Source organism: Amblyomma maculatum, chromosome 7, assembly GCF_055883805.1.
Source record: "Amblyomma maculatum isolate TAMU_Amacu chromosome 7, ASM5588380v1, whole genome shotgun sequence".
NCBI lineage: Eukaryota > Metazoa > Arthropoda > Arachnida > Ixodida > Ixodidae > Amblyomma > Amblyomma maculatum.
The window spans coordinates 106,315,198-106,603,555 of NC_139350.1; the positions used below are offsets into that span (position 1 = coordinate 106,315,198).

Genomic DNA, 288,358 nt, shown 5'->3' on the forward strand with positions numbered 1-288,358 from the left:
AGAGGCCGAAAAAGTAAAGCTGTAGGCAGGATTAAAATGTGATGAGAGTGTTGCGTCATCCCCAAGTTTGTGCTTGCTAAGCAGCACCCGTACCGTCGTTCTAAATATTTGCAATTTGTTTTTAGTGCGAGAGATGTGTCTCTTTTGGAAAAGTCATGCGAGCAACGGGGGTCCCCGCGCCGCTCGCAACACGAGCCGAGCTAAGGTGGCCTCTACGTGAACCGGGAGGAGAAACGGCTGCGCCTAGCACAGTTTTAAAGCATGCTTGATTGTGGCGGGAAGATACCGGACGCGCGATTATATCGGCCGACTTGTAGCGTCAATTTTGGGGCCCAGGAAGAAGGGAAGGGAGGATATGGGGAGCCTAAAGAACGGCGCTAGAACTCTTCAATCTCCTCGCCTCTGCTGGCTATTGAGGAAGGGTAGGGTTATGCACCCTAGTAATGATGGTGATGGCGTTCTTCCCTTTCTGTCGGGCGGTAACAATGATTGTTTCCTAGCCTGCATATAACTTAAAAAAAAAAATAAAACTGAAAAATATGAGCGCAGTCACAGAATGGAGCAAACTCTTTGTCCTCAAGCCAGCTCACGTGGTGTGTCCGCGTGGTGCGCCCCTATTATCGTCAGGGGCTTGACTGTGACTATACGGTCCTTTACCACCACTTCTGTAGCCGGGATATGGTGTTCTAGAATTGAGAAGTGCGCCGTCTCCAGCGCGCGGCAATGGGAGCGATGAAAAGCGTAGGTGACGCTGTCAGTCGCAGGAGTTCAGGAGTGGTAGGCGCCTAGATGATAGCATTTTCGTAACAACCCAATGCATAGAAATGGCAAGGGCGGAAAACAGACTGCTGTATTTAGCCTTTCTGGACATAAGCCGTGCATTCGACAGCGTAAGCAGGGAACTTCTGTAGAACACACTCAAATCTGAAGGCATCTGTAAAGAAGTAATTGAATTACTAAAGTAAATACACAGAGATAGTAAAGTAGAGATTGCATGGGAGCGGTTAAGAAGTACTGTCGAGGTATGCGAAGGACTGAAGCAAGTATATCTACTATCGACGCTGTTGTTCATGATTTATATGAAGAATATAGAAAATAGTCTTCGAGAAAGAAACCTTAGTTTAAATCTCTCGTATAAGCCAGGTGGAATGAATGTAGTGCAAATGCTTCTAGGATTAATGTGCGCGGACGACATTGTTCTATTAGCCAATAACCGGGAATATTTACAAGCATCGATTAATATATGTGAATGCGAAGGAGATGCAGTCGCCTTTACCTTCAGCGCACTTAAGTCGCGTCTGATGATATTCAACGATTCCACTGATAAAAAGCTGACAATACAAGTAAGTGAGATACGAAGACTGGTAGAATACAAGTACCTCGAGGTATATAGATAAACGAAGGTACATGGAAAAACAGGCCACCAAGGCGAAGGGACGAAGTGATGCCGCGATAACGAAACACATATATCATTAGGGGGGTACAACAGGTATGAAGTGCTTAAAGGTATTTGGAAATGAATAATGGTACCAGGGCTTACCTTCTAGAACGCGGTTTTGTGCTTAAGGGCAGATAGTCAGAAATAAATCAAAGATCTATGGGATGGTTAGCACTTGGAGCCCACGGTAGAATTACAAACGAAGCAGTACAGAGAGACATGGGCTGGGCTTCTTTAAAGGCACGATAGGCTAGGAGCAAAATATTGTACGAAGAACGTCTCAGGAAAATGACAATAGGTGGGCAGCTAGAAAGTATTTAAATGCTTATACCGAAATGGCATTGACTCAAACTGGCGGAAAAGGACCAGAAAAATAACCAGTAAGTATGTAGGAAGGCAGGACGGACGGAGAAAAACAACGTTAAACGCCAGGTAAAGACCACAGAGGCTAAAAAGTGGAATAATTGAATGGAAAAGAAGCCAACCTTAGACATATATAGAAAATGGAGAAATCTGATTAAGAAGGAAACCTTCTATGACAACAGGCAGCGGCCTTTTTGACGCTAGATCAAAATGCCTTAGAACCCGAAGCTTCAGAATGAAGTTTAATCAAGAAGATGAATGTTGTACTATGTACGGTAGATGTCCAGAAACATCTTATACTGGAGTGTGGCAGCATCCATCCAGGTGTAGATGCGGACATAGTCACTCTAACCGAGGCCCTGCGGTTTAGAGGTAACAAAGGAAGTGTGAACAAATCGGCGGTAGAGAGACGTTTAGAAAATTGGTGGACAAATAGTAGGTAGGAGACGCCTGAATCTAAATGGAAATTAAACACGGGCATTTAAAGATAACCCGGAGTTGGATTATCTAAGTTAAAAAAGATGAAAGGTTGAGCATGGTGATGACAATCACCACCCCGTTTCAAAGGGGAAGCTCCTAATCCACCCACCCATCCATCCACCATCCCTCCCTCCCTCCCTCCCTTCCTTTCTCTTTCTTTCTTCCTTGCTTCCCTTCTTCCTTCCTTCCGTCCACACGCACGCACGCACATACACACACACACACACACGCATGCACACACACACACACACACACACACACACACACACACACACACACACACACACACACACACACACACACACACACACACACACACACACACACACACACCATCCCAATTATCCTATCCATCCATCCATCGCATCAAAAGCGCGCGCGTCGAGGAGAAAACGTTCGGGGCGTCTGCTTCTGCGGCTCGAGTCCTGCGTCGTGCATCGCGCTGCTTCTCTGTTGCACTATGGTGCGTTGTTCATGATGGGTAAAGGAGGAAAACACATGTCTGCAAAGACAGTCCGTCTCGTTGGGCTTTCATCCCCCACCCTTCATGAACGCTTTTTCGTTCTTTTGTTTTGTTTTTTTTTTTGCTCATTGCGCGCCCTTTCCGCTGTCTTCCCCATTCGAGCCCTTCTCGAAATACACCCTCTCCATTCAGTGAGGGAATCACGTTAGCCACACAAGCGAGCAACCCACCCTGCTTCTTTAAAGTCCCATTGATGAGCTTGACCGCTTGGTTGACAACGGAAGGCTAGAGGACGTCGCAGCTACTCTGAATGCCCTTCCTCCAGGTGATCAGCAGTCGCAGAGCTTATACAGTATATGTGGATCGAAAGTTCATGCACAAACCAAAATGCAGTACCTAGCTGCGTATCTCATTTCGAGTAAACCTGCGCGGCACAAATAAAAAGAAAATGAATTCATCTCAAACCTCGACCGCCTTCTTCATCCGTATGCAGAGCTTAGCTCGTAAATACGCTGGAAGGGCCTTTCATAGCTTTTTTTTTGTTTTCAGTTCAGGGAAGGAAATTAATGGAAGAAGTATATGCGTGAATTTGCTGTTTTTGCAAAGCGCAGATATTTCCAAGCTTGAACGTCCTACCCTTGACAGAAATGACGCGTGAAGTTCTACGTCCTCATGCGATTCCGTTTTTATGTGCAGGTCACTAAACCAAGAGTAGAGCTCTAAAGCAGAGCAGATAAAGCACCTGAAGCTGAAGAGATGCAAATAATTGTGTTGTTTGTATACAACTGCGTGCTCATATTGTTACGTATGAGGAAGAAGCGGGCCGTAGCGCGGGCAGACGCGCTCGCGCTAGGCCCGCCGCGATTCAGGCTGGTTCACATGCAAGCGATTTTTTTTTTTTCGAAGAGTTTGCCACAAGGCATAAGTTGAGAAAGGGGGAATGGGATGCAGGAGATAGAAAGTTAAAAGAAGGAGTGAAGTCCAGTTGCGCTTATGTATTCGAGAAGGTTGGCAGTATAGCGATTGTCCATTCCTTATAATCACTATCGCGATTCCACCGCAGGCCCACCTTCATGATTATCCGTTGCCTAATGTTAGTCGTTGATGGACACGTCCACAACAAGTGACGCACATCGCAGACGTCAGGTGGAGTGTCACAGTGAGGGCACCTGTCAGTAGATCTTTTTCCCGCTATCGATGTCGAACAGATGGGGTCAGATGCAAGCGAACTGAGCGGCAGCGACGAGAGCGAAATATTTCCAACGAGTTGGAACTACGTCGCTCTCGTCGCTCGATCACATGCAAGCGAAAACGCTAGCGATTTCTGCCGCTTCACAGTCATCGGCCATCTTCTCTCGGGCGACTGACGGGCGTGGCCAGCCTTGTTTCTCAGTGCTGCGGATTGCTGGAGAGGCACGTGGGAGCAAGGCATCGCTCTTGGCCAACCCCAGGCTTCTTTTGAGCACCTACACCTTAGCCGCCAGAACAGCCTTTTCTGCCTCTGCGCTGTCGACCTTCTGCTTGTACTCTCAATGAGTGCACTGTACATCAACATATGCCCGTTCGCATTCAGGATGTTCTTCTTGGTCTGCAGCTCGACCTTCATCGCCCGCTCAGCACACTTGGGCGTGTTGTACGTATCTATGTGTTGAGCTTCGACGGCGTTACAGCGGCGATCATCAACCGGCACGTCCCACCCAGAGAGTCCTTCAGTATGTGCGTCAGCTTCGAGCCTCAGTAGGGAACCCGCTGCATCCCATTCTTGGAAAGGGCATCTATGCAATTGCCGAGGGCCAGGAGGGGCAGATTGATTTTGATGCCATCGCGCAGCGTAGCCCCAATATTCCTGTTGACTGCGGCAGCGCGCTCCGAGTCGGCAAGATCGGCAGAGTTCATCTTTGAAGCGCGGATGCCTTTCTTGTGCCTGTCACTGTCTCGGTTTGCGTCACATATACCTGGAAGATGGCATGTGACCATGACGATTCAGCGTTGCCGTCAGTGGCGTGCTGAGTTCGATTCTTGTTGCCTTTCGGCAGCAGGTCTAGAAGAGCATCAGCCTCTTTCACCTAGTGGATGGAGAGGTTTAAGATGGTGATGTCCTTGGCGGGTCGTCGCGCACCATATCATTGTACACCTCAAGGTAGGCCACGGCAACGTCGCAAGACTGGCCCTCAGCGCAGCTGATCCGCGAACTCGTACAAGAGGCTCAAGGTGAGGGACACCACGCCAGGGCAGTGTTCCGTGCCGAGCGTAGTGAACGTCTTGCCCGCACTGGTCGCAAACACTGAACAGATGCAGCCGTCCAGGAGCGTCGTTACCATTTCCTTCGTGTTGTTCTCAAAGACGTATGTTTTATCCTTTGTTTCATCAAACACGTACTTTTTCAAGCATGAAAGTCTGACCTTGTTCGGTCTGACAAGGCTTCCGCACGACATCTGCCCATGGAAGTAGAAGGGATCTGCTTCGACCTTGGGGTCAAATACTAGGCACCGCTCATTCACCACGCGCATTACACTGGCGGCCTCGGACTCACGCTCATTTAGAGGGAGAACGCATGCACCCGCCTGCTTGCTGATGGTTGGGCGCCCGACCGGCGGCGCTTGGGAGTTGTGATTTTTGGGGCAGGCTCATTGGATCGTCGCTTCCGTGGAAGTTGGGAAGTGGTGGCGGTGAAGGGCGCCATCTTTGATGCCATCCGTACGAGTCAAGCGTCTCCCTCTACTGCTCTTGTGGCGGTCGCCACACACAGGCTCTGGAGCCCGTGAACATGGGATCAGCCAGCTGAGTGTCGCTGTCTGCAAAGGTCCTTCGTTGTGAATCCCATGACGGTGCGGCGGTAGCTTGGCCGCAGATACCACTAGCAAAATACTTGGTACCGCGGTACATCCTGACTAGGACTTCACGCGGACCACACTGCTAGCACACAATATTTATCCGCTTGAACTCAAATAAAGTATTCAGCAGCTCCTGACATAATTTCTCCAAGCAATCTTCGTATTACTCTATATATGTGACGCAAACAAGGTACGCTATAGCCTAGCGTAAAACACCCTCCGTTACATTTTCAGTGCGAGCGAGCGTCGATGATGGACTTTAGTGTACCCCGCATAAACTGGCGCATCCGATAATATTTAAAAATGTGTTAGACATTCTTCATCGGACCTGCCGTTAACGTTCGAGAAATAAAGTTCCCAGCGTTCAGGAAATCGCTAATATGTATACATATCTTGCATTAGTTGTATGAGTCTTAATCCACCTTTTTCACAAAATGTGGCGCCCTATACGAGTGGTTGAAAATTCGTCTGCTACTGGTTGAAAACGTCTTTGGAAGACGTAAAGCCCCTCCATAACGTTTTCCGCCGAGCGAACAATAGAGAAACGATGATGAGTGTTCTTCACAGCTACCGCCATCTATCGCATAAGCCTGACACGAATATTAACTGCACACGGCCGCGGCTGAGGAGTCTGCGCAGCCGGTTCGCGCGGAAGCGCGTGACAAGCGCAGGAGAAGGAGGGGGAGCAGTCGCGTGCAGACGCGCGCAAAGCCGTAGCTCTTCGCCAGTGGGGTTTCTCATTTTTGCTTTTTTTTCGGTTCCCCGGCTGGCAATGAGGCTAGTTGGAAATGTCTTTTTTATCAATGCTTTCGAAAGCGAGAAATATGGGGTTTGCTGCTGCGGCGCTGTCACAACTTGGATCACTGACGAGAAGCCGAGGCATGCCATTTCTGCGGCAGTTTCCTCTCTCCACGAGACGAAGAGCCAGGAAACGCCTGACGACTTTCGGTGCAGAGGAGACAGTTCTCCAGAGAGACGATTGTCTTCGTAGTTCCACAGCCACTCTCTGCAATCCAGTTCAGTCATCTGCTCGAGCGAGTGCGCAGTGTGAGCTCCGGAAGCAGGATCGCATATGAGAATACAACGATTGACTTAAAAAGGGGGGGCCGATAACCATCCCGTTACCGTTTAGCACCAAGTTTCGTGAAAAAGTGCGCCGTCATTTTTTTCATTCACGTTCTTTTTTTTTTTTGTTCCTCCTTTGTTAGAACGCGACGACGGCCAGAACGCGGCCGGAGGAGGAAACAACTGCGCGCGCGCGTAAACGCGCTGGAATGCAGCGCAGATCAGACCGCAACATCCGTTTCAATGCAGCGGGGAGCAGACGACGCGGCCGCACTGCGCGGAGGTTTTGCCGAGGTCTCTACGGAGGGCGCTGACGATAGAAGGATGGAATGGATGAGATGGGATGGATGGATGGACGGACGGACGAACGGACGGACGGACGGGTGGGTGGATGGAATATAGGAGCGTCCCCTTTGAAACAGGGTGGTAGCAATTACTATCATGCTCGTTTTTTTCTATATCTTAATTACTGTTTTAGATCGGTTAGCTATACCATCATTCTATTTACTGAAGTTTTGTTTCTACATTACTAATATCAAGTCACTTTTCTGCTTTTAAGCAACGAATCTTCCAATCGTTTTTTGCTAGCTTCCACCGCAGGTTCATTCACTCAACCACTGGTATCTCTAAACCACAGGGCCTCAGGAACAGTGACTGCGCCTGCATCGACTTCCGTATGGGTACCATCTCATTCGAGTATAAGATGTTCAATTGTTTCACTGGAGTTACCATATGGTTAAATTTCTTTTTTTAGCTGCGTGTTCTAAGGCACCCTGATCTAGCTTCAAAAAGTAGGGCAATGCCTCTTGACTTATCAAAGAAAGCTTCCTTCCTGATCAGCCGTCTCCACTTTCGGTATAGTTCCACACTCTGTTTCTTTTCCATCGAATTTATCCAATTTTTACCTTATGTTTTTCACCTGTTGCTTAACGCTTTTTATTTCTCCGTCCTTGTGACCAGCATACTTACTGGTTAGTTTCCCAGTTCTTTTTCTCCATTGTGAGTCAACGCTTTTTAGGTATAGGTATTTAAAGGTATACTGAACAAATATCCAAGAATATTCAGAAAGCACCACAATTGCATTCTTGATATATGATTGCACTAGTACAGATACATAAATGGTGCGAGCCCGCCCATGTCAGAATTAACGAGCCCCCGGTACCATAAACTTACAAGGGCCTGGACTGCTCTCCTAGTTCTAATTAACGAGGGTCAAATCAACGAGATGTTACAAAAGCTGCATAGGATTAAAGCGGTCACCGCGAAGCGACCGCAGTCACGTACGAGTGCTGAGATAGAAAATGATCACAACACCCGTTTGCCTTCTTCACGTTCGCTACAATTGACCCCAGCGCTATATGGCGTGCCGTGCTGCGCCACATCTCACTCGTTGGTGCCGTCGTGCCGGCTCTCGATTCCACTAAAGCAGAGACTGGTGTAACAGTTGTGAAATGCTGCAACGCCGTTCGGAATCCGCGATGACTGGCCGCGAGTTCAGACACACAAAAAGATCTCGTAATTTCCGAATATTCCCACTGATCGAACACGTACATAAGTGGATGCATATGCGTAAGTACATAAGTGCAATCTGCATGCATTCTGTCAAGCATGGGACAGAAGCCATTGGCAGAACTTCGCAGTGCCACAATATCAGGCAGCACAAAGCATTGGGCCAATATTCGCACTCCGTTAGCAATGCGCTAGTTTTATGCATGACCGAAAATAATCAATACAGTACCAATACTGCTCCACGGTTAGTGCTGCCTGGGATATGTTACTACCGGCTGCGGATTTCGGTCGCCATCAAATGCTTTACATTTACTCCGAATTTAATGCAGAGCCGCAAAATTGACTGCAAGCACTGCACACAATGAATCACGCGAATAACACGTACACTCTGGGTAATTCGACCTTCGAAAGACCAGAAAAAAAAAATGTTCGAATTAACCGAAAATTCGACTTATCGAATGACCCTGAATAAAGTGTCGCTAGAGTGCCGCCAAATTGTTTGCCTCGCACTAATTTTACCTGAAATCACTTGTAAAATACCTGTATGCATTTGAGATGACGTTTTTCTCCAGTTTCGACAAGCGCTCTGTCGGGAACATTGACGAAGTGTTCATGAAGTCCTCCCTGCCCTTTTCACAGCGCAACGCAGTACCAGTGGCTCCTCTTCGCAAAAACAGCGTCGTGTTTTGAGGATGCTTCATCGCACAGTCCACGCTGTGAAAGATCGCGTTGAAGTGCGTAGTGGGGTGACACTGCCCGTGTTTAGTGCGCAGTTCCAGCGTACGAAGCCGCATATGCGTGCACGTACGCGCGGGATATGTGCGTAGGCGTGAGAATAGCGGAAACCGTCCCAAACTAAAAAGAAGTGATGCGCTAAGCAGCGCCAAAAACGGCGCGACTGGCCGGTGCCTGATCGCAGCCACGATACAGCGTGACCGAAATTATGCGATGGAGCAATATTTCAGGTACGGGGAACTTCCCATCGTCGCCGTGCCTTTGCGCGGGCACCAGTGTTCCTTGCAATTTAAAGCCCTCGCAATTCAAGTTCTTGAAAGCCTACTTCGCTGATCGCAGGCGCGCAGGTCGTGCCTGGATGCGATCCCCAGTACGAATTTTCCAGAACCCGGCTCTGACACCAGACTCCTAGCATCCTCTATCACCGCGCACTGGGTGCGCCCCAAAACCGCGGCGGTGGCAAACTGAGAAGGTTCAACAACGAGGACAAAATGCACCCCGCGGGTGCATGCATGCAGCGACACCTTTCTTATAGAGCGCGAATCTGATTGTCTGCTGCAATCTCGCCAAACTCCGTGCCCCACACGTGCCGTTGTAGAAAGCAACAACGGTACGAGTTATTATTCGGCAATGTCTGTAAGAGAACTGAATGATGTCAGGGAAGCGGCTGCACGGTCGATTATGACATAGAGTGTACTTTCTGCTATGCCAAATATTACGGCGATGGCTTGTTCGCTACTTTTGTTTCCCACATAGGGCCCCGCTGAGCTTAAAAGCACTTCTCATACAGTCGTGCCGATTAGCAGACGTTCCTGCTCACCAAGAAATGTTTTCGGAACTGCATATAAATAACACAATTCACGCTTCAAAGGCACATGTATGTTACAAGCTTGACGCACTTGACGCGCTTGACGTGTCAAAGGCTATGTTAATCGTAAACATCCGCTCGCTATCGTTGAGGCGCCAGATGATAGGCCCGATGAAAAAACGGGTCGACTTTCGGGCATTCATCGTGCTGTGTGAGGTCGATTGCCATACCGTCACCAGGTGATCTTGACAGCAGTTTATCGATTGCGGCAACCATCCGTACTATCGAGCAGGGCAAAGCGGCTTCTCTGCATCGCGCGTCCCGCAGTGCTTGCCGGGACGCGCGAAACTGCCCCGGCAAGGGGCGCTTCCGGTGATCGAGGACAGCGGGTGCGCACCGGTGCGGTTGATCGAGGATAGATGGTGCCCACAGGGCGCCCGAAGCGCACTGGTGCGGGCGATCGAGGATGCTAACATAGGCGTCGGCTGGGACCACGCTCCTAGGGGACACTTTTTTTTTGGCAATGGGCGCAAAGGTAAGGAGGCGGGGCCTCTTTAAACGTGTTGCTCCGCCATGTAGTCCGACCGCGTGGCTTTTGGCCTGCATAGACATTGCAGATCATTTCTTTCGTTTGCTTCGACAGCCAGCGTCTCTTGAACTTGACTCGAATCTTGTCTGGTGAAAACGCTTCCAACCGTTGCAGAGTGGACGAACCAGTACCAGAACGACCCGAATAGGAGGCAGTCGCCGTCTTGTCTGCAAAGTCGTGGCGACTTTGCAGACAAGATGGCGACTGCTCTAAAATTCGTGACAGACATCGCACAAGAAAACCCGGTGGAATAAAGACAAGTGTTTTAGGCATAAGAGCTTCATTTCAGAAAATCGTTATAAAAAAATTACCGTAAATAACTAGCACTACGATTTCAATTTGTTTTTTTCAGAAACTGGTCACGTAACTAGGGACTATACTCAGCTGCGTAGGAAGATGATGCGTTTTGGCAGTGTAGCTTTGGTTCCATTGCCAAGAAAAAGTGTCCCCGAGTTTAGTTCGAATTACACGAAATAATGGGGTTTGGATTAACGAGATTTCAGTAGTTGATTACTTACAAAGCACCTGTACGGCTTCTGTAGCAGTTATCTATAGAAATATGTTGCTCTAAAAAAGCTACTCAAATTTTACTTCAGTGAGGATCACTGCTAGTGCTCTAGCAAAAATCAATGGGACATAAGTGTGTACTGAATTTGCACAGCCTTAGTTACAGGTTTTTCATTGTGAACCATGATTATGCTGCAAATCTGATGCGGGGTGAAAAAAAAACAACTGAAGGAACACAAAAAGTTAACATGCAGTGCTAATGCTCACGTCTTCCTTCATCGTGCCAGACTTATTGCACCGCTTCTAATTTTCATGAGTAACCAACTCCTTCATGAGCTTAAGGTTTAAAGAAAATGTATGCATGCAGTTCATCTTTCCCATGACTTCACAGTTTAGGCACAGTGGGAGACAAAATGAAAAAAAAAAAAGCAACTGCATCATTTTCTGGCTATTTCAAGTATGCTTTACATGTGCCCATGGACCTGTTGCCACGTCTGTGTGCATGACAGAACTAATGAAGAGAAGCTGTGCAGGAGACGCCCGACCATCCAGGCCGCAACTGTACATGAAACTCCAGCCACCTGAATCGGCACGCGCAATAGTGTTGTTACAGTCGTCCCATTTGGATGGAGAAAGCATAACTGCGGAGATAAGCATGGCCATTCCTTTCACTGCGGCCTCCAATGCCATTTGTGGCACCTTAAAAACATTGTGTACTAAAACATTGCGGAAAGTTACACTGAAAAAAAAAAAAAAAAAAGGTACACAGAAGCACTGGTGGTTCCTGTCGCATTCTTATTTGTACTTTGTGCCCCAGCTTCTGTGGAGATGAAGCTGCTAGGAGAGAGTACAATCGTGAGCGAGTTTGCGGGATGCAAGTTCCCGGATAAAATTAATGAAGCATTAACTGGCTATGTTGGTGAAGCCATGACTGTGTAAGCGAACCTTAGTGCGGTGTAGTAGTGGTGTCCACACAAAGTGACAGATACTGTGCCTTTGCTTTCCTGTAAACCAATATCTAATGTGAAAACATTAGTGAGATATGTAAAAAATGATAATTAGTGGCAATGGTAATTAATAACTAATGACAGTAATGATATATGTGAATAAATATACCAATGGATAAAATAAAAGGCAAAATGAAAAAAAAAAATAAAAACCAAAAATTACAAAAACGTCACAGCAGCGCTAATGCTTCCACATTCTCCCAATGCAGTTACTCTGCAGCGACCTCTAAGTTTTTGCTATATGTCCAAGCACTGCATGGAAATGAAAAGCATACGTGACAAAACATGCGTAATCCATCTGCTAGAAGGAATGCCACGTGACTGGCTGGCGAGGCAATGCACAAGTAATGTTTTCCCTGCAGAATTTGTTGATGATTATAAGCCTAATCAAACGACATTTTACCTGTCAAAATAGGTTCTGGAAAGCGAGAAATAGGATTAAGAACATAGGAAATGGAGAGATGAAGTCACTGTTGTTTTGTACGCGAGCATGCGGAGCCGCTAGTGTTTGTCTTGTTTCTGAAGTGAGCGTCTGCCTGCTTCTGCACGGAGCGTTGATCTGCCCACCAGAGTCACCAAAGATGAACAGCACCTTTCAGAAAAATCTATATACATCTGCATGCCATGCTTGTATTCATGACAAAATTGTCAGGACTAGACAGTCTCAATGCATACAATAATTTATACAATGGCAAGCACTTAGCCTCTGCGCACTCATAGTGCTTTATTTATTAGCTTACGCTCAAGGCTTTTCGGCTTAGTGCCTTATTTATTAGTTTTTTGCAGTTAGGCACTTTGTCCGCAACCACTGCATCAGTGGTTAGGCAGTACAGGGGTTTCTGAATTTGTAACTATTGAAGAAGTAACCGATGTCTGGTCTTTTCATTCCTGACAAGCAAAAAGAGAGCAGGTCTCTGAATATGGGAATATCAATACTGTCCAGTTTTCCCGCTTTTCTTTTGGTACCCGAAACTGCACATAGCTTGGGTAGCAAGGAAAAAAGCTAGGAACAGCAGAATGCTTGCTTCAAGCGCCTAGTATTGCAGGACTCTGAGCAGTAGTCGGCGCCCAAAGAGTGCATCTGACAGACTTGTCATTGGGAATTAAATATTTTCTGGATATGGTTTTAAGCCTTGCCTGGCGAGAAGTTCAGTCTGCTAGAAACTTGTGAAAACTTAGACAAAGCTTTTTCTTGATGCTCGTCTTGCAGGAAGATGCGCAGCAGTATGACACGTTTCTGAAAAATATGGTAAACTACATGTGGAGACTAAGGCTAGGTAATAAACACAAATCACTTGCCTCAAGTGAATGTATAACAGCAACATGACAATGCACATAACACATATGCTAGTATAGCACAGGGACTTCAGCAACATCCAACAGGGTAGTTACCGAGTTTTAAAGGAGAAGTCGCCCAAGCACCAATATCGCAGGAAACTTCACAATGTCAACGTGGCACGTGCACAAAGGCCCCGAATAATTATTATGGTCTCCAAATTCAGGCCAAAGAAAGTGTACTTCAAAATCATGGCCGCCGTGACGCCTGTATGTCAAGATTTCTGTGGACACAGTGTTCAACCCAAGGACTTAGCTAGTCGGCGAAACCCATTTGGTTTCAAAGGGAAAAGCGAGAAGAAAAATGAAATAATGACAAGATGGTCAGGATATGCACTTAGGCATAGCAGCAGTTGACTGGCCGAAATACATATCAAGGCACGCGCAATGCACACACAAACTCGCAAAAACATCCTGCCCAAGCCTTAGCGGCATCTCCATTGTATTGTGCTACAGAGACCAATGCATCTCGTGTGAAGTCGAATTAAGTGGGAATGCAGGGCTAAAATCACAATTTTTTTCAATAAAGAAGAAAAGAAAAAGTGTATTTAAATTTTTGATGTTTTGAATGTTTTGAAGCCGAACATGAAGTGTATCTCCAAGTAAGAATGCTTATTTTTCGCACCCTCTAGCCAAAAAAGACCTATTGAGAGTACAGCAGACAGCTAAAAGGAAAAACAAAGAAAAGGCAACTTATGAGCCATGGCAACAATGAATTGGCTGGTAAACCGAAATAGTTCTTTTTTAACTAAAACGGAGCACATAACCCTTGAACACAGTTCTCGTACCACTGGGAGCCGGGCCAACCAAAGTGCTCGACAAGCTGGAGATAGAATAAGGAACCTAGACGAAGATGCATGCCCAGCAACCAACCAAGCAATGAACTTCACGAGCGCAGAAAAGGGCGCTGGACAGCTGTAAAGCCAAGAAAAAAAAAAAGAAAAAAAAAAAGAAAAAGGGGGGCAACTCGAAGCGATCGCCACAGAGGAGTGTCATGTTGAAAAAAACAGCCCAAAGTATACACCAGGCCACTTTGATATGTTAATTTATGCCCTAAATTTGAATAGCGTGTTCTAAAATCTTTGAACTCATTCTTCTCAGTTTGCACTTTGTTTTTATCAGGATGATTTCTGAACTAAAATTCTGTTTGGAAAAAGATAAGGTACTTTGTGGGTTTATAATTAAAAATCACAATATGTGACATGCAATGACAACAAAAATGATGCTTGTTTTTAAAGTGCTTAGATTTTTAAAAGAATGTCATAAAGAACCCTCAATTTGCCATATCCTGCAAAATGAACTACCTAAAGATCTAAGCACAAACGGTTAGTACATCTTTGCTATTTTTGAAATGATAGCTTTCCTAAGCTGACACACATTACTCATTATGACGGCTGCAACTTTTCTTGTATTTGTGCTAAGGTGATGAAATAAGCCATTCCGGAAAATTTTATCAAGATTGGTCCAACAGTTCAAAAATCCTGTTCTAACTGCATTCATGTTTTCCGTATCAAAAACTATGAAACTTTATTTGTCCTTCAGAAAGTGTACCAGGTGTGCAACAGTTGAAACAGGCGGATAATTTTCCTCTCTCCGGCGATGCTTGACAAATGACTGGAAAGGGTTAAACAGGGAAGAAACCTGACTTTTGGCACAAAAATGGAGATGTGAATATCAGACCCCGTTAAAATAAACCAAAGAAAATTTAGCAAGGGCCGCCTATCACCGGCACTTGATATATTTTCTTAAGGAATCCGATATGTACCTATTTTTGTTTTATACTGTAAGGCGCACTATCACGCTAAAAAAAAAAGAATGTGAGCCATAATACTGAGGAGGTCAATTTTTCAAACCTCACGGACCAAATAAAAAGTATAAAAGCTAGAGAATATGCATTTATTTTTTGCATCTACCATGGTTTGACAATCTTAATCACCGGATCTTATTTTGCTCGCAAGATTCATAAAAGAATCTTTCACTGTCCGGGAGACCGACAGCTTGTGTCGTGCGAGGGCAGCTCCAGAAGAGCCCAGTTCGATGCCATGACTGCGATCAGCCTATGCCCAAAGCAAGCTAGTACAAAACAAAACAAAGTCAATTCAAAAGTAAACACAGAAAAAAAAGACAAGAGAAAAACAAAACAGTGACCAAAAGGTGAAAGGGCAAATGCCAAAAGAAGATAAGGAAGGCAGTCCTAAGCAAACAAAACTGGCAAGTGCATGATTTACACTTTCTAGGGGCTGGCAATGAGTCCGGATATTAGGTTACATATTTCATGCACAGAACAGTATTTCACGTATCCGTAATTGCTTATATCTGGCAAATTTAAGCTTCACTGCGACGGTAAGAAATGCAAAATTTAAGGCTGCTGTGCGTTTCCAGACCTGCTGATGCCTGATATAAATTTCACATGCACCACTTCAAGTTATATTAGCACAAACACAGAAGCCGTAACTGATGCACTTGCTACACTATCTGATGATGGGAAGGCGAATTTATCGATGAAACAGCATAGAAGCAACCTCATGGTGTGTGAATAGCCCAGCAAAACACCAAACAATTTTGAAAAGCCGCATAAAAAACGAGCGTACATCCATTAAGAGCAGGCGGCGCTGAAAGCATAACAGCACTAGTGAAAATATGACTCGCTAATTCCTGTACATCTGCTACGCTGCTTCAACCGAAACCTTGCCAAACAGTGACACCGACGATTCTGGCAGCAGATGATCATCATCGTCAGCCGGACTATACCCACTGCAGGGCCAATGCCTCTCCCATATTCCTCCAACTGGCCCTGTGCTAGCTGCATCCACTTGACCACTGCGAACTTCTTAACCTCATCCGCCCACCTAACTTTCTGCTGCCCCCTGCTATGCTTTCCTTCCCTTGGAATCCAATTTGTTACTCTAAGCAACCATAAGTTATCCTCTCTTTTCACTACAATGTCAGTAACTTGAGTTATTTCTCTGACCCAGTCTGTACGCTTATTTCTTTAATGTTACCCCTCCCTTTTTTCGTTCCATAGCCCTCTGCGTTGTCCTCAACTTAAGTAGAACCCTCTCGATTAGCCTACACGTTTCAGCTCCATAGGTGAGTACAGGTAAGATGCAACTGTTGTATACTTTCCTCTTGAGTGATACCGACAAGCTGCTAGTCATAATCTACGTGTGCTTGCCAAATGCACTCCATCTCAATCTAATTCTCCTTATTTCCATTTCATGGTCCGGTTCTTACTTCCTACTACTTCCAGTGCTTCGCTACCTAACATAAACTGCTGTTCCTTCCCGAGGCTGTTGAACATTACCCGTCTTCTGCATATTGATTTTCAAGCCTACCTTTCTACTTTTCCTGTCTAGGTCATCAATCATTCTTTGCAACTCATCCCCTGAATTACTTAGCAAGGCAATGTCATCAGCAAATTACAGATTACTGAGGTATTCTCCATCTAGCCTTATCCCTAATTGCTCCCATCCAAAGTCTCGGAGTACTTCTAAGCAAGCTGTGAATAGTACTGGGGAGATCGTGTCTCTTTGCCTAACACTTTTTATGGGAATTTTGTTACTTTCTTTCCGCAGAACTATGGTTGCTGTGCACCCCCTATATATATCTACCAGCACTTTCCCGTGCGGCTCGTCTACACCCCGATTTCGCAATGCCTGCACGACCGCTGAGGTTTCTATTGAGTCAAATGCTTTTGCATAATCAATGAATGCTATGTGGCAGGGCTGGTTACGCTCCGAGCATTTTTTATCACCTGGTCGATGGTATGGATATGATCAGATAGTAGAGTACCCTTTCCGAAAACCTGCCTGATCTTTTGCTTGATTAAGTCTAAAGTTTTCTATTAGCGATTACCTTAGTAAATACTTTATATGTAACAGACAGTAAGCTGATTGGTCTAATTTTAAAAGTCCTTAGCGTCACCTTTTTTATGAATAAGGATGTTTGTCTTTCATGGTTCCGGTACCGTCAATGACACCAGCCATTGTGAATACAGGGTGGAAAGTTTTCCTAGCACGATATTTCCACCGTCCTTCAACAAACCTGCAGTTACTTGATTCTCTCCAGCTGTTTTCCTCATTTTCATAGTTTCTAAAGCTTCTTAATCTCGTCCTTCGTCACTGGTGGAACAAGGGGTAATGGACATTTCTTCGCATATTTCTAAACTATAGCCATAGTTGTTTCGACAAATTTGCGCAGTTATGACTCTCCAATTAACGATCAGCATTATTCATTGCTGAGCTGAGGGGTTCAACCCTCTTAGCTACCTTTTTTTTTTTTTTTTTTTAAATCGCCCCTCGAAGCCCAGCACTATACCAAGTTTCAGTTAAAGACCTTCCCGACTGCAATTATAGGTGCATTGCAGCTATAACAAGAAATATAGATGAGCTAACTTGTTCAAATAAGGACGGTAATTTCGAGGCCCCATGTCTATTTTTATTTGCAATAAAGATTATATGACTGTGCAATAAAGATTATATGACTGCTTTTCCCTACTGCCAATCCCATTACTGTCCAGACTACTTTGGTAATTGTACAGATCAGTATAGAACTCCTCGGCTATCTTGTCCATATTCGTGATGACGTTCCCCACCTTGTCTCTTAGCACATCCTTCAGACTTTTGTCTATGCCCAATTTCTTCACGGTTTTAAGGCTTACCCACTCTTTACAGCATGCTCAATTTTCTCCATGTTATACTTCCATATATCGGCCACTTCATGCTTATTGATTAGCTTTGATATCACTGCCAGTTCTATCTGGTCAGTTGGGTTGGAAGCTTTCATAGTTTGGAGTTTTTTAATCAACTCTTTCGCATCCTTGTACAGCTTACAGCTATGCTAACTATTCTACCGCCTACTTCTACAGCGCACTCAGTAATATATCTGAAATTATTTTCCATTGCTTCCAGGCAAATGCCATCATCTTCGGTTAGAGCTGAACACCTATTCTGCAAAGAGATCCTAAGCTCTTCTGTCCTCCCTCTCACCGCTAATTCACTGATGGGCTTCATTCTGACCAATCTGTTTCGTTTCCTCTTCAGATTTAAACTAATTCAAGGCCTCACCCTCCTGTGGTCACTGCACCACACTTTCCCAAATACCTGTACATCCAGCATAATGGCGGCGTTAGAACACTGTATAAAGTCAATTTCATTTTTAGTCTCCCCGTTGAGACTTTTCCATGTCCACTTCTAATTGTTTCGTTTGCTGAAGAAGGTTATTCTAAGTTACTGCGATCTGCAAACTCAGTAACTCGCCCCTGCTATTCCTAGAACCAATGCCATAGTCACCCACTGCATGCTGCCTGCTTTTTCCCTACCTTGGCATTGAAGTCACCGATTAGTAATGTATACTGAATCTTTCCTTTCCGCATTGCCGATTCTACATCTTCGTAGAAGCTTCAGGGGTGGAAGCAAACTCTAGCCTTTCAGAACAGGCGCGGGAGCAGCAAAAGTCTTATTTTGGAGCAGCAAAGGTCCGATTTCGGAGCATATTTGGAGATATTTGTGCATTCCATTGGAGCACTTTGGGGATGCTTAGCGCATTAAATGCTACAAGCGCATTTTTCCTCGCACCTAAAGAAAGCTCTATTTAATTTGGCCTCCAACAGAGCAGAGAAAAAGTTCGAATTAGCCTAAAGTTCGAATTATTGAATGGAATCGAAAAAAAAAAATGCCAAGAACAGTTTGCGTTAGTTATTTTGCCTGCATGACAGCTGTGAAACGCAAGTAAAAACGAGTTATTCCCAGTTTCGTCAAGCGCTTTGCTATGGCCACGCACATTGCCGGGAAGGTTGGACTGCCTCAAAATTGTAAAAGCCTCCCTTTCCTTACGCAGTGCTATTTTGTTGTATTGATACCTCTGCACAGAGCGACCCCTTCGCGTTTTGAGGATGTTTCACTGTACAGCGCGTGGTGAAGCACTGCGGCAAAGTGCACAATGCAGTGAAACTGCTCGTGATCAGCTGGAAGCAGAATGTGGCCGCACCCGCGGGACTTATACGTTATGCGTTAGAACAGCGTGACGTCATCCCAAAACAAAAATAAAAGGACAGCGACGCTCCGAGCAGCTTCCGACGTGCGTGCCCAATGGCAGTCGCGGGTTGGCATGAAGCCAAAGTGAATCCAAAACCATGCGTCGTCGTCATACCTGCCGCGGCACACAATGTACGCACAACAGTTACATGCAAATCGAGTTCGGGGAGGGTGATCGCTGGTGGAGTGTGTCGTACCTCAACATGTCGCCGGACGCTGGTGCGTTTGCCGCGCGAAATCTACACTGTTGGACACTGGCGAAGAGCTGCAATCGCCCGTCGCGCCATGCTAACTGCATTCACTTTTCGCACGTATCCCCTTTAAGTGAACATCGGTCGTGACCGTGCTCCTAATTTATTATCTGAACTTCAGTATTAACAAGGGTCGGAACAACAAGAATTTAGTCCAAAACCTACATGGAAATTTATTCTGTATCTCATTATGCAGAATTATTTAGGCCTGCAATGTTTGATTTTTGCTCGAGCTCATGAAAGGAAAAGACAAATGACAGCTACTGCAAACCGCAGTGGAATCATTACCTGCTATTAATTTCCATGCAGAAAAGCTTCTGCCACCTGCCTTTCTCGAAAGCCACGACGATAATAGCTGAATGACAAACACCTCGAGTGAACCAACTGTTGTGGATGCCGATGCGGCTGCATGCTTTTGTATAGTGAACAGCCAGTGTTGCTCAATCGACGATAATAATCGGTTAAATTTGGCGTTGTATACTTGCGATGATCAATTATCGCGTAAATTGCCGTTTTAGCGCAGCGTGGCGCAACAGGTCAGATTGGCACAGAATGACGCGATTGGCGCAGCACTTGCAACCCCTGAAGCTTTCAACTGTCTGGTCATCACAACTACATGTAGGTATACAAACCTGTACAATCTTGTTTATATTGCCTGTTAAGCTTAAATATGATGCCTGCCACCCTCTCATTAATGTTATAAAGTTCCTTTATATTACCAGCTATATCCTTATTGACAAGGAAACCTACTCTTAGTGCTTGCCTCTCCGGTAAACCTCAATAACACGGTACATGGCCGTCCTTCAGAAAGTATATGCCTCATTCGGCCTCCTAACCTCACTAAGCCCTATGATATCCTCTTTCATACCCTCTAGTTCCTCTAACAGCACTGCTAAACTAGCCTCACTAGCTAGGGTTCTTGCATTAAATGTTGCCAGAGCCATTTTGCAATGGCGGCCTGTCCAGCGGAGCCAGAACTCTTTAGCAGCCCCCGCTGCGCCCCAGGTCTGACCGCCTCCATGGCCAACTGTTCTGCAGCCACTGGTGGCCGAGGACCGGGGTTCTATAGGACTAAAGCAGGAGACATGTGCGAAAGCTTGACCGGCGTGCCGCAGCGAACGCCGCATGTGAACTGCCGCCGCAGTGACAGCTGGGACACATGGACCACCGTGCATCCGGCGAGCGAGCTCCCTCAAGCTCCGCCCACAGCCGGTGTCCGCGCAACGGAGACGGGACTGCTTGGCTTGATAAACTTCACATGAATTCACGCTCGTACAAGAAATGACAAAACAGTGATGTTATCAGAAGGATTGTCTACTGTACTCGTGCAACAACAGCATGCCTGCACACGTACGAAGCTTTCGGCAACGATGCCGCCCGCGGACGCGCTAGGCGACGAACTCCACCGATTCGTGCTTGCCCTAGTCGTCGCTAGGCCTAGCCAGTGTCGTACCGAAGAAGCAGCGGACCGCGCTTCGAAACGGGCCAACGCTGTAATAAAGGTTCGAATTTCATCACCAGCGTACTGAGAAGGCCATCTTATAACAGAACGAACATAATCAATCACGATTTGAGCAGCGCATTCGGCAGCGGAGCGAGCAGACGTTTGGCGATGGACCGGGCAGCAGCAGTGGTTGGGCGAACAAACTCGCTTGTGTCGCAGTTATCACTCGTAGCAGCACTTCAGTATTGGCCGACGATCTTCACAATTTACGTGTAGTTGACAGTCCTGTATTTAGTGACTTTTTATGTATACGAAGAAACAATACTGAAGGGTTTTTCAGATGCCAGCGTCCGCGTCGTCCGCTCGGCAGTGCCTCGACGGTGGAGCCGAGAGACACTCTACCGCACAGCCCCCTACGTCACCGTGACGTCGCCGCTGTTCGCGCTCGCATTGGCTGCAGCCACCCGCCGGAGCGTTGCTTTGCCACGCTTCGCATGCGGACTGCCGGAGACATCTGCCCGGTTGGACGCAGGTGGCGAGCGCCAGTTTGCCGGATCGGACTCGTCCGGACACTGCACGCCGGAGCGGATCGCACTCGCTTTTCGGACATGTGTCCCCGCCTTAATCATGAGGAGGTTGTGGCCAACTCCTGTTCTGGTGAGGGAGTGCTTTGCCGGAGGTGTTCACCGGCATCAGAACGCGCCTCAAACCTGTTTATGCAATTCCATCTACACGCGCATTTTTTTTTTAAAGGTCCACGGAAACGGCCCCCAAGAAACCACTGATAAACGTGTTCAGTGTGTAGAACACATCCTTTTGAGCATTAACGCAAAGTATAACTCCTTGGAACAAAGCCAGCGATTTATTATTAATTTTTAAAAACAGCATTTTTTGAAATTCGCGGGCAGAGGAAATGTCGCTTGGCGGTGTCGCATGGAACTATTTCCTAATCCCGTGACGTCACGGGTCGGTTGACTGGCAAGGCTTGCTAGAAGCTGCCATTCGCTGCGGTCACTGCAACCATGACGTCACGAACACCTTTCCGGTAGCTGCGAAAGTCGTCTGCTCGTGCGCTGCTCGAACTCTGTGCGGGCTGTTACAGCTCGCCGCCCTTATCGGTTAGGTGACCATTGCCCAGTAAGTGCAGCGACCGAAGCGACGCAGGGATAGGCAGAACGAAGCTGCATTTACAAATATCTTATTTATATAACGTGGTTTCAGGAGTATCGGAGTGTCGTCCGACGAGGCGTCAACAGCACGGTCAAGCACCGCACGATGGCAGCACCTCCTCGACCGCCGTAAACACCGCCACTGTGGCCCCTCCTCCCGCATACCGTTCGCGAACGACACGGCGGATCGTTAGCACCGATGTCCGAAATAAAGCGTGCTAAAATTTGTTGGAGTCTGGAATACTGAGCCGAATATCAAGTATGAAGCCCTCGTGAGGATCGCTGACCAGCAGCAAATTGCTGGTAAGAGCGATAGCCGTGATACAAGCTAGTTTCTGCTCAAGCCAGCTGCCGCTGGTGCATTTCGGCTGATCCGATCTGCTCGTACTAGCTCTGCGATTAATGCGTCGACAGAGTTAATCCTATAATTATTTTACTATGGCAGGATAGGAATCACTATAAGGCAGTTTCATAAGTAGACGATTTACAACAGCGTTGATCATGTTCCAAAGCGTCGACCGCCGCGGCTTCGAAGCGAAACAATAGGCCTAGCGACGACTAGGGACGGTCACGCACGGCGCCGGCGTTCGCCGCGCTCGCACGTTCCACCCCCGCGGTAATTGTGTAACGTACCTCAGCCTGCTCGCGGCATCCCGTGCTGCAAGCGTTGCAAACTCGTGCACTTTCATAGCTAAGGCCGCGTATTTTTTGGCGTTCTGCTCAGCAACAAGCCGTTCAAACGATACTGTAGGCACGACAAGGCTTCAGTACGCAGTCGCTGCGCTGTCGGCCGTAATCGAAGACGTCGGGCGGCACCATAATCTATACATCGATCTTTAAATGTGATACAGTAGGCAAATGAATAACTTTGTGAAGCAGACCCGCTCGTACGTTTCGCGCACTCGGGCGCCGACGAATAGCTTCCGTCAACAGACGCCGTCATAACCTCGGTTAACGACGCAAACCGAGGTCGTCAAGCTCGGTTTGCGGTAACCGCGGTTAGTGGTGCAACCATGGTTTGGTCCGCCGTGTAACATAGGATAACCACGGGTTCGCGGTTACACTAACCGTCGCTGCGCGAACTGGCGAACTCCTCAGGCGTGTGCGAGCGAGGACGGGTTGGTGGGGTTGGCACGAGTACGCCAGCGAGCGAGCGCGCGGCAACCGGAAGTTCGTCGAAGTGACGTATGTCTGGGCGGAGCTTTGAACTTGCTTGTATTCTTTGTTTTTTTATGGCTCCCTTCGGCGTACGAGTTGAGGGGGAAAATTGGAAGGGTCATTTTTAATCGCCGATATCTCTGGTGTTGCAGAAGCTAGATCGAAAATTTTTGCGGGAGAATGATGGGTGGTTCAATAACTATCAGTGTTATGGCGTTGTTTACCCTTCTTGGTGACCCCTTTCTGGGGACCTTTAATCTAGTGGAGAATTGCGTGGCCCAGAGATTCGAACCGCAGCCCTCTAGCATGCGGGGCGGATCTTCTACCTCTACGCCACCGCTGCTCCCTGGCAGCAGATATACCTGCTCAAATGGATAGTGCTAGTTTTCAGAACTTGTCAATTGGATCTGCATCGAACACACTGGCGACCCAGACAATAAAAATCCAACCAAGACAGTCTCTCGGTGTCGACAAGCACGCATACTTTTTCCAAGTTGCATTAGTTTATTCATGGACATGTAGTGCGAAGAGAGGATAACCGATGGTCAATGAGGGTAACAAACTGGATTCCAAGGGAAGGAAAGCGTAGCAGGGGGCGGCAGAAAGTTAGGTGGGCGGATGAGATTAAGAAGTTCGCAGGGGTCAAGTGGATGCAGCTAGCACAAAACCGGGTTAAGTGGAGAAATATGGGAGAGGCCTTCGCCCTGCAGTGGGTATGATCAGGCTGATGATGATGATTCATGGTTCTCCCCAGAAAAAGTTTAGAGGTGGGCATTTGAGGATTGACGGGATGGGGAGTGGCAGTATACCGTATTTACTCGCATAATGCTCACACCCCAACATTGGGCATCAAAAATTGGAATTTTTTTTTCTTCGCATAATCATCGCACCACCAATATTACCACCGCGAGAGTCTGCTAGTAGCAACAAGCACCATCTTTGGAGCGCTACTGAACCTAGCTAGCCTTATGTGCACGCGCTACCAGGCGGCGATAGCGTGCTCAGGTAGATCATCATCGGTTATGCTCGGCTTTTTTTTTACCTCCGTGATGTTTGCAGTCGTTGCCATTTGGCGAAATGTCTCCGCATCTCGTTATTGTTTCTTTGTTCCGTCCGTGTTGCTTGCTTTGTTCCACTTTCTACCGTGTTCTTGGTGCTGCATCGCGGTGGGGCGGTACGCAAGTTATACAGCTGCTTTTAAGCTGAAAGCTTTCGAGTACGGGCTACAGCATGGCAACCACGCTGCCAGCAGGCACTTCGGCGTCGAGTTCTGCGTAGTACGCTACCGGAGAAGGCGATTGCAGTGTCGATACGGACTCTGATCAAGTCTATGATCAAGAGTAGAATAGAACTGTATGGTCTGCTGGGAGCATTATAACACGGAAAGCGGGGAGTGATGATGAGGCTCCGTGCGTTGAAGTGCTTTTGGCGACCCTTTACTTTTATAGCAAGGGTAAGTTCTGCTTGAAAGTAATGTTTTGGTTATATCTACAATAGCTGACCTAAGAATCCCAATTCTCACTTATTTAAATTTGCTTTTAGCGCTCTAAAACATTCACTCAAACATTTTCCCCACATAATTATCGCACCCCCAACTTAGCATCAATTTTCTGCGAAAAAAAGTGAGAGCATTATGCGAGTAAATATGGTAAACCAAATTGACAAAACTGCACATGCCTAGAGTAAAAAACAAAAAACAAAACAGAAGGCTGTACAGCATTTCTTTTTGAATGAAGCGAAATCTTGTTAATTCAACCTTCAGGAAAAATATTCGAACTATCGAATAGCCCTAAAAAGCTGCTAAAACTGTTCGCATGGCAGCAACATTTTTTTTAAATGAACATCTGGAATATGGCTGTGTATACATTTGAGATGGAAGCTGTGCAATAGTGACATTGTTTCACGGATTCGTCAAGTAGTTTTTGTGCACATTGTCCACAGTGTTGAATACAGTCGAACCGGGATATATTGAACTCGAAGGGGATCGTGAAATAGTTCGATATATCGATAATTCGATATACAAATATCGGCTTGTGACGGCACTCACGATGCCAAAAAACGATACCGTATTTGTCGCGTCAGCAACCCACTCGCATAATGAACCCACCCTGCACTTTTGCACGGAGAATTTGAAAAAAAAAAAGCATTAAGGCCAGCTCGCTCACATGCAAGCGATTGAGCGATTCATCTCAGGGACGAGCGGCAGCAACTAAGCGAAAATTTTCAAACTTGTTGGAACTGCGTCCCTCTCGCTGCTCGAGCCACCGCGGCAGCTCTAAACTAGGTTTCTGTGTTGCCGCGGCAGAAATCGCGACCGTTTTCGCTTGCATGTTGATGGCGCGCGTCACTCCGTTTCGGTCGTCTCATCCACAGCTCATTTCTTGGCAGCGTGCCAAGATGCTGCGCAGCGATAACGTCGGGGGCGTTTATCTATCTTTTGATAGCTCCTGCGGTGGCAGGGAGCGAACTTGGCAGAGTGCCCGTGATGGCTTGATTGCACAAGCCCGGTTCGATTTATCACGCCGCGCTTGGGGCGGGAGTCATGATCGCAGCAGCTGACCGCGTGCTTTCATTGATTCATACATGCAAAGATAAACGACTCCCGCAAAAAGAAAAAAAAAAACTTAACGTCCGAACAGCACAACGATAAGAAAGGATGACTCTCAAAAAAAAAAAAAAAAAAGAGAGAGAGAGAGAGAGCTGCCGCTTTTTAACGTCCGCAGGCACCACAGCCAACTCAGCCGCCCCGCGCGCAGAGGGTTCACAACACACGCTGGAGAAAGCGTTGACGCCCGTCTGAAAACGGGCTGAGCTGGCTTGGCGCATGCATAGCGCGTGCTGAAGGAGAGAGAGAGCTTGGCAAAAGGATGGGCAAACGTCATGTGTTGACGCGCGGAAAACGATAACTGCAGATGCGCGCGCCTTTGGGGAATGGGCGCGGAGACCAGCCGTAGCCGAACTGTCCCCTCTCATTCTTTCCGCACGTGGCTTGAAAACGGCATGCGGCAAACGTCCAAGGGTGATGCGATCGTCTTTGGGGAAAGCACACTTTCCAGTGCGTGGTGCGGAGTTCGATATATCGAACGACCGGTGAAATTAAGTTCGATATATGACGCGGCTTTCCTATACTTTTACATGGGATTTTCAAGGGGATATTCCGCGAGTTCGATATAACCAAAATTCGATCTATCCGGGTTCGACTGTATTGCTCTAAAATTACAAGTACCCCTGTGGCCCTTCCCGCAGCGCAATGCAGTAGCAGTGGTGCCTCGTTACAAGTAGCCTGTGTGTTATGGGGATGCTTCACTGCATGGACTGTTACCCACGCGGTGAAGCACCCTCAAACCGCAACGATTCAGCGTACTCGGAGTGGAGGAAGCACGTGGATGCAAGAGAAAAATACGAGTAGGCACTACAACAGCGTGACGGCATCTAAAAAAAAACCCAAAATGCCAGTAATGCGCGCTGCAATGTCTGAAATGTTGCAACTGGCCATATCATGGTTACAGAATGTCCCAGATTATGGCAAATTTGAAGCCCAGGCAGCTATACTCGGGGACACTTTCTTGGCAATGGAGCCAAAGCTACGAAACCGAAAAGCATCATCTTCCTACGCAGCTGAATATAGTCCCTAGTTACATGGGAAATTTCTGCAAAAACAAATTGAAATCAGCGGTAGTTATTTATGTTATATTTTTTATCGCAGAATCGATTTTCTGAAATGAAGCTGTCATGCTTAAAACACTGTTTCACTGGGTTTTCTCGTCTGATGTCTGTCGCGGGTTTTCGAGACGCCCAGACTTTGCAGAAAAGATGGCGACAGCCGCTTGTTCGGGTCGATCCGGTTGTTCTGGTTCGTTCACTCTGCAAGGGTTGTAAGAGTTTTCACCAGACAAAATTCGAGTCAAGTTCAAGAGACGCTGGCTGTCAAACGAAAGAAATTATCTACAACGTCTATGCAGACAGAAAGCCGCACGGTTGAACTACATGCTGGAGTGACACGTTTAAAGATTCCCCACCTCCCTACCTTTGCGCCCATTGCCAAGAAAAAGTGTCCCCGAGTATTGTCGGGACATTATGGCACAGTGCATCACGCTTATAGCACAGAAATATGCCGCTACATCAAAATGAAAAATTGGCACAGCTGTTGCACCCCCGGTGCACTAGCCTTGCCTGCATATACCGCAGCTTAGAATAGTTTTGTTGGGCTAGTTGGTTTGGTTTGGTTTAACGTCCCAAAGGCTATGAGTGACACCGTAGTAGAGGACTCCGGAAATTTAGACCACCTGGGGTTCTTTAACGTGCACTGACATCACACAGCACACGGGTGCCTTGCTTTTTGCCTCCATCGAAAAGCGGCCGGCGAGGCCGAGATTCGATCTCGCGTTCTTGGGAACAGTAGTCGAGCGCCGTAACCTGCCACCCCGGCGGGGCGGGCCAGTTTGTGTTCCATCGAGATATGTACTGGTAGCGCATACAGAGGGAAGCGGTGTGTTCAGTCTCCTTCCCTCTGTGCTACTAGTACACATACCTTAGCCGCCAGTTTCAAAGACAAAGCATGAAATATAATTGAATGCAACTGCACTTTCCATTTACTTTTTCCACCCCTGTACCTTGATTTTCGTGCACTTTGCTGCAGCGGCAAAAACACTTTTGCACCAGTGATCAACCAACCTTCGTCACATGCACGGAGTCAAATGTACTCCTCTCCGACAGTGACACAGTCAACAGGGGTCAGAGCACCGTGCCAACACAGCAGCAGGTCATGACATGGCTGTGCACAACTAGCCGTAGGGTTGCCTTACGTAACATTTGGCAGGAGCTACCAACGCAGACCTCTCTTTTGATATGGGAGGGTGATATCAGGATCAGCCTGCCAGGACTTTTGCATTCATGTTAGCCCTAGGCCATGCAGGCACCTTCATACAGGTTAAAGCATTGTTTTACATGTAGGCTGGTAGCCTACGCTGTCACGTCATGCCCTTAAAGACGGAGCTTAACTGTCCCCTATTCTGTTTTTCAATAGGGGCGCTCATCAAATGGGACGACCGCAGCAACCCCACCATGCACATGGATCCAGTCTGCCAAGGTGAAGCTCTCAAATACTACCACACTACAGTTTATAACAGGTATGAATCACATGTGCACATTACAGACTGATGCAAAAATTATGCCCGTGTCAACTGACACTTGTTACCACAACTATCACACTGCACATGAACTGTACATTTAGAAAAGGTGCATTTACACGTACTAATACAGAGAACTGGTTCGTTTGTAGTTTACATTTAACTACATATTTTTATATTTCACTTTCTTTTGCCGCTGCATTTCATTAATATGCTCTTGAAGGTGCAGTGAAGGCATGTATCCCTGAATGATGCATCCACATTTCTGTAAAGGTCACCACTGTAGAACTATGCCCCTATTTCTGAGCCCAAGTAAAGAGCAGCAGGATCACATCACACACCCTTTATTTACCACGCTGGCTGTCAGTGAACATCATGCAGTATTATTCACAGTTTCAGGGCAAACTTGCGAGGTGGGTAGGCAGCCAGCTTGCGGGTCAGCTTGCGCGTGCGCAGTCGCTTCTCGTGGGGCGTCAACTCGCGGCGCTTGGCACGGGTCAGCTTTGGCCGCAGGTCCCTGGGCTTGTACTTCTTGCCTCGGTAGAACTTCCGCAGGTTCTCCTTCTGTGTCTGGTGGATGACTGTCAGCACCCGTGCAATGGACTTCCGCACCACTCGGCTGCAAAACAACAGGCACATAAGACACTCAAAACACAATACCTGTCAAACAGAAGTTCCCATCTCTTACACCAAGCTGGAACTAAGTGTGAATTGAATCTGTATGACACGAGTGCCCTCTGCCATTCTGCTCATTGCCAGGCATTGCAAGCAGTTATGCTTCACGTCAATTTATTACAGGAGTGGCACGACCAAAACAAGTTTTGCAGCAGGAAAATATGCGTTCTGGAGCAGCTGCGAAGCAAGAAGTTATTAATTTTTCAGCAGCAACATGAGAGCATGTGGTCAATGTAAATCTTCATTAAACATAAAGGCCTCCGCCACCCTCTTCACAATGCAACGCAGTAAAAGTGATGTCTGCTTACAAACGGTCTCTCCTCATATTGAGGATATTTCACTTCATGGACTGTGACAGCGTGTGACCAGTGTAGGTTCAGTGTATTGGAGAGATTCAAGCGAGAGGAATGTGCATAGGCGTTAAAAAGCACCCTCAAATAAAAATCAGACCAGTGACTCGCCAAGCAGCGTTCAAACTGGCACGACTGACTGATGCACGCGCCTGGCTCCAGCCACGGGACTGCATGAAGTTCAGGAAACCAAAACTATGCCACTGAGCTGTACACTGTGGAAGTGGGGGACTCCATTCGTCGAGTGCCTGTACACCATAGTTCCATCAAAATTGAAAATCGGCAGGGCTGGCTGTGTGGGTTGTAGCTTGATGCAACCCTACCATGTTCGTAATAATGAGCATACGATGAAACGTGAGGTTGGACCGCACTCCTAGTCAAAATTTAAGGGGATCAAATTAACAAGATTTTACAAAAGACTGTGATCATCCATGCGTGCTTTGTCTGTTCCATTGTGCTCCCCAACGTAAGCAACCATTTTCTTTCTTCGCCGTTCATTGCTACCCATTGGTTGCGCTGCGGCCCAATGCTATGATGGGCCGCACTGCACCTCATCTCCCCAGCTGGTGCTGGGCATGGCACACCGGCTCGCAATGCCGTCAAAGCACAGTTTTCCTGCCTAACTAGCATTACCGCATGTGTCAATCCTATGAAAGATGAGCCAGTCGAGCGATGTGACGTGAAATGCTACCACCAATAGTGTTTGGAATTCGCAATGGAGACCATGAGTTCAACCCCCCCATAGTTTCCAAATATCCACATTGGCTAAACGTACAAGCGCAGTGCAAATAGAATAGCAATCGCTATAGTAAACCATTTCAAATGTTTGGACGCCTCCGAAAGCCGCAACATGCAGGGCAAAAAATAAAGTGCTGCGCTTGCCTGGCCTTTTTGGCACAGTATGGCGCAGAAAATTTAAATATGTATCAAATGGCGCAATCTGTGCAACTGTCTCACCCACCTTATTTTATAGGGGCCCAGACCACTGATAGCCCTCACATGAGGCCAGCTCAATAACTACACCCTTACCCACCCACTTGCAGCAATTGAAGGCTGCATACCCACGTCAATGTGTGCCCGCTGGGGGACTAACGTGCGCAAAATAAAGTGCACTTACGAGAGTGTCACCTATGAGAAGTGCGCTCTACCCCTGCTAAACAGTGTAACATAAGTGTGCTTGCCAAAATGTGCACTCAGGTAGGAATGCGTTCGTAAAACAGACTAAGGGCAGAGTGCGTAGCCTCGCCGGCAGAAATTTCGTCACAAATGTATTATGTAATAAGATATGTATACAAGTTGATTTGATGTGTCTTGCACATATTTTCATTCGTGGAATTATTTTATAATAGTGACGGGCAAAATATCACAAAAAAAACATGACGTCAGCGCGTACGCAACTTCCAAATTAAGCGTGGTGGGCCACTGCGGCTACGCCATTTTCAGTTAGGGGGCAGATGTTATTGTTCATGGCATTTGTTGTTAGGGGGTCTCCAAATCATGACCCGGTGTCAAATTTTATGCATTTTTTGAGTGTTTTACTACTTTAAAAAGCAGTTCGCTGAACTTCAAGCTTGGAGGTTCCAATTTCTTTTTTAAAACACGTTTCTCAGTAGTCAGTTTCGTACCAACAAGTGCTTATGCGAGTGCACTTTAACTTGCACGCTTGAATGGTGTAATAATTACACTAGATATGTCAGCAAACATTTTTTTAAACTCCTAAAATAAGTATTTCTAAATTAAAAAATATATCAGGTACAATCTCTCATTCATGGCAGACCACTAAGTTTCTGTAATAACTCTTCTCAGTGATAGTCAATAACTAAGAAACAAGTTAACCCTTTAATTTTGCGCAGTTATGCAGTTAGTGCAGATTCCCGATGGACAGCTCAAAGCCTCAGTAAACAACAATTGCATCCATTTAAAAAATGCCACTCAAACCAAAACACGTCTTTTCTTTTTAAACAAAACTGAAAATGAGCAAATTAGACACACCCCCAGATAATGTGTTATAATGACTTCTGGCTCCACTATTCAGTGTCATCGTTTCTCACGAAGTGACCACGCAATTGGCAGTGATACTTTTCCATGCACCAAAATGATGTGCAATCTTTGTCCAAGTTTAGATTTAGAGCCTCAAGGGTTGGCTTTTAAGCCATGCAATGTGGCTAGCAATTCATTCCCAGTTTTCAGAATCTCCAGAAATCATTTCTCTCGTCCCTCGTATAGACTCGTTGCAGAAATGTGCATTACACGAGAAACTTCCTTTTGGTGCTCCACGCAAAGCGGCACCAATAAAGTACTCCATGAATGCCAAAAGCTCTCACACACTGTGCAGCTTGGAAGCAAACCCCTACACTCAACTAAGGCCGTACATGACTTGGCACAACAGCACTAAGACATGGGTGCCCCTCATCACCAGAGGATGTGCTGTTTAAACCAAGCTTCTTGCATGACTACTATGCTCCCTCAGTTTGTTTCGTAAAAAAAAAAAAAAAAAAATCCCTTACTGCTGCAGGACTCCAGAAAAAAAGTTCATTTTAAAAACAAACACGGCATAATCTTGACCACAGCTTCAAGCCTCTTAAAGACACAACCCCCGACTGTGTTAAATGAGCATTCATTAATTGGCTATTATGAAAAGTCAGATCTTTTGGAACCATGAAAAAAAAAAAATTCTGAACGGTCTTAGTATCTACTTAAACTTTCTTTTAAAAACTAATTTCATTTAACAGCAAAAATTTTTAACTGCAAACTTTTTGCATTTAATATAAAAATAAATTAAATTTCAGAATATAAAAAATCTGGTACGCAGCATTTTTTAAAGTAAAAATATGGCTTTGGTTAAATTTCAGGAACCCAGAAACAAACATGAGGCTGAGAGGCCTTGCAAGAAACTGTTTAGCAGAGAATTTATATGATCCAGCTTTGAAGTGCACACAAACTGCTTAAACTGTGTGAAGTGCAGTAAAAATACCAAAACAAAAGTTGTACTAAAATAAGTCAATATACAAAAATGTGCACCTCATAGTTGTAGAAATTTTGGACGCCTATCCAAATTTTATTCCGAAGCTCTGGCGCGCCCATTCTCTAATCACACCAATAAAACAGTGAAACCAGGGACCTAACGGGCTATGCGGTAGTCTTTTGCGAAGGCGTGCCATTCTTACAAGATTGTAAAAATGTTTGGTTGCAGAACAGTCTTGAGTTTCTGGATCTTTCAGTGGTTTATGGTCGGCACATATCTGCCTCTTCTCAAACCGTATCAGATGTAAGTGCTGTTTATATAGCTGTAGGTACACAAACAGTTAAACACTGCTGGTTGGTTGGTTTGTGGGGTTTAACGTCCCAAAGCAACTCGGACTATGAGAGACGCGTTAAACACTGCTGTTTTCATGGTACAAAAGACAAGTTGAGCTTTCCTCATCTGAATGATTTTTCTTGTGCACCAGTTGTAGCTTTACTTAACCCACTATGGCTACTACACAAGAGCGTCGACGATGCATTTGCTTGCATGGGAAATACTTGCTAGCCAGACTGCTGACATCACATGGGACAGACCTGCCAATTTTATCTGCCTTTGCTGATGCATCATTATTAAATTTTTATATAATAAACTGTTTGGCTATCGCTTTCTTTATTAAATGGAAAAATTTCCTGTCCACAAGGGGGCACTGACAACTGCAACCTGCTAGAGTCACTGGAAAAATTTCAGAGTACCGCATTCGTTTTCCCCGCGCCGCCGCTCGCCTACTGGCTGATCCGCGTCACATGACTTCGCGTCTCCATATCCCTTCCAAGCGCGTGCGCGGAATACTTCGTCTTGTATGGGAGTTCCTCTTTTTCCGATCGTTTCTCGCAGTGTACACGTGAGAAATTCTGCTATGTCTCTGGTGCGGCACCAGGCCTAAGTCTAGAAATAAGTTTTTTTCTGTGTCTGGACGAAAAGAATGACCTGCACCAGTGGTAGGTGTGGCTTCACAGAATCAACCAGGAAAAATTTGTGCCATCAAGGAACACCTTGCACGAAATACGCTGGTTCATTGGTTTGAAATTTTGTTTGTTTAGCCGCGAAAGAAGCGCACAAAGTATTCAATGTGAACATGGTTCGTCTGATGGCAACATGTGTTTATACCTTCCAACGCCGTGTGCCACACGTGCGCAGCAATATGCAGCGTCCATTTTACTTGCGGAAGTTTGCAAAAGCTACCCTCAAATTAAGTTAAATATCTAGCCAGCCGTCATCAGATGCATCTATATTCAGTTCTGCGAAATCACACACACTCTGCATGTTCGTGTGCGGATCGGATCGATGACCGCCGCAGCTCTTTTTTATTTATGCACAGATTAATTATTTATTTCTAGTTGTACGTTAAAGAAACCCAGGTGTTGAAAATTTCCGGAGCTCTCCAGTACGGTGTCTCATTGTACGAGCCGCTTTGGGATGTTAAACCCCATAACTAAACCAACCAACCATAGTTGTGTTTTCGCAGGTGGAAATGTCAAGTGTGTGTCAACCAGAGATGCCATCAATGTGCGATGTTCTAGCAAATTGGCGGCACGAGGCATATGCCGATGAAACAACGTAAAGAAATACCATTACACAATGAAAAGTACAATATTCACAACCGCGCGGTGATAGCAATGACATAGTAAGCCGTTTTTTTTTTTTTTTTTTTTTTTTGCAGGGTGAAAATCTGTGCGACCAGCGCGTTACTTTTCCTTCACTTAATGACGGCGCCGCAAAAGAATTAAGTTCACACAAAATGCCTCAACAAAGCCTGCTTGGCATTCTTGGAGCCGTTCAGACGGCGGCTGGGTCCGGCTGTCTGGAAGAATAATGGCGCTCGCAGGCACCTTTGCAGTACTCTGAAAATTTTCCAGTGACTCTACAACCTGCAACCAGCATTGCCAGGCAGATCGAGTCACACAAGCACTTCCTGCTTATTGCTTGAGTGTCCTGTGATGCAAACATTAATTGATTAGAGGTCACTGTTGCCAGAGCTACATGCAATAGCCATTCACATTTGGTAAAGGAAACAAATTCGCTATCCACAATTGCCAATGTCGGACATGAATCCTGTGAACTCGCTAGGTCCACTCATTACAGACGAGACCTGCAAGCAAGTATAACCTGCAATTTCTGGCAAAAGTTCTCACTGGTGGGTGCTGAAGTGTGAACTATGGAGAAAGAAAAGACATGAGTGGACAGATAGCATTTCAGTTCTAAAGCAAGGGTAAGGGTAATAATGAGCTGTAGCTTCCAACATAAGTTAGGCAAAGAAGTAATGTCTTTTGCAACATGGTTGTTCAGGGTTGATTAAATAAGTGAAATCAATATTTTTTTTTTATTGAGATTTGAAGGTGGTCTCTCATTTCAAAGCTAAAACTACAATTGTCAGGTTTCATGAGGAAGCAGAGTTTTAACTCAAGTCAATGATATATCCTCCCATGTATTTCAAACAGCCAGTAGGGACTTTCTGGCTACACCATGCAATACAAGCAGCGGCAACCCATTAGAAAGGGCACAGCCATCCATTGAAATTCCTGAAAATAGTACGGCACTTTAAAAGCATTTCTGCTTAGGCTAAACTTGCAATATATGCAAATGAAACGTGCTTTCTGCGGTAACTGCACTCACACAACACAAAACTTGTACACTTGAATATTTCTGAGCCAGTTTCCAGTCCACAACAATAAAATTGCCAGGCAGCTCTGTGTAAGCACCAAGTAAAATCTGCATTTATGTTGGGCAGTGTCTATTCTACTGCACACACACAAAACGCTGCAACGAGTGGCAAGACAGCGTTCCAATTATGAATCAATTAGCTCAGTTTGATGTCCTACTGCTGTACAGGCAGATGTTTTACTATTCTACAGGCAGTTGGCAGGATTAGTCAAAATTCTTGCTACACTCTCCGATTGGCTAGACAAAGAGATCATGGTATTGCATTAGAGGTTTAAAATCCCAAAGTGACTTAGGCAAGCCACAGTGAAGGGCTTCAGACCAATTAAGCCCACCTTAGAATCTTTAATGAATAGAGCTGTACAGCACAAAAGTGTGTTTTGTGTTTGCCTCCATTGCAACTCTACAGGCCACCATGGTCAGATTCAAACCCGGGTATTCTGGCTCAGTAGCCGCATGCCCACAGTCAAGCCAATAAATCGAAAGATCAATTTTTTTTTCTTCTCTGCTACCACATATGGGTAAAGTACTACCTGCCAATGATTCAGCTTAAGTTCATTAGCTCAAGCACCACAAGCCCAAGCTTCACAGTGGCACATGCATATTACTGCAGTGCCCCAAATATTAACTTGCTTTTTTTTTTCTCTCTTGGTTCTGAAGTCTTCTTGCACTACAGTCATATTTGCTTATGGCAAGTGTGCGGGCAGCACTTATGTTCAACAGGCTAGGATTCCACAGCGTTACTTTGTAGCACTAGAAGGCTGGGTAATAGTTGGCTGACAAGCATTAAGTATACAAAGTACAGACAAGACTTCTCCTGCAAGCAGTCGCCCTCCAAAGGGCATTCTAGATACTTGAAATCATTGCAGTGCATGCAGCATGGGCAGTTAATTGCAGTTTATTGGCAGAAAAACGGCCAAAAGAATATGAAGTGTGTCACTGTTTTTACGAGACAATGTGGCATGTCCTGTAGCCAATTATAGCAGAATGCCAGGAGAATTTCCCTCGGGAAATTCTGCAGGCACTGTTCGACACTGCCTTTATTAAGTAGCCTTCAATACTGATGCCCACTGCTGGCTAACGTAAAAAGCGCGAAAACAAAGTGATAGAGGTCGACATGCTGCAACACTTACGTCCCTTATTTTAAAGAGGGGGGGGGGGACTCTGCTCTACTAAGCGAAATCTTCGAACGACTGGGACAACGATGCACAGTAACTGCCCAACACATCAGCCCCGCAGCAGGCACAGCTACACTACAATAGTGCAAAAAACGCTGCACAGTCTTCGAAACGTGGCTTGGGCCAGACTCAAGTCACGCTGCGAGGCACGGTAGCAGCAATCTCTCGTTGCGCCAACGAACGGCCGCTCACATTTTGGACAGCTTGGAAGCGGCACCACCGGTGACTTTGGCGACTCGCAGAGCAGCCAGTTCCTGCTTAAGGTCCTCCAGCTGCTTCACCAGCTCCTCCTTCTTCTTCCCCCGCAATTCGCGTGCCTTTACCTTGGCCTGCAACATCGCACATACAAGTCACTCGGCAGCAAGCGCCATGCCATGCGGCTCAGCGACAATCATGCAGCACGGGAATGCATTCTTGGGAAGACTGCAATCTCGTGAGCACCAACTAGCGGCAACTAAATTAACTTGTACAGAAACTCTGCCACGCAAACACAACACTGATAGCCACGTAAAACGATCGAGAGAGACCACGAAGCTACTTCTATGCGGCACCCCCGAAGGATAGCCGATCGCCGAACAGGCGCACTACTAATTATTTACAAAGACCGCAAAGAGTAATAATACATTAAATGAGTAAATAAGGAGCCAACTTCGTGCCTGAAATGTATTACCATTTATACGATCACTCATAAATTCCGATTACTAACGATTATAACAGCACTCACCATTACGATGTGAACGTCGTCTAACCGACTCGAAAAGAGGAAGAAAAGGTGAGGCAGCACAAACTCCACAGCGCACAAAACCATTATCACTTATATATGTTGAAAATAAAATAATAAAAGTAATACTTAAACCACTAATAATATTTGTGCTAGTTATTAATTATTCTTATATACGTCATTTTTTACTGCAGCTTAAAATTTATTTTTGTGTTCTTACTCTTATCTGGATTACTTCAGGTTTTCAGTTTACTTGTCCGTTTTTCAGCGATCGTGGGTGTGTGATGTGAGGTACGATTGCCTGTATTTTTCGTTCGTCTAGCTTGTTTGTCCGTTCTCTTGTTCGGCTGCTGTGATCTCCGCTAGCAATGTCCAAGAACACGGAAAGCTCGGCTTTTCGCAAAATCGACATCGATCAGTACAACGAAGACAACTACAAAGAAGAAGAAACCTTGGACGCACAGTCACCGCCGGCGGGGCCGGACGAGCAAGAAGTGAATCACCTGCTCAATGAATATCCTTTCTCTGCTATTTTTACTGATAGCCGCTATCCAGAAGCTGCCCGTTTCGGGTAGTACCCTGGTGGAACTTTCCTGAGTAGCGCGGGCAGGAAACCGGTCAACCGTACCGTTTGTCGGTTCACAATTTCTTAACCGCGACTCAGCAGTTTCGTCGCTTCTCACGCGTGACTGAGCGGTAAAGTGGGCTTTCGCGACGAGCTGAGGTTCAATGCTTTGCCTCTCTGACCGCTTTGGTCTGAGTGTTTAAACGCGCACATGTAGTGCAAGTTGCGCATCGCTGGGGAGCACCAGTGCACGACTCGAATCGCAGGAAATTACTGGTGAGGCGCCAATCACGAGCAACTTTGCCTATTGTCACGCATAGGGCCGATCTGATCCTGCGTATCGTCATATTCTGATCGACACCACAGGGGATTTAAAAAAAGAAATCACGAATGGGTTGCCGGAAGGAAGCTATGCGGATGCGTCAGGCGGTTGCTGCTGACAGGTGCAAAGCAAGCAACTTCGCGCTCATTCTTTTTAACTTGCCCAAGCGTCTGTTCTAAAAGCCACCATCCTTAACTTATATCACGGGAAAAACCGTGGACGCCCTGAAGATCATTCTGAAGACAGCCCCTATTGGCTCAAAGTGCCAAATCGTGAAGGTGAGTGAATCTTGTCCTGCATGTTAAGCGTTCCAACTGACAAGATTGTGTTTATTTCAACAAAGCCGGTCGTGATTTCAACGAAGGCTCGGTCTTCGATTAAATAAGCTCGGTCATCGATTAAATAATTAAATCCCCACCGATATGGTTTTGGGTGTTCGACTGCTAAATCCAAGGACGCGAATTCGATCCCGGCCGCGGTGGCGGCATTTCGTTGGAGACGAAAAGCAACACGCCCGGGTCCTAGGCGATGTCAGTGCAAGTTAAAAAAGCCCAGGTGGTTGAATTTCCTGAACCCGCTACTATGGCGTCTTACGTAGCCTGAACCGCTTTGGGACAGTAAACCCTATAAACCAAACAGAAATAATGTAATCGAAGATGCAACTTTTTCATCCTGCGTCCGGTGGCCCACAGGCTCTAATTGGAGCCTATCTGTATGCTTTTAAAGCCATCGCAGCAGTCAGAAGCTCGGAGCTGTGAGCTACTGTATATCCGGATGCTGGTAGCGCATGTGAAGCAGGGCCTTTCCCACCAAAACTAATCTCCCATTTTTCTGGCGATGAAGGTGACGTGGGGAGCACCCAGGCATTTGGCGTTGCTGGATGATGATGGGTTATTGAGATGTGGTCGTTAGACAAGCTGAGATGTTTGTGCTCCGGGATAAGGTAGACCTGGGTGCTATGTTCCCCTTTAATCTGAAAATGTTGTGAACTCATCTCTTCGTCGTTGCTTGGTGCTTTTTAGTGACCATACATCTCACAGTCATCATCGAAGCATGCATCATAATATTTTTGCGACACCTGTACAGTTAAATCATATGCAAAGGAAAGAATTAGTTTGCAGAAAATAACTAATCCAATTGTTTCCGAATACTGCACTGGAGCAGAAAATGCTTTGTGGGCATTATGCTTCCAAAGAATTTACTAAAACCAAAGGAGTAAAGTGCATTTCTTTCACTTTCAGTGTGGATGTGTTCTTTTTCATATCAGAGCTACCTATGGAGAAGAGCACCCAGAAAGTAAATGCCACCGTACATGCATGCATATATATCTTCTACTATATGTCATCAGAAAGAATGCAACGTCTGTAAATCAAGTCCCATGGGAGGTGGTTGCTAACATGGAATTGTGCTTATGCAACATTATTTCGCTTGCCACCCATGATCGATTTGGATCAAATTTTTGCTGTTGCCTGCTTTGTAAAGAATGTCACATCGCACCAGTTTAATGCAGAATAGCACTAACATGGTGTCGTGCACCAGTGTTGAACTGTTTAGAGGTATACAGATGGCTGGCCTAAATTGCTTCACGGTATTTTGACAATAAGTGTAGCTAAAGAGACCTGGCTAGAGAGACCCATATATGTGCTTGCATTCACGTTGACAAAGAGCCCTCGACTGTCGTCAAATTTTCCATTATCCACATTGCGCAAATATTTGGGGCATGGTAGCAGCCGCAGCACAGGAATTTCAGCAAGGCCTTGTTTTATGAAATTGTGAAATTTTGATGAGAAATTTGTAGTGAAAACGATGAATGATATCCTCTTAGTGTGCTTTTACCGTTTAAAGTGCCAAGTAGTGTTTACCCCAGGCCATTCATGGGTGCATGTGGGTGGCGAGCAAAGCACTCCGGCTGAACAAGTGTGCGTCGTGCACATACCCCTTCCTTTTGGTGGTCACAGTGTGCACTGTTATTAAAAAGACGTCAACTTTATTGTCTGCTCAAAATTCCTAATTTTCTGGAATCCTTATATGTGCCTTTATTTGCAAAGATCTACCACATAGTGGCTTTGAATTTAAAAGCCTCAAGCCATCGTAACGTGTGTTTAGAGCTGGTGGCATGTATCACTACAAGCCTGGACATGGATATGTTTCAATCTGCTACCGGAAAGCGTTATGTATATCTTAGCAGTTTTAGTATCTAGGAAGAACTTGTTTTGTGGAAGGTGATGACTACAGACCAGTTGCAAAACCTACAATTCAGCTTCCCTGTGAGGCACGAATTCATGCACAATGGTGACAGAACCTGACTCGGGGATAATAGTTCGGTGCAGTGCATGCATCTCGCTGCTTTGGATGCAGTCCCCGTTGCACAGGCCATTGCGAGAGAACAGGTTTTCGGGCATTAACGCGGGAATAAAGGGGGGAGCACTGTCACTCTGGGGGTGAGGAAAGAAGATTTAGAATAGAGGACTCTAACCGAATAGAGTAATAGTGGGGCGACAACAATGAATGGGCCAGGGGTGCAGGAATTACCCTACTCGCCAGGCGATGTGCCAGCACTGCACCCATCTGTTACCCCAAAGTAAGTCTATGCCGCCATTGTGCAGGAATGTCTGCTGCACAGGAAAGCTGACTTGTAGGTTTTGTAACTGGTCTATAAGCACACCTTATAGCCACTGTAATCTGAAGGATTTATATGAGTAAACATGCCTGCCACAGTTGCTGAGCAGCTTTGGCACTCAGCTGTTGACCCCAAGGCTGAAGCATAACATAGTAACGTATGCATAGAATTTGATCCTGGTTGTATTTTGATAGAGATGAAACACAAAAATGCCTACATGTGGGCTTGTGGTACAAGCACGTGTTAAAAGGAATCCCCACTAGTCTGGATTATTCTGCAGCGTTCCATTACGACATATTTCATGGTGCTTGTGGCATTCGAGACATTGAGCCCTGCAGTTTACAATTATCATTGTGACAACTCGATTGTATGTGTACATAGAGTTTGACATAGTGCTGCTGGCATTTGCATTAAGAGTAGAGGCACAAAATTTTGGATACATGTATTTTGCTTTTAAATAGTGCACACAATTCATGATGTGGAATTAAAACTGAATTTTTTTTTCTTGTGCAGTTTCAGTTGTGGTTTCAGTCACCAACAATGTCTGTGATCTCACAGATCAGTTTAACTCACATGAGTCATGAAAAAACTGTGAGTTAAAATGAACAAAGCAGCCACCATACTCCAGCTTTTGTGCACCTCACGGGGCCACAAACTTGTCCGTCGCATCACGGCCGCTGTTCGGCGATTGAAGACGAAGCACTATGGGTGCAAAAATTCAAACTTAAAATATTTACCGCTTTTTTTTGAAATCTGCATGGCTGTTCGTGCTTTGTAAGGTGCTGCGCATTATTCCAAAAATTGAACTCACAGCTAAAATTTGGTGTGCCTACTCCTTGGCAGTGGCTAAAATTGCATTGTGCAGAATATTATTACATATATGGCCTGCATCGCTGGACGTTAAAGAAGACGACGATCGACAGTAGTGACACGGAAGGAAGACGAAGCTATAGCAATGGTAGCTGGTACTACGAGAAGGTTGGCACCTACCCGAAAATTCACTCAAGTCGTCAGCCGTTGCGTTCTCGGAGTAACCTTCTTGCCACGTATCAATATATTCAGAATTTTTTTATAATTGTAGCATCAGGAGCAAATGTTGTGCGTGGTATGCAAGCTTGAACTAAAGTTCAGTGGAGTGTTTCATTTTTGTTAAGCATAAACATGACAAACTGAATAGTAGGAATTTACATACCTGCAAAGAGAAGAGTCCCTTTTTCAGCTGTTTCAACACCAAGCACAGCTGTGACGTGTGGTGCAGGGCTTTCGAATTGAAGCATGCATTGCATGCTCTGCTTTGGCTCCCAGCTGTTTGCACATCATTGTGGGATCGAAAAAAGGGATTAAAATTAACATGGCCTCTATGCACTGTGGGCAACAAGCATGCTTGGTGGAACGTGGGCTGACAAAAAAAGTGAGAATTCGCAAGTGGTGGTTACTTCTTGAGCTGTGTCATTGCCATGTTGGCTACCTCATTGTTTTGTACAGTTGCATCCAGTAAGTGTCATGCTTAAAAGGACCAGCACAGTCCTAAACATTTGAAAATTTTTGGAAAAATTGTGCTTTGGTAGGGTAGGCAGGCCTTCTTTGATGGAGTGCACCCAGAGGAATATGCAACTCAACTTTATCCAGGAAAGCTACTAACTTATTGTGGCTTTGGTAACATGAATATTAGGTGTATATGTATGCATGCATCTTTTTCAAGCAGGACACTGTTGCTGGGTTGATGTGTTAGTGTGCAATGTGCATTGATAGGATGTTCAAGGGGAATACAGTAAAACCTCGTTAATGCATTTTTTTTTTATGGGAAATGCTATGTATCATCGGATGCTATGGGAATACATATCATTCGAACTGCCTGATCTCAAAAAAAAAAAAAAGTATTGAATGAGGTACAAAGGCATTAGAGCGGAGAATTTCACTGCATAAAAGTGTAGGTTAGCATTTATAGACATCAATTGTGAACAGCTTCTCTTCTAGCTCTCGCAGAATTCAATTCATATTTGTGTTTTTCTAAGCGCAGAAGAGATTTAGTAACAGATCTGTTCTGTAGAAGGCAGTGACGAGCCAGGATCGCTTCCCTAGTTGCTTTGCTTCGTCCCCTTACACCAATGACGTGGAGAAGCCATCGCGATGGCTTTCATTCACTGCGTTTTTGCTCACGCTGCGTCCCCCAGACCTGGCCTGTTCGTATGCAAGCAAATAGTTGTAGCTATCAAATGGTTCACCCCTATGCCCATAAGGCACTAAGGCACCGCAAAGAAGCCACTGCGCTTCTCCTCTTGAGAACATGTATCTGCGGGAACGGGCACCTCGCTCGTTGGCTTTCTTTGATGCTTTATCCTTTTGCACCTAGGCACTGCAGGAAAGCAACCATGGCGAGTGAGCGCCCCTGTTCAGACTCATGTCGCAATGGGCTCGTTAGCACATGTCAGGTTGATCGCAAATTGTATTATATACGACTACAAAGTCTAGATTTTGAATGTAGTAACCCGGAAATCGTTTTAGTCAGTAAAATATTAACTGGGACGAAAATAATGTAACTCTATGGGAGATTTTTTACTGCCCACGATTTTGAGCGTATGAAACGGGAGATCGTATGAACCAGGAACATATCAGTGAAGGTCTACTGTAGTAAAGTGAGCGCAATCTTCAACAAGGTCTGGTGCATAGTGACCATTTAGATGTCGGTGTATACTGCCTAATTTTCATTGTCTTACAGGGAATTTTTCAAAGGCAGTCAGCAGTGCTCTCCCAGTTGCTTTCAGCACCTAGCCACCACCTTACTTCCTTTATGGAGTTTTGTGTGCCCCAGTTCATTTTAGAGCCCTCCTCTCGATTCCAGGATGCCGCCAGTGCCCTGGCCATGCGTGTGCTGCTTGCGGTGAAGGCCAGTGAGATGGAACAGGCAGTTGGCAGTCTGGACCGTGAATCAGTGGACGTGCTTATGAAGTACATCTACCGTGGCTTTGAGAGCCCCTCGGAAGGCAGCTCAGGCCACTTACTGGCTTGGCATGAGAAGGTAGGCATCCTGCACCTTGCCTGGTGCTTTTGTTCCCGCCCACTGGTAACCTAAACTTTTTTACGTCTAGTGAATTGACTCCTGGTTATTTGTCACCTATTTAGGCATTCAGTTGCATGCGTTGCTGTTTTGTTTCTCAGTATTTAGAAGGTTAGCAAGTTTTGCACTTTGAAAGTGTGCCCAATCAGGGGTGCTAGACTGAGCTTCACTGCCGTAACGTTGTGGGACTTGCAGTGATGTCATCACTGCCCTCATTGAACAACAGGTAGATCTTTAAATGAAAATAGGCGAAAACCGCTTTATTTGTATCAATACTGACAATTTAATTGGTAGTTCAATTCAGTACCTAGCAAGCACTTGTGCTATTATAAAGCTACACACTGTCAGAGCAGTGACAGCACTGAAATTCTGTTTATATTTTGGTATGTACAGTGCTGTGGTCTTTCAAGGTCGTTTTAGAGGCTACTCACTGCATTCAAAATTCAAAAATAGAAAGTAAAGCAGGATCATTGCTTTTCAGAAAGAAAGCATTGTACTTCTGGAAGTGCTGAAAACAGTGCCTGTTTTCATGTGTTGTGTTTGCAGGCCTATGCTGCTGGTGGCATTGGATCCATAGTGCGAGTCATGACTGACCGCAAGAGAGTATGAAACCTTTTTGCACGGCGCCCAGCTGCTAAAAGTATTGAGCCTGCTGGGGTCAATGGTGCCAACCAACATTTCTTGCTTTCCATGGGCTCTGAGTGCACACAAGGACCAACGACATGACGAGTGCTGTATATAGGCATGGCTGTTGCAGCATAAGTGATGCACAGACATCCCCAATGTTTAGTAAACATTTGTTTCCGTCTTTTTTTAATGTCTTCTTTTAAGCCAGGGAAAGGGGTGCATGAAGTGCCTGTCTCTTGCAACCTGTTTCCCTGTTCTTATGCTTACTCACAACCACTATAGGTGAAACTTCAGTAAGCGGCTCTGTGTGCAAACACAGAGCTGCTTACCTAAGCTTTACCAGTAGTGCACCAGAAATCATATGGTTAATACAGCCTCACAATGAGAAACTCGAAGGGACCCTGAAGCCACATTTCTACCACTTTAGTTGAAGTGACGCCCTAGGTCACTTGGTAATTTGTTTCTTTCTGCAGCCAAATGCTGAAAAAAAAAAAAAAAGACCAAGTCTACAGAATAATTACGTCACAGTTTTTACGTTGTCCCTTCCTCTCTGTGTGGCCTGAAATGCTCAACTTATATGCTTGGACAGTCATACTGATAGAAATGCCTTTCATCTGACTAATAAGGTTGAATCTAGGAAAGTTGGTTAATCATATTAAATATACACACTCCTCAGATTACAAGAAAAGAAAAGGAGGGACAGGCATGCTTCAGTGCTTGCAAGCATGCATGCATGACATTTGCTGTGTAGTCATCACTAGGAATTTGAGGGGAGCAAAATTTTGTCAGCTTGGAGTAAAATGGGCAGTTGTAGGTTAGACTTGTGCTGTTCGTATGTTTTTTTTTTCTTACATCTTTTTTTAATTTTAATAGTACCTATATTCAAGATTCCACTTGGCTGTTCCACATTACTCTGTTGAGGATCAAAGACCACGTCAATTTAAAAGAAGTGGTTTTGTGATTAGCCCTGGGGCATGGCTTGCAGAGAAACTGTAGTGGGTCTTTTGCATTTGCTTTCATTAGCTGCACTGGTTGCTGCACAGCGGTCTGTCTGTACGCTACTGGTTTGTCTGAGGCTAATATTTTATGCTTGTGAGAATCAAAAAAGAAACAATGATCAGAAAGAAACAACTTCTTATGGCAAAGGCTGTGCTCCGCTTTGCAGTGGAGCCCAAAGTGATGAAAGCCAGTGACAGGCAAGGACAATTTTTAGACACGGTTACAGTTGCATGTTGAAGTGGAGAGTTCGTATGCTCTCTTGGCATGTTTCTTATCTCTGCTGTGCTAGCACAGTCTGTGCCAGTTACCTGAAATGTTTTCAGCAGGATGTTTACTCACAACATGTAATTAAACATGAGGTGCTTTATTTATTTCCATGTGACAGGTAAAAAATTTGAGGGGCACTCAAGTCTCGCCTCATTTTTGATAAAAATTTGTTAAAAGTGCGTCTGGCCGCGGCCCATGAAATGACATCACTGCACGTGCACTACCTATAATCGCAAGGCTAATTTTTTTTTTGTTTTAAGAAAAAAACGCTGAGCATTTTCTAAAATGGTTTTACCACTAGACTTAGCAGCACTTGGGAGAAGCCAACTTTATGTATGCCTTGGAGCCATGAGGGGAAGCATGCAGCGTGTAGGAAAAGAAAAAGTAAAGCTGTCTAAAAAACATGGAAAGGAGGCGGTGCGGTTCGTTCGGAAAGTAGAGAGTAAAAGTGTAGCTAGAAATGGAGATGGGAAAAAACCGCCAAACATTTGTCACACAAGGCAGCGGCTGTAAGAATTGGAGGTGCAGTGTGTGTGGTTATGCACCGCTAGACTGCCACGCGTTTCTCATCTGTTGCTTTTTAAAGGATTGAAACAGTGGAAGATGATGCCGTGTTCATGCAAGGGCTTGGCTTTTACATGAAATCAAACTCTGTTGTATTGTATTCATAGCCACGTCGCCTTCCACAAGATATCAACAAAATATCTTATAACTGAAAAAATTACGAAGAGACGATAAGAGATAGATGGAAGGTATTTTAGTGTTTTTTTCTTCATTAAGCCACAAGATGTATTCAGTAACTAGGCATTTAATTACCAGACAGCATCTTCAGGACCATGTCATCACCAACAACTGATATAGTAAAGACCCTGATATAGTAAAGATTTTTGCCGGTCCCAGTGACTTTACTATAAAGGAGTTGTACTATATAAGCTAAAAAACAGGACTACAGTTATTACATAGGAACCTGTAGGTGGTAGTTAAGTAACTTAACTGCAATCATTGGTAGCTGAATCATTTTCAAGTGGCCTGTTCCTATGGTGTATCATGGAAGGAAAGTATTACTGGAATACTGGTGGAAAATAAATTCTTTGCAAGTTTTACAACTATAGTCTTCCTTAGCGGAAATAAACAATGGCCGCTTTAGCTAAGAATCTGTCCATGCATTAGCATCTCCTTCAACGGTGCAAGCCTAGCTTCGGCATATCTCAAGAGGCTGTCATCTTATTTTCAGTGCAGTAGCCAGTTGGAGTTGTGGCACCTGTATAAAGCGGCGGCAGCTGGGACCACCACGTTCCACTCTGGGCACCTCCCTGGTGCTATGCCAAGTGTGCACCAAATCTCGTAGCCCGTGCTTGTCACTGAGCCCGTGGCCTAATTGGCATGATGCACATCTTTGAAGCATAGGTTAATGAGGCCTTTAACAGGTGCAGTCGTTTAACAGTACATGTCAGCACCGTTTTTTATGTTTTTGCACTGCCTGTACTGTTAATAACCCGCTAGCCCAAACGAGTGGTAATTTCTTTTTCAACATGCCCTCACTTGACGGATGCCGCATTCTCGCAGTTCGTGCAAATTCACTAGCAGGTGAGACGAGTACACTTGTTACATTACTGGCCTCTTTTACCTAACTCATGATGAGCAGCAGTTGGTTGCTCTGCTAATGGTGGTCATAATGCTGTTGCCATAGCACGTAAATATGGACATGTTGCTCAAAATTTTCAATTCTGAGTTGGGTAGTTGTACAATGCAAGCATGCATTACTGCCCAGCATTTTTACAGCAGCTGCTAACAACAACAAAAAAATGTCTGATTCATACTAACCAAATTTATCTGCTGCGGAGTGCATTTTCGGGATCTCTCCCTCGCGAGTTCTTTTGCCGTTGATTGTATGAAGGAGCCTATTTGTGAGTACCCATCACTCACACAGATTGGCTAGCCAGTGCGCACTGGGGCTCTTATGCACCGGGAAAAATCAATGAAATGTCAGGGAAATCATCAAAAATTTTGCCAAGTCAGGGAAAATGGGACGATATATGTTCTGCAGTGCATTTTCCTTTAAAGCTAGATTTTTTTTTTTATTTTTTGCTGCGCCTCCATCATGCGGCGGCCGCGCCGCAAGGCGACGTGCAATATATTACTTCGACGCCACCACATGGCTGAGCTGCCACAATAGAACCTATATGTACATTAGGTGGATACTCAATGAAATATGTGGAAGCACTGTGTGAGAGTAATACGCGACAAAAAGCAGGAATAACCGCGCTGCCAAACACGCGCGCAGCCTTATTAGATTGAATTGGCTCGGCTGTTTGCGGGGTGGGCGGTCACGTGCTCCGAGGCTGGCATCAGTGTGCTTTCAATTTTCAATAAACTGTTGATGTTCTTAATTGCCATTAACATTAATGACAGCCTTTTCACTATTGTAAATTGCAGAATATGATTAATAAATAGCTTTTCATTGTGAATTATTCCTCTTTGCTCATTATCATCAGCAGCTACATTTTTGAACCTCTTCACTCATCAGGGAACTTGAACTGAAATAATCATGGAAAACCTGTAAAAATCGGGGAGTTTGAAAATGGGGGTTTGCTAGACACCCTGCTGAATGGCACAGTACTGTGAGCACCCACTGCTCTGTTTACTCTTCCTTTTCAGTTGAGGCCCACCTGGGTTTAGGTGAAGGTGAGAGTAGCAGGCACTTTTGCAGTTTCTGAGTCTTTCACTCAATATGTAGTGACAGAAAACCCCGAGAGCAGGTCTTGAATGCACTTTACATTAAAACTAGTAGCTAGACACTGCATTGGCAACACCCGTGCTACCCCTGGGCACGACTGGACCAGAAGGTGTACCGAAAGATATGCCGAAGTGAGTCTATGAACTGTTGCTTGACAGCAACAGCCTACAAAAGCGTTAGCCAGTTTGCAAATCGCAGTTTCCTAGCTTTAGCAGCAAGTAACGAGGAAATTTCGCCCACCTTTGAACAGGTGGACCGTGCACAGCTTCATTGGCCAAAACAACTCCTGGCTTACATTGCACATGTCCTCCACAGAGCCACCCACTTCGCATCCTGTTTTCATTAGCCAGCAGACCAACTGCAATCGGCAGGGGAAATGTGAAAAGGCAAACGCTGAGTGTGCATGAGCCAGAATTGAAAGCTGGCTGACATTTTGGATCCTACAAGGAAGCCTTGTTCAAATTGGACAATGCTGGAAATGAATAAACGAATAAGCAACTATTAATGGTGCAGTTACACTGCATAGGCATCAGTGTGTTCAAAAGGGCACTGCTGCAACAATCAAAGGTGTGCTCGATGGTTCTTCTATATTCTCAGTATGTGTACTATACCTGTTGCTTCAGTCTGTATCATGCTCTTGAGGTTCAGAATGTTCAAATAGCGCATTTTAAGATTAAACACTTTTCTTCCCCACATAATGGTGCTACTTCAGCCTCTGCACAGTTTCTAGTTTCACTAATGTATGCATAGTCACAACTTGTAACACAGTACACTGCAGATTATGCCTGAAAGTTTTACTGTTGGTAGGCTGTATTAAATGCTTACGAGAGCATGCTTTACCTTTTTCACCTGAACATGTGATACCTGAGTGCCATAAGAGTGTAAGATGATTGGACTACCTGGGACTATTTGACCAACTTAATAATAATAATAATAATAATAATAATAATTGATTCACAGAAAAGGAAAGGCTCGGCATCTATCGCACTTGTTCAATGGACACCTGAACCGCACCATATAGAGAGGGAGGAAGGTAAATGGAAGTGGAAAGAGGAGCCAGTGGAGGTCTTCGAAGTAATTTTGACCGCCTGGGGATCTTTAACGTGCACTGACATAGCACAGTACAAGGACTCTTCTTTGTTTTGCCTCCATCTAAACGCTGGCACCGACGGTCGGGATCAAACACGGGAGCTCCAGCACAGTAGTCGGGCGTCCAGATCACTTATTTTGAAGTGGCAAGCTATCATTAATGGGCAGTGGTCTGACTGTTCATTTTCACAAACACTGCATATTTTGGAATGGGAAAGGGTAACCAATTGTGTGCTAAAATACAGAAAAATTTGTGAGTTCACTGAAATAGAAGAGAGGTTCTGCATGTATGCCACTGTGGGTTAGTTGGTATAACACGAGTGTTGTACGAAGGAGTAAACTACTTCCGGTTGCTTTGGGAATGCTATTCTGAAAGCACATTCAACAAGATGGAAGATGAATCAGGTGCTAGAAAGAGCCAACTTACACTGTGTGTGCATTGAGATAGAGTACGTTGGAGACCATAGTTTGCAGGCCACGTGATTGTCAGTAAAGGAGTGCTGGCAGTCGCTGACAGTAGTCTACTACTGAGGCAGCACATTCAGCCTATTCATTTCATGCTTTCCTTTATTTCTCATACGGCACCAACTGACGAGTTGCAACATTCTGCTCCTTCAGTTCAACTGTGCAAGCAGCAACACTTGTGGTTAAAGAAAAGAAGCTCACAAGTGTATATCAGCGGAAGCACTCATGAGTCGGCTCACTAAGACTCACTCACGCTCACAATCAAATCATGATCTGAGTCATGAGCACATGCTCACGTTCAGATCATGATCTGAGTTGTGAGTTAGTCTGAACTCGCATTTAAATCTTGACCTGTGTCATGAGTGAGTCCGTACTTAAGTTGCGATCATGATCTGTTTTCATGACGATTGTGTGTACCTTTTTTTCTCCCATTTAGTGACAGCACGAGGGTGGTCGGGGAGGAGATTTATTACTGCAGCAAAGGATGCTTGCGGATGTGGTGGTTTTGGCTTGGCACCGTCTCTGGGTGACTGGAAGAGAGGAATTTGTGGAGCGTTTTCCTGCATGCTCTAACTGGTGTATTTTGTGCGCTTTGCACGTGATGGATTTGCCACTGATCATCTTTATCAGCTGGACTATACCCAGTGCAGGGCGAAGGCCTCTCATTTTCCTCCAATTAACCCGGTTCTGTGCTAGCTGCGTCCACTTGATCTCTACGAACTTCTTAACCTCTTCCATCCACCTAACTTTCTGCCACCACCTGCTACTCTTTCCTTCCCTTGGAAGCGTGATTCCGTTCTCTCAACGGTAGCGTCCTCTGAGCAGCGTCACCTGGCGACATTGCAAGAAAACCCTCACCAACTCGCCCAAACTTCCATCCTGACAGTTATATACGCGGCAGTTAGCGGAAATATTGTAAAAATGAATAAGAGTGCATTTAAAGCTTGCCACACTCGTTGCTTTAGTGGCGCAATGGATTGACACTATTTATCTGAGCATTGAGTGAATAAGACATCTGTTCGAATCTTGTGAATGCAACTTTTTTTCTGAATTTTTTGAATAAGCTACCAAGATCTTTCCTGGGGTGTGTTCCCCTTTAGGTTGCATTATGGGATGTTTTTCATTCTTAATAGCCGCAAAACCAGCCGTGAACAAAGCAAAGAGGTGACGGCATGACAACGGTAACCCTATTCAATTACCTTCACCGTAATCATTTCCTGCCTTCAGTGAGTGCATGTTACCTTTAGGTTGCGTTCAGAGATACTTCTTGGTAACAATCACTGTTTAATCAGCTGAGAGGCAACCAGTGAGGTGAAAAGTTGCGGGGCCCTACCGCTGAGGAAACGGAATTACGCCCCTTTGAATCCAATTGGTTACTCTTAGAGAGCATCGGTTATCCTCTCCACACTACATGTCCTGCCCATGCCTATTTCTTCTCGATTTCGACTAGAATGTCAGTAACGAGTAACATGGTGACCATTACGTACTTCTCATGTTTCTGCATCTTTCGCTGGTTCAATATGTTAAACTCGAGTAATTTCTCTGACCCACTCTGTATGCTTCTTATCTATTAACGTTACATCTACCATTCTCTGTTCCATAGCTCTCTACGTTGTCCTCAACTTAAGTAGAACCCTCTTCGTTAGCCTCCATGTTTCAGACCTGTTGGGTAGTACAGGTAAGAAGCAACTGTTATAGTATACTTTCCTCTTGAGCGATACCGGTAAGCTGCTAGTTATAGTCTGTGAGTACTTGCCAAATGCGCTCCATCTCAATCTTATTCTCCTAGTTATTTCCCTTTTATGGTCCAGATCTGCAGTTACTAACTGTCATGAGCAGACATAATCGCCTACCACTTCCAGTGCTTCGCTACCTTTTGTGAACTGCTGTTCCTTTCCGAGGCTGTTGAACAGTACCGCAGTCTTCTGCATATTGATTTTTTAAGCCTACTGTTATGCTGTTACTGTCTAGGTCATCAATCATTATCTGCTGTTCATCCCCTGGGTTACTTAGCAAGGCAATGTCATCAGCGAATCGCAGATTACTGAGGTATTCTCCATCGACCCTGATGCCACTGATACGCAGCTTATAGTGGATAGAAACCGTCAAGCCCTTTCAGACTTGTTTAAGGCTGCTTCATACATGGAACTTGACTCACATGGAAAATGATCAACCAAACCACAAAGAAAAAAGCCTCCTACCTAACAATAATTGCCTTGGTCAGGACCACTTGGGCTAAAGAAATTGCGCAGCTCAGTGAGTAGGTGAGCCCAAATGACTTGAGTAGAAGTGAGCAAATGAATCCAGATGAGTCGGAATGAGTGAGTGAGTCTAGTTGAGTCATAAGATGAGTTGTGAGTCAAAATGAGTCGATGAGCTGCGGCTTGTGAGATGAGTGAGGGAGCCCAAGTGAATTGAGTCACGAGTGGTTTACTATGGATGAGTCATGAGTTGGAATAAGTCCGAGTGAGTTGCGAGTCTAAGTAAGTTTGAGTTCAAGTTCAGTGAGCCGAAGCATGTGTAAGCCCACAGGTTGACCAAAATTTTGAGTAAGCCTAGGTGAGCACTTGAGATTTTGCCGGCCGGGGTATGCTCACAATGTATGTATTCAGACGAAGCTCCACATTTGCCTTCCAATGTAGATGAGCAATCTTGTTTGTTATGTTGTGATGCCGCCTTTCAGGGAGAATCCAGGAGATGGCGATGATTATGCTCTTTTGAACAAGATCCTTAGCGGGTGCGGAGTGGACACCCCATGTGTCTTGTTAATGGCAGAATAACAGTGATGCATTTCAGTCAGAAAGGCTTGTCACAGTTGTGTTGCTTCCACTGTTAGCTAAGGTTTGAGAAATGTCAACAGCAAAATATTTGCAACCCTTTCACTGAAGAAGGCTGCTCTATGCAGGCACAACAAGGCTCTGTAAAGTGTTCACACATTGTTTTGAGCTGTGCCATTTGTACTGGCATATTACGAGATATGGAGAATTTTTTCCACATGACAGCCATTTGCTTGTTTCAAAGTGCAGCTCTTAGGTGCCTGCTCCTTAGTTGAGCACCGTAAGCAATGACTATAGCAGCAGAAGTGAATGAGGATGAGGACAAAGTTAAACGTAGGAAGGTAGTTAAGATAGCGCAAGGAGAAAAACAAAAAAGGAGGGTAAGGCAGTAGAAGAGATACCGTGTGGAGGAATGCAAAGAAGAATGGTACAGTGGTGAAGAGGCCGCGAGGAGGCAGATGTTGTGAAAAGGTGAGAGTGGGTTGTGATGGCACTCTGTCACCAATGGATTCAGCAAAACATGCCGTCCACCACAGTGTGATGCGTGTGCAATTTCCTATGGTTCAAATACCCCAACAGCTGCGCTCAAATTTCACTATACCGAGTCATAATTGTTCTATGAATTTTTGATATCCTACAACTTTAGGCAATGGTTGAAATGATGTGTGATGCACAGAAAATTCGGTATGACTACAGCATTTCACAGCAGCTGTTGCTACTGCCAAGCTCTCTCCAGTTTTAATTTCCTGTTTTTGTATGTGTATACAAACAGTTCCTCTAAATATCTTGAAGCAGTTTCATCTTTGTTTGGTTTGGTTTGTGTTTTGTGAGGTTTAACGTCCCAAAGCAACTCTGACTATGAAAGACGTCATAGTGAATGGCTCCGGAAATTTCAACCACCTGGGGTTCTTTAACATGTACTGACATCGCACAGCACACGGGCACCTAGCTTTTCGCCTCCACTGAAAAGCGGCCGCCGAGGCCGGGATTCAATCTCGCACCCTTGGGCACAGTCGTCGAGTGCTCCAACCACTGCGCCACCCCGGCGGGGTAGTTTCATCTTGACTTACAGCTTCAGAAATTCAGTGATGCTATAGCATTTCATACTTTGAAAGGCTGTGCAAAGCATCTGATATATAAAAAGAATTTCCTGTTGTTTCGCGAAATTTTCATGCTGGTTCTTCTTATAACTTTCCTATTGGTAGCCAAAAAGTTGTGCTTTACCTGTTGAGGTAGTTTTGCCTTGATCTGCTGCATTGCTTGCATCCAGTCTTATAAAACTTGAGAGGATGCAGGCTCTATTCCGACATTTTGCCAGCCTTGTCTGGACTGTTTTTGCTGCACACTACAAAGTGTAGTGCACTACTACCTCCGCCAATATTCCAAAGCTTGATATTTTACAAATGATATCATACTGGCATTCATTCCAGCAACTAAGTATTTTAATGAGAGAACTGAAAATAACTCATATTGTGGGCACGAATCCAGGAGAAGGAATGGAGTCGCTCTCATAGTAAACAGAAGAATGGGCAAAGCAGTGCTAGGGTACAACCCCAAAAATGACCGAATGATTTCACTTCGGATCCAAGATCACCCTTTCAACATAACAGTTATACAAGTCCATGCACCAACCACTACTGCTAAAGAAGCTGATGTTGAGAGATTTTATGCTGACCTGCAATGCCTTTTAGACCGCACTCCATCATCAGACATTCTTTTTCTCATAGGAGACTGGAATGCTAAGGTGGGGAGTGAAGAAATATCCGGAATTACAGGCAAGTTCGGTCTTGGTGAGCCAAATGAAGCTGGGTAGAGGCTAGTAGAGTTTTGTCAAGAAAACAACCTGACCATAGCGAAAACTCATTTTCAACAGCACAAGAGGTGCCTGTACACATGGACTTCACCGGACGGTCTGTACAGGAATCAGATTGATTATATTCTTTGCCGACAGAGATGGAGAAGCGCTATACAAGCAGTGAAAACAAGGCCTGGGGCCGATTGTAGCACCGATCATCAGCTTCTTCTTGTCAAATTTAAACTTCGATTGAGGGAAACGCAGAAAACTAGAAGGCCTTTCAGGTATGATCTGGATCAAATTCCATCAGAATATGCTGTGGAAGTGAGGAATCGATTTCAAGAATTAGATCTAGAAGACAGAGAGCCTGAACAGATGTGGACTGATGTTTATGATATAATACAAGAAGTTAGTTGCTACTAAGGTAGTTCCAAAGCAAAAGAAAAGCAAGAAAGCAAACTGGTTATCTGAAGAGGCTTTGCAAATAGCTGAAGAAAGGAGGATGGCAAAAGTTATGGGGGAAAGAGAAAGATACAAGGTTCTCAATGCGGATTTTCAGAAAATAGCAAGGAGAGATAAGAATGCCTTCTTGAACATGCAGTGCCAAGCAGCTGAGGACAACTGCCATTTGAGGAACACAAGAGCTCTGTATAAGACAATCAAAGATATCAAAGGAAGCTTCTGTGCTAAGCTGGGCATGATAAAGGACAAACGAGGCAGGGACCTCACTGAAGCCTCAGAGATAAAGAAGAGGTGGCAGGAATACACAGAAGAACTGTACAAGAAGGACCCGGGTGTGCAAACCCAACATAAGACGGTTGTGAGTACTGATCTCGAGCCGGGCATCCTGAAGAGTGAAGTTGAATGGGCCTTAGCCAGCCTTTCTAAGAACAAAGCTAGTGGAATTGATGGCATTCCTGCTGAGTTGCTTCGAAACCTCAACCATGAAGACGCTGTGCATTCTTTATACATTGTCAGAAAATTTGGACAAACCTGCAGTGGCCACAGAATTGGAGGAGGTCAGTTTACATATCCCCATTTCAAAGAAAGGCAGTGCCAAAGATTGTTCCAACTACCGCACGATCGTGCTTATTTTGCATGCTAGCAAGGTGATGTTGAAAATCCTCCAGGGTAGGCTGCAGCAGTATGTGAATCGGGAGCTTCTGGACGTGCTAGCTGGGTTTCACAAGGGCAGAGAAACTAGAGGTCAGATTGCCAACCTTCGCTGGATCATGGAAAAAGCAAGAGGATTCCAGAAACCCATCTACTTCTGCTTTATTGTTTATGCGAAAGCGTTTGACTGCGTAGATCACAGCAGATTGTGGCAAGCTCTCCAAGAGATGGGAGTTCCAATTCACCTCATCTGTCTCCTCAGGAACCTGTATGAAGGGCAAGAGGCCACAGTCAGAACTGGGCATGGTCTTACTGATTGGTTTCCGACTGAGAAAGGAGTGAGACAAGGCTGCATACTGTCGCCCTGCCTAATTAACCTATATGCTGAGTGCATCATGAGGAAGGCCGGTCTGGACGAGTCTTCAGCTGGAGTGAAGATTGCTGGGAAACGTATCAACAACCTTAGATATGCGGATGATACCACTTTAATGGCAGAAAGTGAAGTGGAACTGAAGAGACTTCTGATCTGCGTACAAGAAGAGAGCGAGAAGTTTGGGCTTAAACTGAACATTAAAAAGACAAAAATCATGGCGTCTTACCCTATCAAGTCCTGGAGCATCAAGGAACAAGAAGTAGAAGCTGTGACAGATTTTCTCTTCTTGGGCTCCAAGATTACCCCAGAAGGAGACTGCAGCCATGAAATTAGGAGATGCCTGCTTCTGGGAAAGAGAGCCATGGCTAGCCTTGACCGCCTAGTAAAGAGCAGAGACATCATACTGCCAACCAAGATCCGTATAACTCATGCTATGGTCTTTTCAGTTGTGATGTATGGATGCGAGAGTTGGACTGTGAAGAAGGCTGACTGCCGAAGAATTGACGCGTTTGAATTGTGGTGCTGGCGGAGACTCTTGAGAGTTCCTTGGATGGCCAGAAGACCAAATCAGTCAATATTGTTGACCATAAACCCTGACTGCTCATTGGAGGGTCAAATTCTAAAATTAAAGCTCAGCTACTTTGGTCATCTGATGAGAAGAGAGGAGTCGCTGGAGAAAGATTTGATGTTGGGAAAGGTTGAGGGTCACCGGAGAAGGGGTAGGCAGCGAATGCGATGGTTAGATGGCATCCTCGAGGCGCTGCAGATGAAGTTATGCGATGTTAGGAAGATAGTGAGAGACCGGAAAGCGTGGCGTGATATGGTCCATAGGGTGACGAGGAGTCGGACACGACTGAACTACTGAACTGAACTAAACTGACTAATTAGTGGTCTCCTGAAAACATTCATTCGAAAGCTTGTGGAACACCTTAGGATGCTAAGCAAGTATTCTTGGGGTGCAAGACATGAAGAATCACTACAGTGTTAGTGCTGTCAGTTCAAGCAATCAAATGGGCAAAAAAGCAACCAAAGTCAGGTAAAATTGGACTTGGCCTAGATTGCTATCACACACACAAAAAAAAAAAAGAGTAGAAAATGACACTACACATTTTGCCACCACTGTTATTTCCATAGGTGCACTGCTATCATGTTTCTAAATTTGTTTTCAAACAAAACGGAAAATGAATAATGCATATTAGGGACTCTTTCTGTTATTGTAGCTGGTCCATTTTTCACATAACAAAGGCAAAAACGAAAAGGAATGTGCAAAACTAATACTAAAAATATATCAGCTGAAATCCCACGTTTCTCAACACTGAAAGAATCACTTGTTGCCCAACATCTTCACAGTTGCAAAAATCCCAGCTGTGGACCCTTTACAAAACTCCGTATGTCAGCTTTCCTACATAGCAAAAATCGCTTATCATGGCGGCGCAGCCCTTTGGGGCAGAAGTTGCACAGTGCAGAACACTTCTATTTGATACAGAAGTATCTTGCACTATGCCCAACTTCTGGTACCTGGGAGGCAGGGGCACTATTAATCTATTAATTACGACAGCAGCAATAGGCAGAGGATTGCAGGAAATGGAGGGTACCGTTAGGTCACAAGAGAAGTCCCCTGCTCTGCACCCTATTTTTGCCCCCAAAACAGTTTGGCCGCCATGGTGAAGGGGTTTTCGCTGTGCAGAGAAGCTGACTTCCAGAATTCTGCAAAGGGTTCATTGTTAGCTAAAAATGAAGTCCTCTTGCATAGAGCTCTTGCCATATGATTTGTCTTTAAGGTTAATGTCCGCTCGTGTAGGTGACTGCCTCATGAAATGCCTGCAGAAGCTTCCATATTGCACTATGAAAGCAATAGTTCAAAGAAAAGCACATTTCGGTTCAAAGCTGCTGTCTATTTAGTAAATAGGAGAGAAAAAAATTGGCAGAGATACTTAAGACTGCATGCGCGTATGAATGTGAAAGCATTAGAGTCCCACGGGTGAAATGGTTTCGAATGAGGTTTTCAACATGTATTAAAGTTCTTTCTTCTGGTATTGTATTCGATGTGTGTGTTTTGTGTTCAACATGCTTCATGTGGCATCGAAACCTCGATTTTAAGGCATACAGCTGAAGGTATGTACATATGTCGTCAGTTGGAATCCCTCTTGCAAGCTAGACTCTAACTTGAGTAGCAGGTGTATGCGATGTGCAACGAGAAATTGTATGACACCACCTGGAACGCTATACAATAAACATTTGCGTCACAATTTTGATGTGTATGAATGTAAGGAGACTGGCACCACATGTGCCAAGTATATGTAAACAATACTCATAGGATTATGTGAAGTGACAGTGCCCTCTATCACAGATGCATATCTGTCATAAGATTATGATATAGCTTTTGCATCCCATAGGTGGCTTGATGACATATTTTTATGACCCCCTCTCGGGCATGAACAATGCCGCCAGCTTTTCTCGTATTGGGGCTCATATGCTTTCACATTAAAAAGAACCTTCACAACTCCAAATGGGACCTGCATAAAATATTTATGGTAATACCCATCACATATCGTTTTCAACACCCTGGCTTGCGCGTTGTTGCTTAACCAGTGCCTACTGCCATAAAGTCATGAATGAGGTGTACTTGAGCATAAAAAGTGCAGTGACCACTTTAGAGCTTTCCTTGCTACAGAGATATGTCTAAATGTTACACAAACCTGTGAACAAGGTCTGATGCTGTTTGTGAACTGATAGGCAATGTAGAAAAAAAAATTCCTTACAGACTGTGCAAGACTTACAGGGACATGGTTTACATTGCAACGACCACTTCCACATCTTACTTTTATCCACATCTACCGTATTTACTCGAATGTAACGCAAGTTTTTTCCAAGATTTATTCCGCTTAAAGTCTACCCTCGCGTTATAATCGAATACTGCTCTTCGAATGGCCTAAAGCAGTGCCGCGGTGCAGCCATTTCGAAGCTATCAGCTCGGTTTCGGTTTCCGCAGTTTTGCTATCTTATGTTGGCAACGTGGGTACCATATTATGACATTTGTCGCTTTTGTCGATGCCTACTGCGCTGGTGCTACATTTGCTACATTGGCTGGCTGGAGCTGAAGCGGCTGAATGTTAAGCTAAAGTAATAGCACCAGAGCTGTGCGCCTCTCCCGTCGGAGCTTGATTAAAAATCAAACGCACCCAAATTAACAATTGAGGAGGTATTTCTGTTGTGTACGATGCAAGTATACACATAAAGCCCCTCTGATGCGCCTAAAACCCCTTGATACTTTGAAAGTTACGCCAACGATTGAACTTTGCCGCCGCCGCGCTACCTCCTCGCCTCCCCCTCGCCCCTTGCGCGCCCCTTCGCTGAAGGCCGGCTCTCCGCCCGATTTCCTGAGCGACGATTGGTCTCCCTGCCGTTGCCATTGGAAACCGACGCGCGTCCGGCGTTTTCCTTGTGTTTTCTTTTTCCTTCGCGCCATTTTTCCCCTAGTCTCGGCGAGCGAATATTGCGCGCTGTGCTTTTATTGCAGCGTGCAAGCTCTATGCCGTGCTGTTGCGCGTACAACTGCAGCAAGCGACCTGAAGATGGTTATGCGGTATTCATGATATCTCAAGGCAAGCGTGACGGCTTGCGCACGAGTCAATGGATTCACAAGATTAGTCGAAAGACGTTTATTCCTAGAAACAACAGAGTTGTTTGCGACGTCGAGTGCCTTTCTCACTCCCCGTAATAACGCGTCACCTGACGCTGCGTTTTTTATTCCTGCTTGCTGCTCAATATTTTTGCGGCGGCAGCATGTTCATTGTATAAAAATAAGGTTGTCCTCTGCAGCATGCTGAATATTCTGCGAGGCTCCAAGGCTCCATCATTTAACACGCTTCGACTTCTGTACAGTCAGAAACAGGGCGCTATAATCTGCTTTTTGCTGTCAGAAATAACTGGAAAATTACAGTCTCTCGATTGCATTTGTCGCGATTATGCTAGGATCCCTGGCCTCCTTCACTAAAAATCAAAATTCGGGCTTGTAGAGGAGCTAGCCTTTCCAGCTTTTACTTGTAGTGTGCGTCGGTTACTCGGGAGCAATGAATGCTGGCCCTGAAAAACTCTTTGGTAAGTAAACCCGAGGTATTGCGGGTAATCTGCACTAGTTAGGTCGTATGGCATTTTTTTTTTTTTTTCAATTCTTGAATGTGTCTTGCCATGCTTCGACGCACGCGTGGGTTAAAAAATATGCGTTCGTTTTATCAGGGATACGGCCAATGTGCAGGAGGTGTTCATATGATCACACACGCTTCACTTTGACCATGACTACTAGGCGTTGGCAGGTTACCTTCGCTTTGAAAGCTGGAGCTCTAAAAGCGCGATTCCGCGTATTCATTTATTGCGAGAAAAGTTATCCCATCGATGTCAAATCAGCCGGAATCATTGCATCAATTTTCTGTATTTACGAAACTTAAACAATCAATAATGATTATAGTTATTATGTAAAAATAGGGGAACATTTTGCGAGCAACAATTCTTAACACTGTAACATATTACTCATTTCAATTGTATCAAGATTTTTTTTTTTTTTTCACCTAGCCTGAGTAATTATCTCACCGCTCTATGTTCTAGCTACATTTCACTGAAGACCAGTTTGAGCCGCCAATATTACACGAACTCGAAAAAAAGAACAGACCAAACGCAGTTCCATCAATTTTCTCTCACCGACCTGTCCTGAAGTAAAGGAAGCCTCCTCGACAGAGACATGAACCTCGCGCTGATATTAGTCAGTTATTTCTGTGGCTTGCTCTTTTCCCACCTCCATTTATGAGAAAACAAGAAAGTATAAAAATTAAAAGTCAATGTATAGTTGTCTCGTCAGATATTATGAGATAATAGAGATATGACTGACAACGTAAGTCAATGAAAATTGAAGTATATCAATGGGTCATGGGACGGCATCAGATTAAATAGTGATGGTTATGAATAGTGATAAGTAATGATGGTGACTGTTACGGATAATAATAGTAAATTATATTAATAGGCCCTAATAGTGAGGTGATAGTGTTCGTTGCGGATAGTGACAGTTACGATAGGTCTCTGGCATTAGTAGATATAGTGATAGATAGGATAGCGATAGTTAATGAATTGGCAGTTATATGCTTTCTCATTTCCGCACGTTGAAGACCTATGTGCACCTTGTAATTTTTTTATTTGATTGTTGCGTTCAATGAAATCAAGCTCTTTTACACAGCGCATGAGACCACAGCATGCTTGCCCCAGAACTTCAGTGTATCGGCAATAGGGCCCACCACTTCTCCCAGTGTACCCTGCTGTCTTTTAACCACACGCGAAGTCAGTGAGGGGCCACGTACTCATAAAATTATTTAATTCCTCCATCAGCATCATATCAAGACTGCCGTGGCAAACCTGTTCCTTGCCTCGAAGCAGCAAGGAACAGCTCAAAATTTGATTTTATACAAAATTAACTAATGAACGCAGATTATCGCGGATCGCTAACTAGCACAGTGCCATTACGCTTGGCCTAAGCTTTCCAACGGTATACGGTTCTGTGTGGCAGCTAAAATTTAGATTTTAATTGCAATTTACTAAATATCAATTAATTTGGCCCAGTAATTGATTGAAATACATGTACAATTAACCAATAATCCAATCTCATGGTTGATCACGTGACATATACTATGCTTAGAGAGATAGCTTGACAGTAGCGAAATAGACTAAGTCCTGCTTTAACCTTCTCTAATCTTGAAGTTCAAAGCACCATCCTGGATCGTTTTCTGAAGTTTTACCGCGGTGACAGATTTCACGCTCTAAAAAAAAACAAACACAAAGTCAGAGGCAGTACTAGATTAAGTGCACAAAGTAAAACCTTATCATGAGACTTAAAAAGCGTCTGTAGCACAGAACTCGCCTGAAAGCTTTGTTTATAAGTATTCCCCATTCAAACAGTTCTAAGAAGAAACCAATCAATTCATGAACTTTACTATCGGCATTCTCAATGCTTTTCTCGCAATTTTTCAAAAATTTTGTGCACTCCTGGAGCGCAGACCTGGCCCAAAAGCTCGCGCTTCACTCACTGCTGCGGCCGGCCGGCGGGCGTCAGGGGGAAAAAGCGTGTCGTGCGCAGCGCTCGCCGCCGCCGCGCGAGGAGAATCGAGGAGGAAAGCGCGGCGCGGAGGAGAGTGTGGCTACTTTCAAATTATCAAGGGACTTTAGATGCGCCTAAAGTCCCTTGATAATTTGAAAGTAGCGACACTCTCCTCCGCGCCGCGCTTTCCTCCTCGATTCTCCTCGCGCGGCGGCGGCGAGCGCTGCGCACGACACGCTTTTTCCCCCTGACGCCCGCCGGCCGGCCGCAGCAGTGAGTGAAGCGCGAGCTTTTGGGCCAGGTCTGCGCTCCAGGAGTGCACAAAATTTTTGAAAAATTGCGAGAAAAGCATTGAGAATGCCTATAGTAAAGTTCATGAATTGATTGCTTTCTTCTTAGAACTGTTTGAATGGGGAATACTGATAAACAAAGCTTTCAGGTGAGTTCTGTGCTACAGACACTTTTTAAGTCTTATGATAAGGTTTTACTTTGTGCACGTAATCTAGTACTGCCTCTGACTTTATGTTTGTTTTTTTTAGAGCGTGAAATCTGTCACCGCGGTAAAACTTCAGAAAACGATCCAGGCTGGTGCTTTGAGCTTCAAGATTAGAGAAGGTTAAAGCAGGACTTAGTCTATTTCGCTACTGTCAAGCTATCTCTCTTAGCATAGTATATGTCACGTGATCAACCATGAGATTGGATTATTGGTTAATTGTACATGTATTTCAATCAATTACTGGGCCAAATTAATTGATAGTTAGTAAATTGCAATTAAAATCTAAATTTTAGCTGCAACACCGAACCGTATACCGTTGGAAAGATTAGGCCAAGTGTAATGGCACTGTGCTAGTTAGCGATCCGCGATAATCTGCGTTCATTAGTTAATTTTGTATAAAATCAAATTTTGAGCTGTTCCTTGCTGCTTCGAGGCAAGGAACAGTTTTGCCACGGCAGTCTTGATATGATGCTGATGGAGGAATTAAATAATTTTGTGAGTACGTGGCCCCTCACTGACTTCGCGTGTGGTTAAAAGACAGCAGGGTACACTGGGAGAAGTGGTGGGCCCTATTGCCGATACACTGAAGTTCTGGGGCAAGCATGCTGTGGTCTCATGCGCTGTGTAAAAGAGCTTGATTTCATTGAACGCAACAATCAAATAAAAAAATTACAAGGTGCACATAGGTCTTCAACGTGCGGAAATGAGAAAGCATATAACTGCCAATTCATTAACTATCACTATCCTATCTATCACTATATCTACTAATGCCAGAGACCTATCGTAACTGTCACTATCCGCAACGAACACTATCACCTCACTATCCGGGCCTATTACTATAATTTACTATTATTATCCGTAACAGTCACCATCATTACCTATCACTATTCATAACCATCACTATTTAATCTGATGCCGTCCCATGACCCATTGATATACTTCAATTTTCATTGACTTACGCTGTCAGTCATATCTCTATTATCTCATAATATCTGACGAGACAACTATACATTGACTTTTAATTCTTATACTTTCTTGTTTTCTCATAAATGGAGGTGAGAAAAGAGCAAGCCACAGAAATAACTGACTACTATCAGCGCGAGGTTCATGTCTCTGTCGAGGAGGCTTCCTTTACTTCAGGACAGGTCGGTGAGAGAAAATTGATGGAACTGCGTTTGGTCTGTTTTTTTTTTTTTTTTTTTCGAGTTCGTGTAATATTGGCGGCTCAAACTGGTCTTCAGTGAAATGTAGCTAGAACATAGAGCGATGAGATAATTACTCAGGCTAGGTGAAAAAAAAAATCTTGCATATAATTGAAATGAGTAATATGTTACAGTGTTAAGAATTGTTGCTCGCAAAATGTTCCCCTATTTTTACATAATAACTATAATCATCATTGATTGTTTAAGTTTCGTAAATACAGAAAATTGATGCAATGATTCCGGCTGATTTGACATCGATGGGATAACTTTTCTCGCAATAAATGAATACGCGGAATCGCGCTTTTAGAGCTCCAGCTTTCAAAGCGAAGGTAACCTGCCAACGCCTTGTAGTCATGGTCAAAGTGAAGCGTGTGTGATCATATGAACACCTCCTGCACATTGGCCGTATCCCTGATAAAACGAACGCATATTTTTTAACCCACGCGTGCGTCGAAGCATGGCAAGACACATTCAAGAATTGAAAAAAAAAAAAATGCCATACGACCTAACTAATGCAGATTACCCGCAATACCTCGGGTTTACTTGCCAAAGAGTTTTTCAGGGCCAGCATTCAATGCTCCCGAGTAACCGACGCACACTACAAGTAAAAGCTGGAAAGGCTAGCTCCTCTACAAGGGCGAATTTTGATTTTTAGTGAAGGAGGCCAGGGATCCTAGCATAATCGCGACAAATGCAATCGAGAGACTGTAATTTTCCAGTTATTTCTGACAGCAAAAAGCAGATTATAGCGCCCTGTTTCTCACTGTACAGAAGTCGAAGCGTGTTAAATGATGGAGCCTTGGAGCCTCGCAGAATATTCAGCATGCTGCAGAGGACAACCTTATTTTTATGCAATGAACATGCTGCCGCCGCAAAAATATTGAGTAGCAAGCAGGAATAAAAAACGCAGCGTCAGGTGACGCGTTATTACGGGGAGTGAGAAAGGCACTCGACGTCGTAAACAACTCTGTTGTTTCTAGGAATAAACGTCTTTCGACTAATCTTGTGAATCCATTGACTCGTGCGCAAGCCGTCACGCTTGCCTTGAGATATCATGAATACCGCATAACCATCTTCAGGTCGCTTGCTGCAGTTGTACGCGCAACAGCACGGCATAGAGCTTGCACGCTGCAATAAAAGCACAGCGCGCAATATTCGCTCGCAGAGACTGGGGGAAAAATGGCGCGAAGGAAAAATAAAACACAAGGAAAACGCCGGACGCGCGTCGGTTTCCAATGGCAACGGCAGGGAGACCAATCGTCGCTCAGGAAATCGGGCGGAGAGCCGGCCTTCAGCGAAGGGGCGCGCAAGGGGCGAGGAGGAAGCGAGGAGGTAGCGCGGCGGCGGCAAAGTTCAATCGTTGGCGTAACTTTCAAAGTATCAAGGGGTTTTAGATGCGCCCTGCCGCTGGCGCCGACTAACGACTGCCAGGTAAAACTTGCGCGGAAACGCATGACCTCCGAGATCACCTCCGCGCGCACGTTTCGCGCGCGAGGGTGATCTCGGAGGCCATGGGAAACGCGTTGAGTGCGAAGGGCGTGTTTTGCAACGAGTCGTCTGCTAGTGCGCTGAAGCCATAGCGTCTGCTTCATCTGACCACGGCCGGTCTGCGTATTGGTATCGGGGAACGCGCAAGCGCAAGCCGCTGCATTCAGTCCGGTCGTGATCGCGCAGGCTGTAAGAAGAGTGTGCACTGCTGCATTAAGTCCGGCCGTGACCTGATGCGCCTTCATAGCGGGAGAATGTCTCATTTTGTGACACAAAGCAGCTCCTATGCGATATCCTGTTTGGGCCTGCGCACGTGGTATCCTCTCTGGAGCCTCCCCCAAGGCCACGAAGATATACTTTCCCGAGATCAATATCTAGGCACGCGTCAGGTAACTGCAGCAACATGCAGCAACGGAGTAGAAATGATTTATTAGTCAGAAAGGTAATCTTTGTCGGTTTTGTGCTCCTTCTAGTACAATAACGTCTATTGGCCAGCAACACAGCATTGCATACATTCACTGCAAACATTTTAATGAACAATTCAAAAAGAAACGCTAACTGTAGAAAGAGTAATTTTAGCAGTTCTTATGATGCAATTATTTTTTCTTTTATATGAGAAAGTGGGCTAGCATCCGTTCCACTGCCACGTCCTATGCAGCATCAATATTAAATTGTGTAATATAAATATAGCCCATACCCGTTAATTCCCTGCTGTATTTCCCTTGGCTTGATAGGCTTGCTTGACCATATGGCTATATTAATTTGTAGGAAACATTTCTTACAGTGTCAGTAAACTATACCAAAACTGCCCATATGTTAAACACGTTTTTTGCATTTACTAATTTATGTACACAATTGATTCCCTGATTAATCCTGGACCAGGATGCTTTTGGGTCACAGGTCACCAAGATTTGATAGCCGAAGACCAAGCATGCACCCCATAGCATGGGCGGAAGGATTTCCTCATACGCGGTCATCTTATAAAATAAGTTGGTGGGGCCATCAGGTCAGTCAGGTCTCTCCTAGTGTCCTGTGGACATGTGGGTGGTATCTCGGGTCGGTGGGATCATTTGGTCTCTTCCTTGTCGCATCTTATGAGGGACGAGGCAAAAGAATGACAAGGTCGAATCGGGTCTGGTAAGCTGGGGAACAGCCAGGCGATGTACTGCATTGAAGCCACTAGTGCAAGCAGATACAGGGTGCCGAAGCTCCGGGCCAGGATGACGAGTGATGATGACACCTCCAACCAAAATGATCCAGGCCGTCAAGCAGATGAACACAGAGAACAGAGATGACTGGCGACCGTGAAATAATTTTAATAAATCGCCGCGGGCCTAAAGCGAGCGCTCCTGCCCCCTGCCTGCTTCTTTCTCGTCCACAACAATACCATCATGGTGGTGTTGAAGTAAAGCTCACAGCGGCCTATTCCTAGTTATATGTATATATCCCTAAGCCAGAATGAAATTTTACAGAGGCTCAGATCCCAGAAGGACTTTCAAGAACTGCTAACGTGCTTTCAATATTGCCCCTAGACGGAGCACTGGGCCTATAGCTGCCCAGCAGTTACACCGGCGACGACATTGCTCAATTCAGGAATGTGTGCTCTGAAACAAATGACAGAGTTCTCTTTCCTAGACAGCACCGAAATCCTCTGACAACAAGCCAATCTCTTTTGCCTCCATGGCCCCTTTATGAGGAATGGCAAAGGCAGAGAGGAAGAGGATGAATTAAAGCTATGCAAAGAGCAGCAGCAGAACTGATCGAAAGGGAAAAGGTATACTCAACTCGTAGAGCCACAGTTGATGCCTTCATGGACGCAACATGTCTGAGCATTGACATGAAAAGATCAATCTTGTGGATCGCATTAGAATGCAGACCTGAAAATTTCAGGAAGCACTCAAAAATAATTGCCGGGATTGCTTTCACGAGCTGCCGCCGATGCCATGTGTGAAATGGCATTACTGTGCTCCTGCATGGGGATAGATAAACTTAGATATGCAGAGCGACAGTGTTTGGAAGTGAACATGCTATTTGTCCTCAATTTCCAGTCACCCTGTCAACCATTCTGAGCGAATCCATAAACTCAGCCAGAGCATGTCAGCACACCTATAACATCAAACAAAAAGGTCCGCCACCGCTAGACGGTCACCCCTTGGGACAGAGGAGCAAGCACCCTGTACTTAAAAATAAATAAATAAAACAGAACCACAAAATGCCCAGTGGCCTTACCCTTCTTTTACGGTGGCCACCATGCAGGTGTTTCCCGCGGCAGCCTAGAAGCAACTGCACATTCCTTCACTCTCATCACAATGCCCATTTCATTAAGGCACACAAACCTCTATCTCCCCCTCTCTCTCCTTAAATGTGAGAGATTTTCATTTCTTCTCTCGACAACCTGCAAACCATGGCAGGTGGCATTGCGTTCTGCTTACACCTGATATGGTTGGAAGCTGGTGTGCTACACCGAAAATGGCGACGATGTGCAATCCTGAAATGGGTGTCTAAGAGCTGTGCTTAGCAATTTCAATGACTTATGACTTCATGTAAACGTGTGCATCCCAAATGTGTTCTTGTTACCCAAATAATATAGCATACCATACCTTTGTAACCATTCCATGAAACAAAAACGTTGCTTCTTACCCTGCAAAATCTGTCGCAGACCAACCTCTAGGGATATTACGCCTCCACACCATGACATTTTCCATAAAAGGAGAATCAAATGAAGCCCACAAGATTACACAAACTGCTTTGCATGAAGCCGATTATTTATAAATAAGGTCAATCAGGAACATGTGTTGACAGCACAAATACATCAAGGTGCGTCAACCTCTAGATTCACGGAAGGATGTGAATTCTACAACAAGAAGGTACACATGATAATCCTTTATTGCACCCAATATATCCCAGAGTACACCTCTAACACCTGAAACATCTCTATCTGCAGGAGAAAAATTCACAACCAAATAACCATTTGCTCAGTAATTCAGCCACAAACAAACAGAAGTGGCCATTATTAAAAAGAGAATAAAAATTTTCACTTAAGAAATTTTACTCTCAATAACTTTCGTGATAAATCTATAGATTCAATGCCACTCAGCATTTCTTGTCGATTGAAATGGCAGAGAAAGGACTCTAGAGGACAATGATGTGAAAAGATGCGAGACACATTTGTTGAATATTTAAACATTAGAGGCATTTAAAGAGTTTTACATAGCTCTCTTTACAAACAGCATGAAACTGAACACAGGGGAATACAAAAACATTGAAGCAAATACTTCTGTACAGCTAGAAGGTCAGCCGGACAAGGCAAGATATGTATTACAATTCTTAAAATTCAAAATATTGCATCATATCAACTAGATGGAAATAACACCTCCCATTTGCAGAGTAACAACACAAACAGAAAAAGAAAACTAAATTCACACCACCCAAAGCCACAAAAAAACTTACTGATGGCAACTGAGGAAGATCCAGCCATTTTGAAAGGATTACAGTCAGAGATTTAAAATGTAGATGTCATAACCACTGCTTGCACTTCAAAAAAAAAAAAAAGAAATGAAAAAAGAAAAAAGGCTAAGAGAGTAGAGCAATTTGTTAATAAAATAAAAACGACATCTAAAAAAAAGCACACGTTTGTAGTCAATTCACTGTACCACTGTTCTTGAGCAGAGAACTAATGCTCTTAAAATCAACACGGAGAGACATCTTGCACATTTTTTACAAATGAGACACGAGCATAAGGTACAAAAGCACGGTCCTTTTTTAAGTAACTTTCAGGAACTATTGAAAGGAACAAAACTTTGAACAGAAAACTGCAGCTAAACTGGGAAACATACAGTGAAATGGCTGCCCGATTCTGATCTAGCTAACAAGCTGCCCTGCCCAAAACACCCAGGAGGGCAGCTCTCCAATTATAGTGTCCCCAGTTGCTGTAAATAAAGTGGACATGTCTAACTGCAAGCCAAAGACAAGACTCAATATAAGCTTTATGACAGTCACTTGAAAAGTCTAGACTTGCTGCTGAAGTGATGCATGGCAGAAATATATGGGAAGATTCTTACTGAGCCCTCAGCTTAATTGAAACCACCATGTCCAAGGGAAATTTGTCTACATCCTTAAAAAGCTCAAACCAGACAAGAACAAGCATGAAAACTAATCTAGATTCAGTGTGTTCTTGTCTCCTTCCTTCATTGTTATCAGCATGACGAATACCTTTCTGTAACGATGAATACCAACTCAGCCAACCTTTCATGTCAGTATAATTAGGGTTCTGTCAAGGTTATGCACTTTGGTTTAAAAAAGCTATTGCACAGTTCACAAAGTTGATGTCTTCTAATAACATGTCACCTTGATAAGCTTTGAATACTATACTGATTATCACATCAATAAAAGTTAGTGATAACATATTAGTTCAATTAGTTCAAATGAATATATGAACACAAGTTAAAATAAGTCTCTGGCTGATAGGGTACATCTTACATTGTTCCAATATTGTCCAGCAACCTGCACACTTGCCAAAATGCTACCAAAACTGTCGCGACTTCATAGGACAGTTGGTTAGTTCAGGTGTTTTTTCTTTTCATGGTAATTCAGGCCTTGCCTGCTTGCAAATGAAACAGAGCAAAAACGACATGCAAATGGTTTCTCCTGCTTGTGGCTTCGTAGATGACTTCTCAAGTTTGTACTGGTTACAAAGGCCATTGGACAAAGGTTGCAGTTGTGGGGCTTCTCACCAGAGTGGTATCGAATGTGCACAGCCAAGTAATACGCTTCGGCAAATTTCTTGCTGCAGTGGGGGCACTGGTATGGCCTCTTGCCTGAGTGAATGCGAAGGTGATGACGATCTAGGCTGTCCTTCCTTGTAAAGGCCTGGTTGCACTGGCTGCACCGAAAGGGGTGCTCTCCAGAGTGTGTTGCCTGGTGGTTCTTGAAGTGGCTCTGCTGGTCTGTGGCATACCCACACTCATGGCACGAAAACCGCCCTTTTCCTTCAGGTGGTTTCTTCTGAAAAACTGAGCTGCTCCGGCTGACATTTGTCACTGCATCTGCATAATAAAAGCATAAAATTATGACCATCACATAATTTTCAGTGGTCCCACCTTGCAGGAAGAGCTAATAAATGATAAGGATTTTCCACGGGCAATTCCTTATGTTATTGGCACATGTGGTGGAAAATTAAAAAAAAACAAAATTCGAGACATGAGCTTCGAGGTAAAAGAGGGTCTTACTTATTGTTAACACGTCTCAAATGCATGATAGATGCAAAAGAGTAGGTATCAAGAAACACTAGAAACCTCAATGCAATTCAAAAAGAAATAGCACTAACTGTGAATTACACACTGTCTTTAGTAACCTTCAACTCTTAGAAGTATAATACCCATGACGGATATCAGTGAACATTACATATAGAGGTGAAAAGGCCCCATGGTGCTACAGGAAGCAATCTACATTTTACAAAGACACCTGACTAAATATCCCAGCATAGCAAGACGGGATATGTAAATGCAGTTGCACTCAACACCAGCTGGAATGTTAAAAAAAGCACAGATACATTTCTAACAACAAAATTACTAAATTTACTTTTGCTTTAACACTTCGAAGGTAAGCATACCTAAAAACACAGCATATTAAATAATGTGCACATGTACACCAAGAAAGAAGGGTGTGAAAAGAATGAAAAAGAAACTCTATTGAGCTACAGATGCTATTAAGAGTGCTTGCTGATCTCATGTTATATATACCTTGCTTGTAATTCCCTAATTCCTGCATGCGTGTAATCGTAAAATGCACCAAGCATAAGCAAATACATAATGAACACAAAACTACTAGAATAAGGAAAAGAACACACAGATTTTAAACCACGCCCACAGTAGTGTGTGAGAACTGTGTTAGCACTTTAAATACAAAAGCACTTGGTACCACTATATATATATATATATATATTAAGAAGATCTACAGCTTTTGCATTAACTTCTTTTCTCTCTCAAGCCAATAATTTAAACAATAGCTAATCAGTCTTTAGTAATTAATCAACTGCAGTGAATGAAAAAAATACTGGAGATTAGCATAGGTCACTCTTAACATCTCTGAATTTGTTTCACTGTGCTAGGGCAAACTGTATTTTTTTAAAACTTGCTGCAAGTTAGCTGGGACAACTGGTGTGTGTGTGTGTGTATGCGTGCGTGCGCGTGTTAGAAAGAGTTGACGACAACTCATCAATAAATGTAAAATGTATTCCCAAAAGTTTAAAAACATAACGGTGGATCTATTTCGACGTTTTGACCGGGGTCCAGTATATATATATATAATAAAAGAGATTTGTTGCAATCAGCTTGATTTAGTAAGTAGTGCTTTTTAAGTCCACACAATGCTGCACTTAGGATATGTGTGGATGACTGCACTACACAGCCAGCTGATCACTAAATCTTATAACGCAATATAGGAGTTGTGAAGAAAATAAATAAGATATATTAGTCAAAACTGCATGAACTGTCAATAGTTACATTTGTTGTGGGCACAGGGCACAGGCAAGACAGACATCACTGTATCACAAAAAACTCAACCATCCTGCATTTCCCCTTATAGCACATCTAACCACCTTAGTAGCAATGTATTACCGGCCACAAAAACAGGCAGAATGTTCAAGGAATGAGAGAATAAAATGGCAGAGAACTTATTGCTGGAAAAGTTACATAGAAGCATGAATATATAGATATGTGCAAAAGACTGTTGACACATATTGTAAACTACAAAGGAATAAAGGGAGAGCAAATGTTGACACAGAGTGTGAATATGCAATGGACATAACAGGTGATGCGAAGAAACACTTCAAACGGCTGCCCTTCAGTTGAGGGAAGGTGAGCAGCAATGCCCCTTTAACGAAAATTGTGAGTAGTGATGAACCTGCAAAAAAAAAAAAAAAGTAAAATACATAACTAAGGGCAACTCCAGTGCTTGCTCAAGAGTTTATACTGGGAATCAACCTGGACAACTTCTATGACTGCAGAAGCATATATACACACAAACTATCTGCAACTACTCGAAAGGGGTTTTGTTTGCTTTGCAAGTGTTTTTCTTGCAGCAATATTATGGTTATGGAAATATTCAAAAAAGAATCTTAGTTATTCAATTTGTATTTGAAAATTACCGAATAGACTCAAAATATTCGAATTCACAGCAGTTTTCCTGCACTCTACACTTCACCGCAATGTTTGACCACGTGGGCTGTGCAGTAAGACATCTTGGAAACATGAGGCCATTTTTGAAGTTCGGCCTTCCTTACCGTGTGGGAAAAGCAAAGCACCTGAACAAACTAGGAAAAAATGTTTCTACATTGCTTTCATCTCATATGCAGACATTTGTCATGAGGGTGTTTGTCAGATAGAAGTATTGCGATGTAAATGGTTTTTGGCACTGTTTTCTGGCCCATTCGATAATTTGAGAAATCTTAATTTAGACGTCTTTGCTAGTCCCTTGAATGCTGAATTAATGAGAGTTTACCACGTTCAGCGTTAAGTTTGGTATATAAGGTACATCGCCATTATTTAGAAGCTTTCAACAAAAATTTGGTATACCAGACAGACATCAATTTATTCAGGTTGGAGCAATAACACTTGATTATACATGTTTGCCCGACCATCGCAAAATGCTCTGAGCCAGAAAGAAAAGTTATGTTCTAATGAGAGGAAAAAAAAGAAGCAACACTCATACCTGAAAGTACTGTCATATAGTAAGAGTAGTTACACTTGATTATTAGTGAAATCAATTAAAAGCTTCATCTTCAGACACGCTATCAAAAAAAATTCGAGGGGGTACTTTGGATCACTAAACTGCGATGAGGCGAAAGCCTCTATCGCGCAGTGGTCCGAAGCCCTCCACTATGGATCCTCTTTTTCTGTTTTCACTCCCACCTTTGCGATGATGCAATAGCGTAACCTACCAGCCAACATATAAAGCCCCGCTTTCACCGAGCCGTATGAATGTGCCTGTGTGGCCTAGGGATAGCCTGAATGCAAGGGTTTCGGCAGGCTGATTGTGATATCCCCTCCCATGCATAGGTAAGGAAAGCCCCGAGTTGGCAGCTGCTGTCAAACGTAATGTCAGAAAGCCCTATGTCTAGTTAGTGCTCAGCCATGCAAGCTGCCAGCTACGGCCGGACACAATCCGCGAGCATGAGCCATTAAAGGCTATCGCCATAAAAATGCATGACAATTTCTAGCGGCAGGAAAGGAGCACCTTTTTTGCACTAGTAATCCCTGTGCTGATCGCTGCTGTGCTCGGGCGCTCTGACATTTCCCAAAGCTCACCCAGGAATTAGAGAACAACACGTAAGCAGCAGCCACTAAACAATGTTCCAGATCACAACTGGAAAAATGAGTTGTCTTTCTCCAGCTTGTCGGCAGTGTGGAAAGGGTGAGGAGCACGGATGTCGCCATCTTTTGGCATATTATATTACTAATGCTCTAGGCACCTCTGAGGTGACCATAGCTAATGCAATAGTTTTTTGACAATTACCTTTGTAGTCAGCACACCTTAACCCTTTGGCTAATGTAATTCCAGAAGTCTCCACCGCCATCGCTTCATGACAAAAGTTCACCTATGTACGTTGCGCGAAACAAAGTAAATAAAGGACATATGACGCACCATTGCATAGGATGCACTACTGAAATTTTGTTAAAAAAAAAAAAGCAAGTTTTATCAACCGGAAAATATGATACTGTAATTTCATGTAGGGTCACCACTTTTGCACAAATATAGCTTAATTTCATTTACAAATACCGTGTCAGTTCTGAAATATTTTTTCCTCTCATCAGATATGTAGCAATGGATTTGATATTTGAAGGCACTGTTTCTGATATTCATCATCATCATCAGCCTGACTACCCAGTGCAGGGCGAAGGCCTCTCCCATATTTTTCCAACTAACTCTGTTCAGTGCTAGCTGCATCCACTTGACCCCTGCGAACTTCTTAACCTCATCCGCCCACTTAACTTTCTGCCGCCCCCTGCTACTTTCCTTCCCTTGGTATCCAGTTTGTTACCCTAAGCGACCATCGGTTATCCTCTCTTCGCACTACATGTCCTGCCCATGTCCATTTCTTCTTTTTAATTTCCGCTAGAATGTCGGTAACTTGAGTGATTTCTCTGACCCACTCTGCACGCTTCCTATCTCTTAATGTTACCCCTACCATTTTTCGTTCCATAGCCCTCTGGGTTGTCAACTTAAGTAGAACCCTCTTGGTTAGCCTCAACGTTTCAGCCCCATAGGTGAGTACAGGTAAGATGCAACTGTTGTATACTTTCCTCTTGAGCGATACCAGTAAGCTGCTAGTCATAATCTGCGAGTGCTTGCCAAATGCGCTCCATCCCAATCTTATTCTTGTTATTTCCTTTTCATGGTCCGAATATGCGGTTACTACCTGTCCTAAGTAGACATATTCGCCTACTACTTTCAGTACTTCGCTACCTAATGTAAACTGCTGTTCCTTCCAGAGGCTGTTGAACATTACCTTAGTCTTCTGCATACTGATTTTCAAGCCTACCTTTCTACTTGTCCTGTCTAGGTCATCAATCATTTTATGCAGTTCATCCCCCGAGTTGCTTAGCAAGGCAATGTCATCAGCAAATCGCAGATTACTGAGGTATTCTCCATCTACCCTTATCTCTAACTGCTCCCATTCCAAGTCTCTGAATACTTCCTCTAAGCAAGCTGTGAATAGTACTGAGGAGATTGTGTCTCCTTGCCTAACTCCTTTCTTTATGGGAATTTTGTTTCTTTATGCAGAACCATGGTTGCTGTGCAGCCACTATATATATATCTTCCAGCACTTTCATGTATGGCTCTTCTACCCTCTGATTTCGCGGTGCCTGAATCACCGCCGAGGTTTCAACTGAGTCAAATGCTTTTTTGTAATTAATGAATGCTATGTATAAGGGCTGGTTAAATTCTGAGCATTTTTCTATCACCTGGTTGGTGGTATGGATATGATCGATAGTATAGTACTGTTTCTGAAAACCTGTACTGTTTCCGACCATTTCCGATAGTAGAAAACAGTTTCTGAGGACTGCAGTCAGTCTAAGGTTGTCCTGATTTTATTAGCTATTACCTTAGTAAATACCTTATACGTAACAGACAGTAAACTGATTGGTCTAATTTTTAAGGTCCTTAGAGTCCCCTTTCTTATGAATGAGGATAATGTTTGCATTCATCCATGGTTCCGGTACCGTCGATGACACCAGGCACCGCGTATACAGGGTGGCCAGTTTTTCTAGCACGATATCCCCCCCGTCCTTCAACAAATCTGCAGTTATCTGATCTTCTCCAGCTGATTTCCCCCTTTTCATATTTTCTAATGCTTTCTTGACCTCGTCCTTCGTCGCTGGTGGAATGTCTGACTGTTTTTCCTTAAACCAATCTCATTACGGTCCTGACTACTTTGGCTATTGTAGAGATCTGCATAGAACTCCTCGGCTACTTTAACTATCTTCTCCATATTTGTGATGACATTGCCCGCCTTGTCCCTTATCACATACATCTGATTTTTGCCTATGCCAAATTTCTTCTTTACCGCTTTAAGGCTTCTCCCGTTCTTTACAGCATGCTCAATTTTATCCATGCCCGTATTAGAAAATTTCAAAATTCGCACACCCCTAGACAATATGCAAAATGCACACAACACACAGCAGCCAAAGAGAAAACAGAAGCCCCCCCCCATCAAGATTTTCACTTTTCCAAAAGCAGAACAAGCACACTACCAAAACATTACTTTTCTTTGGAGTAACTTACACTTGCCATTAAGGAGAGCTGTTTTCGCTACTGGGCAGAGGAAGGAAACCCAGACATGACAACACCAGACAACAATAAAAGTGCTTAGAAAAAAATAAAAACATTGTCATCACAATTGCTTGGCACTGAGAAATGCCTCCAACACAGCAAATTAGGTGACTCCTCAATGATGCACAGTTCCTAATGCTGAAATTTATATCAAGCCAAAAATGCTGGTTTCGCACTATGAGAAAGTAGCGTACAAGGCAAGGTCATAGCATTTCTTACACTCAACTCCCACATATGAACATATTCATTTACATCAAAGTCCAGAGCTCAAATGGGATGACTGAAAAACTATATATAGACAAGTGCATCTCAAAGTGAAATGAGTCGATGATAATAAAGACCTGACTTCAGAGGCACAAAGGTAGTCTGATCAATGAGCACACTCTGGCTAATGAGATTTTGGCCATCCAGAGGACAAGGTGAAACGCAAATTTCTCCAAGCCATTCACAGCAAAGAAAGGCTGCACCCACGGCAAACCTGGTGGCACTGGAAAAGAAGGGTAAAAATACCCTGCAGTTACAGGATCAGATATTCACAGGCGACCAGCCAGGCATCTGTCTTGTAAAAATGGCCACAGTGCAAAGGGTGCCATACGGTAAAATGGTAAACATTGTGGGACACGAACCCACCACCAGTAGTAGTATGTGGTTTTTTACCTCTAATGACTAATCAGTTGTCTAAGCCAACAACTTAAAAAAGAGAAGTTATAACTCTCCTTTAGGTCAGTGGCTGTTGGCTCACAGTGTACGTAAATCATAATGAGCCCCTCATATTCCCTACATTCGTTTGCTACTATGTATCACATGTGAGGTGAAATTATAAGACTCGACAGATGAGCCTCAAAATAAACTATCACCTAATTCAAAGTTTATATATCTCTCTCATAACCATGACAATTGGCAAGAAGCTTAAGTGATTAAACAGCTGGCATTTTAGCTTAAATCCTGTAGCACTATGTGTCTTTCAATACGCCCAATTGGGCAAAGTAAGGTGTTAACATCTCATCAGTCTAAAAATCATAAGGTTTACCAGTGAAAGAACAAACTGCAAAACCAACACCATAACCTTCAAAGTCATCCATTCGACGACAGCAATACTGATAGATTTAACAAATATTATACAATGATGCCCAAGGAAAAGTAACTGCAACTAATCATATTAAAAGACCCTACCCACATTGTGGGGAATAATATTTTTCCTTCCTTCAGGTTACAGAACTAGGTTATGCAATTCTGATTGGTACTTTGTGCAAAAATGCAGTCTAGCAAAGGAGACTCACAAGTAACACTACAAGCCAGTTGGTAAGACACACAAGCCGCTCTGAATGTAAGTAGGCTGTGAGGACACACAACAGGGCTTTTTTCCAAAGCTATATTTAATGCACAAAAATACTGATATTGGCTTTGTATGCCAACATTCATTTTGCCCGATTTGATCGCGAAGTACACCCTCTGAAGCTATCATGAGTTCTACCCCTTAATTGTAGATGCTGTCAAAAGCCCACCAAACAAGAACCAAAGAACCATGAAATGCATGGAAGTGATATTGGGACACTTTATCGCCGAACCATTCATGGATAACACTTATCTAAATGTTAAGTGTTCCGCGATCTTGTGCCCAAAAAGAAGCCAGCCATAAAAACTAGAGGGCACAGTTAGAATGCCTTGCATGATGTAAAGCACAGCTTCTCAGCCATGGCTGTCTCACAGAACCCTTGTGGGCCATGGAATTGGAAGGGAGGTGACGGGAAGCAGTCTTGTTTGACGATATATGTGCAGATTATGGCTGCAGTTCTGAGAGCATGTCGTGGTATGGGGATTGTGTCAAGGCTAAACTGCAGGGCCTGTAATGAACGTGCACTCGATAAGCCAGCACGTCACGGCCTGCAGAAGATGTGGGAAAAAGGCGATGTGACAAATCGGCGCCAATATGCAGGCCACTACAAAGCATTCGGCTCCTCTCAACACTGCGCCACTCGCTCGTAGGACACCCAAGACACATAACGTTGCAGCCCAGTCTAACAGTGCAGCCAAAGCTCAACTTCAATGATTCCGGCATCAAAAGACACTACAGATGCTGTCTGCCTCAATCTGTCCCGCAGTATCCATTATCACACTGTTTAGGCTAAAGTCAGAGATCTTTTCTCCCCTCCTTAACTAAAAGAAGTAAAGTCAACTTCGAACCTCCGTGCATTTAAACAGTGTCTACCTAGGACAGAGTTATCACGCAATTGTTTTTAGTGTGGGCATGGACGTCATGCACCCCCAAAAATCGCTTCATGGACCACCTACGGTCCGCAGACTTCACCCCCCCCCCCCCCCCCCCCCCCTTGAGAAACATTGAGTTGCAGAATGAACTGGAGCAAAGCACTTACTAAGGACAGGGCAACATAGAAATATACGAAACAAATGTGCTTCATAAAGAGGCTAGTAAAAAAATAAGCACAACAACAACAAAAAAACAAAAACAAAAAAAGAATAAATTTTTTTTTCTTAGGAGGAATGACTTTTAATGCATGGTTTGGTTTATGGGGTTTAACGTTCAAAAGCGACTCGGGCTATGAGAAACGCCGTAGTGAATTGCTCCAGAAATTTTGACCCACCTGGGGTTCTTTACCGTGCACTGACGTCGCACAGCACACGAGTGCCTTGCTTTTCGCCTGCAGCAAAATGTAGCCACCACAGCTGGGATTTGATTCCATATCCTCAGGCACAGCATTCGAGCACCCTAACCGCGGCTGCACCGCAGTGGAGATTTGAAGACATGAGCCTCTGGCTTATTGACAAGAACGGGTTTATTTACGGCGAGGATGCTCTCATTTGGGGCTATATTGATTGCATTAGTGCTGGTTGCCACACTAAACTAGGAAGAAAACTCAGCTGTGAAACATTTTCTGCTCAGAAAGTAAGATTACCTATCAAGATGACAAGCCGCAAAGTGATTATAATAAAAAAGATACAGTTGGAATTGTAGCTGGCAAAAAACCTAGCCACATTTCAAGCCACTGCATGACTTCTCATCACATTTGCTCGCAAAAAAAGAAGTACAAACAGCATCACATTAAGCACAGCCTTTGAGACCAGAAAATTTCCAGAGAACTGTTGAGGAAAGCCATGAAAATCTCGGTACGACCCGAAGAGGTAGGAAAAACCACAGTGACACAGTCTGCCCTTAAAGGTGGAGATTACTTTCTGCCAAATTTCTTTGTGAAATATGTTTTGCTTCATTCGCTACTTAGAGTAAAACTGCCTGCATTTTGAAAAGTGAAGAATGCCGAATCAGTCCGAAACAAATCACTGCTAGCGACAGCTATGGCTAGTCTCGCCGGAGAGCGCAAGTTACTTCCTACGGCCTTCTATTTTTGTGGAAGCAATGGGAATGTTTCTCCATGAGTTACACTCTTCGCTGCCACAAGGGGTCTATGTGCCTGCTGGGAGATTCTTTCTGGAGGTTCAACCATGCGAACCATGTGACCTAACTTTTTAATTTGTTTTTATCTGATGATGATGATGATGCTCAGGGCCATACCCTTTGAAACGAGTCGGCACCAACACCGGTACGCAGGCCAAAAGTGAAAGGGAGAAAGAGGAAAGTTAATAAAAAAGAAAAAAAAGGAAGAACAAACAAACAAAAGACAGAGGACAGGGAGAAGAGAAGCACGAACAGGATGATGCCACACCCTCCCAGGTGATGTTCGGGGTGGGGTAGCTGGCTCCACACTACACTCATACACCACGCCGCACCACAGTCATCCACTCAGTCGCATTTTTGTCACTGCCACTGGACTTGAACTACCTTCTGCAGTGGCAAAGTTGGGCGCCGAGCGCGGGCAAAAACCCAGTGACTGCGGTAATGTGCCGGCCTCCAGCGGCGGCGTCGGGAGGCTCGTGCACTGTTGCACGATGTGCGTCATTGTTTCGCGTTCCTTGCCGCACACCCTACACAACACACACTGCACTGACAGGTCATACTTGCTGCAGTACTCCAGGGTTCGGAGAGCACTTGCTCGTGCTTCAAAGAGGAGGCTGCTGCCGACAGTGTTATCGTGCCACCCGATGGAGCTAATAGACTTTTTGTGCTGCATGTATTCTGTGAGGCAGGATTTCTCCTTGGCATCTGAGAGCCACATGGCTTCCTCAGCTGCCGCTACTCGACTCCGCACCTCAGCTCTCCATCGCGAGCTGGTGTCTGCTACAACAGGCTCTTTGAAGAACCCGTACTTCCGCTCTAGGTTGTAAATCCGGCGAGTCCAGGAGGTGCGGATGCACGTTGCGGCCATGTAGTCGAAGACGCGGCGTGCCCACCTGTCGCGATGCAAGAAACGGAGACGGGCGTGGTATGCTAGTTTGCCAGAGGCCTCTCGGGCCTCGAAGCACGACCAGCCCATATCTCCTTGCACAGCCTCGTTGGCGACTCGGCCATGGCCTCCGAGCGCAACACGTCTCACTTCACGCTGTCGACGCTCCAACTAGTCACGTGTGCCAGCCGAGATGCAGATCACCGCGTTTGCAAACGTCAACGAGGGCACATGAACCAGCTTCTACAACTCCCGCACCATGTGGTATCGATTACACCCCCACAAGCTCCTGCGTTGGAGGATGCACTGGGCGCGGACAGCAGCCTGTCGGAGCTTGCGTTCGTGTAGGCTGTACATCTCTGGCTGTGTGCAGAGCAGCACGCCGAGGTATTGGTATTCTGTACACACGCTCAGACACCCTCCGCCAAGGGTCAAATCCACGTTACCCTCACTTTCACCCGCAAGTTGCACCACGGCCGACTTTTTGGCGCTGAACCTGAGACCAAGGCTGGTAATCTCATCGTAGCAAATGTCCAGCAAAGCCTGCAGGTCCCTTCGACACTCTGCCATCAGCACGAGATCATCTGCAAATGCTAGACCTGGCAGGCGGTGGCTTTCACCTACGCCCTCGGTGGTGAACTTCAGGCTGAAGCCCATGCCAGACGTGATGAGCGCCCGCTCAAGACCCGCCACATAGAGTTTGTACAGAGGCGGTGATAGCGGACACCCCTGTCGAAGGCCTTTGGCGATGCTAATGCACTCCGATTCCACGGATCCAAACCGTGCCATTACCGTGCTGTTAGCATACAATCTCCGAAGAGTATTCAGCAACACGCTAGGCATATTCAAGGCTTCAAGGTGCTCAAAGAGGGCTGTATGTGGCACATTATCATAAGCTTTTTCAACGTCCAAGAAGCAACATAGCAGGGACCGCCCCTCTCTCCTTGTGATTTCCGCGCACTGCGTCAGGACGAAGAGGCTGTCGTCGAGCCGGCGCCCAGGACGAAACCCGCCCTGTAGCTCTGTTAGGAGACTGTTTGCTTCTGCCCATCCACTTAGCCACTCTTTCACTATCCGTGCACACAGGCAGTAGAGCACGCTCGTGACAGCGATCGGGTGGTAGTCTTACAGGTTATCTGCTGCACCTCCTTTCTTTAAAATAAGCACCACTCATCCGCGGTGCCAATCTTCTGGAATGGGGCCCCGTTGATGATGTCGGTCAACAACACGGCCAGCTGATCCCTCGAGCTCACGCCAAGAGATTTGACCAAATGAGCTGGCATGCCGTCTGGTCCTGTAGCTGTTCTATTACTGATGCGAGCCATGGACCGATCGACAGCGCGTGAGGAGACTGCCCATTGTGGTCTTGTCTCGCCGTGGGTGTGCTCTTTTGCAGGGCTACTCGTGGGTGGGAGGCTTGTGGAAGCAGTACCTACATTTCTGTCCGCCGAGGCGTACATCTGGGCAAAGAACCGTGTGAGGTATGCCTTGACCTCGGTGACCGGCTGCCCTGTTTGCCTATCCGTGAGCTGGACAGGCATCTGTCCAGCGAGCCGACATACCTCCAGAATTTCTGTGCGGCAGTCTGCCCTTCAGGTCGTATGGACTGCATGAGACGGAGGTTATGTGCAGCAAGTTTGGCCTGTACTAGCCTCTGTACTTCATGTTTGAGGGCGAGGTATTGCTGCCATGCCGCTGTGTAGACCTCGACGTCCGCTTCTTTGAGAGCCCGGCGGTGTTCACGGTTGGCATCTCGTCGCGACCGCCAAGCTGTCTCAACCTCCTTATCCCACCATGAATTCGCTGGAGTCCGCGTGGACCGTCTCTCCTGGTCCATGTGGCTGCGCATGACAGAGTGTGGCGCCGAAACATATTCGTCATATGTTGTGGCCGCACGCCGAAGATGGCTGTGTTCAAAGTCTTCTGCTACTCCCTCAATGGTTTTACTCGGCAGGTAGGCGCCATCTTTCTGCGTGGGGGGGCGAGTGTCTCCACTACTGGCGTGGCTGAAGACCATGCACAACCTGTTATGGTCACTCCCAAGACTGTGCAGCCCATTCTCGTCAATGTCCATCTTCTGCAAGATGGCACCAATGCGTGGGGACAACAAGGCATAGTCGATTGAGGTTGCACTACCACGGGCACACCAGGTGACCTGACCACTGCACCAGGGGTCCAAGTTAGCGAGCACAAGGTGTAGGTCCTCTGCAAACTTCAGTAGCGGTTTCCCATTCTTGTCAGAGTACCCATCGAGCTCCTCAATGTGTCTGTTGAAATCACCCGTCATGATGAGTTCTCTGTCCTTTGCCCACCTTTTCACATCCTGGCGCAAGCACTGCATCAGGTCGGCATTCGTGCTCTCTTGCGGGTTGTGGATAGACAGGTAGACAACACACACTGCCACTGGCACCCCCAACACATCACCAAGGACCCACAGGTGGTCGCAACATCCTTGCTCTGGAGCACGCCACTGTAAGTCTCGGCGCCATAACATTCCCACACCACCACCTTTGCGACCTTCCAGTCTGTTGTTGCCCGCCCAGCACCATTCTGGGTGGACAGGAGGCTCTTCCAGATCCCGGAGGTGCGTTTCTGCGACTGCATACACCCAGAATTGTTCTACATCGAGTGCACGATAGAGCACCCATTTCTGCGCGCGACGAGCACCGTGTATGTTTAAGAAATCAACCTTGACGCCTGGCTGTCGCTTGTGCTTACGGGAGCGCGAGGACCGGCACCTGCTCATTGCTGCTGGTGGTGGGGCCACTGCGAGGTCCGCATGCACTGGTGCACAATGTCGCTGACGATTCGGACCAGATCGGGACCGGTGCTGGGTGTCCTGGTTATGTGCATTGGATGGGTGGCTTGAGGTGTCGCTTGGGGATTGTGCACCGGTTGTGCCGATAGCAAGCACTCGCAGATTATGACTAGCAGCTTACCGGTATCGCTCAAGAGGAAAGTATACAACAGTTGCATCTTGCCTGTACTCACCTATGGGGCTGAAACGTGGAGGCTAACCAAGAGAGTTCTACTTAAGTTGAGGACAACCCAGAGGGCTATGGAACGAAAAATGGTAGGGGTAGCATTAAGAGATAGAAAGCGTGCAGAGTGGGTCAGAGAAATAACTCAAGTTATCGACATTCTAGTAGAAATTAAGAAGAAGAAATGGACATGGGCAGGACATGTAGTGCGAAGAGAGGATAACCGATGGTCGCTGAGGGTAACAAACTGGATTCCAAGGGAAGGAAAGTGTAGCAGGGGGCGGCAAAAAGTTAGGTGGGCGGATGAGATTAAATATGGGAGAGGCCTTCGCCCTGCAGTGGGTATAATCAGGCTGATGATGATGATGATGTGCCGATAGCCAGGGGGGCAGTCTTGGAGCCTGGTAGGCCACTGTTGGGGTGGATGCCCCTGTTTGCATCCCGAAAGGGTGCGGTTCCCAGCTTCTCTGCTGGATACATGGCAGGGGCTACGCGATGAACGGTTGCACGCCACCTGATGCCACTGCATTTGGGTTCACCCCCACAGTCGCTTGGCTCATGTGGTTTACGTCCTGCAGCCCCAACGTCTTGTCCATACAAGAACTAGGCGGGGGGGGGGGGGGGGGGGGGAGACGGGATTTGCTTCTCCAGAGGTGGGGTTCGGCTCTTTAGGAAGGACTTCCGCTGCTGCTGAAGAGCAGACTTGTCCTCGCTCTTTAGGGGTTGCCGTAGCCCTAAAAAAGGGCGTGCCGCATGGGCCAGCTGGCCCGCAATGTCGCGATTTGTAGCAGCACGGTAGTGGATCCCGTCCCGGGCGAGCCTTCCCTCCCCTGCTTGCAGCCTTGAAAGGTCAGCAAATGTCGACTTAAGCCCGCCACACACTTTCTTCAGCTGTGCGTTCGCCAACATTGTCTTAGCGAGCACTTTCTTTCTCCTAGTTGCTGGTTCGGGGAGGGAGCAAATAACAAGTCTATTTGCAAAGGGGGCCATGTTCTCCTGAACACCCTGTGCAACATCACTCGGCTCGGCTCCTTTAAGCAAATCGGTCAGCCCTGCATGAACGATTGTCACCCGCTTACTGCGGCTGCTTCCGCCTTGCTGCTGGGGCAGATGATGTGACAAGTCCCCCGTCACGTTACGTACGCGGCTGACTTTGACGTGCACACCACTGCCCAGGATTCTCCGCAGTGCTGCCGCGATTCGGGAGGCATTACTATCCAAAACGATATGGACTTCCGGGGTGGCGTCAGCCCCACTCCTGTGCTGTGCCTCCAGCCGTTGGTCAGGGTTCTGCGTGTAGTCTTGGCCTGCTGTTTTGCTCCCATGGGATAGATCCCGTTTCTTGGGACCCGGCTCTCCAACCTTCAAGGCCCCGCGCGCGTTCCTGTCACCACCCTGCCGACGCCTGTCATTTGCAACAGCCAAACTGCCCTCCGGGAACCCTGGAGCCCTCTCATGTGCATCCCTCACTGCACACTGTGAGGCAACATCGGCGGTAACCGGTCTTTCCTGAGATGACAGTGCAAGTTGGGCGGTGTCTACGGGCTGTTCCAGTTTCTCGACTCCCTTGAAATTCGGCTGTTCTGTCAGGTTGCTACTGGCGGCCGGGAGAGATGACCCAGACGGTGTCGGCTCATTGCACTCACTAGTCACGGACTCCTCGATCCCGGACACAACATCGGAAACATCGCTTGAGGTTTGTAACTTCTCTTGCAAACCATGTAGTACACTTGCTCACGGGTAGTGTGGCAAATAGGCCTGTGGCGTTGGCGATAGTGTACTGGTGGTCGGAGGCGCCAGCAGGCCAGAATGAGGTTTTCAGTGGCTGCTTGTGTGCGGATGTGCGTGATCTCCGGAGTCAGTATGACATTTTGATAGTAGGTGACTTTAATGCGCACTTGGAGGAGCTTGATGGTCGCACGGACGCCAATGGCAAACATCTTCTGGATGTGGCGAAGAATCAAAGTTTGATTATCGTCAACCTCACGGAGAAATGCTGGGGGACGGTTACATGGGCGGCCCGAGACAGATCCTCCTGCATTGACTACTGCCTCATGTCAGATGGACTGTACGAGGCGCTGGATAACATGACCATCGACGAAGACGTGAGTGGGAACCTGGCCAGTGACCACAACCGGATACGCTTGGTGTTTGGCCGGGTAAAGTCGCACAGCAGACGGCTGGAGGGACAGGGAGCCCGGCAACCTATGGAAGACGAACTGCAAAGAATGGCAATGCTTCTGGAGCTACGGGTGGACGAGTTTGACTCCTACGAGCGAATGGTGGCTATTATGCAGGAGATCATCAATAAGCGTCCCGCACGGAAAGCCGGCCGACACGGAGCGAAAGGCTGGTGGACGGCGGAGGTAGCAGCGGCCATCCAACAGAGACGGGCGGCCAGCCGGAGGCATCGCCATATCTGCCAGAGCGGTGATCAAGAAGCAGTGACGGTAGCCTGGGAGCAGTACCTGGCTTGCAAAAGAGAGGCGGCTGCCATGGTCCAGACAAAGATCAGGAACCTCGATCAGCGTTTTATGGAGGGCCTACAGAAAGCGGGCAGGCAGGCCCCTCGACGTTTCTGGCGCTACATACAGAAGGGAAGAAGAACGGCCCCTCAGAGACAGCTCCGCGCATCTGAAGATACAGGCCCAGTGGAGGGTCCAGCCTGCCTGCAGCTGCTGGAGGCGTGGTGGAAGGCGCTCTTAGAGGTTGATGACGGGAGCTGTGGGAGTGCTCTTGATGGGCAGGTCGTGTGGCAAACGGCGGACACCTCTTCCATGGACGACACCGACGCTGGAGCCAATCTGCGTCAAGCGCCGTCAGACGGAGAGCTGAAACGAGCGGCTGGCAGAATGGACGCTGGGACAGCGGCGGGCTGCGACGGCATTCCCATGAGTCTAATCAAGGTGCTCGGGCCGAGAGCACGCGAACATGTGGGGGATATGCTGTCCGAGGTGATGACGGAAGCCCGGATTCCTGCAGATTGGAAGTTGAGCAGAGTCCGCCCACTCTACAAAGGGAGTGGGGACAAACGAGATCTGACCAACTACAGGCCCATTGCCGTCACGCCCGTCCTTTACCGGATGGCGATGCAAATTGTCAGGACTCGACTCCAGAGCTGGGCAGAAAAGAAGAAGATTCTCGGGGAGCTGTAGACGGGTTTCCGTGTCGGCCGACGCATTGAGGACAATTTATTTGTCCTCACTAAATGCATCGAGATAGCCCTGCAGACGCGGAGCCCGTTATATGTGGCTTTTCTGGACATCTCGAAAGCATATGACCGCGTAAATCGCGAGCTGCTGTGGGAACTACTGCGGGAGTACGGGCTGACCGATCAAGACGTGGACCTGTTACGACAGCTGTACACAGGAGTAGTGGCATGTGTCGAATGGGACGGGGGGAGTACGGCACCGATAGGAGTTCCGCGAGGTCTCCGACAGGGTTGCCCCCTTTCGCCGCTCCTGTTTATGATTTACGTGGCAAACGTGACGCGCCTGTTGGAAGTGTCGGGACTGGGTTTCAGCATGGAACATCGGGAGGCTGGCCTGCGAGTTGTTCGGCGTATACCTGCGCTTGTGTATGCGGATGATTTTGCGGTCATGGCGGACTCACCCGCTGAGCTGCAGAGCTTGCTGGGCATCTGCGGCAGGGGGATGTCTAGGCTTCAACTGAGGTTTAGTCCTGCGAAGTGCTCTGTGCTGGTGTGGGGTGCGGAAGAGCTCGACCAGGCACAGACGTGGACTCTCCAGGGAGGCGCGGTGAGCATCGCTTCAGCCGCTAAATACTTGGGAGTGCGCCTATGCTGTGACTCTGACTACATGACAGCGCAGGAAAAGGCCCTCAAAGCCAAAGCGGCGCGAGATAGAGGGATCCTGCCGACAGGCGCTGTGGGCGTACAACAAGTATGAGGTGGTACGTGCACTGTGGAAGATAGTGGCTGTGCCGGGGCTCACGTACGCCAACGCAACACTGTGTTTATCTGCCGGCACAAGGGAGCTCTTGGAAAGACGGCAGAGGGACGCAGGGCGAATGGCGCTGGGAGTCCACAGGAGCTCACCGGTGGAGGGTGTACAGGGAGATCTTGGCTGGCCCTCATTTGCAGCTCGTGAAGCTGTAGCGAAGCTGAGCTATGAGGCCAGGCTCCTTCGGTTGCCGGACACGAATCTGGCGCACCAAACGTTGGTGCACATCATATACGCGGGACTATCGACGCGATGGACCAGACGGACGGCTAATTTACAGCGTCGTTTCAAGGTGGCACCCTCCTCCATGGCGTCGGCGCCTGCTAAGCCCAGCAACGCAACGAACGCGAAAATCCGGGAGCAGGTGCAGAAGACGGAGACGCGAGAGTGGATGAGTGGAATGATGGCGAAGCCCACCTTGGCTCTCTACCGGGAGGCGAAGACAGCTATCGGCCGTGAGCACTGTTTTGACAATTCGTGCGGTAGCGGCTTGCTGGCGGAGGCCCGCTGTGGAGTGCTCCGCACGCGCGTATGGCGCGCAAAATTCGTAAGCGGTCGGGCACCGCTTGCGGCACCTGTGGAGGGGCGGAGGAAACGATAGGGCATGTGGTCCTAGAGTGATTTCGGAGGCCTCAGCCCTCCCTGCTGCCTTGGGTTTCGGTATAGTGCCTAGAATATACTGGCTAGTGTGCCGAGGGCGCGCGCTGGCGCGTCCGCCGCGGTGATGCCTTCCCGCCGCCACCGCGGGGCGGCGCTACCAATAGCTAAGGTGCTATCGCTCCGCGTTCGCGGCCTCGGCAGCATAGCGCGCTGCGCTTTTCACTGCGAAACCTGTCTCTTGACGGTTTAAGCGCACTTTGTGTCTAAAAACAGTCTTGGTGGAAGACATTCACACCGTCCTAGTACTGTGCGGAGAAAATCATACGCTCAAATAGAGCTCGAGGAAGCGTTTAACAAATACTGTCTGGTCCATGTCTGCTATATATATCTGTTTTATTTATTCAGCTGAACCGGATAAGGTCTTAAGCAGAACACATATTGACTTCCTGATATCCAGCGAGAGAAGAAATTTGAGAAAACCACCTAAAGTTGACACGTTGGTTGCAATAGTTTGTTAATCTTTTATTGCTATGAAATATTCCGATGACGATTTTATTTGATTTGGAGCCACTCGATTGCGATCCACGCATCGCGATTGGGGATGTAAGGTATCGTATGCATCTTCCTTCTGAGTGAGCGCTCAGTCAGCCCAGGTGGTTGTCCCGAATTATGGGAACTATATTCTCAATCGCGATCTAACCCGGAACGGATCCACGACGACTGTTATTGTCCGTGTGACACAGGCATCAGAAAATACCCTTAATATTTTACACTGTTCATTAATCCAACTTTGAATTTTATTTACTATTCGGTATTTTCTTATGGTCCATGGTATACCGCGATGCCACAGTCAAGTGCTACGAACGTCAATACGTATACGGGCCTCATGCTTTCGGATAGGTTACGTCGACGTTTCTGCAATTCAGTCATGCTTATGGTGATATATATCAGGTTAGTGACGTTTTATAGCGTCACATTTATGCTACAGAAAAGAAGGGCGATCTTGCTTTTTCGTAACATATATTGCACGGGCGCATGATTTCAAAGATCGCATATGCGACAATAAACACAAGCAGACGTCTGAATCTGACTTCTGTTTTTGTTCTTACTCTTTATTCATTTGTTTTATTAGGAAGTCACTTAATTGTTGCTTCATACATAAATGATTATTATGCGGTGTGCTTTCTTTTGTAACAGAAGGAAAGGCAAGAAACAAAAGTGGCGATTGTATCACTGATTCTTTTTTTTTTACAAAGTCTACAATATAGTAAAATTTGAGCAAAAAGGCGCAGCAACAAAAAACAAGTAAAAATATAGAAATGCACCGCTAAAGGTTTTGGAGAAAGCCGCACATATGACACCGCAATAATTTTAAAGTAGTCTGATACCAATATTTGGCGGTATTTTTTTTTTTTTTTTCACTTGCTAATGATGCGCTAGATATTCCTGTATAATTCTCCACGTGGTTTCTCGCTTACCACCGCTAAGTAATTTATAATTAATTTTACTTTCTTCACCAGTTTCGGCTTCGCGGTTTCAGCAGCCGAGCGGTTGTTGTACGGTCACAATTGTATAGGTCACGCGCGGGAATTAAAAAAAAAAAAAAATAAATAAAAAAGCTTCAACCGCAGACTCACTTATTAGCTCCTCATTTTGCGCTTTCAATTAATAGAGCCACTTGTTCTGCGCTCCATGCCAGTTTTCTCTTAGCTCTTCTCAGAGCGCGAGAAATGTTGCAGCATTTATTTGGCTAGTTCCATGCTTTTTCCTTCTTTCTGCGCATCTTGTGTAAGCCTCCGCTGGTATTTGCATTAAGCGCAGCTAACCCCTTCAGAGTTGACGGTCAAGCGACACTTTTTCTGCAAAATATATTCCCATGAATGATATGTGCTTCCTGAATCAGCTGGTTGCAGGCCACATTCGGAACAAAGACGTACCCTCCAGTGCACTCGAGCTCTATCTTCAGCTTTAGATATTGTTGTATTGTACGCGCTTGTTTTTTCTTTTCCGAGAATATACACTATTGTGTCCAGAGAACTGCGTTCAGGCTTCCAAAAGTTATCACTTTTTTTATGTACAAAGTGACAAAGTTCTTTTTCTTTTTTTTTTTTCTTTTTTTTTTAGGCTCGATAACGCGCGTAGGCTACAGATCCAGCAGGTGCTTCGGTTAATTTGGTCCAAGTTGCAGGTATGTAAATTGAGTCAAACGGATCCCGAGGCTCAAAGCTGCACGTCTGCTGCTGCGGGCATGAGTTCTCGCTCGGCTCTTCTGCTGCCAGCTCCTTGGAAGCATTGTCAAACATCCTTGACGGTGCGTGCATGGCTGTCGTCAGCACCACTGGCATTACGGCACTGCGTTTTTGTCGTTTAGCGGCCGGTTGGTCACAGAGGTTCCTCAACTTTCCTTTCGATGTCTTCTTAGGCAGCAGATGGTTCGGATAATGGTCGAATAGCGTTGGCACGGTTTCGGGCTTAATCTGTGGTCTATCTCTAGCGAGCTCGTTGACGATGCCGTTTACTGTCACTTTGAACGTTCTCTCGATGTAGCTCTCCTCAAAATATTTTTCGCAGACAACACACGTCGAAGTCAACTTGCGGTCCTGTCTTTTAATCAGCCGCTTCCACTACGCAAGCTGCGCAGGGTCCGATGGCACACCGAACATAGAAACCTAGTCCTGAGCGGTAGCCACTCCGACAGAGCGACACGAAACATGTCTTTTCCCTGCCCTGATGCTTTATTTTTAGCATCATTAGTCGTTGCAAATTTAATTATTTCATATGAATGCAAGAAACAGAACGACTAAAACAAAAGAACAGCGTAGACGCGTCCAAAGCGCTCGAACCCACTGATGGCTCGGCCAGCGCAGCTGCGGCAAATCAAGGGCGCGCCGGCGGCCGACGGCGTCGACGGCACCTTTACGATGAGCAGCGCCCCTGGCGGCCAAAGTTGGAAGGCATCGCCGGCGCGGACACCTCCTCCCATTGAGAGAGCCCTCCGCACGGCACACTAGCCAGTATATTCTAGGCACTATAGTTTCGGCCAGACGGGGCGAAGTGTAGTGGAGACCACTAAACCACTAAACGACGCCTGGAATACTGGTGGCGGAATGGGGCGGTGCAACAGAAGAGCATTCCGGCTGTGAACGTGCCAGAGTGAACTAAGTGGTCACGTGGAACAGATATTATGTGTGTGTGTGTTTTGCATTGTTATTATTTTTTTTTTGGCTCCGCCACGCCGACAGGCGGAGGCGACCCGTTAAAAAGGGGACAGCCATCATCACCATCACCATCAAGAGTCTCCACTTCACGCTCCGATGCTTGCAGTCTGGCAGCAAGTGCCTCGACTATGCCGCACTTGTTTCCAGCTGCTTCAGCGCTTGCAAAACCCGTCTCATCCAGGTAAGCCCACCTCCGACAGCTGTCACACACTGCACCATAGGCTCGTCCTCGCGCTCCGTTTTCTTCGACGGCCTCGCCATTGGATGGATGGAGACCTTCTTTATTGGAATGCTCCGTCGCTTCTGCGCATGCGCCAGCTGAAAGAAGTGAGGAGGATAAACTTCCCGGATGTGACTTTGTAAAATGTCTGCCGCATCTCGTCGCTGTTTCTAGCAGGCCGATAGATAGCTGGTCGCCAGTGTCGCCGGCTCCGTGATCGCTCGCGAGCCGGGTTTCCTCGCATCGTAGTTTGAATATCGTAGCCGAGTGGCCGTGTTCCTTTCCACTTGTTATAATACTCCTTGAGCTTCGGCCTAGCGTACTGCTGTTCGTCACGCGGCATGCTGTGATAGCACAGATAGCACCGTCTCCGACCTGTGGACTCTGCGACGCTAGTTCTGCAATGCGTGTCAGCCCGCCCTTGTCGATGGAACATGCCTGCAGTATGTTGCAAGTAACTGGTGTGGTCAGTATTCCATGTACTTACTTGCATTTCCCGAAATTTATACGAGTCACTGCCTTTGGATCATCCGGAAGTACGTATACAATTCGGACTGAGGTGTACTACATACAGCGCAAGCAGCGCAACACATGGGATGCGAAAAACTCGTCTCCGATCGAGTACTTAAATGGAATCTCGCTGTCATTTTTATCGTTGTCCTCGACTTCGACACATCTGTTTAACAGCAGTGGTAAACTTTAATCACCTCTAAATACCAGTATGAAAAGGCCGGTTGGAGCCTGTAATTTGTACGAAATTGCCTCGACTCTATCCTGGATTTCAAGAGGTCAGTTAGTGTATCCGCAGAGCAGTTGTTTTGCCATTTTCGTTGCCTTTATCGGATGTACAAACAGGAATTCGGTGTCCAATTGATGCAGGCAGCTGGGCACAGCTAATCTATTATGAAGCTCCGGTGCGATAGCCAGCCCGGGACTAACCGGGAAATAGAACCTCAACCGGGAAGGCCAGCTATTCATCACAGCTCTCAAGCGACTCACTGCCCGCCTACTGGGCTAGTCATGCAACCGTGGAACCCAGGTATATTTTCATGTAAACTTCTGTACTTAGGAGTGCCGGGAGGTAGACCGCCCGCGCAAAGAAAAAATGCTCTCCACATCTCCCGACGCAGTCCTGCCTCTAGTTTTGCTCCTAAAGTTGAAGGCTCGAAGCGCAAGCTGTGAAAGTCCTGGTATTTTTGCACAGTATTTATCTGCCAGCTGCTCTAGCTCTAGACAGTTCTTGTATCGAATTCCTGTATTTTTTTATTTTTTTTTTGTCTCAGAAAACATCCCACGACGTCCTATTCGATCGATGTTATTTCTACCTGCCCTGTTGTGCTTATCATTGTAGACAAGCATGTAGACTAGTGTCAAAACAATAAATAAACAGTGCTGCGTTCGTGATTCCATGGTGGTAATAACTTTATTAAAACAGAGGAGTTTGGGGCATGCATGCCCCTGGGCCCCCGCACGGCCCCACTACACTCAAACGTTCATGTTTCTATGGTTCATGACGTCGGCAGCCCAGTCTGTGGCGATCTTCTGCCGAACCGGGTCCTCGGAGTGCAGCAGGGTCTCCCAGTCCTCCCAGGTGGTAAGGTGCTCTAGACCCCGCGGGGGAGGATCCGCCGGGCATTGGAACAGGATGTGGGCGAGGGTGGCGTTGGGGTTATTACAAAGGGTACAGGAGGGATTGGTGAGGGTGTGGTGGTGGCGAGACGCACTATAAGGAGACGGGAGGGTGCGCGTTTGTAGTCGTCGCCAGAGCGTCTGGTGGTAGTTGTCTAAAGATGGGTGAGGTGGGGGATAGAGTAGTCGCTCGGCCCGATAGGCCTGCGTTAGCTCACTGAAGGAGTGCATGCGATCACGCGTGAATCCCGGATCGGAGGCCGCCGGCGCCCGGTTTAAATAACCTCGGGATAACGCATTGGCGGCCTCGTTACCGGGATTCCCGGAGTGCGCAGGCACCCATATCAGCTCCACATAGCGGGGTGGGTTAGTGGCGGGCGAGTTCAGTATGCTGAATGCAGAAATGTGAACTCTACCACGCGCAAAATTTAGTAGAGCAGTTTTCGAGTCGGAAATTATGTAGCGTGCTTCCGTGTGTGCAAGCGCGTAGGCGATGGCTGCTTCCTCGGCTGCCTCCGAGGAGGTGACCGAGGGGAGGGGGACAGTAGCAACAGGCTGCAGGAAGGAATTTGTGACGGCCAATACCGCTCCCTCATTCGTGCATGCGGCGTCCACCCATACGGCGTCCGTTTCGGAGCCGTAGTATTTGTGGAGCGCCGCTGCTCGGGCTCGGCGGCGTTGCTCGTTATACTGGGGGTGCATGTTGCGAGGGAGAGGCTTGATGAGAAGGTCTTGGTGGAGGGGGCGAGGTATGGGAAGGAGGGTAGGGTCATTCGCTGGGACACGAATGTCTAAAGTCTCCAGGATATGGCGACCGGTGGAGGTCTTGGTGAGACGCAAGTATTGGGCTTGGCGATGGGCCTCCACAAGCTCCCCAACTGTGTTGTGGAGGCCAAGCTGTAGAAGGCGTTCTGTGGAAGTATTAATTGGGAGATGTAGGGCCGTCTTGAACGCCGTGCGCAACATGACGTCCAAGGCGTCCGTTTCCTGCCTGTTGAGTCGGAGATAGGGGACTGTGTATAAAAAACGGCTGAGGACGAAGGCGTGAATTAGACGACATAGGTCGTTCTCCTTCATGCCTCTGTGATGGCCCGAAACTCGTCGGATGAGGTGCGATATCGCGCCTGTCACCCGCTTTAGTTTCTTGAGAGTTAATGTGTTTTTGCCGTTGTTCTGGATGTGAAGTCCCAGAACCCGGAGCGTATTCACCTCTGGGACGGGACGGCCATCGACTTCGATAACAATCGGTGTGGTGGGGCATCCGCGAGTCGTGGGTCGAAGTATAAGTAGCTCAGACTTCTCTGGGGAGCATGAGAGTCCGATGCTCTGGGCGTGTTCTTGTGTGAGGGATGCGGCGCTTTGCAAGGTACCCTCTATGTCGCCATCACTACCGTGTGTGGTCCACAGTGTGATGTCGTCCGCATAAAGGGTATGTCTAAGATGAGGTATCGTGGACAGTTTCCGGGCGAGTGGAATGAGCGTGGCGTTGAATAGGAAAGGAGAGAGGACGGATCCCTGTGGAGTACCGACGCTCCTGAGGGTGTAGGGTTGGGAGGTAAGGGGGCCGAAATGAACCTCAGCCATGCGGTCCGTTAAAAAAGCCCGGACATAAGTGTACATCCGTACACCTATGTTCAGAGGAGAAAGTGCAGTCATGATCGCCTGATGTTCGACGCGATCAAAAGCTTTGGACAGATCCAAAGCCAGGACTGCCTTTGTGTGGCCCGGGACAGCCGGGTCGAAGATGTCGTGGGTGAGCTGCAGCATGGCGTCCTGAGCGGAGAGATGGGGGCGGAATCCCACCATGCTGTGTGGGTAAAGGTCGTTGTCCGCCATGTGAAGTGTCAATCTCGCAAGTGCCACGTGCTCGAAAAGTTTCCCGAGACACGAGGTGAGCGAGATTGGTCGCAGGTTTTCTAGTTTAAGAGGCTTGTTCGGTTTTGGTATAAATATTACCTTGGCGTGTCGCCAGGACTGGGGGAGGGTGCCCTCCGACCAGCATTTGTTGAAGTAATCTGTAATCTGTGTGATTGATTTGTCATCAAGATTGCGGAGTATAGAATTGGAGATTTTGTCCAGTCCCGATGCTGAATTTGTGCGGAGCGTCAGAAGGGCCGCTCTTACCTCCGTTTCCGAAATATCAGCGTCTAATTCCGGGTTAGGTTTTCCTGAGTAGGGGGGCATGGAGTCGGATGTGCCGGGTGAGGTGTATGTTCGCTGAAGTGTGTCAATGAGAGCGTCCGGGTCGCTACTGTGTGTGTGTAAGAGGCGTGTAACATGGTGTTGTGTAGCGGATTTGGACTGTGTTGGATCTATGAGATGTCTCAGAAGTTGCCAAGCTCGCTTGGTGGACAGTTTTCCGGCGAGTCCGTCGCAAACTTGCCTCCAATTACACCGGCAGACCTCCTCTGCGTGTTGTTGTATCTGCGTCTGCAGTCCGGCCAGTCGCTTTTTAAGCGTTCTATTTAACTTGTTGCGTTTCCAACGCTCGAGTAAGCTGTGGTACGCCTCCCAGAGGTGGGCGAGGCGGGAATCTAGAGTGGGGGTGTCTTGTGTGGTTGTAATTAGCCGGGTATTGTGTTGGACATCGGTCATAAGTGATTCTACCCACTCGTCGATGTCCGTGATAGTTGTGTTTGTGTCGTCCTTCCGCAATGCGCGGATGGCGTCCCAGTTCACCAGTTTGTGGGTGATATGTGTGTGGCGGGATTGTTTAAAGGGGAGCGAGATGTTAATGATGTAGTGATCGCTTCCCAGTGTGTGTTGTGTTCTTGCCCAGGTGACGCCACCGAGGAAGCGACTTAGCGTCAGGTCCGGACTGGTGTCCATGCTGACGCTGGTGCCGATCCGCGTGGGTGTGTGGAAATTGTTGTGTGTAGTTAGGCGCAGCTCCTGGACTAAGGACCAGAGACATCGACCACGGCCCGTAGTGTAACTGTACCCCCAGTCGGTGTGTTGGCAGTTGAAGTCCCCTCCGATGAGGAGAGGGTGCTTGCCAGCGAGTCGGTGGAGGTCCCGCAAGAGCGTCACCAGGGAAGACATTGGATGAGATGGGGGGTGGTATATATTGGCAATGAAGATGGAGGGCACTGTGTGTGGGTGATGCATTATTTCCGTGATAACGCAGGGTGTCTCTGACGTAATAGTGTGTGTTTGGTGGGTGATTGAACGGTGAATAAGAGTGGACACCCTGGGTTTGTCTGTGGTATCTGAGTGGTGGGGCATAAAACTAGACAGTGATGCTCTAGTGGCCGTATCCTGGAGAAGAATGATTTGGGGCGGCGGGGTGAGGATGGGAATGAGTAATTGGAAAGGCGCACGCTTGCCCCGGAAGCCGCGGCAATTCCACTGGAGAATGGGTAAATTAAGTTGCTGCCCCGCCATAGTGGAGAGATTGGGAGCCAAGTGTACTAGGCGTTGAAGAGGGTGGTGGTTGCGAGGGATGAAGAGGAGGTAGTTGGAGATTGATGTGCTTCAGGATAACGGTTTGTGTGTGCTCTAAGGTTTGAATTCGGGTGTCTATGCTGGTCATTCTCATGTCGAGTGTATGAACCAAGCGTGAGAACATCGAGTCAATTTTGTTCTCGAGTTGGGTGAAGAGGGAGTCGATTTTGGAATCTATCCGGGCTTCTAAAGCCTTTAGCTTTGATTCAAATTTTGCCTCAACTTGCTCAAGAGCATCATGTGTGACAGGTGGGGGTTCTGACGTACGTTTCTTTTTGGGCGGTGGTTGCGTGGCTGGGGATGTTGGAGAAAAGGCGGGAGGTACAGCTTGGGAAGGGAGGGTGGATGAGGAGGGTTGGTGTGGGGTCTGTATAAGGGAGGAAAGGCGGCTTACCTCTTCCCGCAGGGCCCTGAGCTCCTTGTCGCGTGATTCTTCCTGATGTGGCTGGGTTGGCGGGGTTTGTTTAGAGATGCCTTCAGCTGCTCGGTCGGCCCATGACATCTTTTGTGGGTCCTTTGCGCGTTCTCCTTTGCGAAGCGACGTGGATCGAGTGGCGTTGAGTGCTATCTTCCGAGTAGCGTCTCCGGGTGGCTTGTCCTTACGAGAGAGGTGTTGAGCTGCAGGGTTGGTTGCAGGTCTTCGCCCTTTAGCCTTGCATCTCCCCGTACCCGTCATGTGCGCTTCTCCGCATAAAATACATTCCGGAGTGCAGGAAGGGATAGTCTCCTTGGGATGTGGTTTCCCACACCTCGGGCAGTTATTCGTACGTGGCAGCGTGCACACATCTGTCCTGTGGCCTGGCTGTCTGCAGTTGATACAAGCGTCCATGTGGCCTCTGTAAGGGGTGCACCTGTGGAGTCCCCCGCCGTAAAGAACTGTGCGAGGAACCGGTCCTTCTCTAAAAGTAATTAATATTGATCGAGTGGCACCCATGCGTCGAGCGTCCACTATTGGGGCACGGGGATTGCTGTTCACAAGATCCTCCAGTAGCTCCCTGGGGGTTTCATTCCAGTAAGCGTTCAAGATTACTCCTCTCACCGCGCCGTCCGGGGGAGCGATGTAGGCTGCTACGGCGTAGTCGGTGTCTTGGTAATTAATTTTGGTGATTTGTACCAGCATAAGTGCGTCGTTCTGGTGTGGCGTGCTCATTGTACACGTGTTATTGGTGGGATGAACACGCAGCTGGGTGCGGGTGGGCTCCTCGAGTGAAGCGGTGGCGTTCAAGATTGAGACGCGCAGCTGTCGTGGCGGTACTGAGGTGAGGTGAAGCCCTCCACGGGATCGGAAAATCACCTTGTAATCTTCAATCGGTAGTGGCGGCTGCTGTCGTGACCTTTGTGCGGCAGCGCGGGCGGCGCGCAGCTGCTCGGATGCCTGGGCCTTGTTAGTATTTGGGGTGGAAGATGATGCCGCTCTAGCGTCTGTGGTAGGCTTGTCTGCCTGATCGGTCTGCATAGCGGAGATCTGGTGAATCTGCTGTTGCTCCTGGGTGCGGGCGGGAACGCTGAGGATGTGAGTCCAGTCCCGCGGATTGAAGTCCCGAGGGTCAATAGCTTCGCCTGGCACTTGCACCTTCATGATGGCTTTGTACTTGGAGGTCGCGTTCGGAGTAGGCCTAGCTCCCAGCGGAGCGAGGCCTAGCTCGGGCGACGCGGTGGCTCAAGGCGAAATGGGCCGTGGGGGCCCGAAAACTGGCCAGATCGGGCCGAAAATTGGTATGGGCGTGGCGCTCACCTTCACAGGGCTCTTGTTGGTGAAAAATAGGCCACTGGTTCGGGCTACTGGCGAATTTCGCCGTCTTCGCACGGAGCCGACGTGAAGCGCGTCCGCACTCCACGCAAGGCGGAACCGGAATCTCGTGATTCCATCTTTGTCCAGTCATTGCCCTTGCGACTAGTTGCAGCATGCACCAAAAACAAAGTTTGCTAAGTATTTATTTCCTCTGCCTTAGGAAAAAACAGGCCAGCTGTGAAAACTGCAAAGATATGGACTGATATCCCTTCATATTGTTTCACACAATCATGCTAATGATGTGTTGTATTTTCAAAGACCTACTTGCCAGCGCAAGACGGAACATTTATTGCGGACTGCATATTGGTTGTGTAGTGTCAAAATACACACATGCATCTCGATTTCAGGACATTCAATACCCTCGGGTGGTTGCAAAATACTCCAATTGTCACGATAGCCAACTGCAGCTATGGGATAAAAAAGGTATAGGGACATAAATCATTGCAAGAGTAACAAAACTGCGTAAATTTGCACTGTTAAAGATATTAAACACTACACAGTGAAAGTAGTTTTGCTAGAACCATTGCTGTGACTGACATGGCAAACAGTCTTGTTGCCTTTAGTGATGTGTTGAGCACAAGGCCTGCATGGAGATTTTAATCCTGTCAGTTAGGCGGAGTTATGTCCTGTTTTTGTTGTGTTATCATACATGCAGGCCAAGGTAATGCCATATGGTCCTTGGTTCCAACACTGCAATTCTGAAAAAGTGACTGCCAACACAGGTCCGATGTACACCGTCCCACTGCTGACCGTGTATATTCCTAAGTGATGTCCAAGTCTTGGGCAGACACTAATCGACGCAGCTCACAAAGCAACATTCCTGCCAAGGTGGTTGCCTACCATAAAACCCACATGCCATAGCTGCCATTCCCAGAAGTAATGAAGTGCTGACGAAACACATTTGAGATGTTTTGTGAGTTTGCACAAGAGGGAGTTGTTAATATGGTTAATTAGTCATCCCCATCCATCCAAAGCCGAACCGTTCTTTGTGTTCGTTGCAATCTTGCGCTCAACGCGTGGTGTTCTTGTGGCGTCTTTCGCGGTGTTGATTCAGTGCACACGATGGCAACGCGTCGTGCTCAGTATGACGTTCGTTTTAAGAGAAACGCGATCTTGTTAGCTGAAGAGCTTGGGAATTCTGCTGCAGCTCGAAGACTTGATCTCAACGAGTCAACCATCCGCGGGTGGCGGCTGCAACGGGAGGGGCTTTTTAAATGTGAGCCCGACCGCAAAGGATTTCGTGGGCCTCGCCTCGGCCATCACGTCGAGCTGGAAAAAAAAGTGGCGGACTTTGTTATTGAGCAGCGCAACCGTCTCATGGGAGTCAGTGTCGAGCTGATCCGTTGGAAGGCTAGAGACGTTGCTCGGGAGATGGGTATACCCTCGGAGATGTTCAGGGCATCTCGTGGGTGGGCCCAACGGTTCATGAGAAGGAATGGATTTTCTCTGCGGCGAGCAACATCGATACGGCAGAAGTTACCGGGAGACTTTGAAGAAAAGCTGCAGGAATTTCAGCGCTATGTGATCAACTTGCGCCGTTCGTCGAATATGCCATTGGGGCATATTGGTAACGCCGACCAGACTGCGGTGTATCTGGACATGCCGATGGCCACAACTGTTCACAGTGTAGGTGCCCCAGAAGTCCGTATTAGGACCACTGGGAACGAAAAAACGAGGTTGACGGTGATGCTGGCGTGCCTAGCAGATGGCCACAAGCTGCCGCCATACATAATTTTTCAGCGCAAGACTATGCCAAAGGAGGTGTTCCCGAGGAATGTTATCGTCCGCTGCCAGGAGAAGGGGTGGATGGAGGCATCGCTGGTGCTCGACTGGATTAAAACCGTGTGGTGCCGTCGACCAGGCGCGCTTCTTCACCCAGCATCAATCCTGGTGTTGGATTCATTTCGCAGACACCTGACTCCTGATGTGAACAAGAGGCTGGAGAATACAAAAACTCACCTTGTAGTTATTCCCGGAGGCATGACCTCTGTGCTGCAGCCACTGGACGTCTGTCTGAATAAACCGTTCAAGGACAGGGTACGGAAACTGTACAACGACTGGATCCGGGAAGATCAGGCTCTGGCGCCCTCCGGCAGAATCAAGCGACCGTGCGCTTCTCAGATAGCTGAGTGTGTCTGCCACGTGGTACAGCCTGCCTCACGACATGGTCGTTCGTTCGTTTAAGAAGTGCTGCATATCCAATGACCTCGATGGCACAGAGGATTACATCGTCTGGGAGGTCGACAGTGAAAAGGAGGACTCTGTTTCCGAGAACTCTGAGTCCGAAAGCGAGGAAGGTGAATAAACATGTTGGCCACGATGTTCATTAAAGGTACTTTGTTTTGCGTCTGTAAGCCTCGCGTTATATTCGTGGTTTTATTTTTTTCCCACTGGGCAGCATGTAAGGTCACCCCTCGCGTTACATTCGTGGTCGCGTTACATTTGAGTAAATACGGTACTTTTCCAGAAGTTTCTTGTTGCATTTGTTCCACCTTACCGAATACTGAAAAAGGACTTCTCAGCCCACTTGATGGCACATGTGCATCAGGCATTAAAAGCACACAGCTTTCCAACATTTTTTTTTCAAACTATGCACGAAGAACCACTAATCGGTTTCATGTTTGTGTGCACTACTAATTCGCTGTGCGACTTGTTCAGTAAATACTGTAAGCTTTCTATATAAACGAAAATTTTTAAATATAGTACTAAAACACTTGTTACAGCCTAGTGTACCAAAGAAAGTTTTTATCTGTTTAACTTCCTGGTCCCTATGCATGCGAACTGAGAAGGTTCGAAACTAAACTCTGAATTGGTGGTCGCCATTACTTGCATATCAGTAATGAAGTAACAGAGGACAAGAAAGACAGAGAAGGCTGAAGTGTGCCACTACATTTCAGTGCTGCCCTGAGTCATTGCCGTCATTCTTTTCTTGCTGCTTTGCACTGTTTCACAAGTAATGCTACCCAGCTATCTCAGTAGTTGGTTGAGCATTATTTGCTTTGAAATTTTGAAATCGCAGGTTGTACTCATGAAATGCATGCAAGTCTAATGCCTGCCAAAGAATAAAATTAGACAGTCACCACATTGCAACATTTTCATGGAGAAATTTATTAAAAATAACATCGATAAACTTCAACAAGCAAAGCAGCACGGCCTTTGTCTACACCTCCACCAAAACACACTCAGTGATCCTTTTTTTCTTTTTTTTTCTTTTTTTGAAGAGGGCATGAATAGCAGTGTGGAATGTAGAGAAAAGTGTCACTTTACAAAGTTGCCTGGAAGAACATCATTCTCAACTCTCAAAAGAGGCCACCGGTCTGCAGAAAGAAACCTGCAGTGCACTGAAATGCGTAAAATGGTGCATTTTCCCACAACCCATTGCAACCAATATGTAATGCAATGTGGGCTTTGCTTCTGGGTAAAAAAAAACACTCGCGGTAACTCGCTGGGCAAGGCAAGTATGGGAGCTAGTGTCGTAAGGACACAGTACGTGGTGCTGTAGTGGATGAATGCCAAATAAAGATGGTGGTGCAGACATATGGTCAACGAGAAAAAAATAGAGGAAAATTCAAATCAAAGTTTTGGATTGACAGAGATTACCCAATGTCATTGACAGCTTTCATTCACAGGAAATGATTCAAAGTTTCAAACAAAAAGCTGAAAACTAACTGCGCCACTACTGAACCCAACTGCCATCATTTGCAACATGCACGTTACACTCTCATTTGCAGTGCTCTATACTCACTTCATCTGATAGTACATGATGAAGGCAAAGGATACATCGCATGCATAGAGCAAGTTTGGTTCCTTCTGTGTTTCACTAGCACTGTATCAATCTCGGGCTTAATCCACTCGACACTGTGAAAAGATCAGCATGAACTTTTTGTTCCTACAATTATTTACCACTGAGCAATTTTTTCCAAGGGTGCTACTTCAAGCGCTGCCTGATGCTAACCATGCATTATGGAGTGCAACTGTGCCCAGTTCCACAGCACGTAGTGCATCAGTTTTCACATCACTGATAGTTGCTCTGGAAAGCTTGCACTCAGCCGTTCCCTTTGGTGTATCCACATCATTAATCTTTCACACAGCTGTATCACCATGCTGCTATTATCATTGGAGACTAGAAAGGTGAGGGTGCAGTCATCCTGTCTTTTTGCATTAAACACTCCCCCCCCCCCCCCCCCCTTCTTTTTCCTTTGGCAAGCCATAGTGAGTGCTAAACCCAGCCACGCAAGTCTAATACGTAAAATGTCTCGGTAAAAAGATAAAGCAACTAAGACTATCATTAATAATCAAAGGGCACCCAATGTTAGTACTAGGAATGCCACGTTTTAATGGCTTGTTTACGCTTCTTGTGCAAGTTTGAAATCGGTCATAAATGAATCAAGCTGCTCCCTAAAAAACTAGGAAATATGACACCAATTTCCGCTTACTCTGGTGGCTCTAGAGTGAGTATCAAAAATATTGATTGCAACACACTTTAGTACAGCTTTATGGAGTGGCTCATCGCAGCACCACAGTGAATTGGCCAACTCATTCAGTCGGCGCCAAATGAGACAGTTACACATCCACTGACATTTCCATGAAAAGCAAGCCACTCTACAAGCTCTCCTTCTCTGCTCACTAAAGCAGCACACTGCCTACGGCTAGCTGCGAAAGCTTCATGTTGCACGTGCAACACCCGCTCGAGATAAACTTCCCCAAGCGGACAACGAAAAAAGCCACTGTTACCAGCTGCAAATGGTTTTTCTTAAAATGTACTGTTCACCATCTATAATGGCCAGAAAGCTAAAATGCTTTGGAACGTGTCGAGAGTTTCTCAACATCTCTAGTAGCAAGAAGGCGGCAATGTGAACTTCAAAATCTATGCACTAAGGTGCACCTTTGGCATGGTGGGCACTGCACTCACAGTTGCAAAAGTGCATCTCTAATAGCGTACCTTGCAAAGTGCGACAGAAAGCCCAATAGAATTCCTTTCCATCTAGCACTTGGTCGTTTTCTAAACTCACAAGACCCTTGCAGATTTTGCCGAAGCCTACAGCACTTATTTCACAAATGCAGCTCTCAATACATGATTATATTCTAAAGGCTGCCAATTCAGTGGTAGATAACTGCAATTAGCAAACATAATATTCAGTTGCAGCACAGGGTTTGCATTGCATGCCAGCAAAACAGTGTGTTCATTCGGCTCTTCTACAGGGAGGATGCTGGATGGCAGTTTGGTTTGGTTTGTACAGTTTAACGGCCCAAAGCGACTCAGGCTATGACAGACGCCGTAGTGGAGTTCTCCGGAAATTTCGCCCACCTGGGGCCCACATCGCACAGTGCATGGATGCCACTCCGTTTTGCCTCTGATGTTTTGGGTGTAAGTATAGTCCTTCCCATACTAAACTGCCAACCTCAGCAATGCATGCCTATTAACTTTGACCGCTAGGCCGGTTAACCTTCAAATGGTGGATTTATGGGTCACTGTTCAAGGTGCAGGGGAAGGGATGAGGGTGTGGCAGTATTATTTGAACCATCTAATTCTTGGTCTGTTTCAGGAAAAAATGGGGTTCAGCATAGTTAAAATTTCTCTCATTGGGAGCGGCGATCCACATCCCCCATACATACGCTCGACTCGCCTACAACTGTTCACAAGAGCACTTTAGGATTCTTAAAAACTTTTTTACATAAATTTACACAGTATTTTGGTATATTTTTTTACAACGTCACAATGCCAGTCTGGTGAGGTGCATAAAAAGCCACGAAGATGCAGCATCAGAAGTCTAAGGCATGACTTGTGAAAAAAAAAAATTTATATAGACTGCTGCATTCTGTCCATGCAAATATAAAATGAAAACACAGCTAAAAAGAGTAACAAAATTTGACACAACTTGGTGCTCGACCCACTTGCACCAGAATGCAGTAAAAAAGAGTAGGGCGAAGCTCACTAATGCCAACATATTTCAGCTTGTGTTTTGGAGAAGAAAAATAAAATGCGGAAAGGACACCACAAAATTTGCATTTGATTCGCATCTTAATTACCGCAGCTAACAATGCTGTCACTACAATTTCCTCCCTCAAATGGATATAAAATGCACATCAAAACATGAGGCTGCCAATACATCAGGGCACTGAAAATGCATAGCACCAAAATTGTTCGAGAGGAAAAAAAGAAAAACAAGACAACCATTCCCCAGAAGTGCTTTGATCAATTCTGCACTACCATTGCGCTCCAACAAGTGCAATTTTAGCAGCCACCAAGCATGTGCAATGGTGCCAAGTGCACAGGGTGCATCACAAGCAGTTGGAATGCAAGAACAGCAGCTTGGCAATTACATGGTGCTCTCTGCTCAGGCACCCTCGCCTGCTGCCCTTGAATAGTAAAATTTCCGCAATTCACCGATTTTGATGCCTCCTGCGAGCATCAACAGCCATCTCTGGTGAAACTTGTTTTAACAAAAGGCATCACCTGCTTTTTTCATTCAAAGAAAATGGAGGAAACATTCAATGTATAAAAGAAGCGTGGAATGATGAGTGCTCTTACTAAAGCAGCTGCCAAAAGTGGTGGCTGAGCATGCAATGATGTAACAAAGTAAAAGGAGCATGAGACATAGCCGAAATTGCCACCACCACTGCCGAGCCAGCCTTTTGAGCCAGTTTTGCCACCGCTCACACATTCCACTTGCTTCTGATAAGATTTGTGTAAAGCTTTTACCAGGCTGCTGTGCATGTGATTTAGGTAGTTTCACTTTGAAGTCACTGTCCACAACTTGGCTATCACAGCAGGAGTTCTGACTCAAAGTACCCTTGCCTGGAAGTCGTAGAAAAGCACTGTGCCCATGTGTCTAAATAATCTAATACAGCAGCGTATAAAAACCTTTACATGTTTTCATTTGATTAAAAAGAAAAAAAAAAGCGGCAACGTTCTGTCAGAAAGTGTTGCTTCTGGCCTAATTTAGTGTCTACATGAGCTGCAACTGGTCGAGGACAGAAGTCTGCTGGTGCATACAATTCTTGCTGTACAAAATCGGTTTGCCTTTCACACAAGCATCAAAAACAAAAACGTTCACAGAGCTGAGCACAGCACCACTGCACAACAAACTTCCACCAGTGACAAAAGATCCTCTAACTAGTGCTCTCTACCATGAGGTCCCAATTATACAGTGCCATACAAAGCCAAAAGCAAAATGCCACAAGAAAGCAAAGCTTGTTCCAGCCACTGTCCCTTTGCCATTGCACAGTGGTTTGCTCCTACACATTCTCAGTGTGGCTGGCAATTCAAAACAGGAACGTTTCCGTGATGCGGCACTTGTCCACTGCCATTGCAGCACAACACACTTGCACATTGAGGTGCCACAGCTGAGTCCACTGCGGCTAGAGTTCTTGTAGTCTGCACATCCACAACAAACAGGTGCCCCGATACGTCCACGGGGCACGCAACATGGGTCCATGCTCTCGACACGCATCACAGCTGTGGTGTCCAGCTTGGCACCCCTGCCTGAATCGTGCTAGGTGGTCTTTGTATTGCCCTTGGAGTGACTCGTAAGGGCAGAACGGTGGTGTGCTGTACTGTGCCCGTGGTGGGGCAATGAGTGATGATGCAGCTGTGGCCGTGTCCCAAACCACGAGCTCTTCCAGTCCAGGTGCTCGCGAATCAGCTTCTCCTCATCGGCCGTGAACCGAAGCAGCACAGAGACGGCACGGATCAGGTGCTGTGCCTGCAATAGGGGCAGCATTTCCACAATCTACAACCATGGCGACAAAAAGGAAGGATGAGTTGGTTTGTACTGTGGTATCTGTATCACCATTGTAGAGACAGCAGTCGCAACAGAAGATTGCGTCTGTAAACCACGGTGCAGGATGAGCACCATAGAAATATTTCTTGCACTTCTTGCCACACAGCAGCACGTGATTGAAACAGCCACATGCTCCAGCAGCACCCCCAACGCAAAGAGAAGCAAGGTTCACTTTCTACAACTTCTACAGCTTCAAAGAACTAGCAAGTGGCAACTACTGTATGGTCATGAGCAATTTACAAAGATAGTGTAAGCCACTGTACTGATCGCAATACATACTAATGGCAGAAATATAGCGCAGCTTGTATATACACAGAATGTGAGCCTGCAACATGCTGTTACGTGCTAGTGAATACGAGACTGAAAAGGAGGAACTATTCTTCCTACGTCTGCTTTAAAAAAAAAAAAAAAAAAAAAACATATCATTCTACTGCCAATGCAAGCAGCTTAGAAACAAGCCTTCAGAATTTGTAGCCATGGGCACAATGAGTATATTCCATGGCAGCTGAAAAAAAATGCACGCACCAGCATAAAGTGGTGCTCTCTCTCCACAACCACCAGCCATAACCAACCACCAGCAAGGGAACTAGCAATACACCTCTTCAAGAAAGCTGAATAGTTGCCTCCCTTGGGCCAGTCATTACATGATCTTGATGCTCTGATTCAAGAATGCAGTTATAACGATCTCCTGAAGCCTATCGTTGCAAGCAGTATCTACCATTTCAGCAGACTGGCAGGACTACCACTAAGGTAATAGAAGAAAGCTATGGACATCAGCAGAAAGGAAAGGGGCACGCATTCTCTGTACATTTTTTTTAATACTGAAAGTTAGTACCTTTAAGGCCTTGAAATTTCTGCAGTGGAATATACTGAATTGCATGAGTTTATCACAAACCAATCCGCAATATTCCTTTCTCAAGCAGTGGCTGCCGTTCGCTAGCCCAACCGCTTTGTCTTTTGTGCTGCAGAGTTCTGTGCCTATCTGCACCTCTTTTTCATTTCCCTATGCCTGACAATTCTTTCATTGCCTTCTCTTTATTTTACAACGACCCATGCTGTAGCAGATGTCATACTAAACCTGCTACAATGCAGTGCAAGATGGCACTGTGCCGACGTTCTATGAAATGTTTCCCACGTTTTTCAGAAGTTTCTGTTCTTGGACAAAGAAAAACGCATAAGGCACGTAAAATCTTTGAGGCCTTCCAGATAGAGAAACATGGCAATGCATGGCAGTTCTCTATCTCCAGCAATCGCATCTAAGAAATTAGATTTTTTTAATGATGTTGTCCAGTTATTGATCCTGGCTTGGCACACGCGTGGTGATTACTCAGTGGTCTGTTTTCGATAAAATTTTCAGTTGTTAGTCTAGCCCTTGTCCTGTGTTTTTCACTCTTGCGTACACATCTTTTCTGGCTTGCAAAAACTTTCACAAAGCATGTTAAGGCACCAGTAGAACTTCCTTCGTTCCCAGGGTCTACATTCGAAAAAAATTAAGATGACTGGTCAGATTCCCACCATTTTATCATTCCTGATTCCTGCTGATGAGAGGGTGCCACAAGATGTGGCATCCTCAGGGGAGTGCATTAAAATTTGCCTGCTACCCAGAAAATTGACCGAAAACAAATAAACTCCGTTCCACGAGGTGTAAGTTGGGCCTCCGAAATGGCAAGTGCGTGCTTGACAGCTGCCATCATCTGCCGCTAACACTGACTGTGCATGCAAAACAAAAGGGGGCGATTAGTTTTCACCCAGGGAAGCTGGAGAAGGAAAGGTGTAGATGCACAGAGCAGCCATGTGAAAAAGGCGGAGATCATAAAAAACAAAAGGGGGGGGCACGAATGTCATGTCATGGCCCAACTTCAGCTTGTGAAACATATTTTAGACCTTGAAGCCATAAACGCTAGAACCTCACTGCATTGCCATTTCTCATCACGTAATGCATGTGCAAAATTTTCAAAAGTTTCAAGAAAAGTGGCATATGATAGTATACCTGTAAGGCCAAGCCAGTACTGTCAGCAATGGTCACCAGTATACTACGCTTAGTAAAGATTTGAAATTACTAGTTACTGCAAAAGTATATAGTCACACAGTGGTGATAAAGCAATGGACAATGAAAAGAACAGACTGGCTTGAATGAGCCCTTTATTGGGCTGACTTGCACTGACAAAGAACTCAGTAAGCCATGGCCGGAATAGCAACAAGCATGCTTGGCAGTCGTCAAAGAACAAGATGGCTACTGCTCTCTGCTAAGCTCAGTTTAAGCTGACCAAGAACTTTTGTAATAAGGCGTGCTAATCGTCCACAACCACCTTAAACAATGCAGTACCAACTGCAGATGGTTACAAACATTCCAGATAGATCTAGTAGTGTTTCCCTTCAAAAGCGAAGTCTTAGAGCTGCGTGCTAGTGGCTCTAAACATGAACAAGTATTAAGCATGCTTTGTGGAAATATTTTACTTCTTCACTCATCATTTCATTACATTTGAATAACGGCCTTCAAACAGCTAGATATGCCTGATGGGCTTCACTGAGGAAATATAGGAGCAAGTTGTAAAACACACAAAAAAAGAGTACACTATTGTTAGATTTCCAACAATCTATACATGCCTTATCGATTTACTAGGCTTCGAGCAAATTAATAAGTGAAATAGAGAAATAGAATGTCACTTCGAGGGCACAAATGTGTTTCAACAGCTGCATCTAGGTGCAGCAAACATACACCATAAAATAAATCTGTGGGTATAACTTCTCAATTATTAGGTAGTTTTTCTTGAGGGGAACTCTGGGGTTCTTTTGAACACTTTTAGTTAAGACACATTTCATTCTTTAGAGTCTCCTCTCTCCAGTAAAAAAAAATACCTTTTTCAATATACCTGATTAAAGTATACTAAAAGCAAAAAATAAGAAACCAAAACCAAAAGTAGGCTTCAACCAACCTATGTCATCACGGATGTGAACACAAAACCTATGGCATACACGCTGATTGGCTGAACTGAGGATTGTAAGTGACAGTCGGTGATAGGGTATTTATTTTTCTCACATGACCAAAACGAAGCTGGAAATTTCATCCTGCAGCAAATGAAGAGCGAATAGAGAAATATAGAGGGCCGTGCATCCAGTGATGTCACAAACTCGATTGCCCATAGAAATCTCTTCAACTGAGAGCGAAAAATAAAATTTCAAAACTCATTGCACTGTAACAATTAAACTAATTGCGGCGAAATTTGGCACAAATGACCAGAAAACTAGAGAGAACATACTGCAGAAGTTTGAGTAAAATCTGAGAAGGCTGAAAAAAAAAAAAAAAAAAAAATACAGGAGTTGCGCCTTTCTGCACAAATAGTGTGCACGTTTAAAATTGGCTCATGAATGTTAGGAAATTTTGACAAGGTACAATTAATTAATTAAGCTGATGAAAAGTAAACAAAAAGGCTTCAGAAAATTTTCTTTTCTGGCTAACGAGGAAATAATCAATATCCATTAGAGCGCAGCTTCAGAGTAGTCCATCTCGCACTGCTAGCAAACTAATTGTATGCCTGGCCTCCCTACCTCGTACTCTTTGCTCGTCATGAACTTGAAAACAACGTGCTTGAGATACTTGAAGTTGATGTCATCTTCCAGCTTGCTGTCGAGACCCCCTGGCTGCGGCACTGTCGTGTCCTGCGCTGCGGCCTTTGACACGCTATTGCCCGCTGGACCCTGAGCACCGCCAAGGTCGACAGCCGGTGGCACCTCGTTGACTAGGCTGGCTATTTTCTCACTGTTAGGAGCAGCACCAGAGCTGGAAGCACCGGGGTGGTTTTTGAGCTCCTTCTGCAGTGTCTTCTTCATGTCACTAATCCTTTGCTGCTGCAACTTCAGCATCTGCAAATAGCAGGTTCCAAGCTGAAGCAGCCAGTGGAACAAAATGGCTGCCAGCCATCAATAAATTTTCTCCACCTCCCTCTGTAATACGTCCTCAGTTTGTTTCTAAAGCATCACTCCAAAAACAATCATCTAGAACTGGGAAGGGGGGGTCAACCTGTACACGCAGGCCATGCAGGAAGGAAAAGCTAGGACAAAAAGTGTGGCAGAAATCACGTTTTTGAAAGTACTACCGCAATTCTTTGTCTCACCACACAGTGGTGGCAGCACTCATCTCTTAGCTGCCACCAAGCCTGCGCAATGTGAGATATCTGCTCGCCTTGGGTCTTCTCGATGCAAGCGCACTGAGATGGCAAGCCAGTGGGTGAGGTGTGTTTCCAAAGAAGCACAAAAAAGGCATAGCATCTGCTATGTTCTTCTGCCTCCAATTTTCCTTCCCACTCAATAGTTCTGTAGAAGTCCCCGTACACATGGCATTGTTCATGCACTAAGCATTTTTACTATGGCATTGCTGACTACACCACTGTGTTGCACGGACACAATACCTTGTGCACTCTGTGCATGTGCACAATGGGAGTGCTGGTGGTGTAGGCTGACTGTTACAGGTATATGCTGGGGCCAGTTTCCGGTGTGTCTGAACAAGTTCAATGCATGAATCATTATTTATTAGCTTTTGCTGCAGCCCCAAGTGCTACAAAACCTGTACAACTGATTAGCTGAATGTATTTCCTTTGCAACATGCAAAGGCTGCCAACAGGCTTGAAAACAACCCATAAATGCCCCTACGTGTGCCGTGTGCCTCAACACGCCACATGGCATTCTCACAGTAAACCTCGCTCTGTTTTTTATTTTGTTTGCACTGCAGCTCACATTTCACGTTATGGGAACACGTCAGGAAGAGAGTAGAGCAACCTTGGAATTGGCCTTGTAACGACGCGGTACAAACAGCGATGTTGTGGCACAAATAAATTATAGTAAAAGCGATACCAACACGGCAACTACGATGAAACAAGACAGCAGGGGAAGAATCTGCAACCAGAAGTTGGAACCGGAAGTAATAATAGACCAATTTTCCCCATGACCTTTTAAGTTGATTCTGGAAACACGCCTCATCCGCTAGCATAGCTAAGCCTTCACTTTGGACTATGTACAAGAAGAAAAGAAAAGAAAAAAAAAAGAAAATGTCATGCAACACACACTTCTAAATCCTCTTTTCCATGAATGAAGGCAGCCTGTTTGTGGGACCTAAGGTAGTTCTGGCCAAGCCACAGGTAGTATGGCTGCTTATGAATGTGCATTCAATTTGATCCACACTGCCTGCAACTTCAAAATGCTAGGATGACACAAGTGCAGCATGAGTAGGGGCCTGCTTTTCGAAGATTGTTCTGATTTTCCTATGAGCGCTATGATGCTTGCAGACACAGTAAATAAATCACAATATAATGAAGGAACTAAAAAAAGACATCTGTAAATTGGCAGGTGGGGACAGCAAATTTTTCTAGCAGGCACACACCTTGTTTTTTTCAGACACCTGATCTTCAAGACCAGCTACCTTGCTCTGCAAGTCGGCAAGACTGCTACTGTTGGTTTCATTGGCAGCTGCTTCCTCCTCCAGTTGCTCCACCTGTGAGAGAAAACCTTGCAGGCATAAGCGGGCAGAAATTTGGCAGGGGAAAGCAAGGCCAAACATGCTTGCAATTCACTTTTTGTGCAACCATGTGTTTTTACCACTGCTGCAGAGTCTTATGCCCGGGACAGCAGTAAATACAATTATATAACAAAAACGCGGGCATCTCTTAGGCTCGTCCCACGGATACCTTAAACGTGCAGCCTTTATAAGGCACACTGTAGGATGGGCACTGGCGTCAGTTGACACCAGCGAGAGTAACATGTGCCGGCTTCAGCTCATACTGTCTGCAATGTCACCTTCTGTCTCGTAACATTACCCCCACAGCACTGAGCAATCACCCCAATCCATTCTTCTCTTCTGATGCCAATTTTTCTTTCCTTGCAACATGCCTCTTCTTAAGCAACACAGTGTCAGTAATGAACATAAACAGATGTGCGCAGTGGGCTTTCCCATTTACATGTAGTGCAATGATGACAGTAGAATTTTAGAGGCTGCCAAGCCCAGGGTGGTTACTATCTCACGAAACTGTCTGTCCGAGTATCTTGTCTTGCAACACTATTCGACACACTGAGTGAACACGGTTCCTTTTTTTCTTCTTGGAGGCCAACCCAGGCAACACTGGTATGAAGTGAAAAAGCTGGGTAGGGGACAAGACACAGAAAAGAAGTAGACAGGACAAGTGAAGGTTTTCCGACTCGATTTTGTGTCTAAAAGACGTTGAGACACGTCTCTCTTAGTGTAATTTTGCTTTGGAGCTGTGCGTATGACATTAGCGAACACTTATCACTACATGGAATTCGCCAGGATTCAATAAACCATCTGCAATTCACTGTTTCTTTTATTCGGCTGCTTCAGTTTCAGCTTCAGGCTACCAAATGAGAGTTCCAACGTCACAAGTGAGTGTAAAACCACGTGACACATATAGGAGCTGCAATACATTCTCTTCTTTGTATGCTTTTATTTCATGTGAACTCTCACACCAAGCTGCTCCAGAAGCCGGAATGACAGCAACTGGACAGGGAGCTACTATAAGGAAGTTTTTGTGGGCCTCACATAATCTCGTGTGCAAACATTAGAACCATCATTCCTCAACCTGAAATCGAAAAGGAATTGTGCAGAAGAATAAATTCAATTACAAGTCATCTGCTGCGTGCAGGCAAATTTCACACTGTGATCGATGTTTACTGATGTGTTATAAATAATTCCAAAGCAGAAACACATTGCAGTTCCACATTTCCACATGCAGTTTCTGAATTTAAAATCCCTGTGCCAAGAAGCCTCTCAACCACTCTGCTTAATTCAGATCCTTTTCCTTTCCACCTTCTAAGCCCACATGCATAACAATGTATTCTATGGAGGCTACACCTGACGTCACACGATTCCAGGAACTAGCCCTATAAATGCTTAAACATTTATTATGATATGATATATGGCACTTAATATCCCAAAGCAACACTGGCTATGAGGGATGCCATAGTGAAGGGCTCTGGTAATTTTGGACCCCTGGAGTTCTGTAAGTCGAGCATACTGACTACTGAGCCACCACAGCGGGTCTCAGCCATTTACATAATATCTTTTACTACACTGCTCTAGGAAAAGGTGGAATGTGAAAATGCGCTCATGCCGTGTGTACCCCGACCCTCTTCTAACGCATCACCACCTGCCCAGCGGGCTTGAGGGATTGTCCCCACCTGCTCCAGCCACCCACTCTGGAACCCAGCGCCCACCTTTTGGGTTGCAACACGCAGGGACTCATGCAGGTGTGCCACCTCCTCCTGCAGCTGTGCACGTTCCTTCTCTGCCTGCTGTTGGAGGGCCTCCAGTTCACCCTTCAGCCGCTTGTTCTCCACATCCAGCAAGGACAGCTCCTGCTTCAGCTTCGTCACCTCTGCACATTTTGTGAGCCACCAGGATGCTTCGACAGTCCAGCAACATGAACTGGTGGAAATGGGGCTTTATCTCTGAGCACATCCAAAACGTGAATCCCGTGCAGCCTCAAATTGCTTTGGTGCAAATATCCAAGCAATCTCATTAAGTTGAACTCATTCTTTAGCTCTATCCACATCACATACATATTTACTGAATGGGAGAAAACTCCCGGGAACACTGGGGAACATGCAAGACTTAAAGGGACTGAACACTGTATTTTAAATGTTTAATCTTCTCCAGAACAATCGAAACTTTGCTGTCTAAAGTGGATAATTCCACAACAGTTTTGTGAGAAGCGCTGTACATATTTTATTTTTACCGAGTTTTTTCTATTAGTGTATGCACCCGTTTTTATGTAGTCTGATGCTGAAAACCGTGACCAGCGACCACAATGATGATTTTACATCGTCAAAAGTGCTGTGCTGAAAACTAATATAAATCTCACCTGCCAAACAGTAATTAGACATTTTTAGTACAAAGCAGTATTCATTTCAGTTTGCACATCCAAGGCTGTTACTATGCGTCATTGACGAAAGATGATTTAGTACATCATGATGATTTAGTACAGCGCTTCACACAAGAAATTAAAAACAGCGTGATGCCATCTAGAGACAAAAGCTAAATGCACATAACCAGTGATGCGAAGAGGACACTGCTTTCGCTTGACAAGAATGCAAAATATAAAACATGACGAGCATTCATGAAAAAGCTCTGCACATGAAGAAATCAGTGGCATTTGCCCAAGATGTGAACACATAAACCAATAATGGCAGCCTTTTGCAGCAAGACAACAGTATAGTTGGTTTTATGTGATGCTAAATTAGAATAATAAATTCTCATTTCTTGGATATTGTGGTGTTCAATCTGTAGTATATGATGCAAGATCTTTTCATTTCCAACATAACCTCAAGACAGACTGTGGTCAGTGTTGTGCCCCTTTACCTGGAACAAGCTGTGCAGCTCAACTGTCTAAGCTAGCATGATAGCCCAGCAACTTGCCTACAGCACAGCAGCAAGCTATCACACATAAATAAGTATGAAAAAGACATGTGACTGCCTTGAGTGCATGTTTATCACAGCGACACTGTCATGTGTGCATGGGCATCAAATGCCCGATGCTATCTACTATCAGTACACTCTGCTCACCTCCAGCTCTCTTCCCAACACATGCATTATATGCATTTCTATGACCTTTAAAACTATTCAGGGCAAGTAATGCCTAAAAATGATTCATAGATGAAGATCCAAGTTTTACATGAAGTCAAGTTGAGGCATTGGCGTAGAAATCAAGATCTCGTTGATACAACCCTCATGGGCATTGAAAATCAAAACGCATTATCTAAAAATCGTATTATCCAGAACAGGACCCAAAAGTTCAAGAGTTAACCATACTTAGCACAAAGCATACCTTGATTATTGCACATAGAATACCCCGTCATTTTGCCTGTCATTTGGCGGTGGACTTTTGTTTCTCACTGTCCAGACGCAAGCTTTTCTGAAACTCACAGAAAGGAGTCACAATTTCCCTGCTTCGCTCTGCGCCAACGAAAATCCGCGGACAGAGTCTAAAACTTGGCGCTCTGCCAACTTTGCGAGAGCCATCACCCTTGCAGGAGATCTCTTCAAAAGATAAACATGTGGAAGCATCACCTCCATAGAATATTTCTCAAAAAGATAAGCATGCGGAGACGTTATCGGCGCACAGCATCTTGGCAGGCTCCAAAGGTCAGCACTGCGGATAGCGAGGATGCGAAACTAAGAAACCTGCTATGAAAATTCTAAGAAAAAAAAAAGAAAGTAAATTTGCAACAGCAAAAGTTGGAGGGTTTATTACACGAGCAAGTAGTATAATAAACTATCCGCCATGAGTGTAAACACTACTGCAGCTACTACCGCCCCCTCTAGCACTTTCTAGATGCCTCTTAGAGAAATTGAAAACCATGCACATTTTAAACATACTTTTATATTTGCATTAGCCAAACTGATGTTAAAACATCATCATATTAGCCGCACAAAAATGCATTGCTTCTATAGGAAATCAGCTGTGAAAAAAAAAAAATAAACGCCGAAAATTGTATTAAGCAGGATTGTATCAATGAGATTTTACTGTATATATCAGCATCCCCAACATGAAATGGTCTTTTCACTTGTTTAGAGCCCTTATCAATGCATTCGTCACTCCATCCCCTTTGATCCGCCTTCGTTTTCTTGTGCACGTGCACCTGTCTAAGGGAAGATTTCAGAGGATGTAGAAAACGACTGCCAACTGGCAACAACACAGTGCTAGCATGTGTCATACGGAACCTCAGATCCGTCACTTGCCCTCAGTGCGCAGAAAAGCATACGCTGCTTTCAGCCTGACGCATCTCTATTGTGGTTAACAGCAGAACGCAGTGTGTCAGCTCCTCCTTTTGGCCTTAACATTACCTCCCCCAGCCAGGTCACGTCTTCCGAAAGGGAAACAAACACCTCTCCCAGTGACTTTCAATCAGCCTTACCTATAGGCACCTTAAAGGGCCACTGTCCAGGGAAGACCCTTTTAGGCAAAGGAGCCCAGTGTTTAGATCAGGTCCCGGAGATAGTCTGTGCAAAATGCTACAGTGACACGCGCGTCGCAAAGCATCGAAAATACAATTCAAAGCTCACTCATGCTCTCCTTTGGGAAGCCAGCTTCCCCGTTTCCTGCGCTGGCCCAACGGGCCACAATAATGACGTACGTACCGCGAACGACGTCCATTGGTCCGTCTCGCTGACTGACGGGAGAAGGATGGGTGTCTACCGCTCGCTGCGCGCTTTTCCCTCGCCACGGCCAGACTGAATCCAGCGGCGCGCGCTCCCTCGGCCGTTTTTTTTTTTTTTTTTTTTTTTTTTTTTTTTTTTTTTTTTTGAGCTCACGGAGTGCCACGCCCCACCTCCCGCCAAACGCGGAGGAGGAAGGGGAATTTGTCTTGCGGAGGCTAGACGACCTCGGGCAGGAGAGTGAAAAACCTTTGCGAGGGAACGGAAGGAGAGAAGCATGACAAGATCGGGTGATTGCGGTGGCTGTAACTGCGTTATTAGTTACTCTTTTCAAAAACATTTTGCGGCCTTGCGTTCTAGGGGCGAAGTCTCACAGTTACAGGGCAGAAAATATTTTCGACCGGAGGGTGGACAGTGGGCCTTTAAGGCATCTCTTAACCTGTGATAAAATTATTAACTGCCCTGGTTACCCTGGTGTTTCAGGCTAGCGCCACTGGCATATATATACGCCTTGATAACAGAATATTCATATCCACACCATATTTAAAAAGAAAACAAAAGGTTTTAAGATACATACCACATATCTCCATACATCTTTAAGAGACACGTTAGCAGCGTGGAGCCTCCAAATCAACAAAATCCTCAACAAGCCAATTTTTAACCCCAAAGATGCATCCAATAGGCAGTCATTTTGAAATGTAATGAAGACATTTTGAAGCCTTTTCCACTTACATGTCCAACCTTCAAAATGGTGCTAGGATATAACACTCAATTTTTCTCATAGAATACATCAATGCAGGTGCACAAATGGAATGAGAATTTCATATTTCATTTTCAGCATTATATTGCCATTGTTGCAAATTCTGTGTCACAAAAGTGTTGTTGCTTGCTTGCATGTCTGATGCTGAAGACAGAACATGGCTGTGGGATCGGAGTGCACTGGCCTGCAACCTTGTGTAATGCAGCAGGTGCACTATACCAGTGCGAATGTGTTCTAGCCCCACATACCCAAACCAGCACGCCACATCTAAAATGTTCAACAGCTGAAAGGGCAGCATTTTTACAACACAAGGTAGTGTTTCCACTGCTTTTGATGCAACAAGCACACATTTGCAATGCGTCGTCAGCATGCAGTAATGATCCCTATGCAGCTGACAGCATCAGTGACTGTGTGCCAAGCTAACTCAAAGGTTCTTTTGCAGTTGTGCATACCGGAGACCATTGCAACACCACCAAGGCTTGCGAAACATGCACGTTAGCCCGCACTTTCAGACTCAGCGAAGTCTAAATTCAGACTTCAATGAGTCTCTCCCATTGCTGTCACTTGACAGCTACAGAGGAACAGCCCTCGCCAGTTTTACGTCGGTCAGCACCACGATTTAAGAATATATTTAGGTGTTGACACTGACCGCCTATCATAGCAAAGCACACACACTAATAATGTTCGTGCTCTAGTACATGCACCGACCATTGCTGAATGACAGCGCTGCAGGGCAGAGGCTAACCTGATACGAAACAGCCCATGCAGCTCAGTGGCATGCCCGGCTTTCAGTTGCATTTTAAGCTGTTTTTATCTGCGTTTTGTGTTGCCGGAGTACATCACAAAGTGTGATACTAGTTATCTGCTTCTACGCTGTGGCGGGTGCAGCGGACAAACAAGTTTTGCTAAAACCAGGCCTTTGTGCCCCGGTTTGATAGCAGCCACAGTAATCATTGTGCAAGCTCCTGTGTTGGCATGGGCTGAACCACTGGGAGGTCGTCGCACGGTATGTGTGCCTTGGCAATGGATGTGTTAAATGCTGCTGCGGCATACCCGCAAACTTCAGCTGTGTCCAGAAACAGACTTGACCCGATTATGGGTAAGAAGTGATTTGTACTCTGCTGCAATTTGTGGTGCCAGACTTGCATGGTTAGAGAGCTGCTTTTGAAAGTTTTTAAAGCTTCATCAGTGCATGCTCGCCTGGAACAGTGGTGCCAGGCAATCTCCCTTATCTATTTATGAGTTCGGTATTTAGTGGATGCGTGTTCCTGAAAGGCCTACCCATTTAGTACTGAAAAATTAGATTAATGTAGTCAACATGACACGACAGTAGGCTGCCAAGCTGCGATTATGTGGCTTGTGGCAATCCTGTGAATAAATGAAATCACATCTCTCAGTAAAGCCAGTTGCAATACCAAATTTGTTTGCTACAGAGAATGATTAATCAGGCTACAGTGTGATAATAATGTAAATAGCGCAGTTTGACATTTTGAGACACCACGTGTATTACGAGGGATGCCACAGCGGACAGCTCAACATTATCTTACATCCCCCGAAATTCTTTGTTATGCGCTGATATTCGTGCAACACACGGGTGCCTTCTGCACTTTGCTTCTCAAAACACTGTCATTACAGTCGGAACTGTACCCACGCCTGCGCCTGGCCCATTAACCATGCAGCCAAAAGCCATTAAGATATTTTCGAGTTCAAAAGTCTTAGGGTCGCGAGATCAGCGAACAAAATAATTCATGCTACTAAGACGATCTGGACCCTCCTTTGATACAAAGAAGGCTTCTCATGCTTTTAGAACTACAGTAAGCACACTAGATGCAAGATGACATGGTATCACAGCAGTTACTTTAGTTGGTGATGCCATGGCCACCAGTATTTTGCGCCTGCTATGCATTCTGGTGCTACAGGACATGGTGGTATGAAAGGCAAAAGATATGCCAATAAAGCTTGTACCAAATATACAGCTGCGTAATTTGCACAACTTTCTAATGCTTGCAGGCGAATTTCAAACATAACATTAGTATTAAGGTCAACATAGTTACTCTAGACGGCCAACTGCAATTCTTCTTGACTGACATCTAGTAGTAAGCCCAGTTTATGGCCGCTTGTTTTATCTCTTTGCATGCAACCTTTCCTAGAAGTGGTTAACCACTCAGTGTTGTCGGTGTCAGTGTAAAAGGTGACATTGGTGAAAAATGCCAGGTACATTTCCACAGGCCATTATCAAGCTACCCCGCCGGGGTGGCGCAGTGGTTAGGGCGCTCGACCACTGTGCCCGGGACGCGGGATCGAATCCCGGCCTCGGCGGCCGCTTTTCGATGCAGGCGAAAAGCTAGGCGCCCGTGTGCTGTGCGATGTCAGTGCACGTTAAAGAACCCCAGGTGGTCGAAATTTCCGGAGTCCTCCACTACGGCGTCTCTCATAGCCTGAGTTGCTTTGGGACGTTAAACCCCAAAACCAAACCAAACCAAGTTGTGAAGCTAAACGTTCACTGCCCTAGCAGTAAAAAAGTAGCAAACACACTAGAGTGCGGGTTCGATCAGTTACGGAGGCAGTATTTCTGACGCAGGTGAAAAACGGAAACACTCTTGAGATTACTGTGACCACTTAAGGGGGACGCGGGTCTTAAACTGGTCAGAAATGGGCGAAAAATTGATTTTGAGAAAAACGTATTTTCGGAATGTCTGTACCTTTGAGCACTAGCCTTCAAAATATCAACACTGAATTCGGTCGGGAACTACGGTAAAATCTACTTTTAAAAAGCCACGGGAGCCTCGAAATGGCCAAAAAGGGGTAAAAATTGTTCGAACTTTCCGCGCGCGCCGCGGGCGAAGCAGCCGGCTGGCCGCCGCCATCTTGGACTTGTTTTGAAGCTTGTTTCTTTGTGCGCATTTTGCGGCATTAACGGCATCTCCAAATGACGTCGCTCAAACAGAACGACCAGCGTCGCGGGTTTTCCGAAAGCAGTTTCCGGTCCGCTGATTGGCTGGAGCACGCGCTCGCGAAGCGAGCCCCTCGTCTTGCGCTTCCCATTGGCCAGCGCGACTGACTTGCCATTTTGTTTTGTTTTCTTTTTTTTTTTAACTTCGCTCGTTTACGATGCGCTTTCGCGATCGTATCAGTCGTTCCCGCAGCCGGTGCCGGTCCATAGGCAACCTGCAGTGGCCAGGCGGCGCTAGTGGAGCGCAGCGTTCAGCGCCGCCAACGGCGGCGCCGAGTAATCTGAGTAGGCCGGCGCGGTCGGGTTGCGTTCGCGTTGTACGGCTGGAAGCATCTCGGCTCTCATTTTCTGCGGTTTTAAGGCAATCGAATGTCTTCAGAGCTACTTCCGAAAACCAATACTGACGAAAGGATACCGCCTGTTCGAGAATGGTCATGTTTAAAACGTGAACGGTGTCGACGTCACCGCGAAGTGCGCGCCGCTCGCTACGGAACAACCGCGCGCACAGCTTTGAATTTCGCGCGAGTAGACGGAACTTTTTTTTAACCAAAGTTATTCTCTCAGGGCATCAGTCGGATATGTAATGATGAATTAAGAAATAATGAAATGAATGAAAAATTTTGTAAATGTACCTTTTCATTTACCTATTGCGTTCACACCTCATACCCAAACATTGAAAGTGCAGAGAGAACCTGAGGCGAGATTGATCGCCGTTTCTTCTTTTTTTTGTTCTTGCTGTTTGATTACAGCAGCATAATAATTTCCTCGCGGTTTTGCTTTACAGTTTGATACCATGACGCATAATAATTTCCTCGCGGTTTCGCTTTACAGTTTAATACCATGACGAACACTTTTGTTCGTGGTGCACCTTTCGACAGTGCCACGGAGGTTACAGGAGACATGGCGCGGTACCCGCTACGGATGTCGTGGCGATTGCAAGCACTGTGCGGTTGTAGCGTGCGTCATCAACGAAAACTGTGCGTGCCGGGGACGGGGAACATCGTTGGAAAAATAAAGCTCTTAACAACAACTAGCATGCATTTTGTACCTCCGTACCTCAAGCTTGGGGAAAGCTGGCGGCTAATGCTGGCACTCAACAGCAAAGCTTTCGTAAAGGAGGTCGTTAAGAGTTAGAATTTTTTGCTGTTGCTACTAATGATGAAATAGTCTATCGTCTGGGACAAGAGACTCTTGAGTAGCTTGAGCAGTCGGTGAAAGAAATATTTGGCGCAGAACAATAGAACGAAGTTCCATTCTCAGCGTACACAGTCCTCTACGTGCACTCCGCCACTTCGACTTTTTCAGCACCTTTAAGAACTAATTTACAGATAAATATGCTTACTGAAATCTGTAATTGGAAGTTTTGAAGATATTTTGGCTTTGTGGTTCCGAATAGACACCGCATTAGAAATCCGGTTCACAGATCCACGAACATTTTTTTTTTCATTTCGCCTCCGTTGAAATGCGGCTGGAATACGATGCTACGGCCGCACGGCTTTGTTGCTTTTCTGGACGTATGCCACTCGATCTACGCACGGCATATACCAGTACACGCCAGATTTTACAGCGCGGAGCACGTACTGAGTAGTGTGCCCCAACCATCACGCGACTCCTCGAGTCAGAAGTTTATACCGTTTCCTCCGCTCACGGGCAGTCGCCTTATTTTAGCTTCTTAGCGTCTGTACGCCAATGGCCCCATAAAAAAAAAACGAATTTCAGTTACATTACTCTCTCGCAGCCAATATCTTCTTTTCTCATCATTCTCCCCAGGTTCTCCCAGCAAGCGGTACGCTTAGGTTTCCTTCGTGATTGTGGCAGTCTTTCTCGCCGCCCTTGCGCTTATTTTTATTCTTGTTCACATCCGTAGTAGTCGAAGTATCGCACGATACCACTGAAGTCACTAAATGAGTAAATCACACTCACTGGGATAACAAAACGCGAACGCAGAAGGAACACAGCGGCCGCAACATATACGGCGTCAGCTTCTGCGCCGACTCAGTATTAGCTCCCGTCGGCCGCCAGGTGGCGCCACATGTCTCAGCAAACTCCATTGCAGGTTGCCTATAGCTTGGCCGGTCTTTAGACGTAGCTCGGTGGACGTAGCGGTATCAAGAGTGTATTGAAAACGAAAGCGCCTAGCGAGTGCGCGTCGAAAAACGAGTACAGCGGCGCGCTGGCAGGGTCGCGCGGCGTGTTCTCGACCTAGCTGCAGCACGTCCGGCAGCATATGATCGTTTGCGAGCGGTTCGGAGGCATCCAAGATATCATCGATAGATTGCACTGCTCAGCTGATGCTCATGGTCCCCACCAACGCTACCACTTCGTTGCTTTTTTATCGCGTCGCTTCAGACGACAGGCGAGCCTGACATTGCGCCGTAGCCCGCGTTTCTCACCCGTGAATTCTGCGAACTTTTCTTTCTTTTTTTTTCAGATTGCCTAAGTAATTGCATCGCTGCGCTCAAGGGGTGTGAAAGTTCGAGCTTTAACTCCAGCAAGGAACCCCGCGTGCGGCCCTGCATGCGCTGTACAGCAAAGTAGCAAAGTTTCATTCTGGAACATTGCCAATTTATTAGGTCATTTTAGTATGCCGCTGTGTTTTAGCCTTAAACTTTGTGCAAGTTTATTAATATTGCAAGACCATTTTATTGTAATTTTGAGTATTTGTTTGCCTTGAAGGGCACTGCCACAGGCATATGAAGTGGTAAATGAAGCTTCTCACGCTGGTTCTAGTGGCGGTATATTTAGACTTTGTGGCAACCTTTTACTAGTATTTGAAGAGCGTACTGTTATATGTTTAGTATATAGCCTTTCTCATAAAGAACAAAGCCTCACAACGATTCCATTTATATTACCATAGCTGCACTGTAGCAAAAGTTAAAGGCTGTTTTAAAATGCAAATACGTTTTTCTCAGTGCTGTTTCTGGACACTGCACTCAGCCTTACTGTGCTTTTTCTCTACATTGTCGCCGAGTGACAATGACAAATTTAGCATCACTGCAGTCATATTGAAAAGGTCAGGGGTGATCTAATACTTACATCACTCTATCAAGATTTTTGCAAATTGCCATTAAAATAATATTGCATGATGTCAAAAAATTTTGCTGATTTCCTAATGGCATACACTAACTACCTTGACCATGGGTAATGGTGATAGCTTTAGTTTTAGTTGACATATTCAAAATCCAAAGACGGTTTTGGAAATGGGAAGAGCATGACATTTTTGGTGAGAAATATCACAGTGAGGCTACCGATTGTTCAAGTTCTAATATGTGGTCAAACTTCAAATGCTGTTTTCTCAGTTTCATATTTTTGGTCGATCTCTACAGTCTTACGCAGGGTTTTGATAACTTCTTTTTAGTTCACACAAATAACTTTGGTACCATTTTCTTCAGAGACAAATGAAGTACCCGATGACATTTTTAATTTTTTAGTTTAGGCAATGGATAAATGTCAATTTGAGATTAGCTTAGTGAGTTTGTGTCAAATAATGCAGCCTTTTACTCTCAACATAACATGTGAGGATGCTGTGCCTTTTTGAGGAAAACGAAGGATGTCATCGGGTATGGGAAGACTTTGGCTATCAATCTATGCAATTAAAAGCAACAAAATGCAATGAGAAAGTTCATTAAAGCTGCGTAAGAAATTCACTAATTATGCTCTGGACTTTGTTCAGTTCAGTTCAGTCGTGTCCGACTCTTCGTGACCCTATGGACCATGCACGCCACGCTTTCCGGTCTCTCACTATCTTCCTAGCATCACATAACTTCATCTGCAGCGCCTCGAGGATGCCATCTAACCATCGCGTTCGCTGCCTACCCCTTCTCCGGCGACCCTCAACCTTTCCCAACATCAAATCTTTCTCCAGCGACTCCTCTCTTCTCATCAGATGACCAAAGTAGCTGAGCTTTAACTTTAGAATTTGACCCTCCAATGAGCAGTCAGGGTTTATGGTTGACAATACCGACTGATTTGATCTTCTGGCAGTCCAAGGAACTGTTAGATAACTTTTAATGTAGGACCACCAGCTCAATTATGATTACATTTTTGAAATCAGGAGAGAAAACCACATCTGTGTGCAAAGTTTCGTGAGATTCTAGCCCTAACAAAAAAGTTAGATTTAAGACCCTCGTCCCCCCTTCCCAGGTGGCCAAAATTATTCATTTTCTCCACACATCGGACCTCATCTTCTCACAGCATCGATGTGTTACACTGCTCAACCAATGCTTGAATGCATGTGAAAGCTCAAATATGAGAGTGTGCAAGGTGAAGCCAACAAGAGATGCTATATAGTTAGTTACGCTTTCAACAGTGGTGCAGATGAGCAAAAAAAAAGACAAACTTGCACTGAATGTAGAACACAGGTAGCGTAAAATGACCTGGTGTCAAAGGCAGTTTCAATCTTCTTTCTCTGCCTTGTCGCGCTAAAAAACGCTCACATTCACACACCAAAAGGCCCTGCAACACGTGCGGCGCAGCCGCCTCAGCACAGCAACTTTTCACAAGATCCCGTCCCGTGGTGCCATCTGTCCGTGTTCAAAAGAAGCACGAGGAGCAGTGAGCAAGGTCTTGTCATGCCACAAGGCAGAATGTCAACACCTATCATATTCTTGCACTATGGTGACTATGCTGAGCACTCATTGCATGCCCACACTTTGCTGGCTCAATTTCGCCTCTGGCATGACTTTTTATAGCAACTCCAAGTAAGTGCACCAATGCCCACTATTCAGGGGCCAAGGTAAAAGAAAAAAGCAAGCATTAAGCAGCAAAAGGACAGCAACAACAGCTACCTACCACTATGAAGCATGGCACTGACTGACGCTGCAGTCCAATATGGGACTGTGCTTACAAATTGAACACGTGGTCACATGTTTTAGACTCAACTGAACACAATGACACATCAAAACATTGCATTGTTCTGTGGCATAAATAGTGTTAATGCATGCCCACGCATAACATTTTCAAAGACCCTTTAGTGCTGTACACTGAATAGCAATGGGGCCATGAAAGGATGGGGAGGTAGCTAGTCATCAGGTGCAAGTGGCTCCTCTGAAACTCAAAACTGCTTCCTTAAACTGAGGTTGGCAACGGCAAACTTATCAGATCTGTGGCTGTATCTCCACAAGCGAGCCCCACTGCACTGTTGATAGGTTTACCTAAATATTTCTGAACCATGTGGCACTGATTTGGTTGTGAAGGCTCACCTTCTTTCATAGCCTTCAGCTCTGCTTCACTCTTCTTGACGCTGTGTTTTAGGGTGGTTTCAGAGTGAGACATGAAACTGAGCTGTTTCTCCAGCTTGGCAACCTAGAAAACACCACCACAATTCAATGGTTACACACCAAAGGGCATGCATGCACACACACATGCATGCAAACACCTCTAAAACATTTCAGGTGAACTTGGACAAAAAAAAAAAAAAAGTTTAATTCTTTTTTCATTTATTGGGCAGCTTCTTTTTTTTCTTATCTGAAATGCATAACCAATTCAAATCAGCAAACAAATTTAAACAAAATAAGGCACTCGCTGTGAGATACATACAAAGGAAGCCAACAGCCACTGACGTCAAGGAAAGGATAGGATATTGTTTTGTGTGTGTCAATCAATATGCAATAATAATCTAGTAATGGAGATAAACGATTAGAAAGTGAAAAAAAAAAGAGGGAGAGGGGGGGGGGGGGGGGTCAACCGGTGCAGGTGTACGATTATGAGCGTTAGCTCGAGTTTTGCAGAATTTAACCCTAGATCCTTCATTCTGGTATCAATGTATACACCATGAAACAACAATTAGTTTGATACCGCCTGCACCTCTCCACGGCCACTGGTTCGCCCGCCACGGGTCCTCGAAGGTTGCATCTCACCACGGTTTCGAGGACCAAAGGTCGTCTGTGCAAATCCCTCGCTCGAAAAAATTTTATGTGCCATATGGTGCCAATTCGTTTGACACCCCTCAGAACCTCTCCATCTCAAATGGGTGGACCAAAATTTTGCCACCACTGGTGGCTAAGCGGCTTTAGGGTCTCCAGACCCTGGATCAATTCCTGGCTTTTCTTGCATTCATTTCCAGGTCGAGTATATAAGGCTGGTTGAGAAAAGGAAAGGCACACATGAGAGCGACAGAGAAACTGATGAGAAACCGGTATAAAAAACAACCACATGCCACTGGTGGGATTTGAAGCCACAATCTCCAAATTTCACATTTGGAGCTCTACCGAATGAGCTACAAACGGCGGCTGTTCAATTTCGTACTTTCTTATGTATGCAATATGTTGCGTGTAACTTATCCTAGAGAGTATTCGCCAGCACCACCCTCGTTTATAGCAGCCGACATATGTTACTACGAGTGTCATGTAGAACTGAACACTGATCTAACAAGGAAGATGAAAGCTGTGTGACAACCCTCTTAAGTTGGTGAACACTCTCAAGGATAGGTTACATGCAACACAAATACCGAAGATAGTAGAAAATTGAACCACCACTGCTGTAGCTCAATCTACAGAGCACTGGACGTGACATTATTCAGACATCCCATCAGCGGAAGTCGTTTTTTTTTTCTTGTTTCTAGCAGTTTATCTCCCTGATTACATTATTACAGCACACTGATAAAAAAAAAAATCCCCTACGCTTTTCTTGGTGTCAGTGGCTGCAGGTCTCTTCATAGTGTATACAACAAATGCAAATCTAACCTAGACGATATCACTATATACTCTGGCAAGCTTATGGTCCATACTATTTTGAGTCTGCATCACTATTGAAAGTGTCGCCATCTCCCCAACCTCGAGACACCTCATTCATGGAAATGCCGGAGCCGGAAGTGGCAGCAATCAAAATGACATCCGGTTCCAGTGTTTCCACCAATTAAATGACTCGAGGGTCGGGAGACAGCGACACTTTAGAAACAATGCAAGCTTGGAATATGGAATTAGAAACAATGCAAGCTTGGAATATGGAATCAGGACAATCATCAGCCAAGAAGTAATACTACGCATGGCTGCTCCAGTTACAAGACACTTATGCAGTACTACCTTCTCTGATGACAGTTGCTGACTGGTCTCCAGACCCTGGATCAATTCCTGGCTTTTCTTGCATTCAAGCTCCTTCTTCTGAAGCTCGGCCTACAGCAAGATATGAGCATAAGGTCGTTACAGCAACTGGACATTCCAGATCTTCGCTTCTGGCAAAAGTATCAGTGAAGCTGTACAAATGGGACAGTGTCTAGCCTCTTATTATTATCGAGTGGCTTGAAATGTAAAGGAGTTGAGTTTCAAAATGTGCTAGGTGGTCAAAGCGTACGCATGTACTAAGCACTCATTTTCGCACTTTCAAGTATCCCTACGAGCATTGCTTCAGGCAGCAGTGACTGAGAAGCCGTGGCTGTCCTCCCACTGCGGCTACAACTTGCAAGGAAGAGAAAAATAGCCTGCAATTTTTGATGAATGCGTTTACCCTCTGTATGCTGCCAATTAAAAGACCCGCATCTATAAGTCATAACCTAGAGAAAAGACGTAAAGGTGCAATGGAACTTGCAAACTGATACAAAAAAATAACAATAATAATAAGCCCTGCAAAGTAGAGCCATAGGTTGTGGGGATACAAATCAACCCCGCATCCAGCACGTTGATGAATGTGCATAATTATCATGTTATGCACACACTGTTTGGGAGATCTGCATAAGAGGTGCACACACACCACCCCTGATACCTTATGCCTGCGTTCCTATAGCAATGCCATTGCAGAGACAGCCCAGTACGAGCCTATTTCTCTCGAGGCTCTCTTTTCTTTTGGAGGGTAACTGTGCACGCATAAGAGTCTCACGTCTGCCAAAAAAACCACCCCCATAGTCCTTGAACATGGAGTCACGCAAGGTAAGCTAGTACATTTCTCTCCCCTTTCTTGCATGCTTCCTCCTGTGATCGTATTTCACCCCATACGTATGCGGAATGCTCTCATTGTGGCAGCTGTTTGTTGGCTTGTAGATTTTCTTGAGAGCAAAGAATGGTCTTTCGAGTGAAAGACTTGTGTTTGCCCCTTTTGGCCTGAACCCATCGTGGTGACGACTTATCGTACTGGCTCTGTTAGAAATAGCTGACTAGTGCTAGTTGGCAACTACCCCACCTAGCTCTTGGAGGGTTGCCGTGGGAATTAGCCACTGTAAAATCGGCCCTAGTAAAAATTCAAACGGCGAAAAACAGCACCAGCTTCAACAAGAGCATGAGGCTAACATGGCACGTTGAGCCTGCCTTCTGCACTGCAACCTGAAGCAATGCAACGTGTGTGTAGAGAAGCAGTAAGGAGGCAACAAAAGTGCTAGCAAGAGAAGGAAAAGGATGATGCTACCACTCAGATCTGAACCTGATTTCAAAGAAACTAAAAGGCTGAGGCAGTCTCACTGCAGCTTCTCGCACTGCTTTCTGGAATTCCAAGTGGTCTGCTGCATTAAAAAAAAGATTGCCTGGGAAGCATCAACGGTGCTCCAGATAAACTGGTCTACTTATTTCAGTAAAGATCCAAAAGGCCACTTTGGAATATACATGGACTCGACAGCACTGGGTCAAGTAAGTGAGGTCATCCTTACTCGGCCCACTTAGTGTCTACATGAACTCGCTCCTAGCGAGTAAGTATAGCAGTGGCACCTAGTGTCGAGATTGGGAGTTGTGTGAGCATCATGCTCATGTTTGATTCCGTTGCCATTTACTATCAGGAGCTTCGATTACTATCTTTTATCACTGATGAGGGCTAGAAAGCCTTCAACTTCACTGATGCTCTTAGCTGCGCTGAAAGCTTTTTGATCCCAGAGTTCCCCCTAACTCGACTCCCTGATTTGACATGCTTTTAGACAAGCTGGCCAAGTGAGTTAACTTACCCCTGCAAGCGAGTTAACGTGACCCGCTCTGCCGCCTACTTTACTTGACCCAACTGCGTATACATGAACCAGACAGCCTGTTTTATATTCGACGAGCTTACTAAACCTGACTCTGTCAAGTTTATGTATATAAGGCTCACATCTTGACTGCACAAGCTTTTTAACAGATTCTGCTTTTTGTAGCCAGCACTACAACTTCTCTGTGATAACTATTAAGTGTTTTTTCTTCATTTAATTACAGCAGGCAAAAAAATAACACCCTTCTCTGTTAAAGGAGTATAGACACCAAATTTTGGTCGCATTCTTTTTTTTCCTTTTCTTGTTTCTTCTGGTTTCTTCTTGTTAGTGCTGCGTAAGTCATCCCTGTATGTTGACCTGCACGCAGTTTTCGTCTATGACTGCTAAATAATTCATAACTGAATTTTCTTTTCTCACGAGTTTCGGTTTCTGCAGCCGAGAGATGGCTGTGATGTCATGATCACGTCTTGACGTGCAACATGAAAAGCAGCGATATAAACACTGATTCTTCACTTGCGGTGATTCCTGTTCTTGAGGTAGGCTGGCGTTATCATTGTAGCGAAACCAAACGACATAGGAATGATTATATAGCTGTTTTTTTTTTCATCCCTCACGTGACCTAGACTTGACTTCGACGTCACAGCCGTTGCTCGGCTGTTGAAACCGAAACAGGTGAGAAAAGAAATTTGATTATGAATTATTCAGCAGTCGTAGGCAAATATGACGCGGTGATCCGTATATAGTACCAGGCATAATTACAAAGGAAGAAACACAAACCCAAAAATTAGGTGTTTATAGTCCTTTGACTACCATATCTGAGAATGTCACAGTTCTGCAGTGCAATCACCTTAACTTTATAAATTTCCACAGGTGGCAAACAAATTTTTATTGCTGCGCAGGGTGCAATGCCAACTAACAAATCCTTCTTTAGGCGACAACCTGTACAGTTTAACATATAGAGGTTTAATTGTGCTGGAAAAAAAAAACACTAAGCGCCACCTCACTGCTACTGGTTGCAACGCACCAAATTATCTGTTGCAAACAAATACTAAATGGCCTATCGTCCTAAATTAGGCATTGTGCAAATCTGATATCCATGAGATGTTTTTGTGCACAATTTAAGAACTCAAGTCCTCTATGAAACACCCATACAAGACCACATATGGGTCGAAATCTTGCAGCTCAATGCTTTCTGAAGAGAAAAAAAAAAAAAAAGAGTCCACAAAGCTCTGCACAATTTTGTTTATGCTATGGAAAACACTGCTAACCCACATCACAGCAGACAGTCATATCCCTATGCCCATGTTAGTGAAGCATCATCCAACATGCAGTGGTGCCAAGACATGCACAAGGCCGTGCAAGGTTTTCCTAGATGTCCCCTTACAAAGCCCACACCTTAGATGCTTTGATGTGTCACTTTGTTCATGAAGGCAGAGGCTCAATTAAGAATGAGGCCATTTTTCAAAAACCGGTGATATACTATACATCAAAGTACATTTTCCTCCCCCCAAAATGTTGATAAGTAGTTGTTTGCACGCCAAAGAAAAACTTTGGGCTTTTGAGGCATGCTGAACTGTACAGCTCCAGATTAGTTTCTCTCTAAACAATGTGGCCAGTTACCAAACAGGAGTCAATCGCATCAGCTGTTCCATAAAGGTGGCACCCACTTTCTGTGAAGATGTAGATTTCTGGTTATGCAATTCATTAGTATACTAGCTATGAAAGCTATGAAAGGCATCAAATGCATTACAATGGGGTTGGGTATTAACACTGATAAAAACAATAAACATAGAAACAGTCAACAGAAAATTGACCCCTCCATTCTGCAGGTCCAAGAACAAATAATACGAGAAAAATGATGCATGACAAGGCACAGCCGCTTGCAAATTCCAGCTTAGGTAGTCCAAAGAAATGCAATCACTCTTTAGAGACTGGCACGGCACTTGAAGCATCATTTAGTCTCCTGCAGTCCCCACTAAACGTGTTCGAGACATCACAGCTCCAGCCACTGGCTGCACCTAAGCAAATAGCCAACTTGCAGCTCACGTGCACCTCTTTACATTTTTGTGCGTTTTTGCTCATAACTGCTTGTTTAGCTGACATTTATACACGGCAAATCTGATAGTTACTATGACTGTGCACCAGTTTATTTGCTGAAAGCTGAGGCAAATAATAAAACTGTGAAAATGTAGAAAGGCAGAGTTGCATGTGTGCAGAAAACCACTTAATGACAGTGGAACGTGGTAAGACTCCTGCAAACTGGCAAAGAATACTCATGACGAGGGCAGCCAAGGGGGAAGAACTGTGGCAAGCGTTGACACTGTTGATAGGTACCACACCTACTTGTAACACTGCCAGCACATCAAGGAAAAAAGGATTTTTGAGAAGTGATGCATCTCTTACACTATTAACAATAGTACGTGTTTTTGATAACAATGGACACGAATGCTCTGTAATATGCTGGGATTTAAAAGATTAATGAAGGTGGTTAACGGGTGGAAGTTTTTGTGATGCAGTGTTTCAATGTTGAGAAAATGCTGCCAGGAAAACTCATAATTCAAGTCCAAATTATTCTCCAGTGTTTAAGCCTGCAATGGTCAAAGATTTACTGCAAACAAAAGCATTTTTTTAATATATTTTATATATATAAAAACTTAATAACAGCTTTCAAATAGCAAAGCACTAATTTTGTTTTCTGTAACATTTTCTTCATACAGCTGCAAATATTTCTAAGCCCATGACAAAATTACATCAGAATTTAGGTTGGCACAAGTAAGGTTGGCCACAACAGCAGTGAATTCCCCTTTCTGCCACTGCACCATCTGTGATTTTTTTTAATTGCAATAAGTTTCTATGCGTGAAGACTTGTGTGGGGTCATTTATCATGGCCATCATCCAACAACGTACAAACATCCCAAGTAAATCATGAGCAGCATCCTAAAATGCCCCAGACTACCATAGCTCACAATCACCAGCACCTGGAGCACGTTTTTAAAGATTTAAAAGTTGAAAAATGTGAAGTGTTAAGAAGACTTGGCAGCGATGATTTGCAGCTTTAAAAAAAAAAAAAAGTAAAGAAAAAAAAAACAAACAAACTTCACAGCAAAACAAGTGAAGCTGGTGAGGCCCAAGCCAGAATGTAAGGCTAGAAAGTCACGCTCGGCTCATGCTCAACATAAATAATGTGGCTGTAAGTATGCATTGATTTTATGCAGAAGGGCTGTTACAATAACAAGGATGAAAAGCCTTCATCAGTAATTTCCAGTGAGAAAATTTGATTCGCACAGGACAAGGTTGGTCCTGAAGTCCATCTCCAAACAGGTCATGCTTGGATCCCTCGAGGGAATGACCCCTGACAGTGCGCATCAAGTCTTTGAAGCAGCGAAGTGGTTATGAAGTTCAGTTACCATGCAAAGTATTGATGGGCCAACTGATAAGATAGTGAGAGCGACACTGATACTCAGTTGGGCTGTTCAGTCCTGGCACTGAAGACAAGGCCATAGTAATTGACAGGACAGTGTAGGACAGGGGTCTCAGAAACTTGTGACAGAACAGCATATAGCAGCAGGACATGAAAGAGACAAGCGCTGACTTACAACTAATTTTATTTTCAAGAAACAAGGCTTTCTATATTATCTGCACCCCCCCCCCCCCCCAACCACAACAAATGCATCACAACCATATCACTCAGACAACTTAAAATGACAAAATAAGATTTGTTATCATAGAGGCGAATCAGTGTGTCACACGTCAAATTCCTTCATTGTTAATTGCTTGAAATGCTGGTGGGAATGTGTTGCTGACTGTTCCCAACAAACTGAAGTCTTTGCAGACAAGGGAATGACAACCGACCAAAACAAAACACGGGTTCACTATAAAGCACCAAAGGCCCTTTGTGAAATATGCACAGAAGGCCTGGTACATTCATTGCCAGCAACATGTGGGAATGAATATATAGAACAGACTGGCAAGCACATGAAAGGAATAAATTCTGAGCAAGCTTGCAGAAATCTAGGGACTTATTGTAGAGTCTGCCCCTCAGAAACCTGCGCGCCTGAACTTGCACAAAATCGAAGTGCTGGTAAGACACAGAGCAGTTGGTCTGTGAAATCGAGGCAGCTCAAATAGCGAGGCTGCGTGACCACTGTATCAGCACATTGTCAACTGTGTTAGCAAAGGAGGAATTTAACCATGTGACACACTGATTCGCCTCTACAATAACATATCTTCTTTTGTCACTGTAGGACATGTGTGTTGTATAGACGGTACATATAAGAAGCCGCGTTTCTTGGAGTCTGTGCTTGTTTAAGTCCCATTATTCGGCGCTGTTCCACCACACATGAGTAACCAACATGCCCAAGGTGCTGTTCTAGTCTCAAACACACAGCCTGCAGAGTAGTGTAATGCGGCCCACCAGCTCCAAAAATTTCAGCCTTTTTTCTGAAAGTGCTTGCCAGCTTCACAAGTCAGCTTTACCACCAGGCTTGTTTTCCAACTAAAATCAACTAAAAGGCCTCATGTCCTGATGGCACATTTTTTTGTGGAAATAGAGATACTGACCCCTTAATCTGCGTGAACTTTGGGCAGACGTAAGCTGCCTTCAAGAGCAAGGCACTAGACAATCCACCTTCTGTTTCATCTCCAAGTCTACATTTTTCTTTTGAGGATCAGTTGTGTTTCTTGACCACAGCACCCTTTCAGTAGCTCTTTTCTAGCCATCCTGAACCGGTCTGTCGTTTAGGCAGAATCAAGCATGCATCGCTTTTCTTCCCCATGAAGAATGAGAAGTTGTAGCTTTGGAAGCATAATTTTCATTGCCATTTATTTTATTGTTATTTGTTTATATTTATACTTTGAATTATTGCTTCTATTCTTATTTTTTTATTTCCTTGTTCCTGGCCCTCAAGAGACGACATTTTCTCAATGCAGCTCACGTAGCAACATGAGTTTGAGATCCCTAGTCTAAAATGTTTGCCAGTCCTTGAACAACTGCTTGTGGTTAGAAAACATGTGAGATGTTGCCACAGTTAGGTAGCTGCCATGCTCTAAAGCAGTGGGTGAAATAGTGACTCTTTTTGTTAAAAAATATATTTTGAGACATACTTTTCGTGGCGATTTTATTCAGACATATATTTTTCTAGCGCTGTGGTGAGATTTTGGAGGCAGAGTGCAGACAGTGTGACCACACCATTGCAGCCTCCGTTGTGAGTGGGTGCCACAACCACTTCTGTCGGTTCAGCTGGTTAGTGACTGCTTAGAGTCCCTTGAGGGACCAAAGTTGGAATGGCGGTCTAAGAGTTCACCCCTGACAGCAGCACATGACAGCGGGCCTTCGTTTCCATGGCCACGTGTGTGCAAGCAGCAGCTCTTAAAGGCAATGCCAACGTATCTGGAAGCAACGCACACACAAGCACCTCTGCGCTACAGCACAAAGCCACACATCAAAGCACATCTCTTCCTCAGTCAAGGGTGGCCCTCACTCCGTGGAGTGCGACTGAGGTTGCATTTCTCGCCCCTCTCAGTGCACTTATATTAACTGGCCCGAGTGTGGGAAGGAGGGGACACTTGCACTCACTCACCTTGAGTCGCCTGCTTGTGTTTTCGAGAGCAGTCACCTGCTTCTCGGCCTCAATTTCCCTCTCGACAAATTCCGTCTGAGAGGTCTCTAGAGCGCTCTGCGAATCGACCACACATACCACCCAGAATTGGCACACAAGGTTGACGAGGGGGGGGGGGGGGGGGGGGGTAAGAAGGAGATGCAAGCACAAAGCACCACTACCATAAGCATGCACCCTGGAGAAAGCAGTGCGGTGCGAGCCCTCAGCTTTGTGAGAAAGTAAAGAAGCTCGCCACCACCCCGTACCCTGCACATCAAGCTGCCGTTTGAAAAGGTGAATGGTGCAAGAAAAATGTACCTATGAGCAAACCAGGAAAGCTGCAGGCCTTGGGGCAAAAGCATGTGTGCACATGAAATCACACAGAGCTAGTAGGCAAGAAAGCATGTGGCCAAATGATGCTCCAGCACCATCCAAAGTCTCAACTCCCACAAAAACGCTATCAATGAGACAGAAAGCTGATACCCTAGATATGCACTCATGAGTGAGAGGTTACCTGGTCAGCCCAACAATCAACCACGGGTGATTACACTTACTGCTCACTGGAAAAACACGCCTCTTACTTTTTTTTTTTATTATTTAACACAAGCATATGCAAATATCATGTACAGGATGCCATAGCAAAGCCCGTGAGCAATGCTGAAAAAAGCTTTTTGTAGCACGAAGTTTGCTTTTGTGGTACAGCAGTATTAATGAAGCCAGACATCCGAGTACAGGTGCATCACATCAACTAAACAATATGGATAACTAAATTATAGTACTTAATTTTTTATATACAGTAGAGTGCCATTCCTGCAGGTTCCTATCAGGTGCCTGGCTGTCGTGTACAGTGCACAACCAATATGCCACAGGCCCTTTTCTTCGAATTTTCACAGGAGGTACTTTGAGATATTTGAATTTTGCACGAAAACTCTCTGAGAGCAGCAGTCATTAAATGTTACCTACTGAAGTATACTGTGCGATATTAAAATCTTCCGACTCTACCAATATTATGAGGCATGCAAGTGATGCTGCGGTTAAGGACAAACGGGACACTACACCGGCTGCTATAAATAGATGTGGTAAACATTGGTAGCCTGTACAGTTAACTGGTAAGTACACTCAAAAGTAGAAGGAAAAGCAGGTGCGAGTACAGCTCAGCCGATGAGTGGCGGTTGAGGGTTTCATCCCCACACGTTAGGGAGGAGGGCGGGAGGGGGGAGGATGTTGGGAAATTTTTAATAATAAAGTCACAGCTATAAAATGCAATTATTTGTATTATATGAATTAAATGACATATTTTCAACTAGAACACAGAAATATAGTTTCATGTTTGTGACTTTATTAATAAAAATTTCTTGACGACCTTCTTGTCCCTTTAAGTAAAACCTCTTCAATACGTTTTTAGCTCGTGTACCTTTCAGGTCATAAGCTCAAAATCATGAACAATGAAAAGAAACCACAGAGGGTCATCACATTCCCTTTTGGTAATGTTTTCCTTGGTTATGTAATTTTCCTGACTGCCATATTTTTTTTTATAGCACACTGTCCAGAGAGACAACAGAACAAACAACACAACAGACAACAGAACAGCCAGAAGTCAAACCTCATCCCTTGTGCAACACAGGCTGCATATTGTATTTCCAAATACCAGGGGTTCTCAAAATGGATTCCACAAGACCCCATTAAACTGACCCCCCTTCTTTTCCATTTGTTGCTACCTGTACAGACCAGGCACAGTGCTTACTTCGTTAAAACTAGGGGTCTGCAAATATTGAAATTTTCAAGTATGAATTAAATACAAATATGGGGAAAATATGCCTTCGAATATGGATCGAAAGTCTGATGAGCGAAAAACAAACTAAACATTAATAAATAGCAAACACTGCTCATCTCGTTTAATTCAGAATTCACATGATATTTGTAAATAAAATTAAATAACTGCACAAAAGTGTATACACTACTGAAAAATCAAGTATAAATTTTATGCAGGATTCTGTATAATGTTCTTGTTTTTGTTTTTAACAGAAAGGACTTGCATGAAACCATGTGGGGCTGTCATATTTCTGCTGAACACAGTAAACTCTTGTCTATTCGGTTTTCGAGAAACCAAAAAAAAAAAATATATATATATATATATATATATATACGACTTAACTGAAAGCTTGAATTATAGAATGGACCTGAAAAAACTGCCAATAACCATTTCCATCACAGTAATTTTACCTGATGGACACCTGCACGATGGCTGTCTGCATATGAGATGAAACAAAAGTGAGAGCGACTTTTTTCCCCGTTTTCAACAAGTGTTTCACTTTGTGCACACTGTCAGGAAGGTCCCTTCACAAGGAAGGACCTTCACAAAACGGAAGGTCCCTTTTCCCAAAACGGCACCATCGCACACTGAGAATGCTTCACTGCACAGGTCAAGCTGTTAAGCATTGCGGCGAAGAGAGCAGCGTGGTGAAATGCGGTGAATTCGAAAATGTTCAGTGCTTTTGTTAATTTCTGAATATTCAGGAAATCCGAATATCAGTTTTTTTAGTATAAATCAAAAAACCTACTATTCAATTCGTATTCGAAATTTCAAATATTCCCACACCCCTAGTTAAAACTCACTTTAGAGCATTAGCACTTGTTCCTCACTTTCGCACCGTCAGCGTAGGCACTGTCCGCAGCTCAGACCTTGGCAATGTGCCAAGTTGTTCCCTCATTATACCAATGTCTTGAGTGCCGGCGAAAAGGTGTAGAGGGGGCATGGAGTGCAAGGTGACCCGTGTTGGAGTTCGTGCACTCGTGCGCATGGCAGCTGAAGGCATTGGCTGCACAGCCAAGTTAGCCAAGCCAGAAAGATAAGTGTGTGCGTCACACTGGGCTTTTTTCCGGGCATTCGGATGGCATCAGTAGCCAATATCTGCTGCCAATGAGCCAATTTGCGGTGACAAACCAGTAACTTCCTATGAAGAAAAACACGCCCACTTATCCGCGCCGCAGCCAAAGCTGGCAGCAGCAGAAAGGCAACGTAAACTGGGCGAGGCATCTGCGGGGTGCCCGGTCAGTGGAGCCATGTTCTCGTGACCCTCGTGTCAATTGCAGTAGTTCTCTGCGTTACTGTTTTGGATTTACAGCTCTAAGCGTGAGTGAGAGGTGGGCATTTAACAAAAAGAGATGACAGCCAAAAGCAAGATAATGAATGCTTACAAAACAACTAAATGACGAAAAAGAGAAGAAGATAATGTAGACCTCTTCCTTCAAATAGTGGAACACATTTGCCTTGGCACAGCTGGAAGCGCATGCGGGCTCCACTTTTTAAGAATAGCTTCATCGGTTTCATCCTTGGGCATGGGACAACAAAGAGCCAGAATGACATTCTAGAGGCACACCATATTCCCAAGGGATCAGATCCTTGCATAAGTAAAACATCAGTGCGCTGTCTGGATAAAGAAATTGATTTTTAAACAGTTTGGAGTCATAGATGACTAGTGGTCTCAAAATATGGCGAGTACCTTTTGTTTATATTTTTTATGTAAATAATGTCATGTGCGTGCATAAGTGGAATTGAAGTAAGCTGAACGTCCATTGCTTGTCCTGTGGTCTCCTCCGGCAGTGTTTACGTTCCTTCCATTGGGTTTATTGCGTGTAAACATGAATGAACTAAACCAGCTCCTTGCTTTTCCCCATCATGTGCTTCGTTGCCCAAATTATTTATTGAGTGAGGGGTCTGCTGGTCAGACACAATATCTGAATGGAGAATGATGCATTAAAATAACACATAGAAAAAGCGAGGACATTCGCAGTGCCTGTCCTGTTTTAAGTACCGTTTTAACACCACAGTTTTTCACTCTCTTTTTTTTCTCCCTGCCTTGCCCCATAGAGGTCAAGGACCCAAGGAACCGGCCTAAAACATTGGTGGCAGCGTATCAGTTATCTATTATTTGGGTCAATTTTGCTCAGCACAGTGCAATTTTTGGAAAGAGCATTGACGTCAACAATGTTATTTGTCTCATTTTTAGGGTTTCCATATTTTGGCAGGATTTGATACCAGCTGCAATCGAAAGGGTTTGCCCACCTGTTCGGCGAATGGTGTGTCTAACTGTAAGCCTAAAGCGATTGTTTTATAGCCACTAAACTAGAAATGCTACAACTTTGATATTAAAGAAGAATTTGCTATTAGGCCCATATTTTGCATATTCTAACATTTTCTTTAAAATGTTTTCCTATTTAGACACAAACACATCGTTTGAACTGCTGCTCAAATTTTATCTAAAAACTTTGACTTCACAAGTCAAACTTGACACTAAGACATGAAATACTTCAGTGAAGATCATGTTATTAAAACGTGCGCATATTCACTTCATTTTGATGTACTTAGTTAAATTACGCAGCTAATATTTTTGGAGCAAAGAAAGTTAAATGAAGAAATGGTGGGGACACTTAAGCGCCACCTTTAAGGGTTCGAGGTGACACAGTTAATGATTCCTATCTACAGCTTTCCTCGCAGATCCTTGTTTGTATACATGCACTTTGCAACTCAGTTAATCACTAATTCCTTAATCTGTGCCTCTATTATCTCTCACATACTCTTTTGCATACAGTCGTGAGATACCATGTTATACGAAAGGTCACTCGACACAGATATAGAGCCCCAATTAGCCCAGTTGTATGAATGTGCCTGTGTGACCTACAGGTAACCTGTCCGACTCTGAATCTAACGGTTCCATAGGGTTCGATTCACCTCTCTCTTTCGTTCCCAAGGGGAACCCCGAGTTGGCAGCTCCTGCCAAAACATGCCAGATGCATATGCGTGATTTTTCTCTCACAACGGCGACGCAAAATTTTCTGGTGAATGAGGCCAACGTGGTTGCGTTAAAACCTGCAAAATACAGCCACGTTTCCCACAATATAGAGAGGCTTTATGCAACTAAATACATCATTTTGTGCCCAAAAAATAAAATGAACGTGCAAAAGTTACCCTTCCTTTTTCCATAGTGGAGAAAGGTTAAGCAGGAGAAAAAAAGTTAGCCCGTCTTCATTATGATTGCGAGCACATTTTACCATCTGGCTAACATGGCAAAACAAAGAATGCAGATAACTTATGAGAAAAAAAAAAAAAAATGGTTGGCACAGTTCACTGCTGTGGACTGCACAAAGGGTGTGGAGAACAAAGCTTGATTTTTTTTTTTTTACTGCTGTGAAACAGCCAACTCAAAACAAGCAGGTTAGTGAAGAAAGTGAAAGCAAAAGTGGGTGCCTTAGGTCAAGTGGCAGGGTGAAAGCCCAAATGCACGTAGTTATAGGCAGGGGCCATCAATGGGGCCATCTGTTAATGTTATCAGTCTATCCTGCATGTTGGTCCCCTCATAAACCCTGCAAACCCTATCACCTGAGAGAAGAGAGAGAGCCAAAGATACTGAAAGAGCCCTGGCACTGCATCTGACTATGACGCATGCTACGCTTTCAATGTCTCTGTTCAATTTGGCAGCATCTGTCAAAATGGCACTCGTGGCAAACTGCGCTAGGGTGGAAACACTAGTGCAGTGGCAAACACTCTCGAGAGTCCTGAAAGCCTGTTGCGTATTCGACCAATCATGAGCACTCAGCCTTAGCAGCACAATTTACCGCAAGAGCCACGTGACAACAACCAATCAGAAGCTGTCTGCTAACCATGCACTTCGAATGAAGCTAAAATATTACATCACATTACATGACCATTACATGACAGACACGGATATACTCATTGACTTTCAAATGAGATGAGTTACACCCTGCAATACAAGTAGGCTACCCCTAATGGAAACAAGGTATCTAAAATAGCTTCTTGCAGCACAGAGCATTAGGTTATCAAAACTTCGCCAACGACAGGCCTCCTCCTTTTGTGCTAACACACCACAAGTCACCTACTCAACCGAAAGCCACTCACAATGCGTGTCTGTGCCTGGCTGGCCTCACGATCCCGCTCCCGTTGGGCCTGGCTCAGCTGGGCACGCAGGTCAGCCGCCTGTAGCCGCAGCTCGTCCAGCTGCGAATCCTGAAGGGACCTCTGGCGCTCCAGCTCCTCAGCATGACTACGCCGCTGCACACGGGGCAAAATAAACACATGCCGACAGCAAGCCAGGCTCCTTCCATGAGCCCACAAGCAGTAAGTTTGCTTTGCAAATCTTTTCACACATAAAATTAGAAGCAGTCAGCTGGTAGCCCCGTGCAACTGACCACAATGAGTAGAGAATTCACAAAACAAACTACTAGCATGCAAACAGTTTTGCTCAATTACTGCTGCCCCTTAAGAACCTTCTGAGAGAGCACTATCACTACAATTAAATCCTTACATAATGAGCTGCAGAAAGCAAAAAGGTTTATTCAATGCACCAAACAGCTTTATACAGGCACTATACAAGTCCGCCTTACAAAGGCCAACAAAAAACAGCAATACCAAAAGAAATTTTACGTGATGCTCAGCACTCACAACCACTGCAAAAGGAGTGGCTGCTATTCAAATTAAACAGTTATCTATATTCTAGGCTAATTTTTTATCCTCAGACTGCCTAGAAGAGGAGTGTTCCCAGGACAAGATACATACTGTGCACACACGATATCATATACGCAGTCATGGAAAAGCCTAAGCACCCAAAGCCTGCCATATTTGCAAATTATGCTGCAATGTGAATTGCTTCCTTTAGGCACTATAGCAGTAAGGTCCAACTAGTGTTACATTTTCACAGAATAAAGGCCCCATTAGAGCAAAAAGCCAGCGTCAGCAATGTAACACATTTGCTACCGGCAAGAGCCACCTGTCACCAGCTAAGGTAGGTACACCGAAGAGCCAGCTACCGCCTGCTACAGTTGGCAGGTGGCAAAGTGGAAAAAGAGAAACACGAGACACCAGAAGGTGGCTGCTATAGGAAAGAACCCTGCCATCTACCTAGGTTGGTAGTACATGAAAAGCCAGCTGCAGCCTGCCACGGTTAACAAAGGACAAAGTAACTAAAGTCCCCATCTCCTCTTGTACAGGAGAGGAGGGAGAAATCGGACGGTGGCTGCGACAGGAATATAAAGGATTCTAATCAATTTAAAAGATGCGGTTTATGATTTATAAAGTTTAACGTCCCAAAACGGCATTGCCTAAGAGGGAAGCCACAGTGGAGGGCTCAGTAATTGGGGTAATTGGAGTTCTGGAACGTACACTGACATCGCACAGTACACAGGCACCTCCATCGAAATGTGGTTACCATGAGCAGGATTGAACTGCACCCTCGGGATCAGCAGTCGAGCACACTATCTACTAGAGCCACTGCGGCAGGGTTTGCACTGGTCCACTTATGTTGCTATGTTGTGTGGGTACTGCTACCTTCCTTTGTTTACTGTTCACCTCATTCATTTCTTTCTATCTTACCACACACGCAGTTGCACCATCCTGACTGAAAGTGGCTCATACTTTTATATGCCCCACTGCCCTACAGTACTAACAAATGCATTTCATATATATTGCAACGCACTCTGAGGCACTCTCTCTCTCGAGCCAACAGGTTCACGTCAAAACACACACACACACAACTTGCCACAAATACACCAGAAAGCAAAAAGCATAGAGAGAAGCCTGATGTCCTCTGTGCTTTCCCCTAAATGTGGAGGAAAAGGGAAAATCTAGTTTACAAACACTTGCTGCTAGATGAGTCAAAGGAGGAGAGAAGCATGAAAGAAGCAGTGATATGTCATGCCCAATGGCACCTATGGTGTATAGTTTCGACTGCGTGCATATTCCTTAATAATGCCAGCTTGGCTAATCACCTTGCTCGTGTGCCGCCAGGAATGTGCTGCTAAAACACCGTGGGACTGGGAAGACACTTGCTAACATATGTACTGTTCCAGCAGCAGCACAACATGTAGACACCGAGGGGTGGCCCACGAAACTTCAAAAACTTCATTTAGGTTCGTCTTCATGTTCTCCTCTATTCTGGCCCCAAGGTCACCGGTGGCACGCCGATAATGGGAGCTAAAAGCATTTCATGCTTAAAAATTTGTCACAAACATACATCAGTGCCATGGGGAAGCTGGCGACTGAGTCCAAATCTTAAAACTTGGCTGGTGACTGCAGTGGATGCAACTGCGGTGGCTTCAGCTAATAAACAGCACAAGAAAACAATTACATTTCACTGAAGCAATCATTTCAATCATCTAGCAAGTCAGTTTTGCAAAAAATTGTGAACAAAGTAGGGGGTTATTTTTGGGAGAAATAAAGTCATGTTCGTGCCATCAGGAGATTCGGCTTTAATTAGGGACCCTCCCAAACAGTTCGAGAGTTGGCAAGTATGAGAATGACTGCTCTTTTTCTTTTAATTACATCACGGAACGAGTACAGTAAAATCTTGGCAATACGAATCCGGCTTATACGAATTTCAGGATGATACAAATTCATGAAATTTCCCAGCCATAGTGCATTATGCACAATGTGTAGAATTTCGGATGTTCCAAACACTCTCCTGCACCACTACAGATGATATGAACGCGAGAACTGGGACCGCAGTTTTGAGCACTACGAACTGCCCGCAATCACAGACTCCGCAATCGCCAGCCGTGCCGTACGTGTAGTTTAGGGTGGCGCATGGCCAGCACGTCACTACCGTTGCAATTGCCTGTCGGCAGTGCACGGCCCTCACATCACCGACGTCGCGATCTAATCTTGTGCCGTCAATTCGACAACATCGTGATCGCCAGTGGCACGCGAGCAGGTGGTAGCTGAGCACACGGCGGTTGACTCTGCGACTGCTAGTCATGCGGTACGCATAGGGAGCAATTTGCGGCGGCACGTGACAATGTCTCAATCTCCTGTCGTGCCTGTATGCACTGTGGGAACCTCTCGGCCATGCGCAGCCCACAAGTCAACGACATCACAATCGCCAATTGGCTCTGTGCTCTGCGAGAGGCGAGCTGTGGCATGTAGCCTTAATTAAATCTCTTCGGCCATAAACAGATCTCGGTGAATGCCTTTTCCATGCTTCTGCATGCTGATTTTTGTACAAATTTTCAAATGTAATTTTTTCGTGACCTCGTGAGATTCGTATCATAGATACTCTACTGTATTAGCCTGCAAGGAAACTTTTTAAAAAATTCTCATTTAAAGGGGCGATGACAGGGCCGTTTAATGTATTGCCGTTTTATACTTCTATGAATAATATACAGGTCTGCGATTCTACTCGCTAAGTTTTAGTGCGTAGTGCGCGGCGCATATTACAAAAAAATGCGACAGAAATCGGAATCTGGAAGCTCCTCCCACCGAGAGCAACAGCCATTTTGAAATGCTCGTGTGAATTCCCAGAGGATATGCGACGGAGCGTCGTCTGCAATGCAGGCTGCAATATCAAAGGACACGTCTCTCCTTTTTTTCTGGATGGGGGGAGGGATGACTGTCGTCCCTCATGCAGAAGTGCTTGATGAAGATGTTACCGCATGAAAGCGATATAAAGTAAGGCATGTTTTCTTAAGCATAAGGCACGGTCACAGTCAGTGAACTGCACGGTTATAGGTTCCTTATATAGCTTATCAACGCACTGATATTTCGCATTACACCGGCGATGACGCCAGCATGGCAAGCAGTCGCCTATCACCGTAGTGTGAAGTTTTCAGCCCTGCGACGCCGACGGAACTGATCAGCGGATGATCGTCCAATCTGTTTTGGTTGGATTGGAGGCCGAGCAAGAACTTGACACCTGATGAGTGAACGGCCTGAACAGCTGTACTTGTTTGTAGCTTGATTGCACTAGAAAAAGGAAAACAGGAAGCTACACTTTACATGTTCCCCTTGTCATCAGCAATGACCTTGGCCAGAAATGTTAGTCGGCGCCGAACTGCCGGCCCGTTCAGCGAAGAGTAGACCTAGCATGAGTATGCGAGCGTCGATATTTGACCCAGTCTAGCAAGCGCAGGCGGGGGATGTAGCATCCGCGGCTCTTCTTGCAGCGCAGTTGTAGTTTGTGAACAATTAAAGGTGCAACCGGTGCAAAAAGAAGTTTGGTTTGGTTTGGTTTGCGGGGTTTAACGTCCCAAAGCAACTCAGGCTATGAGAGACGCCGTAGTGGAGAACTCCGGAAATTTCGACCACCTGGGGTTCTTTAACGTGCACTGACATCGCACAGCACACGGGCGCCTTGCTTCTCGCCTCCATCGAAAAGCTGCCGCCGAGGCCGGGATTCGATCCCGCGTCCTTGGGAACAGTAGTCGAGCGCCGTAACCACTGCGCCACCCCGGCGGGGTCAAAAAGAAGTGGATAGTTTTGGTATTGCTAGCTCAGCTTGCATTTTATCCCATGCGAATGAGCAGCATACATCCAGTCATTACAAAAGCTATGTAAACAAACACGCTGGGGGCGCAGTCGTAATCCGTGAGTCGGCGCATTCCTGCGGGAGTTTAGGGCTCACGCACTAAATACTAAATGGTGTATGCTTATGTTGAAGCATTCAAGAGTCATTTGCTGGAGAAGCACTAGAAAAACGCAAGGTGAGGCTCAGGAGTCGGTCGCAGTCAAGCGCGTGGCTGCGGGGGAGACGAGACAGAGACTGTGGCAACTGGGAGGCTCTTGTTCGGTGCGGGCATGCGGTGAAGAGCAATCGAATCGCGTTGGGTTTTGCGATGACAGGACTGAAGCGGCGGCGGCACATGCTTCTGTGCGTTGGCCGTGGCCAGACTGAACATAGTTTTGCAAAAATGTTTTACCAGCCGAAAATAATTAAGTCTAACGCGCATATAACAGCAAGTCAAGAGGTACCGCTTCGTTAAAAAGTTTTGTCTGCTCCTCTAATGTCACAAGGTATGCTCTTGCATCAAGATATGCTTGTTTGAGATTTACTCTTAGTTTCTGGAATGAAAGAGCGATGACAATAGCTCAGCAATCAGGAACATAACGCTAACACCTTCCCACTTTCGCGGCGCATGTACATGGCGGAAGGAAACGTTGGACAAGTGCCTTTTTATATGCGGGAGCACTTGCTGCTAAAACAAGCTAACTCTCATAACGTAAGAATAATATACTTCTGACTGTATGCCTAAATTATACATCATGAGCCTGTCGATTTCGGCCTCCTCGGCAATCTCTAGACCAGGGGTTCTCAAACTTTTTTGCTTGGAGGAACTCCAAAAGCCTTCAATAAGTTCCAGGGACCCCCCCCCCCCCCCTCTCACTTTCACTTACCACCAATGTCGTCGAGTGCATTTTTGCAAAGAGAGAGTTGCAAAGGTTAAATGTTTATTGCACAGATTAATACAAGTACTAATGTGATGGGTGGTACTGCTTCCCTTTTAAGAGCAAGTCAAAGTGTGGCTCAGTAGCACTCAGAGCTAGTCTCATATCAGCCGCCGGGTCAAGACGGCTCCTGTGCTGGTTCTTCAGATAGGCGAGGGCTGAAAATGCCTGTTCACATGCATATGTAGTTCCAAAGGGAAGCAAAATGACCACTGCCCTTTCAAAGAGGCATGGAAACAGTGGAGCAGTACCCATCCAAAATGTCACCAAGCCTTCACCATTAAATTTCTCTTTGAGAGCAGCGCTTGCCCCGAGCTCTGAGGGTTCTCGCGGAACACAAGAAGACAGCCCGCGGAACCCCTGTGTTCCGCGGAACCCAGTTTGAGAACCCCTGCTCTAGACAAAACCCAATACAAGTCCGAGAATCACTAAGGTCGCATAGTAAGGTTGTATATTGAAGGCTTCTCAAAGAAAAGAGAATATGTGAATAAAATATTTTTGCTGAAAAAAAAAAAAAAAAAGAAAACCCTTGGTGACCACCATCCACGTGTACGGCATGTATGCAAGAGTGCAGCCGACACCGCGAATAGCAGACGATGGGAATAGTGACGTCAGCGGCCAATGGCTGCCAGATCAGAAAGCTGATTCCGATATTAATAATAAAAATTCATTTTAAAATCATCTACTGCACCAAATGAGCTAATTTCGAGGATCTATAATTTAACGTGTGAGGAGTGAAACGCAATAATCAATTTATGCTCAAATGTTAGCTGCCATGACCCCTTTAAATGTTTGCTAGTAAGGGCTGGTGATGATGTCCTACTAGTCGTTGTGCCGTGCCCACACACCTGTCTAACTTTAGCTTACGAGTGTTTCCTTGCATGTAAAATGTTACTCTGCGGTGATGTCGAGCAGAACCCTGGTCCTTCTGTGGAAGATCTGTGCCGCACTATTTTGAACGAGCAGGCCGAAATACGCAGCGAAATTCTAGAAATGAAAACCCGTATCGAGGGCACTGAAGAACTTTTACACAATTTTAATGCACAGCTATGCTCTTTGACCGAACTTCTGAAAGAATTGTCTTCTAACCCCCCACACGTGGCATCTCTTGTGGATTCAACCACTGCCATGCAAGACATGATGGCATGGCAGAAAAACAAACTGGTCGATCTCGAAGACCGAAGTCGACGCTCAAACCTTATCGTGTATGATATAGATGAGCCTTCCGATGAAACCGAAGGCACTTTAAGAAATGCAGTTATAACTGGGATCTTTGAAGAAAAGCTTGGTTTAAAATGCAAATCTGTTGCACGTATACATCGCCTTGGACAACAAGAGAGCCGAAGGCCCGTGATCTCATATTTTCAAGATTTCACGGAAAAACAAGCTGTATTACAAAATTCGAAAAAAACTCAAGGGGTCAAACACTTATGTCCAAAACGACTACAGCTAATGCACGCTGCGCAAACGTAAATTGTTGCGGGAAAGTTCAAAGATAGAACGAGATGCCAAAAAACGCGTGAGCCTTATTCATGATAAGTTGAAAGTCGACGGCGTGTTATATATATGGGATGATGCACGAAAAGAACGTGTGGCTCTACCATCGCGAAGTGGAAAAAAAGATGAGCACTCTATACCTTCATCAGGAAATTCCGCGAATGATTGACGGAAAGCAAGCACTAATACTAAAGAACTGAGAGTATTAAATTTGAATGCCCAGAGTCTCCTCAATTAAGACGGATAAACTTGAGTACCTTCTTTTGGTGCATGACCCTCACATAACAGTCATCACTGAGACTTGGTTGCATGATGCTGTATGTGATTCCGTCCTCATACCCAGCTCATACCAAATCTTTCGTCGCGACCGACCCACACGGGGTGGTGGCGTTGCAGTAGTATTAAAAAACCCTCTAAACGGCGTAGTCCTAAATCAAATCCCAGATCATGAAAGCCTATTTATCCACATGAATTGCTGGGGCCATGTATTCACAGTGTGTGCTGCTTACAGAGCACCGTCGTGCTCTACTGATTATTTGTTTAGGCTTTACGATCACTTATGCCTGCTTAAAAAAGACCGTCTCATTCTTGCTGGTGATTTTAATCTGCCTGAAATCAGTTAGAGTAACCCAAAATCTGTCTTTGATGTTATTGATAACCCTTTGGCTGATATTATGTTCGCGTGTGATTTTGTACAAACTGTAACGGATTATACTTGTGAAGTTGGGAATGCCCGTTCTACTCTTGATTTAATCTTTGTCAACAAAAGTGTGTCTGAATATACGGTATCAGTAGACGCTGGCATTTCTGATCACCATGTCGTAAACTTGTCATTTTCGATAGGAAATCGACAACACCACAAGGAACATTCTAGTATTCGTATTGTGAAAAATTTTTCACGAGCCAATGACCAAGCCATTTTGGACACACTATGGCATCTCTCTGATAATCTACGTGGTGATGTTAAATCATTATGGAAGGCATTAACGGAAACTGTACAGTTCTGCCTGGATAATTATGTACCAGACAGACGTACCAAAACTAACAAAAAGAACCCATGGATGACGCGAGAAATTATTCATATCCATCGCAAGCTAAAACGTGCCAAGCGTAGCGGTCATTTCAATAGCTCTCATCAAGCCCTTAAATCTGCGCTTGCCTCTCGCTTAGCCGATGCAAAAGCAAAATACTTCACTCACTCACTCCCGAGCTTTCTAAAAGACAGTCCTGAGAAGTTCTGGTGGTACCTAAGTGAAACTAAAAAAGAACCGAGTCAGTTATCTGTTAATAATTGCACTTCTCATGACCCGTCAGTTATTGCCAACTGCTTTAATCAGTACTTTCACTCTGTTTTCACCACGGCCCGCGATGACGTCATTTGATTATTCCCTTTCGGATCTATCACCCATTTCATTACTTACGAAGGTGTTTTTAATATGTTACTCAACCTTAAAGTGAAGACCTCTGTTGGCCCTGATAATGTACCCAACGTATTCCTGCGTCGCTATGCAGAACCCCTAGCCCATATTTTTACTCATCTGTTCCAGTTATCATTTCGGGACTGCGTTCTTCCTGACGATTGGCGAATTGCCCGAGTGATTCCAGTTTTCAAAAAAGCTGACCGTCTTGATGTTAGAAATTATCGTCCAATTTCATTAACCTCTAGTACATGTAAACTCATGGAACACATCGTATCCAACTTCATAATCGCATTTCTCGAAAAAAACAATGTTTTGTCGTGTTTCCAACATGGATTTCGGAAAGGCCTTTCAACTGTTACCCAACTGGTAACCACCATTCACGAAGTGGCATCCTCTCTTGATAAGGGTGAGCAAATAGACATGATATTTCTTGACTTTAGCAAAGCATTTGATCGCGTTTCCCATAACAAACTAGTCCTAAAGCTTCAGAACATTGGTCTTCCTTTACCAATGGTGAAATGGATTCAAGCATACCTCAGTAACCGAAAACAGTTCGTCCACGTGAATGGCTGCTCCTCTAAAATTCTCCCGGTTCGCTCTGGAGTACCTCAGGGAAGTGTCCTGGGCCCTATTTTATTCCTAATTTACATTAATGACATTGCTGCCTCAGTTGACAACACATCTGTTAGTATCAGGTTATTCGCAGATGACTGTGTTCTATTCAAAACTATTCGTTGCATAGATGACCAAATTGCTTTGAACAATAACCTTAATGCTGTACACCAGTGGTGTAGCCTTTGGTCTATGGAATTAAACAGAGAAAAATCCGTTCATCTTCGCGTAACTAACAAAAAAAACTCCGTTTCAGTTTTTGTATAAAATCAACGAATATCCAATAGTTCAGGTGGATGAGTGTAAATATCTAGGCGTCACGATAACTAAAAACTTGAACTGGACCAGCCACATCAACAAAACCTGTGCATCAGCCTTCAGGAAACTAGGTTATCTTCGTTCTAAATTAAGGGGGGAGGCTACCCTTGAACACCAACTTTTTCATTTCTTGAGGTATACAAATGAAATTTTCAGGGTATGCTCACAGTACTCACATTTGAAGAACTACCAAGTTTCATGGAGCTGGGCTCATCGGTTCTCAAGTTAGAGGAGTATATCAAGATAGTTTACATAGTTCCCTAGGGGCGGGCCTGGAGAATTTGCAAAATCTGCTAGCAGTGTGAAATTTGTTATGGTCATTCCTGGATAGTTTCCCCAGGGCAAGACAATTCCCTTTTTCCAAATTTCCTCTCTGCAAAATTTTAGTACAGCCCCAAATTTAGTGTTAAAATTTACACCTGACTTAGCGATATTTTAATTGACTGCCCCTAATTACACATGAAATATTTTGAAAAAAACAAATTGTCTTGCCCTCAGAAATTTACTTAGGTATGTAACAAAAAAAAACTCATTAAAATCCAATAAGCGGTTCTTGAGCTATGACTTTCCCTAGCAGCCACAACATGCAAAAAATTGATTCTGAGAAAACAGCTCTCAAAGGTTGAGAGAACAATAACTTTTTCGTTTCTCAAGTTATTATGATGAAATTTCCAGGACAGGCTCATGACATTAACAAATGAAAAACCACCAAGTTTCATAGAATTGTGCATTCTAGTTCTCAAGTTACAGAAGCATATCAAATTGGTTCGAATAGGTCCTTTATATCAAGCCTGGCGAAATTGTGAAAGACACTGGCATTGTGCAATTTGTCATGCTGATTCCTAGATAGGTCCCTCAGGGCAAGACAAAGCCCTCTTTCTAAATTTTATTGCTGAAAAATAGCATAGCACAGGAGTTTTTGTTATCAATTAGACCTATGTTGATTAGTCAAATTAATTATGACAAATTCCAGACATAATATTTTGAATACATGGGCTTGCCTTGCCCTCAAAAATTTATTCAGGTACAGTCGAGCCCATTAAAACGGCCCCACTTAAGACGAACACTCGCTTATCACGAACAAGTCCGGTGCGACCGTCAAAATATACATTAGGGCTATGGCGCTCCGTCTCGGCTACAATAAACATCTGTGCGACTAGACGATCGGCTACAGCGAACGCCTTGGTGTCGCGGACCACTTTCCACATGCTGAGATCCGTCGATCCTGTGCTCTGCAAGCCGCGACAATCGGCATTCCCGATTCCCCCGCGGCATTTCGCCCTAGCATGATGGGCGGCGCAGACGCAGCAAGCGGCTTCCCGGTTTATCTCTCGTGGCATCTCGCCGGAGGAACGAGGAGGGGCCCAAACGCGGCAAGCGACTTCCCGTGTTATCTTCCGCGGCATCAGCGCCGAAAGGGAAAAAAAAAAAAAGCTAGCCAAGTCTGCACTGAACGCGTGTCGCATCTCGAGGCATCGCGAGCGACCACGCAATGTTTAACACGTTGCAGGAAACCGTTCAGAGGGCACGACGAGAGATCGTAAATCCGGCGATCGCAAAAATGGCGAAAGGCGAACAGAACGCACGAAGCACAAAGACAGCCAACGACGACACCAAGCAAAGAGCCGTAGCAGACGACGCGGGGAGCCGGCGGAGACCGACGCGTCAGCGGCCGCAGCAGCCAATAGTAGTCGCCCGATCACCCGCGTTCTCGCGGAGCGCGCGCTTTGCCCAATCGCAGCCTTGAATTCGAGCGCGGGAAACTTGAAAGCCGCCACGAGGCTCCCAATCGGAAGCAAGCCATGCCTCGACCGCGCCGCCGTCGCAGCCGCCGAGAGTGGCAGAAGAGAGGGTCGAACGGTTTTTTCGTAGCGGACGGACGCTTTTTCCGCTGCTCCGATATCCTTTGTTCCCTTTCAGTCACTATCTCGCGTCTATTCGTTCTCCTCTCACTTCTACTCGCTCCCCTAGTCCCCCTATCCGGTCCCGCAATGAGGACCCTTAATTTCCCTAACCTCCCCCCTCCCCCTCACCTTTAAAATTCAAACCTACTAAACGTCTTTACGAGACGATGGAGATCCCCAATACTCCAAACCACCCGCGCCCGCTTCGGCGGCCGCCACAGACGTGGGGGCAGTCTCGGCTGCTCACGCGCTCTACAACAACTCCTCAACGACGCCAACTACATCATCGGCGCTCAGGACGAGGCCCGCAGGCTGCTGACGGCGGCGCAGGGAACCCCACCAGGCAGAATCCCCAATGTCAACATGGAGGGGCAGCACGCAGACGCTGCCACTTCCACGCCGCTCGCCCGAGAGCCGCCAACACCACAGCGCACCGGCGCAACAGCCCTTCAGTCCGCCAGCCAGCACTACGCGGAAACGGCCGCACCGCCGCCGCAGACACCACCAAGGGTATTCACAACCCTACCGATCGAGGCAGGGGAGATGAGCTCAATCCTCTTCCTGACCCCCCCTAACCCCATAACACCAAAGCTCCGCCCGAAGAACAAGGCAAACAGCACAGCCACAAAGGAGGCAGAAGCAGAATCCACGGCCCAACAATGCCCCCCCGCAGGCCAGCACCACGCCGCCGGGAATACAGACCATCTATGTTGCGACAGAAGGGTCTCTACCCGACCAGCCACCAACTCCTAAAGCGCCGCGCCATCGCTGGACGCCGCCGCTCAAGCAGTCCATACAAAGGAGCATGGCAACAACCCAGCTCCAGACGCCCAGGCAAGAGCAGGAACGACCACCATGAACGTCCCACCCTCCCACAGCCAGCAAGGCACGAGCGAAAAGGCAAAGGAAAAGCGGATTCAAAACTCGCGCCTGAGCGCGGACGCCGCCCCTCCTCATCAGAGCCTCCATCATGCACCCAAAAAGGACGCATATGCAGATTCTGGGCACACGGCGCCGCTTCCCAGCGACGACAAGGATCCTTTCCCTCTGTGCGCGCGGTGCAGTGTCATCGGCCGGCGGACGCTGCAACTGTGGTGGTGTGGTGTCTGTGCTCTCGGGGCTGGCTGGAGGATTCCGGCACCGGGGAGGGGAAAGGATTGCGGCGCCAAGTGAGCGGCGAGGTGCCCCGCTGAACCACCCGTCCTTAAAAAACCCCGGATACTGTTGGAGTTCGCCGCCACCGCCTCGCCCTGGGAGCGGGCACGCGGGCTACTGCCTCGGGTGCCGCCGCCGATTGACTTTCCGCGCTGTGGGCGCTGTACCGCTTCCCCTCATCGACCTCGCCCCCCCCCCCCCCCCCTCCATCTACAGGGACTTGAATATTTGGGGGCTGGGATTTAAAAAATTCCTATGCAAAATCTACTAACCCATTCGAGCTGAAATAACGTTCACAAAGTAGCAAAATATAGTCTACGTTATCTAATAAGTGATTCAACATCGGTACTTGCCTAGATTTCTCGAAGTCGAGAAAAAACTGCTCTCGGCGGCGTGCACACTTTTCGCAGAAGAGAGTCGAAAAGCTATTTTAACATGGTGCGTCATCTGTCGGGCAGTGAGACAAGCTTCATCCCGGCCGTTGGCGCGCTTGCCTCGCTGCCCGAAAGATGACGCACCATGTTAAAATAGCTTTTCGACTCTCTTCTGCGAAAATTGTGCACGACGCCGAGAGCAGTTTTTTCTCGATTTCAAAAAATCTAGGCAAGTACCGATGTTGAATCACTTATCAGATAACGTAGACGATATTTTGCTACTTTGTGAACGTTATTTCAGCTCGAATGGTGTAGTAGATTTTGCATAGGAATGTTTTAAATGCCAGCCCCCAAATATTCAAAACCCTGTACTTGCTCAGGTGCCCCCCTGCCACAAACAGACCCGCCTCCCCCCCCTATCCTAACAACATTATTATTATTATTATTATTATTATTATTATTATTATTATTATTATTATTATTATTATTATTATTATTATTATTATTATTTTTTATATATAATAATGATATTCCCCCCCACCCAGGCATAGCACCCCAACAGTGTCCCTCTCATGAGGAGGCAATAGGGGGGCAAGCCACCCCACCCTTCAATCCCCCCCCCCCCCCCCCCCCCTTAAATTCAAGAATCACTCAGTTAGTGGCAGAAGAAAGCGCAAAAATTCACAAACAAACCAAGACCAAGGTGGCGGCGCTCAGTTCGGCGGGAGAGGAATGGCGCGCGCGCGAAGTTTGGGAATTTTCGGCGCTCGCTCTCTGCTCCGCGGCTGCCGCCGCTTGTTAAATAATTAATTTTGAGTACTTCTACGGCGAGTTGAGCATTGATAATTACAGAAATGGTAGTTTATAAGAAATACTACCGGAATATATAATCTTCAAAAAATCGACTGTTTCGCGATTTTTCGGTTTTCAAAGGTCGCGTCCAGGTCAGCCCCTGCCCATGCTAAGCTGCTAGCATACAATACGCTTATCAGACCTCAGCTGGAGTATGCTTGTGTGGTGTGGGACCCGTACTTGAAAAAAGACATAACTAAAGTAGAAAAGATACAGAGAAAAGCAGTTCGTTTTATATTCAATGCATATGGCAGATTAGATTCCCCATCGTCTCTAATGAGTGATAACAACATTTTGACATTAGAAACGAGAAGAATGATTTCCAGATTGCGGTTTCTGTATCGACTTTGCAATCACCAATTTGATATCAATGCACAATTGTTCATTCATCCACGCGTGGGTCGTCCAACCCGACACTCCCATCATCACAACCTGGAACCAATCTTTGCCCGTACTAACAGATTCAAGAACTCTTTTTTTCCGCGCACTGTCTCTCAGTGGAATGCACTTCCAAAAGATGTTTTCTCCGCTAATAATGTAACAGTTTTTGAAGAAGGTGTACGAAAAGCCCTGCTTTGATTTTTTGCTTCCCTATTTGCTGATTCAATTTTTTTTTTCCCATCATATGTTTGCACTGTACCCTGTTCGTTTTATATTTTTTCTTGCCGATGGTGGCGCTGAAATGCATTTTCTTTTGTCCTGTATTGCCCTCCTGCTTGGTCTATATTGACTGCAGTATGTTCTAAATAAAAATAAATAAATAAAAGCAAGACATTCTTATTTACCTTGTCAATAAAGAAACTGTGAAGGTGACTGAGCTTCTGTACGTCCCTCAAGATTAAAAAAATATTTGGTGAAGACAGAACATGTTTGCTGCAGTTGAGCCCTTATTAAAAAAAGATCCACATTTTCACTGAGAAAATCGTGCTGCTTCAACACACGTGCACTCACAAAGAAGCAACACTTAAGAAAGCCTCACAGATGAGGCGGACGGAAAGTATGTGCGTCTGTCCTCTCAAGAGGGCGCTATTCAAGGTCTACGCAGCAAACAATTGAGACTGTTTCCCTACCATGGTGGCCAGCTGTGTTTCACTGGTGGCCAGCTGTGCTTCAAGCTGGCTGCACAGCTGCTGCTGGTCCCTGAGGCGCTGCTGGGCGTCGGCAAGCTGCTTCTCCATGCGGCTGCACTCTTGCGAGTCCTCGGCCATCTTCTGGTTCAGGTTGAAGATCTGCATGGGGAACGCCGTTCAAGCGCCTGCTACAACATGCATCCCCTCAATCTTCCTACTTCAATTCACTCTCTGGCACACCTTTATGCTCGGTCAGCCAATTATTCCAAAGATAAAAAGAAACTCCCCACAAAAAATGAATGAGTAAGTGGCTGCACGGCACAAACTGCACACAGCAATGTAACGACACACAAACTTTTTTTGATAGCAGAACGATCATTTTATCACTCTCTTGAAAGTCACGGTCAAACTAGTTATACTGAGCAAAACAAATTCTAAGAGCGTAACATCAACAGACCGACCCCTTTGCATTTTACGCTCTATGCATTTAGATGCACTCCACGAGAGAGTTCAGAATGCCCTGAAGACCAAATTAAACTTATAAAAAGTGAGTAGGCTTTCCAGAATGTGTGCTGCCATGTGTACAAACACCTGTGATCATTCGCCATTTCATTTCATAGTAGATGACAAAGTGCCGAGCAAGGTATTATAGCACCAGTTTCGTTGCAAATGAGCTAATTAAGAGGTAGAGACAAATATTTTTTTAGCAGCAGGGAGTTTCACCAAAGAAATGTTTCCCCTACCAGAGAGCACAAGAAGAAGGCTGCATGCTTAGTACCATTAGTATTTCTATGCAAGTACAGGTGAACACAGATATCATGAATCAGAATGAAAGCACAAAACTGCACCGCACTATTTGTTGACAGCTTGATAATTACTCTGCATCTAGCTATGCTTGTTTTTGTTTGCCAAAGGACAAGAGCGACATGGCATGTGGCTATCAGAAACAAGCAGATTGTTTTCTTTGGTAATTTCTGGCAGATTAGACACTGCCAGACAAATCCCAATTGTGTTAGATGACTCTGTGCCATTAAGGTACATCTTTCACAAAAAAGTGGGCCTGTCATCCAGACAGACTGCCAATTCAATTCCAACAAAGGCTGAGAGCATTTCTTACTGCACTAACTGCAGCTGATCTCTGTTAGCTTGCCTGCCTGTCCCTCTCGTCCTGTTCACCCGCAGTCGCCACTGCTTGACCCAATGTACCAGGTGACTATGGCTGCACACCTGCAGCAAGCTACGATGCCAGCCCTGTTTATTAGGCATCTAAGAATATTACCTCATCCACCAAGCCAAATCTTGAGTTTAAGCTTCTGCCAGAAAGACTCAATAGAAATGAAAAGTTTTTTCCTCAACGTCAGCCCCGCTGCATAGCCAATGCTTCCACACTTAGTGCTCAACTGCAGATAGATGTCGAGGAATGGTTGGACTGGTATGACCATCTGGCACAGAAGAAAGAATCTTCCGTCAGTGGCTACGGCAAAATATAAGTTCATATTCTAGATCCATGCAGGTTTTCTTGTGGACAAGGAACCTGTATGGGCTCCAAAATTGTAACTGCAGTTTAACATCTTTCTACGAACCACTTGAAATCTCCAAATGCTTTGTTATACAAGTCACATCACTGTAAAGGTCACGCATCATACTGGCGCAATCGAGCAAACTAAGTACGTTAAAGGCCCACTGTCCACCCTCCGGTCGAAAATATTTTCTTCCCCGGTGACTGTGAGACTTCGCCCCTGGAACGCAAGGCAGCAAAATGTTTTTGAAAAGAGTAACTAATAACGCAGTTACAGCCACCGCAATCACCCGATTCTATCCTGCCTCTCTCCTTCCGTTCCCTCGCAAAGGTTTTTCACTCTCCTGCCCGAGGTCGTCTAGCCTCCGCAATACAAATTCCCCTTCCTCCTCCGCGTTTGGCGGGAGGTGGGGCGTGGCTCTCCGCGAGCGCGAAAAAAAAAAAAAAAAAAACGGTCGAGGGAGCGCGCGCCGCTGGATTCAGTCTGGCCGTGGCAAGGGAAAAGCACGCTGCGAGCGGTAGACACCCATCCTTCTCCCGTCAGTCAGTGAGACGGACCAATGGACGTCGTTCCCGGTACGTACGTCATTATCGGGGTCCGTCGGGCCAGCGCAGGGAGCGGTGAAGCTGGCTTCTCAAAGGAGAGCATGAGGGAGCTTTGAATTGTATTTTCGATGCTTTGCGGCGCGCGTGTCGCTGTAGAATTTTGCACAGACTATCTCCGGTACCTGATCGAAACACTGGGCTCCTTTTCTTAAAAGGGCCTTCCCTGGACAGTGGCCCTTTAAGCAAAAGGAAATATTTATTTGAAGTGAATGTCCTAAAATATGCAACTGCAGCTGTCCTTGTCACATCAAGGCTCGCAACATGCTCCACGGAAAAACACAGGAGTGACAGCATACAGCTGCAGTGCATCAAATGCCACTACTGCTCCTCTGGTCATCAAAACTTTTGAAACTTTTGTTTTGCCTGCAGCCTCTTCATCGCTGCTATCTTTGTCCAACTTCCTCTCCTTCCTGCCCTTGATGGCTTTGACGACATACTGTTGTCAATCGTGATTCCTTCGTCAATTATCACATTCACTACTTTGTTGTAAAATGTGCCATACAAGTTCAGTGATTCCTGCAGCTGTGCAGCAGGACCAAAAATATCGCTGTCATTGCCACACTCGTCAGGTGCATCGTTAATGGCGTCCTGAGCAGTAGCAAATGCAGGTTTCTGCCAGCTGTCACACAAGACGTCTGGTGGCATGCTCTACCGAGCATTTGTAATGATTTCCATGGCTTGGCGAACGTTCATTTTAGCTGGAAGCTCAGCCTTCTGCTCGAGGTTTAATAGAACATGTTGCAGAATTCATGCGTGGTAGTCTGCCTTGGCATACCATACTACACCTCGATAAAATGGCTGCATCAGGGAGCTGCAATTTGGTCACAAGAAAATTTCATTCACATGCTCTAGCATCGGGATCTGGTTGCCTGCGGCACAGTTGAAGCAACAAGGGCAGTCTTTGTGGTTCAGGTTCGGCAGCCCCATCATTTTCCCCACCTGCAAAAACCAGGCTTGAAACAGCTTTGACGTTATCCGGGTTTTTTTGTTCACCATGCAGTCAGCTCCTTCCCGCCCTATACGTGCTTGTTTTGATGATGTACACAGTGTAAACTAGGAATGAACATCATGGTGGTCGAGTGTGTTTTTAGTTGTCAGCGGGCAAGGAAATGGCGCCACCACCCTGTGCCGATGGCTCTTGACAGGCTGAAGGAGCACAGGCACAGCAAGCACGACAGTGGCCACAATGCTGTGTCGATATGAGTGATGTTTTGAAAAAACTTGTGCATTCTTTAAGGAAGTCTCGATTCCATCAGCAACATGACAGCTTTAATCACTGAAGTCTGATTCGAAGCTTATCTCAGTATGTGACCCTAGTGTTACGAGCCTACGAATGAGCCTTGAGTGGATTCCAGCGTGTGAGTACTTGCATAAGCATAGGAGTGGCAGCAGTGCCTACACTGACGTGCAACGTGAAGCCTTTGTGGTCCTTTTCATTTCGTGTTTGAAGACTTATATGCTTCGCGATGTTTCGCCCATCACCCACTGCAGCCTGTAATCTATAAAGAACTATAAATGCATCACTGTGAACAACCATTAATTCATCATTGGTTGCACTGCTGTGTGCGGAAAGTTAAGGTGTTTGATAAGGCATGCAAGGTTCTTTCAGATGTGTTTTGATCGATCTGTGCTACGGTCACCTCTTGCTGCAACCCATGCTGTGGTCAGAATCAGCGTAGGTGTTTGAAGTAGCAAGTGACTGCTGGCTGAAACGCGGCGATCAGAGAGTGAAGAATGCTAGCAATCCCCAGTCAGACAAGCCAATCTGTAATGACTTTAGCATCATGAAGGCTACTGCCATTGTAGCAGTAACCGTCAAATTCACTTGGATTACAAAATTGTGAGCGAAATGTACAAGATGAGACATGCAATTGGGCTAGTTGATTCATATTGTTTCAGAAAATTCAAAACTGCAAAGAAGACAAGACGAATAAAGAGACATGAACATGCACGCACAGAGTGCAATTTATTTTGTGAAAGCAAGAAATTTCTACTTTCCTAGCTTCTTTTCTTCTACATCCTTATTTTAGTTTTGGGTACAACAAGGGACACAACAGTATGTCGGCATTATTGGTAACAACGAGCCTTAACTCAGCCGGCCATGCAACCCCCTTACTATGCCACTTGCCGCTCCTCAATTCAGTTACGCTCAAACACGGCGGAAACGTGCGCAGCGGCCGATAGATGGCAGCAATTTCGCTTAAGGTCCATAAATGAGCTGCGGATGGGATGACCGAAACGGAGGGATGTGCCGCCAACTAAAGGGGGGACTCCAAACCACTTTCCACGCACTGAGACTCCAATGCCAGCGTCACGGCGGGTGTCATAAAAGGGGAATGCACCTCTCATGTTCCTGGCACTGGCTCACTCACCCTCCTGCATGTACTGAGGAAATTGCAAATTGAAGAAAAGAGTAGGAGAGAGCTGAAAGGCACCCAGTCTGAAAAAAAGGAGCAGGAGGAGCTAGGTGGACTTCAGGAGGAAAAGAAAGGAGGAGACAGTCGTGCGGTCCCTTCCTATTGTTGTGAAACCCTCGCTAGTTTCTGACTAGTGCAGCGCGCACACTCACGCGCCAAATATCTGGCAGGGACAGATTGGAGCATCAGCATTCGCGATGCTCACGTCAAGTGCCACACACATGCGCAGACCGTCTTTGCCTGACGTGCGCGAAGACATTTGCGCGGCAGCGCATGACGCGTGTGTGTTTGGAGTCGGGGCTTCACATGTGATCGTACACGCTTGCGTTTTCTGCTGCAGCGATGCAAAAACCTGTTTTGAGCTGTCGTGGCAGCGACCAACAAGTTAGAAAGTTTTCGGTTTGTTGCTGCCGCTCATCGCTGAGTTCGCTCAATCGCTTGCATGTAAAGCGGCCTTATCGATTTTTTTTTTAATTCTCTGAGGAGCTAAAGCAGAGGATGGGTTCATTATGCGAGTGGGTTGATTATGCGACAAATACGGTATCATTTTTCACGATCGCAAGTTGTGTCTCAAGCCGATTTCTGTATATCGAATTATTGATATATCAAACTATTTCGTGATCCCTTTAGAGTTCGATATATCCAGGTTCGACTGTATATGAATGTACAGGATAGGTGCAGACTTGTTAAACTTTGTTTTTGATGCATTTATTTTCAAAGCGCGCTACGTTATGACCACTACCACAATACAAGGTTTTCACACTTGCCACCCACTAAATCTGATAGCGAATAGGGTTTACACACTCAGGGACAACATTTTGTGGCTATGTGGCAGAAACTACAGAGCTGAAATGCACCAGCTCACTCTGCAGCAGAGTAGATTCCCTCAAGAAATTTCGCACATCTTGCTCTAAAATATTATACCATTATTACATCAAGATTATGCTACAATACTAGCCAGTACAGCACGAGTACAACACTCCACGTGAACTGCGATGGCTGTGCTGCCTGTTGGCACAGAATACATGAGCCGCATCTTCCGCATCTCCCCGCCACTTCCTGTACAATCATTGAGCTTGTTTTGACAACTTGCACTGTGTAAACTACTCATTCATTAGCCATGATTTTGTTCATTCACATAGGCCTTCAGTGGCATAAAGGAACACATTTCTACATAGTTGACAGCTTCAAAATGATTAATTTATCATCAAGGCAGAACTGAAACTGAAGCCGTAATCAAGGCCAGATAAGCCTGAACTACTTGGCATAGTAACACTCTAAGAAAAGCTCCTTCCCCACTGCCTTGGCTGCATAGCCACAGAAAGGTGTCCTCGAGTACAGTTCCTTTTGCCAAAATGTTTGGCCAGTCAAGTAGTATTTTCTTTGCGCTGGTGCATTAGCTAATTAGCTAATACGGCTACTGCGGAGTTTGAATTCTCTCACGTGGTTTTTGCTGGGGTGTTGAGTGGCCCTCCCCATACACACCGCACCATGCTCCCTATGTAGAAGGCATTGGCCACACCGGTATACAGTCGAACCCGGATATATCGAACTCGAAGGGGATCGCGAAATAGTTCGATATATCGATAATTCGATATACAAAAATCGGCTTGTGACGGCACTTACGATGCCAAAAAACGATACCGCATGTGTCGCGTAATCAATCCACTCGCATAATGAACCCACCCTCCACTTTTCCACCCGAGAATTTGAAAAAAAAAAAAAATGCGTTAGGACCAGCTCGCTCACATGCAAGCGATTGAGCGATCTCAGCGACGAGCGGCAGTGACAGCGAAAATTTCAAACTTGTTGGAACTGCGTCCCCCTTGCCGCTCGAGCCACCGCGACAGCTCAATAAAAGGTTTCTGTGTCGCTGCGGCAGAAATCGCGAGCGTTTTCGCTTGCATGTGGATGGCGCGCATCACTCCGTTTCGGTCGTCGCATCCACAGCTCATTTCTTGGCAGCGTGCCAAGATGCTGCGCAGCGATAACGTCAGGGCGGGTTTATCTTTTTATAGCTCCTCCGGTGGCGGGTGGCGGGGAGCGATTTGGCAGAGTGCCCGTGGTGACTTGATTGCACAAGCCTGGTTCGATTTATCACGCCACGCTTGGGGCGGGCGTCATAATCGCAGCAGCAGACCGCGTGCTTCCGTTAATTCATACATGCAAAGATAAACGGCTCCCGCTAAAAAAAAAAAAATAATAATAATAAAAAAAGCCTGCCGCTTTTTAACGTCCGCAGCCGCCATATTTTACGCTACGTCGCGCGTACAGCACAACGGTAAGAAAAGATGACTCTCGAAAAAAAAGAAAAGAAAAACAGAGGAGCTGCCGCTTCTTAACGTCCGCAGGTGCCATAGCCATGTCAGCCGCCGCGCGCAGAGGGTTCGCAACACACGCTGGAGAAAGCGTCCGACGTCTGTCTGAAAACGGGCCGAGCTGGCTTGGCGCATGCGTAGCGCGTGCTGAAGGAGAGAGACAGCTCGGCAAAAGAATGGGCACACCCACTCACATGGCTTGCAAACGTCATGTGTTGGCGCGCGGGAAACAATAACTGCAGATGTGCGCGCCTTTGGGGAATGGGCGCGGCACTGTCCAGAACTGTCCCCTCTCATTCCTTCCGCGCGTGGCTTGAAAACGTCACGCGGCAAACGGCCAAGCGTGATGCGATCGTCGTTGGGGAGGGCACACTTTCCAGTGCGTGGTGCGGAGTTCGATATATCGAACGACCGGTAAAATTGAGTTCGATATATGACGTGGCTTTCCAATACTTTTACATGGGATTTTCAAGGGGATATTTCATGAGTTCGATATAACCAAAATTCGATATATCCGGGTTCGATATATTCGGGTTTGACTGTATATGCTTGTTGTAAAGCAACATATCTGTTATCGAGGACACCAAAGTGCCTTCATTACGCCTTCAGGCAAATTCACTGCATCAGTGTTCAGTGCAGAGGCATTCACAATACATATGAATTCAGCCGGGCAGAAGGAATTCTTCGTCATACAGGTGCTTTCATTGCAGAGGCATTCACCTGTAACTCTCCGACGTGGCCAGTGACCAAACATTCTCTCAACTGTGCTATTACCTGATCAGATGGCTTCCTGTCTAACTATAAACCAGGATTCTTCAAACAGGATTTCGTGGGCCGCTGCTGCACGTTGAACGCCTACGCTGGTCAGTACCGCCCCCCCCCCCCCCCCTCCGCTTCTTTTGTATTTCTGTTCTTTGCCAGAAAATACCACTTCAGCAGAAGACAGAGGCTGTGCCAGTTTTACTGCCAGTGGGTCCATTTGCATAGAAAAATCAGTTATCTGCGGAAATAGAAAAAAGACAATGCTATGCTGCCATCGGAGCAAAGAGTGGTAGAAGGCCAATGAATCCCGAGAAAACTATCATTTAGTTTTGTGCGCAGCACTAATGCGGTGGAATGTTTACCTCGTGACTAGTTTTCTGTGGTCTCGTCTGGAAGCTAGAGGTCAGAGTAGATTTTCAGTAAAATGAACTTTATTGCTGAAAATAAGAAAACTTATAATTTTACCAAAGTCAACAAAGCAATAAAAATTCCCAAAAGGGTCCATTCACCAGCAAACCCAACTGAATGAAAGGTGGAAAAGGGGTTCCTTGGTACATAATGATGGTTTATGGTGTTCCTTAAGGCAAAAAACTTTGAGAACTCCTGCACTAGACAACTGCATGGCGCTTTTCAACAGATAGGGACAACCACACAATGTTGTGATAAGCCCTCTTTGCTCTAAATGACCTGGCAAGATCCTAGGGTAAAATGAGGTGAAGATAATGGCTACACAATATCAATGAAAACTGAACAACGGTTGAGGGGGAGTCTCAGCCTGCAAGCCAACATTTCAACTGGGCTGGATCCAGATGAAGACAAGCAGAAATATGCAACCAGTGCCTCGAAGCACACTGTGAGTTGCGCCACCACCTGTGGTCAGTCAAGATGTTATGTGACGACACATCGAGGAAAGAACAAGCTGCTAAAATGGCTCCAGCACTGTGCCGCATGCTAATCGCTGCTCTCAGCAGCACTGTAACCACCACAATGGTACACTATTGCCACTTGAATTACCATCAAGATTTCACCTCACGTGTATTTGTACCAGTTGCGCCTACAAACAATATAGTACAGTAGAACCTCGTTGATATGTTCCTGGTTCATATGATTTTGAGTTTCATACACTCAAAATCGCGGGCAGTAAAACATCTCGCATAGAGTTACACTATTTTCTCCCAGTTAATACATTCCCGGATAACGCAATTTCCCGGTTACTACGCTCGAAATTTCGACAAATTGTGGTAGTATAATACGTTTTGCGATCAACCGGGCATGTGCTAATGAGCACTCGCGACATGAAAAACTGATCAGCGGCATTTATCCACCACAGCTGCTTTCCTGCAGTGCCTAGACGCAAAGAGAGAGGCAAAGCACTAAAGAAAGCCAACATACGAGGTGCCTGTTTCCACAGAAACATGACTTCATGAGGAGAAACGCAGTGGACTCTTTGCAGTGCCTTAGGGTCATACGGGTGAAACATTTGATAAGTATTCGCTTGCATACAAGCGGGCCGGGTATGGGGGAGAGGATGCACACCTGAGCAAAAATGCAAAGACTGTTAGCTATTCCGATGGCTTCTCCACATATTTTTTTTTTTCAAAAAAACACAGTGTGCAAAACACGACACGGAAGGAAGAAAGATGAAACACATGCGCAACTTGCAACTGTTTATTCACTTACGGTCGAGTGAATATAGTATAGACCAAAGAGGGTAAGGGCAAAGAGAAAGATCCCACATGCACACGATCAAAAATTTATAAAAAAGAAAATGGCATCATAAAAATGTTTCTCAGAAAAATATAAAAAGAAAATATGGCTCAGAACCTATCGAAAAAAGCACTTTCATTTTTGTATATCACAACCGAGGGAGTACTTATACAATCGTTCCCGGGTGTTTTATGTGATAAGCCTCAACAAGTTCACGGGCTGTGGTGTCTTTGCCCCTGCTGAGGATTTTTATTTCCCTCAGCTTCACTTCACGTTTTCGTTTTCCCCGCATGCTATACAATGATGTGGTATGAGAGTACCCATGCCACTCTTAATCGCGCGATTAAGGTCTGCAAGGCGACCATTAATACACCGGCCCGTTGGCCAATGTAGTTTGGCCAATGTAAAGGATAGTGCAACAGTTGCAAGTTGCGCATGTGTTCGTCTTTCTTCCTTCTGTGTCGTGTGTTTTGCGCACTGTCTTTTTCTGAAATCATGCACTAACTAGCCTCCCCAGAGTGTATTATTAAGTAAGCTTTTCCACATGTCACTAGTGTAAGAGGCAAAGCATCAGGAAACACCCAAGGAAGCAATCCTGGTTCATCATTGCCTTCTCTGAACCAGATTTGTTACTAGATCTCTTCCCCGCTGAGCACAACACAAATACGGACTGAATTCTGCGAGAGCTAAAAAAGGGCAGTGCATACTTGACAACTACAAATGCTAATCTATACTTTTAAGCAGTGAAAGTCTCAATTCTAAATGTCTTTGTACCTCATTCAGCAGCCAAATTTTTTTTTAAACAGGCAACTCAGATCGCACGTTTTCCCAAATAATACTTTTTTTTCCTCTCATATTTTAAAGAACATATCAATGAGGTTTTACTATATCTCCTAGGCGGAGAGCAGAGACCAGCCATCAATGTCTACTAGTTTTGCAAAGTTGCCTTGGTACATAGTATGGCACTTTGCAAAGCAGCATGTCATTACAAGCAGAAACTGGATAGCCCTAAGCAAAACCTTGGATTGTATTGTTGCAAAGGGAAGGGTGCAAACAATATACAAGCAGACTATCACCATAGGACACATTCTGTCCCACACAAAGAACTGTCATTCTGAAGGAAAAGCCCAAGGTGTGCACAATATCCCTTGCTTTGAGTGCCCGGAGTCATACATCAGGGAAATGGAGCATTACATGGGAAGGGTGAAGCAGCAGAAAGCTGTCATCATACAAATGAACAGTGAACAAAGTGCGATAGCAAAGCACTGCCAGGCATAGGACTACAGGACTGGCTTTGACGATGGAACTACTCTGCTGGAGACCAAGCCAAACCTGCGCAGAAAGCTGCTTGCTGCTGGAGTCATGGCATATCCAGCAGACACACGGAAATGTTAAACGCCCTCCTTGCAGCCCTTTCCTCTTACACACAAAGTTTAATTTCAGTGACCCAGCAGTCGGCCACACGTGTTCAAAAGCCAAGCTACAATTTGCCTGCTCTTGCACCTTGATTAAGAAACTGAGTAGGTTGAGACATGGTGTGTTTTGTGACAAGAACTATGCTGACATCTGTTTGTAATGCTTGCAATCGAATGGTGCACTACGATTTGCGATAACGTAGCAATGAGTGCGAAACCACGACACTGCATATGAACAGCTTCAAATAGAGCCTTGCTCGGTGTACTTCAAGGGTTCTGGCCCGTCCTGCGGCTGGGATGAGCAACATATGCCTGAGCCTCCAGTAAACCTTCTGCGGGAACTTAACAAGCATGTCAGGCACGTGCCATATGGGAGAGCACCTTGAGGAGTTGGCACAACCTCCGACACAACAGTGAGCTTTCCTCAATTGCTTATCTAATCAGTTATGCGATTTCAGCACGGAAGCCTGTAGCATGTACCACTGTGCTAGAAAAGGAGAAAAAGCACCCATGCACCAAAGCTGTCTATCTGTCCCAAAGCGGAAGATTGAAAGAAGACCCTTATATCAAGTGAGTTCTATTGTGTTTCCCAGGGACATGGTGTCTAATTTGCACTAGTTGCACAAGTGTGTTGTTTCCGGTGGCAAGTTTGCTGCCCCAACATGCAACGCACCAAGCCGGCTGCCCTAGCTGTACATTCATAACTCGGAGCTTCCAATACAACATTCTAACTTTTTCTTGTCCCTTTTCTATTTCCTGAAATCGAGGGCCACTCTACATGATGCATCACCCAACATGCAAGTAAATGCAGCATACAGAGTGACTTTCCCTCCTCCTATTATTCAATTTTGTAACATGCATAATTTTGCTATTATGATGCAAGCAGTAACTTTTCACATCAGTTACAGTACAGAAAAACTTTCGTTGCATTATGATTAATACAGTATTATGCATGCACCTTACCTGGGCTTCAAGGTTATTGATTTTGTCACTCCACGACGTCTTCACCTCAGACAGATGCTGGCGTGACTCATCAAGCTTTTTCTCGAGTGCCTTGCGCTGTAACACAAAGAAGGAAGGATGAAGTACTGCAATCAGAGCCTGAAAAAAATTATTGTCAAAATAGAACTCACAAAAACATGATGTGCCACCTTCCTCACAAATGCCTCATCCCCAGTTGAACTTCAAACAAAGCCTGCACATAATATGTTCACAGTATGCTGGCCAAAACAGCATGCCAGTCACAGTAAATACCAAAAAGGTGGGATGAGGGTTCCATGGGCCACCTTACACTGCCTTACATTCTTTTCTGAGAGTTTGCTTTGCAAAAAAAACTGAACTCTGTCTGTCTGTCTCTGTCTGTGTGTGTATGTGTGTGTGCGCGTGCGTGCACGCGTGTGTGTGTGTGTGTGCGCGTGTGTGCTATATATATATATATATATAGAGAGAGAGAGAGAGAGAAAGAGAGTTCGTGAGCTGCAAAGCTTTTGACTGATCCTAACTAGCACGCGAATAGCGGAATGATCAAATCTAATAAAAAGTTTAAAAACTGAATATGAATGAATGCTATATGGTACATAATGATCTAAATGTATGGATGCTGCTTATGACAGCAAGATACACAAAAACCACCTTATGAGTGACTACTTTATGCCTGGCTTCCAAGAATATCCTGCTACATGAAACCTGACTAAAAGCATGACCAGTCATTCAAAAACAGAACAAGAAAGAACATGGCAGGTAGCACTTTAGAGCAACAAGAACAAAATGCTCAAAAAGAAACCACAATGCACAAGAAAGATAAATACACATTTGTTCTACTCAAGCTCCCAAATGCTTGACTCCGGATACATTCCCACAAGCATTTTTAAATATACTAAATCTTAAAGTCCTTTGTAATCCGCTCTGTACCGCTGCTTTTGTGCTTTGCCTTTCGAGCAGGTTTTATTTTCATACAACCACTTTTGCACTTGCATTACAGGACAGCTTTATGTGCCAAAACGTGTCTGTTGTTCAAGGTCACTTTCTTTTCATTTAGGCAGTTTGCCTCCAGATACCTGTGACTTGGTAATCTACTTCCACAAGAAATGTTATGAAAGCTATGCTTGACCAGCCATTTTTGTAGGTGCTTTTTTTCGCACGAGTATAGTCATTTGAATTCCTGGACTATTATCTTGCAGTGCAATTATTTTAATTTTAAGACCTTGGCAACAGTCGTAAATAAAATTAACAAATGCACAACTTAAACTACAACTTTGGTACTAATCAAACACACAAGCAAAAAATAAATCTTTGCACAATGGTATCAGAAAAAAACATATTTACATATTTAAGATGTGACATAGACACACCAGTAGAGAGACAGAGACCACTAATTTTCCTCACACACATCACTTGTGACATGCCACATGAGAGGAGCATTCTAAGACTGTCCCAATTTAATGAAAGCAATCACTCTGTAGCACTATACCCCAAATTGAGCACTTTGTGCTAATAACACTAGTGCATCCTTTACAAGAACTGAAAACAAGGTTGTCAATGCCACTAACATACTCACGACCAAATTGAGCAAATTGTTGTTCATAAACTTTTGCTGAAATCAAAGACTGTTTTCTTTCATGGTTAGCAAACAAGTGCCATATTGGTATATAGGGTTTAACACTCCAAAGTGGCATCAACTATGAGAGATGGCTTGGAGGAGGGCTCTAGATAATTTCAATCCCCTGTGGTTCTTTAAAGTCCAGTGACATCACACCAGTACATGGAGCACCTTGTGTCTCACATCCAACGAGACATAGCTGTTATGGCTCGGATGAAACTCGTGTTCATCAGCAGATAAGCGATCTAAACCCTTAGTCACCATGGAGGGACCTTAGCAAACAATTAGTTCCTTCTTAAAACAGATGCTTGGGCAAGTTGGTAATCCACTGAAGGTAGACGGTGCAAAAAAGACGAGGACATAAGAAGTACACAAACGAGCGCTGTATTGTGTACTTCTTATGTCTACCCTCAATAGTTCTTTCCAATATGTTCAACTTCAAAACCAGATACTTCAATTGTAGAGCTGAAATGGTGTGAGTGGTTTTGCATAGAATTACACCGTAACATTTTACAACAGTAGCTTACATCCTAGACTACACAGTATTTCAGTTATGTTGAAGGACCTTACTTTCTCAGCAGATCAACAGACGCTAACGCTGCAAAATAAGGTTTTCATTTATCAAATGCATTATTTCCGTTCAGTTTAATATTAAGAACTAGATTAGAAACTTAGCAAGCACTTCAAGACAATGCGCATTATGCGGCTATAAACTTGCGCACTGCTAAGAGTACTTCCCATTCGTGCCATAAATTGAGAATGATTAAATTTTTGCAATACAAATATTGGAAACATTAAGAGCTTCTCACTTTCATAAAATCAGAAATTCACAAAAATGGGACACCGTAAGTTGCCGCAAACTTGTGAATTGCAAAATGCCTGTCTTCTGATCGCACCAGCAGTACGACACTTTGGCCATTGCGAGTTCTGCCGAAGGTCCACATGTCGAGATACCCACTGCCCTAACCCCTCCATGACAGCAGCCGCACCTCTTCCACCAGTGACTGGATGTGCTCATCGCCCGTCAGCGTTGTGCCTTCGAGACGCTTCTCCAGGGTGCGGATCTTGTCCTCGAGGTCAGAGATGCAGCGATCTTTCTCGTCCATCACTGTCATAGCCTGCGCAGTAAACGTGCATGCCCCACACCAGCCCACTATTACACAGCCCAGGCCATGCACATGAGATCAGAGCCAATCTAGACCTGTGATGGCAGCAACAATGGCCACTTTCTGGCTGACATGAAAAGATGTTGCAAATACTGTCCAGAAAAGAGACATACTTTGAAACAGAATTTATCTTCAGTCACAACAAAGCTGGAAAACTTGGGAAACGTTTCAGCTTTGTCAAGAGTAAAACACGACAGCGGTTACAGATCTCGTTCGCATTGCATATTTATGCTCACACAAAGACTCGCTTCTCATCATACATATATACCTACAATTCACACAATGACTTGCTTCTCTTTCCCTTTCTTCCCTTTGTTTTCATCCCTTACTGAACCTCTGTGAGCAGTGCAAGCTTTGTGCTCCCCTCTCAACAATGTTTTTTTTATTTGGCAGGAAACGTTGCAAGAGTTGGCCAAAGCAGTGCGCCACTCCCTGTCCCCTTTCCAGCCGGTAACTTCGATGCAAACTGAGACTTCACTGAACTTTGCCGTTACTGAGGTTCAAGACACATTGGCAGTGGTGTGTAGTGCCGCTGAATATGGCTGAAGTCATTATCAATGTACCCTGCCACAGGCTCATACACACCTAAAGCCTCCCATGTAGCAAGAGCAGATGTGCCATAAATTGGCAGATCCCACTGAAAAATGCAAGCATGGCACACAGCAGAAAACATTCAAGAAAACAGGAGTAAGCTCAAAGGAAATGAGTGATGTGTTTTAGATGGCCAATTGAGAATACCTTGGATTTGTAGACATCATGCGTGTGCTTGAGGCCATCGTGCTCGTCCGTCAGGCTTCCGAGTTCACATTCCAGCTGACTGATGCGGTTGGCACTCTGCACCGTAACAAGCGCGTGCACTGAGTGAGAAACCATGCTAAACCACGATGGCATAGGCAGGTAAAGAAACAGGGCAATTATGAGGTTGCCATAGCTGAGAGCTCTGGACTCGCATGGTGTCTGTACTATTAAATTATGGGCAGGCCACTGCCCATAAATGTCCTCCGTTTTCAAGGGCATTATTGAAAAACAAGTTACACACACATTAATGATGCTTCATGTCATGCTTAAAGTCCTTCTCAGTCCATGCAGTAGTCCCAAACATGCTGGTTCTCTCCCATTTCAGGGAAATTAAGAAACATTATAGATGTTTCTTTACCAGTGCGAGCAAAGCCCTTACTTATTGAGTATACACTAAAAATATATCATGATAGGACAGAAAAACGTGGGGAAAAAGTCAGCAGCACACATAATAAAACAACCCCGTGTACACAAGCTTGCAGCCTGGTTCAGGGGCAAAATATTAAGACCCAAGTTTAAAATGTCAGGCTGTTGCATTTCATGAACTACACTCATCTAAAATGCATTTATGAAACTTGCTTTCCTAGCAGTAGTTGCAATATCAATTTTTAGTAGCATGTTCTGCTTGGCACATTAGAAAACATAGACTGCCACATGGACTGCGCGAAAAAGTGGTAAATAATATTTTTCCTCTCATCCCGCTTCAACCTCCGAGCAATGGCTATGATGTACGTCACAGACAACTTGAGGTCACAAGAAGCACACAAGATCTGAGGTACGGTGCTTTGTTAGTTTTAATTTGCATCAACTCTTACGCAAGCCTCCCAAAAGTTGAAATCACCGAAAAAGCAAATGGTCAACGGTATATCACAGTTTTTCATGACTCGTGCGACCTCAACTTGTCTGTGACACCGCACAGCGATCGTTCAGCAGTTGAGCCAAAATCAAAACTGCATGAGAAAAAAATTTAATCCCAAAATATTCAGGAGACGTGAATGTTCCACACTACAACTCGTGTACACAGTTGTGTCGCACACTACTCTGAAGATAAAAACACACGTCCAAAATAAGTAAGTGCATTTTCACCAAAAAGCAATGTTGGATGAGGAGGAATGTATTCATCCTAAAATAGAGTGGACCCACTCGGGACTCCACTAACGCCCATGCTTATGCCGCTGAGAATTTGAAAAAAAAAGTTGTTCGTTCGCGCGTCCTACCGTTCTGTGCCTTGTAGTTGCAGTCCACGGCACATTTCTTGGCAGCACGCCAAGGTGCTGCACAGGGATAGTATCACAGTGTGTTTAGCGGTGTGTGTGTAAGCATGTGTGTGTGTGGGGGGGGGGCTTTGTAGAGTGCCAGCAGCCTTGGTGGTTGTGCCAGTGGTGACTTGCTTGGTCAGTCTTGCTGCACAAGAATAGTAATTTTCAATATGTTTGCTTTATCACGCCACAATCGGGGTGGTCGCCGTCCATTGCTAAAAAGTTATTGAAACGTGTGATAGCATCAAATGCCCTCTAAAGGAAACGATGCTGACAGTTGCCGTCATGATTGCGACTGATCGCGTGCTTTTATTAATGATTGATTGGTGGAAAGATTTAAGAGTCCACAAAAAAAAACTGTCAAGTTTTTCCTGCGTAATGAACCCTCCTCCCAATCTGACTTCATTTTTTCTTGAAAAGGAGTGGGTTCATTACGCAAGTAAATATGGTTAAATATTCTTTCTGTTCTTCTTTTTAGGCTTCATGCACAACATGATGTGGTTTACTGAGAGCCTGCCTACACATTTTCTTGCACAGTTCTGTCTTTTATGTCCAGTGCAATGAGGCCATAGGATCACTAGGCTGAAACATTTCTGGTGCCTACGTGACTTTTGTTCTCCCAAGATGGGCTTTAGGAAGTCCAGCTTGTTGTTTACTTCATTACCCCAACCCTTTTGCTATTTATCTTACAGCTAAGTGTGCATGTTTACTTGGATTCAATACTGCAAATTTGTGCGCAAAGTGCAAAGTTCTCTTTAAAAAGGCTAAACCTTCGCAGTAGTTTTGGGACGGAAGCATTGACATCTTGACATTTGAAATCGCCTTCCCAGCGTGACCACCGATACACAAGGACAAACACTGTGCAAAATGAATGGCTTATGACTGCGGGTGAAAGACGGGGCAAGTGCAGAGCCCAGCACTCTTCAGCCCAGGTGGAGTGAAACCTGCCTCTGCAGGTATGACAGACCTGCAGGGTGTCCTGCTTGAGCCTGTCCACCTCAGCCTCTAGAGCCGCCTTGTCCCGCTCCAAGGCCTGGGCGCGAGCCTGCTCCCCACCCTCAGACAGAGCCCGCTCGAGCTCAGCCACTCGGTCCTGAGCCTGCTGCAGCTCCTGTGACCGCTGGCGCAGCCGCTCGTCAGCCGCCCGCAGCTCCTGCTGGCTGCACAAAAGCTGCACGCACACGGAAAGCCAAGTTGGCAGCAAAGCAGTTCCAGCATTTCACTGATGCCAATTAGGACAACAATCTGCACACTAGTTAGGTGAGGATCTCAATCAGGAACACAACCAGCTTCACAACACTCCGTGTCCAATTTACTCACATCACAGAGTCACGTGTGACTCAAGCCTTCACAATGGCCACAGTAGCTCTACCATCGCCCCATGCAAAGGCAAAATTTCTTAGTTTCATTCCTTTTGTAGTCTCTACAGCAGCTGTACTGAAGCCATGACACGGGTGACCCAAAGCTATACTGAGCCAGGGAGCAAGCAGCATAGGGAAAGCAGGACCTCCCCATTCCCTCCAGACGCCGGTGCCAGTGGCACACAGATACCTCTGTTTGCACGATGCAGGCACTGGGACTAGCAACAGGCATCGACTGTACCAACTAGGCCTGCGCAAATGTTTCAACGTTTTGAATAATGAAGTTAATACTAATGCAATTTTCAATTTGGGCTGCGATCAATATTCAAAAGCCTCGAATATTAAATTTCAAAAGTATTTTCAAGTTCAACAATCAGAAAAATAAGATGCTACAAGAAGCAGTCCATGATCTTGGGCACACTCTGACACTTCCACACAATAATACCCCCGCAATGTTAACACGAGTTGTGCCATGATGAATAAACAACTAAGACAGAGGTCCAGAACAAACAGGGCGGGCGCTGTTCTTGACCTCTGTCCTAGTCTATAGCGCTGTTTATTCCCCATGTCACCGTACCAACTCGCCCAGATGTCTTTTCCATTATGTGTTGTGCGCAAAGCATGACAGCCATTAAGTCACTGAAAGAAGCCATGCCCACAAACCCATCCTTCGAGGGACACACTGTTTGCCAAGTCTCTAATGAGCGCGCACGATGTGAACAAAACTGCCAATCAGTGCTGGATTTTGTACAGTAGTTGTAACATCACTGGAAACAAAGCTGGCAATGCCCTACTGTTTTGCACCCTTCAACGGCTGAAGTTTGATGAAAGGCAAAATGCCAGTAATGCCTCATCGTTGTCGACAGAAGGTTGTCAGCAAAGGTGTCATGCTTTCGAGAGTTAAAAATAAATTAATAAACCTCCACCAGAAATCGAATCTCAATCCCTTGGATCCCCAGCCCAGCACTTTACCAACTGCGCCACGCCCCGGATCGTGAAATGCTCTCCATAATTTCCCTTGACTACCCTGAGGATGAAAGCGGGATTCCGCGAGTGACAGATACTACACCTTTCCTTTCCTGTAAACGGATTATAGAATGCCGGTGAACTTTGATGCGTTCAATGAAATGTTGGCCGTGTTTGACAAGGGGCCCACGATGTACAGTCACGACAGGTCATGACGTCACCAGGCGATTCATGCATATACAGTGAAAGCTCGTTAATTCAAACCTCAATAATTCGAACTACTCTACTTAGTCCGGCCAAGCTCCATAGAGATCTGTGTATAAAAAAGCCCGTTAATAAGAACGCGAGTCGGTTTCGCTACAGATAATTCGAACTATGCGCCGCCGCGGCTGGGCAGCTTGGCGGCTTGGCGCACATCACACAGCAGAAAAAAAAAGTAAAGAAGCACCTCCGCGATAGGAAGGCACAATTAGAGGCTGCGCACATGCAAAATGGGGACAGAAGATGGAACCAGGTAAAACCATGGAAGAGCGGGTAAAACTTAAATGGCGCCATAACCGGAGCGGCAGTCGGCGGCGTTGGAGGGAAGGGACGGTGACTGCGGCAAGGTCAGTGCATGGCTGTGGCGGCAGCTGCCTGCTCTCTCTTCTGCACAACCTCCGTAGCTCACAACTAAATACTCTTAATTTGAGCCCTGTTAATTTGGAAATACGGATAAGTACTGTTGGCGCGGTCCCAGCCAATGCCCATAAAAGGCTGTAATCTCAAACGAGCATTATGGGATAAACTTGTTTCTTTTTTTTCTTTTGCGACAGCCATCCATCCTTCCACCGATCAGTCGTCAACAAAAGCACACGAGTCAGCCGCGATGACGCCGGCTTTTAGCATTGTTCGCTTCAAAAGCTGCTTGCTGCTATTGCAGTAGACGGCGCCCGTCCCAGTTGCTCATAGCATGATAAAGCGAACATACTCAAGAGGCTTGCCCAACCCGACAAGCGCTGGCACTTTGCCAAATTTGCCCCCCCCCCCCCCCCTTCCCCTGGAGCTAAAGTCAAAAGGTAAACACGCGGTTATCACTGCGCAGCATCTTGGCGCACTGCCAAGAAATGTGTTGTGAACCCTGAGAGCAGGAAACGGAGGGACGCACGCACGCGCTGACGACTGACGGCCTTTTTTTTTTTTGTTTGTTTTGTTTTTTCAAATTTGTAGGCACAAATTGGGGCTGGGTGGGTTGGTTCTTGTCAGTTTTTTCGAGGCCATTCAATAATTCGAACATCGGATAATTCAAACTTTTTTCCCGGTCCCGTGGAGTTCGAATTAACGAGCTTTTACTGCATGAAGCTGACCCCGCCGGACACCCAAATCAGGCGTCCGTGCGGCACCTTTCATTTGTCGCTTCCTCGAATGCCGCACCACACAGCAAACAGACCCAGATGTCTAGGAGGCGTTAGTACAGCAGGCATCAGCAGCGTTTGAAATTGATTTACAAGATAGAAAAGGCACAGTATCTGTCACAATTATAAGCGGACACATGTACCGTGCCGTAAAGGAAGAGAGGAAGATGGGAGTAGAAAGAAGAGAGGGAGGGGAAGCCACAGTGGAGGGCTACGATCTACCACGCTATAATGGCTTTCACCTCATCGCACTTTAGTGGTCTAAAGTTATTACAGCCACCGCAATGAGAAACCCGGGATTGCAAAGCATTTCGTAGCAGCTGCACAGTTTGTTTCACAGAACACCGCCAGTTTCTTGTGCTCATGATCTTAAAGGTAAACCCTGCTGCACGTCTCTGCTACCTTTCCGTGTTTAGACAAAAATGGTCGTGTCAGAAGAGTGGATAGATGCATGAATAAGTGCACTTCGTGCCTTCACACATTGGAGCATCTGGGGGTGCAAGAGGACATGTTCGCATCTCCCTCCTAATGCCAATAACACGTCTCCACTCACACCAGTGCAATACACAACAATGCGAGCTTAGTTTAATCATAAGACCATTCCAGAAATCATGGTTACTGTATTCTCTGAAAGGTGCACAGAGGTGTGCTGCATGCCACTCCCAGCGCGTGCGCAGGCCTTTTGGTGATGTCCAACTTTCATGTAACTGAAGAATCAGGCCACAGTCTCTTCTGGTAACAACACAAACGCACAATTACGCACGTGCAGTACGATCACATGACCGTATACTGCACAAACGAGGTCAGAGAAATTGCAGCACAAGTTTTGACGTGTCCAAAATTTCAGCCACAGTTATACAGTGAGTCTGGAATGCGAGAATCGGTGCACCACAAGTCTGGAATATGAATCATGCCTGAAATTTCAATAGCTGAAAAATCTCTCATGAAAACTAGCGGAGTATGAAGAATAGCATAGTAAGAGCTTGAGATTATGATGCTTAATGCATTTGTGTAGCTGCCGACTGAATACTGCCGAAAGCAAGTTTGAAAGCATATGTATTTATTTCGTTATTTTTTTACTTTTTCAGTTGCATTAGTAAATTCCGCACAACATATCTTCAGCTATATGAAACTTAACTCTAACAAACTGCCTCTATTTTTTGCTATTATATTTGGAGTACAAACTACTCACTTCAATTTGAAATCATTTACTTCAAAATTATTCAAACAAAAATAGCTGCTCACCTTGATCACTTCAAAATGAAAACTAACTACTATTTGTGCTACTAAACACATGTCACATCAGGCTGTGCAATAAAAAAATAATTCTCATAGGCTCCTCTATCAATGCAACTTCAGCATCCAGAGAGATAGGCCCACCAAAACTGATGAATTCACAAAAAGCAAGGGAATGCTGCTCAAAAAGTGACCACGAATTCCAATAACTGTGCCATCAGGACATGGAGATCCACGTGCAGTGCTAGCCGTACAAGAAAAGGTGAACCCGTCTTATGATTTCTGGCACCTGTTTACTCTGGCGTCATAGAGTCATGTAATGCAGTGAATTTCAGTCGTAGCTGCACGTTTAAGCATTTCATTCAGACATCACCACATAGCACTTAAGTCATAGAATCTCTGACTGCCACCTGGTAAGTTTTTAGCCTATATCAACTAACAATCCACAAAAATGATGATGGTGCTTTAGACCCACCATTAACAGCTCAGACACCCCGTAATTCTTCAGAAATATTTAGACACTGCAGAAAAATGATACAAAACATGGGCACTCTAAATAAGCATTAAAAAAGAACTTGGCTATACCATTTTACCATCTTACATGACATCGAGATACACAGCCATTTACACCGTAACACCCTTTGTAGGGGCATTATAGCCAGAGTTGCTTATGTGCCAAAAGACCTCATATAACTAACCTTTGTACCATCTAAAAAATAAGTATGTACACATTACCTTCACATACAATGTTCTGTGGTCATCTTACATAAGAAAAAAAAAAGTTATTCCTTGCCCTTTCTGTAACAGTTCTTGCTTTTAAAAGATCCAAGCTCGAGCATGCACATATACTTTGGGTCCCTAATCAGCCTACACTAGCTTATATGGACTCAAATCCTCAAGACTTACCTTCTAGAATTATATTTTTATTACATGGCACTCAAACCTAAAGCCCATATCCCCAATTTAGAAATCATGAGTAAGATAGTTGGGCCCTGCCTCCAATATATTTTACCAAGCCTCAACTGATAATGCCATCATACTCTGCTCATTGCAACACTTCCAGCCCAAGCCATTTCCAATGAGTTTACCCTCAGCATGCTCATGCATAGCTGCATGTTCACTTTTGTTTTTCTGTGCAAAGAGCAAAAGATTAGTGTGTTTCAAGACCACCAGTGAACATGCCATCCACCCCCTGAAGTTCATAAGAGTGGCTGCTTGGGCTTATTGGTGCATAGTTTTCATAGGAAGGGCGCGACAAGATCAGGCACGTACACAAGTACACTTGTGCTGCTTCTTTCACATTCTGTTTTTGTAACGTTTCTCACTGAAGATGCTAACTCCACATGAAAAATAAATAATAATAATAGACCTGTCCAAAGCAACTAAATGGCAAGCAAGTACAGCAAGTAGAACTAGAGAGATAACAATAGCCCTGCAATAGGCCAAATGAACCCTCCAGCAAACATGCCTACATCAGCATTTGAACGGCACTATTACACATATACTACAGCATAACTTGCATACACTATGGCATGTATACAATGAGCTTGGAGATATATATAAGTTCATTTGCCTAACTCTGTCCATGCAAGTGCAAACTAACTCTTCTCAGAAGGTGCAAACTGAAACAGCAGCGCCTACTTCGTAGCCTGCATCACTGCATTTTATGAATGATGCAACACTCCTACTCGTGATGTGTCCACAACAACATGTCAACTGAACGCCACCTCTCGTACAGCATCGCCAGCTAGCACTTTGTGTACACGCACAGTTGGCGCTCGAAATGAAACAAGTCAACCCTATTGGCCCAGAGGTGAGCACAGTGGGAGGTCGCCAGTGAGGCTCTCACCAGATGCTTGACCTTGGCCATCTCCTGGCTCTGGAAGCTCTCGATTTCCTCGCGGTTTTCACACCGCCCGGCCAACAGCTCCACCCGCTGCTCACTCTCCCGTAGCTGCCGCTCCAACTCTTGCTTCTCCTGCACATGCCACCATCCTTACTCCCACCACATGTCTATTTCCCTACAAGTGTACATATCAGCCACTGACACGAGAAGGTGCACAAAGAGGTCACTTTTGAAATTTTATGCAGTTAGAAAACGATTCTTAGGCTAAGAAAAAATATACTTAAGGTAACCACAACCAGAGATGATCATATGTGGATAATTCAATTATTAGACTGCTGTGCATGAATGACAGGGGCATAAAAAAAAGGCAAAGCAGCTACCCATAGTAGAATTATACTGTGCTATGACAGTGTCATCGATTTTCCACTATACTGTATATCCCCATGTTATGGGTTAAAGAAGTTGACACACCAAATTTTTTAGTCTTTCAGCTTTGGAATTGTAACACACTAGTAAACATGGATCACCATGTGAAAGTCACCTATGCTCCGTAAATAATTTATGATTGAATTTGTTCTCCCATACAGTTCGGATCCAGCTGCATGAAATTGCGAAGTCACAAGTGAGTGTTAGAACACATGAGGCGCGCGTGCACGCACGCATGCACGCACACACAAAATCCAACATAATAGCTTGAGGAAACGATGAACCAGCCAAAAATACGCACAAAGTAAAGAACACAGAAGCAGACAGGAAAGAGACCAGCTGTGTTTTTTCCTGTGTGCGTCGTTTTGGCTGGCTCATCCTATCCTCATGCAATGCACCAACTAGCCCAACCCCAACGTGTTCTACTGAATATAATAACTCTTTGCCTAGTCACTGTCATTCAGAACAGCTTAGTGTCAAAGCCGGCATAAATTAAAATGACAAAGCGGCAATAATACCGCAATTTTTGTACGCCCCACGTGATCTCATACTGACTTGTGGCATCAAGCCATTGCTTGGCAACTTGAAACTGAAACCAAAACTGAAACTACAGATTAAAAAATTCAATTTCACACGACTGATTGAGTGCTGGAAAATTCCAAGCGGTGATTCATGTTTACTAATATAATGCACATTGTCCCAAAGCAAAAATACACTCGCAAAAAATAACGGGCGGTACTTAAGCTCCGCCTTTAAGGGTATGACATGACAGCGTAGGCTACCAGCCCACATAAAAACAACGCTTTAAGCTGTATGAAGGTGCCTGCATGGCCTAGGGGTAACGTGAACGCAGAAGTCCTGTCAGGCTGATCCTATATCACCCTCCCATATTAAAAGAAGAGAGGTCTGAGTTGGCAGCTCCTGCCAAACCTAAAGACATGCAACCTCATGTCGAGTCAGTGCATGGCCATGTCAGCTGCCTGCGAGTGCCTTGCTCGTGATTTTTCGCTCACAACGCCATTGGCGGTGCCGACACCAGATTTTCAGTGAACAGGCCTTCAACACAATCGCGTTAAAAAATTCAGTGTCTCCCTCAATTCAAGTAGAGACAAGGGATTTTAATGAGTCGGTAATTTAGAGTTGCCATATTTGCTTCTGGTTGGTCCTCCAGGTCCCAAAGGAGTGAATGTAGCAACAATGTTTGTTCACAATATTATTTAGAACTGAGTGCATCAGGACATCTGGGACCGGACTTTCACATAACAACCATATTTGCTCAAGCAATGGGTGCAACTGCACAACGAGTGCATCCGTTATATTAAGGTAGCCAAAGCGAAACCTTTTGCTAATGCATTATCGTGAGGATGAACACACCAGTCTAGCTTTCAATAATATTTGGGAAAAAAAAGTGTACTCCTTACGTGCACAACTGCAATACACTTATAACTATGGCAGAATTCCTAACAGTGGAATCAATATAAGATGACTCATCAATAGATGCCAACCATAAGGGTCCCGAGGAAGAAAAAATGGCCAAGCCAGCACAAGGAAACTTAAAATAGGACGAGCTCCTGTTAATTCAAGCTTGCTTAATTTGAGCACCCAGTTTGTCTGTCACAAGATCAGATTTAGTGTCACTTTCAACGAGTGACATTCACCTTTAGTGTCAGTCGCGTACTGTCATACAAAGATCTATAGTGACACTCACACAAAAATGCACTCATTCCGTAGTGAGTCTGGCGAACACGACTACACCATAGAGTAAGCTAACGGACAAGAGGGGACACTCCCATAGGACCCAAGCGACAGACTTTGGGTTTGAGTGCATCTAGCAGTGTCCGCAAAGTGCACCAGCCTCAGAGAGGGAAACATGAAAATACTGAATTTCAGAGGCCACAATATTACTTTTGGTTTCATTTTTCGTATGCATAACGCAGTTTCATGCAGGCGCTTGCACTGAATCGCCGTTTACATCTTGAAAAGTCACAGGAAATAGGAAAATTCTGCAACTGCCGAAGCCGCGCTGCCACGGCTGCTTCTTTTAAAATTAATAAATCAATATGGATAAGGCTAAACGTTTTGAATCGGGCGGTGGCTGCGCATCTCACCCAGTCGTTACTTCTAATATATTTTGCACTTATTCTTACCTTGACTGTAGCAACCAAATAACCTGTATTTCGTTATTTCTACCAGTCAATAGTCTGTTTTTCCTTCAGAGTCCTTAAGCTATAACTTTTTTTTTTTTTTTGCAGGTGTAATGCCGTCTGGCAAAGTCATGTAACGTCGAGTTGGTCGGCAGAAAACATCATGGAGGGGCTTTAACTACACTTCGTCCGGCAGGTGAGTGTGTAGTCTCAATAGCAGGGCATCCACATATTTATACATTTTTGAGAATTACATTGTCTCGAAATTTTTACCTCATGAGTGTGTTTTTCAAAAGACACCAGATTTAACCCTTTCGCGGTCACGAATGTACCAATACGTTTTCGTGCTTCCCCCCTACAGTGTCACCTACGTACCGGTACGTTCTCTATCATGCCTCTTTCCCCCTCCCTCTGTGATCTTGAATTCACAACGTGCCATTTATCTCCGTTTTGCGGGCCACCGAAAGTGCGCCCTCCGTGCGCGCGGTAACTTTCAGATGGCTGACCGCGCGGGACCTTCGACTGCGGACTGGAGCGAAGGCTCTTTTGATTATAAATACGAGTCGAGCTTGGGTTCGATCTCTCAAGAAGTATTGAGCAGTTTTTTTTCTTACATTATCCTCATTTATCTAATTTATAATCAGGCTGATAATAATGATGATGTTAATTAACAACTCCTGCAGAACACTGAAATATGCACATTCCGTTGACTATGTTAGTTGTACAGCAAACATAATCAAAAATAAATCGCCATGCCCGTTACCTCAAACCAAGCCAACACTCGGGGTGCGTCACGGCCAGAAACGCCTAACAGCGAAAGGGTTAAATGGTCACCAACTAAAAACAAAGTGCACATTTGAATAGCTACTCTCGCTATCAGTGTTTGCGCTCAGGCGAAGGCTTTTGTCTGCTTTTCGATGGCTTGCGCATCACATATTTAAGGCACAATCTCAAGCGGCATCAATGAGTTATTTCTAGCTTAATGTCTAAAAAGTCGTCCGACAACATGACAATGAGCTCAAATGCCGGCCGGAGGCAGCGCTGTTTTGCCTCCTGCAAGCTATCCGTGCCAAGCCAGCACCTTTACTGCACATTCCTGCAGTCACAGTTATCAAAGAAGCATGCTAGAATTTGTTTTTCAAGTAGATAATAAGCCATAAAGTAAAGCAATGTCAAGAATGAATCCTTCATGGGGACTGCTGACCTGTACTGAGTCGCTAGTAGGAGTAGCTGCGACACAAGCAAATTCCTGCTCACATTGCACGCGTATGTTAGCTCCGTTGTTAACTCGCCGTCGAACTGAGTCAAACCTTTCTCTTATTATCAACAGTAAGGTTGACAATGAGGCAGTGCCACGAGTAAGCCATACACTATTCAGCTGGCCGATATGAAAGCGCCGCACGCTGAGGCTTTGATGCAAAACAAACTAGGCCTAGCGATGACCACAGCACTACTGGCCTCACGTGCTCTCCTCCCACGGGCGCTCGAGGGCGGCACCACTGCGATAAGCTAGTGGCATCAGGTACTCTAAACGTTGCGACATTCGTGATGCGGCAGGGACCGGACCTTTTTCGACGCCATGTTCAATGATACGCCAAGCAAACGTTGTGCAGATGTGACGACGCTGCTGTACCTAGTAGCTGCTTCACTGGACAGTTGAAGCTGCACAGAAGCGCCGTTGGACAGGCACTGAGATGCTGCCTATTATTATGTGTCGCTCTTAAAATGTGATTTTGCATGAAAAATGCACAGAGCTCTGAATCAGATCAGCTCATGCATTTTTCGAACTCAAGCATCGATGACCCCCCTCTGTCTGGACATGTTGCCATTTTCTCGGTTAAGGATGCAAACCACAGTCACAAAGCTACGTTCGCGATAGCTGCAGTCAGCAGCATAACTATATAGCATAAACCGGTCAGTTTTGCTTGTGGGCAGCAGTAACCATGTTAGTGAAAAGCGCGGTCAAGCATGCCCCTGTGACATCGCGTTGCTCTTTGCAGTCAAAAACATGTATTCAGATGCACAAATTAACTCTGAAAATTACCTTGGGGTAATTGTGCTTGTGACAATTTTAAGGCATTTATGCAAAAACAAATTAATTTCCACAGAGTGCTGCAGCATATATACCGGCACTGCCATCGTTTCAAAATGACACTTGTTTTTGGCATGTTACATCGTGCACCGAAAGTGCCATTATTTCAATGAAAGTGCACTTTAGGAAAGTGTCACTAAACTTGCCCGTGTGACAGGGGTTTAACACTTTGACCCCCTTAGCGTCAAGTACATTATATTTAAAAGGCCCTAATTTTTGGCCCTCTTTGAGTCTGAATTATAGACCGTTAACTACACAAAACAGCAATAGGCCTAATAATGCAAGAAACAGCAGAGCACATGTTGAAGCAAATATATAAAAAGTAGATGAATTTCACAAAGAATAATAACTTTACTGCTACCAAAATGGAGGTCCACGCAAAGTGATTTTGGAATCAACAAACCCCCCAAAAGAAGAAAGAAGAAAGGTCACGCGATACCTTTGGCCAGGCAAGACGAAGGGTTTTGCAAGGTTAAATGCATGGAGGTTCAAAGCCGAATTTAGCTTCTCAAAATGATATAAATGCAAGAGGAGTGCAGAAATGGAGAGTGCTCGCAAAACACAAGGGGAGAGAGAGAGCATTCTATGGCCTTTGTTCATGCCGGTGTTGGTGGAACTTGAACTCTGGCTGCACTACTGAAGGGGGCTGCAATGCAAAGCATCCCGGGTGTCTGACAAGCGAGCAGCGCAATACTGGGAGAAGTCTAATCCTTTCTGGTGGCATGTATACCAGTGCCGTCGCCTCTTCCCCACATCCTCTGCTGGCTGCGACAAGTTGGCTTATCAAGTGCGCACATTTTAATTTTAGATGCAAGTTTAGACTTGACTTAATCCTAATTCTGCGAGCAGCAACTGAAGCAGCAGTCTGCACAAGATCAACCCAGCCTCCCCATCTACTACTTCTACCGGTTCACAAGAGGTCCCCGACACATCCATGGCTGAGAACCACTGACCTATGTGAACAATGTAAAAATTACAGCTGGCTTGCATACCATCAGTTTGACATCAATTAAACTGCCCTTCTCCTGAATTTTGGCTCATGTAATTCAAACTAGAGCTAATGCCCAGAGGGCAGATAGCACACAAATGCTCCGGCTAAGTTGGGCCCATACCAAGTGTGCCCATGAGGATAAAAATGCAGTTACAGTGCAGAGCTGGATGCCCCCAAATGTGTTGAGGTACTAATTCCATTAATAGGTCACATCCCTGAAATGTGATCCACCGTCTGTGCAAATTTTATGTGATGGTGTTTACAACTCATTTCGCCGGAAAGCTGCCACTACAAGGACGGCGGTTGGGAAAAATTGGGCTGACGCTTAAGCTCTGCCTTAAGTAAATGATGGGACAGTGTTAATGACTCCCATCTGCCAGCTCCTACTGTGGTGCCTTGTTCGTGTACATGCCTTTTCCTTTAAAAGAGAGCAGACACTTAAATCACGCTATCACTGGCGCCTACTCTTAAGGCGGAGTGAAGAGTCCTCCAAATTTTTATTTTTTTAAAAGAGGCTGTGCTGCCATGTTTGAAGACAATCACAACTTACCGTCCAACGGGAACCTCCCAATAAGGTATGTTGCCACCTTTAAAACTGATTTCTTTTTGTGTGCGAAATTCGATTATTTGTCCAGCAAGTATGCACCTATCTTGTTCTGTTCCAAAATGATTAGACATTTTTTTCCGTAAAAATTGCTCAATATATCCAGAAATGAAATGACACAGTCATACCGTTTGCTCATGCATGTACTACTGTGCATGTTATAGTATCTGGTCGCTTTTAGTGTTTTTACAATTCCAAATAGCAAGAATAAATCGAATTCAAAGTTTGAAACAATTTTTTTAAGGATAAATTTTTTTTTTTGATTGTTAAAACAAAGTAATATGCTATTTCGTTTGTTTTTCTCATACCCTCAATTCTGAAAGCTCCTCAATACAGAGGCACCACCTTTTAAAAGAACATTTTTCAGTTAAACGTGTTACGCATTTTCATTATGCATTACGATGTGCAATAAATTGAGAAAATTTAAAAACATGAATAAGTTTCATTGCTATGATGCTTCAAATGAAGCACATCCACTGAAAATGAAAAAATGTCGTTTTTACTCATAGCATATGTCCCACTCTTGGAAGAATAAACATGCTGCTTCATCACTGAGGCTACATATACATTTACATTACTGTTAAGCCATTTCTGCATGCTCCTAATTAAGGACACTCCAAGCTTGTCAAGTGGGGATTCGCTAAGTTATGCCTGTCAAATTCCCTAACGAAATCCTGTCTACACATAATGGCAACTAGCTTTGCCAAACAAGTACTCAGGCTAACTGAGGCCAGTTTTAATCCACATATCCTTGTGAGCATTACCAAAATGCTTCTAAAACAAATGTGTTCCTCTAAAGAAGTCTCCCCCCCCCCCCCCCCCTGACTTTCTGCAAATATACACAGAAGCTAGCTGTCATTCCATACATTCACAGCTTGTCCCAGTGCTTGAAGACTGGACAACAGGTGGATGCAAGTCATTTTTTTTATCTCCAGACAAACTGCAGGAGCTATGCAACTTGACAAGACCACGCTCCGCAAAAAGTGGGGGTCTACGATAAATCACGAAATCAAGTTTGTTGAATGTACAGAATCAATCGTGTACAGCACTGTGTTGACTTAAGGAATGAAATTATTGGCCAAAGCAGAAGGTGCCTGAAAGAATGCCTTTCTGAACATTGTTATACATCTAATGTTAAAGGAAAGAAAGGGTGGTTTCCTTGACGTCCACTGCAGAAAGTGCAAAGCCACATGCACACCAATTTATGAAAAGTGCGTGGTCATAATTAAAGGGGTTTTATAACTAATCCATCAAATCAGTGAGGCAAATATGAATAACAACCTAGCAGGCAAAACCATCTGCTGTTCTGCAAAGAACTGTAATACCTGTGGAATCATTAGACATTTTTGCTCTGTGTATACTTATCGCCTCGGTGCTCACAATAAACTGTCAGATGTTAGCACTCGTGTGCATTCATTCTTTCTGGTCCTCGTCTGGTGTTATGCCATTTTTTTCTTTCTGGTCCTTGCCTGGTGTTGTGCCATTTTTTTAAGTCATGTGCAAAATGTTCTCCCCTCAAGATGACTCTGATTGGCTTCCTCAGGAACTGCTGCCATCACTGCCTCCAACTCATGCACCCCATCTTTCACTGCTCATTCTTGATTGAGGGGCAGAAAAGCACGTTCAGCGACCACAAGCTCTTACAGTTTTTCTAATGCACAGCACCACACCACAAGTGCATGCAGAGATACTGTAAACCATATTATGTCTCCCCAAAAGCAGTGCGGCACTGAGGAAGCTGTGCGCAGCACATGCTGTAATTAACCCTTTCACTGTCACGAACGTACCAGTACGTTTCCGCGCTTACCCCCCCACAGTGTCACCGACGTACCGGTACATTCTCTATCGTGCATTCAAAACTTCGCGCCTGAATGTGAAGCTGGCGCGCTTGGACAAGCTGCGCCATCTGTCAAATCTTTCTATAAGTTCATATTTTCACCCCGCATTGTGAAGAGTATGGAGCGACCGTGCCCACCCCCACCACCTTCTTTGCTGGAGGGCGCGGTCGCTATGCGCGAGCGATCATGCGGCGCACGCGTTTCGCGGTGCATGCATGCAGTTGTGGGTTCAAGGGTTGTTCTGCCATCTGCCGCAGATTTGCAGGTTTTTATTTTTATTTTCTTGCAGTGTCTGCTACGACACGCCAACACGTCAAGCTCTGGGGCTCGCACCGTTGCCTCTCCAATAGGTCGACACACGACTTGATCGCTGCTTTCGCTCTCTCTTGCTGCGTGCTTGCTTGCGGCTAGCAGCCGCAAAGGAGGTTGTTTTAGCCTCTTTCCATCTGTCATCTTTATTTCACAATGTGCCATTTATCTCCGTTGTGCGGGCCATCGAAAAGTGCACCCTCCACGAAAGCGGTTACTTTCAGTTGGCTGACCGCGTGGGACCTTCGACTGCGGACAGAAGCGATGGCTCTTTTGGTTATAAATACCAGTCGAGCTCGGATTCGGTCTCTCAAAAAGCATCAAGCAGTTTTTTTTTATTATATTCATAGAAGACGAAGATTTGAACGGGCGATTGGGAGAAGACGACGAAGCAAAAACGGTGCTCCGCTTTCGTGCTGACCTGACTAGTTGTAGGTGTTCTTAGAAGACGACGAAGCAAAAACGGTGCTCCGCTTTCGTGCTGACCTGACTAGTTGTAGGTGTTCTTAGGTGCCAGAGTGCTAGAGCGCCTTCTGTGTAACATCACGTTACAAATCTGGTGGATGTGCTGGGTATCAATCCAGTCCTGCATAATCAACCTGTCACTACGGAGCTTACCCCCGTACATCAACGCCTCGGCCGCTGCCTACGTGGAGAGCCCCCTGAATTCGGACCCCTTCCGGCCGCTACCAGGAGGACGACGCACCCTCAGACGGCTGTAGAACCTGCTGCAATGACATCTGAGAGCAGGCTTCCCACCCACATCCTATGTCATCAGCCGCGAACACCCCCCTCTTTTCATGGAGACGTGTTCGAGGATGCCGAGGACTGGCTTGAGACCTACGAGCGATTATGCGAGGGTCGAGGTAATATCTCTAAGAAGACGTATTCGGGGAAAGCTGGATCTAAGTTGTGCTGGAGGACAGTCTGTTTATAATTAATGTCTACAGCCCTTCCCGAGCTCATAAGGATATTTTCGGTCCGCTTTTCCTCAAAGCCCAGCAGCTGGCGCAGGGGCAACCCCTCTTCATTCTCGGTGACTTTAATGCGCATCACCGCGCTTGGGGCTACCACTATGACTCTGCTAAAGGTCGACGCCTTTGGAATGACTGGCATACGCACCAGCTGACCCTTATCACGGACGTGTCCTACCCCACTAGACACGGTATGGGCCTACAGCGTGATACAACGCCGGATCTTACATTTACGACCTCCGGAGTTAAAGCGACTTGGTGTCACACTCCCGAAAACTTTGGGAGTGACCACTTCGTACTCGAAATCGTAATACACGAGCCCACCAGGCAATGTACGAGGCCGGCTCAGGTGATTGACTGGGACTCCTTCCAGACGCACAGGAAACAGCAGGACAAACCTCCCGCTATTACTGATATCAAGGCGTGGACAACCGAAATTGTCAAACAAGTGGCCGACGCCACTCAAACCGTCGAGTATCCCACACTGCGACCGCTACTACGCCCATCTGTGGGAGCGCAAGAAGTCGCTCGAAGCTCTACTTGCCACTCGGAAATGGGACCGCAATGTCCGGCGTAGACTGGCGCGCGCACATACGAATATCGAGAACTATGCAATAGAACTCACTCGACAGAGCTGGAACAACATATGTGACCAGATGAACAAGACTCCAAACGCTCGTAAGACGTGGAACCTCCTTCGACATTTACTCGACCCAGCAGGAGGCAAGCTCCAGACACGCCAACAGCTCGAGCGAATCTTCCACCAGTATCCTGGCACGTCTGATGAGCTCAAACAAGAGCTTATAAATACTTACATCCGCCCTGAACCAACAACCAACCTCCCCCTCTATCAGGGTGCGGACAATCTCTGTACAGACGCTCCAATCACTTTTGCAGAGGTCCGAGCAGAACTCAATCGCCTCAAGACGACTTCGGCGGCCGGTCCTGACCGCATTTCAAATAAAATGCTTAGGAATCTAGACGACGCATCCATTCATGCTCTTACCGACTATTTTTAAGAATGTTGGGCCAGCGGTACCATCCCTCAAGAGTGGAAATGCGCCAATCTAGTCCTCATCCCCAAGCCGGGCAAACCACCAACCTTGGCCAACCTCCGTCCCATCTCTCTCACGTCCTGCGTTGGGAAGCTGATGGAACACGTTATCCAGACCAGACTCTCACGATACCTTGAAGACAACCACCTTCTACCAGACACAATGTTCGACTTCCGCCCTCATTTAGCGGCCCCGGACATTATGCTTCTTCTCCATCATCAGGTAGTCATGAGACGTACACTAGACACGAAAGTCATCGTCGGCCTCGATGATGCCAAGGCATTCGACAATGTCCTCCATGAAGCGATTCTTCAACAACTTCAAGCTCTCGGTGTTGGACATTGCATGTATGCGTACATCCGAAACTTTCTCACCGACCGCACAGTGCAACTTAAAGCCGGCACTGGAGATCCTTCCATCATCTCTCTGGGAAACCGTGGCGCGCCGCAAGGCACCAAACTTTCGCCGATGCTTTTTAACGTCGCACTGATAGGCCTGCCGAAGCTACTGGCCGACATCCCCCACCTGCATCACAGCATTTATGCTGACGACCTCACACTTTGGATCACGCGCGGCAGTGACGGCCAGATTGAAGAGACTTTACAGACCGCGATCGAACGGATTGGAGATTATCTAAGTACAGTTGGCCTCACTTGCTCGGCGACAAAGTCCGAGTATATCATCATCCCTTCCCCGGGACGACGCCCTTCAAATATACTTCCTCATCAACCTCCAGGTGCAAGGAAACCCGATTCCTCGAACAGACAACATCAGGATCTTGGGCTTGCATCTACAGGCCAACGGCAGCAACAACATCAAGATCCAAAGCATCGACCAGTCGGTTGTACAGATCGGATGCCTCCTTAAGCGAATCTCCAACAAACATCATGGCATGCGAGAGTCCAACCTCCTGCGCCTCGTTCAAGCTTTCATCTGCTCCCGCATCACCTACTCTGGACCCTACTTACGTCTCACTCGTGCCGAAAGCAAACGGCTAGAGGCGTCACTTCGAAAGGCATACAAGACGGCCCTAGGTCTTCCCATGTCCACAGCTACCCATAAGCTCATGGCTCTCGGAATCTCCAATACCGTGAGCGAACTGATCGAGGCAACCCTCACCGCCCAGTATGAGCGGCTCTCACTCACACACGCTGGCCGAGCGGTACTGCAGCAAGTTGGGATCTCCCCGCCGAGATCGGCCCCAAGTTAAGCTGAACTTACACCGGAATATCGCCTAAATCTCCGCATTCCTCACATTCCCAAACGGATGCACCCGGAACACCACGCCGAGAGACGGGCCGATCGGGCTCGTCAATTCGAGAAACGCTTCAGTGGACGTCCGGACGTCACGTATACGGACGCCTCTTACCATCCATCGAGGCCAGCGATGGTGGCGGTAGCTCTTGCCCCTTACCGCAGCTGGTACACAGCCTGCAGCATTCGCAATGCAGAAACAGTCACCGCAGCTGAGGAGGTTGCCATTGCACTAGCGCTAGCCGACCCTAATACCAAAGTCGTCATCAGTGACTCTCAACAGGCTATTCGCAATTACGATGCTGGCCATATCTCTTGCCAGGCGTTACACATTCTACGTTCTACAGCACCCTCTTCCACATCTCGCTTACTTCTTTGGGCTCCAGCCCACAAGTCGCTCAGCGGAAACGCCCAGGCAAACACTTTCGCTCGAGATCTCAGCTACCGAGCCGAGAGTATGATCAGCCACCCTGCTTCCGCTGACACTAATATATCACGCGCTTCTCTACTCACCACTTACACGGACATACTCCAGCACTACCGACTCCAAAGGTGCACATATCCTCCCGCACACAGCGATCTAACAAGACGCGAGGCCGTCCAATGGTGCAAATTACAAACTGGCAGCTTTCCACACCCCCTCTTATACAGCAGGATCTTTCCGGATCAGATAGCCCCCATGTGTAAACACTGCTCAACTCCGGCCACACTCATACACATGGGTACACATTACAACACAGACAACACAAACACCCCAGAGATGTGGGAGTCTCTCCTGTGTACTTCCGAGCCAGCAGACCAACGCTGGCTTATCCAACGCGCGGTGGAGGTCGCGGCATCCCAAAGGATCCCCGCCGACCTCCTCTAAGTCAGCGCAACCGGCCCTTTGACTGGTCCCCTGTTTTTGGGCACAATAAAAGAGTTCACCACCACCACCTACGAGCGAGTCGCTCGTTACAACGGGTGGACTGATGAGCGTAAGCTCCACAATGTGTACTTCGCTCTTGAAGAGTCTGCATGGACATGGTTTGAAAACCATGAGGCTGCCTTCCCATCCTGGGCAGCCTTCTGTCGTGATTTAAAAGCCACGTTTCCTAGCGCCGACCGCCGGGAGCGAGCAGAAGCTGCGCTACACTCGCGCATTCAGCGCCAGAACGAGAGCGTGCATATGTTCTTTGAGGACATGACACGCCTTTTCAAGCCTGCAGACCCACAAATGCCAGAAGATAAGAAGCTGCGTCACCTGATGCGGGGCGTTAAACAAGAACTTTTCGCGGGACTGGTGCGCAGTCCACCACGCACGGTGGCGGAGTTTCTCAGCGAGGCAGCCACCATGGAGACAACGCTACAACACCGAGCCCGTCAGTACAACCGTGACGTGAACATCATTAGGTCCGACGCACCCCCTGTGCAAGTCGGCAGTGACATGGACGCACTACGCAATCTCATCCGTTCTGTCGTGCGGGAGGAACTGCAAGCGCTCTGGATGCCTTGCAACACAGCATCTTTTCCTTCATTGGCTGAAGTCGTCCGGGACGAGGTGCGTATGGCAGCTCAGCAAGTTGCTGACGTTCCCCACCAGACGTTCGACGCGAGGCCCACCTACGCGTCCGTCCTAAGTAAGGCTCCCCCGCCGGACCGTAGTATCAACGCCGCAGCTCCAGCAATGGAGCCGCAGGGTCCTCGCATGGAGGACCTCGCATGGAGGACCTCGCATGGAGCCGCATGCAGCCTCGCTACTCCCCTCCGCCAATCTACCAGCCACCCCGTAAAAGTAAAGTATGGCGGCCCCGGGACCGTCGGCCCCTGTGGTATCATTGCGGGGAAGCCACTCACCTTTACCGGGCGTGCCCGTGCCGCCGCGTCAACATGCGGGGTTTCGCCTCGGAGGACCTCTACCCGTCGGAATACCGAACGGCCTACTGCGATTGCAAGCGACCTTGCAGCGCGACAGTATCCTGTCACGTCCAGTTACCAAGATCGTCGGTCTACGTCCCCGACGAGCTACCATTCGACAAGTCCCCACTCTTCCCGACGCCACTCCTCTCTAAGCCCTAGCCGGGAAAACTAATACCAGCGGCCTTCGGAGGAAGGGTCGCTGATGTCGGGAAATGTGAAGATCCTCCGTCATCGTCAGGCCGACCCGACGAGATTTCGCTTGTGTCAGGTAGCGACAGCATCCGCCATACTACCTCCGATTTATGTGTAACGATTGATGGAGTGGATGTCACCACGTTACTTGACACTGGTGCCGATTATTCAGTAATGAGCCGTGGTCTCGCCCGAGAATTGAAGAAACTTTTGACACATTGGTCTGGCCAGAAAATTCGCACGGCGGAAAGTCACTTAATTGAACCTGCAGGCACAGCGCGGGTCGGCATCCGTGATTTTGTGTATGTCGGAGAATTTATCATGCTTCCCGAGTGTTCGAAAGACTTGATCCTTGGTCTAGACTTCCTGCAGACCAACGGCGCTGTCATTGACCTGAAAGAAGCGCGTGTATCCTTTTCGACGAAACGAGCCGTGGCGTGCATTGAAAACGAAGATCCGGGTCTGAACGTTTTGCGTATAGTCGACGATGACGTGAGGGTTCCAGCACGTTCTAGTGTGTTGGTTCTTGTAAAGCATGACTTATTCCACGATTACGAGGGCATCGCGGATGGGCACCTTCCGCTACTACTCGAGAAGGAATTAGCCGTTGCTCGAGGACTCGTACAACTCCAGAACAGTTGCGCTACTGTCCTCCTGACAAATTTTGCTAAGGAGATGCGGCATCTCGCCAAGGACACGGCTGTTGCCGTCCTTGACGATGTTACTGCCTTGCCTCATTTATGCACCGCTGGAGCGAATCCTAAAGAAGAGGCCGCACCTTGTCATGCTCTGCAAACCATTAAAATTAACCCCGACTTGAGGCGCGATCAGAGGAATCTTCTGAGCGATTTCGCAGACTGCTTCGCCACAGGCTCTAAGGTCGGTCGTACTCCTGTCGCCAAGCACCGCATCATCACCGATGAGACCACGTTACCGGTATGCCAGCGCCCGTACCGGGTTTCTCCTAAGGAATGTGACGCCATTAAAACGCAAGTGGATGAAATGCTTGAGGACGACGTGATCCAGCCTTCGACGAGCCCATGGGCATCGCCAGTGGTCCTTGTCAAAAAGAAAGATAGCATCTTGAGATTCTGTGTCGATTACCGAAAGTTACACCCCCATCCGCAGGGTCAATAGAATCAAAATTTTAGGTCTCAGTATTTCTGACAACGGCTCCAACGCCGAGACCATAAAATTAATTCGTGCTGCCATTTTGAATACAGCCTCACTAATTAAGCGTATCGCCAATCGCCATCGCGGCATGAGGGAAGCAGACACACGTCGCCTCATTCAAGCATTTTGCCTATGCAGGATCACCTACTCCATCTCTTACCTCTATCTCACACCCACGGAGACCGAGCAAATCAACAGACATATCCGCACAGCTTACAAAAGCGCTCTCCTCCTCCCTAAATCAACGCCTACTGAAAAACTACTTCAACTAGGGGTTCACAACACCTTAGGAGAGCTGGTAGAAGCTCACCTCATTAGTCAGTACCACAGACTCTCCCATACCAAAACCGGCCAAATTCTTCTGCGCCAAATTAGAATAAACCTAGCCGGTCATACCTCGGCCACGCGCAATCCTCCCACCGCTGTTAGCAACAATCTTTACATTCCGCCTCTTCCCAAAAATACCCACCCGGAGCATAATCGTGAGAGACGGAAAGCTAGAGCCAAGGCTTTGCACAAGCACTACCCGTCTGGCGCTCCAGCAGTTTATGTAGATGCGGCCGAATATTCAAACCGACCAGCTTTCGCATTAGCCGTCATGGATGGATACCACAACACGATAGTCAGTGCATCCATTCCAAATTTGCAGGATTCCCTGCAAGCTGAAGAAGCAGCAATTGCCCTAGCAATCACACACTCCTCTACTGAGTATATCTTCTCAGACTCCAAAACAGCAATTAGTAATTATGCCCATCGCAAAATCCACTCCCGGCCGTAAACATTCTAGCATCATCCCCTCCACCGAATCACCTCATCACCCTCCTCTGGGTCCCTGCGCACAGCGAACACCCAGGCAACACGGCCGCTCACTCCCAAGCCCGAGCACTCGTCAACCGGGCTGAGAGCGACCTGGTGCCTTCGTCTCGCAGTGCCAGAGATCGGCTTCTTAACTACCATGACCTCACCGTATTTTATAGAAATTCCCGCCTGCTGTACCCTCCTCCGCATAAATCTCTTCCCAAAAGCGACCAGGCTTTCTGGCGCAGACTTCAGACGGCCACAGTCATGACCCCTTTCCTTCTCTCTATTATAAACCGTAGCAAAACCTCTCCTCACTGCCACTTGTGTCCTAGCACCAGAGCCGACTTTACTCACGTCTTCCTGAACTGCCCGAACAAACCCAAGCCCCCGTGGCAAGGGCCAAGACATCAGGAGCGATGGGAGGCTGCTCTGCGCAGCTCGCTGCCGGAGGTACAGCTTCTGACAGTGAGCTGGGCCCGAGGGGTCGCCGAAGCTCAAAAGTGCCCGGCCATCTAGAGCGGCCCGAGGGCCCATCGTCGTCCTGCTCCCTCACTTCCCTTTACCCCCCCCCCCCCCCCTCACTTGGTTCTTTTTTTGAATCATTAAAGTTGCTACCTACCTACCTAAATAACGTGAGTAAAAAGGACGTCTATCCGCTGCCCAGGATTGATGATGCCCTCGACCGACTATGCGACGCCAGGTACTTCTCCTCATTAGACCTCAAAAGCGGATACTGGCAAATCGAGGTGGATCAGAGAGACTGAGAGAAGACTGCATTTGTGACGCCCGACGGCTTATACAAGTTTAAGGTGCTTCCGTTTGGTCTTTGCTCTGCACCGGCCACGTTCCAATGTATGATGGACACGGTTTTATCAGGTCTGAAGTGGCAGTCGTGCTTGGTGTATTTAGATGATGATGTTATTTTCTCGCCTACTTTCGAGCAACACTTGGACCGGTTGCGCATCGTGCTTCAAGCACTCAAAGGTGCGCAATTAACGATCAAGCCTGAGAAATACCACTTTGCTTTCAAGGAACTACGCTTTCTCGGCCATGTTGTCAGTGCACAGGGCGTTCTCCCTGATCCCGAGAAGACTACCGCAGTGTCAAATTTTCCACGCCCCACCGACAAAAAGGCACTTCGACGATTTCTAGGTCTTTGTTCATACTACCGATGCTTCGTCCAAGATTTTTCTAAGATAGCTGAACCACTGACAGCACTAACCAGAGAAGACATACCCTTCCTGTGGGGAGACGATCAAGAACAAGCCTTCCAGGAGCTTAGAAGCCGCCTACACAGACCCCCAATACTCGCCCATTTCGATGAAGACGCCGCAACAGACGTACATACTGATGCCAGCAACGTTGGCCTCGGCGCGATACTTATTCAGTGACAAGGCGGAGTAGAACGAGTTATCGCCTACGCGAGCCGAACACTCTCACGATTGGAGGCGAACTATTCGACAATGGAGAAGGAGTGCCTTGCGGTAATCTGGGCCAACAGCAAGTTTCGACCATATTTGTATGGACGACCCTACAGTATTGTCAGCGACCATCATTCCTTGTGCTGGCTGGCAAGCCTTAAAGATCCGTCTGGACACTTAGCTCGTTGGAGCCTCCGTCTTCAAGAGTATAACGTCACTGTTGTCTATAAGTCGAGACATAAACACCAAGATGCGGATTGCTTGTCACGCGCGCCATTGGACTCCACTGCAGTGGAAAACGCCGACGATTTTCCCTTTATTGGGGCCATTACCCAATCCCATATGGCTGACTTTCAATGCAAGGACTCGGAGCTGGCGCCGCTCATCGATTATCTGGAAGGACGCGGTGGTAGAGTATCGATTGTTTTTAGTCGTGGCTTGCAGTCATACGCTTTACAAAGTGGAGTTCTCTACAAGTGCAAATTTGAAAGATCAAAAGAGACATTTCTACTCGTAGTACCTACCCACCTACGGCCTGACATCTTAAGCGCTTGTCACGACGAACCGTCCGCCACTTGGGAGTTAGTCGTACGCTTGCAAGAATTCGGGAGAAATACTATTGGCCGAAATTATTACCTTCAGTACGGTCTTACGTTAAAATCTGCCGTGATTGTCAACGCCGAAAGACTCCACCCGTGAAACCAGCTGGATTTCTTCAGCCGATCGCTCCACCGAAAACTCCTTTCCAACAAGTGGGGATGGATCTTCTTGGTCCTTTCCCGAAGTGAAATAATGGAAAGCGCTGGATTGTTGTCGCGACAGACTACTTGACCCGATATGCTGAGACCGCGTCGCTCACCAATGGAACTGCCACCGAAGTAGCAGAGTTTTTTGTCCACAACATCATATTGTGTCATGGCGCTCCGGCTGTTATCATTACCGATCGCGGGGCAGCTTTTACGGCCCGCCTGACTAAGGCTGTACTGAACCTTACACACACTAGCCATAGACGGGCCACGGCATACCACCCGCAAACTAATGGCTTGGTGGAACGGCTAAACAGAACTCTGGCCGACATGCTGTCTATGTACGTGGATATAGAGCATAAGACCTGGGATCAAATCCTCCCATATGCCACGTTCGCATATAATAGGGCACTTCAAGAGACGCAGCTCACACCCTTCGAGCTTGTCTTCGGCCGTTGAGTGACCACTCCACTGGATACAATGCTGCCCGTATACACCGACGACGAACATGAGCTTGACCTGGACATCGCTAGTGTTACCCAGCGTGCAGAAGAAGCGCGGCAGCTGGCAAGGCAGCGCATATACCTACAACAGAAACTAGACGCTGACCATTACAACAAGGGACGGCGCTTCGCTGCCTACGAGCCTGGAGACTATGTCTGGATTTGGACGCCCGTTCATCATCGTGGGCTCTCTGAAAAATTGCTGCGCCGGTACTTCGGTCCATACCGTGTCCTCCGCCGCCTCAGCAACGTTACTTACGAAGTTGAATCCGCAACTCAAGATCCCTCAAGCCGCAGACGACGCAAGTTCACTGATGTTGTACACGTCGTCCGGATGAAACCCTACCACGATCGCCCCGCTGACTATTCTTGAGACTTATGGCACCCCGTTTTGTATTGTGGTATCCCATACCAACCTAGCATACTATCTGGCAGCTCATCGCATCAAGCAGCATTTGCAGCATCGAGGCGATGCTGCCAAGAAGGGGGGGCAATGACACATGCCATTCATAGAAGACAAAGATTTGAACGGGCGATTCGGAGAAGACGATGAAGCAAAAACGGTGCTCCGCTTTCCTGCTGACCTGACTAATTGTAGGTGTTCTTCGGTGCGTGTAACGTTACGTTACAATATTATCCTCATTTATCAAATTTATAATCAGGATGATAATGTTAATTAACAACACCTGCAGAACACTGAAATCTGCATACAGTCGTGCCCCGTTAGTACGACCCTTGTTAATATGGATGACCCGAATTATGAATAGTTTTTCTGGGGACGAAACTTTTCCAGTGTATTTATGCCTCGTTAATGTGGAAACTCGCTGTCTGGACAATGGACAGGGGAAGAATGCACACGGCCACTTGGGCCCATGTATTTTTGTCTCAGTAATATGGACAGTGCTTGACAAAAAGCAGAGGAGTCCGAATGCAAGTTAAAGAAGGGCACGCCGCCCACGAACCTACGCGACAGCTGATACGGCCAGATGCCTGAACGAGTCCTGTGGGGTTGGAAAGAACCAAAGTGGGCGTGTCGCTGTTTTAAAGGGGGAGGGGGGTGGGGGGGGGCGCAAGAGCGCAGAGGAACGTACACAGCAAACCGAGGGTCGGCGTAAGAAAGACCCCAAAAGGGGGGAACCAGGAGATTTCTGGGTGCAGCGGCAGTGCCGCTGCAGTCGGGAAAACAGCCACATGTGGTTGCAATAAATTCTGCTGAACGTGAACAGAGAGGCCAGTAAAAGCGTAAGAAAGAAATGAAAGGAAGAAAGACAAACGCCTAGTGGCGGCGGGAACTTAAGTTTTCTTTCCCAAAGCACAGTATGTGTTCCATGAAGCCGTTAACACTTTTCGGTGAAAGTTAAGACACACTCGCAAAGTAGGGCGACAAAAGAAAGGCGATGTACGAGCACACAACCGAGACCGGGCGTCCCGTCCTGGAAGCGCTTCCCTCTCATGCTCCTGGTTTTCGTCCCTGTTGTGCTGCCGAACTGCCTCATTTTGCCCCTCAGGCCCGCATGTCGGCTTCGCTTTGAGTCAACGATGCAGCCTTGACAAGGTCTGAGCTCTTCGTAGTCGGCTAGCCGTCGTTCTAAACTGTACTTCAGCTTGCAGTGTTTGTTTTATAGGAACACATAGAAACGGCGCCAAGAAGATGGGATGTTCGTGCATAGCAGCTTGCCAACCTGACTCCCTCGCTTCCTTACGGAAACAGTACAAGGCAAAGAAGAAGGTATTAGAAGAACAGCAAGGCAGAAAGATTAACTAGGCAAGAAAGTGCAAAGCATCAGGAGCCTGTAACCCTCAACTTGAGTCTGGATTTTGGCACGACGGGAGTTAAACGCAAAAGAACAGAGCTGAACGTAGGCGCGAAGCAAGCAATCTGTGAATACAAGCGGCAAAAGCCATCTTAGTCAATCCAAGCCTTAAGGGACTAGTATCGACAGCTCGGCTGTTTCCTCGCCTCAGAAGAATCTCAAGTAGCTACATACTTAGCGGCTAATTTGCTCAGTGAAGACATTTTGGAAGTGGTGGTGAGCAGAGAATCGGACGCTGATTCATCGGCCAGTGAGGAGTTCGTACTCGAAAGTTCGACCAACACAAAGCCCACCATCACGCGTGTCATGGTACGCGAGTAGTTTCAGACTGCACTACAATTTTTTCGAAGACAACAATGATAAGGATAATGTACTCAAAATTGCCGGTGTTCTGTCAAATTTTGAGTCCAGTGCACACCGTTATCTACAAAAGCAGCCATTAATTACAATTCTTTTTTCTCAATAAAATCCTTTTTGTTTTTATTCATGATTTGTTATTATAGATGACTCGCTTTATGGACAGTTTTGGTCGGAAACCAAAGTGTCCATATTAACGAGGCACGACTGTATTCCGTTGACTATTTTATTTGTATAGCAATCATACTCAAAAATAAATTGCTATGCTCATTCCCTGATATGCTCGTTCCCTGAAACCAATTTGACACTGGGAGTGCGTCACGGCCTGAAACACCCGACAGCGAAAGGGTTAAGTGGCCACGTCCATAAAGCTGCCTACGTGCAGCATGTCTTGCTTCAGCAGTCATGCACCACTTCTCTGCGACTGTAGTCTGTTTTATTTACACTTAGCTTGCAGCACTGCCAAAGCTAACATGCCTCTTCATGCTGGATATATCATTCCCAAAAAAGCAGTTTGCCACAGCAGTTTGACTTGGTAAAGCAGGTCCTCTCTCTACAACACAGCGCAAATGCCATGATTTGCTATGTCTAGCATCCCGCTTTACACTACCCAATGTTTTCGTTCAAACTCTCATTGGGGCCTCGACAAGTAGGAACGATGCACGGTGATCTGTTTTGAGGGGCACATTACTCATGCACTTTCTACATACACTGTGTGGCACACTATGTGTGGCCTCAGTTTAAATACTAGGCCATGACAATGCCATATAACTGTGATCACATTTAGTGAGATAAGGTAGCTCCAGTAATGATAACTATGACCACAAGGCAACAGTAGCTCCAGTGACTGCAGCACTGGGAACTTGCAGAATATTTTACACTTGACTTCGAAATAGAAGCAATAATCTCTACAGTGCCGACTTCACTGTGCAAGAACAGAACAGCAGCAAAGGGCATTTCAAGTAGGCATCAGATTAATTTGCCCGATTTTCCTCCATATCCAGGAATTCAAACCTTGGATGTATCCAACAGACTTTTTTCCACCACAGCTTTGTTGAATAAACACCAGCCAAGAGTGTAATGCTTGTCAACAAGCAGCGAACGCTGCAGATACCAACTAAAAAAAAATATAACACTGAGGCTTTCATAACAAGTTTTTCAGTCTTCAGAGAAGAGAAGTGAACTTGCCCTCTTAATGAGCCGTAGCTTGTGGCAGACCTCCTCGTAGTCGGCACTGGTGGGCACTGCCCTTTTGGGGGTGCCACCCCTTTGCTTGCCAAGCTCTGGAAGGTGACAGAAAGAGGTGAAAGTACATGGCTTCAGGAGCTGCTTGGAAGAGGGATGCTTTCCTTCCGACAGCAGGACTCACCATTTTCAGTCAAGTTACTGTTTGGCTGCAGTTTCTGAAAAGTGAAGCAGCATCATCAAAATTACAAGGATTAACTACCACGGCCCTCAGAGATACAATGCCGTGCATGCTAAAAGTGTGGCTGGCACTTTGCAACCGCACAGAGAATGTGTATCGAGCACTGAAAGTGCTGCATTTTCACATGATCAGTTTCTACCACTTGGAGTTTCTCAGGCTTCGCTGAAATCTCAATGCCTCTAGCATTTCTTCTGAACAGGAGAACAGCTAAAGCAGCCCTTTCTCTCATTGAAACCATGTGCTTGCTTCACTATCCAGTCCAGGTGATGTTGTACAAAAGGCCCCCTAAAGCGAGTTTTCAACGCAGAACAAACTGTATAATATACATATGAACATTTCAGCCACACTGTGGGCTTATGATGTGCAGGAATAGAAGAACCTTCTGCTAACTCCATCAGCACTCCTATGAGCCACAATATGTTCACACTACCAGCATACTGCAACAAAAAGCTTATAATGGCTATTCACCAAAAACAAATACAAAAAAAAAAAAAAAAAGTAGCTGATGCTCCAGGTTTCACACGAAACACCTGTTCACTGTTGGTAACTAAGAGGTTACTGTTGCAATATATTTCACCCTGTTTCATAAAAGGCACAACTACATTATATCCAAGAACTGCCACAGCAGGCCCAATAAGATAATCACTCACTGTTTTGTAAGGCGTGAAACTTTCACAGTATATGCATTGACATGCCAGAGTACAAGTATCAATACGCAGATGAAAAAAATATATATATTGCCACAGAAAGATAACTGACCATGAAACAAACTGTGTAATACAGTTTGCAGCAAAAGTTAGCATTATGCTTGTGGTTAAGAACAAACTTAGTGCACTACTGCCTTGCAACCTGGTATTGATACCAATAGACGAAGAATGCATGTCCCTTCATACTTGTAGGTATTCAGGAGAAAACTTGTATGACAGTATCAAGCATACTGTTCTTTAGTCAGGCCCTTCACTGACCTTTGGCTTCTGCTCTCGATCACTGTCTGAGGCCTCACTGCAGGTGCTCGGACCAGGTGTACTGGCACCACAGTCGGACGCTGCGAGAGTTAACAAATTGTCTTCTCTCATGACAATGAAATGCACCCACAAGGTTCATCAGTCAAAAGTGATGCAAATACTGCACTGATTTAATGAAAATCGCAATGCAATAAAATAATTGTGGGCCACAGCAAGAAAGCTCTGTCAATTATGGTGACCAGAGTGCACACTGTTCAGCAGTGTAGACATGAGGAGACAAGTTGGTTCAGGTTGAAGCAACACAAACTAGAGGCTGCAGAAGTACCCTGCTGTTCATCCTTCTCTATGTTATTTGATCTGTAAGTTTAGCTGGATCTTCATCCAGCAGCAAAAATATGAATTCATTGCTGGGAAGATGGTGCTAAAACATTTTCCCACTGCTTCGTTGACAACCATGAACAATAGATGTTGGAAAACCCAGTTAGCTCTGCAGCATGCAGCAGGTGTGGTCAGCTAGTTCATTTCCAGCTGCTACAAAATAATGGAAGTTGTTGCTGCTTCTTTTTTTAAGGATCAAAATGGTGTCAGTTAATAGAACAAAACCCTATAAACATCCTCTTCCATGCATTTGCTCAATTTATATCAATTCAGAAGTCAAATTAATATGCAGCCAGCTTCCATATTCACAACATGTACCTCGATAGTAGTACTGAGTCAGGGTCCTCGAACAGCTGTGGTTATGCAGCAGTTTATTCTTATACGATTGCACCCAAATAATTCTGGCAACATAAATACCAAACAAAATGCCTTCACATTGAAAAGTCAGCCAAAAATCTGCAATGATTTAAACGATTTCCTGCTGCTGCATATATGAAAAAGGTTTCCTGAAAGACAATCAGCTATAATTACAAAAAAGAATCCAAATTTCTCCCTTCTAGTAACTCAGAAGGCTCTTCTAAGCAAACAGTCATGACCAATGGAACAAAACAGTTCTTTCTTCTACTATTAACATTGATTCCTAATATTGTTTTATAGTGTTTAAAATCCTTAAACTACTCAGGTTATTGAGAGATGCTATAGTGGAGGGCTCTGCAAATTTCGACCAGTTGGGGTTCTTTAAAAAAGCATTGACATTACACAGAGAATACGCACCTTGATTTTTTGCCTAAATTAAAAATGGCTGCCATGCCTGGGACTGAACCCTCATCATTGCAGTTAAGAAGTCAAGTGCCCAAACCACTGAGACACCACAGCAGGCCTTCTTAATAAAGATTATTTCCTCAAAGAACACAAGTCGTGCAAACAATGCGCATGTGTAACAAAAGGTATAATCTCTGTCATCACCCTCCCACAGTTATCATGCCACAGTAGCTTGTTAAAGAGTGAAAGGACTCTCTGCTAGTGTACACAATGCTGTGTTCAATATGACCTGCAAAGCACTAGGGTAGGAAAAGGACAGCATTTTGCCATTCCAAAGAAAGCTTTTTCTACTGGCTTGAAGGTGTAGAAAGCAATAGCAACAACCTTTGTTACAGTTCCTCTGATTACAGCAAACCTGTTTCATAGTTGTTGTGTGCTAGTAGTCTGGAAGTTGTAACACTGCTGAATTGGGTGCAAGTGCTACGAACAGCGTGCCAGATCTGCCACACCAATCCTTGCTTGAGAAACATCCAGTTTTCTTTACATACTGTACTATTACTAAATCATCTTCTATTTTTTCGAATTTGTCACTGGAATGAACTGAAATATTAGTGATTGACAAAAGATTGAAATAACAGTGCCAGAAGACTATTCAGCCAAGTTAAACCGCATTGACCGCAACAATTTCCAGCGCACATGCCAGTGCCAGAGCACGTAAAAAAAACTATTAGTGCACTTGTCACTGTAACTGTGCATTATCGGTTGAATGGGCAACACACCCCACAAGGCAAGAGAAAGCTCACAGTAATGTCAATCTCCAGAATGGCAGAACCCCTTTCGTTTCCATCCATATCATATTCTAGAACTAACTTTGGTCACCACTTGCTTACAGAAGTCATACTCATTGTATTAATTTTTCCATACTATGTAACAAAAACTGAACCTCATAGTGTGTCCATGAGCAACTGCATTATCACACATGAGCATTCTATGAGATTTAGCTTCTGCCTGTCCAAACATGAGAGCAGACAGGACAGTGAAATGTTTGCTTTAGTTTTTGTTTGTGCCTGGCCATTAAAACAGTGATGACAACCAGACACCTACATGACTGTGAACTGAAAAAGTTGCATTTATATTAAGAGCAACAAATGCCTTGTGATGTGATGAACAACTATCTCAAAGTATGACCATGGTATAAAAACATGTTCGAAGGCTGCCACAAAAGAAGAAAGCGTTATCAATGTACAGTGTTGAAGTAGTGATAATTGGTTAGACAAAAACTCATTAAAATGCTGTTGATGATCCCCTCCAAAAAATATATGGCAGTAATGTGGCTGCAAAGCAACATTACAAGTGGGTAATTGCAATGCTTAAAGTAGTGATCAGTGGCATTAAAACAGAGGTTGGACTTCTTGGTTTAAGCTGACAGAAAAAAAAAAAATTACTGTTTTTGAAACTCAGCTTTAGCAGCAATAAGTATTCTTGACATGAAAGGCGTAGCTAGTTGGTTGTTGCATACAAGTTATATTCAGTCAAAGTTCAAAATTAAATAAGTGGGGAAGCCAAAGGTATGATGTGATCGTGCTATTGTTGGATGGGCAACCCAGCTCAGGTAATGCTCCACTAGATTAGTGACAGTACCAACACCTCACTGCCATATGCCAAAAATTATGCAAAATCCTTCAGTCTCAACACAACTGCTGCACCTAGTTTTTGTCCAAATAACATTTATCCCTTAGTTACGTTAATTCACATAACACAACCACTTCAGCAGAAAGCACATGAAACACAGGCAAATGCAAGGAGTATGAAGCAAGACTAGTCAAAGCTGAAAAAACAAAGGTGAAGAGTCATGACCGTGTGGCAAAAACTTACAACTCGGAAGGCTCTTGTTTTTGACATACACTTTTTCCAAACAATTAAAGGGATTATGACAAACTGTATGTAAAGCCGCCCAAATCTTTGCCGTGCGTGACAACACCATTTTCTGTGTGCTCATGTGCCTTAGGGAAGATAAAACTTGCCGGGAGGTCAAGGCTAAGAAAGGGCTTGGTGAGCCCTTGCTTATACTTGGGACTGTCGGCAGGTTATAGCTCCTCTGAAACGCTCAGAATCACAGAAAATGTGGCCGCAAAGCACACCAGTTAAAGACTTTGGCGGCTATAGGTGTGTGTGAGGTTTAAATAACATCACTGTCGATGTGTTGTGTGTTGCTGGCTGCACTTGAATGCAAAAACCACTTGTATACCAAATTCTCGACTCGGTGGCTCGCTTTGAGCGCAAGCACAGTACAAATGCAGTGTAGGCGAAGAACCCAACGTACTTCTGCACTGCTTCATGCTTTCTTGGGGTTTAGCGATCGGCGGTGCTCGCTTTGAGCGCAAGCACAGTACAGATGCAGTGTAGGTGAAGGACCCAACGTACTTCTGCACTGCTTCATGCTTTCTTGGGGTTTAGCGATCGGCATTGGTAACACGGTCAATTTTCATCTTACCAAAAACGTCTTTACAGTTGAGGTAATCGGACTGACACCAACTCACGTCAGCTACGTTTTTCTTACCTTCGGGTGTGCGCAACAAAAGCTGTCATGCTGTTACCGTAAGTGCCTGAGTGAAATAGCTTATTTTGAGCGCCAGGAGCCTTCAAAGTGGTACCTCAGCTCTCGGGTTCACAAGCGCACATAAAACCTGGGCGTGCTGAAGCCACACGGCTGGAAGGGGTGTGCCACGGCGCCCACCTCCACACAGCACGTAAGCTCAGACCAACGTGCATGAGCGACGGCGGGTCTAAAACCCAGCTTGACACAAGTGAAGCGAAAGCTGGCAACGGACCTCTCCGGCTGTGAGTCGGTGTGGGCAGCTGGGGCGGCGGTGGTGGGATGCCGATGTTGAGCTCTGTCTGGTTTTCCTCTTCGATCTTCTTTTTCAGCTTGGTGAACATTGCTTATTCGAAGCTCCTCCTTGTCGCAGTGGAGAACACTAAGCAAAAGAGAGGAAGCACCGGCACTCGATCGGTGAACGGCATATCCACTCGGCCGATCAAGGTCGGTATCAAAAAAGAGCAGACTCCCGATGTCGCTGCAGCTGTACAGGACTAACCTTGGTCTTTACAATATAATCAGGAATTGATGTTCCTGAAGAGAACCAGCACTCGGGAACGGACCTCAGTGAGCCATCGCCGTAGCGGTAGAGTCGCGAGCGACGAAACGTCGCGAGCCACAAATTGACATTGTCGTCACAATATGCGCCACTCGCAGACAAACCATAATATTAAAATCTAAATTTCTCAAAGCGGGGTTTAAACAGGTCACAGAAACGAAGATCACAGCTATTTTCGCTTGAGTACAGCTGAGGAAAACCAGCTATAAACGCCCTGCATCGTCGCCGTTTGATCCGTCCTGTTTACCGCGAACCGGAAGCCACTCGCGATCAGATGACGCAGACAGGAAAAGCAAGATATATAAGTCGCACAGAGAAGCCACGGTACAGTGCATCTCTACCTCTGAAGCCGGTCCAAAATCAGTACAGCTGGTACTCTAGGCACGGCCGGTCTCGAGGGAGAGCGCGCTTCCACGGCCGCTCAATGGAGGCGCACTTGGTGCGGCCCGTCGCGTCGCGCCTCAATGGCTGGGGAAGCGCGTATTGGGAGAAGTTGCAGTTGCCGCCGTCATTCTCCGCGGGGGCGCCACCACTCCAGGACAAAGCGCCGCCGGCACGGACGAGCAGACGACGCGGAAGGAGCGCGCTGGCTGGGTTGGCGCGTGTTATCGTTTTGACTACTCAGCATAACCGCGTGGTTCTGATAGTTCTGCATGCGTGTCATCGGTGCCTGTGTCAACAGCGTCCTAAGCGTATGCAGCACCATGCCAGGCAACTGCTGTGTGCCGCTGTGCACCACGAAAGCAAGAAAAGATCGGTTACCATGAGTTCCCGTGCGATTCACAACGTCGAGCAGCATGGCTGGAAAACATATCTCGGGAGGGCTAGGATGGAAAAGGAAGCCTGTGGGAGCCGAGTGACAAGTCACTGGTATACTCACTGCACTTCACAGATGACGATTACAGGAAGAACATGAAACTGAAGATCCTGCTTCCTTCAGCTGTCCCTTCCGTGCTTCCGAACTGCCCAAATTACAAGTTGAGTTACTCACGCGGGCTCATGTTGAGCCAAACAACCTTGAAAAAATTGATGTGCGCAGGTCAAATGCTTTATTTTCCCCACTTGTTATAGCTACACTTCATTTCCTCCTGGACAACCCCCCGTGTCATCCTGAAGCATGTGTGTTTCAAGATAGCTGCGCCACGATCACTTTTATGACGATGATATCAAAATGGTATGCCTTGCCCAACATCGCATAAGTGAAGCCATTGAGACACCAAGAGGAGCCGCTCTATTTGTCAGATGACGAGAGACTCTCTTGGTTAGAGTTGGGCTTTGCCATATCGAAGACAATCAGGTCCAAGGAGGCACGTCGAAGCAAAGGCTAACCAAACAAACGTACGAAGCAACAATCATGACAACCAGATCCACAGTGGCGCAAATTAAGTACCTTCTTGATCACATCAAGTATCTTACAACAATGTCTTCTGTGTGCCTTACTAGTGCATTGCATTTAACCGAATCTTATTTTCAGCTTCCGATACGCCCTAAAGCAGGTTCTCAAAGCGGGTCTATAGTATCGCTTTTTAGCAGCCTAAGGCAATTCAAAGGCGGGAACGACAAAGTTGATGCAAGGGCTGCCGTTTTCACCTCGGAGAAAATACGGAAGGTACCACTAGCGAAAAAAAATATATATCGACTGATGTTATACACATTTTGCCATGCTTTGCGCAGGTTGGCAACTTGCAAGCATCAGTATGAAAATGCACCTATCAACAATACGCAACTATAAAACTTGGCATTCGTGATTATGAAAGTCGTACCTTGCCAACTGCTATATCACGTCTGCTGCGAGAGAGTTTTCGAGTCAGCTTGGATTCATTCATGTGTGGTGTGAACCAGCAGCTGATATAGAGTTAGCACCGATTGCATTCTTGGCTGGTTACCTTGCATGTCCATTTGAAGAGAAAGTATGAATAGTTGTACAGAATCTCATGAAACATTTTTATTTATTCTGTTTTCAGTGCCTGCCCGTGTTTTTATTATTTATATATTACCGAAGTTTAAATAACTTCTAGTGCTTACTTTAGAGTGTCAATAATTTTATTTTATTAGTCCCCGTCCATTTATTAACTTTGTGCCTTGTGATTCCTGCAAAACCCTGGACTTATCAAAATTCTTGATGATGGACGCCTAAGGTATCTGAAAATCACCATGCACATTTGTTAGCAAGGTGATGAAGTGCCCGCCGGTCATAAGAAGCAGCAAGCTATGCAACATGTTAATTTCATCCCGTCTTCCCTATTTTGTGCAATTTCCGGAGTTGATTTGCGAGAGAGAAGACCGCAGTCGCACTAAGGACCTAACCAAACTAATGCGACCACTGCTGACCAAATGGACAGGCAACATCAATCAGACAGTGGAAAAAATCACGCTGGCACATAAACCTTTTTCGAGAAAAGTTCTTCGCATGTAAAATAAGCTTGCGTGTCTTTTGTGCATCACGCGGCTTCATAATCAAACGAGAAAAAAATTGCCTGAGCCTGCGGGCGTGTCGTTGAACTGGCTGTCTTGTGTTGTTTCTTTTGCAACAGTTTTTGTTAGCTAGTATGTTTTGTTGGTGGTACCCACTTGAATATTATTTCCAGTGAAAACGGAGGAACAGGCTGAACAATAATATTGAACGCTACGTCCTGAATTGTAAGTTTCCATAAAAGTGCACGCCGAATAATTGGCCCCAAACCATGTCCCGATTTCAAGATTGCAATATCTAATACGTTATTACAGTGGTTGAAACGCAACTAAATGGGTGCGCACTCAGCGAAGCACGCGACTGCCTCGTTCTCGTTGTAAACGGAAGACCACGAATGACTTGGAAAAGCCCAGTGATGATGACTTGCCGCTATTACCTTATCAATAGCAAACTTGCACATAGCATCACATACTGTGTGAAACGCCGCTCATAATCCTAAATTGAGCAAGCGCCGACCACGCGGACGCCGAAACGAAAGCACAGCCACGGCCGCTGCGCGCAGCTCTCCGCCCGGACTCGTCCCGGAGCGGTGGCGCCGCAGCGGTGGCGATGAGAACTAGGCGCAATACGGCTCTTCTGGGCGACGCGACGGGCCGCACCCAAGTGCGCCTCCATTGAGCGGCCGTGGCGCTTCTCTTCTCTTACCGCCTCTCCAATGGGGTCTGTTTCCACCGCTCGCCGCACCTCGGTGGGGTCGCCACCGCCCCACTGCTGCTCCTCCGCCACAGTCGTTCACGCGCAAGGGAAACGCGCGCTCGCTTTTAGCTTCGCCCGCGTCAGCTGCAACCGGCAGGTCCTGACATTTCGCTCCTTATAGTTCATACAAAGGCCGTAATCAGCATCGAACATTTATCGTGTACGAGGAATAAAATACAGTCAATAATCCACTCACGCGCGCGCGCGCCTTCGTCAGTGTGGCTGTGCACGGTCGAATGAAGCTTCGGGTACACTTCAACATTTTTTGCCCCTAAGTTTTGTACAAAAATAAATTTACCAGGCTATGCAATGTGCCTTTGGATGTTTTAAGCAGGTGTAGCGCGACCTGACGTATAGTGCATGGTGAAATGTTGGGTGGAAATTCTGTCAACCGCTACCATTTTCGTTTAGATCAAAAGAGGCACCGGCGAAAATTCATGGCGCGTCTCAGATTCAGAGTAAAGAACAAAAATTTACTCATATAGTAAAAATGTCACTTGTCTAGTGCAGTGGGCTATTCTAGCTTCGCTCAAAACAATTGTTAAAAGACAAAATGTATAAGTAATTTCGCGACTACTTTTAATCTAGGAAATGGGCATAAACAGTTAAGCAGAATTGAAAAGAGCGGCAAACAATAAAAAAATAGTCCTTCAAAGTTACACATTGACTATATATTCACCAATTCATGATGATCAAAATGCGATTTGCGTCTAGAAAATTCAGTCTCAAAATCTTCCTGCACGGCTTGTGCACATAAGAATCGAATTGGCCTCTCGTTCTTATCTCTGTCACTTTCCTGGCATAATTAATTGGGAAGAAGAATTCAGAGAAATTTTTCAAATATCAAAGAAGCGGACCTTATAACATAGCTGTTGTCAATTCCTTTCGGTAACTCAGTGTTGAATTCTGAAATGCTGACTGAATGATCAGGATCTTAAGTACTTCGAAAACATTTGTGTGTAGTAGGTGTACGGCAGCTTTTTCGAAAAAAAAAAAAAAAACTTGTCCAAGGGCAACAAGCTCTGGTTTTGGATACACCGTGTTTACAAACAAAGGGGACGCTCGCGGCGTCGCGGCCCGGTGAAAAATAAGGTTAGCGCCCACATGGATCCACCGAAATATTTCTAAGCAGTTTTCTCATTTCACAGGGTACCTGTGATGTCGTTATTCAGTACAAAGCAACTATGAACATCCTACCCAGTCAAAAAAAGTCAATGGGTCCAATTGGGAATTTCCCAATTGAAATGAATTGGTCAAAAACCAATTGTGTTTTCGCCACCCATTGGGCCTGACCATTTGATATGAATTGGTGCTCCCCATTGGAAATAATTGGTCACCTATGAAGACCAAATGGTTCACCAATTGAACTCAAATGGCATACCCATTGAGCCCAAATGGTTTGAACTCACATAGCTGAAAAAAAAAAAATAATGGAGATACAATTTCAATGTTTTGTGTCCAGAAGTTATAGGGGAGCCGACTTCTATACAAGTGGAAAGAAATTACAATTTTTTACAGAAATCATATATGAGACAAGCAAGCATACACACACGGAACTGACACATATTCAATGTATATACCTACAGGTTGCAGACTTATATACTCCATTCTTTGAACAGGGCTGCTGGGACCAGTGACACATCTTTGTTATTCAGAGTTAACTTATTTAATTATGCCTGCACTTAGAGTGAACATGATATAATCAATTAACAAGATTAAGCGGCATATACTTTTTATAAGAACTTAAATTTTTCACTGTTGTCTCTTTATAGAGGTATGTATATCTGTGCACATCTCAGTCAAGGATATCACTGACTTGACTTTCCCAATTGGGAATGTTTGCTTAGGACCAATTAGAACCAATGGGAAGCCCAATTCGTTTCAAATGGGCGTCCCAATTGGGAGCGAAGGAATCCCAATTGGGATTGAATAAACCCATTGGGCTAATGGGAAGCCCAATGGGTTTATTCAATCCCAATTGGGATACCCCATTGGTTTCTTCAGTCCCAATTGGGACCCCCAAATGGTTTCTTCATTCCCAATTGGGAGTCATGAAACCAACTGGGCGGCCCAGTTGGGAGTGAGGAAACCAACTGGGCTTCCCAATTGGGAGTGGAGAAACCATTTGGGTTGGACAGTACCAATTGGACAAACCATTTGGGATTGGCAGAACCAATTCAATCTGACTGGTCTTCCCAGTTGGACCCATTGATTTTTTTTGACTGGGTAGAACAGATGACGAAAGTATGAAATCTCATTAACGAGGCGAAGCATCTTCAAAATACCGCGAAACGTATGGTGGTGCAAGTTGGGAGGGCGACCCGTAGAAATACATGTAAACACAACTTACCGGAACATTTTTCTCATTTCACAGAGCATCAGAAGTGGTGGCCGGTCGTTAAACGTTAACCAGCGCTTTGAAGAAGTGTGTGATAAAGTATGGTGCGTCATTACGGAGGCAGTCTACTTTTAAAACTCCCCGAATGACCTGTGTTATGAATCCAGACACCGCTAAAAAGCCAAGCTGTGTGTAGCGAATCGCGCAGTTTTGCTTAGTCAGATATCGTGCCGCATAGGGTAAATAATTATAAGCTTGATAATGCTGTCGCGCCAGTGATACGTGCTAGACAGAATTACATTTAAAAAGTAGTAGTCAAACGCCATACGACAATCAGAACGAGATTCGCGCATTGCAACAGACGACAGCGTAGCTGGAGATACCCAACGACCCAACGCTGCCGCCTCCAGCTCCGGAGAGTCTGCTAGCGACAGCGCCGGTGGCGCATTGCCGTCTGCAACTGTGCGCGGTCAGTTTATCGTGCCTTGAACTGTCCCGCAAGTCGTCAGACTTGCAGTACTTGCAAAGGAATGTAGTGTTCCATGGAACATGATGTCAGGGCGTGATACAAGACGTTCACCAAAAGAAGCGTAGTATATTCAAAACACCGAGCGTATGCGGGTGCGAGTTGGGAGGGCGACCCATAAAACGCATGTAAACACAACTTAATTACCGCAACATTTTACTCGGTTCAGCAGCGTTGAACCCTTCTCATTTTTATTTTTTTTTTTTTGGTGAACGTCTGGTATCACGCCCTGACACCATGTTACATGGTACACTACATTCCCTTCCCAGACGGCCACTGACGTCCGACGGACAACCGAACTCGGCCTCAATTCGGCGGCCGATTTCGGACGTCCGCCGGAATTCCGGCGTACGTACGAAAGCGGATGGTCGAATCCGTTCGCCCAGCGGACAGCCGCCGTACGTCCGCCACCGGATTCGCTTTTACACAGCTATGATATAGTTTGTAGACGTCGTGCTCGTCTGAATCAGTAGTGCCGTCAAGCCTGCATTATATGATATGCTAGAGCGAATCGATGCGATAGAAAGCGTTTCCATTAAACGGTCTTTTAATTTTCCGCATGTTTCATCGTTGAATTCTTCCATCAAAAATTTTTGATTAAAAGTTAAATGACCATTAAACATTTTTCTATCATGATGCTTCGGTGAAATTTTAATCAGTGGCTGAATAGACGCAGCAAGCAGCAAGCTCAAAAAGAACGAAACCGAACCTATTCTCAAAAAAATCTGAAATGAGCCAATCCAATCCACCTGACAAGTTGAAGTTTTATCATGGAAGATGGCTTCACGTTCCCGTGTTCTGCATTTTCTGCGCAGTTACAAATACCTACGGCTGTAGTGCACTGCTAGCATTGTTTTTGCTGTGGCTTGGTGCGGCTGGCACACTTTGTTCACCCGCCGATTTCAAAGTAAGTATTTCACCGAACTTTTGTTTCTTTAGTGGAACTTTTCGATGCACCGATGGTGCTGCGCTTTTGGGTAAGGAAACAGCTCTGTACAGCAGCCGAACGGTCGAGTGTTTTAGGCGAGACTGACAGGATAGCTCCGCGCCGACTAACTAAAGTTTAGCCTCAAGTCTGAGGGCCATCTTTCTCGGCATTACTGGACGCTGCGCCAGTAAGCCGCGCAACTTCTCTGTCTTTGATAAAGGAGTGCCTGCCGGAGCTTTTAAGGAGTTAATTTGTTAACCATGCGCAACGTGCTGAGTTGTAAAAACTATACGAGAAAACTTTTGCACTCGAGCCTATCGTGCGACATGCCTACACTTGTGAAAACGTCGCGTTTTTTTTTCTTTTTTAATTGACAGCCGCTGATCTTTCTCTCTTGAGCTTTACGGCAACTACAGTTTCTAGAAGGAACGGCTGTAGCTACTAAATAACTAAAGGTTTAGTACTCTCCTTCAGCTTTGAGAAACCAGGACAGCACCTTGCGCATTTTGGTTATGCATGTGGGACCGAACCGCGCAGAACAACCGGACAAGGAGATGAGAGAAAAAAAAAAAAAAGTCAGCACTGGTCTTTTTCTTGACCCGTCGTTCTGCGCTGTTCTGGCACGAATTTGACATACCGCCGCCGCGATACAGTTGGGCTGTGAGCTCTGGTGCCTGCAACGCCTTTTATGCAAAACAGGCGTACTGGGAGGCCATGCAAGCCGCGGGCTCTAAAAAAACAAAAAAGAAAAAAACAAGCCGAGCAAAAGTGAGATGAAAACAAAATTGTTGTTGCTTTGTCCTTACAGATATTCAAAGGCTCCTCAGAACTTCACTGCATTATTGACAGCGAGATAATGCCAAAGCTACACTAGAGCCATGCAGCACCTTATAGTGCATGATACTGAGCTTATGTCTCGCACTGAAAGCTCTCACCATGTTCTTAGATTATCACTTTAAAGTAGCTTTAAACCCATGCCTGTTAATACAGTGATAGCCATAAATTAAATCTAGGGCATCATGCTCACATACAAGGCTTCTGATAACCGCTGGCCACATGATGTGGGCTATAGCAGAAACCTGTACCTGGTCATCTTACAAGCATTTGTGCAATTGATGCTTTTAATGTGTTTTAAAATTTTTTGTGTTCTGTTTCTGTATGGGAATGCTTTCCTTATTGAAGGCTAACATTTGGCTTGCTACAGCAAAAACCTGTACCTAGTCATCCTAAAAACAGCACCAACAACAGTTGGTGCTTTTAGTGTGTTGTAAAAGTATTTGTGTTCTGCTTCTGTATGGCAATGCTTTTTTCGTTGAAGACTAGCATGAGGCTTCCAAAAATTTTTCAGATGCCATTTGTTGTAACCGATTTCGTTGGCCAACAGGAAGCAGCACTTTGAGCATGGAAAACTGTCATCCACGGGGAAAAAACAGCAACATCCCTTTGCATTCTCATTTCTTTGGTATGGCTAAATGTGAGTATTGTATCATTATCTATATTATTAATATTGAATCATGATTGTCAGTGTTGAAGTTGTTTGAGCGTGATGATTTTAAACACACAGGACATCCCTTCGACAGTTATGTTTTTAGCTTGTTTACATGTAGGATGTAGAACTGGTTTCAACAAACTTTATGCAGCAAATTCTTTTTACATTGTCCACCATGTTACTTTTTGTCATTGGCCATTGAAGTAAATAACCAGTATTTTACGTTTACTCAGTCGTCCACTCTTAGCTTGAATGGGAATGTGTGGCATGCAGTTTGCAAAATAGCAATGCATCCGTCACAGCCATGCATCAAGGCTAAGTGGCTTGTGCGTAGAGGGACCAGCCGCTCCAGCTTCCCGTCATCTGCCTCTTTGCTCCGGTGTGCAGACGTGCATTGAGGCAAAGTGGTTTATGTGTAGAGAAACCAGGAGCTTCTTTGTCACATCTGGCTGTTTGTTATGGTGTGCAGATGCGCATCGAGGCAAAATGGCTGTTGTGTAGAGGGACCAGGAGCTGCTGCTTAACATTCTTCGCCTCTTTACTACAGTGCACAGCCGTGCCGTGCATTGATGCTAAGTGGCTTGTGCATGGAGGGCCCAGGAGCTGCAGCTTCACGTCTGCCTCTTCGCTCAGGTACGCAGGTGCGTATTGAGGCAAAATGGCTTATGCATAGAGGGACCAGGAGCTGCTGTGTGACGTAGTCTGTATATTTGCTATGGTGCGTATCGAAGTACAATGGGGGGGGCTCATGTGTAAAGGTACCATGAGCTGCTGCGTCATGTCATCTGCCTCTTTACTATGGTGTGCAGGCATGCATCAAGGCAAAGTGGCTTATGCGTAGAAGGACAAGGAGCTGTTGCTTCACATCTGCTATGATGCGCAGCTGCGTATTGGGGGTGGTAGTGGAAAACATTTCCATCAGATACAAATACAGGAGGTTACTCACTAGCTGACCCTGAGGGGGCCTGTCCTGACAAAAACAAGGGGTCCCTAGTTTGGGACCCCAGTGGTGGTAGAGGGACTAGAGGCTGGTACTTCATGCTGTCTGCCTCTTCGCTATGGTGTGCGGCTGCGATGGATGCAGTGGCATCTCGAAAAGTGCATGCCGCGCACTCGCATGTTTAGCCTGAGTGGACGACTGTGTACCTCCTATAGCTTTGTTATTCATAGAATAAAGCTAGGCCAAGTTGGATAAATTATAGCTCACCTCATATGTGGTCAGCAAAGAAAAGCCACTCCAGAAAATCTGATGCATTTACTGTCATAGGATTCTTATTCATATACATGCTACTGACAAGTCAGATTCTTCACCCTCAGAAATGCCAGAAAAACAACCAAGGGTGCATCTGTTATAGTCTAGCTTTGCTCTTTCTCTGCAGACTTGTCAGATGTGTGTTCCATTGCTGTGGGTGGGACAGGTGTGAATCTTTGATTTTAAGCTTGCAACAAGTATGTTATTGTAGTTTAAAGGCAAAACGGTACTAATAATCGTAGCCCCCCGTGGCCTTTATCCCATTTTAATAGTGTTGCCAGACACTGAATTATTAGTTTACTCTGCACTGTTTCTGTCTAGTTAATGTGCAGAGATGTACATATATCTATATGACTTGGAGTTGTCGACTTTGCACTTAGAAACATTGAAGCGTTATCTGATGTGTTGCTTTCATTTCTTTAATGATTCTGTAAAGGATCGGTGGGTATGCTATGCACCATTATTCAGTCTACTCTTTTTGGGTCACCTGTTCAATGCCCAGCTGCGGCCGTCTCCCACTTGTCCTCAGACAGGAGGCGGGGAGACGCGCACAGAGAGGCAGCTACAGCAGCTACAGTGCTTAACGGAAACATAGGCAGAGAGGGAAAGAAGTCCCTTCTTCTAAGGACTTTGCTGTCGCACTCGAAGACGCGGGGACAGGCAGTTTGTTCTCGTTGCTGCGTCATATAGGGGGCTCATTTTTATTTAAGGAGCTTTACGAACAGTATACAACTAAGGGGTCCTTAGTACGCTGACTGGACCCATCACCCGGAGGCAGCACAGCTTTGAAACGAGCACCTCTTTTGGAAGAACTGCTTATCGTTCAAAGAAAAAACACTGTCAGGTTGAAGGGTGTAAGGCCCTCTTCCTTGTCGGGGAGCCCATAAAAGTGACAATTATGCAGGCACGCTGAGTGGGGTCTCGTTGAGGATTCCAACCCTGGATGTCAACAATGGTGGGAGATGGCGGCGTTGAAGAAGGGAAAGTGTGCAACAGTGACGGTATGATGCGGAGCGGGAGGATGTGGGTTGGCTCTTCTGATGTGGTCCGCAATGGTGCTGACTCGGATGCCAATAATTGCCCTGTAAAAGGAGCCGCCAAGGGTGCAAGCTTTGGGCAATGGTTGCGCACGTGGGACTCTGTTTTGATGTGTTTTAATTTTTGCTTTCTTTTTTTATTTCCTATGGGAGAGAGTTTGGCATGTGACCTAGTGAGCCAATCATTTCGAGGTCCATTCTCTAAATTCTGTTTGTTGTGAAACGAATTTGTCCCTTTTGCATTGTTTGTATTAGGGAGAGGGTGAAGAACCTTATGAAAGTGGAAAGACATGCCAAAATGTTTGTTAGCCAGTCATGTGTGAGTTCGTTGTTATTGGGGATGAGAAATGTGGGCGGAGTCCCGAAGTTAATGAAACTGTGCCCCGCGACCTGGAGAACTCGTTCTGAGCTAGATTTTGATTTCTTTCCTCTTCGGCATAGATCATGGTCATTGTTTCACCTGTTGTAAATACGTGCATTCATGTATAAAGTTTTCAGTTCATCTTCCTCTCCGTGTGCAAGTTGTTGTGGCCAGATGCAGTAAATTCACTATTTTCATTTCTATATAACATGCCTTTCTGAAGATGGTGAGCTCTTTTGTCCAATCCTGTAAGAAAGCAGCAAAGCGCTCCCAAATCTTCCACAAAACTGTGTCATATCTTTAATGCTAACTGCGGCTTGATGACACACAAAACATGTAGTTGAGGTAGATTTCTTCCCCCCCCCCCCCTCTTTTTGTTCGTTAAAATGAGGACCAGCGGACACTAACTCTTGCTTTTGTAATGCCCTAGGCCCCGCCTTAAGGCAGTACTCCAATGTCAACACCATTTTTATAGCTATAGTTGTCTAACAGCACTAATGTCTTTTATACACTTTTTTACTAATCTCTTACTCAAGTGGTGGCTTATACTGTGGGGGTGAAAGTCTCTGGACAGTATGTGTGAAGATTTTGAACTAGAATCGTGATGTAAACGAATTGTGACCTTATTTTTTTTGCACACATGAAAGAACTAACGTTACTTTCACATCGACAAGTATGGTCCGAGTTTCCTGGTCGATGTGAAAGTTATGTGCTTTGATTGCAGTTTGTGTAGTCCACACACTTTTGTCCCCGATATTACATAGGGGCAAAAGTTATGTGCTTTGATTGCAGTTTGTGTAGTCCACACACTTTTGTCCCCGATATTACATAGGGGCAAATTATGGGCCTTGGACAGGGGCAGTTTCTTTGGCGCCCACTACCTTCCCCCTAAAAAAGCTAGTGTTTCTTGTGAACAGCTGGCTGCATTTATAAAGACCATTATTTTTTGTAATTTGTTGTGCGTAGTTCAGAAATCCATGACATACATGCACAACTGGTTGCCAGAATTATGCAACCATATTTCAGTAACTAACGTCCATGCTGCATGCTGCCGGTATACATCAGGAGCTTGAGCTTTTTGTGTTTTGTGTAACTATAAGCCTTGCTATTGTAATGTCACATATAGCGCTGTGGGTCAACAAATAACTTTACTTTTAACTCTTGTAGAAGCATGAACACTGCGCAATCACTGCGGCGAGCTATGCTTCCACATTGGGCTTTAGCCACATGTCAAATGTCTATCTTTATTCTGCTGCAGCAGCTTGAATGTTATCAGATAAGTTACTTCGTCGCAGCTGCTCTAAGGAGACGCTTTCTGGACTCTTGTAGCCTAGATGTTGATGTCGATATACCCCTGACACGCCCAGGGAATGTCTTCGGTAGAGGGTACATGGAAACCAGCGAAACGTGCAGTTTACAGAACAAAAAGGTAACAATTTTAAATGATGTTATTATTGATCACTTCTTTTCAGAGCAGGAACAATGACTTTAGAAATCTGCCTGTTAAACCGCTCAAAATGCAGGTTTCTGCCGCCAATGCATACCTGTGTAATACTGCAATGCTCTGGCTGTGCTTTATGTTCATATACAGCATCCTTTATGCTTAGTTTCTCTGCATGTGCACTCCATGTCTTGGGCATTGCTGAGGGCGCATAGCAGCAAGCATAACATGCCATGTTTGGTCAGAGTGGCATGTTCAAAGAGACGACATAAAAACATTAAAATACTGAATGCCAGGTTCTGGTCAAACTACGTTTGTATCTTTTGTTATTCTGCATGGGTTTTGCTGCAGTTATATGACCTTTCTATATAGTATGTGACAGTTCTGAATGGAGATGCATGCGTACAGTGCCATCTGGAAAAAGCAATTGAGGGAAACTGGCAGTTGCCCTTGGAGATGTGTAATCAAAGTTCAGCACAGATAACTTGAATTTCATTTTCCCTTCTATTGCAGGAGGAGCCCAACCTGCTTTTTCCATCTTAGGCTTGAAAGACCAGCAACAGCTGATTGAGCGAATGCACAGGATAGTAGCAGCTCCTGGAATCCCGGCCTGTGGAGGCCGCGCACAGAGGACTCAATCATCTCCTCGCTAATTCTGAAATATTAGGTTTCAATAAATACCTTTTCCTCCACCACCTCCCCAAGGGAAGAGCTGTCATGGCCAAGGATAATTAAAAAAAATTATTCAAGTAGATTCTTAATACTCCAGTTGGCCTGCATTTTACCATGCCATTCCGTCTATGTTTGCATGCAGCTTTAACATTGATATTTTTTTTAGTGTAGACTATTTATGCATGCAGTTTTTGCAATAAAGCAAAAAAAAAAACAATGCTGTTTTTACAACCTCGCATGCTGGTATGCTTATGCACTTCACATGTTTTCAGGAATGGTGCATTTGTGTAAAGCTCAGCTAGCATATGTGCCTCTTTGATGGAAGTTTTAATTGCGCACTGCTGTTCTAACGACAAAGGCATTGAGCACTAGTATGTGACTGAAATTTCCATGGCACATGCTTGCTGAGCTTTACACGAATGTTATTGGCAAGTTTTTACACCAATAGCGGACCCTGCAAGCAAATTCCGGGAAACGTCCGAATGTCCGCCTCCGGCTGTCCGTGGGACGCGATCCGGATGCACGAACGATAGTCCGACGGACGTCCGCTGCACGTATATCGAACATGACCGGACTTCCGTCGGATGTCCAAAGGTCCGAAAACTGACGTCCGTCGGACGTCTATGGCCGTCTGGGTTGCAAGTCTGACGACTTGCGGGACCGTTCACAGCACGATAAACTGACCGCGCACAGTTGTAGACGGCAATGCTCCACCGGCGCTGTCGCTGGCAGACGCTGGTGGGTATCGCCAGCTACGCTGTCTGCTGCAATGAGCGAATATTATTCGGTTCATATTGTTGTATGGTGTTTGACAACTGCATGCTTTTTAAATGTAATTCTGTCTAGCACGTATCACTGGCGCGACAGTATTATCAAGCTTATTTACCCTATGCGGCACGATATCAGACTGTTAGCAAAACTGCGCGATTCGCTACACACAGCTCGGCTTTTTAGCGGTGTCTGGATTCATAACACAGGTCATTCGGGGAGTTTTAAAAGTAGACTGCCTCCGTAATGACGCACCATACTTTATCACACACTTATTCAAAGCGCTGGTTAACGTTTAACGACCGGCCACCACTTCTGATGCTCTGTGAAATGAGAAAAATGTTCCGGTAAGTTGTGTTTACATGTATTTCTACGGGTGGCCCTCCCAACTCGCACCCCAACATGTTTCGCGGTGTTTTAAAAATACTTCGCCTCGGTAATGAGATTTCATATTTTGACGATCTGTTCTAGGATGTCCATAGTTGCTTTGTACCGAATAACGACATCACAGGTGCCCCGTGAAATGAGAAAACTGCTTAGAAATATTTCGGTTCCATGTATTCCTATGGGCGCTAACCCTATTTTTCACCCCCAGTCGGCTGCGACGCCGTGAGCGCCCCCTTTGTTTGTAAGCACGGTGTTGGTCTGCAGCTGGACTGCTCGGGAAACTTTGTCACGTGTGCTTGATGACATACATTTATACACAGCAAGTCCTCTGAGGAGCACTTGCAGGATATCGAGCGAGTGTTTAGGAGAATATAGTATAAACCAAGACCGACTGAAATACAGACCTGCACAGATAGCACTGCTCGAGCGCGCACCTTCAAGTTCATATCCTTCGCCGCTAGGGAGCGAACACTACAGGTAGCCTATAGTGCTACTATAGCAGTTCTAGAACACTATAACATAGTGCTACTGTACACCTGTTAATAAGAAGGGTCTATTGGTTTTGTCATTTTTCTTCGTCGTTATAGTTTAATTATCTGTCCACACTGTAATGCACAAACACCTGTTCTGCGCATGTGCAGCGAGTAACTGCAGTGGCGTCGCAAAGCTATAGTGCCTAGAATATACTGGCTAGTGTGACGAGCGCCCGCGCTTCCCTATGGGCGAGGATGGCGCTATTTGCAATGAAAGCCAATCGGTAGCGGCAGAGGGCGCTGCTTGTCAAAAGGGTGCCACCTGAGCAGACGACGCAGTTTTCTCTCTTCAGAATACGGCAATCTGTTGGTGTTGTGCGTGCGTGTTAAACCTGCTTCTGCGCCTCTTTTGCTTTCACGAAGGTGCAGTAGTTTATTTACGGAGTAGGTGTTTGCTCATGCGAGTCGTTCCGCACTTCTACCTGCTCGGCGACGATTGCATCGGTTTTTTTTTTTTTTCTCGTTTTGTGCGCGCGTTCTGTGCTCGCCTCCCAGGTGGAAATTTTCTGCTGGTTTCTTGCTGGAAGCTGCTGGTTTGTGCTGGAACCAGCAGGTAGCCTGCTGGATTTTTGCTGGTTGTACTGGTTCCAGCAGGGTGCTTGCTGGTTTTCCACTGGTCCCAGCAGGCGACCTGCTGGTTTTCCACTGGTCCTAGCAGGCGACCTGCTGGCTGTGCTGGTTCCAGCAGTGAGCGTCTGCTGGTCTCAGCAGGCAACCTGCTGGCTTTACTGGTTCCAGCAGGGTGCTTGCTGGTTTTCTTTGCTGGTTCCCTCCTGGAATGCTACTGGAACCAGCAAGTAACCCACCCAAGTTTACAAACGCATGTAATGGAGTTCATTTACGCACGTGAGAACTTGTTGCATTGCCCTATCGCGAGCTCATTCATTCTACAAAAACGTAGCACGGAAAGTATATACCCGTTTTTACACCATGTTTCCGCTCCGTGATCAAAATATCACCGTAGCTGCGAAAGACACCTTTTTAAAGAAGCTATGCTTTTTTTTTTCGGCCGGTAGCCGCAGTGTTATACCGCTATGAGCTATTGCAAACATCAAAGATGCAAAAAATGTTATCTGATCTTTACGAATTTGTTTATCACGGCGTAATGCACGAGGCTGTTACTGCTGTCACCATTATCTGCTAGCGTAGCAGACGATGCGCCTTCGAACGATCTGGTGCAACGATCAGAGCAGAGCGAATACAATTACGTGTAAGATAGTATACAAATAGTAATATTAGCACAATTTGAAATATTTAAGGAGTATTTTTTCGTAACGTGACAAACGCGCATTTTCAGCGCTTACGACACTATCGTAACCAGTCTCCGGTTGACGCTCAACAAGCCAAAAGAAGCCGTTCCGAAGTTTAGACATTGGACGCGTTCCAATTCTCGCGAAGCAGTCTCGCGAAGACGGCTTCGCCGAAGTCAACATCGATGCAGACTACTTTGCTGTCTAAACATGGCGGACAGAGCGCGTTTCGCGCTGAGTACAGTGTTCTAGAATATTGTAGTGCGCTCACATGGCGGCGGCGCGTGACGCACTTCATGTCGACACCGGCAGATGGCGCGCTTCCCAGCGTAACCTGAAGCTAGACCGCGCGCCGAAGTAGAACGGGTACCGTTCACTGCTGGATTTGGCGAACGAAATGCAATATTCATGACGTCTGATGCACGATACATCTTTTGCTGCATCTTACCAGTATGCAGTGACCTATGGGGCCGGGTAATTTTTGCACCGCAGACAATGGCGAAGGGTGCCTTCAGGATGTGCAATGATATTTGATAATATAACGGTAATGGTCGCCGCATTCTCGCAGTGAGAATACCACAGGGCCAATTTCAACGTAACCTTTTTTTTTTTTTTACAACTATCATCGGCTGCGGAAATGCATGTTATTAAGCAGTGTTCTTCCCAAAGTATGCGCGCGAAATTCGACATCAGCGCATTGCTGCTTCGAGAAGCTATTTATATGCATTGCGTCGCTCTAAACCCAACAAAACATGTAAAGGAAATAAACACAAGGCACTCTTATGTAATAACGTTTATTTTAAGACTTGGAACACGTGCAGCCGAAAAATCTGGCCGAATATTTACAAGTGGACATAATCCTACACCATGCAGACTAGGAAGTTTTCGCGATCTTCTTGTGCATGGTCCTCTTTCTTTTTTCATTTCTCTCTGAGTTAATGCCCTTTGTAAAAAAATGAAGCCGCGTTGTAAGGTAAAAGCTGATCACATTCTTGGTGAGCTCAGCTGAATGCTCAGTGCAACCAATGTTGCGCATGCATCTTGCCTTCACCAGGCTGAGCAGATCTAAAATGCTATCGGTATGCAACTGTTTTTTGCTGAAGCATTCCGTGAACATATCCTCAAGAGTTTTCACAAAAGAAAACAGTGTGCTGTGCGGGTATAGTAGCCCGCCTCTGTCTCTGTATCGTATTAATGCAGCCAGCCCAAGACTCTCATCTTCAGATGGCACGGTCAGAGCTTTCATGCATTCCTGGCACTTAGTTTTTATTATGAACTTCCTCGCGACGTATCCTGACACATAATAAGTTAAGCGAGAGTCGCTTCTCTCTATGTGTTCGTCATGATCCACTGAAGACAACATCGCTTCCGCATCTGGCAAGTTCCCCGAAGCAATGAGGGCATCCACCTGGTCCCACGCATTGCTGGGAGGACCACCTGCACTGCTGTGCTCAGCATCAAGCAAAGCACTGAGTGCACATATGGATCTGCATTGCCATATCTCACAGTTTTGACTAAACTATAGAATGACATGCAGTTAATTGTTATGAGAAACTGAGTGGGAGTTGGATGCTTGTCTCACGATTCCAAACAAATTTTCAATACGATATCCTGACTAAGCCGAGATGTCATAAGATATGCATACCCTAAATTTTCTAGTTATGACAGTAGCCCTAAAGTGCTTGAGATTGTCACACGCAGACCAGTCGCTGTTGACTCGCTTAAGAACCCTCCTGCTCCACCAGCGTGCTGCTCCCAAGATGTGATATAATTCAGAAAATCCGAGAGTGCTTTGGCTGATGAAGAATTGGGTCGCAGAGCTTCTGCCGGGAACCTAGAAGTCATGATGCTGATGAGCCGGTTGATCCTCCTGTGAAAACAATTTTCTCATATTATGAGTTCAGGTCCCTTGAGATACATGCCTTATATTTTAAGTTTTTATTTTTATTTTATATTTTAAACAAAGACGCCTTCGGCGCGTCTTTCACACGGCTGTAGCCAGTTCTGCACCCAGGAGCGAAGCAGTAATTTTGACGACGGCCAGGCATTTTTCACTGACATAGCACGCTAAAAAAGCGTGAGACACAAAAAGACCACACGGATTTAGCAGGCGATAGAGGACTAACTGATCAAAAGGGGCTGTGAAAAGCAAACCGTCGTCGCCGCTGCCGCGAAGCAAAAGAAGCGACTAGCGAGATCGTTCAGGTGACGCTGGCAGCAGCGCCCCTGGCGGGCGCCGGAGATATCGACACTGAGTGCTTTACGGCGGAGCGGCGCATGGATACGGCAGTGAGCCCACTGCCCCCTTCTAGAACACTGTAGCGCTGAGCGAGTCGTGCGTGCGGTTGTTGCAGTAGTTGTACGGTGGTCGTGCTCTTTGGGAACGCCGGAGTATTTCAAACGTGAGTTGTTACGTCAATGTATGCGCTAGCTAGAGGCTAATTTAGCTGTCTTTATGGTCGTGAGATTCATAGCACTGCAGATTCTTTTACCGCGCTTAAGAGGAAAGCTGCGTTAGATGCTGTTGGTCTTTTTTAACTTGACGAGTTTCTTCAGTCGTGATGTTATCGACGAACTCGTCACTTTCTGGGCACCTCGCCGAGAGTCAGGACGGCTGCTGTACGGCGCACGTGTGTGTTTCTATCTTGCTGTAGTAGCTGTGGCAAACTTCCGCGGATTTTCAGTTAATCTCGGAAGAACGAACTCGCCTGACGATGCCGACTTGTTGCGCATTGATTTTTTTGTGCCTGTACATTATTAAAACGAGTTGTTTTCTTTGGTTTCCTCGTCTAGTGACTACAGACAACAGGTGTAACGGCACAGTTTTTCGTTTGCTGTAGCCGGTTATCACCTTTCGTCCGTAATCCCCTCAAGTTTACAGTATTTTGCATGTTTTCATTCTTACAGCTGTGTGAATGAGACATCTGAGAAGCATGTACACTTCAGCATCAGTAATAAAAAAGGAAAAACGGACTAACGTTCTCTTCCGTCAATTCGTGATAGGGCTCATTGCGTGAGAAGTAGGTCTGCTACAAGTTAATCTATTAATAGTCTATCTGGTCTATCTACGTTGTGGCGATTACACATGTAATATTGTTGCTGCAAAAAATCGGCGAACCGTTAAAAACGTGATTTTTACCTGTATTGTCATAAATCTTTAAAGAAAACAGCGTTATAATAGTTGTTAAAACGGTTTAGTTCAACCTTTATGCCGCGAGGTGACGCTAGGCGTAAACAGGTAGACGCGTTCCAATACGCGAACCTGTAGACGTCTACGTAGACGTCTACGTAGACGTCTACGAAGCAGTCTTGCTAGACGTCTAAGAATTGGAACGCACCCATTTACGTAGTGAGCTGTTCTGTGCTGGCTCGTGTTTGCGAATGCAGGAGTGTTTTGTGCTTTTTACAATATTTAAACGTCGTCGTCAGTATGAATTATTTAAGGCATTTTACCTGAAACATCTACGTAAGTTTGAACCGGTCAAGGTGGTGTAACAACTTCTGTCAAGACTGAGAAATGTGATGTGACATCTGCAAGGCCTAGGACCTGCGTGTGTTTGGTAAGTAAAAAAGTGCATCTCATTTCTTTTTTTTTTTTTTTTTTTTTGTAGTCCTCGCGTTGTGTAACGTTTAGTGGATTTGCGAGAGCTTATTATAGGCACGGAGGAAAAGAACAGTGAAGCAAGCGGGAACTGTGACTCAAGCGCGCACCACTGCCAGCGCAGTTCGGCAGTGATGAGATCCGCTTACTAGTCGAGTGACTATAGTAATTGACTAGTAAGTGAGCTACTGCCAGCGCAGTTCGGCAGTGATGAGATCCGCTTACTAGTCGAGTGACTAGTAATTGACTAGTAAGTGAGCTGGTAATTTTGTCGTCCCTAGTTTAAAATGGGCCATATCATTTTGCCGAAGTATCATTGGTGCTATTTTCGGCAAGTAAAATATCTTTGTCGCCCGATTGTTTTTCGCATTGTACGAACAATGGTGAACAGCCAAGGATTCAAAGAACGTCTAATCGCAAGTTAACACACTGTGCAAGTTAACACACATTCGATACGGTTCGTTGCAAATAGACTAACTAGACTGTCTTTCCATGCCAATCCATTTGCAGGGTATGGGTGTATGACGAGTGGCATACCAAACAAGGTTAAAAGAATATGCCGCTAAACAGTCATGTCTGGCTAGCAATGGGTATACCTTTGACATCTCTGATTTAATTTAAAGGAGCGAACAGTCTACGACTCCAATGTAAACGTTGGGTATAATTTTTTTTTTTAGGGTTGTTGTTATTAACAAGAATGAGTCTCATGATGATTTTGGGAGAAATAATATTGCATGAAAAGCGGCATTGTTTTTCCTTCCACATTTCATTTAATATTCTTTCTCCCTAAATCATCTTAACACTCATTCTTATCAACATCGACAACAAACCTAAAAAGAAAAATTATCCCCAATGTTTACCTTGGACTTCTAGACTGTTTGCTCCTTTAAATTGTATCATAACGAGCCCCTCATTTCATCTAACCATTCTGGCAATACCACACCAGTTGTTACGTTGCATCTGCCTAAAGCAATGCAGACACTTTCCTAGGAGTGGCGTTCTCATGGTTGAATGAATGAAACGCCATGGGTGCGTGTGGGCATTGGTGCAGCCTGCACAGGCACATGCAAAAGCTAGCCATCCACACATTAGTAGAAGCGCTGCTCATTGAAAATTTTCTCTAAACGTGGTTTGCATCACACTTGACCAGTTCTCATGTGGATTTGCACCAAATATGTGGTTCTTGGGTAGATGCTTTCAATTTCCATTATTCATATTTTATGTGCAGTAGCATGGTTTTGGTAGCATACTTTTCTGGTCTGTTTTTTTTCATGCAGCTACCTTCATGGCACCATCCGAGTTGGAGCTGGAGCACACCTGCTGCAGTACCACAGTCTCGAAGGGAAAATGTGTCCATGCAGATTGCAGAATTTATATGGGCATGGAAAATAAAATTAAACTATGAGTCATGACTGAAACCTCTGCTGTTGCCATTATTTTCTTTGTGCAGTCCAAGGCAGTCGCTGCACCAAATTCTCGTAGGCTGACAAGCCCCCAGAGAACCAATCCACCAAATTCTGACTATATGCAGCCCTCGGTTGAAACCTAGCAGCCAATGGTTCCAATAGCTGCTGGTCCCAGTGGCTGCTGGTCCCAGCAGCTACTGGTCCCAGCAGCTACTGGTTCCAGCAGTGCTGGGTTATTAGCACATTCCCAGCAGCTGCTGGGAATGTGCTAATAACCCAGCACTGCTGGAACCAGCAGGATCCCAGCAGGAAACCAGCAGAAAATTTTCACCTGGGCTGTATCCCTTCTTTTTTTTACTGTGTCGCCAGTGGTGAAGCGCGGTTCCCGATTGTTGTTTCCCCAGTGCCTCTAACTAAACTGCAGAGAAAAATGCCAAAGAGAAAGCGGTGGTGCACAGAGAAGACTTTCTTTTTTGGCAAACGGGGCTACCGCTAGAACAAGGAGCGTACGTATTACTGCGCTATCTGATGCTACGTAAGTACGCATTCTGTACAATGGGAACGAAGCATCGATAGAAATGACTGAAGGTAAACGGCAACTGCTTTTGTTGGCAAGAAACATTTTTAGAGCATGCACTTATATTCACAAGGATGCAAACCTGGGCGAGTCGGTAACGGTGCTCCATGGCAGTGTGTAGCGCAAAAAGTGTACACAGGCGCTACAGACAGCACCTGTGTTGTGTACCTTTTCTGTGTCCCTCGATTGTCATTTTGCGCTACACATATATGGATGCAGTTATATATTAGGCGCATGTTTCACCGTAAGCGCGGCATTACCAACGAGCTTCATCGCGATTAACCGGCCGCGTCTCGTGCATATTGCGTATCTGAGAAAAAAAAAAAAAAAAACTTCGTCAGCTTCTTCATTCAAAAGATGGTGACTTCGGCAAAACCTTGTGAAATCGCAGGCCGCGATGTACCTTAATTAGCCGCTGTAAGTAAAGGTTCCTCTTTTGTGTTGTGCTGTTTTTTTTTTCTTTTTATTCAAATACCTCACGGGCTCCGATTGGAGTAATATGTGAGGGGGGTTACATAACTGGGGTGCGAAACAGAAGCATGTAGAAGATGGTTATTTTAACATCGTTATTTTCAAACCGTTAACATTATACCCTCCACACCTTGTGCCCAAGACGGCACCAAAAAGGAAGGAAAGAAACATATGCGAGCAACAACCACCTCGTAAACGCCATAAGCGGGACGCAGGGACTGGACCCGGCGATTCGGGCTCGGAAATCGACGAGGGCTCCTGTTTTCTCGAAGCTGGCTTTCAAGACTGCAACGACTCCTCCGGCTCCAGTGAAGCGGGCATTGTGGGTGAACAGAGTGGCAGCCAGGCTACACTGCAGACACCTAACCACCACGGAGGCCGTCATTCGTTTGAGGACATTCTCATTCCGGTTACATGGATGCGGATACCTTCCGTGGATAACAGCCTAGCTTATGCTTAAGACCCAATAACTTTGAAAAGATGAAGGTTGACCTTGCATTCCAGCTTTTTGGAGATGAGGTTATTAAAGGACTTTTTTTGCAATGGCGGCATGTGGAGACTATATACACTCGGGTGCAACCAACAGAAGACTTCGTCACGCTAATCAATCGCCTGATACGAGTAATGACCTCCAGGATAACCAAGCGTGCACTTAAGCCGGGTAGCCCAGACATGCGTTTCTTGGAAGACTTTTTAGGATATCTGGACAAGTGGGAAGAACATGCCAGCATTGCCTTCCACTCGCATTGTCACCTTTGATTAAACATGCTGCCTTCGTTCTATTAAACCGAATCTGTGTTTCGTGACTTGTATTCTTTGAGTTTGAATTCCTCCAAACGCGAAAGCTCTCATGTGCGTTTACCGGGTTAGCGTGTGGCTCACGTACCGATTGAGCTTTCAAGTTCGAGCAATCTGCACAAAGCAATTCGATATTAGCATTAGCATGTTAAAACGTTATATCAATCCTAAGCTCCTGAAAGAGCTCTAAAACAAAGTATTAAACGTGAGCCAAAGCAACGCGCAGCTCCCTTTCCAACTCTCAGCAGCGCGGCGCAATGCGCGCGAGAAACCGGCTCGCACCCTCTCGCACCACAGCGCCGCTATGCGGCCGCCGGCGGCTTTCATTGCTCTCCGAGCCATCCCAGCCGGCGCGCTCGACACACTAGCCAGTATATTCTCGGCACTATAGCAAAGCTAAAGGGGAGGGTATTTTTGCCGGTCGTGATCGCGCAATCACGTGACATAAAAGTGACGTGGAGCTACTACGTCACTTTTGCGTGTCTTGTCGACGTCTTTTTTTTTTTTTTTTTTAAATTCTACTGGGGCAGTGAGAAAAGCGCTTGGCCGTTCGAGCGCGGCTTCGAGCTGGCGGAGGGAGAGCATCTAGCCGTCCGCACGCTTTCTTCTGTATTTTGTTTTCCTATTAGTAGGGAGAGGTTAAAAGGAGGGGCGGGTAAAGCCCCTCAATAAAGGGGCGGGCAGGCTAGCCAACCTAGACAGCGTGGTTTCAAACGAGTGACGGCTTGGAGCTGCCCTCGGTAAAGCAGTGTGCACGCTGACTTCCTTTCTTCTTTTTCGCTATAGCTGTGAGGTATGGGCTGGTTTGGCTTGAGAGGCAGCGGAAGGAGTGCTGAAGATTTGCTGTCGTTTACTTGGCTCAATCAGCCGCTTTTGCACCTAAGTTACGCCTCAATTATGTACATACAACAACTATATATATATATATATATATATATATATATATATATATATATATATATATATATATAGTAAGAAAGAAGATGATACAGCGCTATAGTGCCTAGAAGGCACTATAACAGCGCCGACACTAACGACGATGATGACGCCGATCAGCTGGCGCGAGAGCTCGGACTGTCTTGTTCGAGCGAGATTGTGCTTCGCTCTACAATCGTCTTGTGTCACCGGTCGCCGTCTCCAGTCCTTCGAATAACCTCTAATAAACCCCTCTTCAATATATAAATGTATATGCAGTGACGTATCCGTAAGCTTAGTAACATCTTGTATAATTTCACAGCTTAATTCCAAACATCAACGTTTACGCGCCGCAAGATGCTGTAAAGTTGTTTGCTTTTTGCCACTAAAAAACTGCATGTGTGTGGGCGCGCGCGTGTGCAAATAACTCATGCGCAGGTACTCAATATATCTGAGGCCCCGCATAAGGTCAGTATACTCTTGCACGTTTTCATTGTAGTGAGGAAGCAAACGTGCACAATCCCTGCAGAGCGCTGCGAAGAAGCAGACTCGCGACGGGAAGTCCCTGCATCGCTTCGAATACCAGCTCTAACCCCGCCAGACCACCGGAAGAAAGAAAACGAAAGCAAAAGACTAGAAACGCACAAAGTCTGCGCTCGCTCTTTCCCCCGGGGTTTACTGCTTGGAGCCATGGGGGAGGGGATAAGACTGTGTTGGAGGAGGAGTTATGGCTTGTACAAAACTAACTGCCGCGAGCGCAGAAAAAAAAAAAAAAGAAAGACTCCGCGAGATACGCGTACGTGACGTGTTGGCTACGTCACGTATGTGTCACTTGATTGCGCATCGTCGATCTGCAAAAACATCCTCCCAAGCTAAAGTGAGCTAGAATGGGGTAGTGGGCTCACAGGGGTTCCTTCCCTGACGCAGTGTATGTTATATGCACTAGGTGGCGCCACCGGAGACTTCAATGTAGCGCTCTGCTGGTTGAGGGGTTGCGTTCGTGCGACCGCGGCCAAGGTATATATACAATGGTAGCGAAGGAAGGCTCCATAGACGCCCATTGGTCCAAAAAATGGCGGCTCATGGGCACCGCCTAATTGGGTGGCAACTACGTATGAGTGACGTTGAATGACGTCACGCATACGTATTTTTTAGCGCGAATTTTAAAGTGGTCTTTTTATAGAACCCGCATTTTCAAGCCGGTATCTCATGAAGGTTGCCTTTCAGTGCGCACCAACCTTTGCCAGTCAAATGTGCTCGAGTTCCTGCTAGTTATGGCCTTGTTAATGTGCAATTCGGAACCCAATGAAAGTGACTGGCAAAGAAGGCAGCATAGAAAGCCAGCAACACTTTCAGACGCTGGCTTACCTTGGCTGGCTAAGCATGCAATCATGGATGATTCGTAGTGGAAACCTTGGTGGAAATGCTGGTGCTATTACTTTTGAGTACAAGGTATGGTGCTCAAAGCACAGGCTCAAGTGCACAGTTTGTAATACAGTGTTCGGCAAGTATGGTTTTCATATTCATGGTTTATTACAGCAACCAAACAAATACAGTGATAAAGCGCACCAACAAAAAATACGCGTCACAGGCAGCTCAAGCAGTAGTTTCTTTAAGCTGGCTATTCATCTCAGTGGTCACAGTGCGGATAGAAAAAAGCCCTGCAGTTCCACGAACGTTGCCAGGTAGGAAATTGAAAAGCATAGAAGACAGTGCTAAGACAGATTCAATTGAGGCAAACATGACATGACATAAGTAGGCGCATCAACACGGGTCGCAGCCTTTGTGACGATAGATACGCAGACGGTTCGAAGTGCTTGGAACAAACCCGCAAACCTCGCAGCTGCCATGATGTCTTCTCCAGGCTGACGTTGTGGCAGAACTGCACCCACGCTCGGCACCTGGACGTGATGCAACGTGCACGTTATTCACAATTGCGCCATAAGGAATACTGCATACTCCAAACGCCAATGCGTCATTATTCCCGTCAATGCTAACTGCAGTACAATATACTTCCATTATATATGAACTATGGTAGTAAATGCTCGCCCCAAGCTCTCAGCGCCCAAGAGTGCGGTTACGTACGTTCGTCCTCATGCCATGCGGGTAGCTATACTTTTCTATTGTTAAGATTGACGAGAATGAAGTGCGTTTCAAGTTACCCTAACGCGGTCATGCATATGCAGAATAGCAATAACAAAACAGGCAGTAACTCCTGCTGAGTGAATTCAGTTAAAGCACCCTCAAGGCCGCGCATATACACGTGGCTGAATTTCGATACTACCAGTTGCGAGGGTCAAATTGGCTCCGCGGTGTTGGAAAACTAAAGTGCTGTGCTCAGGCTTGTCAGGCAGCACAATTGGTTTTAAATTGGCCTTCCGGTCAGTGGCATGCGCGTGGTTGCTCCTGAGAGCCCGGTATCAAGTTAACGCTGGTGATAGCCGGCTGCATGAAACTCACCATAAATCAGACAAATGGTGGGCCTCTTTCGCACAGCGCAGCACTTAAAGTGTATGCCCTGTAGTGTAGTACATAAATATCCCCGAAAAAATGAAGCCACGTGCGCACGAACTGGTTACAGAAACAGAAGCGAACAGCCCAACGAAAGCATTCGGAGCATACCTAGAGCAGACGCCTTGTAGCAGACGACACTGACAAGAGCTCACCTGTGAAAGTCCAGTGGGAAGCGGTGTAGCTTGACACCGACGGTACTGTTCATGCTGTCGCAATGTGCCACGGAGCATCGTTTCTTCACACGCCGCAAGCTCATCTTGAAATAAAGCGCTTCAAAAGAACAGCGCGAAGCGTGCAGAGACGTAAAAAGACTTCGCGCTGGCCGCATGTCGAAGGAAACGACAAAACCGAGAAAACTGCCGCAGCGGTGCGGCGGGGTGCAAATTTTACAAAACGGTGACAGAGAAGCGACGCGAAAGGACGACGAAAACTTCGCAAAAGGGGCATTTCGAGACCGGCGAGCTAAATTTATAAGCTTTACCAGGTGGTGGTGGTGAAAACCTTTATATTTGGGAGCCTTAAGTGATTACATGCTAATGACGGGTCGGCTCTTGGCTGCGTGCTTTGGCCGGAAGCTGGTGCTTCCCAGCGACACCCAAAGCCCAGTCCGTCAGCCGCTTTTGAACGGCCGGGTCAGAGCTGGACACCGCAGCCTCCCATCGCTCGAGGTCGGAGAGTTGCCAAGTGGCTGGAGGGTGGAATTCCGAGCATTTGATCATAATATGCTCAAAATCAGCTTTAGGTGCCCTACACAGGGTGCACTGCTGCGAGAACAGTCCTGGATGGATCAAAGATAAGAAAGCAGGGGATGGGAATGTACGGGACTGAAGTTGGCGCCACATCACCTGTTGTAGCTTAGTCATAGATTTATGAGGAGGAGGGTAGATGGTTCGTTGATCACGGTAATGGAGAGAGATTTCGTGATAGGATACCATGCGCTCGCGAGCATCTCCCCAGGCAGTGGCAGTCCCTGCTCGGCTGACGTATCCTCGAGCAAAAGAGTGAGCTGCTTCGTTGCCTGGGTGATCCGTGCCCAAGCAAAAAAAAAAGTGTGTGGCAAAAGGTAGGGCCGACCTTTCTCGCCGACCTTTCTCGCCGACCAAAAAGTGGCCGGCCGACCTTCGGCACCCGGATGACAGCCGGCGTCGGGGATTGACACTGACCTAACGTCGGACGATTTTCGGCAATCGACTACGGCCCGACCTTTTGGCCCGACGTGATCGACCACCTGCCGCACGTGGGCCTGCCGTCTGCCAGCGTTACTGAAGAGTCGGCCGCTCGTCTGCCCTAGCATTTTGCTGACGAAAGACCGTACGTCGGCCGGTTGCTTCCCGACGCCAGTTAGTGGCCGGCATCGCGTCCCTCGTGCAGGTATTCATGCCATGCATTTAATATATCATGGCCCATGCATATATAACGGGGTAGCACATACAAATGCATCAAGAAAAGCAATAGCTTTTCTGATGCCATGAAGAAACAAAAGTTGCAGTATTTGGTGAAAAATTTATTTGTCAACAGCGTTCAGAAAAAGCTCGCGATTTGCTTTTTAATAAGCGTGGATATGACTGACTATAGAACACGCGTGTGCCACATATGGAAGATGGGCTTGAGGCATGGTCTTCTTCTTTTGGCAGCCTGTCGATCACTTGATGTCTGCGACTGGTCGGATGTGCGGCAGGTTCCATCTTGGTCAGCTGTATGAAGAAAAGTGTTTTAATTAAATATTTCCTTTTCGCCTAGACTTTTACATTGCAGGGAAATATAGGGTGAAAAGGTAGAAAAAATAATGTCTGCTCACTGCCACCAACTGCACTATCACATCAATATATTTTATGCGCTTGACTTCATGCGACCCTACTGAAAACGCATTAGCGCAAAGCCGCAATAGGTAATCAGGATCCGTGAATCCGCGAGAAAGGCGCGATCACTTTGTGTTTCTGGAGTCATGATGTTGCAATTTGCAACCGTAGCGCACTCAAACCTTATCCTCCCGAAGCGCGTTCTTGCATGCTAATGCTGCAATTTAATAATTCTAGCAAAACCAAGTGTCCGCGCTTGTCATAGAGCGGGTATGAGGGATTCCAACGCGGCAGAACAAACAGTTTCCGCGATATTTACATGAAACCTACAATAAGTTTATTCCGTAGAATACAGCTTAATTTTCTCAAACTAGATGGAACTTTTACAGCATAAGCGACCGGACATATAACGATAAGTCATCTGATTTATTTTCTTTATTTAACAACCGAGCGTTAAAAATTGTCTTACCAGCCAAGACGATTGTTTAGACAGCTCGTAGAAGCTTATAGAACCCGTTATAAACTTTTAAAGCTTGAAACAAGTTAGCTGAACACCTCATGAGCATGTGAGCACCAGGAAATAATCCGCACGATGAAAATACAACTGCTTGCCCAGAAAGCAAGCGCACAGAGCAAAATCAATGTGAAAGGGCTCAGATCTGTGTGCATCACATATATAATTCCAAAATCCACAAAATGAACGCGCTGGCTCACTTACCTTGCCAGCATACCGCATCACTCAATCATCAATTTTCACGTATAGACACCATTACAGCAGCAAAAAAAAATAATAAACACGGCATAAATCTTGTACTCAGTCCTGGCACGAGCTTGCTTGACAGCAGCGATGATGCTTGTACAGCTTCTGATCGCTCCTATGGCGAGGGGTGCTGCAATATTTATATCAGTGATAGCATTTGACATTTAACTGGGTTGCATGCGTCCCATAGATGTGAGTCGGATAATCGAATTTTCCGAACAAAATCAGCGCTAATAGCTGTCCGGCAAGTGCACCGCCATAAAGAAGTGAAAGGCCAGCGTTTTAATGTAGAGGAGACCAAGGCCTTCGGGCTTCGGCGAAACGAGCTTCCACTGTCGCAGCCAGTTTCTAGATCAGCTGATATCGCCTTCCTGCACGATCAGCGCAAGGCGCGCACACCAATTACAAAATATGCATTTACAGTAACAAGATGCTCATAAGTCTCCAAACAATACATAATTAGTTGCAGTACATTATCGTATAGAAGAAAATCAGCGCTAATTTGACTTACCTGATCGGTATACATGTCAGTGCATGCACCTCGATATGAAGAAGTGAAAGACGGGCGTTTTGGGGCAGAGGAGATCGGACCTCAGACTGTAGTGAAAAGAGCTAATTCCACCGCCGCAGCATCGTTTTCAAGTCGGCTCAGCACGTCTTCCTGCGCAATCAGAGTGAAATGCGCACACATCGATTATAAAAAAAAAATGCACGTAGTAACAATTAGATGCGCATATATATACGCGCTCCAGAAACAGTTGCAGTATATTGTCGTATCGAACAAAATCTGTGCTATTGGACTTACCTGTTCGGTATAGACCGTTTTATCATGGGCGCTGCCATTTTGTGCATGTGGCGCCATCTAGCGGCCGAGTTGTGAACAACCGCCATGCTGGTATGTGGGCTCCCATCCGCGGAACAGGCGACAAGTAGCGGAAATCGGCATTTTGGAGCTTTCGCTTGCAAATGTTTGCTTTCTGAAAATACCTAACTGAAAGAAAAAAAAAAGTTTTCAGTAGCAGAGAAGCCATTCGATCAGAAATTACAAAAAATCATGCTCCTGATCAGGTCGGCTGAAGGCTACAAGCCTGATTACAATTAGTGTGTAACTTTTATGGGGCAGAAAGAGGCGGCGGCGCACCACTGGCAGTGATGGCAGCTTTTGATCTACTTTTTATTCTTAAATGATTTCTAGAGACGGCTTACCGCAAAAATTTGAGGAAAGAAAGAAAGCGAATGTAGCCGTTTCATGTCACGTTTAGGAGCAATGCTAATCGCACTAGATTTATTGGGTCAACCGATCATTCATATACTCTTTACTGCTTGAGCGGCTACTGCGGAAGTTCCCACACCTCCACTGGGGTTCTATTCTTAAGTATCCGTTATCCATTTCGGATCCATTTACTCTGCCGTGGTGTTGGGTGACAATCAGGTAGGGTGTTCAAGCGTCCACTACCAGGCAATCGCATTTAAGCATTGCCTACAGGACTCTACCACCTGTTTGCCGGTATGGGCCTGGTGCGCTGCAGCTTTGGCCGAACATGTGGCGCCGTCTGGGAGGCGCCGCTGTAAAACACGGCTGTCTGGATCCGCAACCGTGGGTAGCACCGACGCTGTGTTCCGATTTCTTTTTGGGTCCCCGTAAGAATAAAAAAATAAACACCGACTGAAACAAGGGCCTGTACTTCCTTAGTCATTTCGAATCTCATATCGAACCCATTGCTTTTCGTTAAGGCTGCGCATTTCCCACGTTTGTTTTTTTGTACAGTACTTCACGCTAGGTTTTTTCAAGTATGCACGAGCGATCGCTAGCACGCGAAAATCACAAAATAAACGGGTCTTTTTTTTTTTTTTTTTTACTTCTGGACCCAACTCGAGCTCTAAAAGTTGTGACAACTACTAAAAGTTGTTGTAACCAGAGCTGGCAGGCCTTCGGACACGGCCTGTGTTGTAGAGAGCGCGGAGCCTTCCTGCCCAACGGGAACTTTTTTTTTTTTCCAGCGACTTCCTAATGATAGTTTCCAGCTGTTCTCGGCGCTCGCTTTTGGGAAGCCTAGCCTGACGTAGAAGACGTAAAAGAACGACATGGAGAGCGAAGCACATTGCAGGAGTGCGCGCTTTCTGACTTGCCACACGTTCATGGTTCCCCGCAAAGAGAAAACGCCCTTTTAAACTAACAGCTCGATCTGCTCTTGTGTTTATGGGTGTCATAATAGTTATAAAAAAAAAAACATCGGGAAGCAATCGAAAATCAAGCTTTTTTGCGATTTCCTTGGAAATCATACGAGAGCAATGTGTCGCATCGTTAACAGTGGCGCCCGGCCTTGCAGACGCAACTGGCATCCGTGATATTGCGTGAGTTCGCCAACAACTACATAAAAAAAAAATGAATTACATATGTGGGGAAGAGATGCCGAAAGGGCCGAATAAAACTTACCTCCAAGCTGACGTCGTAGAAGGCGGTTTTCATTTCGGCAGCGCATTTTCTGAAGATATCCGAGGGCCCTTCTGCACTGTGAAGTTTCCCGCGCACTCCATGCACGTGCTGGATTCGTACAGTTTCTTACCGCGCACCAAGCAGTTATTCTTAAATTAAGTCTCAACATTCTCGATCGCCCGAAATCCCCCGAACAGCACGCGCTGTGAAGCTTGCTCAGCCATGGCTGTTTTTCCGCGCACTGAACCGTCACCACTCGTTTCGACGCATCGAGTAGAAAATAAAAACTACGGTAGAAATGCCGAGCGCCGAAAAAACACGTGCACGCAAGGCCCGGCGCCTTAGGGTACATCTGCTCGTCCCGTCTTGGGGAAGACGTGTTTTTTTTTTATTTTTTTTTAGAAGCCTTTCTATTGACCAACGGAGCCCAGCTCTCGGCTGTCGCTTCTGTGGGGTCTAGCATGCCGTTTCCACATACACTGCCATCGAAGCGAAAAGCCAGTGCTGCGCATTGCACACTGGCTTAGTTTTTGTTTTATTTATGTCTTTACTTTCAAAGTACCATATTGTTCGGGTTCCGAATTCTTACTTCAAAGAAGAAAAAAACCCGTAGAGCCGCCAGCAGAAGCGCTCGCGCGCCGACAACGCGCTGCGCCCAAAGCGCCGGCGGCTTTCTACCAGACGGGTCTGGCATGAATGGGTAGCGGCTTTCTTCGCTTTGCTTTTGGTTTATTTTCAACACACACACATGGTACATGTGTCTGTTATGTACGCGTGTGGCAGGAGGCAGGAAATCACCGACAAACGTTTTCTTCTAACAAGGCTTCTGCCGAGAAGAGTAGACTTCGCGTTCACTCCGCCGCCTCTCTCCGACGAGCAGACATACCACATATGGGTGCGCCGGCGGGAGGTGGCGCTACTTGTTCCGGAGCAGTGGCGCCTCCATACCAGCGCACTAGGCCCATTACACTCTACCGGTATGTGCGGGGAGTGGCGATGCTTGTCAACAGCGGAAGCTGCTATCCTGCAATTTCTCTGACTGGGCGTTAGTTGCGTTTTTCTGACGCTGCCGTTATGCTGACATTAAAATACAAGATAAAATGGACAAATGATACCTATGGAATAGGGACCTTAAATTATGTCTCATAATGACCTCATCGAAAGTTGCTTTTATCAACAATTATATAAGTCCATTTTTCGTCGCTAGGTTTGCTTACTGCAAGCAATCGCTGCTATTCCTACGATCATATTCCCATTTATTATTTGCAGCAAAATCTTACGAGATGCGTGTTTTCGCAGAAAAATATTTTAGCGCTGTTTCACTAAATAAGTTGACAACTAATTTATTATCTATAAATCGAAATAGTTCTTCTTTACCTGACGGCATCTCGTAAATATTTGCCGCAAGGAATATCATCCGCTTGTTGCCCAAAGTCTGCCGTTGTTGCACGGGTATTCCTTTACTCTACAAACACAGTGTTCGGAACTCGCACGAAAGGCTGCCAAAGCGAAACATTTTCGGTTAGGGCTTGGAATTCAGAAGCTGCTCGTCTTCGCCCAATTGAGTGAGTTGCAAGTTGAACAGTGTAGAGCAACACATGCGCATACCACTGCTGTTAATCTTTTATCTTCTGTTAATAATCTCCTTTTAGTTGTTATTCTTTTGTTAATGCAAACAACTGAGTAAAAAAAAAAAAGATTGCGTTAACCGCAGCAGCTCTTAGCAGCTAAACTGCGTCCGGCGGAAATGAAACGATCAGGGAAATGAAGGAAAGAAAGGGGCGAAAGAAAAAAGAACAGGGAAAGAAAGCACATCGCTAACACCGGCTAATCGGCTGAGATACTTTGCGGCTATTCAAGACACTCTGTGTGCAAAAGACTGCAACGTGTGCCTCTTCTCCGTAGAATCTAATCTTGACAGAAACGTGGCTGCACTCTGACATCTCTGACAAGGAGGTCCTAACTGACTTGCCAAATTTTCGTCTTTTCCGCAAAGACCGTAAAGACAAGAGGGGAGGGGGAGTACTCATTGCAACTAGGCAGGAGCTATCATGCACATACATTAACTTGTCATCAGATATCGAAATATTGTGGATCTTACTTCACTCTTTACCACACTCAGTTCTCATTGGCGTTTGCTACAACCCCCCTAATAACAGTTCAGATTTCCCTCGTAAATTTAACAATGCATTGAATGAAATCAGAATCAAGCACCCTAATGCCACCATTCTACTCTTTGGCGATTTCAATTTTCCTACCATCAACTGGGAGACTCTAACAGCTATGGGTAACAGCGATGCTAACGAATTTCTGGATATTTGCCTTAATTTCAACCTCGTACAAATAATATCCGAACCAACTCGTGTAACCCATGACTGCGCTAATACCCTCGATCTCATATTGACGGACCGTCCTGATTATGTTAACTCTGTCACATATCATCCAGGTATCAGTGATCACAAAATAATACATGCATGTTTCACCATTAAACCCCTTTCTCGCATAATCAATAAGCAAACAATTAAGCTATATGATAAGGGAAACTATACTGCCATTAACAACGGTCTTCGCGCGTTCCAACTTTTTTTTTTGAGTCAAACTATAACGAAAGAACAGTTCATGACAACTGGTCACTATTCAAAAGGAAAATTGAAGAATTGGTTGAAAAATTTATTCCTAAGATGACCGTACGAAACAACCAACAAAACCCATGGTTCACCAACACATTAAAACGTTTGGAAAACAAAAAGAAACGCCTTTACCGCTCAGCTAAAAACCAACACACTGACAACTCATGGAATAAGTATTACGAGGCCGAGAAAGTATACTTAAAGAAAATTCGTGAAGCCAAACGCACCTTTTTTCATTCCGATTTACCTAAAATGCTGACCACTAACCCCCGGAAGTTTTGGCAACTCATTAATCCACAACATGCGCGTACCATTTCAATCGCTGATGAGTCAGGTGAAACAATCTCTGATACAGACTGCGCCAACATATTTAATGAAGCCTTTTCATCCGTATTTACTAACGAATGTGATCCACCTCTTCCTGTACAACAGACATTTATTCACCACCCTATGCCTCCCCTAATATTCTTTCCTGCAGGAATCTTATCATTGATAGAAAACATGAAGCTGTCATCTTCTGCCGGTATCGACAATATCAACACTAAAATACTGAAAAACACCAAAGACACATGTGCGTCTTTATTGTCATTGTTGTTCACGCAGTCACTACTCACAGGCCAACTACCCAACGATTGGAAACGTGGGAAGGTCGTTCCAGTCTTTAAATCAGGTAACAAGAACTCGCCATTAAATTACCGCCCCATTTCTCTAACCAGCGTACCCTGCAAAATCATGGAGCATGTTATCTATACCCATATCATGGCCTTCCTTGATTCTAACAACTTTTTTCACCCCGCGCAGCATGGGTTTCGTAGGGGCTACTCTTGTGAAACCCAACTGGCTATTTTCGTGCATGACCTGCACATTAACCTGGATTCTAATCAACAGTCCGACGTCATATTTTTAGATTTTGCTAAAGCCTTCGATAAAGTACCCCACAAACGCTTAATGATAAAACTTTCCCTATAAAATCTGCACCCCAACATTTTAAAATGGATTGAAGAGCTTCTAACTAATCGCTCCCAGTTTGTTACTATTAACAATAAGTTCTCTAACTTCCTTCCGGTGACGTCAGGTGTTCCCCAGGGATCAGTACTTCGCCCCCTACTTTTTCTTATATACATTAATGACCTACCAACACATGTAACCTCTAACATACGCATGTTTGCTGACGACTGTGTAGTTTATCGTACCATCACTTGTCCCACTGATCAATCAACACTACAAAATGACCTTAATGCTGTACATGACTGGTGTGACCACTGGCTAATGGAACTTAACCCACATAAATGTAAACTTTTATCCTTCCACCGTCGTCGTAATCCTCTTATTTTTTCCTACGTAATCTCTGGAGTGCCCGTACAACCTGTTCAGTCATATAAATATTTAGGCGTAACACTTTCTAGTGATCTTTCTTGGAATTTGCATGTAACTAACACAATATCATCGGCCAATAAAACATTAGGATTCTTAAAACGTCATCTACATTGCGCGCCTCAACATGTTAAACTCTTAGCCTATAATTCACTCGTCAGGTCTAAACTGGAATTCGCGTCACCCATTTGGAACCCCCATCAAGCTTACCTCATTAATTCTCTCCAGTCCGTTCAAAATCGCGCTGCCAGGTTCATCCATGCCCTGTATTCTTATGATGTTAGTGTCTCTGCCCTAAAGACAGCCTCAGGTTTATCATCACTATCTCTCCGTCGTCGCACTTCAAGCCTTTCTTTATTCCATAAAATATTCAACAGTCCCATGCGGGCAGCTCCTTATATTCTTCCCCCAGCACGCATATCACCCCGCACCAGTCATCGCCTGCACGTCGCCCGTCCAAATTGTCACGCACCGTTACCTTTTCGAATTCCTTTTTTCCCCGCGCAGCTGCAGACTGGAACGGCCTTCCAGGTGACATCGCTGTTATCACCTGCTCATCCAAGTTTCTTGAAAATGTCAAAAAATATCTACAATAACTATGTTTTTATAATGTTTCCCACCCCTCATGTAACACCCATTCCTGGGGCCTTTAAGGAAATAAAATGAAATGAAATGAAATGCCCTGCCGCCCCCGCTGCTATCCTCGCGTCTCCACATACCAGACAGGAGGAGCCGTGCAGCGCGTTCCGGTTCGAGGCTATTTTCCTGTCTCTCCATATTAAAAGGCGAGCATTTTGGGGCAGGAGATATCCAAGGACCCAGACTGCAGCAAATTGAGCCAATTCTGCCACCGCAGCCAGCCGCAGCCTTGTTTCCAAACGGCTCAGCAAGTCTTCCTGCGCGATCAGCGCGTGCACACCAATTATATATATATATATATATATATATATATATATATATATATATATATATATATATATATATATATATATATATATATATATATATATATATATATATATATATATATATATACATATGCATATATATATATATAAAGAAAGAAAGATGCAGGGAGTATATAACAAGGTGAAAATATGCTCCAAAACAATACATTACTATGTTCAGTATATAATATCGAATCGAGAAAAAAGCTCCTCTGATCAAGACCGAAAGATCATGTACTTCGGCACGAAGAATCTGTACAGAGCGGCTGCAATCATCAGCTGCATATGTGGGCTGTTCTTTTCAAATGCTGACTGCTGCAGGAGGTTGAGACAGATTGAATTTGCGCGAAATAAAAGCGGACGATAAAATTAGGCAGTAGGCATTGCGCCCACACGGAGGCTGGCCGTCGACTGAGTGGCGCCGCGGCCGCGCATCTTAGCTCGCGCGGGATGTGTTTTCCCGCCATTTGGCCACGTGACCTCAAGAAGGGGGAGGGGGGGTGGAGAAGCTGCAAAAGCAGCGAGAATCTCTCTGTGTGCGGTGCATGCAATTCTTTTTTTTTGTTTGTTTGTTTTCACCCCCCCCCCCCCCCCCCTCGTCGTTCAAGAAGCGTCGAGGTCGTTTCTTTTCTTTTCTTTTTTCTACGGCTTCTGCAGAGCCCTCGTCTTGATACCAGCGGCTGTAGTTCTTTGCATGAAAAAATATGGCTTGGAGCGAATGCATGTGATGCTCTTTTAACCGAATATCTTCCACACAAACCAAGTGTGGGGCAGTAGAATACCTGCAGCTTCATTTAGCCAAAATAGCAAGACCTAGCTACGTATATGGTGTTCAGCAGCTTTATCGGAGAGCAAAACAGCGCAAACTTCACAATGGACAGAGAAGGGCAGACGAGACACAGGCGCTGACTAACAACTGAAGGTTTGCAGCACTGTGAAGCAGATTTTTCGATTTGTCGACGATTATCTTGTGTTTCTAGAGTGCGAACAGGACGCCCTCCCGTCCGAAGGTGCCAATGTTGTTCGTAGTTTTTCAAGCATTCTGAGCCCTTTAATTGTCACGCACGAACTGCCTACTAATGGATTCATACGGTTTTTAGAACTAGGACTATATTTCAACCCCAATCATGTGTGCTGGGCCTTTGAGCCTCGCGCCAACAAACCCCTTCTGCCATTTACTTCAGCGCACTCGAAGTTGGTTAAGCGCAGCATCATCAATTCTTGCTTCTACAATTCAGTCATGAAATCGTGCAACCACGAGCTGGAAGATAGCTTTTTAAACCAGACGCGCCGACTAGTTCAGGCTGGTTATCCACCGGCGCTATTATCCTCAGTAGCGGAGGCTATGTTAAAAACTAAAGAAACAGTCAGTAGAGACAGGGATAAGAAGACCGCAGTCATTCCCTACGCGCACGGGATTTCACATAACTTGAGAAAGATAGGAAGAAGGGTTGGAGTAGATGTTTTTTCGTCTCCGGACCGCTTGTCAAGTCTTTGCAAGCGAGTGAATGGGATGGGTCGAAAACACATCGGCTGCACCACAAACCATCGCGACCGATTCGTCTCGTGTGCGGAAGGCGTCGTTTATTCGATCCCTTTGTCTTGTGGCCATGCGTACATAGGCCAAACCGACAGATGTCTTAATAAAAGATTATTGGAGCACAACTACAATGTGATAGAGCGGATCTCGGGCCATCTGGGTGTGCACTGCCGAGATTGTAAATGCACACCTGATTTGCGTATAACACGAGCGTGCTGCGCAGGTGCGGTGACAAGACCACGCGAGAAATAATCGAGGCCGAAAAAATTGCAAACCTAAAAGGCAGCTGTGTAAGCATTCCCTCCATAGCCCTTCTAGATAAGGAGTTGCTTTTCCTATCGGGAGTTGGATGATCATGGTGCTCCTGCTTGATGTCTGGCTGAGATGAGTGTCTATCAGGCTTTGTTGTTGTTCTTGTTTTTGATGCTTGCTGTATATATACCGAGGTGTCAGAACAATAAACCTTCAGTTGTTAGTCAGCGCCTGTGTCTCGTCTGCCCTTCTCTGTCCATTGTGAAGTTTGCGCTGTTTTGCTCTGTGATGAACCAACTAGCTCGAGATGTTTTCTTCAACTTTATCGGAACCGTTTTGGAAAATCTTTCCATCGGTCAAGGTGTGAAAATTTCCAAGACGGTTAAGTTGCAGAACACTGTATATTATGAGTGCTTTTGCAGAGATTACATAGTCCATGCGGATTTATACTTCCCAAAGCAGTACGTGGGTTATTTAAAGCCCCTCTGGCTGTCATATTAACCGCAAACCACATTTCCGTTTTCGCGTTTGGTTTCCATCATAACGCTGCTTCTGCATCTCGACTAAAGCCCGTGACCTCGAGCTCAAGCTGATAAATACCGATTGAACCACATAGTAACTGCTGCAAGTTTCTGACAAAAATATATTTTGTCCATTTGTTTTAGGGATGCATGAAAATCAGTAGAAGGTCGCAGGGCAAAGTGCACTGGATCCGGATGAAAGCTCATAAAAGCTCACCGCCTCTTTTCTTGACCCCGTACGAAAGGTAAACTCACGGAGGCTTCGAAACGAATTTAAGGGCGTTTAGGATTGATAGGTTTCGAGGGCACTGGCAAAAGTAATTGGCGGTTAACATATAAACCTTAAAGGCACGTGACCTCTTCGGTTTACCGTGGGTTTGCTTAGGGTTATGTTATAGGTTAACTTTATGATGAGGTTGTTTAAATTCAGAGGTTACCATTTAACCATAAAAAATGAACAATTACATTCGTAGGTTCATAGCAGTTTACCGCGCAAATCTTAGGCACTTAATACAAGTATGCTTCAAACAGACAATCAGCACCTACCAGTTCACAAATTCAAGCATAAGTTCACGACAACTCGCGATCAACTACAGAGTGTACCATACCCGCCGCGGTTCAATTAGCGCGCGGTTAAAGCTTTATTTCAAAATATGTATAAATAACAGTTAATTTCACCTTCTGTTGCGCAATGTATAATTCTATCAGCAGGCTCAAATGATATAGTGTCAATATATATCATGCACGCGGTATAATTCAATGTTGCATAAAAATAGCTGTTTCAATGATACTGTTACGGGGACATGTACTTAATGTAACAGCACTGCGATGGGCTGAACTCGACGCTGAGACTTCAGTAGCCGTGCAGTGTCCACTCTGTCAGCGTCGTCCTCTTTCTCAACGCTTTGTCGTGCCCGTGTTCCTCGGTCGTCGTCTTTGTCAGTGAGCACATCACTTTGGTCCCGCGTTTCCAGGTAACACTACCCCCCTCGGCAAAAGGCAACGTCCCGGCGCGTATTAGGCGTGCGATGTGGAGGGGGAGTAATATAGCTTTAGGCGGGCGACATATGTACGATTTCGGAAGTGGGTGTAGCAGTCGGTGACTTTGGGTGGAGTGGTGAAATCTAATAGGTCACGTCGGTCACTGGGCGTAGTACACGGTAAGGACCTGTGTAGTGGGGCAGAAGTTTTTGACACAACCCCACACGACGGCACGGAAGCCAGAGCGACACCAGAGATCCGGAAGGATAGTGCACATCGCGGTGGTGAGCGTCGTAGCGGCGTTTTTGAGCTTCTTGAGAGATGGTGAGATTGTGACGAGCAATCTGGCGAGCAGCGTCGGCTCGGGCGATGGTATCGCGGGCATAGGTTGTGATGGGGCCAGCGGCGGGAAGCAAAGTGTCGAAGGGCAGTAAGCGGTCTCTTCCAAAGAGAAGATAGAATGGAGAGTACCCAGCAGTGTCATGACGCGAAGAGTTATATGCAAAGGTGACAAATGGCAGACCATATCCCAGTCGCGATGACTGTCAGATACGTACATTGCGAGCATGTCGGTGAGTGGGCGGTTAAGACGCTCCGTAAGGCCGTTCGTCTGAGGGTGATACGCAGTGGTGAACTTGTGCCGAACGGAGCAAGAACGAAGTATTTCCTCAACAACTCGGGAAAGAAACAGCGGCCACGGTCGGTACGTAGTTGACGGGGAGCACCATGGTGTAGTATGACGTCGTACAAAAGGAAGTCAGCAACGTCTGTGGCGCAGCTGGTTGGAATGGCGCGAGTGATCACGTACCGCGTGGCATAATCGGTGGCCACAGCGATTCATTTGTTTCCTGACAAGGACTCGGGGAAGGGCCCTAGGAGGTCAAGGCCAACACGAGAAAATGGCTCAGTCGGGATAGCAATCGGCTGCAGGTGTCCAGGTGGTAGCACAGGGGGTCTCTTCCGGCGTTGACAGAGGTCGCAAGCGGCTACATAACGTTGGACAGAGCGGTAGAGTCCAGGCCAGAAGAAACGCCGGCGCACGCGGTCGTATGAGCGTGAGAGGACAAGATGACCAGCTGTAGGGGCGTCGTGCATTTGTTCGAGAACGGCAGAGCGTAGGTGTTGGGGAACGACCAGCAAGTGCTCAGCGCCATCAGGTCGCATGTTGCGGCGGTATAGCGTATTCCCATGAAGGAAGAACAGGGCGAGGGAAGAGTCACGGCTGTGTGTGCGGAGGCGGTCGATAAGAGAACTGAGGGTTGGGTCCAACCGCTGTTCGTCGGCTATGTGGGAAAAATCCGATATAGAGAAGACACAGGGGTCCGACTCATGGTCAGTAGGGGAAGGGGGATCAACGGGATAACGGGACAGACAGTCTGCATCCTGGTGAAGCCGACCGGATTTGTATACAACGGAAAAGGTATACTCCTGCAAGCGCAGTGCCCAGCGGCCGAGGCGGCCAGCAGGACCCTTGAGGGAAGAGAGCCAATATAAGGCGTGGTGATCGGTAATTACAGTGAAGGGTCGGCCAAACAAGTAGGGTCTGAATTTTCCAACGGCCCAAACGAGAGCCAGGCACTCCCGTTCCGTAATAGAATAGTTCTGTTCTGCTGATGACAGGAGACGAGTGGCGTAGGCAATAACGCAATGTTGGCTGCGTTGTCGCTGTGCAAGAATGGCACCAATCCCGTGGCCACTGGCGTCGGTGCGAAGTTCCGTTGGGGCAGACGGGTTGAAATGGGCCAACTCAGGATTGGTTAGAATAGCGATGAGGGTGGAGAATGCGTTAGCCTGCTCTGGTCCCCATGAGAAAGGAACGCCTTTCTTCAGCAGATTGGTGAGAGGACGAGCAACAGCGGCAAAGTTTGGGACGAACCGGCTAAAATAAGAACACAGTCCTATAAATCTGCGGACATCACGGGGTGAATGGGGACATGGAAACGCACTGACAGCGCGAACTTTGTCGGGATCGGGTTGCACGCCGGTGGCATTCACCAAATGGCCAAGCACTTTAAGTTCGCGGCGACCAAAACTGCACTTCTTTGAGTTGAGTTGAAGTCCGGCACGGCGGAAAAGTGCCAAGATGGAAGAAAGGCGACCAAGATGGCTTTCGAACGAGGGCGAGAAGACAATCACGTCATCCAAGTAACATAGACAAGTCGTCCATTTGAAGCCGCGGAATAAGGAGTCCATCATTCGTTCAAACGTAGCAGGGGCGTTGCGAAGTCCAAAAGGCATAACCTTAAATTGGTAAAGTCCATCGGGTGTGACAAAAGCTGTCTTCTCGCGGTCTTGTTCGTCAACAGAGATCTGCAGTAGCCGCTACGATACGAATTTTCCACTTTTCTCCTTCTAAGCCGACTGCCTCATGGAACGTAGAGGGGAAACCTGACTTTGATATGCACAATGTTATTTAATGATATATTATAGCAGCACTGAATACGCAGCTGTGGAAAAGGGGATTCGAGGAACTTTATATATATTCTGGCATTTCATACCATATTTCTGCGTGTGAGGCTGACGTTGAAGAATTTAACACAATGTAGACCGCCACTGGTGTAGGAGCCGATCGATCCTCGTCATGTTGCGCGGGATTCTCAAAACGCAATCCCTTTGAATTTTCTCAAAAGAACCAAAGGTTACTTCTTGCACAAGGCTTGTGTTCGCAGGAAGTTACGTTCGACAGGCGAATCGTCCGGGCGATCGGCTCTTTGCGTGCCTTTCATTTTTATTTGGAAACTATCAGGACCACATTTGTGTTTTGGATAAAGACAGTCGGCCTCGGCATATTGATATATCAGGAATAAAGCTTTCCTAATCCCCGTGTTTTAACTGAGGCGGGCACATATTTGTCCCAAGTTGTTCCATTTATCCTCATATACCAGAGTTTCGTCTATCGAGAGTGCAGCATATATGTATATATGCGAACCGTTACAGCTCATTTGGTCCAAAAGCCACCTCGCTAACCCGGTTTTCGCGTGAGTATTGTCAAGTTCTGTCTGAAATATTCGGAATATGGTAATAAATATGGAGATGCGGTCCAGGTTCCCACCGGGATCAGTGACAGATGCTGCGCCTTTACTTTCCTATAACCAATTTACAATAATAACTGTGGTTGTCCACCGAAATAGAGAGAGGAATGAGAGGGCGTTGTATCCCGTCGAATGTTAAGGTGAAGCTTAGCGTCCCTCTAATTTTAACGCGGTAGCGTTAAGGAGCTTGTGTCGCAGAAAAGCCGGTGTCGTCGGCGTCGGCGGCGCTGGCCGTGAGCGATAAATCCAGGCATGCACTTCATAAATAAAATGCAACTTCCAAGATGGGCTGGGTGGGAATCGAGCCAGGGTCTCCGGAGTGTGAGACGGAGACGCTACCACTCAGCCACGAGTTCGATGCTTGAAAGCGGTACAAAAGCGCTTCTAGTGAATGTGGTGTTGCCTTAGAAACGTGCCGTAGAACGTTATACTGCGGTGTATATCGGTAATTATGAGCATATGTTACTTACAGAAGTCGCAGTTACACGAGTAGCGAAGTACGTTTCCGCTACATTTCTTCTGCGCTCTGCGCACATGCAGAGCCATCTTGCGGTAAACACAGAACCCCTCCTCGCAATGTGCGGCGCTGCCCCGACACGTGGCGCGCCATTCGCCCCTGACGTTTCGCCGTGCACCCTCACGGGTTGTAGAATCAAGCATCTTTCCTTTCTTTAGATCACTATCTTCGCTCACCCGCTTCTCCCCTTCGGGCCGCGCGGGTACCGGTGCGAGGATGCCCAGGAGGCACCAATTGACGAATTCAGAGTGGATGCCAATGCGGATGATGCTGATACGGGTGCTGTTCACACTACCGCAATCATAGCGTGATGACAGTGCTCTTGAAGACAACGAACGACATTCATCCAGGTGTGTCATGCCAGAAGAGCGATTTGAAGGAGTCCAAAATGACTTACACTACGATGAGTGAAAATGCCAGTTTGGTGTGTGTGTATGTGTGTGCTGACTGACCGACATACTCAGTGCGTGTGAACGCTAAAGGAACACGGGAGCAAGAAACGTTGTAGTGTGCACAACACAGTGCGATAATGTAGATTGTGAGAAGCATTTGTTTGAACAAATAATTAGAAAAAAGTTGTACAGTGCACTTAGAAGTGTTGAGTATGAAAACTATGTCTGTGTGACTCAAGAGCATACCGAGCGAATGAGTGGGCGGTGCGAACGAGGTGCAATAACGCTATCGCGTTCCACTCTTGAAGGCGAAGCTTAAGCGTCCTCCAAATTTTTATTTCCTTCTTTCAATTATTATTAACTATTCCATCGTACCACTAGTCGTGGAACAATTTACTCTGTGCGACTGCAGACGTGCGTAAGTGCGTGCGTGCGTGCATGCATCACACACGGCTTCGTGCCGATGTCGGGATAGACTATTAACTCAATAATCTCGGACATCTTGTTCATCCTAAAGTTATAGCTAATTAACATATGCGCGAAACTTCTGATAAAGCCTAGTGCACACAGGTGCCAACTTTCCCACATCTGTGTTCCTTGATTGTTTATTGATTCAGCCTCCCAATGATACGACCCTGCATGGCTTAGCACGCGTATTCTTGTGTATTCCTCTTGCAAAGTCAATCTACTTTGATTATATTTTCACTATAGCTTGGTGGTGGCGCCTATTTGGGTTCCGCCTTGTCTTCATTCTGCCCTTTGTTGTGCACTATTGGGTATCCGAGTTAGTGGATCACATAGGTTACGTTGGACGGCCTTAACTTTTATACTGGCTTGTAAGTAGAAGGCAGATGTTTGTAGTGCATGGTCAGGGGAAAGACAGGCGCATGTGTTCTCATAGAGGAGATGTTTGTAGACGGAGCATGGATAGCCATAGCAGTATCTAATCTCTGCGAAGCGCTCTGCTATTCTGCGCCCCTAGACATATATGCCAAAGGTATGCGAAGTGGGAGACGCCTGTTGCACCCAATCTCCCGAATGCTGTAAGAGACTTTTGGTGGCGCACTGAGTGTGGCGTATTCGATCCCCACCAAATTAAGACAGGCTTTAAAGCTGGCATATTGATCCGCACTGTATCGACTTTGGTCAGGTCGAGTCTCACACACGTGTCCTTAGACTGCGTCGCAGCTTGGACATTCCGCTGCCTAGCGCCGTGAGCTCTTTCGTCGCACAGTGGAAGGCTGCGCGAAGCGTTTGAACAACGTGTAGTGAAGTCCGTGGGATTGATCATTTGACAGAATAGGAACGCGGTCGATCGTATTCTTTCGGTGACCCCGTTGTGTACTGTTCCCCGTGCTAGTGCGTCTCACCTAGATATAGCCAGCTGTTAGCTCTTGGAGAGCAAAGCTTTATCCGGCGGTTGTTGACGCGGCACATCCACCTCAGGAAGGTCAAGAAGCGGGTGAGGAGAGGGGGGTAGTTTCCGGTCCATTGTAGAATCGAACTGCTCGCTGCGAAAATGCGCACCTCCGACTTCCGAAAAAAAAAGACCCGCCCGTCCCACCCCGGCAGGTCGTAAAAGAGGATGAGTTGGCCACACGCAAAGAAACAAAACCAAATGACAAGGACGCTGGCCCGTTTTCTCGCGGCTTTTAGCTTTACCAGAATGTTTTGAGAAAAAAAGTATGCGATTAATAACCTGGACAATAATCATTTTCCTTCGTTTTTTTTCTTCATGTATTTGATCATAAGACAACTTTGTTCGAAAAGAGCTCCTTCAAAAATAGTATACAAATACCACAAAACTGCATGCTCTCTTCAAAGTCGGCGTGTACACATCTCTTCTCTCGCCCAGTCAGGAATTCGCTCGCCACCAACTTTTGAGCTGCGGGGGTGACACAGGTGCCCCGCCCTCCCAACATTTCCCCCTCTTTTCCGCCCTTCCTTCGAAACATCCGAGCGCGCGGTCGGTTTGTTTCGTCCGGGTCTCCCTCCGTGTACGCATTTCTTCTTCAGCTGCGAAGTCGTGTTTTTAGAATTTGTCTCTTTACTTGCCTGACGGAGCGTTCGTCGCGGCCAAGGCTTGCCAATGCCCTACGCATAATGTCTGCCCCCGTGTGCTTTTTCTCTTCTGTCAGCTTCTTTTATTTTACACAATAGCCTTTTCCTCCCTTACAATGCGAAGTTGTGTCTACTCAAGTGCCCTGCCATATAGCGGACGAATTTCAGTGAGTGATACGGGCTAAATGGGGGTGTACGGGAGCTTGTGCGCCAAAATAACTCATGTTACATCACCTACTGCTGCGCTTCGTAACAAGCAAACAGTATAATGACATGATCTACACATGAAATCGCGGTCACCTTGTGGCTTGCTGTTTATCAGAACTCGGTAAATAACTTTACTACCAGCTATAGGGTTCACTAAAAATGTGAGCGACAAGTTAAACAATACTATTAATTAATGTAACAAAACATTTACACTAAATAGCATGTATCATTTTGTTCCATACTAATCGAAAATTACAATAACATCGCGAAAAACCAAAACCAAGTAACAGGCAAATTTAAAAAAAGTAGCAGTCGTGCTCTTCATAACTTTTCAATGTACCGCCTCAACAGTCGGGCCGACGCATTGCCGCACTCTTGCCATTAACTTGGCGCCGTGCGCTGCATTTAGTCTGCCCGAAAAGTCGGGCCAAAGCCCGCTGCGAACTACTTGCCGAAATGGCTGGCGGCCACCTCCGGGCCGACCGCTTGCCGTGGTTTACTAGCCGACTAAGGCCTCGTTCTCACATCCGGTGCTCCTCTCCGTCGCGGCGGCACCGGCGGGGGACACCGGACGACGGATGGAGCGGCGCGATGTTCAAACATGTTCAAAGGGCCGCCGGACGCCGTCAAACCTGTTCGGGCGGGGCTTCGGCGCTCCCACGTGACTCTACGTCAGAGCGTTTTTTTTTCTCCTGCAAGAAAAAAAAATACGGAGGGCCGCTGCCCTCTCTGCAGCGGTGGAAGTCGTGTACTCCGCGTCTGTACGGGGAAAAAAAAAGAAACGTGCTGCCTCACGTGCTCTAGCAGCAGTTTGGAGCTAGAAAACGTTTTCATCTCCGCTTTGGTAACGGTACAAACACCACGCGTACTGCGCCAAAACAAACGAGTATAATTATAGCAAGCATATACTAAACAGCAGAAAGTTATGCTCACTCCAATAAAATTATTCTTCGCAATCAGCACAATCACAGAAAACGTATTGAACTATTCTATCAATAAAAGAATTGTTCGCGACAACATGGCGAGATGGTTTTGATACAAGCATTAAAAAATCAAGTTAGAATGGCGCCGACTGAAATAATATTTCACGCAAATCTGCCGGAAGTCGAGGTTAGCTGTGACGTCCTGCATATTGCAAAATTAGATAAAATCGGCATTTTTTGTTAGCCTCTTGTGCTTTGGTGCTTCAGTAGCTGTACGAAACTCCACGCAACTCAAGACTGCTATCAATATAAGCATTGTTCACAAGCAATGAAACGTTCCTGTCGATACCATTATTCGTGATATTAAGGTAGCGCTTAATATTTCGCTATCACCTGCAAGTGCAAGCAATGCGGCTTCAAAAGCGGTGGCTTCCTCTTGAAACGCAGTTTCGTCACAGCGTTTTTTTAAAGGGTTCTCTGTCTTGCGGGAAGATTGCGACCTTTTCTTACGTTTCTTTTCCCCATTGATATGCTTTTTCTTTACTTGCTTTCTTAGACATCCTCCCCTTGACGAAGTTTTCTTGTCGCGCCATTTACCCGCTGTTTGCATTTTTTTTCTCTCTTTTCTTTGTTCAGTTTTCTCCTCTACTCCTTTCCTCACCTCGCCCATTACCTCTTCCTTTCCCTTCTTCACCTGTGCGGCAGTCGTTTTGACTTCTTTACTGCCTCGAACCTTGTTTGCCACTCCGTACTTGTTTTTGATTCTCGTTGTCTATATAATGGCTCTTAGCTCAACTTGTGAGCCACATACTTTACACGATTTCAAATTGTCAAGAACCTGTTCTGCGTTTGGATCGACTTAGGTTGGCGAGAAAAACTACCAGATTAACTATTTGCAACGAGGTACCATTTGCGTAGCTCCAAAATGAAAGGGAGCGAAATTCCAAATCTACTACTTGAAAATAGTGTTACCTCAGCATCTCAGATAAAAAAAATTACCCGTCTCTTATATTCCGCTTTAGTGTCGCGACTTCTCGCAGCAGTTCAGAGTTGGAACGCTTTCTTATGTCATCCTCAGTACAAACACCGCACGTACTACGGAACAACAAATGGCCGGATATATATGAAGCCAGTATCCAAGCTCAGTATAAATGCGCACATCTATAATATTATTCATGGCAGTCAGCGAAATCGAAGAAATCTATAGAACATATATAATAACTCTGTCATCAATAAAGGAATGGGTCGCCAGAACTTGCAAAATTTCTTTTGATACACCCATTCAAACATACAACTGAAATATCGTTAAGTTTTGCAGGAGGTCATGTTTAGCTGCGACACCCGGTGCATTGAAAAAAGAAAAAAGAAAGGGCATCTGTTGTCTCGTTATCAGCGCGCGCTTCGCGGGGCACCAAACAGGAGGGCAACCCCCGCTTTTCTCTCCCTCTCTCTGTGTTCGCGCACCGCCGCGGCCGCTCCGCCAGCGCTCGCTCGGTCGCGACACGCAAGCCGTGACGTAGAGTCACGTGAGAGAAGCGAACGCGCTCACTGGTGCGTCTTTCGTGGGACGGCACGGCGCCAGCCACCCGATTTCGGGGAGTACTGGCACCATTAACTCCCCTTCTCGGGCGAGCGCCGGCGCGACGGAGGAGAGAAAAACCGGCTGTGAGAATGAGGCCTAAGTAGGCTGCCGACCATTTTCCGAACGTCGGCCACAGGTAAATGGTCGGCCAAGGATGCTTGGGAATCGATCGCGGAGAACTTTGGATCTGCACTCATGCGTCTCTCCGAGAGAACAAAAAGAGCATTCTTACCGGCCTTCATGTACATATTAACCTGTGAATGACCTTGCTACGTCTGTAAGATGGGACAGCCGTCAAACGTCTTTTTTATCGAGCAGGCGAAACCAAGTTGGCAGCGCACTATGTGAACATGCTACAAATAACTAGAAGATTGAGTTCTTAATATGAAATTCTATGACTTAAGTTGCCGGTAAAGTGAGTTCGAAATGTGATTTCTAGTTTCCTATATATAGTTGCCGATAATATTGTTTTTTAGAGTGAAAGTGCTCGAAGCAGCAGAAAGCCAGTCAAAAGATGAAAAACGCACTTCCAGTCATTCATATTGTCCTCCTGGCATGCGCTAGGAAGAGGCCCGTAAGTTGAACAGTGTTGACTATTAGTCTTTCTTCTACATTGTTCTTTATAGTTTTTATTTAACTTATTCACTCACGGCAGTCGCCTACGTACCGTAGCCGCGCGCTGTTGAGGCCACGGAGAAAGAAGTCAATGCAGCGCTCTTCGCCAGGTAATTCCAGCAGTAATCGGCTGATAACGTGCTGAAATACTCTCCAGGCATAAGCCAAACTATTTCTACGCACAAGCGAAGCTTACGCTGTGGATTATTCGCACGCGCGAACTGGTTCCGAAGGCGGCGTCGCTTTGTGCAGTGTAGGCACGCTGCGTTTTTGCCAACACCCTATGTCGCTGCCGATCGCAGCGCCACCTTTGTTTACAAACATGACGTTTGTGGACGGCATGAAACAAACCGGCAAAGTGTCAATTTCTGAAGCAGGAGGCGAAATACCTGGGTCACATTTCCTCTACTCCCAAGCGGTAAGCCTATGGTCGGCCCGCGCTCGGCCCTTGCCAATATGGCAGACTAAAACTCATCGGGCCGACCCAAGGATATGGTGGCTAGAAGGGAGAGGTGGAGCCAGCGCCGGCGTATCCGCCGAGAAAGTGCGATCCTCTGGTTCATGCGCTGCCGCGAAGGCCGCGGTGGCGCTGCGGTCAGCTTGGCGATGCAGTCACGCGATCGCGCGCGTGTGCAGGTTCGAGCGCGGTGTATGGACGGTGCGGCAGCGTTCCTGTTTGTTCGCGGCTGTCAGCGTGATCTCTCGTTTATGGCAAGATATGTTGCGCTGCTTACATGTTAATGTGAGTGCCTAACTTCGTCGAGCAGATGAACTCCAGCGCAAAAAAAAGAAGAAAAAAATCGCAGTATCTCCCTCTCAAGCAAAATGATCGTTTTATGTTCTTACCAGGCAGCACTTCTATGTTAAGGCCCAGAACTGTAAGCGCAACACTAAGCAGGGAAGAATGAAAGTGCTGAAACTTAGGAGGGTGCTCTAAGTTGCATATTTGTTCAAGGTCGAATGTAATATTTTTTTATTTAGTGGGAAGTGATATCCTTGCCTCATTTCTTAGTGCCAAGCGATGGATGCAGTGTTGGTAATTGTTTAATGTTTTTTCTTTAATTACACAGAAGCATGTGTAAATGTATCTGTAATTTTGAATTACCCTGAATGTTATGATGTGCAGTACATTGCTATTACTACGATGTGCAATAAATTTTTGCTATGCTTTGTTTTGCTTGTTTGGATCCCCAATCACATTTTTTAGGAGTAATGCTGATGCTTCGTATTCTTGAAACTAAAGGAGGAGGAAAACATCGACCAAAGAACAGCTAACCTTTTTTCTTTAATTTATTACCCCTTTTAATTTTCTTACATATTATTTTATGCCCTGGGGCAGACAACGTTGTGGAAAAAAAAATGCGACCGCACGGAGCCGAAACATCCTTCCATCCTCATTCTCTTGAAAGAGTGCGTTGGTGGGCGAGTCGGTCAGACATATCTTCAAGATATACTGCGCGCACACAAAACAAGGAGAGAAAGGTACACAACAAGCGCAACACCTGCGCTTGTTGTGTACCTTTCTCGTCCTTGTTTTGTGTGTGCGCAGTATACCTTGAAGACTCATTCTCTTGGTCTGTCTTCTACTTTCGACATGCACTATCTCGATCCGACGGGACTCATTCAAGACCCTTCAATTCCTGGAACTGAAAGGATAGATACGCCCTTATTCTACGCACCAGAAGTATTGGAGTACCAACCGATCGATTTTAATTGTTTTGCTTGTTGGGTTTCATGTGCCAAAATTACTCGGGCTGTGAGAGACACCGTAGTGGAGGACTCCGAAATTTCGACCACCTGGAGTTCTTTAACTTGTACTAACATCGCACAGCACACGAGCGCCTTGCTTTTCGCCTCTAGTGAAAAGCGGTCGCCGCGGCCGGGATGCGATCCCTCATCCTTGGGCACAACAGTCGAACGCCCTAACCATTGCACCACCACGGCTTAAAATTGAATTCTGTCAGCCGTAATCAGGTTCGACTAGAGTTTAATGAGCTAAATCATTACCTGCAACAACATCACTGAAAGGCCGACGCGTTGCACGCACGGCGGGCATACGTATGTTCAAGTACCGTGGCTGAAGGCGAGCGGCGCGTACCATGCATCGCACTGCGGCCAACAGCGCCACCTACACTCGGCTTGAAATGGAGGAGCGGCTTCCGTGCGCCGTTGGCGTCACCTCAGAAGCGTTTAGGGGTAGATCGGCTGGAAACGCTGATTGGTGGACACGCCGCGGCCTGGCGTGACGTTTTTTGCGTCGGGCTCAATGCTTAACCGGACGTGACGTAGTCAAAAACTGGGTTTGCTTGTTTTTTTTCGTCCCTAGACGCTCTAGGGAATCGCTAGGAGCCCCCGCTCTGGCAACGCGCGCGATTCCGGCATTCGGTTCGTGGATCTCGCTGCTGCATGACACCGGCGCGTTCGGTCACCGAGGTGCTCGACGATGGCGGGCCTGCGCGTTTACGTCAATGCGCTTTCGGCACGCCGATCCGTGCTGTACGTTGGGCGGAATGACGTTGATAATGGCGACGACCTGCGGGAGATCGCAAGCACCGTCAAGGTAAGTATAAATTGCGCAAAATTGTCTCTCATTTTGCTTATTTATAAGTGCTGTGTCACTTGTCTCTCCTCACGTGCTTCCAGGACCTCGTGCAGCAGCAGCTCGTGGCATGGACGCTCTTCGTGTTCAAAAAAAAAAAAAAAAAAAATCGGCCACGGCTATGGAGACCTCCACGAAAACATCCGCCGTCGGCAACTAAGCGCTGCCTGACTGCTATGCTGAGGCGCACGTCTGCCGTGCGCATTCTCAACCCTGATTGAGGTACAAGAACGCAGATTTCTTTGTCGAAGGTTTTGTAATATGTTGCGCATTCATCAAATCGCTATGTTCATAATGCAACTTTTTCTACTCTTTTACAGCACCGTTTCCTGTATGCTGCGAAGAGGCCGAGGATTTTCTTTGTACGCAGCAGCCCATGTCAGGGATCGCGGCATCGATCAGCTCTCCAAGATCATCGCCGCAACCCTCGTAAATGTCTACAGTAGAAGCATCGCGACAGCATCCAGGGCAGCATATAACCATGGCACTGTGTACGACGTAGTGCACCGCTGTTGACGGTGCACGGCAAAGGGCCACGGACGAGTGCAGGGCGTTGTGTTCGCCACGCCGTCACGTCGCTGCGCATCCAAACGGCCCTTTTCAGGGCCGCCCCAATGTTTCCTGGCAGACCGCAGACCTGCACCTCCCGTACTCCTCTTCCCTCTCTACGTTGCACGTGGCTTCGTATCAATCGTCGCGGCCACCAAAATAACTTGCGCGCTAGGCCTCTTTACCAGGCTATACGTAAATACACGCATGCTTAATCGTGTCAAATTTGATTTAATAAAGTGCTACAGTGCTTATTACCTGCTTCCCTCACGCATTCTTCCGAGTCTTCGTGCAGCAGCTGCAGAACACGTGGCAAGCGTCACTCTACTGCCGCGACGAACGCTAAGCCCACACAACAGGCTTAACAGCTAGAGTATTCTGCGGCTTTGTTCAGCGATGTTAATGGAAGTATCGACATTTTATATAACAACTGCATAATCGTCTTGAATATTGCTTCATAAAGTACTGTACTGCTTAATTCTCACTTACCTCGTGCATTCCACAGCTGCTGCAGCTAGCACTTGGCCAGCGTCGTTCTCTCCAGTGCTGCAGAGACGACAAACTAGGCCTCGCGATAGGCTACAATATACACCGCGGCTTTGTGCCGCTGTGTATTTTTTTTTTATAAATGCATCACATTTCGAAGGTTATAGTCGCCATCCAAGGATCACTTAACTCGAGAGCACGGGAAAAGGCAGAAGTGTACGCACCTGGATTCGATGCCATGTACAACGCCGTTTTTTTTTTTTTTTTTTTTTTCACGAAAGCATCCTACGCGCTAGGCGTCCTAGACAAGGTTCAAGTGCAGTGTGCCTTTGTATAGTAACCATGTATGGGGTGAGCAGTTGCCATGTTTTCAGTTCACTTTTGTTGGCTGTTTCTTAAATAAAAATGGTCTCTGTGTCTGTCACTGTGTCTAAAGAGCTGCTCTAGCCGAACCACGTACGTAGCGATGGATTGCACCGCGGCAAGTTTAACTAAACAGTTGATCCCAAATCAAAATCGGAAATGACCATTTCCAACTGGATATTGGCCCCCAGTCAACAATTTGGAGTCCAATTCAATGGCAACAGTTCAGCTCTGTGCCAACATTTCGTACAATTAAGGGAGTCGAAATTATGGAAATGGCATGCATTTGTGAACATCAAACATGCTTCACATCCAATTAACATGTCATGCAATGCTAATATAAAAGCTCAATATTCTATCGGGGAACTCTATGAAATCTGCTAGAGCATGGAGCACACGTTTGTAGAGATATTTTTTTTAATTACCAGCACTCGCAAAGGTATTGGAAATAATTGAATCAAGTCCCATTCAAGGAATCAGATGAACAGTAACAAATCATCCTTTATATATTTTGTTTAGTACCTCAATGAAGAGTATTAGGCACACTTTTGCTGAATTTTTACATAAATGACATAATTCATATTGACAACAGTGCTCAGCTCATCATGTATGCTGATAATAGTGTGTTTATTACTGGCTTTGATCTCAATGAGACTGTTTTACATTGAAATTATTTACTTGAAAAATCGTTTGCCTGGTCCAATTTCATGAAGAAATAAACACAGAAAAACTATTTTATTTTGAGTATGAAATAAGAAAATGATGTAAGAGATGGCTACCGATCTATAATAAAAATATTGACCTTGTAGAAACTCGCATAAGTCTTGTGTGATTTTTTTTCATTTGAGATAGGAAATTCATATAAACAACACTGCAAAAAAAAAAAAAAGATTTCTTCAATGAGTGAGCTTTACCTTGATGTGGTACTGTCCTTGCCTTTAATTATGCAAGTCCCCACAGATAAGGTATTGCAGTTTTATGTGGGCAAGCACCACAAGAGCATATATCAATAAAATGATAATTCTCAGTAAATTAAATGTGTGTTTCTTACATAACAGATATTGACTGCCGGTTTACGACATGACACCTCCGTGCAGAATACAGTATAATTATCTTTAACTATGAATGCCACTTGTTGCATGTTTCCTATTTTTCTTGGCGGGACAATAAAAGCTTTCTTTGCTCGATGGCACTGCTGCAATTTAGAGCCACTCCGTTTTTAACTCAAAACTCCAACCTCTGGTTTCTCCCGCACTTTCACACTTGGTGCAACCTGCAATCAATAAAACACAATCTAATGGTCTCACTGAATGAACTTAAACAGGTATTCCTGAAATTGTGAAAACAGCTATGAATACACTTTTTAGGGTTGTAAAATCAGAAATGTTGCAAAGTTAAAGAGCACTGCAGAATCTGCATTGGAGCAATGCAAAAGAACGGATGCTACTGCAACATTACATCACCCTCCGTCGATTGACACCACTCATTAACCTCCACCACTTCTCAATTACTCACAACTGCTGCGGACATGATTTTGCAGACACATTCTGCGGACGTGGTCTGCGGACAGAAATCTGTGAAATCTGTGCGTTTGCCAGCGCTGTGTTAATGTATTTTATGTTATCACTTATACTACTTGAGAATTCATTTAGTGTTCTATCAGTGTGTTGTGTTACCTTGCTAACAAGTTTCCTTATATCTTCTTTGCATGTGTTATTGTATGTAGTTGTATCCCCCCTACAATAATGCCTCATGGGCGCTGTAGGTACTTACAATAAATAAACATAGCGAAGTAATACTTTCGCATTAATAGATCTTCTAGACATAGGGTCTCTAATTCTTGCACTTTTCTTTAAATAATGTGTAAATTTTTTTATCCTACTCTGCAGCTACTCCTTTGTAAATGGGTCCAGGACCTAAGTGCATGAGTTGCTCTCTGAAACATTTAATTTAGCTCTCGAGACTATCTAATATGCTTGAATTGAAATCATTGACTCCAGATTGGACATTGAAATTAGTTGCAAAATTTTTAACTGCAAAGCCTATTGAAATCTAATATGTTTGGGTGTATTTTTACTAGGGAGCAAAATGCACCAGCTTCCTTTAACATCTTAGCCAGCGCACACACAATGCATCATTGAAATGTAGTTTGAATTCCAGTTTCACCATGCATAACAATTGTCCATTCAGTTTGGATGTTCATTAGGAATATCAATTCTAATCCGTAAGATGACCATAACTTAGCAGCCCATAATAAAAATAAATTGCTTCTTTATAGAGAGTTAAAACTATGCAGTTGGGACTAAGTACTTATTCCAGCTGGGAGGTCATCTGGAAACTGGAAGACATTTGATTATGGAAATTCAATTAGGACTGAAAATTCTAATTGGAAAGAATGAAAAGATGCCTAAATGGAATGAGGGCTTCTAGAGAAAGTGTAAATTCTGGAAACTCAATTGGATAATACAAGACTCTTTAGCAGGATCTAGAACACATCTTTTACAAATGAACACTTGAAACTTAGAGCACTGGCTGATGCTCACCGCCGCAGCTCTCAGAATAACTGACAGCATGGGCAAAACTACAGTAGGTGTTAGTGCAGTATACACCAGTGTTGTCACTGCGAAGTGAAGAGCCACAAAGCAGAGGACTGCCATCCTTACTACTGCCAATATAAAAGTCCTTCTCAGAGCCACCCCATTGTTTCCTGGCAGATCATGGGCCTTCAACTTCATTGTCATGTTTCCTCGTTTTTAGTCTTTTGTAGGATGTATTGGGCCTTCAGTGGTCTGTCATGTAACACTGCATGACTAATCCACTGAGTGCAAAGCCGTTAACCAACAGAGATATCTTTTCACTTCATGTGCGGCACACAAACATCATGCATAAAACAGGCCACATGTCACTATTCCATCTTTCTTTACACTTTCTTTCTTTAGCACACTCTAAAACCATTCCTGTAAAAAGCTAGAGCTTCTTTTACGCAAAGTGACATGGCAAGTAATGGCAAGTATTGTAGCTTGAAACATTTTCAAAACGAAAAAATGAATGCATGAGGCGGCTCACAACCATTGTTGTTTTGTAAAATTGTGTTGCTTCATAGACAGTAACTTGAACAACACTGACAACATTTCTACATTAGTTTGAAACAACCCAGGCAAAAATTTTAACTGGTGTAACTGGTTTAAGGAACAAACTTCCAGCTCATAGCAGTTGGATAACAATGGATTCCCAACTGGAATTCAACTGGGATCAACATTCATGCGTATAAGGTACCCGTTGCATGCGAGCCTTGCTACCTGTTGATGGTTTACAACTCCGAAAGAACACAAAAACGAGGGCACAAGTGCAGATAAGGCGCATGTTTGCAGTCTCCATGACCGGTTGTATTCGTTCCTCTGTATCCCATGAAAGCACTCCATTTCTAACCCCCAATGGCGTAGGTCTGCGACATCCGGTGCAATAATGCGGGGCAACCGCCCCCCCCCCCCCCCCCCCCCCTTCTTCATGAACACACCTGAGCGCAATACCATCAACTACTTTGTCGTCAAGGCTTTCTTCGATTGGGGAAGTTCGTTTTTTATATCGCACAACATTGTGCAAGCCGAGGCATTTTTTTTCCTTCATTTCTTAAGACTTCAACGTAACAAGCATACCCCACAACTGATAATAGCTATATTACGAGGGGCATATGTCATATTTTTTCTTTTCTTAAGAAAGGTGCATTTGTGAAGAATTAAGTAGAGGTTTTTGACAGATGAATTTCTAGATTGGGACCACTCAAATAAAAGGGCATATAAAAACCACAAGAATTGCAAACTTTGAGCATGTAGAAATACTTGGTAACACGTACAGTAACTAAAAAGTGGCAAACTGGCAGATGCGACCAGGATTATAACACGGTGCCATTGTGAACAATTTCGTTTACATCAGGCATAGCGCAGTGCCAGCAAAAGCCTTGAGAACTGGCCAATGTGCTGTATTGTAGTTCATATTTTTTATGCTTCCACAAACTCTCCATAAGGACTGTTGAAAGCTTTGAACATGCACAAGACAACTGCAATTACATCGGCCACAGTGACAAAGAATAAAGTAAATACGAACCAGCTAGAATGTTAGACTGAGCGTTCACATGCAAATATGGGCATAGAAATGTCATTTGAGAAGTAAGCATGCTAATAGTGAAAGGACAACTCGAACACACAGAAGAGAACTGAAGTTACAAAAACAAACAAGCAGTCATAATTGAGGCCTTCAACAACTGCGCTGTAAAAGACAAATTTTGCAGAGGGACAAGTGCATAATTAATCCTGCCGCACAAATGAAATAAGCATACCCCTCGATCAATTATAGAAATCGCTTGTGTACAAAAAGTGGGAAACACTGAAGTCATCTTGCTTTGAGCAACTAATTTCAGATATTATAAATCTTGTTTTGAAAGCTGGTATTGATCTAAAGAGCATAAAGCAAAAAAAAAAAAAAAAACCGACATGCCAACATTTTCATTTTCCGGTCTTTAAGGCTTCAAAGCTGCTACTCGATTTGTCAAAATCAATGTTTTTTGCCAGCTCACCTACGAGAGATGATAATGCCAGATCTGAAAGCGTCCACTGACCCATCATAGGTCCTCTTCCTCACAGGACACAACCTCCTCCTCTCACAGGATACAACAGACACTCATATATTAGGAATAGTTGCAGGCTGGGAGAGGCTCTAGAAAATCTCAATCTGGGGAACTCCAATGCTGCCCAACCGTTGGCCTCTTCGAGTCCAATGCTTGCCACTTTAATTTGAGGTGTCTCCTCAGCCAAGGCATTTTGATGAAATGTGTTCTATCAGACAGCTTGTTGTAGAAGGATGTAAGCTTCGGAATACATACTTTAAGGCTTGAGAGGTCCCTCAGTAGAATAAAGAAATCTCTTCACTTCGGGACCAGATATGTTCTGCGGCTTCTAAAATCGTTTTTGATTTAATGCAGAGCTCGGCATAAAATCTACCAGTGCAGTCAAGCATCGCCCCTTTTATTTTCTTCCTGCAATGAAAACCCTGAACCTCAGACACATTCTCCTACCATACTCTTTTTGAACTTCTGGTGCCTGTCTACTGATATTCTGAGCTCATTTGATTTTATGAATTTCTGCTCAATAGCCTTGCACACTGTGGCCACACATCATCTTTGAGAAAGAGCTTTAAATCATCCATCTTTGCCACTACTTTGTCAAGGTATAGGTGCTTTGTCTGCAAATGAAATTGTGCAGCATTTACTACTTCAGGTACTGCATGCTATAGGTGCAAGCAACATAAAAAAGCAATGGCACAGACTACCGTAGCCTCCTTGCAAATAAAAAAGGTACCAATGAGCAGTGATGCTTTTCTAACAGAATACATTTAGTCTCAAAGTGGTCTTCAGCAGCGGAGTGATAGTGGGGGTCGTCAGGTTTGATTTCATGATGGACTGACGTGTATCTCTCATTTTAACAATAACCTTCTCTTACAGCAACAAAAAAGAGAAAGCATTCTCTTGAGGAAAAGAACTTAAGGCCCACAGTATTGCAGCATGTGAATTGCCTTGCATATATTTCTCTAACTGCACTCTTTGCATTACCACCCTCTCCCCCCCCCTCCCCATTCCCAGCCACACTTTCTTGAGCACTGCACCCAGTGCAGTCCTCACACCCCTATAGGGCCCGCAAGGTTTCTAACCCCTCCTTTATGCTAAAAAAATGCCTTTTTATATCCTGAAAAGCAATCCCACAATGTCTGGACAGCCCGAAATTCAGCAAATACTCGTTTTACTCATCTTTGCACCTTAGTAATGTATAAGAAAGGTTTTTTTTTTTTTTGCTGTTGACATATTAGATGCATAAAAGGTGGCATATGCCCAGAAAATTTTTTTAAAAATTGGCTATAGTGCATGCTACCTTTCTCTTTCATAAGTTTTTGCAAACTGAAGTGGTGGACCACATTAACTTATTCTTCATTGCATAATGCCATCATTGTGCAATTAAAAAAGTGTCCACTTAGATATATTCACAAGTGCTGTTTGATAAATAATTGTCTTTAAACTCTGAGGTTGTGTGAAAGAGATACTAAATGGAAGGAAAAATAGTGTAGCACATATATAACTTTAAATGTGTTTATAAGTGTAAGGTATAGCCAAATAAGAATGTAAAGAATTTCTGGACTGCAAGCAATCAATGTAACGAATGACAAACATTTACTCAAGGCAATGAAAGTTATTAAAGCATTTCAATGTTTTTATGAACAAAAATAAATGCAGTGTTTGAATATATAACAAACAAATTTGTGATGGCAGTCAGCAGTCTGTTTCAGGCTACAGGTCCAGTTAAAAGTCACAATTGACACATATGACGGATGCAAAACTTGTTGCTGTGAAAGAAATGCAGAAGACGTAAGATGCTGCTTATTACATATTAGACATGCGAAGGCATGACAAGCTGAAATGGTCCATGCGTTGCATTAGAACAAGCACTAAGTCATTAAAAGATGCATGCATCACATGGATCTCAATTTGACAGCAAACATATGCTGACACTTAGAAAACATACAATGCCATTACTCTTCATGTGATATATACGCTGCAATATTTTCATGTTTTCTAAAGGCTACGCACAGTTCTGTACTACTTAAAAAAACACATCTTATAATGCTCCTATAGTTACCCATATATAACATGACCTCCTTAGTAACAATGTAGTACAACATTTCTTCTTGTTGGCCTGAAATCCTGAGGCTGAATGATCTGAAATCCGGTTGTAATAATTGCGACTTTATGATGTGCTCCATCAACTTTATTTGAGGTATGAAGGCATTATGCTCCAAGTGCAAGATGGGGATTTGCTTTATTAAACTTAATCTAAAACAAGCCCTGATCAATGTGAAATGACTTACATAGTTTTATAATAATCATAGCCCAAATGAGAATAGGGTATTCATTAGGCGCCTAATTGTTTTTAACAACAGGGTAACCAAAACAGTGAGAGGTCATCCTTTAATACTACAGCTTATTTAGTTTTTTTTTTCCTAATCAGCATATCACTCCCAGCACCACAATTCTGACCTAAAAAATTTGTAGAGTCGAATGACCTAGTACGCATCTCTATTCCCTTTGTCCTCAAAGCTTTTTCTTTTTTTTGCCCCCTACAGTCATCGACTAGCCAGTTATTGCAGCTAGGATGTGCTTATAATAGCGCCGGCGCCGCGGTGTTGCCGGCCCGCATCATTTGCATTCGCCGGCGCATTAGTTTGGAGTGAGGAAATTAGGCCCTTTTTAGCCAATAAGAGCGGTCACCGAGCGCATTTCTGGTTAAAACAATTCATAATGAACTATTTCGCTTAGAAAAAGACCGAATTATATCGGGACGCGTGGCAACGGGACGGACGACCGTTGCCGACAGCCTGCGCGCCTGAAAGACATCGCACCGAGAAAGCTATTTTGCAAGGAAACGTGTTGCAAATATACGAAATGTGCAGAAGAGCGGAATCACCGCAAACATGTGTCACTGGAAAATTCGCCCGGCCAGCCTACGAACAGGTCACACTGCGTTGGCGAACCTCGATTGTTTTTGTCGCCGAAAGGTCTCACACAGATCTAGATAAAGGAAAACCAATTAAACTGATTTCCCCGGCAATTCGTGTGGTGCGACAAGCTGGTTCGAAAACCTCTTCGCGGTTCGAAGCGTGCATATGTTACTTGACGTCGCTGCCGTTTCCACAGTGTCCGCACTGCATGCAAGCTAGGCCTTGTGCCTCTCCGCTGACGGCCATCGACTAGGCAGCTGCCGTTTGCTTGCGGCGCGCCGCCGACACCGTGTCACCGTCGACCTGCCGCGCCCGGGCGCTCTGAAAAGCATGGGGAATCCAGGGACAGTCTAGGGAAAACACGTGCGCCCTACATCCGGACATGACATCATAAAATATCACGTGACCCATGACGTTGTTTGTGACGTCATATATGACGTCATACATTTTGGGCCAATCAGCGTTTCCAGCCGATCTACCCCTAAACGCTTGTTCACCTCCCCCTTCTAGCCACCATACCAAGGATATATAAAAACTTCTGGGGTGGAAGTGACATCCGAAAAGTGACGCCACAGGCGGCCACATTCACGGCAGCAGCCGCAGTCAAGCGCGCGGCCTGTTTACGGATATTTCTTTACTGCATGGCAACGCTCCTTGGATTAATGTTCGCGTATGGCGTCATGAATGGTTCCTGAGCATATTAGCAGCATTTTGTGCTAATTACAGCGAATTGCAAAATTGTGAATAAATATTAAAATACATGTTATAGCTGCAAGTCGTACATCGTTGGATAGCTTGTGCCAAGTCCAACAGCACGTCTTAATTATTTATCGCTAATTACAGCTAATTGCATAACTGTGAATAAATATTAAAATACATGCTATAGCTACAAGTCGTATATCGTTGGATAGCTTATGCCAAGTCCAACAGCACTAGACTAGCTGTAGGTTTTAGTTATGTACCGCTAATTGCACTAGTTAATTACTTCTAATTGCATAACTGTAAATAAATATTAAATACGTGCTTAGCTACAAGTCGTATATCGTTGGATAGCTTATGCCAAGTCCAACAGCACTAGACTAGCTACGTTTTATTTACCGCTAATTGCGCCAATTATTTTCTAATTGCAATGATATCAGTTTAGTACAACTGTACTGCATATAAGCTAAACTACGATATATGACTTGAAAGGATAGCATTCAATTCAGGTTTAATCACAATTGAATAATTAGCTGAAAATTAAGACGTGCAGTTAGTCTAGAGCACTTGTACTCAGCATAAGCTATCCAATGATAGACTTGTAGCCAATGCATGTATTTTAACATTTATGGGCATTATCTAATTAGCACAATTAATTAGGAATTAAGTCAAGTCAGTGCACTTATACTCGACATGTTATCAAACGACATATGACTAGATGATGTGTAAAATCTAAAGTTCATTAGCAGTTATTTCACCGTGTTTAATTAAGCACTTGAAACGCACTGGCGACGCCCGCGAACAGCGCTTCCAAGCGCTTGGCAGGCCAATTCTTATCCACCACAAGATGGCCGCCGCAGGCTTCACCCCAGCCCATTGGCCAGTATAGGGGACTTCCACTCCAGAGTTTTAAACCTCCTTGGGTCGACCTAGGCCGCCAACCTCAGCCCGTGGTCGGGGATTGACAATGGCCTAACGGCCGATTATCGGCAATCGACCTCGGGCTGACGAGTATGGCCGACTTGGCCAGCCTACTGCCGCGCTAGGGTCATGGGCCATGGCTTACCCACACATGGCCAAACCACTTCAGCGGTACACATTGCCTGGTGGTTTATCCAAGTACAATTAGTGGTTACTCATCCATGGCCTATGGTTTACCCATTAAAACGTCTGCAGTTCAATTGTGCATGAAAGTTAGCGCTGCGGCAGTATTTTGAGATGCGCATCTTCTCTAAGCGGGCTCTACTTTTGTGTCATCAGCAATGGTGTTCTCCGGGCAGGTGAAAAGCAACTCATTTGTAGGTAGTTTGAAAAAGCCTGCGCATAGTAAAATGTAGGTTTAAACAGCACTTTTTACTGGCTTTTATTAAATATTCGAAACAGGCTCGAAGCCCTCCTAATAAAAAAGTGACACTTGCAGCTTACTAAGTTTGTGAGGTTTCACAGCAATTTATTGCGGCTTTCAGCTTCTAGGCTGAGTGGAAGATGTCTCGTTTCCCTGCTCGTTGTGCCCGCCATCCCATACGAGCCATCGCTTGATTGCTGCAGTGGTCTTCCTGGAGAGGACGTCACTCAGGTACACGCTGCCTCTCCTCGGGCATCCTAGAAAATATACAAAAAAATATCAGCCTTCAGTCCGTATTCATATGAATTTTCTAGCCTGTTAAAGTGATAAAAGGCTGTCACTCAAGCAATTATAAGGGCCTTCAATGGGATCAGTGGTGATGTAGTCATCAGATGATATCTGAAGTCGATTGAAATATGAGGTGCACCATTTTTACACATATACTGCTTGTCCAAGCAAATTTGATCCAAGGGCTAAAAAAGACATTTACGAGGCAGGCGAAGGAAACCAGATACATATTGCTGGAAGCTACTTTGAGCGCCACAGAAAAGGTTTTGCTTGGAATCCTTAATTGACATTTACCTAAATTACTGAATTATGACTTACCCAATAAATGCTGTTGCTACTTTGAAGAGTACAGGCACGAACCACGTTTCATTATTTGCGATAAAGAACCCCCACGTCTGCGTTTTGTTCCCCAGATACAACAGGAAACCCCGAAAATACAAAAATCAGATTGCCGGACAATACAATTGTGGCCTTGGCTTGGCTCGACAGCCCTGTGTAGCGGTAGACCTATAAGTAGCCTATGGTTTCTTCGTCCGTGCCAGCACAACCGCTCAACAAGACTGTATTTTTATTTTACAGCTGAAAAATATTGTTCCACTCATTTATATCCTTACCGCTTTGTAGTCATTATCCGCATTGCAAAGTTCAGCGCGCTCACTGTAACTCGCACCTTCAAGTGTGCCAAAGCAACCATCACCAGCATATCACCCTTACTCATGCATGGGGTCAGCCATCATAGCGGCAGGTTGTTTCATCCTCTAAAAATCATGTTGAGAGCAGCGCAATTGAGGTGCGTGAATGGGCTGGTAACGGTTTCGATATCTACATAACCCAGAATTTCTCTGCAGATGGAAAAAAAAAATGTACACGAGGTTTCTAACCGCAAATATTTTTCCGAACGTGCTCACCGAATAACCTCACTTCCCTACTTACAAAACAAAACTTTACTGCGCTGTCCTAAGTCGCTGCCAGCAATGTGCCACCGGTTTCCAATGGCTTATTTCTAATCCTTGGCTCAAGCTATCAGGCACAGCAAGTGTAATGTAGCTTGAATAAAACCTACATGAGGTCGTATATGGTAGATTTGTAAGCTTTACAGATTTCACTTACAAATACCACGAGAATCGCATCACTGCGGCCTTTCTTTAAAATTGACACGCAACAGCCCTATATTCGTGGCTAAAATAAAGCACTCTACGTATTCAGCTTAGCAAGTGCAGCTAAAACAGAAAGTGAGGGCTGGCGACAACGAAGGTATGCCTAGCTTTCAAATTTTCTTATATGCACAACCGTTCAAAATATGAAATTTTAAAAATATGCTCTTGATATTGGCTTTCCCACAGCGTATATATGGGTGCCTTAGATAAGAAACAAAATCGAGGTCCCATGACCATCTTTCGTTTTTATATCTGGTGGGCAAATATTTAGACACAAAGGAATTAAACTGTTTTGCAAGATACGGCGTAGTTTCCTCGAAAACAAAAATTGTATGGTATATCTTTAGCGGTAGAAAACACTTTTTGCCATTTCAATATGTTGCAAGTTTGGATCCCATGATTTTGGTTGGTTTGTGGGGTTTAACGTCCCAAAGCGACTCAGGCTATGAGAGACGCCGTAGTGGAGGACTCCGGAAATTTCGACCACCTGGGGTTCTTTAACGTGCACTGACATCGCACAGCACACGGGCGCCTTGCTTTTCGCCTCCATCGAAAAGCTGCCGCCGAGGCCGGGATTCGATCCCGCGTCCTTGGGAACAGTAGTCGAGTGCCGTAACCACTGCGCCACCCCGGCGGGGTCCCATGATTTGTTGTTACTTTTACTCACTAAATATATGCAGGTTTTACATTTACAAACACTATTAGAAACCTGGTTTTGTTTAGTTGAGTTATTAAAAAATCGCAAACTTTGCTTCAGGAGTGATGCGCTGCAAAAATATTAATTTTTAACCTTATATACTGGCATATGATGCATTAGGTTGGTTGCACTAAATATTGCCTTGTGCCTAGCTCCGCGCAATTGCCGTGCTTGGTGCCGCCGCTGACGAAGTGGTTGTTGGCTTGAGAGGCGCACTGGCGCTAGACTCTGTGATCGGAACTAGAAGCCGACCTTATTCTATAGCTGGTGGGCAAATATTTAGACACAAAGGAATTAAACTGTTTTTCAAGATACGGCGTAATTTCCTCGAAAACAAAAATTGTATGGTATATCTTTAGAGGTAGAAAACACTTTTTGTCATTTCAATATGTTGCAAGTTTGGATACCATGATTTTGTTGTTACTTTTACTCACTAAATATATGCAGGTTTTACATTTACAAACACTATTAGAAACCTGGTTTTGTTTAGTTGAGTTATTAAAAATTGCAAACTTTGCTTCAGGAGCGATGCGCTGCAAAAATATTAATTTTTAACCTTATATACTGGCATATGATGCATTAGGATGGTTGCACTAAATATTGCCTTGTGCCTAGCTCCGCGTGATTGCCGTGCTTGGTGCCGCCGCCGACGAAGTGGTTGTTGGCTTGAGAGGCGCACTGGCGCTAGACTCTGTGATCGGAACTAGAAGCCGACCTTATTCTCGGGTCCTCGTCTACGTGTACCTTCACGGCTCCCTGTGGCTCGAGCCGTGACACTGGTGGAGGTGCCATCGATGATCCCTTCTCCTGTGGACGACCCGACGCGGCCGCCTCTCGTGACCACTCCTGTTCATCGTACAAGCCGGCGGCTCTGAAGCTTGCCCTCCGAGGCCTTCCCTCTTGACGAAAAGACCCTAGCTATGGCAACGACACCGCCCGCCCGTATCACGACTGTTCCTTTCCCCCCTTCATTCTGTCTCATTCTTCAGACCCCCCTACCCCTAAGCAATTTAACGGTGAGCAGTTCGAAGACGACGAGGACTGGCTAGCTCACTACGAAAGGGTCGCGACGTTTAATGACTGGGACGATGCTGCGAGAATGCAGAACGTCTACTTCAGCCTTGAAGATGCTGCTCGGACATGGTTTGAGAACCGCGAGGCCACATTCTCTACGTGGCCAGCCTTCCGAAGCCAGCTCCTCAGAACGTACGCCAACAGTGACCACCGAGAGAACGCCGAGCGTGCTCTGACCTTTCGAGTTCAGCGTCCGAATGAAGGGGTCGCAATGTACCGTCTGTTGCAGAAGTTTGCAGCCCAACGCGCCGGGTGGAGGAGCAGCATCGCTCCCGAGAGGCGGTGCTGCGCCCGCCGGCATGGCCTGGTGACGCAGTTATAAGGAGTAAGGAGGCTTGTTCTCTTCCCCTCATCCCGCGGTTGATAGAGGGGAAGAGAACAAGCCTCCTCACTCTTTATAGCTGCGTCACCAGGCAGCGCCGGCGGGCGCAGCGCCGCCTCTCGGGAGCAATACTGCTCCTCCGCCCGGCGCAGTGGGCTGTAAACTTCTGCAACGACGGTACGTTGAAGACGTCACGCATCTGTGCCATCGCGCCGACCCGTCCATGAGTGAGGGGAAGGTGCGGCACCTGATGCCTGAAGTTAAAGACCAGCTTTTTTTCCGGCCTCGTGCACAACCCGCCCACCACCGTCGCGGCTGAAGCTGTGATTTGGAGAAACTGCTACAGCAGCGATGCAGCCAGTACGCTCGGCCACTGAATTCCATCTCCACACTACCGCAGACTGACCGCACCAACTACAATCCCGGGCAGATCTGGAGGAGTTCCAGCAACTTCATGGGACATTTACTCCTGGCGCGGCTTCTCTAGCCAGCGTCATTCGTGAGGAGGTCCAGAACGCACTCACGCCACCGAGAAGTGCAGTTGTTCCACCGCCACCCCCGGGCGTCACCCAGCCAATGACCTATGGTGATGTCACATGCCGCCCAGCCCTGCTTCCTACCCCTTCGCCTTACACGCCACCTCAGGTCTCTGTGCACGCTGCGGAACCGCTGCCCCTCTGGGCAGATCGGTGCCAGGCGCCCCGAAAGACTATCTCTGGCGCACTCCAGATAACCGCCCTCTCTGCTACCACTGTGGCGAGGCAGGTCACCTCTACCGGTGGTACCGTTATCGCCAGATGGGCCTTAGAGGATTTTCTCCCGACAACCCTCATCCACGGCCTGGTCAGCGGCCTCAGGACATCGCAGAGTACGTCACCAGCCAGCGTAGTCTGCCGGATTCTCCTCGTCGTGAGTCGCGCTCGCCTTCGCCTAGTCGCTCTTCACCCTCCGGGCCACGGTATACCGCTGGACACCGCGGTTCCTCGAGCCCACGTCGGGAAAACTAGCTCCGGCGACTTTGGGGCGAGGCCACCGCACACCGATTCGCCGCAAAGCTTTCACCACCGCACCGCTCAATTAGCCTCGACATCGAACGCCAAATTCCTGTCCAGTTTTCGCCGCACAGACTAGATCGCCTCGACGTCGTCCGCATCGCCGACCAGTTATCACCGCCGTGTCGCTTAAATCGCCCCGACGCAGACCACGCAACTGTCACCCAGCTTCCGCCGCCGCACCGCTCGCTTCACTCAGACCTGCCGTCGTCATTCGTCCTGACGCCGACCACCCAACTGCCGTCCAGCTTCAGCCACCACACCGCTCACTTCACTCCGAACCGACGTCGACAGGCCCTGGTTTTGGTCAGGTCTCCCTGGACATCCCTGTTATCGTCGACACGAAAGAGGTCAGCACTTTAGTTGATACGGGAGCAGATTATTCTATCCTCGGCTTACAAGGACACTGAGAAAAGTGATGACGCCATGGAACGGACCAGACATACATACGGCAGGCAGACATGTGGTTGCACCACTGGGTATGTGTACAGCCCGAGTTACGGTGCGAGGCTGCACATTTGTCGAGACTTTTCTAGTTCTACACGAATGCTCTCGCGATGTTATTCTTGGCATCGACTTCCTTCGTGAGCACGGTGTCACTATAGATTTCCCGAACCGCTTGGTGATGTTTTCCGCCAAACTGGCCACCAAAAAGCATGAGTGCTATGGGTCCCACTCCACGCTGCGAGTCGCCGATGATAGGCTCACAGTGCCACCACGTGCCAGCATCCTCGCCAGTTACCTGTGACGAGCCACATAACGGCCTCCGGGTTGAGCCTAATGTCTCCCTCTCACTCGCCTTGAGAGTTTCTGTGGCAAGAAGTCTTTGTTTCTTTATTTTGTGGCAGAGAGACGGAGGTGCTTGTCACCAATTTCTCCAATGAACATCGTCATCTGTTCCGTGGCACTGTCATTGCTTACGTCGACCATCTGCAAGAAGTCGCCGAATGTTTCGCTGCCGAGGAAGCTACGCCTAGCACTGAACCGGATGATGGCTTATACGCTGTCGACATCAATTCTAGCCTTTCCTCCGCTGAAAAGAGGCAACTCCAGGATATATTGCTGGAGTTTCGTGTGTGCTTCACGTTTTCGTCTAAAGTGCAGCAAACGTCGGTCATTAAACACCGGATTATCACACATGAAGGCACTCGACCCATCCATCAGCAGCCCTATCGTGTGTCTCCTCGGGAGAGAGACGCTATCCAACAGCAAGTCAAGGAAATGCTCGCCGATGGCGTCATTCAACCTTCAAGCAGCCCATGGTCGTTGCCTATAGTCCTCGTTAAAAAGAAAGACTGAACACTTCATTTCTGTGTTAACTATCGGAAACTTAACAGTATGACAAAGAAGGATATCTATCCACTGCCACGGATCGATGACTCTCTCGACCGACTTCGCCGAGCCAAGTACTTCTCCTCCATTGACCTCAGGAGTGGTTATTGGCAAATCGAAGTTGATGAGAGGGACCGTGAGAAAACTGCCTTCGTAACACCAGATGGGCTCTATGAATTCCGCGTCCTCCCATTCGGGCTCTGCTGTGCTCCTGCTACCTTCCAGCAGATGATGGACACTGTGTGCTCACAGGTCTTAAGTGGCAGACATGCCTTGTTTATCTCGACGACGTGATAATCTTTTCACCGACGTTCACGGAACACCTGCGCCGCCTCAGTTACCAGATGGGCTCTATGAATTCCGCGTCCTCCCATTCGGGCTCTGCTGTGCTCCTGCCAACTTCCAGCGGATGATGGACACTGTGTGCTCACAGGTCTTAAGTGGCAGACATGCCTTGTTTATCTCGACGACGTGATAATCTTTTCACCGACGTTCACGGAACACCTTCGCCGCCTCAGAACCGTTCTCAAAGCCGTCCGGTCTGCCAACCTTTCTCTCAAGCCTCAAAAGAGCCACTTCAGGTTCGCCGAATTGAAGTTTCTTGGGCACATCGTGAGTGCTGATGGCATCCAAGCTGACCGAGAAACTTGCTGCCGTTGCTGCCTCTCCCATACCCGCCCACAAAAAAGCAGTCCGCCGGTTTTTGAGGCTGTACTCCTATTATCGTCGCTTTATCAAAAACTGCACAGATGGCCAGCCCTCCGACACTCCCGACTCGAGATGACGCATCATTTTCCTGGGGCACTGAGCAGCAGATGGGTTTCGACGAGTTACGATGCCGGCTCGTCACGCCCGATCCTGGCACATTTCGACGATGATGCCGACACAGAGTTACACACGGATGCGAACAATGTTGGCCTTGGTGCTGTTCTAGTTCAGCACCAAGACGGGGTCGAGAAAGTAATTGTCTACGCCAGCCGTGCACTTTCCCGTGCTGATTGTAACTATTCCACCACTGAAAAAGAATGTTTGGCAGTAGTATGGGCCGCTGTCGAGTTCCGCCCGTACTTTTATGGCCGACCGTTTCGTGTCATCACTGACCATCACTCGTGTTGGCTGAAAAACTTAAAGGATCCTTGTGGCCGCTTAGCATGTTGGGCATTGCGCCTGCAGAAGTTCGATTTCAATGTTATTTATAAGTCCGGCCGAAAGCACACCAATGCTGATAGTCTGTCCCGCGTGCCCGTCGGCCCTCCTTCGTCAGATGCCACCGAGGACGATAGCTTCCTTGGAACACTCACTACGTCCGACCTCGTTTCCAAACAGTGTGCATATGCCGAGTTGCGACTGATTATTGACCATCTTGAATGTGGGCACCCTACAATACCCTAGTATCTTGCTCGGGGGCTGTCATCGTACTGCCTCCGCAATGGGGTGCTTATAAGAAGAATTTTACTTTGAGTGCAAAAACATACCTGCTAGTCATACCGGCTGATCTGAGGCACGAAATCCTCCTGGCCTGCCACGCCAAACCAACTTCCGGTCATCTTGGCTTAACCCGTAGCCACCGCACTGAGCGTGGGCGAAACAGGTCGCTCCTGCTGCCCCGCTCAGTCGACACGGCGGATTTCTTTCGCCACCTTAAGAAAAGCATGCTCTGTTCATCTTAAATAATATGCGCTTAATTTGAGGAAGGATTACTGAGGAGCGCTGTCATGTAACGAGATTTTGGAAGCGGTGATAACAGCAATAGAAGCAAATTTCTGCCTTTACCAGCTGCCGCCGGTGGGACGCAGCTCATCTGATTTCGTTCTCTAGCTCCGCTGCTAAGGCGTCGCCGAAGTTACACCTTCCGTTTACTGTACGGCAATTCGTGAGAACTGAACTGATTGTAAGGCAGTTTTATGAATAGGAAATTTACAACTTCCAAAGCACTTCCAGCTACGGCTTTTATGCGAAACCGTTTAGGCGTTTAGGCCTAGCGACAACTAGGGCCTAGCACACGGCCAGAGCGCCGTTGCAGCGTTGTTGCGGTAAGCTCACGGCATTCGATGTAGCAAGCGTTACAAATTTGCGGTATTATTTCTTGATGAGGCTAAGCTCGAGCATTTTTCGACGGGTGAGCAATTTGGCAAAAACGTACGGGAGTCAACGGGGCTGTAGTATGCTGCGCCGTATGGCGATACACGAAGGTTCCTTAAAATCGCTGTCGGACAGTACACTAGATACTGCCTATTTTAAGTGTTACTCCTGACACTTGCTTTAGTGCGGAAAGTGCACGTCGTTGAAACTCGTACGCGTTTTGTAATCGAGCGCAGACGTGCGCACCTTCCGTACTCTTTCGTAAACAAACGCCGCTGACACAGCCGCTAACTTCGTAATTGATAGTCCTAATCAAAAGGTTGGTTACAAGGTATGGAATACATGAAGGTCAATTAAAGGCTGCTTTCGTTTACAGCGCCTTTATCTTTGCAACATATTGAATGCACTGCAATATTTGCATATCAATCACAGTTACCATAATTTGGAAATGGCATTAGCTTTGGTCGTGTAACAGGGTGTTGAAAAAATGACAGTAACCTGAACAAATGTCATTCGGTGCGATTTCTTGCTTTCCGCATCGAACAGCTGAGATTCACGGCCCCTGTCGTTTTCGTGAAGCATCACTGAAATTTATAAAAACGTGTTTCTGGCAAGGTTTTATGTGTGTTCGAAAAACCAAATACGCAATTCTTCCTGGACATTGCTAAAGGTTGACAGCGGGGTTATATCTATTAAACCACGACCAACCATGAAAACACTGTGCGCGCACATAGACGCTGACACGAGCAGCGCCCAACTGAGCCCGCCTAAGCTTTGCTGCTTTGGCGACAGGCGGCGTTGTCGGCGTTTTGAGCATCGCGTATAGCCAGATTTGTTCTTTAGGACAATATATCCCCACAGCATATGGGAAGCACTCATTACTGCGCACTGGTTACTTATCTCGTGCAGAGCTGAGTAATGCCATTCTGGCTCAGAAGAATGTAACAGTGTGAAGGCATTTTTGCACCAGTATATTCCTAACTTATCTAAATACAGTCGACCGAATTTTTGGACACCCAATTTTTCGGACATACTCGATTATTCGGACTTTTTCCCGGCCCCAGGACATACCTTATAAAGTCAATGTATTACGCTGCTCAAAATTTCGGACACTCTAAGGAGGGCTATTCAATTTTTCGGACATTCCAAGCATCAGCCGGGCCAACTGCCACACATTTTGAGCGGTGTCGCCGCCATTATGTTTACTTTTTTCTTCGATAGCCTCGAAACTGGTGCCGGCCTTGCGTGCCGCTCCTCAGCTAAACTGACGCTGGATCGAGGCTATAATATTTGCCTAGAAGCTTCAGTTTCCGGGACGTCGCTGCTCGCCTCTCGAGTGCTTTTTTTTTTCTCTTAGCGAGATCACTTCGACTGCCTGTTCCTCTCTGTTTGCCGTGTGTTTCAAGTGCATTGCCGAGCGTAGCGAGTAGGCCTAGCCGTGATCATGCTGATGCGAGAACTACGTTCTGCCGCTACTGTGGCTCTCATTTATTGAATCGGCTTCAGTTCTTCATGAAGCTGTTTCTGGATTTTTTTAATTTTTTTTTCGTGCAATGAGGCAGTGAGAAGGCACTCAACGGAGTGGGTGTTGTGATCCAGTGGTTGGTAGTTGGTGGTTGTAGTTCTTCAAGAAGTTGTTTCCGGATTTTGAAAGGATTTTTGTCTTGCGTGCAACGCAGCAGCGAGAAGACACTCAAGGAAGTCTGTGTTGTGATCCAGTGGTTGGTAGTTGTGGTGTGCCTCGACAGTGGGAAAACCTACTCTGTCGATTTGCTTGGAGCACTTAGCACGCTCGGTAATGTGTGGAAGTCTGTAGCACCCACAACGCTGCGCAATTGCTTCCGCCATGCCAGATTTATGCTGAATGACGAGTCGGCTGCCTTGGACGAGGAGAGAGTAGTCGAGCAGCTGTCAGGCAGTAAGCAGCTCATTCGCGACCTTCGCACTGCTGGTGTCGAAATTCCATCGGCCGTCTCGTTTTCAGAGTTCACAGATGTGGATCACGAGTTAGAACTCTGCGCTAGGCTCACAGATGTAGAAATTATTCGCCAAGTGCTTGTGGAGTCTGAGAGTGATGACGATGACTCACCTTCAGCAGCACAGCCGACACAAGCTGAGCTGATGCAAGCGAAATTCAGGCACACCTGTTAGCACGGAAGCGAAGGGTGGTGCAGAAAAGCATTCGTGACTTTTTCCGGCCTCAAAGTGAATAATAGGATATAAATTGAGCTTCTTTTTGTTGCACATTTGTTTTTTCGAACTGCCCGATTTTTCGGACATTTTCGTGGTCCGTTGAGAGTCCGAAAAATCAGTCGTCGACTGTAGTGAAATGGTAGCATTTCCAATGTCTAGGCAACATATCAAAATAGTGCATGATAGTCATGTTTGCTTTGCTGTCTGGTAACATGAATAATTTACAAGTATGGGCGAAGAAAACATTTGCCTCCGTGCACCTGCTGGCTGCCTTCTGCACAAAGCACAGGCCAAACTACCTCAAATGTGAAGGGCTGCAAGTGAAAGAAGAGGGCTACAGCTGCACTGCGTGCCTTCCACACTTCACTGGCCCCAACAGGCTGCAGTAGTATATCAAGATTTATGCAGATGCGAGAATGGTTTGCTCTGGTTTATGGCGCTTAACATTCTAAAGTGAATTGGGCTACGTGAGACTCTGTAGTGGAGGGGTCCGGAAGTTTCGACCACTTGGGGTTCTTTAACGAGCACCGACATCGCATAGCGCATCGGCGCCTTGCTTTCCGCCTCCATCGAAAAGCGGCCACCGTGGCTGCTACATTTTCACTGCAAATGACATTCGAGCAGCAAGCTCCTAATCATGCCATTACACCACAACAAATAAGTTCCCGCACACGTGTGCTGCACACGCTGCAGAAGGCGGCTGCCGGCACTACGAGGCAGTCGCTAACCAGTACCAATTAACGTTGCGGCGTGGAACGGTTGGCACGGCGCGAAGTGGGAGACTGAGTGGGCTGGACAAGAGTGAGCACGACCACGGTGCGGCACAGCAGGACAAGCGACATCGCACGTGCACTGACACACACACACACACACACACACGCACAAGAAAATCACAATTCTTCTCACAAGAAAATCGCAAGGAAGGATAAACATGAAAAAAAAAAGAAAACCAAACCCACTGCTGCTCAGTGCTCAGCTGCAGTGCCATGAGTGAAGCCAAACTTGCCCGCTAACAGACTTAACGCCGATATAGGAGCAGAGATCTGTATTGTGTTGTACTATCATAGAGCTGTACTAGGACCCTTTTCCCTTCGTGCGCTTCTCGCTTCTCTGCAAGAAACTGTCGAGAAAAACATAAAGGTGCTAGTTCTGAACTGGCTTGTGTTCTTAAGTGAATTATAACAGTGTGCCTCGCACTTTAGAAGGGTCAGGTGAGTTTTTTTTTTCCCGTGACTGTTAACGAACTTAAGGGGGAACGCGATCTTTGAAAACCGAAAAATTGGAAAACAGTTGATTTTTGAAGATTATATATTTCGGTAGTATGTCTTATAAACTACCCATTCTGTAATTATCCGTGCCCAACTCGCAGTAGAAATACTTGAAATTAATTATATAACAAGCAGCGAGCAACCGCCGGAAATTCCCAAACTTCCATTCCTTTCCCGCCGAACTGAGTGCCGCCATCTTGGTCTTGTTTTGTTTGTGAATTCTTGTGCTTTCTTCTGCCACCCTCGGCGGTGGCGGCGCGGTTGAGGCGTGGCTTGCTTACGATCGGGTGCCTCGCGGCAGCTTTTGAGTTTCCCGCGCTCGAATTCATGGCTGCGACTGGGCAAAGCGCGCGCTCCGCGAGAACACAGGGGATCGGGTGACTGTAACTGGCTGCTAAGCCCGCTGACGCATTGGTCTTCGCTGGCTACCTCCCTGCATCGTCTGCTCCGGCTCTTTGCTCTCGTTGTTGACGTTCCGTTTGCCTTTCGCCCTTTTCGCGATCGCCGGATTTGCAATCTCTCATTGTGCCCCCTGGACGGTTTTGAGCAACGTGTTAAACGTTGTGTAGTCGCTTAGATGCAACACGCGTTCAGTGCATGGAAGCGAAGACCGTCCTCAAGGCGAGGCGAGTCGACGACTGCATCGACGCCTGTAGCGCCCTAGCATGTTACAGTGAAACTTAGAAAACAAGGAAATAAAAAAAAAGCGCCTAGTCTTGCCTCATACCTATTCAGAAATTGCCTCAATAAATTTTGCAATGCCAACACATTCCGCAAATTCTACAGGCCTGGACCCACGTGACCCATATTATATACTATACTTCTGTAACTTGAGAACCAGCGTGCACAGCTTCATGAAACTTAAGGAAAGATGCTACTCAAAAAGAAAAAAAATTTAATAAGCCACCCAGAACAATGAAATTCGGTGTCCTTAAGCTGTATATTTCCAGAGTTTTTCAGAACACTAATAAGTTTTCTTGTAGCATGCATACTTTTTGCTCAGTGCTGCTAAACGAGCATAAAACAAAGGCCTTTTGTGCACATGCTTTTGCATAGAAAATTTTCATTGGGAATGAAGAGCAATAGTTAATTTCGTAGCTTGCTAATTTTAGAATCCAGATAACTAGCCCAAATTTGGACATGAAAGTTCCTAGTACGGTAAAAAAAATTATGATGATGTTATCCTTTTATTCTGGGGGCTCATTACTGTTATATCAAACCTCTATAAACTAATTACCGTATTTACTCGCATAATGATCGCACTCGCGTAATGATCGCACCCCTGAATTTTGAGGTCAAAATTCCATTTTTTTAATTCCCCGCGTAATGATCGCACCCCGAACATGGAGCTGCCTGGTGGTTGATCTGCAGTCATCCCACAGCGAATGCATTCCGACGAGTTCCCAACCTAGTCTAGTAACGTTGGAGTTCCCATGATTCCATGCTTTGCGGCGTTCGCCATTTTTCAATTCGGCAGCGTCGTAGCGTGCTTTGTATTTTTGTGCGAGTTTACGCCATTGCACCATGGGGCGGTATGCCAGTTACACCACCGCGTTCATGCTCAACGCTGTCAACTATGCACTGGAGCATGGCAACCGCGCTGCTGGTAGGCATTTCGGCGTGGACGAAATGAGGATACGCTATTGGAAGAAGCAGCGCGAGAAGCTGATGGCTACGAACAAGACACTGCGGGCTTTCCGTGGACCCAAAACGGGCAAGTTCCCTCGTGTTGAGGAGGCGGTCCTAGAATACGTGAGGGACCTGCGCAAGGATGGTTGTGCAGTGTCATTAGAAATGATACAGATGCAGGCGCGCACAACTGCCAGGAAGCTGGGAATCGCCGCAAAGGATTTCCGCGCTAGCTCCGGTTGGACGACTCTCTTTATGCGACGGAATGGACTTTCCCTGAGGCGGCGGACGTCGTTGTGCCAGCGGCTCCCAGCCGCGTATGAAAGCATATCTAACGCTTTGGATGGAACGGAAGATGACTTCCTGTGGTATTGTGAAGATGCTCCCAGCGACGACACTGCCGTTTCCGATGAGTCATGCAGCAGTGAAAGCGAGGATGGCGAGGATTCAGACTTTGATTAGAGTACTGACGAAAAAAAATAAATGGGCATTGTGCACTCAATGTGATGCTTAATGTGCGTGTTTATTGCGAAGGTAAGCCTTACTGAGCTTTTATTTTTGGTTGTAATCGAGATATATGTTCTAAGACGTCTGACCTGCAACTTGTTTGCGTTTTCGGTGCTCAAAAATTTTTGTAGAAAATTTACCCCGCGTAATGATCGCACCCCGAAATTTGCGTCAGTATTTAAAAAAAAAAAGTGCGATCATTATGCGAGTAAATACGGTATTACAGATACTGAAATTCTGAATAGATATCTGCAAGCTACACATTCTAAAGAGTATGTGTGCCAAGTTTCATTGTGATATGACAAATACCAGTGCAAAAAACTGTGCGCAAACTTTGAAATTTGCTCAAAACTGCAAAAGAAGAAAAATGCATTTCAAGGTTTGAAAGTTCTGTATTAAATAAAATGCAATCGAAACTGCACGAAATTTGGCATGGAGGGTCATGGGCTGCACAGCAATCATCCCCCATCACTAGAACGCCCCAGCGCCATAGGTTAGTCCTTCATGGTCCTTGCGAACAGCGTCTTCCATTCGAGCCTTCCTCTCCATGATACGGCGGTGAGCGTGTGCCTCAGCAGTCTGCTGTGTAGACATCTTTTAGATGCGCGTCCCATCACTGGAGTCACTGAGCACAAGTAGTCCCTTAGATAGAAGAATGCCAAGCTCTTCCAGGACCCGCTCGAAGCTTGTGTGTCCCCTGTTGAACCAGCAAGGGCTGTGGCAGTTTCAACAGCAGTCCGAGACGCAAACCTCGTTTTTGGACACAGCAACCAAATTTTGCTGTTCAGACTCTGCAGAGTTTTGCGTCTTGCCTCGAACACGAGCCAGCAGTTTTTATCTGTAAGCCGCTTATATATTGGCAGCAGTGCCTTCCCTTGGGATTTTGCCAAGAGGGGCGTGTGGTCTGGTGGCGACTGTCTAAGGGCTTTAGCTCGCCTGCACTTACACCATGATGTAGCACCCTCTGGACAATACCTGTGGCTACTAGCCCCATTGCTAGAGCACAAATGCAGATGCGATGCCCAGATGCTGCAGTACATAGCATGAACATCACCCCTGTTGTTGGTTATCGCTATTTGATAGTATGCCTGCAGTTTCTGCATTGTGGGGTCCCTCAGCTTCTCTCCGCGTGGAAGTGGTGTCTTCAGTTGCCGAAGGGCTGTCCAGAGGCGCTTTGCAACATGGTTAGTGCAGTCCTCTTTCTGTATTGTTATGGCACCATACACTTGAGCCTTGGATACAGCAGTATGTGCTTTACTGTCTCCATCACTCAAATATGCAGTGAAGTGTAGTGGTGTCTCGTACAATGGCGTTCTTTACCAAATGCGAAGTGCTGCCTCCTTTTCTATGGCATGCGACGAGCACTCCACATTTTTTTCGCACCCGGGCCGGTGGAACACCTGTTAGATCTCCTCTTCTTCATTGTTCAATATATTGTGCCGACTGCATGCCAAGCAATAATTTGACAGCACTTCAAAATCGAGGCACAGTCCACTGTCGAGGGACACAACAGTGCCCACACCATTGCGACTCTTATGGCCCCTCTTTTGCTATGTGCCATCGTACATAACAGCGGCGTCTGCACCGCTGACGAAGAGTTGGCTCTCGCCACAAGCAGGAAACATTGCGCCTTGCATGAGCAGCATCAGCGCATCGACGTCACACACTACCGCGCTGGCAGAGCTATCACTGGCTCTTTCTTCATTAACGAAGGGTGCAATCTTCGTTTCAGAAGCACTTGCAAAGTTCAAGGTAGAGTCGATGTCCTCGGCGCCGATGCTTTCGTTAGGTCTAGTAGGTTCCGGGCAGCTTTTCTTGCGTATCGTTGTCGGCGTCGACCTGCGCCTCCTTCCTTTGAATTTAAATTTAGTATGAAACTTCTGCACGCGAGTATTGTGCTTTTTCGGACTGACCATGATCGCAAAACTAAAAAAAAAAAAAAAACGCAGAGTGACAGTGGCAGTCTTGCAATGCTTGCGAGCAGCAGAAAACCAGAGGAACCAGAAAGTAGGCTTCACTGCACAAACTGGTCACCCGCAGCCAATGGTGTCGTCAGAATCGCACCATGTGATCGAAGAACACTCGAGAGAGGTTGCGGAACACGCCTTTTTTATCATTTCTAGTGAAAATACAAAACTGGTGGCCAATGCACATGCGAGAATACGCATGTGCATTGGCATGTGCAATACGGGAATACCTATCTCCGCTAAGCGATCGCCATGATATAGTGCTCTAGAATATTGGGCAGTGTGACGACCGACGCCGGAGAGCGGGCCGCTTTTGCGATGACAGGAACAGATTGCCGAGAGAGGGCGCGACGTGCAACAGGGGTGCCGCGTTCGCCACTCTGCGCGTAGCGGCCGCGGCGGGGATAGTAAGGGGATAGTGGAGGAGGTACAGAGGTGGGGCGCGGTTCACTTTGGAGCTATTTTCACACGCTACGCAGTTGGTGCAATATTTGATAAAGAGGCTACTTATTCCAAGTGCTTAAACCAATCCCTGCCATTCCTTTATGTTAATTTAGAGACGCCGTGCACGCTTGGGTAGTCCTATGGAGCAGTGCGCTATGTTTGAATCGTTATTTACAACTCTCAACATTTATTCTTTCTGCGAACAGCCATAAATCATCCAGATGAGCGATTTGTACTTAATGTTTCCAACGAAGCGTGGTGTTTTGCATTCGTTCTTCCAGTAAGGGAATAAAGGCTGCCGCCGAGGAGAGCTACTAACACGCAGAGAAAAACAGTACACATGCGAATCAAAGCTCGTGCTTTGTAAGGTCTTTTTAGGAACACCTTATTTTTTACGAGCCTTATTTATGAACACCTGCTTACATTTTGCAGCTTGTGCTTATTAATACATAACAACGTTTATCTTAAATCTCCAGTAATCCGTAATATATCTCCTTAATCGGTGTTCTTTCTGTGCCCTATATCTCCGCTTATAGATAGCCCAAATACAGTGTGCGAGCAAAACATTTACTCATAACCATACTAATAATTTAAAGCACTGCGGTATTTACCGGCAAAAAAAAAAGAATGTACACGCGACTCAAGCATTCATCCTTTGTTCGTAATTGACATTTGTTTACGTTTCGTTCATCAAACGGTGAACCAGCTGTTTAGATAAAAAAAAAAAGTCAAGTACAGCTAGGGCAATACTTCAGATAAAATGAAAAATTAATGCTGTCACATACGTATACAGTCAAATCTCGATATAACGAATCCCGCGGGACCGCGAAAAATCATTCGTTATTTTGAAATATCGTTGTAATGAAAAATCTGCGATTATAAGCCAGTGGTCAAACCTAGGTATGAAAATGACGTACCTTGGCAGTAGGCACGTGTGTAGACTATCAAAACCTCAAGTGAAAAGGTTGCACTAGCTCCAAAGCTGATTTATTTGAAGAAATCCATTATTTTCTTCTGCCGCGTGCAGCAAACACCACCGCACACTACATTATACCACTACAGCACATACACCTTCCGCTTTCCGGAACACCTCATCGCGTGCGTGATTGCACCGAGCAATGAAAGTATGGACTTTGTCCATGTGCAAAAAAAAAAAAAAAAAAAAAAAAAAAAAAAAAAAAAAAAAAAAAAAAAAAAAACGGGAGTTTTTTATCACCCCATCTTCAATGCTCCCTGAGCTTTGAAAATCTTGTCTCGGTCTTTCATAATGATCGCGGCAGTCCATGGGGCAATGCTAGCTGTCTGTAGAGGCCGAATCACTTTTTCCCTGCGTCGATTTCTTGCAGTGAAAGCAGCTGCGTTCATATCTTCTTGGCACTTCGCTGGCTAATATCATCGCCAATCTCGCACAAACTTCGCAATAAGATAATCAGCGGCAAAAAAAAAAAAAAGAAATACCGTCCCACACGCGCGAACGCACGAACGACTGAGTCGAGTTCGGCACACAACACAGGAAGAAAAAAACGCAGGCAGCTAGGCCTGCTGGCTACTGCGTAATAAACCATAGCTTCATGGTGGCACTAGGAGCTGGTCCTAGATGTCCTGATGATGATAGCTACAGCCTACGGACCATACACACAGAAATGGCGGTTTCTGTTTCGTTTCACGCGAGAGTTGCAAGCTGCGGGGCTGTTAATTTTAGCCAAATTCGTAATACTGATGTTCCAAAATTATAGAACAAGGAATAAAATACGTTCGTTATTCTGAAATATACGCTATTTTGAAATTCGTAATTCTGAAATAGTTTTACATTGAAAACATGGCAAATCTGCCAGGGATTCTTAAAAAATTTGTTAATTTGAAAAGTTCGTTAATGTGGTGTTCGTAGTAACGAGATTTCACTGTACGAGGGAATACATTAATAGTGGGCACTTGAGAGCGGACGCTTTACTGGCATCAAATGGTACAGAGCAAAAAAAAAAGCACTTATAATTGCACGTCGTATAGGCAGGTATGGCAGTTCTTAGCGCGTACCGAGAGAAAACGGAAAAATGCGAAAAAGATGACGGGTACCTAATGCACATGCAATTACTAATATAATGCCGAATTCAAATGCGGACACTAATGCATGTTTGCTCTTCGAATGTGTGGTATGAAATGTCGTTAATCGACTGGATATACTTGCCAACTACTGCCTGCCAAACTATAGTAGGGCTACTTGCCTCGGATACTCTTTGCAGTACTAATTACAATTGTTACAAGGTTGATATTACATGTTGAATATTATTTTCCCTTTGGGAACTCTTGTCGTGGTTTGCTTACTTGCAAAAAGCGAAGCCACAAAAACACATGAAATTTCAATACTTCAAGTGCGAGTTTTTTGGTGCTCCAAGTAGGTAAAATGTTTGAACCTCCACATTTTACAGCAATGTTGCAAAATCTGGAGTGCAAAGGCGTCCAAAAGGACCGTACACCCGAGCCAAATGTTTGGGTAAATTGCGGCCTAGTTTCGAGCCTAAGGTGCAGTTTTTGTTTGTGGCGAGAAACCGTGCCGGCCTCACAACCTCTTTCACAGAACGATGATCTAACGGAAGCGATTCAGGCGTACACTATAGCCTCTGCACCCTCTATTTTCCATGGTTCTTTTTTTTTCAAAGCTATTCTTTTTTTTTTTCATTCTGGGGGCAATGACTTGCATATTACCGGTTGCTTGAGCATGCAGAATAAAAACTACCTAGAATGAGAACATATTTTGGAACAATTAAATCATTGTCAAACTATAATGGATTTAGATTAAATGTCTTAAGTATAGCGCACATTTCTGGGTATTTCAAGCTACCCGTTACAACAATGTTCCAGCTTATGCAAAGAAAAGAAATTGGTTTGTTCTTAGGTTAGTGTACAGTTTTACAAAGTTGTTGACTCTTAAATTTCAACGCCTATATATTTATACGCGTTCGATTGCAGCCTGTTTGTGCACTGCTTCCCTCTTCCCAGGAATTCATTTGGTTCTTAAGCTCGGTTGTTTGCTTTTTTTTATTGTCTTTCATATATCTCCATTTTTCTTCGTCTTTAGCTGCCTACTTTCATCTCCGTCATTCCTTTGCCGTGCCACACGAAAATCCCAAGCCTCTGCTCACATTCGCGGTCGCTCTTTCCACGGCGCTGTGTGCCTGCCACCAGGCTCTTTCTCCCTCCCTGGTAGGCGACCCGTTTCTTTCTTTTCTTTTTTTCCTGTGCAACCTTTACTTCCCACTTCTTCCACCTTTCCTGATCCACTGTGTTCCGTTATTCAGTAGCCGTTTACCTGGTGTGGTGTCGTTCGTTTTTCATGTCCTTACTATATCTCTACCTTCCATGCGGGGTATCCACATTTAATTCATTCGAACTGAATGCCGACCTTTCTTGCGGTTTCAGGTGAAGTACTGTAGTTGGCATAGTTTGCGTGTCAAACGGAATACAGTCGAACCCGGATATATCGAACTCGAAGGGGATCACGAAATAGTTCGATATTTCGATAATTCGATATACAGCAATCGGCTTGTGATGCACTTACGATGCAAAAAAGAGATACCGTATTTGTCGCTTAATCAACCCACTCGCATAATGAACCCACCCTTGTGATGCACTTACGATGCAAAAAAGAGATACCGTATTTGTCGCTTAATCAACCCACTCGCATAATGAACCCACCCTCCACTTTTGCACCGAGAATTTGAAAAAAAAAAAAAAGAAATGCGTTAAGGCCAGCTCGCTCACATGGAAGAGATTGAGCGAATTCTGCGACGAGCGGCAGCGACAGACCGAAAAATTTCAAACTTGTTGGAAATGCGTCCTTCTCGCTGCTCGAGCCACCCCAGCAGCTCGAAACAAAGTTTCTGTGTTGCCGCGGCAGAAACGTTTTCGTTTGCATGTCGATGGCGCATGTCACTCCGTTTCGGTCGTCTCATCCACAGCTCATTTCTTGGCAGTGTGCCAAGATGCTGCGCAGCGATAACGTCAGAGCGCGTTTATATTTTGATAGCTCCTGCGGTGGCGGGGAGCAAACTTGGCAGAGTGCCCATGATGGCTTGATTGCACAAGCCTGGTTCGATTTATCACGCCGCGCTTGAGGCGGGCATCAAGATCGCAGCAGCTGACCGCGTGCTTTCGTTGATTCATACATGCAAAAGTAAAAGACTCCCGCAAAAAAAAAAAAAAAAAAAAAAAACCCGCCGCTTCTTTAAGCCCGAACAGCACGATAAGAAAGGATAACTCGCAAAAAAAAAAAAAAAAGCAGAGCTGCCGCTTTTTAACGACTGCAGGCCCCATAATCCCGTCAGCTGCGGCGCGCAGAGGGTTCGCAACACACGCCGGAGAAAGCGTCCGACGCCTGTCTGAAAACAGGCTGAGCTGGCTTGGCGCATGTGTAGCGCGTGCTGAAGGAGAGAGATAGCTCGGCAAAAGGATGAGCACACCCACGCACATGGCTTGCAAACGTCATGTGTTGGCGCGTGGGAAACGATGCAGATGCGAGCGCCTTTGGGGAATGGGCGCGGCGCTGCCCAGACCGCCGTCGCCGAAC

General features: G+C 45.8%; 3 protein-coding genes, 5 long non-coding RNA genes and 1 pseudogene across 11 annotated transcripts; 5 read left to right on the forward strand and 4 right to left on the reverse strand.

Annotated features, from left to right (window-relative positions):
• Positions 1–4,210: 4,210 nt before the first annotated feature.
• Positions 4,211–5,427, reverse strand: LOC146184266 (kinesin-like protein KIF18B; annotated as a pseudogene).
• A 23,220-nt stretch (positions 5,428–28,647) lies between these two features.
• Positions 28,648–37,036, reverse strand: RpL35 (Ribosomal protein L35). Its single transcript, XM_084609315.1, has 3 exons — positions 36,930–37,036; positions 36,398–36,534; positions 28,648–28,938 (listed from the first exon to the last, which is right to left on the reverse strand). Exons 1-3 carry the CDS (start codon positions 37,011–37,013, stop codon positions 28,707–28,709), a joined length of 453 nt encoding a protein of 150 aa, XP_084465441.1. The 5' UTR covers positions 37,014–37,036; the 3' UTR covers positions 28,648–28,706.
• Positions 37,037–37,167: 131 nt separating this feature from the next.
• Arpc5 (Actin-related protein 2/3 complex, subunit 5) lies at positions 37,168–44,302 on the forward strand. Its single transcript, XM_084609316.1, has 4 exons — positions 37,168–37,440; positions 38,019–38,091; positions 43,276–43,452; positions 44,038–44,302. Exons 1-4 carry the CDS (start codon positions 37,295–37,297, stop codon positions 44,098–44,100), a joined length of 459 nt encoding a protein of 152 aa, XP_084465442.1. The 5' UTR covers positions 37,168–37,294; the 3' UTR covers positions 44,101–44,302.
• A 23,567-nt stretch (positions 44,303–67,869) lies between these two features.
• Positions 67,870–87,712, reverse strand: LOC146184269 (uncharacterized). Of its 2 annotated transcripts, XR_014708847.1 has the most exons (4): positions 87,493–87,712; positions 78,438–78,572; positions 71,810–71,904; positions 67,870–70,046 (listed from the first exon to the last, which is right to left on the reverse strand). It is a non-coding gene; the product is annotated as an uncharacterized LOC146184269 (long non-coding RNA). The 2 variants fall into 2 exon arrangements; XR_014708848.1 differs by lacking the exon at positions 71,810–71,904.
• A 2,759-nt stretch (positions 87,713–90,471) lies between these two features.
• LOC146184270 (uncharacterized) lies at positions 90,472–109,522 on the forward strand. 2 transcript variants are annotated; one of them, XR_014708850.1, is made up of 3 exons: positions 90,472–91,074; positions 103,181–103,346; positions 109,384–109,522. It is a non-coding gene; the product is annotated as an uncharacterized LOC146184270 (long non-coding RNA). The 2 variants fall into 2 exon arrangements; XR_014708849.1 differs by lacking the exon at positions 90,472–91,074 and adding an exon at positions 91,256–92,152.
• LOC146184271 (golgin subfamily A member 1-like) lies at positions 101,063–205,476 on the reverse strand. Of its 2 annotated transcripts, XM_084609317.1 has the most exons (19): positions 205,137–205,476; positions 204,870–205,016; positions 200,899–200,978; positions 199,877–199,910; positions 199,696–199,790; positions 177,918–178,046; positions 172,079–172,282; positions 169,793–169,888; positions 168,878–169,006; positions 166,253–166,348; positions 154,546–154,704; positions 140,030–140,182; positions 134,095–134,190; positions 126,660–126,749; positions 124,839–124,941; positions 112,984–113,144; positions 111,140–111,250; positions 109,312–109,626; positions 101,063–105,684 (listed from the first exon to the last, which is right to left on the reverse strand). In XM_084609317.1, exons 2-19 carry the CDS (start codon positions 204,976–204,978, stop codon positions 105,475–105,477), a joined length of 2,370 nt encoding a protein of 789 aa, XP_084465443.1. In that variant the 5' UTR covers positions 204,979–205,016; positions 205,137–205,476; the 3' UTR covers positions 101,063–105,474. The 2 variants fall into 2 exon arrangements, with proteins under 2 accessions (XP_084465443.1, XP_084465444.1); XM_084609318.1 differs by lacking the exon at positions 134,095–134,190 and having other exon boundaries at positions 205,137–205,475.
• Positions 205,477–211,988: 6,512 nt separating this feature from the next.
• Positions 211,989–218,598, forward strand: LOC146184272 (uncharacterized). Its single transcript, XR_014708851.1, has 4 exons — positions 211,989–212,136; positions 213,506–213,631; positions 214,194–214,287; positions 218,251–218,598. It is a non-coding gene; the product is annotated as an uncharacterized LOC146184272 (long non-coding RNA).
• Positions 218,599–224,658: 6,060 nt separating this feature from the next.
• On the forward strand, positions 224,659–226,366 carry LOC146184273 (uncharacterized). Its single transcript, XR_014708852.1, has 2 exons — positions 224,659–224,907; positions 226,226–226,366. It is a non-coding gene; the product is annotated as an uncharacterized LOC146184273 (long non-coding RNA).
• A 29,988-nt stretch (positions 226,367–256,354) lies between these two features.
• LOC146184274 (uncharacterized) lies at positions 256,355–258,311 on the forward strand. Its single transcript, XR_014708853.1, has 3 exons — positions 256,355–256,759; positions 256,843–257,020; positions 257,119–258,311. It is a non-coding gene; the product is annotated as an uncharacterized LOC146184274 (long non-coding RNA).
• Positions 258,312–288,358: the final 30,047 nt, after the last annotated feature.

Coding starts and splice junctions, on each gene's coding strand:
- RpL35 (XM_084609315.1), bottom strand. CDS start 37,013: ATGGTTTTGTGCGCTGTGGAGTTTGTGCTGCCTCACCTTTTCTTCCTC. Junction 36,535..36,929: donor ACGACGTTCACATCGTAATG/GTGAGTGCTGTT, acceptor GCGATGTTGCAG/GCCAAGGTAAAGGCACGCGA. Junction 28,939..36,397: donor GCTTCCAAGCTGTCCAAAAT/GTGAGCGGCCGT, acceptor GTTGTTTTGCAG/CCGAGTGGTGCGGAAGTCCA.
- Arpc5 (XM_084609316.1), top strand. CDS start 37,295: ATGTCCAAGAACACGGAAAGCTCGGCTTTTCGCAAAATCGACATCGAT. Junction 37,441..38,018: donor GTGAATCACCTGCTCAATGA/ATATCCTTTCTC, acceptor AACTTATATCAC/GGGAAAAACCGTGGACGCCC. Junction 43,453..44,037: donor TACTGGCTTGGCATGAGAAG/GTAGGCATCCTG, acceptor TTGTGTTTGCAG/GCCTATGCTGCTGGTGGCAT.
- LOC146184271 (XM_084609317.1), bottom strand. CDS start 204,978: ATGTTCACCAAGCTGAAAAAGAAGATCGAAGAGGAAAACCAGACAGAG. Junction 199,911..200,898: donor ATCGAGAGCAGAAGCCAAAG/GTCAGTGAAGGG, acceptor TTCACTTTTCAG/AAACTGCAGCCAAACAGTAA. Junction 166,349..168,877: donor TCCAGTCACTGGTGGAAGAG/GTGCGGCTGCTG, acceptor TTTGTGTTACAG/CGCAAGGCACTCGAGAAAAA.